The following is a 288358-nucleotide window of genomic DNA, read 5'->3' on the forward strand; positions in this document are numbered from 1 at the left end:
AAAAAAAACATTAAAAAGAGGGAGGGGGGGGGGGGGGGAATTATCCAGTTTCGCTTTTTCAAATGACATTTTTACAAATATGATGTATTTACAGCAAACAGCGTATGCGCGTTCCTCTATCTGTGCCAGCGACGTATAGTGACAGGCAGAACTCTTCGACGCTCTTCCACTCGATGGCAGACGGTACAACGAAGCGTTTTCGCGGCCGCTCACGCCAACAGATGAATCGCGTCGTGTTCAACTACAGTGGCCCACATCGCACACAGTTCGGCCCTGCTTTCTCTGACATTTTCTGTTTTGCGACGTGCCGTGAGGCGAGTGTTTTTGGTTTTGGGTTTCCCTTAAATCTCACGTGACCGACGCTTGCTTTCGTTCGTCGGCGCGCTCACAAAGTGTGCAAGCGAAGCCCACAGCTCTGCGCATGCGCAGCTCCCAGCTCCGCGAGGCCGCCCGGGCGGACGCGAAGCGAGGCGAGAGGTGAATCGGAATGCGGCGTCACGACGACGGCGTAGCGCCCGACGCCATCGGAGACCCGCGCGAAGGGCTTGCTGAGGATGCTGTCTATCGTGAAGGAGCTCGTGAACTTCGCGGCGGCGGCGGCGGCGGCCGGCGGCGCGTCTCCCGGGCTCCTTCTCGCCTCGCCGTCGTCCAACCCCCCCCGCCGAACGCCGATGCGCTTCCGCCTTCGCCGGAACACGCCGTCGGCGAACGTGTACTCGCTGTGCGGGTTGAGCATCCAGAAGTTGTCCTTCCCCCACGGCCGCGACGGGTCCCGCAGCACCTTGCGGAAGCAGTCGTTGAGCGACAGGTTGTGGCGCACCGAGTTCCTCCAGCCGGTGTAGCTGCCGCGGAAGAAGGGGAACTTGTTCACGAGGTACTCGGTGATCTCGGCCAAGGTCAGGCGTCCGCACGGCGAGTCCCGGATGGCCATGGCGATGAGGGCGATGTAGGAGAACGGCGGCTTGGGTCTGCGCGTGTACGGTTTGGATTTGCCGGCGAGGGGGCTGTGCGCCGCGCAGTCGCCGTCCGAGCCCAGCTCCTCGCACTCGCCGGGTTCTGCCGGCCCGGTGCGGGTGGTCTCATCGAGGTTCACGATGTGGTGGTTCCCGCACACAACCTCGAGCTTCATGGTCCCTTTTGTTGTCCTCTCCGTGCGTAAAAGTGCCGGCACAGCCTGTGCGATGCCCCTTCTCACCTACAACCTGTTTGAGCAACACTTTATAGCTCACCTCGGGGGCGGGGCTTGTGATTCCCAACCTTATTTGAGCCAAGGTACATTTTACATTTGGGGGGGGGGGGAAACAAAAAAATATTTCCCGACATACCAGCAAACAAAACCTCACAATAAGTGGATGCACAAGTTCATTATGTACCTTCAATCATTAGTAACTTATTGTTACGTCGCTGGTGAACAAAGATACATTATTTGGAGTAAATACGTCATTTTTAGACCAGCTGATGATTTCTTACAGCACACGAATGTGATGATTCTGATTCTGCTTCCTGTCCAATATACGTGTGATCTCCAGACGCACCGCAGTAGAACACATCTGCTAATACATGTGGCAGGGCCGTTTCTAGACTCCCTTGGCGCACCAGGCAATAGGAATCATGGGCGGGCACCCCCCCCCCCCCCCCCCAAAAAAAAACCAAAAACAAGAACAATGGATAGGCAAGGATATTTCTTAACTAAATTGAGATGAAAGGAACAACAAACAACTTATTAACAAACGTGAAAATATTCCGAATGAGAAAAAACAACCAGGTGAATAAAAAAAAAATAATAATAATAATAATGGGAAGTGAAAACTTGAGAATTGTTGACAGCTCAGTGACAAGTTGACTTCATTTTGTTGTCAGTGTGTTTAACAACAACCTTGCTATTGGAGGGCCCCACAAGGGACATTCCCGACACCTGCAAACGGTCCTCCTGTATGCGGGAGATTCCCAGACGTGTTGTCTTTGCAGTTTTAAACGCAGCGCCATTATTTTGTCATTGATACGGGGGCCCAATGCCTAACGTCACTTGAGTCCCCGTTCGTCGGTTTCCCGCCCTGTCGTCGCATCTCTGAATATTTGACAGTGAGGAACTTCTCATTTTACTGCCTCACCTGCGGAAATATGATGTGCCGTTACACCTGATGCAAGCAGGTGGCGTGTGCTCCCAAGCTGAGGAATCCTTTTGCCCACAGCACTTGGAGTTGGTGTTGAATCTTCAATTGTTCAGCACACGTGGAAACCACTGTTGTGTTTTTCTCGTAGGTCTCGCGCCTCCCCGCAGCGCTCGGGTGCCGGGATATCATCGCCGCGACGGCAAGAAACAATAGCGATCTATTTTCCTTCGTAATGAACCGCTTCGACTGTTAGGGATTATTTTGGAAAAAGGGAGCGTCGGCCTGTGAAATGGTTGTCAAAGAAACACAACGAAAGATGATGACATCACACAAGTGATCATGCTCATTTGAAACGGTATTGTTGCTCGACCCAAGTAATATTGCCTTTCAGCATCTCAAGTGTGGTAGCCACACACATTTTTCACATCTTAACCAATTTTTGAAATGTGAGAGACCCAAGACGTGGCGAGGACAAGATAGTGAGTTGTGTACTCCAAATGACCAACAAAGCACAGCACACCCGATGTCAGTTGCAGTACCGAGACTTACCTGTTCGAGGCAGCGTAGTTCCACAGGGCATTCACACCGCCAGAAAATATGAAGACGAAAGAGCAGCTTAGTCATTTCCTGCTCATCGCAAGATTATAGTGAAACATCACAACTTATTGAAGCCCCTCTTAAAAAGGTTTAGAATTGTCTCTCAGTCGAGATGTTTCTCTGAAACTTACCAAGACAGGGATTTTGGCGTCATCTTGTGGCATCTCAGTCATCCAAAAACAGCGAATAGGTGAGTTTTACGGCAAATAGCGGTGGATGGGTTGCAGTTGCTCCTCTATTTGTGTCCGGCAACAGCGCGACCTTTAGGAAGCTCCCTAATTGGCTATCGTTACGTTCCACGCCACAATCACACAAAAACGTATTATTGACCGCGTACTCCGCACAAGGATTTGCCTTCAACGTTTACGATTGTTGACCGGCCACATTATAAATGTACGATTATGCTAAGATCCAATGCAAGCGATGTGTCAGAGATTTTCCCTTGACCAAAGATAATAATGCTCGATATTGATTGAAACTCAGAGCAGCGATTCAACAATCTTCATTCTTGCGCTCGTCGTTTGCAGCTTTGCAAAAATTGCATCGCGTCATAGTGAGAGCTCCTTTGAATATTTTGGCTTCTCGATGAGCTACACGACAGTCAACATATTAAACCTACTACAACTACAATAATAAAACTACAATCGGATCATCTTTGTCAATTTTTGATAAGAGTTCTTGGATTCCGCAGGTGCAGCTGTCTGGTGTATGTTACGAATGATCCAAATGAATAGTTAACATGCGTTATACCAGAGGTTCTCAAACTGGGGTCCTCTGAACCCCAGGGGTCCACAAGCCGTAACTTGGGGGTCAGCGAAATGATTTGCAATAAGTTATTATGCTGCATCATTTTTAAAAAGGTGCATATAAATAGGGACCGGCATTCCAATTCGCAAACTGAATAAACTTCCCTAATTTAGCTTTCGCTGACTTTCCTGCATGAATAAAGTATTTTTTGAAACAACAACAAAAAAATAGTATTATTACAAGAATAGTCCTATATTTTTCAATAACAAGAGGTGCATTGTTTTTGTTTTTTGAGAGAATAAAGGTGTCTTTTCCAGAAGTAACGTCATAATATTATGAGATTGAAGTTTTTGATTTGTTTGCTTGTTCAGGTCACAGTTCCCTGTCTGGATTTTGGGCAAGGTCCAAACGTCAGGCAAATTAATAATTCATCTTTCCAGCCAGCTAAAGGGCTGCAGACACTTGAACGCAAACCACGTAATTACCATCATCCATTAAACTAATCACTTAGATGTCTGCACATTTGAAACTGGTATTCTTGTGTAATTTAATTGTGGATTACATCAACTACTTGGGCGTACATAAATTATGGAAACGCCTGTACCTTGACTCTACAAACATTTTGAGCATCGATGAACATACATACAGCGCTACAAAATCAACTGCAGTTTTTGCAGCTCAGAATGTGCACACTGAAGCCCAACGTTTTTGCACAGCACTCTAGACTTCAGTTAAACACTGTCATCCAGCTCGGAAGGTGACTGGTCTCACCCATGACTCATCAAAGGCCTCACAAACACCATTTTTTTAAAATAAGCTCTCCCTGCGTGTACTACGGCTGTTTAAGGAGGGTGATACTGTAGTCCTGAATGCGGCTTGAAGGGCAGTTTTAAGTTGACATTTGCTCAATGATAAAAACGTAATAAGCTTCTGATTGCGTTTTATAACCAATGGCATGGGTAACTTGGTCCTTACAGGTTTTGGAGCAACATATGCTGCCATCCAAGCAACGTCTTTTTCAGGGACAACCCTGCTTATTTCAGCAAGACAATACCAAGCAACATTCTGCACGTGTTACAACAACGTGGGTTGGTAGTAAAAGAGTGCGGGTACTAGACTGGCCTGCCTGCAGTCCAGACCTGTCTCCCATTGAAAATGTGTGCAGGCGCATTATGAAGTGCAAACTGCCACAACGGAGACCCTGGACTGTTGAGCAACAGAAGTTGTACATCAAGCAAGAATGGGAAAGAAACTCCTACAAAGCTTCAACAATTAGTGTCCTCGGTTCCCCAAACGTTTATTGAGTGCTGTTAAAAGAAAAAGTGATGTAACACAGTGGTAAACATGCCACTGTGCCATCTTTTTTCCGACGTGTTGCAGGCTTCAAATTCAAAATGAGTCAAATGAGTCATTTGCAAAAAAACAAAAAAACAACAAGGTTATCAGTTTGAAAATTAACTATCTTGTCTTTGTAGTGTATTCAATTAAATATAGGTTAAAGGATATTGTTTTTTGATGCATTGCAATTCAGAGACAGTAATACAGGTAATGCAATATAACTTATTACTATCAAAAGATGGTCACTCGTGATATATAACGCATTACATTTTGGAAGTAACTTGCCCAGGCCAGCACTGCTAATGTGGCAAAGCCCTGCCTATCCATTTAAATGCACTTATAGATTAAGGCATGCCCTTTGTAATGATACAGAAAAGCATTTCAACATCGCAAAGCATTTCAGTCATGCAAACCGTAGCTGCAGATTCCGGTCTAAAAATAACCCTGTAACGACGTCTATCTACGTCCGCGTGCACCTTAGTTTGCATAATTGGCGCTCGAGGGTTCTCGTTGTCTATGCAAACAAACAAAAGCTCTGTGCGTGTGAGGCGGCCGTTAGTCGGAGGGGTCAAGATGATTTCCAGATGATTACGCCTCCGAAAGCATAAACAGTAGCCTAGACGTCCGGGATGCGTTCAAAGGATCAAAATAAAAACACAACTTGATGGTAATTTGAAGTGCTGCTTGTTGCTATTTTTAATCAGCCACTAATGGCTATTTTGCACAAACATGTCATCTATAAGTCATCATGAGACAGTTTTAAAGTAGCCTGAAGTGTATTGAGACACACGTTCTTGCTTGTTCAGTGTTTTTAGTTGCACTGCATTACACAGAACGCTCACAATTCTGTTTGAGCAAACTTTGCAGGTTCAGCCGTCACCCTTTTAACTACGGGTGATCTATTTAAAGACGACTGTTCCTTCATGTTGTGTGAGAAGCAGGAAGAAAGACGGCGGTAAGAAACAGGCCCGTGCCTGCTTCGGGTTTGGGGAGTTTTTATTTCGGTCTTTGACACAATTGAACTGCCGAACACATGAGAAGACAAAAATATTCAGAGTATAAATAAAGAACCTTCCTTGGTGGGAGATCAGGCCGGTTTGTTATTTTAGATACAACATTCAAGGGAATAGACAAAGCATACGACATACGGTTGACTATTCCTGCTGCTTTTGCGCATCGACAGCATAGCATCTAGAGTGTTGTGTTTATATATGATTATTCATGTATAGTTGTCAACCAACTGCTGAAATAATTGTAACAATTAAAAAAAAAAAAAAAAAAAAAGTAGTACTAAAGCTGAGCAGTTTTGCTATTGCACTCTCGGCTTCGAAATATTCACTTTTGCCAGATTTGAATTGCTGTTTGTGTGGTTTTCGTAGACAAGGAATAGTCTGTTTTAAAATCAGCTTCAGTGATAAAGCAGCAGCCCCAAAGCTGAATGTGTATCATCTCTTCCGATCTAAGTTTAGAGACCAAAAGAGAAACATAAACTCAAGCATGCACAATAATACAATCCCCGCGAAGGTTAAATCATTACATATTTGCAGAGTTTTACAGCTTCATCACACATGCTGCAACCTTTGCACTGTGGCTCCGACGGTTCTTTTTCTATGAGCACCTTTTAGATTGCCACAATGGTTGATTTGAAGGATTCATTTAGAGTGTCATACTTGGAGAATCATCACTCAAATTAATATTTTGTTACAGGTGAGTCAACGTGCCAGTTGTGCCAGATACTGCGCAGTAACGTGCGGGCCATATCTGCAAGGACAATGGTTGCGTGAGGCCATGCTCGGCTGCCCCTTGCACGCACAGTGCAGGCGTCGTTTGAAAGGCGACATGAGGGTTCTCGAAGCCACCGTCACTGAGGAACTATCGTCGTTTCAAATCGCACCGCAAGCATTGAGATGCTTATAACCATGTTTTTCTTTTTCTCCGAGTATTTTCAACTGAAAATAGATTTTTTTTTTTTTTTTAATTAAAAATGTTTTGGCCTTTCATTTCCACGACAATTACATTTTGAAACAAGAAAATCCAAATATTTGAAAATTGATCTCAAAGAGGAAGTCTCTGAAAATGAAACTTTTTCAGGTCTAAATGCTAATATAATTGTTATTAAATAAACAAACTGGGCATGCAAGTTAGTGTCAACTTCAGAGTACATAAATAACCAAAAACACAGTGGCGTAACACAACACTGTTGTTGTTGCTGTTCCTGATACGACTTCTAAAAAATAAAAAATAAATTACTTGCGTCAAATTTGAAATACACACACACACACACACACATGCGCGCAGAGGGGAGAGGACAACAGTCGGTCTGATATCCGCATGCAACTAGTGTTTCTTTCCAAATTCACTGACCTGCTGGCCAGGCATTGATCATTTGAAGTCATTTTTGCAAGGGGATTGTTTGGACAGTGTCTGGGCATGAAACTTTTTCAAAACATAACACTCCTGTCGTCACGTAACCCATCCACGACGCCTTTTGTTTGTCACTGATCCCGTACGATTGTGGGCGTTCTATCGTCTGCTGCAAGTTTCTCAGCCGGGTGGACTTCTTCGAGCAAATTCAAACAATTGAAATCCTCTTCTTATTTGCATAGTCATGCACCAATAATTAGTTTAGCTCGGAATATAAACTAATGTTAAAGCCAGCGCTTAACCATTCGCGCCAAAACTTGTTTTACATGCTGTAATGCGTCCCATGTGCACTAAGGGAAAATATAACAAGTATTGGTTACGGTGTCCCCGCTTCAGGTGCGATTTGCAGAGATAATGTTATGGTACTCCGTTGCCAAGGTTTGTCAGGGTTATACTCAGCAGGGAGGAAATTATGACGCAAGGAAAATGCGTATTGTAGAAAACTGATGACAAAGGAGAAACACCCTTGGGGGGAGTATTTGTGAAATGTTTGCTTAGCACTTAGGCCCCACACAGGTTTTACAGCACACGCCATCTCCAGCTACTTGGATCACCGTTAATCACAGGGCAAACACAGTCTTGTCGTAAAGATTTCATGTACTGCGGCTCTTCTGGATTTTAAGTGTCTGTTTGGTTGCCGTTCTCTGTTGCTGTAGTTACCAGGGATTTCTTTCCTGATGGAGTCGCCGTGTTTCAGTAAACACTCCGGGGCGCGATCAACGTGAAAAAATGTGGACTGTAAAGAGCTGAGCTACAGAGCAGCGACTCCTTTTGTGTGCTTTGGTTCTTGTTTAAAATATCTTTGTCTGCGATCACAGCATAGCGTGGGAATCTGTGCTCTATGTCCGATGACAAAAAATACAAAAATAATAATACTAATAATCATCATAATTTTGGCTTCAAACCTACAGTATGTGTCTACTCCAACCCTCTGTGCTTAAATAAAGGCAATGTCTGTTTCTTATTTCTTGGTCTCTGGCACATTCCATAAACACGTCTCCCAGGTGGTCTGCGAGTAAGCGAGTGTGTGCATGGGGGTGCGTTTGGAGGGTTGGGGGGAGAAAAGGGAGAAAGCCAAGCTATTGATGGCGGAATGCTCGGTACAGCCCGACTCAATCCGACAGCTCGGCTAAATTCTATTTATTTCCGAGCCACATGCTCCCGGAGCTGTCCCCCGTCCATTCTCGCAGGTGGACCGCGAGGCCGAAAAACCAGCGGTATAACTATCGCTCGTGCGTGTGAACGGACCGTGTTTACGAAATGCGCTCACGACTGTATGCGCAATTAAAGTGAGATGCGTGCCACTTCCTTGTACGTACAGCACACGGTAAGAAGGTGTTTTTGGGTAATCAGCTGCTGTCTTCCATACGGTACCGCTGTTCAATCAATCACGCTGCAGTCCTCCTACCAAGTCTTCACTCTTTGTTGTTGGTTCTTTGTAGTCAGACGACGTCTAAATTACAACATGTTCATTTTATGAAATACTGCAATGCTAATGCGTCAGAAGGATAAAGTTGGCTCTGTCACTCGAACCTGGACTTTTTCAAAAGAGGTGAGACTTTATTAATTGTGAGTGATTTCCACCAGAATGACTTGCCCTCCATGTATAGTCATGAATGTTACCCACCGTGAAAGCAGAATAAACCATTTTCACCAATTGTATTTGGGGGCATTGAAAGCGTTCTACCGATAAGTCGTGATTCACTACCCTCCAATGTTCGCTGGAAAACTCACATTATATATTTTGTGCTCACACCAAAGCCCTGTCTCTGGCTTTGGCGCCATCTTGTGGCATCTTTCCGCCAAGGACCTATGCTGAACTGAGGGGAGGAGCTTCCTATAGTCAGGCCATATCCCTGTCAAATACAAAAGTACAAGTGCTTTGCAGCCATCTTGTAGCATCTTACCATCGCTCACCCGCTATTTGCGGCAGGGCTCCCTCCATCCCTATCAACACAACTGCGGACTGCGGGATGCGTCTATTCGAGGGGAATCCTTTTTTGGAATAATCCATCCAGTTTCTGCACCGCTTATCCCGTTCATGGGGGACTGGAACCGAGCTCAGCTGACTGATTACGCCGGACACAGACAACAATCCACAACCACATTTACACCTCATCTGAGAGACTGTTCACATGCTTCAGAAGGTGCTGCTGATTTGGTTAGCGGTTCATTTTTGACTGTTTGTGCATTAAAAAAAAAAAAAAAAAAAAAAAAAAAAAAAAAAAAAAAGAGTGTCTTACTACTGAGGTCATTCCATTGACTATCCGTTTTCTTATTCCTGGTGGGATAAGGGAAATGTTTATTTGTCTTCAGCAAATGACACGCATAGAAAATGTGCATAAGAGGAACGGTCATTATCTGAGGATCTTTTTTTTTTTTTTTTTTCCAATAAATTTTAATGCCCATATATAAGTTGCAAAAACAGTAATTTATTGACATGTTGGAAACCTTTGATCCGAGGTATGTGCCTCCAAGGCGCAAATATTTTCCAAAGGTCGCGTTGCCTCTCATGTACAAATCTGCGTGAGAAAAGACCGTGAGAGAACGGTTGTTGCCGTGGCGTTACATCACGACAATCGGACCAGTCAAGCCACGCAGTTTGACAGCTTATTACGTGATTTCAAAACTGCTAAAATGATCATTTATTGAGGATTTTTTAACATAACATTTTGACAAAGGGGAGAGAAAAAAACACTTATTTTCACATTATTTTAAGGGGGGGGAATCATTTCTATTATTTCTACAGAAATAATGCTGGGGAAAAATGTTTCACAGCTCATTTCGTACTGTATCTGGAAAAATAAATCAAAACCTAATTGGAAAAATGCTATTTTCATATGCATTTTCCATACATTTTCCAATCTGACTTTTGTAATAAAAAAAAAAACCCCACACATTTATTTTACTCGTTCGAGTGCAAGTGCACCAACAGCTTTTGAGAGCACCTTGCCATCCCATTGAACAGACTGTAGCCCCTTCGTGAAAAAGAAATATTCGCATAAACAGAATGAATGACCCAACAGGAAGTTGGAGGAAAACAAGAGCAAAGGAGCTGTATTAGTTTGTGATAACTGCCAAATAGCAGGAGATGTAAATTACATCCTCTGTCTGTTTGATAATCACTGAAAATGTTTATCTGTCACGTCACACAGACTTACACGTCCATGTCGGCGCCATTTAATGGAATGCCACTGGTCCACATGTCTCACTGGAGCATTCATTTGTGTAATAGATCCTGACAGAAAAACAGACACGAGTCAGACGCAAATGTCATAACTCATCTTTGGAGCATGTGTCAGAATACCTGACACCGCTTTCCCAGCACAGAAGTATACGTGTTAAGCCATCAACAAAGTCTACATGTCACACAGCATGTTAATGAGCGTCTTGATAGCTGGCGTTGACGGAAAGAAGATACGAAGGTGCAGGATGGACTCCATGTTACGACGGCATCAATAACCCGAAGAAAATACTCGTGAGAGTTATTTGTTCGAACAACGCGCTAAGCATGCAGCCATTCTTTTCACGCTGCTGCTGCAAAGCGTCGCCCACATCGCGGTGTGTGGCATGTCTACAACAGGCGGAATGTCAACTGCACTTGAAATTTGATCTGCACCTCTTGTAAGTCGTCAGTTTTGGAGATCTGAGGGAGATTAATGCAGCCTGCGTTGGGTTCAAGGGCCGAGTTCAGCTGTAAAACCCATTCTCATATTCATATTTCTTTGGAGGCCTCTATACCCGGGGGCGTAGCAACTCCTCGGCTTGTTTTTGCGTCTCGTTGCCGTCGAGCCTTTGCATAATCGAGGGCTCACTCGGGCCGCGCTTCGCAGCCACCGCAGTGTTAGAGGGTTCAGAGGCTTGCGAGAACACATTCGCAGCCAGGCGGTCTGTGCCAGTTAAGGTGCGTGCGAGACTCTGCCCCACCCCATTTCATTACTCATTCCTCATCTATCCACTGACATCTGATAAAGGAGCATAAAACAGTCATCTATATAAACATTCCTGATGATGAGAGTCGAACACGAGAGATTGTATACGAGCCTAGTCTGTGTGTGATTCATACGGGTAAGGCTCCAACGCGACGACAGCATCGAATGGCCTGATATCGGAGCGGTCTACGAACAAGTCCAGTGGAAGCCAAAAACAATCCCTTCCGGAGCACTGGGCAATCTCTGAATTGTTCAGATTTACGAAACATTTTTTTTTTGTCATGATAAAATCTTTATGAAGTGGATAGCACAGGCAGAAATGTAAGTAACTTTCTTAACTGTCACGCGAGTGTAAAAACGTGTGAAAAAGAAAGAAAAAGACTCCAATTTAGATGAATACGATCAATTGTAGCTGCAAGCAGCAAATCAGCTTTTCATGTCGAATCCCCAAAATGTTGACACAAGGCTCCGCCCACATTCCATGGCGAAGGCGTTAAATGATTTCCAGTTAAGCACCTGTCAAGGATGCCCGCTGTTTGACTTGCCTCAAATTGGCTGCTTCGCATTAAAATGGCTGCCTGGCACGGCTCAGATTTGAGCATGTCTCCGTGACACATTTTCGTGAGTCCTGTTATGATTGACATGTACACCGTATTCTTGTGTCAATTGGTGAAACGTTGGGGGAGGGGGGGGGGGGGGGCAAATATTTCTCACTCCCTTTTTTGATGGCAAACAAAAGAAATGATCACCCAGCGTTTGTATCGCATCGCCCGTCCGGCAAGGATACCTGCATACGATTTGCTGTTCGCTTTCCCTCGTCGGTGTTCAGCAAAATATGAAACCTGGAATTCACCCCAAAATGGCTGCTTCGAACCCAAATCTGCCAGCTTCCAGTTCTATTTCATACACGATTTCCCGAGACTTTTATGTGCGTCCCGTTATGATAGAGAGCAAAACTACTGAGCTTGCAGATCAGAAGTCTTGTTAGGTACATTAAGGTTTTGGTTTTGTTTGTCTGAGACTTCTCGGAAAAAAGACGAGCGTAAAATTTGGAATTGGGCTTTAGAGGTTCCATTACATTGGGATGCATGGATCAGGCTGTTGATTGTGCAGAGCAGCTGAACCGATAGCTACAACTGCATCAAATCATTCCATGTGTACTTGTAACGACGTGTGGGATTTTCAATCGACCAAAAAGGGAGGTCACGGAGAGATCGTGCGATCTAGCATCCAAATATTTGGTGAATTTGGAAACATTTCTGTGAGTAAATGTCAATGAGACAAGCACAAACCAACCATATGGTGACATTTTACTTATGCATTATTTGTTGTTTTAAATGTGTTAATTTAGCCTTTTTATGCTTTATTGTAATTTAGTTGAGGACTTTAAATTTCCTTGTACGCTACACCGACAATGAAGCTATTCCAGTGTAAAACGTCTCGGCCGAGGCAATCGTCGAGGCAGAATAAACAAATTCCTAAATTGGGCAGCTCTTAAAAGTGGAGAATCACTGTTACCCATGTAGACCAAAGTTGTTCCTGTTATATAATCTTGTGTGAGAATCTGAGGTCAATGCGATGACTCACCAGCAAGCCTGTTGTTGCCGAACAGGGAAGTTCAGGTTAGACACTTTGCATGTGGCAGATACCTCTCTCAGGAAATTGGGCGCGGGACAACTTGTGAAAGGATGTTTTCTTTTCTACACCCAATGTTTGGCTAATTGTGAGGAGGGTTGGTAGGTTAGGATGAGGTTGAAAGGGAGCTCACGGGGAGTTGAGATTTCGATTTTAGCCTCCCGAGAGCGGGACTGGGATCTCCATCCGTTGAGGGTCTGCGGCTTGTCTCTTACCTTTCGCGCAGAATGTCAGAAAGTCAGGTCACGTTATTATACTGTATCTTTCGTTTGTTGCTGCATTTCTGACGGGCAAAAGAGTCCAAAAGACATTCGCGACTTGTGTTCATCTACAATTCTTCGTTTTAGATCTTCATTGAGCTCCGTGGACTTCCCCATTGTTCTGACTATCGGTCGAGCGAATGGGTGCTGTCAAACTTGGCATTTTTATTCCAGGGGAAAAGAAACTATCAGATGCCGTCAATCGCAATTGTCATTGGGCTCGGTCCTTTCAGACATTTTAGAACCATCAGCACAAAGATTTTGCCACATGGACATACAGTATATATTCCAAACTGTAAAGACACTAAAGATAATTTGACCCTTGTGTACATTCGAGAAAATCCCGAATGAATTCAATTTAGTGCAACCAAAAAAGGGACTGTATGTGTAGTAGCACCAAATCTATGGATACCGTACACGCAGTTGAGAATAAAACTTACAATGTTAACTCCATAAATGCAGTATCAATAAACAAAGCTGTACGAGCAGTTAATTACTATTAATAAAAAGACGCCTCGCATACAAACAGTGTACATACCATTCTACTAGTAGAATTGTTGACTTAATGTTGAATGAGCCGCATTGTACTGAGAAGCCGAGAAAGAGACACATGGCTAGTTTTCATAAGAAACCAAGCAGAAGATCGAAAATAAAAAATGAGCAGATGTCTTGAAGATTAAATTCAGCTCACGTTGCAGTTTGTATTCAGTTTTGGCTTTTCACGTTCGCTTTTAGCAATATTGTACTGAGCAACCAGGACAAAGGTGTGTGACCACTTTCCCACGTTGCGCATCCACATTTGCACATTCAGTGCAATCGCAACACTGATGTGAATGCTGGCACCCAATTGAGATGTGGGAACGTCAAGAACTTAAGTCGATAAACACAATGGACGGTCAAAGTCAAAGAGTCAGACAGCATGAAAGCATTTCCCGTCCATTGACCTATTGTCAGTCCGAGCCTGCCACGGTGCGGAATGAGATCAAAACAAGCCCTTTGTAATGGGATCCTCATCCAGCATCAAACAACCTCGACCAACACAAAAACAACAAGGTAAAAGGGCGCAAAAATAGTCAGTCACAGAGCAAACACAAAGCCCTTGTAACCGCAGGGAGACACAAGTCTGAATGTCGCCACACCTACTGTTTGCAATTAATGTTACAATTACCTGGCACAGAAACCAAACCTATGCAAGCTTGCTCGTTCAAAAAAAGTCATCCAACTGTCTTCCACTGGACATATTTTTGGGGGGATTTCTTAAACAGTACATGAAAGAAAGACCAATTAACACAGTCTCTCATGTTACAAGCGAGTCTGCGGGAATGACGTTTTCGTAAAGCTGAGATTCCTCATAGGACAGGTGCAAACTGCCTCACATTAGCCAAGTTACAGAGTTACCATGCAACGCTTGGAGCCGACACGAGTTAAAGCTTTGTTGTTGTCGTTTAAAACAAACCGTAGTGTACAAAGGAGATGACTGGAGCACACGGCAGTAACAAAAATACAAAATCATCACCCTGGCAAGGGAGGTAAACATAAATAAAACATTATGCTAAGACCTTGATAACATAATGGGAAGGGAGGTGCATTGAGAGAACACACACAAAAAAAAAAAAAGTAGAACAAGACGAGCAGAACATTAAGTGCGCCGTACAGGCACAAAGTTGAATCGAAGTTTGGAAGCTACCACGCGTGACACTGTATACTGCAACCTGTTAGTGAAGTGACATCGTCCGCAGGCGATGCCACTGAGCAAACGTTGAGGGCATCGGACTATCTTTTACACCAATACGGGGGGGGGGGGGGGGGGGGACATTTTCTTAAAGATGTGGAATCAGCATTACCCTGACCCAGGACTTTACTGCTGCATTGGCATAGGTTGGCAATAGACTTTCCAACTAGAAATTGGAGTTACATTGCTCTCGTAGGAACAGAACTATGTTGCAAACTGAAGACCCCCTTACTACTGTTTTTCTTTTCAACAACATGAAGTTTGAATTGTATATTGTCTTAGTTTCTCTGGAAACATGAATGACTACTACACCTGCGCTGAAAATTATGTTGTATTACTGTGTTTCAATAGATATCCACCAAACACACGCAGCCAATTGCAATTTGGTGCTTTACAAGCAGTATGAGGTGGAATTCATAATAAGTAATGGTCTGTGTGTGTGTGTGTGTGTGTGTGTGTGTGTGTGTGTGCATGCATGTTTGTCTTGTCAAAATGTGACATACCAGACAAAGTGCTCTTTCAGCTGTGTCGCTCTTAAACACGGGTAGCCAGCCGTAAGTGAACGAAAGCTGTCAGTCGGGTTGAGTCCTCGTGTCGCAAACATCGGAGGCAAAGCGCCGAGGTGCAAAAACACAGGATTCCACGGTTATTGTTTTCGGATTTCTGAAAGCTTAATTAATAAGTGAAGTGTTGAGTAAGATACAAAGTAGAGAGACAAATAGTTCTTGTAGTAAACAGTAATGAGTAATGTCTCAACGTAGGACAATTCTCAAGCTTGGTGTTTGTGTTGACACGGATGACTCCCATCTGGCACAAGATGTGGCCGAAGCAACATAAACAGGCGTGCGTCTGGCTCCACCCGACGTAACCTTTCTGATGCAAGAATGTCCCGCAGTTTGGAGATAAAGTCGATTTGGTGTAGGCGTGACCCGACGCTGCGAGACCGTTGGCCTAGTCACATTCAACAAACCTTCGCACAGTGATGAAGTATTGTAAATAGAAAAGGAAATGTGGAATTTGTCAAAAGTAGCATTCCAGTAAACTCGGGCTGTATTTACACCGTGCGGTTCAAGTGGTAGAATTAGAATATGCGTTGTGGCAGCATAAACAGGAAAAAAAAAAAGAAATAATGCATGAAATTGGATATTTTAAGCTCCAAATCCAAACGTGGATAATTGCCTGATTGCGACCGGAGCATAAAGGCACACATTGGATACAAGCTGTCGATGTGACACAATGGAAATACTGCACACTCGATTGGTGACATACTGTAAACAGCAATTATACTAATTAAAAATCTCAATGAAAGATAAAGCACAGACAGTCAAATAAGGTCAAAATATGCTACATGAGCAGTATGTCCATCATTAAATACCTGCCATGGCATCCAGTCGAATAGTGTGTTACCTTTATTTATTCCACTGGGGGGGGGAGTCAACCCAGGCCAACTAAACAGTAAATAAAATGTGATATTTGCACTATATATGCATTATTGTTTATTTTTGTGTTGAGCCTTTGGTAGTTACTTGGGCAGTTCGTGACTCGCCGGTGACTCGAATTGGTATTTGAGTCTGAAAAAAACCTTTTGAATTTGGGTTTTCGTTTTGGAAACATTTTTGGGATTTGAATCACAAATAACCATAGAATAACATACTGCTTACTTTATTCTGACATGAGCTGCAACTGCCGCCTCACCGCATTTACTTCAAAATATGCAAAATATTTCACACTTTTTAGCCTTTGAAAATGGCCGACACTATCTGGACTTACTGCGCATAGTTTCGGCACGTGTACAAAGTTGTAGCTATAGCCCTCCACCGAGAGAAGGAGGCGTCCAATTGGCCTTACCCCGAGGAGCCGCACAAATATTCACGGCGGCGCCCAATCAAAGCCGAAAAGGAGACATCGCCGAGGTGGACGGCGACCGTGGCGGAATGAATGGGAGAAAGTTGAGCCAAGACAGCGTAGCAGATAGCCAGCCGGCTGGCTAGCCTACTGGGTAGCTAGAAAGGAGGCAGCTGGTACACGCTAACAAGGATTGATGGCACTGATAGGCGACAAACCAACCCGTGCTCTACGTTTGGCCACCGTACGACGAGGGATCTTGGTTAAAGCAAGCCATTTTAAAATGAAAAAGGAAAACCTTTCTGGAAGGACAAGCGGCAGCCAAAACGCGGTGGCGTACTCTCTTTCTGGTTCAACAGATCAAAATCAAAACATCAAATTTGACGTATCATTATTATTATTTCAGAATAGTACAAGGAGTAACGATTCGATTCTGATTCTGATTTCAATTGGTGCATCTGCGCATGCGGGTTGTTTCATGTGCTTCTGTCAGTGTAAACACAGCCTTACTACGTGGAAATCAACGGTAAAAAACACATGACATTCAGTCGGAACTGAGAAGTTGGATCTGCAGTGTAAATCCAGCCTTATACTGTCTTTTGGGAAGGGGTGTTCTCAACTACGTCTCAACGTTGGGTTTGTTGACATGCTGATGTTTTTACATTTGAATGTAAAGAGGTTTAGCTCGGCGCCTCCAATATATTTTCTTTTGTTTGAATCATTTTTAGGATTATAATGTGTTCTGGCAACAACGATGTAATGTGGGGGGGGGGGGGTTCTTTTGTGTTTTTGGTGGTCCGGCTCAACAGCCTCCAGACTTTGGCTGAAGGTCTCCGACTTCAAGGCTAAACTATAAACCCGTTTCAGTAAATGGGAGAAAAATACGAGAACGTAGAAAGAATCAAAGAAATAAAAGAGAAAGTTGAGTCGGAGCTGCTGCAACAGGCTGCTCGCTGACTCGAAGTGCTCGGAAGTCCCCATGATTACCAGTATCAGCAGTGTCATTCGAGTAACTCAATGGCAAATGTCACCCATTTCAACTAACTTACTGGTAATTTTTTTTTTTGCAGCTGGACAGTGGGAGATTACTCTTAAACACAATCGAAACAACGTTTGCAATAGTGGTGACCATGCGACGGTTGCGTAAGTTCAATTGGTCATCAGTTGGGTCAAGAACAGGAAGCGCTCGTCAGCTCTACAAGATCGTAATTGTTTGACATGTTCTCAGGGCAACGACGGATGATTTATGGGCCACGTTGCGCTTAAAGCAAGTAAAGAGCTTTAAAATCATTTATCAGCTTTGTACAAGCATATCTTGAAGTGTTTCTTTGGGCCACATCATTTAGATAACATTATTACGTCTTATCAAACAGTGTCACCAGTTCAAACAGCACTATGGCCATTAAATGACTTTTTTTTTTTTTTTTTTTTTCAAGTTCAGACTGGCTTCCGTGGACTTGCTGATATGCAATTTTATACGAATGATTAACTCAATATTTACAGTCACGCATGCCTTGGAAACATTCAGACGAACACTACAAACCTATAAGAGGATTGGAGACACAAAAGGGCACATTTGACAATCGTTCTTTCTTTGTCTGGACTTGGTGTCGTTCTGGCGAACGTGGGTGTGCGAATGTGTGCGACTTGTCAGCTGTTTTCACAGCTGAGCGCGGCAGAGGCCTTTCTACACCTCTTGACAGCTGGTTTGGAACAAGTCACGCTATCGTAGTCCTCACCTACAGGGCCCTCTCCAGTTAAAGCCAGTACTTGCCGTTACTACAGCGACCGGTCTACTTTCGACACAACGCGTTTCATCACGAGGTTAGAGGGAGCAGTGTTCCCCGATCGATCCCCCGTTTCTTTTTCATAATCGGGGATGAACAGGCGGCATTCATCAATCTAGTGTGCATGTTGTTTATTCTATCACGACGGCGATGCCGAGCAAGAAAGAGAGGGAGATGGAAGCAATAAGGGTCTCTGAAAGTGTTTACACCAGGAAAATGTATAACTTGAAATGAAAAACATTTGGCTATGCACTTTAAAGGGAAAAGACCAGAATCATACCAACCACATTTTGTTCCATTACTGTTTGTTTTAAAACACGAGCGTGTGTGATTTACGAGACGTTTTACATACAGCGCTAAAATTTGAAGCCGCTTCTGTAGCTTTGTTGTTTCATGTCATTTTGAAAGCTACAAAATTTTAAAAAACAGCGTGCAAGAATAAGCGATTAAATAAATAAAAACAAACAAACAAACAAAAACATCACAGATTGCCACACAACTTCGTATGGTGAGGAGGGAGTTATTTTTTTTTGGTAAGTATATACGAAAGTGAAATACCTGTATTTTTTTTTTTTTTTGTAAATGCACTAATTAAAAAGATGGATATTAAATATTTACTTTTGACTACTTCACTCAGGTGTCAGTCGACCAGAGAATGTTTGCAACCTACTTTTTCAGTTGAGAAACACTTAAAAAAAAAAAAAAAAAAACAACCCTGTTAATAACGGTTGGAATATCACATCAAACATGATTTCCAAAATGACATTAATTCATAAACTACAACTCAAGCGGATATAATAAGAAAGAAAGTTTAACAAACAAACCAAAAAAAGTCCAATTGTCTCTGATCCTGCTTATTTTTTATTCAAGCGATTCCTTAAAGAGTTTAGTATTGGTGATAGTTAAAGCAAAGAAATACGAATTCACCTCTCTTACCATTTGCTGAGTTATGTTTAAACAAAGTGGCGAAAAGTGATGATACACATCCATATAATCACACTGCAGTGCCCGTCACACCAATTGTTTTCACGCAAACAAACAATGTAGAATTGTTGTAACTCTGTATAAATGTGTAAAGTTTATTTACATTCTAGTCAATGGCCTCTAAAAAGTGCTGCTGTAAACTTTAGCCAGTTCGAATCGAACGTGTACTTTTCCAAATTAACACCTAACTGCACTACGCCCCCTGCTGGACCAATGTCCTCAGGTTTGCAATGTTGAAAGGCATTTCTTTTTTCGTCCTGCCAGAGATGGAATAGTCATATTTAGTCAGAATAGTTTTACACAGAGTGCAGTTAAATGAATGCAACCTATGTTTAATCATTCTGATTAAAAAACGTTGTACTTGTCGCACTTGCTGCATTGAGGAGTTATGAGGTGGAAATGCATCATGCGACAACACTACACCATCAGTGACAGCTTTCGTAACATTTACTATGTATTTTATCTTGTATAAAAGAATCTTCAAAACATTTTGACTACACTGCACTTGTACAAATATGATTTACTTATTATGTACTGTACAGTTTATTTATTCATATTTGGTTTCAATATAAGTACTTGTACGTGCTACGCCAATTAAGTGTGATTTCAAATACAAACAAATGTGTTCCAAATATTTTCAAAGACGCCATTGTAAATGTCAATTGCACATGACACCACATGTGGTCTTATGTGAGGAGTGTCTTTTGTAAAACATCCTGCAAATGTCGTTTCAATCTTTACCACCGTAATCCAGACGATGAACGAAAATACTAATAAAACGAAAGACAAATACCTACACTATCACGAACAGCGGCACGCAAGTATGCACAGTCATTTATACGGTAAGAACAATAGGCAGTTTATGACTAATCTCTTTATCGCACAGCTCATGAACATCTACTGGCCAGATAGGCTGAGATGGTGATCGTGCTGATGTTGTGCATGTGTTGTTCTAACCCAGGTTGTTCAAACCTGTACGCCGCAGTTTAAATACATCCCACCCGCAGCAGACTTCGTGTAAAAGCAGCGCAGAACGCTCTAAAGCTCATTTAATGGAAGGTCAACATCGGTGTGCAAGTTTCCATTTTCACACTTCACCCTTGGATAACTGGAGTGGCGGTCTTAAGACTTAACTCTGCCTTACGGTCTGTGGTCGCTAATACCGACGGGTTCTTGAATTCGGTTTCGATTATGAAAGGCTATAGATGAGAACATGGCTTCTCAGATCTCCAACTTCGTTTTGGGATTTTTACCTACAACTCTGAACAGCAATCCTAGGTCTTGAGGATATTTCAGATAACGCTCGGTATTCGAGCCACACTGAAAAGAAAAATCATTCTTTGGTAAGAATAAAGGAGTAATCCTACAAGAATAAAGTCACTTTTTTCCCCAGAGTGAAATCATTCGAGGATTAAAGTTGTTTCCCCCCCCCCAATACTACGCTTAAAAAATAGTCATATACAGTATTTCTTTAAAAAAGAACATCACTTTATGAGAATAGATATGCATTTTCAAGAATAAAGTCATTTTTTGGAAGAAAATGCTGAATCTTTAAATCTCTTAGGCGTAATGTGTTGGGGAAAAAAAGCAACAACTTTGTAGAATAAAGTCTTTTCTTTTTTTTTTAAAGAAAATAATGCAATACTATTTGAGAATGAAGTGCAATTGTTTTTTTGTTTTTTAAGAGAAAAGGTGTCTCCTTCCGGGTATGAAGTCCTAATTTTTTCGAGTAAAAAAAAAAAATAAATTTCCAGGGAGTCGGGAAGGAAGGACATCAGAGGAGCAGTTGGTTCCCCGCGTAATGATGAAGAACGGGGCTTGCAAATGAACTTGTTGAGGAAAAAAAAAAAAAAATCTTCAATCTTTTAATATTACCACTTTTGAAGAAAACACACAATTTGGTGCTTTGTTCTCTTAATAAGACCCTTTCTCGTTCTTTTCTCAAGTAGTTTTTTGTTTTGTTTCGTTTTCTCCCAGTGTGCGCCGAACACTCCTTTGTTCAACACGACTACGTTTCCAGAAATACTGCACTGATATTAGTTGTGGAAATGATACTGCCTACTTTTCCAGATGCTGCAACGCTCCACCTTTCTACTGGCGCCACCAACCGCCGGCCTCGCATCGTCAACTACCGAGCTATTTAACTCTGCAAATGTCCGCCTGCTTGTAACTCAATTAGAACACAAGTTCGTCTTCTAAGCACGCTGATCCAACTTGATGAGATCAAATCTGTCTGAGCAAGTCATGAACCGTCATGCGTCTTATTGTCACGAGTCGGAAGATTAAATAAATTCTATTTGAGTGACAGTCCACACAGCTCAACAAAGTGTATCAAAATTAGTATCCGGTGTGTGTGTGTGTGTGTGTGTGTGTGTGCGCGTGTGTGTTTACAGCTCAGAGTGGAGCGCTGAGAGAATCTCCCGAGTCCTTGTGTTTATTCTGCCGGGTTCCTGCACGGCTGCGTGGGACACTGCGAGTCAATTCAACGTAAACAACAGGGGGGGGAAAAAGGGATTCGATCCAAACGGATATCGGTACTGCTTCCATTCGGGATGACTCGGCACAGATCCTCGATGAACTCCGCTCTCTCCGAAAGCATTAAAATCATTAAGAAATGCGCCAAATGTCCTCGGAGCCATATTTGGAGTAAAAGTGACTCTTAACTCGGCGTCTCTCCAGAGCAATTACACTAAGCTGTGTGTTTATGTTCGCTAATAGGTCCCTTGATGTGCTGAAGCAGTGACCAACGGGCACATTGGCTTCCCACAGAGTGCAGATCCAGTAGTAGAGTATCAGGTGGACCTCGGTGTACTATCAAAGCACAATCTCCTTGGAGACAACCTCTTATCACAACAAGGACCTGGACTCTGGCTGGCAGCTGCTCCTGGGTGGTCCGGAGGCTAAGCGATGCAATAACGCTGCCTGGCTGTTCTCAGCAAAACGAGGGAATACAGTGCGAAGGCCTCATTTCAGACAGTTAGATGAGAACGATAAAGCCAGATTTGGTTTCTCAAAATGAGCTAGATTCTGTGTCTTTGAGCAAGAGATGTGAAACCTAAATTAAGTGGCATTCAAGTGATTTTTCTAGGGTTATAAATAGCATTTGGGAACACCATGGTGGGGATTTAGCGGTTAGCCTCACAGTTTGGAGGCTACGGTTTCGAATCTCGGCCCATCAACTTTCTTTTTTTTTAACGGGTATTCTGGCTTACAAGACTTACCAACCGCAATACTAGAGCTGTCACTATCAAATCTTTTTACAATCAATTATCCTATAGAGTGGTCCCCAACCATCGGTCCGTGGACCGGTACCGGGCCGTGAGGCATTTGTTACCGGGCTATGTAACTGCAGTCTGTTTTGGCTGCCTCCTAACTGTTCTGCGTTGCAAAGAAGGTTGAGGAACACTGCTATAGAGATTTTGTCAAGTACGCAAGCAATCGCTTTTATTCTCATTTATGGGGGCTGGACTTGTATCCTTAAACTGCATATGCTGGTACTGAGTGTATGGTATAAACTAAAATCAGTCTTTGCTAGCATTCGCGATTAGCATCAAAGCGCTAGCGATTACCATTTTAAGTAAGAAAAAAACGCTAACTACCATTCAGCTCACTCATACAGCATGTTATATGTATATTCTACATGTAATAGCGTCTTACAAAATCACTGACAGAAGCTCCTCTGTCGTTTTTGGCAATGTTTTTCACGGGCCCAACCGTGTGTCCGTCTGCAACAAATGTCCGTGCGGTAAACATGGAAAGTGGCCAAATTGTTCCAGGAGGCACAAATATGCTTTTATTAATAATTTTTATTGCCTCGAGGCAGAAATGCTTGCGTTGACCAACTTCTGCTGTCGACTTGGCCGAGTTAGCCGATTTTTCTTCACAGCCCAACACAATATAACCACGCCCCCCCCCCCCTCCCTCCCGACCCACCTTTACCAAAAAACAGAAACCAGAAGTTACAGACAACTCTGGAGTTACAATATGCATCTCCAAAATGGAAGTGTTTTGCTGTTTAGCATTAGTAGCGTTACAATTAAAAATGAGCTCTGCTCACCGACAACCGATGGAGAACACCTTCATCATTTGTCAATATAATTGTTTTAACATTTTAGTAGTAACAGTGATTAACATCTTTTTGCACTTGTGAGCTAGAGTTAGGCCCTGAAACAGATGGTTCATACTTCCTATCGGAAAAACTGATTCCAAATCGGAGAATAATTTTTTTTTTTTTTAAATAAAAATAAAAATCACGGTTATCACAGAGTGCGTTCCACTCCACTGTTCGTTAACAAGTTAAAATCGTAGCACTGAATGCTGTGAACGCTGAATGTGTTGTCCATTGTTTCCCCTCGTGCCACATGCCCCTGACCCGGACCCTTTTAGAGAAAATGGACAGAAATGGGCGCGGGGGTGTGGTCTCTCCTCGTCTAGCACATTTCCTGCCTTCCACACTAGCTCTAATTGGAAATACGGGTGGCCCTGTTTATTTGCATGGTTGAAATGCGGCGAGGTTGTATTTATATTTTCATGGCGCGTTCTCAGCAGTGCTGCATTACATAGCCTTCCCTTGAGATCACTGTGGGAGAGGGAGAGGAGCCCGTTGGTTGAATGTGTGCGAGGGAAGCGGTTGGATGAGGTCTTATTTCCTTCGCTTCGCCTTAATGTTAAATTTTTGTCTTGAAAACAATAAACAAAGTTATAGGCCTCATTTTGAGATTCTCAAATATGCCATTAACAGTAGTGGAAATACAGCAGTAGAAATTTGAATATGAAGAAATGGGTCAAACTAGTAGTACTAATAGAGTGGGGTTGACAGGCACATCGGCAATTGGGACCGCCATTGCGAACACAGTTAGTAAAGGCCCGCTTGTCGGATTATCCTGTGTTGAGTGGGTTGTGTTAAGAAAGGGAAACAGTCAGTAAATGGTATCGTAAATGGTAAACCCGCTCAATAATGACGATTGCAAATATTTGTGTGTGTGCGCACCAAGTTCGTCCGAGACTCCGTATGGAAAGGTAGCCAATCAGTAAAGGGCAGGAAGCTTGCGCTGTTGTCGGACACAAATCGAGGCGGAACCGGTTGTGTTGAGTGAAGTTATTCCCCACAATAAAAATGACGGTGAGAAGAGTTGTCAACGGCAATAAAGTTTCAAGATAAAATGACAGTTTGCCTAGCTTCTTCTATTCCTTTTTCTTCTACTGCTCTTTCTTCTTTGCATTTTCTGGCAGACCGGATGCCCTGTGGCACCATGCTGCCATCAACAGGTCAGACTTGGTACAACGACTGGCATTCTCGTGTGCGGTGCGCTGCGTTCGTCACATCCTATAAGAACAATAAGAACACGCATGCAGATTGTTTTTTCCTCGTCCTGTTATGACTATGACAAAAGTGCACGGGGCCAATTTATTTAACTAAGCTTGGCAGATAATTGTATATTTTGCCGGATTATGGACCAAATTTGAAAAGGGGAAAAATATGACGCAGCAAAAAAATAAAATAAATAAAAACCAAAAACAAAGAAACCGATCGTGTTCTGTTTTTGTGCAGAGCTTTCATAGAACAGAATCTATGAAAGAATGAATTCTTGGGAGCATGTAATGCTGTACCGCTTAGTAAAATCAATACAACTATTGCTTTAAGTGAGGCTTGCCTTTCAGAGAGTACAGACCAACCCCTAAGACCCTCTCGCATGAAGGTCTCATTGGTCCCGTAAGTATACACGGATAAAACTGATCTTAAGATGAGCCGTGTCAGAGAGATGGCAGGGAGTGTTTATCCATTTCCACTGAAACTCAGTGAGTGCCGGAAGGCCGGGCTTTCTAGTCAAGCTGTGGCCACAGAGATCCCGGGCCTGACTCTGGATAAAGTAAACACACACACACACACTCACACACGAATGCACTCATGGAAGGGCTCTCCCCGTCCTCCCCTCTGCCCGTCAGCTGGAGACCACACACCCAGACCACACAGCGTCTGAGAACAGGCCCAGTCAGTCTCACGCAACATGGCGGCGGAGCTGTCACTCGGCGTCTCTTTCGTCACCGCGGGTGCTGATCACATGACGCACCAAACAAAGTATGTCTGTGTCCACAAATTCTGGTTTTGGAGGGAAACTGGATGAAATCTTTTGTTAATCCAAGTAAATCTTGGAGGAAATTAATTGCTAAAACTACCGTGTCTCCCTTTGGTGATGGTACGCAGACCGTTAGGAGAGATCCATTGTCTGATAATTGATTTCTGAGTTCTGAACTTTTAGGGTCCTTTTCACCCACGACCTCTGAACCCACCCGAAGCATGGCAGTCCCTGCTGGTCATTGACTGTACTGCAGCAACCTGAGCAAGTTTGACAAAAGATTCTACTGTTCACATCATATATTTAAGAGAATTTCCTAGAGTTTGTCGTGGCAGTTTAGTATAGGATTTTATACGGAACTTACTGAAAAGAGGTACTAGAAACCATGCTAAAATATACTGCGCCGGTACATTTATGTATTCAAGTATGAGTAAAAGCAAATACCTTAAAAATATACTTGAGTAAAATATAAAAATGTACCTTGCTGCCATGAGGAAAAAAAAAATACATTTAATACAAAGAATTGCGGCCACATTGAAAAGTAAAAAAAAATGTACACTAGGAGAATTCATGATTTGACAAGAATAAATTGGTGTTTTTCTTTAGACTAAAGTAATTTCTCTTTTTTTGGTGGGGTGTGTGTGTGTGTGTGTGTGTGTGGGAGGGGGTGGGGGGGGTCTACCACTTGATTCTCATCAGATTCTGACTTTACTCTCCGTTTTTTCCCCCCCTCTTCCTTTTCAGTGTGGGACTATTACAATTTCATACTTTACAAGTGCATGTGCAACAATAAAATAAAAATATAATAATAATAATAATAATAATAGTAAACTGCAAACACAAATGGCACAGTTGAGTGGATGCAGACTGTAATAACAGTTTCTGGGCACTTTTTAAAAATATATTTTTTCTCGTCAGTAATGGATTGCAGTTCAAATATAGCAAAGTAGAAAACATTCAGTATTTCTAACAAAACCAACTTAAGTCAATTACAAATTTAAAAAATGTCTTCAAACACAAAAACGCCACACAAAGAACTACTCGATTGCAGTAATATACATACAAGTAGAGTAATTTGTCACTTTGCACCTCTGGTTTCAAAATGTATTCATAAAAGATTGGTTCGTGAAAATTCTGAAAATTACTACATGTATAAAAGCAGTCTACACAAATAGTCATTCTTCCCATCAAGTGGCCCATTTTAATCTTCGCCTTCTGCGTATACAAACTCGTCTGGATATTTATCAGCTTTCAGCTGTTCATCTCCAAGCACCTCGACTGCAGCGACTCGGCGAAGGACGCCTGAGTGACGAGCGGTGTCGGCGAGTGACAGAAAGTACATAAAGCGCCAAATGAGGTCAACGGCCCCCTAACCACAGGGTCAACAAGCAGGATCAAAGTCGGCGAGGGTTAAGTAAAACTGTCGTCAAATTGCGGGCAGGGGGCTCGGTAATACCCGACCCGAAAAACATGCTTAGGTCACGGGCCTTGAGTCTGGTGTTGGGTTACCGCAGCAGGTATGTTAATGTAAGCACAAGCATTCCAGTTGAACACTTTTTTTACACCTTAAATGGTGAATGCACAAAGTAAAAGACACTTACAAGGTTAGCACAATGTTTAGTCCCCCCCCCCCCCCCCCCCCCCCCCCCCCCCCCCCCAGGCCCCCCTTCTAACATGGACTTTGCAGTGGATATCAAACACTAAAGGTATTCATCCATCACCATCCCGTCATTACCTGTGATCGAATTTAAAACAACCATGTCTTACAAAATATAAAGGATGCTTCAGTAAGATTCTGTACTACATTGGCAGGAAATCAAAGGCTAGATACACACTAGGAGCGAGAAAGGGAAAGGCAACAGTAAGGTCCGCACCTTGAACTTTGGAGCACCGTTTGGTACATTTTCGGTATGCGTTTTCAAAATGATCTCTTTATTTTTCTGGTCAGCAAACGCTGATTTTGAATTGTATTGAGTCAAATAACATACCAGTTAACCGTTAATTAAACAATTTCCAAGAGGAAATAAATCTTATTTGAGTATTTCTTACTCAATAAACTTCACAGCATTTAAATCAATATCAAATCGAAAACCGACCTAAAGAATGAAAATCAAATTGAATCGTAACCTAAAGAATTGATGTGGCGAATAAAATCATAGTTGGACTAAATTCATTTAAGCTCATATAACAACACATTCTTCTTGCTGTACACACGTTTGTTCTAGTGGTCCTCGCTGTATACGAGGTGATAAAATTCTGCGATTGTCACTTCAGCCAATAGAGGCTGCTGCTGCTGCTGTATGGACATAAAAAAAAGAAAAAAAAAAGGGCCTTTTGCTTTTAAAGCGTCACTTCAACCATCAAGTTCGGAGGTGTTTTAATGATAAGTATAATTGCATATGCCTTTATCATTGTTGGTTCTTAAGGAGCCACAATAAAAATCCCATGCAACTGTTGTACTGGAGCAATGTCTTAATGCAAGTTTTATTTAGAGAAATATAATTGTAGATGCACATCAAATATGAACTAAATGATCTATTTATAGGGGAAGGACAACAAAAAGCTTGTCGCAAAAGTTCAGTGTGGGGTGGAAGAGCAATTTTTCACTGACCAAACGTTTTTGCTGCACTCACAGATTGGGAGCATTTTCATTTCTGAGCAAAAGCCAAAATGTGGTGATGTTTGAGGTACTGTAAATGGAAGGTGATGCCACGCAAAGTAACGGCTGATACACACTACAAACAATGTGGCTTCCTGCAGAGCGGAAAAGGGAAACGCGAGGCAAATGTGTGAGTGGAAAAAAAAGAAGAAGAAAAAAGGTATTTTGTTGTTAAAGAACATTTCTCTGTTTATCCCTATGAAACAAATTGTGTAGTCAGTTTATATTTATTCTAAAATGAATGAATTATTTATGCTTTGTAATAAAGGTCAGCATTTGTTGTACTGTGACTTTCTGAGTCATTTGACTACATTGGTCAAATTCAGTGGAATGGTTTTATGTCAACGACTCATTGATGGCGCAGGTGGGGGAGCACGTGTTTTTTTGACGACCATAAATGTCACGTACTTTCAATAGTCATGAAACAATGAGAAATATACCAACAACTTTACTCTTTCTGATTTCTATTTCCATTCAAAATCAAATCAATTATACAATAGGAACAGCAGGATTTTTAGAGAGGAAGGACGCACGCGCGCACACAAAATGAAGGCCACTACTGCATGTGATTTTTTTTTGGTTTACACATTTGAAGACATTGTGAGAGTGATGTGGTTTCGAGTGAAAGGGAAGTCAACGCTGACTGTTGAAACTCTACAACAATGAAAAAAAATATGTCATAAAACCTATGAATTGAACGGGACTTCAACCATATGTATGATGACATATTACTGTTTAAAGAGAACTTGTTGGAATCTGGAACAAACAATCTGTTCGCTTCGAATGCAGTTGTGTAAGCACGACAATGCAGAGGAAACAAAAAAGCTCCTCCCTGACTGAACCTGCACATAAAACCACAAAGGTAGTTTTTCTTCTCATTTGTAAGGTCGCTAGTTTCGGGCTAAAGGGAAACAGCCGCAGCTTCCGTACGGGTTACAGGACAATATTTCCAAGCAACGCTCTTTTTAAGTCGCAGAAAAATTAGCTGACCATAGAGTGACTTTAGTCTAGATTCAGTCAAGTGATATTTTTCAGTCAAATGTCAGACAGACGACATTAAATATTAGGTCATTTATTGTGAAATTTTCTTTTGCTTTTTGACATTTGTTGCGCCCACCTTGTTCGATGTTAACCAGTGAGGGAATACAGTTTTGCTCATTTCCAAGGTTTGCCACGGACACTTGTGTCTGTAAAAGTCAAGTCCAACTAAACAAGGGTAGTACACAAGCACAATGATGACACTGTGAGTGTGTTTGTACTAGATCAGCTACGGGAAATATCAGCGATAAACTATTTGATATTAATCCCGTTTTGTTTTTGTTTGTTTTTTTAATGACGTGGGAAAATCTTTTTGGGGAATGTTTTGAACTCCTGTTTTAATGTCAGCGTTGAGTAATGGTGCCCGGACGAGTTGCGCCATAGCGCGGATGTAGCGTGACTTCTCACAGCTGACATCACTTTGTTGTTCTGAACAAACTGGCCGAATCAGCAGCGCCTCCAAGTACTCCATTGTGGCTCAACTGCTTCAAGACACGACTCATCGATAATCAATTAAAACACAATCGCCCAACAGTCAGTTATTTGATGAATTGTTTATCATGCCCATCTATAAAAATCCCACACATCATATGATCACATCAAGTGGAACAGTATTTTAAATGATAGTGAATTTATGAGGGCAAAAGTGTCACGATGCTAAAAAGCATAATTAGTTGATGTGTACGTGTATCAAGCTCTGTTGACAAATACTTTCTCAACTATGGACTACTGTGTCACCTTCTATCGGTACATTTTTATGACATACATATTTATTCACAGAATGCGTTATCCCTGTGTTTTTGTGAGGGGCCGTACTTCCTGTGCACCTGTGCTAGTATTTCCTGTCAGAATGCCCCCAGCCCATACCCTCGCTGTAAAACCGCATCCTTCGCACACACAGTCACAAATATTCGTAAAGCGCACGTAAAGAGACTCAGCAATGTATAGGCGTGCTGGGGGATCTGGTGTGGGGGGGATCTGGTGTCGGGGGGGATTTAATAGGGGCCTCTCCACATTGTGTCATTGATAGATGTGATAAAGGTTGTGCTTGTGTGCGTCACTCCTAGATGTGTGAGGGTCTCTGGGACAGAAGGGCGTTTGGACTCGATGTGTTCTGTTCCTGGGTGTGTTGGTAAGTCTGCGAGTAGTGGCCATTGCTCTGCTGGTAATAGTTGAACAATTTTCTGGCAAACACTGGCTCCACCTAAAAGGAAATTACGTGTGAAACATGTTGGTTACTGCTGACTTATTTCTACATGCAGATAAGCAGGGGTCTTGAAAGGGCTGGTGTACCGTTTTCCCGTCAGCGGCCATTACAGTTTTTATAAAGTCCTTCAAGCGCCAAACTAGATTTATGAAAAAATATGATGGAAAAACTGACCAAATGTTTATTGTCCTATACAATGAGCATTTGTGGAATAAATGTTTTTATTACAACAATTCCCCTCAGGTTTTATTTGTTTGGTGAATTGCAAGGTCGGGACCAAATCAAATGTACATTAATCTAAATAGAAATGGTAAAGGTTTGAATTCAGACAACCAATACCTTGGCTCATGTAAATTCATATTTTGAGTTCAAAATAACAGTAGGATTGATATTGATGAGGAAACTCGGTACACGAGAAGATACTACGAATGGTCTTTTGTTGTTTTTGTTACCTGGATTGTTTTGTACGTTAGTTTTACAGCTATGGACAAGACGTTTTTGCTGAACGGTAAATTTGCCATTCAGCAAAAACTTCAGAATCATTAATAATTCTATTCTTTCAAACCAGACCGTTGTCAGGAGCATAATGCAAATATTGCTAGAATATTTTCACAAACTGCTCATGTGATTTTGAATACTTGTAAGCGTAGTCGTGCATGAGTACCTGAGCTGTGATCATCTTTCTTGGACGCTGTGGGTTGGGGTACTCGTCTCCAAAACAAAGAACCACCTGGTGTTTCGGCACATGTCGTCCATTTTGGGCAAAATCTTGAAGCTCTGAGGGGACGGACATAATAGGTTATCACATAACTCATTCTTAGGCAGTGTTGGGAAGCAAAATACGAGTACATCGTTTTTTTGCACTTAAGTAGATTTTTCAGGTCCTTGTACTTTACTTGAGCGTTAATGTTTCTGACGACTTTTTACTTTTACTTATTACATTTGAACACAGGTAGCTGTACTGTATACTCCTTACTTTTTCAAAATAGGGTCGTTGCTTTTTTCAACTCACGCGGATGACGACACGACTTAAGAAAACGTAAATAGAAAGTGCTTAGGTCAACTGCGGTTGAGGTCTTAATTAGGTAAGCTATTCACATCTATGACCTGATTCAAGAATTATTGTGCCAGCCTGAAACCTTCTGGGCATTGAAAAATTATGCGTAATCTGAAAATGGTGAAGTGTATTTTTATTTATCATTAGCTAATTTGGCATTTCTTGTTAGTCAGTTCACAACGTTAGCAAAACGATGGGACGACACTTTGATAGCATAAAAGCCTGACATAGCCTAGCCTAAAAGCCCGAGATAGCCTAGCCTAAAAACCTGAGATAGCCTAGCTTGACCACTTGCTAGCTCTTGGTTTTAAAAATGAATGTTGAATCTTTACTTCAACATTTGTTTTTCTTTTTTTTTTCTTTTTTTTTTTTTTACAAAAGTATGTGTACTTCTTAAGTAAAGAGTGTGCATATTTTTTACACCTCTGCTAATAGGAACATTAGAAAACCAATTACACACAGTTCAAAATGTCACAGGGGGAAAAAAAACTACATTTCCCCCTCGTGACATGTTCTTTGTCAGACAATTTATCTGAAAGCCTCTCGTGAGTTTAGTGAAAATATGTTGGCATGAAACTGCACAGAAAAAAAAAAAACACATTAGCCGTGTTAGCGGTTAACAACGAGGCGCGGGTGGCCCCATGATAAAGATGCGAGTTCCATCATCACTAACAGGGGCTTACCCACCTAAAGAGCACCTGAAGTAGGCCTTCTGCATCTTCAGCATCAGCAGGAATCTTTGCACTGCCAGCAAATAGCTGAAGGGACCATTCAACTAGCAGTTACTCTAGCCATAGGATAAGAAAAATAAAAACTAAGCAGCCTTTACAAAAAGCTTCTGTTTTACTTTATTTTTAGTACCTGTGTCTTAAGCCTTCGACACAAAGCGACTGCTAAAAATGACATCTGTTATTTAGCGCATGGCCGCCGTTTAGCACGTGGCGAGTAAACTAGTATTAGCTTTTTTGTCCACAAAGAGAGATTCATTTCTCAACTCTGTAGCACTGTGCTGCCACCTGGATAGTATTGGATACCACTTGCCAGGGATTTGGGGGACATTTAATTGAATTCATTATACGCTCTAATATCACTCAAGGGAAAAGTCAAACTCACAACATTATAAAATAATATTTTGGAAACGTTTTACGATGTCATCAATGTTTGTCTTCTCACCAAAATGTGTCATCTTTGAAAAAATAAGATAGGATAACCTTTATTAGTCCCACAAAGGGGAAATTTACCTGCCACTCAAAAACTTCAGAGAGAAAGTTGCATACAACAAATTAAAGCAACCTTGCAACCTTATAAAGAATTCACAATTTCCTAACTACAGATGTTATATTAAGAATAAGTGACCCTAAACCAGCATTTGTTGTACCTGTGTCTAAGACACATTGTGAACAAATTGATAATATTAAGACCTTGCATATTGCATTGCATCATACTCAGTTTATACATTTTCAAAAGCATCTTTGCACTTACCAATCAGAAATTGCTGAGTATCAAAGAGTTTACACGACATCTCTTTCTCCAGTTTATTGGGTTTATCCACATAGGGAGCAAGGGGTCCCTCCCAGAACACACGGCCTCGGCAAAGGCGCCGGGCGTAAAGGCCGTCGGGCGTCATCCACAGCATCACTCCGCGCTCCAGGATATCAGGAAGCCTCTCGGCACCCTGCCTTTGAGACTCGGGGAACGGCAACGGAAAGAGAACGATATCCGCCCCGCTGTGAATCTCTGGGGGGCACGGGGAAGAGGATGTCGGCGAGGGGGAGGAGGAGGAGGAAGGAGGGGTGATGCGACAACCTTCAGGGCTGCTGGTGGTCACCTCCTTCACCAAAGACTCTCTGTAGAATAGGGACACATGCAGGCTGAAATCTGGAGGGAAGAGACATAATGACATGTAGCTTGTATGAGTCCATGTTATTTGATGCCCCAATGTCGAATTTGTCAACCTGTTATGATACTGCTGTCGTCCGTCGTATACAAAGGTTGTTGGGCCTCCGACATGTAGGGGTGGAAGGAGAACGGAAAGCCTGTGAAGATTGAGACACAAGGGCTATCAAATTGATACATTACAGGCACGCCTGTGTACAAATGGAATGCATTCGTACCGTTTTCTGACTGTGGCTCAGGCCAAGCTCGGCTGATTGGCGAAGAGAATTGAGAATATGGGAGCTCTGCGTGCGATCCACAGTGATGTACAGGAGTAACGGGGTGTTGTTCGGGACGTTTGCAATCTCTCCAGTCTCTTATCTCCTGTGAACCCATGTGCGTTTGTACCCTCAGACCAAGAATAAAATCCGTTTGTAAAAATGCACGCACAGGTTGATCTGAGCTGAAAGGCACTTACCTGGCTGAGCAGTGTTGAATATGGAGGAATCATATCAAAGGAATGGGATGCATCTTCTGTAGTGGCGCTCATCTTCGTTCCTGTTACTGTACCTGGGTTAGATTTGCTGATTTGTGAGCCAATAATGCAACAAAATCTTTGACAATTAGGCACTTCAATAAGGTACACTACTTTTCAAAATACTGAAAGAAAAGCAAATGTTTTTGTTTATTACCACAATAACAATGTGCGATTGCCTGGCTCCAGTTGATAGGTTGATCTGGTAGTGGGTTTGGTAAAATATGGCACCTTTAAGCAAATGTACTGCAGCTCCTTACTACGCACCTTTGATTTTCAAAAAGATTTTGAATACGGGAAGGCCCTGAAAATAGTGATTGGTTTGCCCTCAGAATAATCACAACAAAAAGAAACAAAGGAATTTACAGAGGAACTTTGCAGGCCCTAAATATATTTCCATCCATCCATTTTCCGTACCGCTTGTCCTCTCACTTGGGTCGCGGGTGTGCTGGAGCCTATCTCAGCTGACAATGGGCGAGAGGCAGGGTACACCCTGAACCGGTCGCCAGCCAATCGCAGGACACATAGAAACAAACAACCATTCGCACTGACGTTCACACCTACGGACAATTTAGAGTCTTCAATCAACCTACCCTGCATGTTTTTGGGATGTGGGAGGAAACCGGAGAACCCGGAGAAAGCCCACGCAGGCACGGGGGAGAACATGCAAACTCCACACAGCCCAGGCCGGATTTGAACCCGCAACCTCAAAACTGTGATGTGGATGTGCTAAGCAGTGCCACTGTGCCACCCAAAATATATTGAATTTTTGAATGAGTACTTATGTCTAGTAAACGCAAAATTCATATTGCAGTTCTTGTTTTGTGCCTAAATGCAGAGTTGCGCTCGACTGGAGGCGGCACTCTGCACTCTGGTAACTGAAGCCCTCTAAAAAAAGCACAATGTCCTTTTTGGTACAGGCTCTGACTTCCTTTGTGCTTCCTGTCGCAGAGTCGATTGTCAGCCTACACGTTACCTCTTTTGGCCGCTTCTGGAATGATGCTGTAGACTTTGTAAGGCTCCAAGATGTCCAGCTGGGTTCTGTGTGTCAGCTCATCAAAGTCGTTACTTTTGTTGAGGGCGCAGCGAAGCCTGGTTTTCCACGTGGTGTGGTCTGGCTTGTCCACGCCTTCTTTATATTTCCCCTTGAACAAAGCCCACGCCTGGAACAATCACAGAATGAGACAAATTTCATGTTCTTTCATACAAAACATACCAAAACTTTGGGCAGGGAACAGTGACGTTTGCTTCCAACAAGATGGAAGTCAGAGGCGTGACCTTGAAGAGCGCAGCATCCTCCTCTCGGTTATAGTCCTGCTTGCCCGCGTGCTTCCACGGAATCCTGAAGATGGTTTTCTCGTGGTTTTCCCAAACCAGGCCGGGGTATTTCTTGCTGTTAATCTGATCGATCAGCCACTGCCTCAGTTTGCCGTTGCAGCAGCCCGCTGCCGGGCCATTGTGCTCCTCCAAATTCATCTCTGTGGGAGGGAATTGAAACAGAAAATCAGGTTGCGGTATTACTTCCATCTAAGAAGCTAGCTCATATTTTAAACATTTAGTGTAGATTTAGAGTTTTTTTGTACAGTTTGGTGTCAGAATGTCCTTATACTGTACATGAATATCGATGGGTACAGAATAAGAGTATCTGTTCAGGTGATCCAAATTCGGATTGTATGTCCTTGGTGGAGGTTTTTAACTGTTAAGAGCAAAACTCATATTAGAAATGTTGTTTTTCCCTAAAAAATGTTTTTTCACATGTATGTATGTTGTTCCATTATTACTGTATTGTAGCTTGGTCACTTTGTACACTTCCCTTGCTGATTGGTTTTACTGCACAAATGCCACAACTTATATCGCTTATTGACCCGGTGCACATATATGAACTTAATATACATATTTTTATGTTTTCATATTTCACTTAAGTCACACCAACTACGAGCCACAAATTATTATTTTTTTATACTTTGATAATAAAGATTTTTCTGGTTCTAAATTTATGTACAAGATTCTAATGAGCCAGACTAAAAGTGTGTACTTAGTCACTTTTGAAGACGCCATAATGGTAGCTATACACAATGCAGATGTATATTTAATCTAAAATAACTACAAGTTATTTAGCACCAATCAGGCAATTTGAGCCCTATGTATGATGATAAATAATATGATTAAATAGCAATATTTCAAGTAAAAAATGGCTGTTGAAGTTAATTTTTCCTCATGACATAATATGACATACATGGGATACAAAGGGAGTATAGAAAAGCATGAGCAGTGGCTTACCTTTGAGCAGACAAGTTGCCTCACTCTGCAAGGACTCTCTCCTCTTGTGGCGGAATCTTAAATCTTATCATATGTTGATTGGCTGCAGGAAGCAGGGAGGAGCCTGACGTGCAAAGAACTTTGCAAAAGAGATGCTCGGCAGTCAGGTGCATTTCTTGGTCCGACGACGCAACGCCCCCGCTCAAAAGCTGCTGTGCAGCTGTGGAGAGTCCCTCCGCTGGAACACTGACTGCAAGGACACCAATCATGTCGGGGCAAATACAACTACCACGGTGTATATTTCATTTTGAGGATCTGTGTTGTCTCTTGAGAGACATTTTAAAGACAGCTTTTCTCATAGTGTGCACATAGAGTGTGACAAAGGAAAGACTGTCTTGACGTTTTTGTTGTGGCCACACATGACCTCTCAGGCGCATCAGTAAACAGGAAGCGCATCTACAACTTCAGCACACGTCGCAGTCTTATTGCCCCTAACACTTGAAGTCACTCTTTTTATTATTTCCAAATTTGAAGTCAGATTGACATGACACTGGAAAACAAAACGAAAAACAGCGCACACTATGTATAAGTTAGGTCAACAATCAATCAATGATAAAAACAAGTCCTTGGTTTTTGTGTGAGCAATCCAGCTTTTCAGACTTGTGCAGTGCACAGTAGCAAGATGGTGGCCGGAGTCGTAAGAGCGCTCAGATGGCTTCGCGTGGGGTCAATTCCGGGTTTTCCACTTGCTTGTCTTTGACTTTAGAAGATCTGGCAAGCAGCTCTTGAATGTCTGCTTCATCGTTGAACGTTTTGTCCTTATATTCCCTCTGGAGCCACTTCCTGAACTGTAAGAAGTGGGAAATTTTTTTTTTTTTTTTTAGTAAAGCAAAAAAAATAAAAAAGAACCTTACAGCTCAAACACAATTAAAATCACTTTATTTTTCCAATAGGTAATAATTGAAATTGAAATAATCCATTGCAGTGTCAAACTATCACTATCATAACCATTTACAGTATTTTTTAAAAATCATTATTATTATTTTTAAATTAAATTATCTCATATTCATGAACATTCAAGTGTAGAAAAAAAAAAGTTAAATACTGCAATATGACTGCCAAAACATGAAAAACTCTACAAAAACAAAATAAAAGTGAAATTCTTCACACCTGGAAATAGACAAAACAACTGGAAATAGGCATTACATCATAACTGGGCACATGGACCTGCAGTATAAATCAAATGGCAAAGTAACTGACTTCATCGACATGAGTCGTCTGGAACTCCTGGAGTTGGCGCTGGAAGCCCAAGTTCGGGCCAGCGCTGGGCCGGACCACCCTCACAGCAGCCAGAGCCTCCTTCCAGCCAAGTCCTGTCACTGTCATAATGTAGGCGACCACCAGGGTGACGCTGCGGGACACGCCTGCCAGACTGTACCGGAAAGGGGATTGAGCATGCGTGATCAACTTCTCTTCAGTTTTTCCACATACACGACTAAAAAACACCCAATGGGAATAAACATCTTTTATGTAAATATAATGAGTAGTCCTGTTGGTTCTATTTATTTACTATACTCCTTTACGGAAGATTAGCTGGAGACACTTCATCTTATTTTCCAGGGAGCCAAAGGACAAAACAGGACATTTCATTAGGTACGCCTGCACAGACTAATGGGATCAGTACTATTTAGTACGTACGTACTTACTAGTACTAATGAAGAGTGTATTTATATCTGGAGAAAATACTTGGCTCTAGTTGTAGCGGCATGTACAAGCAAATTGTCAGTCTACGGTTGCGACACAATTACTGTAATTTCTCGTGTATAATGCGTACCCATGTTTAATACGCACCGCCAAAGTTGACCTCAAAATTCTGGAAAGCCCTTCTACCCATGTATAATGCATTTTTACAATGCACGATTGTGCTTCTACCTATATGATCAAAACAAAGTATTATCTGTATTTTGTTAGTTTTTTTTCAAAGAATTATTCTGAAGCATGTTATTTGAACATAATCCATTTTTTTTATTTACTTGCTCTTATATTGAAATTCACAGCCCTACTTTTATTATTACTTTTATAGTAAATGAGAAAACACAGTTGTGCTCATATGTTTGATTCCCCAGGCAGAATTTGTCAGATGGGTACAATTCTTGAAAGAAAACATGAAGGACCAGGCAAAACACATTTAATTTTATTTTAATGAAATTCAAATTAAACAGTCAAGCATTTCAGAAAAGCATTATCATTCAACAAAACATAACCATAAAGAAATTAATGATGGTTGTTGTTCAGTCATATAAAAAAAACAAAAACAATATTTCACAAATTCTGCCAGGGTATGTAAACTTATGAGCACAACTGTACATACAGTCATACGTATGTACCCCGGTCATATTGGAATGAAAGTGTAGGCTGCATCTTTTTTATAACCACTAGGTGGCAGTGGCATTTTGCAATGAAAATGTACAGCTTTTTCATAACCACTAGATGGCAGCATATATTTATAAAATGTGAAAAGGGGGGGGGGGGGGGAATGCGCATTATACACGAGAAATGACGCATTATACACGAGAAATGACGCATTATACACGAGAAATGACGGTACTCATGTATGACATCACTGTTTCTGTCTCACCAGTGAACCAAGCAGCCTTCTCCTTTCAGTCGCGACTCGTGCATGAACATGATGCTCTGTTTAAAGTGTTGAGTCCTGTGGAGGGCAAAGAAAAAGTACAGAAAAACAAACGGTCACTCCATGCTTCTCTATTGCCTTTTTTGGACAACCTTCGACGTGGACGTGTTGTTTTGCACTTGATACAACCCGGAAGGATCGGGACGAGGCTGTGTTAAAATTAGCGTCCGATTTCGCATTTCAAACACGGCTCGGAGGTAAATAGCGCAGTAAAAGGTTACAAGAGTATTAGCGTCAGTTCTCAGTGTGTGTGTGTGTGTGTGTGTGTGTGTACTGTAAATGCGTGACATCATGCATGTGTATGTGAAGTTAGTGCATATAAAAAGCTCCACAACAGAGAGCCCTCCTTCCGGCTTTTATTTTTTAATGTCTGATATACAAATCGTTGGGTCTCTGAGTCTGCAGTGCCTGCCCACCCAACAAGTGTGAAACAACCAAGAAAATCTTTTGTTTTCTGCCTAATCCTGAAAAGGCGTGTGAGGAAGCCCACAGTTATGGAAGAAGGGGGATAATTTACATAATAACTGCCCCACAACACCCTAAAAAATAAATATGCTTCAGAGGTTCTATATTGCAACCCTGGTTTTATATAACATAGGAATTGGAAGCATAGTGTTGGTGCTTTATGATCCCCACTATATCTTGAGGCATCTACACGCAATTCCACAGCCTTTTGGGGAATCTCAACTCCTCGGACATTTAACGCCAAAGAAACACCTTTGTTAATGCCTCCGCACGCATTTAAAGGCTGAATGTGAGGACAGTACCTAGTGAGCTTGCGGAGGCATATCATTTCCACGTTTAGCTTGAAGAAACACAACCTGCCGCCCACACCGCACAAACACAAAGCTGTCTTTCTTTCTCTCGTTGTCTTTTAGTGTTGTGCACCGTTTGTGTGTGGAACTTACAGGTTTTGCGTAGGCAGGTCGGCCGCTGAAATGCAAAGATAGGTCATCTCCTGGAGGACAGAGCGTACTAGCTGTTTTAATTAGCACAGCAACAATTAGCATCCGGTGAAAAATGCTAACGATCCGCAATGTTTGCAGCGACAGGAGCCGGCTAGATGCACACAGCAAAGGAAGCAAAAATTTGTCGGCATTCTGTATGCCACTCTGCAGCGGTCCAGCAATGCACCAATAGAAGTACTAATGGCCAATGCGACTTTCTGAACAACCTGACAGACTAGTATGTGCACTCCTGTCTAAAAGGTCGGATAACTCTAGTTCGTAGAACTAGAATGTTCAGTTTAATGGTGTTACCAGGTCCTTGGAACATTTATGTAGCAGCAGCAGCACACGTAACTGCATACGTCGTAATTAACAAAGCACAAAATGTCACATTTAAACACTAATATCCCAGAACTAAGAACTGTTGGTTATGTGTTTGAACTGGGCTAACTAATGTCAAAATGTAGTTTCAGGACCGAAAGAAGACAATGATCATCGGGTAGTACTCTGGAAAAGGAATTAAGATGTGATACACCTTGTCTTTAAGATGTTTAGCAGGGCTTATTATCGGAGTGTATACATATATATATATATATATATATATATATATATACACACACACACACACACAAGCATGCATATATATATATATATATATATATATATATATATATATATATATACACACACACACACAGGCATGCAGAATTTATTTTCATACTGTATCTGTTTGAAACAATTCGCATACCTGGCGCAGCCAACTCAAGAGGAAATTCAAAACAGAACGGGCAAGAGACGTTTCAGCAAGCAAGAACATTGAAAACCCCAGAAGAATCCACATTAGCATATCCAAAACGGAGAGGAAAAATGTAGCTGTAGCTGTATATAGTCAAATTGATTACAAAATATTTAAATCGCCAAAAAGCTCTTGAGAACCCCCTAAAATGTATTTTTTCTCGTCTCTCCCGCTTGATGATCAACTTCCATATCAAATACAGTGTAACAGATAAAATATGTTTTAGAGAAGCTTTTTTTCGGTATGATTTCTTTGATGTCTGTCTGCCTTGTGTCTTTTGCGATTTGTTTTGAAATGCTTTTGAAATCATGTGAAGCACGTTGCGTCATGAAATGCGCAATATAAATACATTTGTCTTCCCTTGCAAATGTTAAAACATTTTGTTTTATCACAGACATGTTTAAAAATAGTATTAATTACGCTCTGAAGTTGCAACATACATGCAAACCTGCTACCTATACCGTTTAGCCGTGGAGGGGAAGAGAAAAAAAAGTGAGCTACATGACTCAGCAGAAACGACATTCTCGACCGAATTGCCTGAGTATGAGGTAAGATAAGCCCCTTTCATGTTTTCATATGATGGTTTATCTATTTTTATAGAAACATTACAAAAAGGTCTGTTTTTTTTTTTAATGTTGGTGCCTAAATTGTTCTCCAATTGTGGAATTATCCTTGTACCGTTTGGGGTAGACATTGGTAACTCTGTTTTTGAGAGTGCCGGGTCTTCTTATGACCCCAATAAATTGATCCTGGGTAAAGTTCCAAAATACACCCTACGGTTGGTGAAAGAGAGCAAAGTGACATTACCTGAAGGATGGGCGCCGCGTTGTCATGGATGGAGAGGATGTGGGTGATGTTGTTCCTGGCTAACTGCTCTCGGTCTCGTGCGTCTAGTATGAACAAAATCATCACAAAATGTACACAATATAACATACGCACGAGATCATAGAATTCATAGCAAGTCATACCTCTGAAATTTCCCAAATATAAGTCAGGCAGGACCTACAGGGGGGGAAGAGGCATGACAGGAAACCATGGTGAAAGGCAACATCACAACAGCTGCCTAATAGCTGATGACCTAACAATAGACAATGACGCCATCAGCAAATAATGACATCGGGTGACTATTTATAAAAACACGTCGAATGTTTCGTTTTTCCACCGAGCATTGGAGGTGTCTCTGTGCCCCCCAAAAAGTGTTCATTAGGAGGCGTTGCTCTTACGTCATGAACGTCCTGTCAACTCGTCGCCTCAAGTGCGAGGAGCACTCACCTTATTGACGCCATTTCCCATGTTCAAAGAAGGCGGACTAAGACAAAAGGGGGTCCGACAGCGTTTCCCACTTACGGGAAACTATTATTGACGCTTGACGGCTTCCCCAGAAAGCACCAACTTTGGTCACATATTCGCCAGTGAGACAGAGAGAGAGAGAGAGAGAGAGAGAGAGAGAGAGAGAGAGAGAGAGATAGTGAGAGACTGAACCAGGCGGGCGAAGGCAGCTTCACTGCTCCTCGCGGTGCATCATGGGACTTGTAGTTCGGACGCCCAACAAGGAAAGTGCCACTTTGCCACGGATGCATGGATGGACGGTACACTATACCACGGAACCGCTGTACGTACAGCTAATAACGAGCCCTGCAAAATGTGGATGGGCTATTATTTGTTTATTGCGCTTATATATTTATATGGACCATGAGGGGTCGGGTGCAGTGCGAGCTGGGCGGTGGCCTTGGCGATCCGGCTACAGAAGCTGGCTCTAGGGACGTGGAATGTCACCTGTCTGGCAGGGAAGGAGCCCGAGCTGGTGTGTGAGGATCGAGACGTTCCGACTAGATATAGTCGGAGTCGCCTCCACGCGCGCCTTGGGCTCTGGTACCAGTCACCTCGAGAGGGGTTGGACTCTCTTCCACTCTGGAGTTGCCCACGGTGAGCGGCGCAGAGCAGCTGTGGGTATACTTATTGCCCCCCGGCTCGGCGCCTGTACATTGGGGTTCAACTCGGTCATCTGGGAGGATCTCAGAGTAGAGTCGCTGCTCCTCCGCATCGAGAGGAGCCAGATGAGGTGGCTGGGGCATCTGATTCGGATGCCTCCCTGGTGAGGTGTTCCGGGCAGGTCCCACAGGAAGGAGACCCCCGGGACGACCCAGGACGCGCTGGAGAGACTACGTCTTTCGGCTGGCCTGGGAACGCCTCGGGATCCCACCGGAAGAGCTGGATGAAGTGGCTGGGGAGAGGGCAGTCTGGGCGTCAGTTCATCTACAAAGAGATCGATCCTGCCGCGCTTGCTTTGCGCAGTGCGCGAGAAGAGGTGAGACATGGAGGACAGTACGTTGGCCGCTTTACCATGACAACTGCTCAAGCCTGCTCACAATGGCCTGAGCATCTGACAGTTCCCCGCCGAGAAGAACATCGCCAAAACGAAAACGTGTAATTTGTAGTTTGGATTTCCAAAAACATTTTTTGACACAGCTGGTAATTGACAGTAATAATTCATCTTTCCTTTCTTTGCTTAAGTACATTTCAGAGTCTGTACCTTTTTCTTTGTTTTTTTTACTTTAACTTAGTTGCAGGTGTTCAAGCAATACTACTACTTCATACAAGTATATGTATTTGCATTACAGTGTGTGCGTAGCTCGTATATTTCAATCCTGATAGCCCACTTTTTAAACCAAATTGAGGATTGTAAAGTCACACAAACAAAACGTAGAAATCTGATCACGCAGGTCAAAAAAAAAAACAGGAAGGAAAGAACTTGGCTGGCGCAATTAGTTGCTCTGACATCGACTTATAGGACTGGCTGTAGTTTGTAGACGCTCGAGTGTGTGCGCGTGTTTTAACCTTATTTTTTATACCTTTCTACGTCACTTCGGCGATTGGTGGAACTGGAGGTGTATCAAATAGCGCGTTTATCCGGCGATTCCGTGCCCTTTTCTCACCACTTCTTCATTCTTTTAGCAGCTTTTCGGACAGCCGCCGAACGTCACGGGGCGCTCGCTAGCTTGCATTTTGGCGTTACCGTCGAAGCTTTCCGTCGCGTTCCGCCTCTCTTCACACATGCCAAGCTATGTTCCCCAGATAGCTTGGCTTTTGTTGTTATATTCTCACACTTTTAGAGGGTGTTGTTACTAGTCGAAGGTGGAATTATGGCCGCCGCGCCGCCACCGTCGTCGCTCCAGCTGCGAGCGACGGATGTGATCCGGAAAGAGCACCTGGACGACGGGGGTTTCGGAGAGGTGTACCTGTGCTATCACGTCCACCTCGGGCCTGTGGTGATGAAGACCATGTATACGGGCCTTCTTCGCAATGAGTAAGTTTGCATGTCTCCACTGGAGATTCACAGTTTGCACTCTGGAATTTGGGTCACGTGCAATCCCGGAAGCCGCAGGGAGATCAAATTGTTTTGCTGTTGTTGGAAATAAAAAAAATAAAAAATTTTTTAAAAAAACCCGCCACCGAGGTGTTTATGGTTTTGCTAATCGTTGTGAATTCATGCAAGGCAGAATGTGATACGACTTCCGCGTTGTTGTCTCGACTTCCCCATTGCAGTCCCAAACGAAACTAAAACAACTTTTTGTGACCTTCTTTCACCTCACTTCAAAATGGAACTTGTGTGCTTGGTTGTCTTGGCAACCAAACGAGCACGTACCATTGTGCCATCATGAAACTCTTCTCGCTTCTCTTCACATTTATCCAGGGAGAGCAAGCGGTCTCTGCTGGAGGAAGGTAGCATTATGGCGAGCCTGAACCACAAGCGGGTGGTCAGGTTGCTGGGCGTCATCATGGAGGATCGAGGCTGCTCTTTGGTCATGGAGTTGATGCCCAGGGGCAACCTGCTGGCAATGCTGGAGAAGGTTAGCAGTGCACCCCCTCCTAGTTTACAGTGTATGCATGATGAATTCTAATATACGCTTTCCTGCTATTTAGGTCACTGTGCCTGTATCAATCAAGGGGAGAATTATCTTGGAGATCTTGGAAGGGATGGTCTACCTCACCGAGAGGAAAGTCATACACAAGGACATCAAACCAGAGAACATTCTAATTGACAAAGATTTTCACATCAAGGTACAATGTTCCCCCGCTCTGTTGTGGTTACAACACATGTCTTCGTGGAACGCATCTACTTTGTGTCAGTATTGCGGAAATCTGTGGTTCATAGTGATTTTTTTTTTTGACAGTATAACTTTTTACTGTAATGCCCTCCTCGCATGTGGGAAAGGAGAGCCACGGTCAGGAATTCACTTTTCGGCTGTTTATTCAATACCGGGAGAAGAATAAAATGCAAACATTATGAGCACACTCACGCAGGACCTGCTGCCGGCCACAGCTCTCGCTCAGACACTCGCACGCGGAATCGTCGACGCCACCGGGCCCCGCCTCTAAAACACGCGCGCATATACACAGACGCTACAATATGTGCAGTATTTTCTATACGTTTTATGTTTGCCTTGACTTGGTGTGTTCAAATACATTTACAAGGTTATATTGTCTCTATATCGCCGATTTTCACCTTTAGCAGGTGGGGATGCACTGCATCCCCCGCGATAACCACTTTCCCCGCGTTGTCCAGATCGCCGACCTCGGCCTTGCCACCTGCAAGACGTGGAGTAAACTCACCAAGGAGGAGTCGCAGAAGAAGAGTCGCATGGGCCTGTCAGCCAGGATGAGGGCGGCGGGCACTCTGAGCTACATGGCGCCCGAGCACCTGCAGAGCGTCAATGCCGTCTCCACAGAGAAGTCCGACGTCTACAGCTTCGCAATCGTGGTCTGGGTCATCGTCACTGGCGAAGAGCCCTATGCAAGTAAGTCGGCGTCAGTTGACAGTACCCCTAAGGTCCTACGAGCTGACGTAGCAGTCAAGTGGACGACGTGCTCGGAAATGCAGCGGTCCGTGCGTCGATCAAACGGCTGTTGTGAATTTTGCCGTCGAGCTCCTTGTTAGAAATTAGCAAGTTGTACAAAAAGCACTGGAACACTGAACAGTTGGATATGCATTCAAAGGTTTAGAGCTGGTCAAATTAAGTTCACCTGCAAAAGGTTAAAGTGCATTTTAGGTTCACCCTGAAATTTCACCCGAATGTTGAATCTTAAACATTAGCAACAGAAATCTTAATAAAGTTGATAAGAGAGAGTGTTTTGTTTTTAGGCTTCAATATTAATAGTGATTACTTGTATTATAGTTAGGATGATTAAAATGTCAAAATAATAAAAGGATTTATGATGGCGACAGTTTGACACTGGTACAGATTACTGTTCTATTTCCATTATTTCTCAAGGAATAAGTTGTTTCACAATCCAAACTAATCAGCGGTAAACCACTATCCCGTGATGGATTGTGTTCTACTGTGCCAAGTTAGACAAGTACAAGTACGCATGTGTCCAGATGCCAGGAATGAAGATCAAATCAGCCAGTGCGTCTGCAATGGCAACCGGCCAGCGATGGACCTCATCCCCGACAACACGCCAGAACAGATCACTCAGCTCATGGTGATGTGCTGGGCTCACAACCCACTGCAAAGACCAACATTTCGAGGTAGGGTTGACACCGCAAAACTAGTATAAAATGTACCCGTTTACAGATGCGCTAACGCACGACACCGCTGTCTTTCTCACTCGACTCCTTTCCTTGCAGAGGGCTACAACATATTTTGTCCCTTCTACGAGACAACGCTCACGCCACACGTGGAACATGATTTAGTTCATCTACAAGTGAATAAAATGCATCCGTTTTTTTTTTTTATGCACACAGCTTCACGACATTGAGTGTCTGATTTCATTATCTCAATGCAGAATCTGTACGAAGGCCCGGATCAGCTTGTTGACAAGATGAAGTCTTTATCAATGACTGATGAATGCATCTCAACAGGTAAGCGCCTGTGGTTTTCGGGAGGTAAATTAGGGACTGGCAGGAGAAAACCCAGTAGTTCAATTCAAAAAGTAAAACTCATAATATAGTAGAATCAATATGTATACACACAGTGAAATATTTCATGATTTTATTTTCTATAAGGGTTAGTGTTAGGCCCAAATTCACATTTCAAAGAAAAGAAAATCATACATAAGTAACAAATCCAAGTCCAAATGCCCAGAAAGCTAAGATGCTGTGTTACTGTTCTTATCTTGTAGATTGTCCAGCTAATCTGGAGAGCACAGACGAAAGTGTCAATGGGCCGGTTGAAGCCAGTATTGAAGACTTCCATGGCATGCCATGTGGGACCAATGTAGACTCAGTGGCGGCAATCGGTGAGCCAGACCCAGAAGTCCCGTTGGAGGAGAAGCTGCAACCGGAGTTGGACTACCACAAACACGGCAGCTACAACTGTGACGGTCAGTCTGACCCCGTCAATAGCCAGCATCAGAAAAAGTCCCAAAATATCCTGCCTCGTCTTCCAAATAATACCCCGACCCAGCCGGAGCGCGACACACCTTTCTTGTCCTCCGTCCATTCCTGGACAAAAGCGGAACCTGTGCAGCCCAGCAGCCAGGTAGACGATTGGTATCATCCTGCCGCTCGCCTCCACGAGTCGCTGACCGCTTCCACGCCGAAGCCATCCTTCTTGCAAACATCTACCAGCATCAGTTCCCCGCCAAATTTCAATCAGCAACATCCAGATTCCCACTATTCCCGCCAGCAGTCCTGGCCTACTTCCTCAGTGTCTGAAAGTTCAGGGCATCTGTGCAATTTAAAGAAGGGTGGGGCGGCTCAGGATTCCGGTAAGTAGACAAGTAGTCCCCAGGTCGATCAGCGGTGATATACAGCAAATGATCATTTCTGATGAAACTAATGTAAAGTGTCCTGATCTTGAAGGCTCTCTCTACATCAGCAATGCCCGGGGGATCCAGATTGGTAACAACAACAGCCTCAGTATTCACAACTACGACTCCACTCAACCTTTTTCCCCTCTTCCGGGTAACATGTGGACCAGCTCTCGGCTCAGAGAAGGAATTCAGAAATATGGTAAATTTCTCATTTGATTTAGTTTTAACTCCGGGTTTCGAAGTTTATTTCGGTTTAATGGAAGTCTGACTCATTCTAGACACTTAAGAGTAAGGCAAATGTTAAAGGCTTATGTTGTTTTTATTGCATATCAAGTGGTGGCTTAACCTGAATAATAGCCTTGATAGCTTCTATAAAGTCAAGACTATCGGTCAATTGATATACATAAAACATGGGATCAATGATGGATCCTTGTGGAACACCGCATTTGGAAGGGCCGTGAATGTGGTCATCAATCACTGTCAACTGCACATTTGAGTTGAGCAGTAGTAATACTAGCTTTCACTGTTCTCGTGTAGAGGACCGTGCTGTGACCGAAGAGCACCTTGATGTACTGAGGGAAAACATCGGCGCCAAATGGAAGTTTTATGCACGGCGTCTGGGTCTGAGCGACGTGGAAATAGACACCATTGAGCATGACTTCTTCCTAGACGGCCTGCCAGAGAAGGTGCACCAGATGCTGCAACACTGGAAAATGAAGGAAGGGAGTCTTGGCTGTACAATTGGGAAGCTTTGCTGCGCTCTCGAAGGCACCATAGACGTTGACGTGATTCAGAAAATATTGAACATCTGCGCTTCTACTTCCTGTATCTGATGAACTTCTCTCTCGTGTATCTTCCCCTTGATTTGCCAAAGTCTCTCATTATTACTATATTTCCAATCAGTTTCAATCATAACCTTGTATTCCACTTGTTTTAGGTTTCTCATACTTTAAACGTCAATGCGGTTGGTGTGGAGCCATGCAGAAAGTTGGTCGGGATTGTGTTTGGGTGCCAAATCATTCAAAATTTACATCTTGTATGGGAATATTTTAGCATTTTGAGAATTCATATCAGTGCTTGTGAGGAGAAAGTGCATGTCCGAACTGAAGTTTCTTATGCAAAGTGGGGTAGGTGCCCCTATTTTGTACGCTCCTCGGGCCTGCTTCAACCTCTTTTGGCCACAGTCGCTTCCCCCGGGGGGCGGGGGTGGGGTGGTAGGGGCTTCCCTTATGGCCTTTGGGTCTGCTACGGGCTCTCGCGCCTCCTGGTCTGTGGGCACGTCCGCCTGCCGCGCTCTGGGACGGGTACCGGGCGTTGGGTGGTGGGGAATCTTGATCAGCACTGTGCTGTGAGGCTGGGTGCGTTTGCCCCCTCTCTTTGTGATCGTCCCGAGCCTCTTGAATCGCTCACTTAGCACACACTCACACCATTCATTGTAACTCATTTTTCACTCGTCACTTCTGGGCACAGGTACTCAGGGGGGAGGTGGGTTTTTGCTAATCTCATGGTGAGGTTCCTGGGGCCGGACCCCTCTGGCTGCATGGCTTTGGGTGGTGGAGGCCCCCCTCTCATACCCGTGGTGCCCCTCCTGGCTGCCCCCGCCCCTTATTGGATGCCCCTACCCGTCCACATGGCGCGGGTCGCCGGTTCGCCCTCTGTCTGGGAGGCTGACTACTGAGGTCGGTTCTGATTAGCATTCACATAGCCACTCACACCACACTAGTTGCACTGCCAGGTCCAATGTGACATCGTAGTATTCATATAACCCTTTTTTTTTCCCATTTGTTTTTTTCAAACATTTTTGTCTGGTTTATTTTTCCCTCCATCCTCTCCTTTTTGTCTTTTCTGTCACTCCCCTTCAAAACCTCATTTTGTCCGAGTGAAAACTTTCAATAAATAGCCATCAGAATACAAAGAACCAAAGTGGCAGTATAAAAAAAACCTCCAGTGTTTCACAGAAAAACTGTTCCGGCATAAAAACAATACAGATTCTGCATGACCTGGCAGCGGAACAGGACAGGTTAAACAAATTAATAATGAAAAGGGAAACCGGTTGGTTTCGTGGGATCGGATTTTGTTCTCGTCATTCCAGTTTCTCAATAAACGAATCAATTTCCCTGCACACTGACTAATGACCCAGTCAATCTGCAAAACCAACGTTGCTACGATTGCACAGTGAACACTTCAAGAAAGAAGCCCTGCGTGACTTTCATCGATACTCCCACGGTTGATTTATAATACTCATTGATTAACCCACAGCAACAAATTACAGATTACATTTATCTACATTTGTGTTGTATTATACAAGTGGACAACGTCAACAGTGTTATAATGTGCTTCTGCCTTTTGAATGGCATGCATTTACATGCTGATATCGATGAAACTCATACCGGGAAATGACTTAATAACCAAGTTCTTAAGGCAGTTCTTAACTAGCAAATGCTCAACTGGGTTGTTTCCATAAGAATGGCAACTTAAGCATGCGCTTGAAAATTGCTGTAGGGCACACAAATGGATGTTTGTGCATTTGCACCATACGTAGGAAAAACAATAGGAAGTCAACACGGGGTTGAAAAAGAGGCCTTCGACAGCATTTGGAGTGAAATTATACACTGAGTGTAATCAGTAATCACGGTGGTGTTTTAAAGACCTTAAAGACTCTTATAAAAACAAAAACTCTTTTTTGAGAAGAACAATCCGTTGGCAGTTTAATCCTGCTTATTCAAGCATTTTTGGGGTTAAAAAAACAATCCCAATGCAATTCTACTGGGGGTCAGTTGTACACAGATTTTTGCTTTTCGCGGGGTGGCCCGATCCCTAACCGCTGCAAATAGCGGCTGTCCACCGTATTGCCTAACTGGCAAAGAGACCTTTCTTCGACAGATCATATTTTTCATCTCTAAGGTTAATATTTTACCAGCATTTAGTAAACTCCACTAAACCACTTTTTCATCCGTGTGTATTTGACCTTTACCTTGATAATTATGATCTGGATGCCGCTCACGTGCGCCTGGCCGGATGCGTGCCGCTCCGTCGTTTTGTGCGACGCGCGCACCGTGGCGAGGATGTCCGCGTAAGACGCCAGGATTGATGCAGCACGGGAGGACGTAGCAGAAGAAGAAGAGCGCCACGGTGTAGGAGCGGGCCGTCCGGAGACGATTGGACAGGCGCCGGTCAATGCAGCAGGCGGTGCCGTAGGGCTCCGGCCAGTACGCTCCACGGTGGCCCAGCGGGCAGCATGCGAACGACAGCGCGTACAGCCAAGCGCAGGCGACGAGCAGACGGCCGTGAATGCCGTCGAACCAGTTTCCTGCGAACATGAATTCTGGTGCGATTAGTGTCTGGACTGTTTACAGCCTTAACGGTATTCAGTTTCTAACGGTGGGCTGGTTTCAAAGAAAGAACAATTGAAATACAGTTGTTATTGCATCAGCATTAGCGGTAACCTTTCATTGCTCAGTGACTCGCCGTAGTGTGTTTTTATGTCTCAAAACTATTTTTGGGTCACAATGGCTGTCTGTTGTCATACTAAAGCGGCTCCAGCTACCGGAGACAAATTCCCTGTGTGTTTGTGACGTACTTGGCAAATAACTGATTCCCGTTCTGACGAGCGAACGACTGGAACCCCACAGAACTCCTGGAAGTGGGACTGCTGCACTATTGCTTCTAACTCTGAGCCACTTCATTTGTTCGGCAACCGCAACATAAACGGCTCAGCTGAATTCACACACTGATGATGTAGCGTCAGCAACGTACGGTGGGCGTCCACGCAATATCACGCTTGACAATCCTGACGGGATGAACTGGGAGTCAAAGGAATCATCTGCTAAATCGCGCGATGCCGAGCGCAGTTGAACACTTCACTTCGACTAAATGGGAGCCTTCTGTGCCTCCGGCTGGGAAAAGACAATTTCTTGGGGGTCACACAGAGGTCTTCGTTGCAGCGCATTAACCAACATCACAAGCAGTATTCATCGAGCGCCCCCGGCGGACTCGGGGGGGGGGGGGGTCCTCAGAGAGAGGTTTCAAGTGCGGCTCCCGGTGGGGGGGGATTAGGGAGACGTCGACGATGGGCCGTTTAGGGACGCCGCTGTGAAACTTCTGGCGGGCGTGTCCGCTTTGAAGACTTACCGTAGAGTGGATAACGCACTTTGACAAAGCACACCACGCTGAGCAGGGTGAGAGTGCTCAGACTGCAGATGCCGAACAGCACGGCGCAGAAGGCGTAGCTGGAGCACACCGTCTTGCCGTACAGCCACCTGCGTGGGAGGTGCGAGGGGGTGGGAAGAGCTTCGTGTAAGAATATAAACAAACAGAAGGCTCAATGACGGAGGACGTGAGAGAGTGTGAAGAGCATCAGCATGGCGCTCAGTGTATCGCAGTGAAAACATTCATTCGAAAAGTCAAAACTGCCCTGAAGCCGGAGAGCAATCGATTGTTGAATTTGACTTACTATCTTCTAAAGTTATTGTGCCGGGATGGAAACGGCGCCTTCCTACGCTGCAATAAGTTCACTTTGTGGTTTATCATCCAACTTTGTCCTCTTCGCCATCATTGGTACCCTTCTGTGATGGCAACCCAAAAATCATACAAAAGCCTTCGAAAAAAAACTTCACACGTCGCACACACGGTGGTTCGACATCGGCGGTTTTGTTCAGAGGTGGTATTTGGACAGAAAATGTTGGTCTAAGTGTATGACTTCAGGTGCATTCGACTCAACGATCAGGCCAAATTTGAGCATTTTCTTCCCTTTTGATCAAGCCCGTTTGTCGGCTGTCTCCAAAAGATTATCACGAGCGATTATCCGGTTTGTCAAAAGGTGGCAGTCGTGGACCGATCGTTCAGTATTTACGATCACAAAGTCCTGCGTGTGCGGTCGTCACCGAGCTGGACCGATTGTGACACCAAACGGAACGATAGCCAATCAGGAAGCTCGTGCTGTTGACAGCCAAATCAGGGAGCAACTGCTTGCGTTGAGTCATTCAACATATTCAAAATTACAATTTGAAGAGTGCACAGCCGCAGCGTAAGACTGCATTTCCTTCTTTTTGTATTTTAACATCTCGGATCGCTCATTTTGAGTGACACGCATATTTAGAGTACAGAGTACCCAGAGAGGAACTGTGGTACTGCATGCGGAAGTCTGGAGTGGCAGAGAAGTATGTTAGAATAATACAGGACATGTACGAGGGCAGCAGAACAGCGGTGAGGTGTGCTGTAGGTGTGACAGACGAATTGAAGGTGGAGGTGGGAGCCCTTTCCTGTTTGCAGTGGTGATGGATAGGCTGACAGATGAGGTTAGACTGGAATCCCCGTGGACCGTGATGTTTGCAGATGACATTGTGATCTGCAGTGATAGCAGGGAGCAGGTGGAGGAACAGTTAGAAAGATGGAGGCACGCACTGGAAAGCAGAGGAATGAAGATTAGCCGAAGTAAGACAGAATATATGTGAATGAATGAGAGGGGTGGTGGGGGAAGAGTGAGGCTACGGGGAGAAGAGATAGCAAGGGTGGAAGACTTGAAATACTTGGGATCAACCGTCCAGAGCAATGGTGAGTGTGGTCAGGAAGTGAAGAAACGGGTGCAAGCAGGTTGGAACGGGTGGAGGAAGGTGTCAGGTGTGTTATGTGACAGAAGAGTCTCTGCTCGGATGAAGGGCAAAGTTTAGAAGACAGTGGTGAGGCCAGCCATGATGTACGGATTCGAGACAGTGGCACTGAAGAGACAACAGGAAGCAGAGCTGGAGGTGGCGGAAATGAAGATGTTGAGGTTCGCTCTCGGAGTGACCAGGTTGGATGAAATTAGAAATGCGCTCATCAGAGGGACGGCCAAGCTTCGATATTTTGGAGACAAAGTTAGAGAGAGCAGACTTCGATGGTTTGGACACGTCCGGAGGAGAAATAGTGAGTATGTTGGTAGAAGCATGATGAGGATGGAGCTGCCAGGCAAGAGAGCGAGAGGAAGACCAATGGATGTCAATTGATGGATGTCGTGAGGGAAGACATGAGGGCAGTTGGTGTTCGAGAGGAGGATGCAGGAGATGGAAGAGGATGACGCGCTGTGGCGACCCCTCAAGGGACAAGTTGAAAGGAGAACCATGCACGTGCGCACACACATGCGCACATTTTGCAATAAGTAAAGGAACCTCATCAGTTCAGCTTCATTTGATACATCTCTGTGCCGAGTTCATATTTAAGTGATAGAAAGCATAGTTCTCCAAAATATCAATAACTAATCAGCCACATCTGGAACAAGCTTTGAGTTTGCATCAATCTGCTGAACAACATTGTTGCCACCTGCTTTGGCCCACTTACAAAATGCATCCTTTCAAGAAAAGCTGATGAAAGTTTCAAATGTTGACAAAATACATAAAGCTTTTCCTCCTCACTTTGAGCGAGGCCTTCCATTCATTCGGAGCCCCGACAGCCAAAAAGGCAACAAGCAGACCGAAAAGAACATTCTTTAGCCAATTCAATTGATCAATAAAACATTTAACAGAAAATTTGCTCAGTAAAAATGTCTTTTAACCTATGAGAATAATTTGATAGAGCAGAGTGTAGTAATCATAATTTATGATTTTCTTTTAATTCAATTCAATTGATCAATAAAACATTTAACAGAAAATTTGCTCAGTAAAAATGTCTTTTAACCTATGAGAATAATTTGATAGAGCAGAGAGTAGTAATCATAATTTATGATTTTCTTTTAATTCAAACATTTTATTACACCGATTAACCATTATAATAAATACAGTGAAATTGGGATTCCCTCAGTCATAATAACAAAGTATACCGGTCATCAACATGATGGGAAGAAATATATGAATGAAAGAACATTTTATTTGACTGGTCTAACATTCTTAAAAACGGTGATTAAAAATTTGACTAAGGTAAAAAAATTAAAAAATCAATCAATCATTGACACGCCTTGTAAAGATTTGTCAGCAGATCGCAGAGCCCAAGACGCGATTTGAAGCGATTGTTATCACGTCCCACCCTTGAGCACGCCGTCAATCATTCACATGCACCTCATTTCAATCCCAGCATGCACCTGAGAGTAAACGAGCGCTCACTTACAACATCCCGACGAATGCTTGCTGGACATGGCGGGAGGAACACCTGCGCGCGTATCATTGGCTCTTCATGCCGCGTGGCTCCTGTGTGGCGCCGCACTGTGCATGGTGATGAAATACAAAGAAAAAGCTGCTTTCATTCAGCTTCTACTTATTACATCATTTCGATACATTTCTTGTTTTTATTATTTATTATTTCTGAATATTTGTTCTAAATACAGTACATCTTATTTTCCAATATTTCTTTTTCTTTCACATATTGTTTTTTCAAACATATTTTTCTAAATAGGTTTCATTGTTTATATGTTATTTTCTGTATGTCTTCAGCCTAGAGAAATATTACAAGGTAAGCGACAGCAGAGGACCGCTGCAGTCGAGCGCACAGTGAGTTTTATTACTCACTAATGTGACATTTAATTTGATTGCAGACTTTGACGTCGATGGCGGACGAGATCTCGACATTTTCGAAATCAATGAAGGTATGTGCAGGGAGGAAAAAATTTCATAAATTCCCCACAATCCTCAATTTTTGAAGCAATGTTTAAGCGTTTCATTGTTTTACTTTGGCCCCACAGAAGCAGGGTTAAATCTGGTAGAAGGCGACATTGTGCTCGGCGAGGTTTGTTTTCCTCACTGAATATTCTTATTCTTAATATCGTGTAATATTACGTTTTGCTGTCACGTGCGTCTTATTTTCAATCAACAGAAACAAAGTAGGAACTCCATCATCGGCGAAGAGTACAGATGGCCCACAACCATCCCATACTACATGGAGGACGACCTCGGTGAATGTTTATTATTATTGTGTTTGTACGAGGTCGTTCGCACTGTACCACACTGACAGCCGTTGCTAATATTTTGACGCTCTCGTGGAGACGGTAAGGTGAACAAAATACGTACTGTGGAACGGCCTAAAAAGTTGTACAATTCAACACAGATCTTTTTGGAAAAATACACATCAGAAGTCAAAGAAAATGTCATCCTGAGTGAAGTAAATAAGGAAATGCACTTTAGGAATTAAGTCCACTAGGCTGTTTTGCTTTTTCTTTGGCTTTTGTTTGTGTGTGTGCGTGTACTTGAAACCACCACATAATGACACTTGGAAATAATCCAGTATGTTGGGAAACCATTGCAATCGGCGTCTATCATTACAAACAGTCATTAAATCATTATAATTACAAACAATTTCTTGTGCAGACATCAATGCAAAAGGTGTGATCCTGAAGGCCTTTGAGCAGTACCGTCTTAAGACCTGCATCGACTTCAAGCCGTGGAGTGGAGAAGCAAACTACATCGCCATCTTTAAAGGCAGCGGGTGAGGCGCTGCCTTTCATTGTGGGGCACATGGCGTTTGTTTGCAGATTCGGCGTGGAGGCGCTTACACTCGCTGCCCCCTGACCTAATATGTTCCGTGTAGAAAACCCAATAGTCTCCCCGTTACGTTCAACCCTTTCTTCTGTCCAGTTTGATTAATTTCATTTTTATGGTAACTAGTTTTGAATAGAGAAGTCAAGGAAAAATTCTGGCAAGCTTTGGCCGTCTGCATAAAATGACGTAGTGGTACACTACTCTCTTGCCCTTTGTAATCCTAATAATCAATGGGTTCCTGGGCTCACTTGAAGCTGCTTCTCCTCGGTGGGCAACCAGCGTGTCGGCAGGCAGCGTCTGTCCATCGGCAAAAACTGCGACCGCATCGCCACCATCGAACACGAGTTCTTGCACGCTTTGGGCTTCTGGCACGAGCAGTCCAGAGCAGACCGGGACGACTACGTGCAAATCATGTGGGACCGCATCTCAGCCGGTAACCACCAGCCTCATAATACTGTAGATCACATGAAATATGGGAATTCATGATTATTCAAATAATAATATGTGTATTGCATCCTATTGAGAGATATTTCTAATATTTTCGCTGCTTTTATTTAGTGGCTGATGATTCAGTACATTTCTATACCACCTCCAACTGCTGTTCATGTAGGATCATTTTAAGGACTCTAAAACTTAATGAAAACATTTCTACTTAAAATATTATTTATAAAAAAAAAAAAAAAGTAGAAGAAAAAAAACCCACATTATTATGCTCTGTGTACTCCAAGGTGTGTCCATCTTCTCGCCCACATTTAATTAGGATAGGCTCTAACTCACCCAGTTCCTGGGTGAAAACAAGACAAAAATATATTTTAAAATGCATAGTTATTTGTACATTATATGAATTAAATAAAATGTTTATCTTTGACTGAAATCCAAATTTGTTCAATGATATAAATATATTTTTTATAAATTAAACCTAACATTACATATTTTCAAATATATTAAAAAAATTAAATAAAAATATAATTATAATACTATAATACTTAGAAATATCTCTTACAATGATGCACTACAATTCTATACTACTGAGTCAAGTTTCATATTTTCAATGAGATTTATTTTTAATATTTAAGAGTTATTTTTTTTTACTCTATGCATTTAATTAAAAAATTCATAAATTACATACTAGTACCACATACTAGATTTAAGTACATATTTTCATTTATAGTCAAATGTAATAAAAAAAAAAACAGTACTGCTAACTATTGTTTATGTCCTCAGTATTATTGTCTCAAATATACATTTATTCAAATTGTTACTATTTAAAATGAAAAAGACATTTTTCAAATACATAGAATTTGAATACTTTTAATTTGACGCGAAAATAAATAAATACTAAACTTAGTAAATACAATAATCAACCTGAGCAGTTTTATGTCGGACATTGTTAGATTGTACTACAGGGAAACACCTATTGAGTGCTGTCGTTTCATTACTTTTAGTGCTTACGTGACACATGCTGTTGTGGTGGCGCGATAAGAAGCCATCAACGTGGCACAAGTGAACCTTCATTTGCCCATGAAATCATTAATACCCGCCAATAAAGTGCAGAGAACTTTGATTAATTGTCCTGTCGAGCTATAAAAATATAAATGACACGTGTGTACACAGTGAATATAAAAAGCCCTGTTCAAGTTTTCACGTATCATGTGACCTACAAACTGTACAAATCAATTGAAAATCAAACTAAAATCTTTTAAAGGGGGAAAACAAACTTACAAAAATCTGGTTGCATAAATAAGCACACCCTCAAACTTGGCTTTGAAATTATGGCCTAAAAGTTCCCCCTTGGTTTCATCAGACTACAACACATTTTCCCCACATGCATTTGGGAGAGTGCTTTTGTAAAATGTAGCCAGGATTGATTTTAAGTTTCTTTAATGGTCTTGGGCCGTCCTATCTCTCAAAATAGATTTTACCATATGAAACCTCACGAGCACTAAGGTCCTCTGGCCGTGGCCTTTTAGTCATCATCCCTCGTGTTAGGACACGCACTCACGGCGAAGTAGAGCTTCACGGTTTACGGCCTCCATCTGTGAAACGGCCTGCCGGAGAACCTCCGAACGTTTTTGTTTTTAAGAACAGGCTCAAGACCAAACTTTTTAATTTAGCTTTGGACGTTATCCTACCACATTATCTTAGTTGGTTGGTCTCAAATTCTATATCACAAAAACCTGGCATTCAAACAGCGGTGTATAGACTTTGTATCCACTGTTTGTAAGGTAACAGCCTTATTTTGTGCGGCACCAAGGCCGAGAGCACAACTTCAAGGTCCACAATGACACCACCTCCAGCTCGCTGGGCGTCCCCTACGACTACGGCTCCATGATGCACTACAGCAAGACTGCCTTCAGCAAGGGCTCCGAGCCCACCATCGTCACAAAGATCAACTCCTTCGCCGACGTCATCGGCCAGAGGATGGAGTTCAGCGACAGCGACCTGCTCAAGCTGTCCCGCCTCTACAACTGCAGTCAGAGCAATTGCTTTTATTGTCTTGTTGCCGTCATTAACGAGCGGATCAACACCGGCGTTACGAGATGATTTTACAGCTGTTCAAAGGTGACTTTGTCTTCCAGCTCGGGGCTCCACTTTTCTGGACTCGTGCGACTTTGAACGGGAGAACATCTGCGGGATGATTCAGGGCCCGGGGGACCAGGAGGACTGGCACAGGCTATCCGAGGCAGCAGGGGGACCCGACACAGATTACTCCAATATGGGAAAATGCACTGGTGAGGGCGACCCCTGGAAAAATCTATCTAGTAGGGCCGGAATTGTCTGATCACAAGCTTAAAATTTCACTAAATAAAAACTCACTAGAAACTTCATCAGGCACAATTAAATCCTACATTCATCTTTAGGTTCTGGCTATTTCATGCACTTCAAAACGAGCACGGCCAACATTGGCGACGCGGCCCGTCTGGAGAGTCGAATCCTGTACCCCAAGCGAGGCTACCAATGTCTGCAGTTCTTCTTCTATAACAGCGGCGGCCCAGAGGATTCGCTCAAGATCTTCGCGCGGGAGTACGACAATGCTAACCCTGCTGGGACGCTGCGCTTGATCACCACCATCGACGGTCAGTATCGCTCACCGTCTTACTTCTGTGCAAGCTTGGTCAGGGGTGCGGAACCTACGGCCTGTGGGCCAAGTATTGCTTGTAAAAGCATTCAATCAGGGCTGCAATGCAAGACTAAAACTAATTTGGGAGGTAAGACAGACAAAGAACTGCGACAATAAAGGGATTGAAAGAAACGTGAAAGTTAGCACTCCGCCCACGCTATGACAAAACCCCAAAGTGTTGCCCAAGACTAAGGGCTAAGGCAAGGCACTCGTATACTTTTAAAAACATTTTTTTTTATCTTGACCAATTTTTAAAATGTGACATACCCCACACACGATAGAAAAATTGCCATCTGTGTTTTTACAATTCTTATGAAATAGTGTGGTGTACACTCCAGATGACAAACACAGCACACCGCACACATGCCCAAATCCCTAGTTTCCCAATGAGTTAGGGCTCCATTAAGACAAAAGTAGTACTTTGCGGCCATCTTGTGGCATCTATAGGCAATAACAAACCCTTGTAGTGGGGGGCATCAATTACTTGCGGATTTTCACAATTCGCATCAGGACTCGGACCACATTGTACTCCGCTTTAGTGAACCTGGATTCGGGCCCGGCTTTTCTGAAAAACTGACTAATTGGCACCATGATGAACCAGCTCGCAACAATCGTGTTTTTGGTACGGGTGTCAAAATGGTGATTTATTTGGCCAAAGGCTAAAACAACAAGAACATCAGAGGAACCGCTTTAAAAAATGTAATCCGCAAATCCTCACAAACCCCCCCCACTCCCGATAGGAACAAGGTTCCCCACACCTGGGCAGTCTACATACTCTTCAGTAACTCAACTCGTGTGATGCAATAGGACCCCCTCAGGACCTGTGGCAGCTGCACCACGTCAGCCTGAACGTCACAAAGAAGTTCCGTGTGGTCTTCCAGGGCACCAAGGAAGGTGCGGGTCCATCTTCAGGTGGACTGTCTCTGGATGACATCAACATCTCGGAGACCGCGTGTCCCGAGTTCACGTGGCGCGTCAAGAACTTCAGCCACGTCATGGAGAACACCCGCTTGGACGCGGCCATCTACAGCCCGCCCTTCACCTCCAAGGAGGGCTACACCTTCCAGATGAAGCTCTATCCCAGCGGGAAGACCGACTCTCCCGGGCGAATGGCGGCCTACGTGAACCTGGTGGCCCGCGAGGGGGACGTCGGGCAGACATGGCCTTGCCGTTGGAAACAAATGACCATGATGCTCATGGACCAGCACCCACACATCCAGAAGCGCATGTCCAACCAGCGCAGCATCACCACCGATCCCAACAAGACGTCTTCAGGTTTGCATGTGAAGAAAAAAAAAACCGCTCTTCTCGCGAGTGACTCGTGTTTTAACGTTCACGACGCCCATCAGGCAGCAGCAAGCTCTTCTGGGACGACCCTCGAAAGGTGGGCGTCGAGGTGACGGACACGGACGGCTCCAAGTACTTCCGGGGGCCCGGCACCGGCACCTCAGCGTACCTCACCCACCTGAGAGCCAAGAGCAGGGACTTCATCAAGGGAGGGGACGCTATCTTTATGCTCAGCATGGAGGGTAAAAGCACTGCATGAATAAAATGTATTGTGTTGGGGGACCATTTTGGAGTGTGTCTGTAGGGAATTGTGTCCATTTGTTGACAAGAACATTTGGGAGAAACGGTGTCTAATGGGGGCAACAGGTATATATGTCTGCCTCACAGTTCCTAATGTTCGGAGTTTGAATCTGGGATCTAATGTGGAGTTTGCATGTCCTTCCCTTGTTAGAACAGGCCCGCAAGGTATTGACACTTTTGTCCATCTAGTGTGAGAGCATTGTTAACTCACATACAGTATTAGAAATACACGTGCTGTCAAACACGGTATCAGTCCTTATTCGTATTCCTGGAGCCAGTCACTAATGTTGTCATCACATCTATGATTCAACAATTTCAGCCTTTGGATTCACTTGAATCCGATTGAAGATCCCCTCTCGCTTGCTCTGCCTCTTTAGACGCGTCTCATCTGACTGCAAGCCAACCTTGGCCTACAATCGCAAGCCCTTCTCCTTCATCCTTGAACACTGCGCCCGCCACCGGCACCTCCAGCACCAGGTCGGCGCCGGATGAATGCGCGTACGTGCAGTGTCAGAATGACGGCGTGTGCGTGCAGGCGCAAGGGAAGCCTGTTTGCAGGTGAGGGCAAACTACATACACACACACACACACACATACTTTTTTTTTTTTTTTATGCTTTGGTCATTGTGCTCAGATGAAGCCAAAGGCCTTTAACTGGGTTATAATTTTAAGTAAATTTAATCAATTAGTCTTGAATGCACGCAAATTCACTTTGGCCGTTGCTGTTTACAATTTCTTATCGTGATTTGAAAATCAAATGTTGCAATTCTTTCAGTATGTGTACCTGTGATTTAGTTATGTTGTGATAATTCTAATACTAGTGATATGAATCGTACATATCGCAGAATCCCAAAGAAACATATTGCTTTTTATCTCGGTTGTATTAGATGTGCAGGTGCCCCCTAATGTTGTGGTTAGTCAATGTATACATCAGCTGCAACACAGCACATGCTCCATGTTTCACGATTCATGACAGGCTTGCTAGCAGATATAAATGTCAGCAAATTTAAACACAGTCATCCGCCTGTGGGTTGGGAATTGGGAAATACAATCTTGACGGCAGCAGATAATAAGATGGTGGTGCAGTTGAACTGTTATCATGTGATGTGATTGGGCACTAACCTTCTGGGTCATATCAGGTGTGCCGTGGGGGGCGACTGGTGGTTCTACGGCGACAACTGCCAGCACAGAGGCTCGACGTCGGAGAGCAGCACCGTCGCGCTGGCCTCCTCGTTGTCCGTGCTGGGAGTCATGCTGGTGGTGAGCGTGACCACCGCCGTTTGCCTGAAGAAGAAGTACAAGAAGCGTAGTTTTGAGAGTGGCCTGGTCATGGGGAACAGGGGCCAACTAGCATGAAATGTCACAGAATGATCAAAAGGACAAAGTGAAATAATTCACTTTTCAACATCACAGTGATATGATCATACCGTTTGTATCAGATTGCCCCTTGCTGGCCATACAATGTAAATTTTATTGGTAATGCATGTGAGCCTATTCAATTTCGTACATCAAATTGCAATCATGAAACACACACATTGGAGTTTATATTCACAAATTTAAAATTTATTATACCAAAGACGGGAACATCTGTGTTGTCTCTTTTCCACGTGGATATATATTTGTTTGTATTACTGAGCTCGACATGATCATGCCGCTGGTAACAATTACTGCTGGAGGCGGGCTGTGTTATGAAAATAGAATGTCAATCTCCATGTATGTGTAAAAAAATCAATCAGTCTATTAGTGTTTATTAGATACAGTGTTGACTACAGGACATCAAAAATAAAAACAGGGGGGGGGGGATGAACATGTGGTGGTGTTGCCTGACATGTTATGAACTGCAATTACGTGTTGTTCTTTTGATGAGTATAAAGGGAATATAAAAGAGGGATGAGGAAGTGGTGGTGGTTGGGTCGGATGGGGGACATGGTCAACCTCCAGAACAGCAAACGCCCACACATCCTCCACTAAAACCTTCACCGACATTGATCCTTTAAAAGCATCTGTATACAACAATTCTCTTATTTACAATCATTGGAAAAAAAAAAAAAAAAAAAAAAACACAAATCACCATTTCTCTCAGAGAAGATTAGTAAAAGTGACTGAGTCACCATATAGAGTATGCAACTCCTAGGAGTTAGTATTCAGTTTCTACAAATAAAAAAATTAAAATAAAAAGGTCTATGCCGTTTTACAGGCCAAGAGCCAGGATTTACTGAAGAAATACAGTATCTTAAGTGCCCTATCTACAACGGTTAACGTGTGGTATTACCGGTGTACCATTCCTCAAAGTTGAGAGTAAAAAGATGTGTTGCGCTTAAAAAGGTTCCTGCTGCTTTCAAGTGAAACAATACGGTGAGTTCAAACAAAGCGTGGGATGCATATTAACACAGGTGATGAAAAAGAGACTAGTATTGGTTATTAGGGTGTCTAAGGTTAAAAAAAAGAAAAAACCACAATGTTCCATTGCCTGTGCGAACACAAGAGGATGTTGACGAGGGTCCAGTTTTATTAAAGGGCTCATCTGCATGTTTCTCCAGTGGGGAGGTTCCGAGGAACACAGGAACAAAAAGGCAGGTTGGAAAATAAGCCTGGAGGGGGGTGGGGGGGTGGGGTTGTCATGGTGATGGTGTCAAAGGGTGGGGCGTGCATGCTGATACGAGGCTGTAGCCAGTGGGTGTTCTAGAGCGGGGTGTCAAAGTAGTCCGCGGGCTGGTCCGTCCCGGGCGGCTTCTGCTGCTTCTGCTGATGCTGCTTCATGATCTCCTTAACCTCCTCCTCCAGCTCGGGGGGGATGATGAACTGGTCGTCTGGGTCGGGCTGCGCCGGGGCGGTGAAATACCCCCCGGACTTTTTGGAGGGGGCATCGGCGGCCACCTCGATGAGGTTGTGACTCTTCTCCTGGCGAGCCACCGAGCCGTTGACCCTCCTCTTTCCGGACGCCGCTTTCGCTCCGTCGCCGCCGCCTTGCCAGCCCTCGTCCCTCTCGAGGCCGTTTTCGCTCCCCGCTATGCTCATGTCCACTCCTTCATCCGGGGGTTCGGGGGTGCAGGGCGGCGGCGGAGGAGGCGGCGGGGGGAGAAAAAGCAGGACACGCTCGTGGCCGGAGGAGGAAGACGCTTGCGGTGAGGAAGAGGAATCTGTTTTGAGGCAGTGAACATCCGCTTCTACTTCCACCCGGCTGCCGTTGGAAAAAACGCCGGCGATGGGCTCCTCGTCCTCGCTGTCCAGCCCGTTGTCGGAGAGGGCGCTGGAGAAGGTGGCGCTGGACAGCTGGCGTTGGAAGGAGCTCGCCAAGCAGGCGGGGTGGAGGGTGCAGCAGCTGCGGGAGGAAGGCAACTCGGGGCCGGCGAACAGGTACTGGCAGGGCTGGGCGGCGGCGTGGGCCTGCTGGTGCTGCAGCGTCACAGGGTGGGCCTGGTGGTGAAGGTTCAGGTGAGGGTGGTGGCCCTGCTCGTGCAGCAGCACCAGGGAACTCTGCGGGGGCTCGTCGGACGAGGCGGTGGAGCCCACCTCGCTGCTCATCTCGCTGGTGCTGATCTCGCTGCTCATCTCGCTGCAGGACGACGGCGGCACGGGCAGCGAGCCGTCCGAGGGGCGTTCCTTGATGCCGGAGGACGACGACGGCGGGTAGGGGCCCAGGCCGGGGCTGGGAGGTGGCCGGGGGGGCTCTGAGCAACAGCAAGAGCAGCAGTCTTCGCTCACGCTGAGCTGGACCACCACGGCGCTGAGGCTGTCGGTGCAGCCGTAGCCCTGCGCCAGCGTGCACAACTTCTTGGCAGCGGCCAGGCCGTCGGGCACGTTCCGCACCGCCTCCACCGCCTCGCCGGGAGACACGGCGTCCCACAAGCCCCGGCTGCCCAGGATGAAGAACTCGTCCTGTGAGGTGAGCGTGACTGTCTGCACGTAGGGAGACGGGATGACGGACGGGTAGAGGAAGGAGTAGCCCATGATGCGCGTTGAATCGGTCACGCCGTTGACCTTGTTGTCCTGCAGGAAAAAGACAAAATACATTCGGAACATGAGTAAAAGCAGTTGTGGGCCAGAAAGACATTCTCTGCCTGACCTACATTGAAGACCAAAATTCTAATATTTGTTCTATGAAGTTGTATTTATCTATTCTCCTGATTTCATAGCATTTCTCTGTGCTGCACAATTTACAGTACATGTATGCGGATGGATGATTTCTTTTCAGATTTCGGACTCCATGTGCTGCCATGTCAATCTAATCCACCCAGGGTCTTTAGAATCAGTAGTGCTGGCCGATGCACCGTAAACTATATCAGCAATGGGAATGTTTCTAATACAGATGTTAAATTCTCCTCACATGGTCAGCATTTTTCCATCCTCTGATGGGTTGGTCAGAGCATAGCCGTGACAGCCAAATTTGACTAACAAGACAACTGTTGCGATCAGCACAGATGTATACATTTGATATTTTATGCCCACAATGGCAGATGGAAGAGGTGAAATTGACTTGGTCTCATACGTACAGTAATCTCCTGTTATCTTCTGAGGACTGAGCCCTGCCACGAATAGTGAAAAACCGCAAGTAAATTGATAACCTTCAATGTTTATAATTGTCTCTCAGTCCATAGACGCTACGACAAAACAGTTCCTTGGCATCAAGACAGGGCTTTTAGTGCCATCTTGTGGTATGTTAGGGTGCTCCATAAAGCACAAAAAGTCAGAAATGTGTCCTCTGGTTGGTCAGAGCTACACTTGACAAGCAAACCATATGTCTGCACACATGAATACATTTGAGTCCCCCCACTGAAGGCCCAGGTACTAAATGCACAACCTTCAACTGTCTCAAAAATGTGATGTCACACATTCTCCACGTTACACTTTACCTCTGTGACGATGGCACGGTGCTGCCTGATGCGGCGATATTCCTCCTCCAGGCCGACATTGTGGAGCAGCGACAGGGACAGGGGCTTTCCGTTGCGGCACAGGATGGCCTGACACTTGCCCACATTTGCGGCCGTCAGCACGAAGCAGCCGCCGGGGTCGGTGGGATCGTGGCGGATGTGACACAGAGCTGCCGAACCGCCCAGCTTCTGCCCGGCGGTTCCCAGCTTCCTGCGGTGGCGACAAGGAAGCAGCATCGGTTACGGATTGATCATTTTCAGAACATTAATTTGACCAAACAAAGGTAACAAGTTTGTGAGGTCAGCTTTGTCTTGAAGTAAGATCCATCTTCTATAGCGCTTGTTCTCACAAGGGTCTCGGTGAGCTGGAGTCCATCACAGCTGATTTCTGGCAAGCAGTGGGGTACATTCTGGACGGGTCGGCAGCTAATCACAGCGCACATTCAGGACATACACTCATTCACGCCTATGGACAATTAAGAGTCTTCAATTCACCTAACATGCATGTTTTTGTAATGTGGGAGGAAGTTTGTGTACTAGGGGAACATGCAAACTCCACACAGGAGGACCAGAGCAGATATTCCAATCGCCAACCTCAGAACTGTGAGGCAGATGTGTTAACCACTGTGCTGCTCGAAATGTAAAACTATTCAATAAACAAAATAAAATAAAAAATGCATCATAACACATTCGTAGCTACTTCTAAACATAAAAAATGACCTTTGCATGACAAGGAACGTGTTGGTCATGTAGTCCTCTTCGCTCTTGGTCTTGTGCAGCTCCTCGGCCAGCACGTCGTTCATGGTGCACTGCAAAAGGTAGGGCACCTCCACGTTTCTGTCGCCGTCGAACACGCCGTACAGAGCCTCGCGACTCCCACAGAACCTGTTCACCGACAGCGCCGCCACACACAGTCTGAAATTAAAGAAAATAGCAGTGAGGGGTTGTGATGTTATTGAAGAAAGTCTCCTGCTCGCGTATCGATTACGCAGCATGCTGATAACCATAGTAACAACATCACTCCAACCAGTCTGTTGAGGAACCGTAGCGTACATGGCCCGCCTCTCTCCTTGTCCATGCGGAGACATTTTAGCACGTTTTCAATCGCCACCCTCAATAAATTAGTGAAGCTTCACTGGTTGTTTTACCCCTCCATTATTGACTGATTAAACTCACTTGTTCTTGACGCCTGAGGCCTCTGTGTAACCATGACTCCACACGGCGGGGCCGCCAGGAGCCTCGTTCGATGAGAAGGTCGGCGGCGGATCAATACGAAAGCAGCGAATATTACTGAAAGAGCAACAAGACGTGGATTAAATTCACTCGTTTTGTAGATAAGGGAAAGAAAAAAAAAACCTAAGGCAGGAATGAAAGCAAGCACACTCGAAACCAGGAGTGGGCAAAGAGTACAATCGACCCTCCTCCATTCTTTAATCCGTCTCACCGAGTATTTACATTATCAAGAATCCGAGCTCTGTTTTTCCCTAAAATTGGTTGATTAAAATCTATACTGTCATTTGCTATTAAAATTTATTTCATTAAGTAATTGGTTAATTGATTTACTGTAACCAATACAATTGCTGTAACAAAAAATATGCAACTATACACACACATATACATACATACATATATACATATATATACATACATATATATATACACATATATATATACATACATACATATATATATATATATATGTATATATATATATACACATACATACATACATACACATACATTTAACATAAAAAATATTTTATTGAATTAATTGGTTGATTATGATGAAATAACTAAAAATAAATGACATTTATTTTCCTGATACTAAAATAAACTAATTAATATATCATACATACACATTTGAGCTATCTCATCTACAAACGATGTGATCCATCTGTTTGTTTAAAAAAAAAAAAAAAAAAAAAAAATCAAACATGGCCCTGGGCACATAAACTTGCCCACCCCTTCTCTTAAGTGTGAAAAGTAAAAATCAACTGACTTGAGTTGCTCGAGGGTCTTGTGGTCCAGGTTGAGACGCGGGTTTCCAGTCAGGTCCAGTTCCTGAAGCTTGGGAGGCAGATTCTCCGGCAGCGTGATCTCGCTCAGCTCGTTGCAGCTCAGATCCACGCACTGACGTCAGAGGAAGACGTGTAAATACTCGCACACAACACCAAGGTGTCAACAACGCACGACTTAATCTATCTGCACAAAGCTAGGTTTTCGATACAGTCGCCATGCTTTCTTCTGTGCGGGTGATTTAATGTTGCCACGATGGCCTTACTTTCATCTCCATCAGCTGCATGACCTCGGGGAAGACCTCGATGGAGTTGGAGTGGGCGATGAGCGTGTGCATACGTCGGCAGTTCATGATGGTGGTGGGCACTGTCTTCAGCATGTTGCCGCTCAGGTCCACCTCCTCCAGGTCCTCCAGCTTGGCCATTTTGCTGGTGGCGAGACGACAAAGTATTTATAGTTAATTGTGGAAGGGACTTTCATTATGGCCAGAAAATGTGTTTTTGCACAAAGGGTCTAAAGCGGGGTACACACATAAGGATAACTGGGCCAATTTTGAGACTGATTCTCTCCTTCTGATCAAAGTTGGCAGAGGTCAGATTGTTCCCAATAGGATAATGGTTCAGGATTATCTTTTAGAGACATCTGATAAACAGGTCCATTTTGAGCCTGATTCCCCTCTTCCAATCGTATTCAACAAAGGCCGATTCTCAGATGTCTCTGAAAGATTATCCTGTGGTGTGAGGCGTGCATACCTCACTTGAGATGCTACGTCGGCATACATAAACTATGAGTGAGCGTTACCTGGCCGGGAAGGTCTGAAGGTGGTTGTAGGCCATGTGCAGAACCCGAAGATGCGAATGGCCCGTCAGCATGGGCACGCACTTGTCCGTTAGGCGGTTGTTGGTCAGGTAGAGCTCCTGCAGAATGCTGTGGCTCTCCTCCGACAGCGTGGAAGGAGGCAGGTGCTCCAGCTTATTGGCCGAAGCATTCACGCATCGTAAACTGCGAACACAATAAAAGGATTGTTAAACATGAGGGGACACCACCACACAAATGACAAAGCTGTATTGGGGCCTAACTGAAAAGAATAAAAAGAAATAGGATGAGAAATACTTTATTCATCTTAATATTTGCCTTGATACAGACAGTGGGGAGTTTTTTTTTGCCTTTCGTTGTATGCTCACAATCTTAATTACGAGTGAGCTTCAGATACGGCGTAGCTCGAGTACAGTGAAAAAATAAAGGTGAGCAACTGTTGCAGGCGCACTTTCAGCTGTTTGTTGAATGGTACAAACAGTCAGACACACGACTACCAAATAAAAACACTCTGACGCACACACTGGACTAACCGCGTGATACATAGCGAACCGTAGCTGGAGTCAGAGCTCCTGACACGTTATGCGACACAAGTGAAATCGTGACTATTTATTTATTTATTTATTTAAGTTTTAATATGTTTTTATATTAATACTTTACAGTGTTTCTTTTCTTTATTAAAATTGTGTACCAAAAAAAAAAAAGAAAATGGAATTTAAAATTGACTTCAATGGGGAATACTGATTTGCTATACAGTGTATTGTGTTCTCGAAATATTGCAATAAAAACGCAATAGTCTACGTTCTTTGGCAGCTACCTGAGACATTTGAGGAACAGGTTGCAGGGCAGCTCCACCAGTTGATTGTGGTGCACGTCGACAACTTCCAGCAGGGGGCGCTCCACTCTTTCAGGCAGCTTCTGCAATTGGTTGTGTCCCACGCTCAGCTTCCTCAGGCTGCTGCTGCATAACAACCTGCGGCAGAGAGGAGCACACAGATGGCTTTGTCAGAACGCAATCAGCATACACAGAAAGATCAGGGATGCGCTGCATACAAAGTGACTTCGAAAAGGAGGTGACGGAAGTGTCAGGTGTGATTTATGACCCTCTGTGGAGGACAGATGAGCGGCTAGCATAGGGCAGGCCGGATAAGTCAGCACCGCACTCCATTTAAAGACTGGGAACGCGCCGCCGAGGGACACTCACCGCGCTGGGAGCTCGCTGACAAGGTTGTGGCTGGCGTCCAGCACTTCAAGTTTCTTCGCTTCGCACAGCCAGTCTGGCAAAGACTCCATACGGTTCCTTCGGAGGGCCAGAGAAAAAAATGGGGCAATGATAATGACAAATGGTGTACGATCTGTTAAAGCGTGGTGCCTAATATTTCTTCCGTGTGTGTTTAATTCACAGCAGTGCCAAGAGGAAGCCTTTTCAAGGCTGAAATACTGATTAAGTGCTTTGAAACATAAATCGAACCCAAAGATTACTGTCTTTCCACTGACCTCAGCTTCCACATTTCACATTAAAGGTCGTTTTATGTTCTTGAATGTGTGCTCATTTGGGATTTTTCTCACCGTGAGATGTCCATGTAACTAAGATTGGAGGGAACAGGACTGACATCCAGACTCTGCAGCTCTGTGGGGAGAAATCCAGACTCATTAACCTACCGCAAGGACGTATGCGGTCGTCTAGAAAAACAGGTAGCTGGGAAAATGGGAGGGGAGGCGAGTGAAGGGAGGGAGGAGCTTCAGACCCACCGTTATTGGAGGCGTAGATGACCTTGAGCAGGCAGCCCTTGACGTTGAGGCTGGCGATTCGGTTTCTCTCGCAGTGAAGCACCTCCAGGCGGGGAAACACCGAGGCGTCCAACAGCGTCAGCCTGTTGTCCCTCACGTCCAGCTGGGTGACGTGCCTTAGCAGGTCAGGTTCATCCGGCACCATGTTGCGGATCTTATTCAGCCTGGTGGAATATTATGGAAATTTGACCTTTTCATTGGTTCTATACAAATAGTTGGGTATCTTAAATGCCTGCCCACACATCAAGCGTAAAATTAAACAACCGAGTACATCTTTTTACATCTATTTCCAAAAACGTTGGCGTCACATACACACACAGTGTCTCCAGGTTCGCTCCACCTACCAGCCTGTCAGAAAGCAGATTTTACTTTATCATTGTCAAAAAGCGCTTGCTTAAGTGGTTGTCTGTTGCATCTTTTAAATTTACTGACTAAGGAGCAGTAAGTGTTGTAGTAGTCCTAATTTTTGATTGATCAGATATTGAATAGGAAGTCACACTCAAAAGTAAAACTGTGTATTAACAGTATTGATTACAACTAGGATGATGTTAGAGAATTATGACGTCAAAAGACTTTAATATTACGAGAATATTGTACTTTTCGGAGGCTCATTTACATTCATTCCAAAACACATCAAGTGAAACAAATGAGCAGCACTACCATTGACTTTACAAGGAAAATAGGAGCACTGTAACAGTTCACTGTTGTCAATTTACAAGAAAAAACATGGCCATTTACAAGAACAACATGTATTACTCTGACTGTGATGTTAAGTCACAATTCTATGAGGGGAAAATTGTTTTTGCATTGAGTAATGGAAAGTAAAATAATGGAGCCTATGCCAGCTGACTTTGGGCAAGAGGCAGGACAGATCCTGGACTGTTTGCCGCTCAGGGCACATATAAGGGCAAACAAGCATTCCCAGTAGTTTACACCTACGGACAATTTAGAGTCTGTCGACTGTGATGGTGACATGCTAACCACTAGTCTTCTATGCTACCCTGTTTAAAAACGCAATTCATAAAGTATTCTGATGCTGATAAGAATTTAAAAAACTATATGCGCCCGATAAATTCTATTACTCAGTCCCTGACACGTGAACATGTTGCAAACCTTTTTTTTTACTGATTAAGCAAAGTTACAAGGAGTGAGGCATTAACTAGCAAATAGTGCAAGTCATTGGAGGTGAACCTATTGCGAGACACCTGTCGGAGTCGCAATGAGCAAATCATTTCCTGATTCTCTGCAGTCTGACTGTCTCCCTGCTTCAGTTTCAATCATTAAGGGCACAATCAAAGTTCAACATTCTGCAAACCACCTGATGCGGATTCGTTCCCGTCCTCTGCCACTACCTGAGATCGACGTGTTTGACGCGGAGCAGCCGGAAGTTCTGCAGGGTGAGCGTCTCCAGGTTGTTGCCGGCCATGCACAGCTTCTCCATGGAGGCCAGCCGCTCCAGCACCTGCGGCAAGTGGCTGAACTGGTTGAAGGAGAGGCCCAAGTACGACAGCCTCTGGAGGGAGCCCAGCTCGTCGGGCAGTTCGCTCAGGTTGTTGCCATCCAGCAGGAACGTTTGTAAACTGCGAAGGTGAAGAGAAACAAGAAATGAATGGAAAGGAAACCCCCAGATTCGTGCACGTAAAGCAATGGAGTTGCATACACCGGTCAGCAGGTGGCGGCAAATGCTCAAGCGGCTTTCCGGCCACTTCTGGAATGTGCGGGCTTACCAGATCATTCCAGCAGATTAACTTCCCATCTCACTCTCTCTTGCATAATCAAAGCTGCCCAACTGCAGCTACTAAATCTCGCCTTGGTAATGGTAGTGTTTCTCAAAATTGTCCAATAACAAAAGATCGGCTGCACACTCAGGGGTCAATCCTCTGGCTCCACCCCCAGTCGTCATGGTAATGAAATCGGTAGGCGCCATTGGCCCAGCATGAAATGGGGCTCACTTGCATGATACGAGATCGCCCTCTCAAACAGGCAAACTTCAGCAAAGCAAAAAAATAGGGTCTGTAAAGTAACTGAAAATTCTTGACACATTACTTGGGGTATTTTAACAAAAGCATGTCAGAGGTGTGATTAGGACACCTGGGCACGGCTTTGAATTGTGGAGGAAAAAAGCACAGTATATCTCCTTTACAGCAATTGACTGGTAAACAGTCCAGGGTGCACCACGCGTCTCGTCCAAAATCAGATGGGATCGGCTCCAGCTCATCGGCCATCCTGATAAAGACAAGCCACAGAAAATGGATGGATGTCTCCTAAGTGCATGTTTCTGTGTTCACATTTGTGATCCTAGTGTTTATTGAATTGCATAAATATGTTAAATCTGCAGACAATCTTTCGTGACTCAAAAGTGAGATTCCCCATGAAAGAAAAGAAAAAAAAGATTTCACAAAACACCATGACATACAATCTGGTTATCAATTAGAATTAGGTCACATTGTAACCAGACAAAACTTCAAATAATCTCATCTGGCATAACAAAGCAACACAATTCGTTGTGAGAGGGCTGTAAAGCAAGGCAAAGCTGAGTGCTAAAACAGACAGAGTAAACATTTAATTCTCCACCTTAAAGGTCAGATGACAAAGATGTTATGGGGTCAGTTAAAATTCATATTTGCATTGTTTATATGTTATGTAATACATGCATGTAACTTCCAGCAAGTTTTCAACCATAGTTTAGTTAAAAATTAGGTTTTTATGACGCATATTGAGTCCTCGCTGAACATACCCGAAGCTCAAGACACCGGGGTGTGGTTACTCTCTCGACCGCAAGGGCTACCAGAAGTGACGTTGCACTTGACAAACACAGCGCGCTACACACTATACGCAATAGCGAGCAACGTGTTGGAATATGTGGAGGAGCAGGATTTCGACGTACAGGAGCCCCCGACTGAACTTGGCATCGTCAAAGCGTACGTTTGAGCCGATCCGACAGTGACGACGACGTGCAGCCAAGTAGCAGCTGTACAACACCAAAAGAGAGTGGCCACTGGCTCCATCTGACGGTATGTCAAAAGCATGTCTTTTTATACACTCATGGCTTGAAATAATTTCACCCCAGGGGTGCCAATATTTTTGAGCACGACTATACGCATTATATATTCAGATATGTTTCAGTGACAAAGCACAAGCTTTTACACAGGATGCAGTATTCCATATATAGTGTGCCCCTCGCTCGAGTTGCGGACACAATGTCTTTGCCGTGTGTCTGTTGGCTTGTCATATAGGCAAACGTACAGACGACAGTAACTAAAAAGTACTATGCGGGTCTTTTTTTTTCTACTCCCCAGTGCATAGTAACCATAATAAGAGTCATAGGTATATACAAGGAAATGTACACCTCTTGTCTGCACCGCTTCGCTGCTGCATCGTGGCGGCTATGAGATTTAGTTCTCTTGGTGGCAGTTGAGGTCCTGATGGCCGTAGGAAAAATAGCAGGCACCGCAGCTGGTTTAAGCCTCTGCCGCTGTATCCATTGCTTTCTGCTAAGTCTTACTCAAAACACGCCGGTTCAAAGTAATTTGGAATGCTTGCTAGGCACCCATAGCTCAGCACGTTTCTTCCCCTGTCGATTGACTTTGCCTATTCACTGATCATGTATTCCTTTTTCACTTGGAAAGCCAAAACAAAAAACTCTTGCCGCTGCCTGAACCATTTGTACAACCAAATGCCACACAATAAACCATCGTGACATCGTTAAATCATACGACAACACAATACAAGGACGGGAACAACAGCACACAACTATAGCACACAACGGCAAATTAACAGGATGTTTGGCACAAAAGGAGTCAAGCGTGCTGAAACTAGTAAAGTGCCAGGTGCTTGTTACTAGGTAACAGCTACATTTGACAATGTAAACATTTGACGCCCGGGTCAGGTGAAAGGTTCGGCCAATTTGAAGTGAGCGATGGCCCGACCTAAATTCTAATATCGACAACAAAAAGAAGAGGAAAAAATCGTGTAAGAACAAAACTACTGGAACATAACTCATAAAATGGGGGAAATTTAATATTATATCAGATTAGTATAGAAAAAATAGAAAATGGCCTTCCACAGACTGCTGAAAGCATAGAATTTTCCAAACTGTTTTGGTAAAATAAGGGCAGAGACATCGAGTAAGGGGAGGCCTTAATTTGTAATTACCAGTATACTACAATATATGTCCAGTCAAACTGGAGTTTAAAAAAAAAAACCTGCAAGAATATGAAATCATCTTTAAGCTCCAGGGCTCATAGATATTATTTATGCAATTCTACCTAACACTCACTTGCATGAGATAGGCCATGCCCCAAAAACATGTGCTGTAATTCTTAATCCTTTGGGCATTCTGACGAAAGCATGTCACATACATGTTCTTAAGACACCCGGGACCTGTTTTAAATTGTGTGTGTGTGTGGGGGGGGGGGGATATGTCTCCTTCCAAGTAGATGGGGCACCTGATTAGGAATTAGTGAATGGGGATCTATTAGAGGGACTGTAAATGTGTACTTGTTTAAAAACATGCATGAGCTTTTTACACTACTTTTTTTTTTTTTTTTTTTTTAAATACATGGGCTCGGTTTGACTTCGTTGTTGGTCCCAGGGTGACACCTTGAAGACATCCTATTGTTACCTACTTGGTCATGGCGCCCACAGAGCTGGGAACCGAAGGCAAGTAATTGCAGCTGAGGTTGACCTCGGTCAGCGTAGGGATGTCGCAGATGGCCAGCGGGAATTGGCCGAGGTGGTTGTTGGACAGGTTGAGGCTCCGCAGACGAGAGAACCTACACATAAGAGACAGAACACACAGTTACGATTCAACATGTCCTTAATGGAGACTTGCAGTTTAGCAAACAGTCGCAACCCTGACGTCTGTGTTGTCTATTCAAACAAAAAGGAATGGTGACATTTGGAACGGTGTCCCGTAGCAGAGGGGTGACCTTCATGTTGACCAACCCCCCTGGTCTGTTTTTACTTACATACCTGCATAGAGGGAATGTCGGAGTAGCTGTTTAAACTGGCCACACTGGATTTTTTTCATCCTACTATTGACACACAATGCACATTAAGGTGACAAAAATTCTGTCTTGATCAGGCCTGGCGAGTCAAACCTGCTGAGGGTGACTAGCGGAGACACTGTGTGTGTGTGTGTCTGTTTGTGTACGTGTGTCATTCACCCATTCAATCAACCTCTGCAATCTGCTGGATAATGCTCGTATCACTTTCCTGCTTCGCTGCTCGTCTGTCCTATCGTGCCATCATTTTGAAGCACGCTTCTGCGTCCTTTCCATATCAGTCTGAAGCTGCTCTAGTGATTTTATCTCCAGCAGTGAGTTTAGGATCTAACAAGTCTGTGTCTGTGAGCAGGATTGCAGGCCTGTAGCCTGGCCTGTGGTGGAAGAAACCATTAAAAATGCAACGGACAGAGAGAGACTGTTTATTTCATTTTTAATTATATCGCAAAAGCAAATAAATGCATGGGCTGGGTATCAATGAAGGTGCACAATTTGGCACTGATTGAAACTAGGATTGTCAGACTTATTTTGAATGAGCATGGTAACAACTTGCGCAATTTCCGCTGTCACTGTTCCACTGCGCAGCGCGCTTCGGCTCAGCTCGACTTGGTTTAGTTTGGCACAGCAGTTTTTCCACTTTTGAGAGCATTTGCAATAAATAAATAAATAAATAAACAGCGGCAAGAAAACAGGCATGTGTTTATTTTTATTCTATTTCATCATTTCAAGCTGCGTATACTCCAATGCTACAATGACACAGCGATGACAAATCCGGCTGATGAATGAGCAGACATCATCCGTATGGTATCGATTTGGCATGCTTGTCTAGAAATCTGGTAGTACCTGCTTTTGCCAAAGGTAAGGGCGCCAATAGTGAATAGAACCGTAGCTACTTTTGCTGTAGTTTAGATTTACGGGTGGTGTTTTTTTTTGAAGAAAACTTACACCATTTACGCTGCCATGAAGCATGTCACAACTTCTCTAGTTCAGAACAAATCATAATTGTGTTACTTGCCTCATGCGGTGTAAGCGGTGTAAATCCAACCTAATAGCACGAGAAACTGCCTCGAACTTAGGGGATAAGTAGTTGGGTTTCCACACTCAGGGTAGAGCTGTGCTATCTAGTCTATGTTCCCGGACTGATTAAGCCTGCTCGGGTGAGAGGGGAAAATCTTCGAAGACAATCAGAACAGAACCGAAACTATTATACTTTACGAAAACTAACTAATAGGAGGTAAAAAAAAAAATACTGTATTGTACTTCACTGATTCCTATGGGAACTTCTCCCAAAATTGTGGCATGGCAGGTATGAAAACAAAATTTACACCAATGACTGAAGGTTCTGCCAAGATGCGTACCTCATATGGTCCCCCGCCACAAATGATTGCAGGTTCGTTCATTCGTCCATTCTCTGTTTTGATGAAATGCTACAGTAATAATCTGTCTGTGGATTCTTTTAGACCTGGATTTAAGGATTAAAGTCATTTTTGCGGATAATTAAAGAAGGGCTTCGTTTTGGATATTTTAGGCATCTGCGGACATCTTTTGTTAACTCAAATGTTTTTACTTTAAATACCCCTGATTCGTGCCAAAAGCTGTCCTTCACGACCAGCGAAAGCATCCTCACAGATGCAACTAAAGAGGCCAAACGCTTAGTCATGTGCATGGCCAGTGAGGAATGACCTCAGGCTCAGACAGAGAGATGCATGCTGGGAAGGCCTGTTTTATGCCAAAAGAAACGGCGAGTCTGATTATTGCCTATCTGAGCCGCCACTAAGTATTTGGCCACAGAGCAAAGATAGCAGAGAGAGGAAGCAGCCAGCAGGTCCACACGTCTCTCCTCTTGGGAGATCTAACAAAAGGTCTGTGACTCCATGTTTGATTGATGTCACACACACACACACACAAACAAACGCTAGTGCTTATATCCCCCCAAATAAATAAAAACAATAAAAAATAGCCTCTCACAAAACTGTCCAAACCAAAACACAAACACACTCACATGAAGGCTTTGGTCTCTCTCGTAATTCTGCAAAAATAATTCTTCTCTCTTCTAAACATGTCTTTCTCATTACTGGCCTCCTTTTGTGCCATCACGCTGAGTCAAATGAGGACAAGCCTGCTCAGGTTTGGCAGCACTAAAGGGATGTTTCCTCATTTGGCCAGCACAGAAGCTCACAATTTAAGGGGAAATATTATGGAACATGTACTTTTTAATTGCTTGTGTACAAATTGTTGGGTCCATGGAGTGACTGCATGCACAGACTGGCATTACATTACAGCGTTACCTTCTGATAAGCGGCACAAACATGATTGCTTGGGGACACTGTTGACGCGGTGTCGGCGATGGGCAACCTTTTAGAAACTGAGAGCTACTCCTAGGGTACTGATTAATGCGCTGATGTGAACAAAAGCGCTCAAGTTCTCATTCAGCAGAGGACGGGGCGACTTAGGTATGTTTTAGCCACACACAAAAACAAAACAAAAAAAAACAAAAATCAGGAAAACTGAATTGGTGAAAAACAGTTCAAACGCTATATTTCCACAATTGAGTACTACATAGTTCTCAGACTTTGCAGGTTTTCAGCAAATGTCTTCTAAAATGTATAACGTATATAGGGGGGAACAAAACCCCCCACAAAAAAACTCTGAATTCTCTTTACAGGGTCTTTAATGATATTCACCGATGTGAGGACAATGATTTCGCACATTAATAACCAACCGTTAAAAGTCAATATGCAACACATTATATCGCTAAATTTGAAAGTGAAAAATGTTCAAATGATCACTTGTACAACTTTCCTAGCTAGCCTGCGGGCCTGTTCTAAATATAGTTCAGCATTGATGTCGCAGGCTATTCACATGGTCCTTTTGGGGCTACCTGGTGCCTGCGGGTATGTTTGTGACCCAAGTGCTGCTTCCACAAGTGAAAATTATTTTAAAATAAAAAATAAGGTGTGCAAAGTGGGCATGATTATTAACCCTTCGGGTATTCTGATGAACAAACGTCAATAGAAATGCTATTAAAACACATGGGACTGTTTTAAATTGTAGGGGAAAAAAGCATGTCTCCTTCAAATAAATAACCACGGAAGAACGCCATAGAAGCCCAACTCATTCATAAATTTAGCTCAAGATGGAAAGGTTCCTCCCGCAAAGGAGGGAGGAACGTGAGATTACACAAGCCCAACCACACATGCACATGTAGCCTCTTTTCCTGCAAGACGCACCGTATTTTAACAAACATAGGGCGCACCGTATTAAAAGGCGCAGGCTCAGTTACGGGGTCTATTTCTGTATTTAACACATACATAAGGCGCACCGTATTATTGGGCGCAGCCATGGTAAAACATACGCTAGCTTAAAACATACGGTAGCATGTGTGCACGCTGAAACAATGTATTTTAAAAAGGCAGCGGGATCAAAACTGAGTTTGGTTGTACTTGATTGAAGTATTGAACAATCTACTCAGGTTATTTTGTTTAAACCATCCTCATCCACAAATCCATCAAATTCCTCATCTTCTGTATCCGAAATGAACAGCTGGGCAAGTTCTCAATCAAACACGCCAGGTTCGAGTCGGTCTCTTTGCCGCCCGAAAGCTCGAACAACAGCGCAAGCAGACACGTTAGCCCCAACATCCACAATCCATTCACAAATTGTGGTGTAACTCGCCCGGCGCTGCCTCCTAGTCTTAGTAAAGCTGTGTTCGCCATCTGTCATCCATGGATCCCACGCCGCTCACTTCACATTGAACGCCCTGTTTACACCAATATCCAGTGGTTCGTCAAGCCTCCCGGAATGACGGCAAGCCCCGAGTTATTGCACTCAGTCGAATGGTGACTTGAGACGCTGCTCCCGGCTGTTCTTTGCTCATTAATCCATTGCCCGAGTTGGTCTTCCAACTCAGGCCACCTCGCCTTGTTTCCGCGTTTTGTTTTTCTTTTTTTTCCCCCCGGAAACTCAGCTTTGTCTTCTTGACTTGGCGAAGCTCGTTTTCCTGCTTCCTCCACTTGCAAACCATGGATTCGTTGATCTTGAATTCTCTCGCGGCTGCTCGATTCCCATGTTCCTCCACGTAACTGATAGCTTGCATTTTAAACTGTGCTTCGTAAGCGTGTCTCTTCGTAGGGGACATTTTTGGGGGTCCTGAGGCAAACCGATGTTGTTTTGCACAATGCACACCCCGGAAATGCTCCCAGTCAGTCAAGTGGGGAAAGAAAAAAAAGAAAATTTAAAAACACACCCCGGCGCTATATACCTACTGGGGGGCGTGGCTTTAGCGTCCTACTTCACGCACCCTTCCCGTCCTCAGCCACGTCCGCTTTTCCTCTGTGTAAGCAGCGTGTTGGCAGGAAATATTTATATAAAAAAAAAAAAAAAAAAAAAAAAAAAAAAAAAAAAGTCAAGCGGAACGCTCATCACACAACAATATTTATAGATGTTGGAACTTGGTGCACACATAAGGCGCGCCGCATTATAAGGCACCCCGTCCATCTTGGAGAAAATTTAAGACTTTTAAGTGCGCCTTATGGTTGTGAAAATACGGTACACTGTAGGAGTGTTCTTTGAATGCACGCGCTTATTATGAACATAAGATCCAGACCCTTTGCATACATGTGACTGCACACACAATCACACATACTGTACTGTATATACATCTTGGCTGTGTTTTTTGTTTTTTTTGGGTTTTTTTTAAATCGGGTCCCACAATAAGCCTGCAGCAGATGGTACCCATGGAGAGTGAGAGTGAGAGCGAGAAAGGCCAGTCACATTAAAAGCGTCCCTGCTGATGAATATGGCCTTCTGGGCTTGTTGGTAAAATGCAGCTCCGGCTCCCCTCTTTCGTCCCAGTGTGTGTCCCCCTTCTTCCTGTTGTGAAAACTGCTGGGGGACACCTAAGTGGTCAAAACTGGTCAGTCACATCCTGGTAAATGGGGTACACGAACACAGGAATCTGGAATTTTAGCATTCTCCCCCCTTCCGATCCAAGTCAGCAAAGGCCCGATTCTTGGCTATATCTAAAAGATTATCCTATGCAATTATCATGTGGTGTGGTGTGTATTAACAGTGACTTTTGGTCCCAGATCTGCTAGGAAAATAGCTGGGACTGACAATGGTAAATGTTGAACCTGTTCAATTTTTACTAGAACAGACTGTTATTGTGACATGAAACAGAACAATAGCTAATTAGGAAGGGACCAGAATCTCCTGATGTTGCGGGGGGGGGGAGCAAATGCTTGTGTTGGCTGTTTGTCTGAATTGCCTCACAAGTCATTCAATATAATTAAAATGACGAGAAGAGTATTCCAATGCAATGAAGTTACCAGACAAGTCAACAGTTAGGCTACCTTATCCTGTTCATCTACTGTTCATCTTCTTTGTATTTTTGGGCAGTCTGCATTCACTGTGGCACAACTAAGTCTTGGTACTACGACAGACATCTGGTTTCGGGAAGGACGGACACACACGCGATTGTCGGTAAAGATATGTTTATGTGTATGGTGTGCTGTGTTGATTATCTGGAATACACCACACACTTTTAGAGCAGTAAGAACACAACTTGCGGATATTTACGTCGACGTGTGCGGCCGTTAACATTTTAAAATTGGTCAAGATGTTAAAAATTAGTACACGCATGTATCCAGCAATGCCTTGCTTCTTCACGCTCTCATCTCTATTGTTACAATGGCCCATCTCATCTCATTACATAAAGATTAGTCTCACTTTTAAGCAACCTGATTCCACATTAACTAAGTAATAGTAATGTACCTCTGCAGCTGCTGCAACCACTGGTCTGCGGGCAGGAAGTTGTGTTTGAGGTTGAGATGGGTGAGGTCGTGACTGTAGAAGAGGTTGGGGGGAAGCTGCTCCAAGCTGCAGCAGGACAGATCCACCGAGTTGATCCTCTGCGAGACCATCTAGAAAGGACGAACACACAGCACAGAGAAGCGAGTCACTAAACGAGCCTATCTCGATGACGGTGCATGCGTGAAGATTATAGCTACGGGGTCAAATGGCATTCAGTGGTCAATCTTCTTAGAGCTAGCAAAAAAGTCCAAAGTTAGCTCAGTGACCTAACGCAGCGCAATACATCATCATGTTATTCAGCTAACTGCATGTGCTGGGATCACTCGCTTGTTGGCTCCGACATAAAATGTAGACAATATCGGACAAAAGTGTGGAAACACTTTCGTGTTCAATAGAATGAAATCGTGAAACTTTTGACTGGTACTAGCAGTTGGTTTAAAATAAAATTAAACAACATAAAATAAATGCACAGATCGCCAAGGGAAATATTAACACAAAATAGTTGCAGGCAAATAAAATAAAATTAGACATATTTTACTGACGACCAAGGCCAAATTCTCCCTGAGTGGTGGACGTCAGATTGAGGAGACTATGTCCTTTATCAGCTTGCATCGCTCGAGTCTTGCTCCAGGCAGTGCCTGAACGCAAACTGGCCTGCTTCCAGCAAAGCCTATTTCACATTCCCCCCAAACCCCTGCAGTGGAAACCTGCGAGCCCCCCATCCCTGGGCTAACAGCCTGAGAGACTGTGCTACTGACACCCACTTAGACGAGCTGCTGTCCGAAGTGACGTGACAGCGTCCACCTCTTCCTGAGGTGAGGGAGACAAAAGCGTTTGTGCGGTCGCGGCTGGGGCATGTGTTGCCTCGAAGCAGGCTTCTATTCTGAGTGGCCCTCTGGGCGCTGGTGACATGCACGCCCTGTTAATATTTAGAAAAGAGGTTTTCTGGCTATGACCTACTTGAGTTCAAATGAGAGAAAGGAGAGTGTGAGCGAGCGGGACAACAATGTGAGGGATGGTAATGTGACCCTTGAGCTCCACACTGAAGTGTGGACCGCGGTGCAGTATGTTCACTTTGCTGTGCTTGCAAATGCTGTGTGATCACAGTGGATGTTAGATTTTTCTATGGGCGCTCACGTTTGCGTGTGATTTATAAGGCAGCTGACCTGTAAATAATGTACATGCATAAGCACACATTCTGCCACTCTCTTTCTCTGATTCTCTTTTGACTTTTACCTTGGAAGCATGTCTGTGCCAGCGGAGGTGCTCCGTGAAGTTGTCGAAGCTGACATAGTACGTTTGACTCTGCGGCCCGGCCGAGCTGAAGGCCAAACAGTGATTGTGCTTCTTCACTTCCTCCACCTGCAGACATAACAGAAACATACACACATTTTCAGGGGCGTGAACAACTACTCAAATCTCTGATTACCATGCCCACAAATAAGAACTGAACATGTTGTTGTCTTAATGTATGTGTTTATGGTCATTTCATTGGATTTGCCTGCAATACATGAGTTGAAAAATAAGTTAATGAGTTATGTTAATAGCTCTTACAAAGTATTATAATACCGCGGAACCTCTAAAGTCCAAACATTTATGCCTCAGAAGTAATTATTGACAGCATATCATCTGGAATAAGTGTGAGTTCTTTGGATTTTTTTATTTTTATTTTTGTGATGCAAAGAGAAACAGTGTAATGGATAACACAATAACAACAGAACAGCAAATAAAACTTGCAATATTGGAAAGGTTTCAATTTATTAAATATCAAATATCATAAATCAATTATATATAAATACATCAAACACTTGAGTAGTTTGACTTTAGTTTTACTTTGCAGTCGTTAACTTCTCTTCATTCTTGTAGGACAGCGCAACAGTTTACATTTTACAACATTCTACATGAATGTTAAAAAAAGGTTCCTTGTCCTATTCAGTTATAAAGGTTTTAGGAGAGCGGCGGTTTGATCCTGCAACGAAAAAATTGAAAATAAATTCAATTGAATTGTAAATCTACTTGAGGAACTTGCTAAAAATATGACTAAACCTGATATTTCTTGTAATGTGTCATTCTGTAAATAAAACTGTCACTACATTATGGTATATTATTATTGTATTAATTAATTGTATACTGAATAAATGTGAAATAAAAAATAAAGTTGTCAATGTTTTGTCACACGAAACTATTCAAAGAAGGGCTTTTCGAAAATTAATGATTAATGAAATTAATCTGTGTATGTATGTGTAATCATTGAAACTTATTGCATAATATCATGACTATACGGGGCCAGTACCGGTTCTGACAGGGCCACCAAACTTGGCTCATGGTGGCCCTACTCAAAAAGGCAACACACAGTATAACACACACTTTCCAATTTTTTCTCATCATGGTTGGTGTTGCTTACATTCCAAAAATTTATTAAGATGCTAAAGATTGCTTTGTGTGTATAGTACGCCGCATAAGGGGCTAGTTCAAGTCCTCCAAGGGCCATACTAAATTTAGGGGGAGAAATTGAACAAATGTTATTTTAGAGTATTATATAGAATAAGCATAAACGTTGGTTTGGATTGAGAAAAAGAAAAAGAAAAAAAAAAATATATATATATATATATATATATATATATACATATATATACACACTTGAAAGCAAAGTCATCAAGGACAACTGTTTGTGCTCTGGAGCATATCTGAACAGGATAACGAGCCGCTTTGGCCAAGCGATGTGAGGACACGACAAGCCGACTACTTGACTTACTTTGCCTCCGATGAGCGGCAGGATGTGCATCTTCCCCGTCTGGCTCTCCTTGACAGAGGAGACGATGAGGCAGGTTCCGCAGAGGATGACCTGCCGCCTGGTCCAACGGTTGACGGGCAGCTGGAGCTTCCCTTTGCGGACGTTGTACGTCCCCGACAATTGGACCCGCTCAGAGCTCTCGATGTTTTGGGGCTTCCCTGGGGCACAAGAGCAAGGGAGGGGAAATATATTGCGTGGTTAGCACAGGCATGTGATGGAGGGGGTTGTGTAAATGTTCATCCTCTGGGGAGAATGACTGAGATTTTACTTTGCAAGACACATTTGTTTATGTAGTGCAATTTATACACTAATGCAATAACAGTGCCACATGCACCAAGACAGAAGTACAAAAATAGAATTAAAGTATAGCGCACATAAATTATTTTCATGTTTTTGGTTCTCTCATCGCCATCTCTAAAGATTTTATGTAAAACAGCAGTTCATTTTCTAAATGCTACTTTTTTTTTTTTTTTTTTTTTTTTTTTACATGAATCAGTAGATCATAAAAACTTGCAGACGACTAAAACGACGAAATTGCAATTCACTCAAAAATTGCATTGCCACATGAATGTCCGGCCAACCAGAGGGAGCTTATAAACAAACAACCATTCACACTCCCATTCGGACCTGTGGACAATCTAGGGCCTAACATGCAAGTTTTTGGATTGTGGGACGAAGCTGGAGTACCCAAAGAATATCAAAAACATGCCGACTCCACACAGAAAGCCCCCCATTGTGCCCTACTGCTAACAGATACATCTAAATATTAATAATAAAATAAAACAAAGGTCACAAAAATTACTCTGATAAGGGTCTTGTGTTGAAATGATTGGATGAGTATTTAAAAGAGTGCCCCAAAGGTTAATGACTCGCAGCATATTCTAGCAATCCTTGGGTACAATGGCACAGTACATTAAAAAAAGGGTCAATTTGGAAATTGACCATCATTTAATCAATCCATCTAGTATGTCGTGATCATTGTAGACCAAGGACCCCCGGTATTTTCTAATGCAAAAAATTGTCTTAAAAATCCAAAGAAATTTGAGATTAAGGTTCCACTGAGGTGTAACCTTAGTGGTTCAATGTGGAGTTCTTGGTACAAAACCTCCACAAAGCAGGGTTAGCATTCAAGCTAAATTCATTCAGTGCAACTTTAAGCCTCACATGTCCTACTTTGCGCATTGGAATTGAACAGTCAGGATTTGCCTTCAGTGAGAATATAATCTCCAATTCAATGCCAGGTACACTTCTGCCGAATTATGCTCTTACAGTCAGTGAGCTGGCGTCACTCGCATTGCCGAGCAGCCTGCCAAACCTGACAGTCAGGCTTGCTTATCAGGTGTCCTGTCGGCCCGCGCCGTCTTATCGCTGTGTCGAAATATCCACCTGCTTTCAGTCTCCCTCCACCTCCGCGAAAAGCTCCCGCGGGCTGCCATGTGCCATCCACCTCCAGCTTGTCTATTCACTCTTTTTTGGTGTCTCTATTTGCGTTAGTTGAACACTTTGCGATGTATAAAAAAAAAAAATCATAATAATCATCATTTTTTTTAATAATCTTCCTGAGAAACAGTTGGTGTTGGAAAATGTTGCACATGCCCTGACCTCTCGTTCAGACATTTCACCTCAGTGCGAACACAAATGGGGGATGGGAGAGTCTCTTGAAGAGGCATGTGCGAACTTGTCCCGACTCTTTCGCTTTTCTATTATTGACAAACTGACTGTAAGGCTGCACTGTAACCTCTACTCTCTGTTTTTCTTCACTGGAATCACTATCTTATTATTGTTATTCCCAATCGCCTTTTTGGGGACCTCAACATGTCGAAAAACTAACACATTTTTGCCTACCCGTGTATCCTGTGTAAACGTATCTATTTCAGGGGCCCCAAAAGTTACTCAATTGCCCTCTTGACATTTCAAAAAAGATCAGCCTCCCCCCAACACCAGTTTCACTGATTGATACGCAATTTAGCGGAAACATTCACCAGAACAAGAGGCACGAAAAAGTTTCAAGGACACATGTCGGAAAGTGAACTGGATGTCAGCAATTTTTGTTTGAAGCAATGAATTCCGGGCCCTGTAGGGTTCCTTGATGGACTCCACCTCAGGAATTGTCTAAATCTTAAGTAGGTAACCAAGAGAGATGGGCAACAAAAAATGCCAAAGGTTTTTTTTTTTGCCAATGCCATCTAATGTGGAAGGAGCATGGCTTCCAAGTTTGATGATCATTTTGAGACCACGCCATGAAAAAAAAATGCAATCATTCCTGCCTCCAGAAAGTGGGGGGAGGAAAAAAATCTGCTCGTCACACTAGTTTCAAAGATGCAATTTGAGAGGTAATGGATCATAAAAGTACGCAAGAAAATGTCTCGTCTCAAAGACCCATGCCTGAAATTGAAAAGTAACTAAGTAATTTTGGTCTGATGCCAATATTTTAGGCTCGTACTTTGACAAATTCCTACTTGGGATCAGAAGCAGGTACCAAAGAAACTGTAACGCCGTTGCCCACATCATCTAATGTGGGCTGAGCATGGCGTTTGCTGTAAGTGTGAGTGTTACGGCCTATCATCACTGCTTGCAGCTCTACTTATGCTAATTATTACTGAATGAAGTGAATTGCTGATTTTGTTTTGTACTTTCATACAAGTGTAATTTCTGATCATCAGCGCTGCGACTGAGCGCTGACCTTTTGTCTGCTAATCTTTGTGTTTGCAACATAATCAATAGCTTAGTTTGCAGGAATTGTTTGCTTTGACCTTAAATGTCAATTATACATGTTATTGTGGTTGAACAGCAAAGGTAGAGAAATTGTTCTTGTGATTCCATCATACGGTCTTGTGTCTTTTAGAGTAATGTTGCATTGTCGATTGTCAACTGTTGTATGGCGTCATACGAAAACTGCATCCCGATGGCTGCCGCTGGTGGTTCGCACCACTATTTAGTTGGCCTTCTGAAAGAGGTGGAGTGTGCAGGAAACAAATTAACTTCAGCTTTTCTATTTGCTTTTAAGGGCCATGACAAGTACCCATTTCCAAGCATGCGCTACACAATAGTGCTTTTAGACTATTGTGAGAGCTTTTGGACGATTAGCCATGCACTTTTACATTTTTGATGCGATAAACAGTAGCAGCAGCTACCGAGTTTTTGATTCTAAATACAGTCGACCGTTGAAGCCCTTTTCACAGTGCGCTTGGTTTTTGTGGCGTTAACCATTGGGGCAGGGCGCAGGACCGCGCAAGTACGATGGTGGCCAAGCGTTAGCGTGTCCATATATAGCACTGGTTGCCAAGCTACGGCCTGGCGCATTTTCCTGTTGGTTAGGACATAAAAGTAGTTACAACGGAAAACCCTGGCTTTATGTATAATAAGGAAGCGGAGAAGTCATAAAAGTGAAGCATGTGTGGCTAAGTCATATTTTACATTAAGCTAACATTTCTATTGTTTAGAAAAATGCTAAAATCACACATTTCAACCACTTACAATCAACCTGGTATACTAAAAGTAGTGGAGCTCTCCATCCATTGTTGTGCCACCTTTACCACGTCACGGTACGTCATTTGTCTTGTGTTGAAAAGCTCATGACACTGGGACAGCACATTTATTATTATTTCCTCCTGTTTCGTTTACAGTACAACTCATCCAAGCCACTCTCTTGCTGTTGTCACTGTGAAATCACTCCACCTCTCCCACCTCACCTCACCTCTCAAACCACCTCTCCTATTGGCCGCGCCATCTTTCGTCACGGCACGCTGCCGTCCAAATTGAACTTGCTTCAGTGCAGTGTGAAAAGGCGCTTACGCTTACCGGCGTCAACGTTTCGTACAGCAGCAAAATCTAACAATAAACAGGAGGGGTCATCAATTTACGTCGGTCCCATCATGAAATGTTTCGAGGTTGAGTATAAGGAAAACTCACTCACGGTGTTCAGTTTTTTTTTTTTTTTTTTTAATTTTGATTATTTTATAACAATGGCCTATAAGTGTTTTCATCTAATTATTTACTGTAATAATCACATTTTGAGCTTACAAGTGGCACACAATCACCTAGTTTGTGCAGCAGCATAGGAATACGCAGTCACGTGGCAAAAGAAGGCACGGTCAGTTACCGCCGTACTCAGCGGTTTTTTTATTTGCCTTGTGTGTTTTCATTTAAATGTATGACATCATGAGATAGTGCAGGTGTTTTGCGGCCAGTAAATGCAGCTTTACATATTTCACCCATTTGCTTTCAGTCCATCAATCACTATGCAAAGCTATGCAACATCTTAGTAAGCAGCCTGCTTAGTGCCTTCTAACTTCGCCGTAAGGCAGAAGTAACCATCATTGGGGGTGGGGGGTGGGGGTTGGGGGGGGGGGGGGGTGTCATGTGAGGCATTAGACAAATTATTCAAAAGCTTTTAGCCTCAATATGTCACATGGACACATTTGTACTATTTTTAGGCCCTTTTGTTGGAACGTGCACTCTCCTTCACCAGGGTAATATACTGCTCATTTTCTTGTTCGCCGCTAATATGCACAAACACACACTGACAATAATTTTTGTGTCCATCTAATCAGCCCTCCTAAATGTTGAGCATGAAAGTCAAAGTGTGCTGCTCACGGGAGGGTGAACTTTTCAAAGTTGTCCCTGTGTTGACGCATCATCTCGCACGGATGAAGGCGGCTTCAAGGTTGGACCATGGGAATATGCTGGAGGAAGCGGGGAGATGGGAGGGACTCCCACGTGAGCATCCTGTTTACAGTGGTGGGACTGAGAACAACGGGGTCTCCTCAATAACCACGTCTTGTCTTGTCTTGTCTTAGCTGAGACGTCAAAAGAATTTCTGCAGTCCACATGCGACACCTACACCGAAAGTATTTTAAGGCGGGATGATGTTAGTCATGCTGGGCATCCCATTATCTTCGGAGGATGCAGCAGTAGGTTTAAGAGAAAGGCCTTGCTGGGTGGGTGTGTACTGGACAAATCTATTCCTAGACCTACTATGACAGAAGTGTGTTTGTGTGCGTGAGTGTGTTCTTGGGGATGGCATCCTTCCTTTTCCACAAGTTCAGGATGTTTTGCCTCCACACACACACACACTCACTAGAGACCACGTGACTCCCACTATTGGTCAGTGGCGCCTGCGAATGGAGAAGCAGTGTAAATATCGGAAGTGTAGTTGTCACGTCTGCCTGACAGTTACGGGTTCTGGGTTTGAATTTCTCACTCAGGCCCTCCTGTATGGAGTTTGCATCTTCTCCCCGTGCTTATGTGGGTTGTTTCTCTGGGAACTCTAGCTACCGGAGACAATTTCCTTATGTGTTTTTTGGACATACTTTGCAAATAAAGATGATTCTGACTCTCTGATTCTGATATTCTATAGCATGCATGTTAGGTTAAACGAAGACCATTTGTGTGAATGGTTGTTGGCCGATATGTGCCCTGCAATCAATGTTGCATTTCTAATGCTCACCGGAGTGTCACTGTCCAAGGGGGACAGCGAAACCTCCAAAGTCGACTGACTCAAAAGTCCTAACATTTGGAGTTGAACCAAAATATGATATTCTGGTATCAAAAGTATTAAGTCTACCAGTCTGCTTTCTCTTTGGCTTTTTTTGTGATGCCTCCACAGAAAGGTACCGGTGATGGCTAAGAGAAAAGTGCAACAATACCCGTAGAGCCAAAAACGACTTTGGTGTACGTTCCACTGTACCAGAAAGTACAGTGTCTTAGTACTATGTCTTCAACATGGCCTTCCAGATGCCCTACTGGCCCCGATACCAGTCAGCGTTAGCAATCAGCACCCAAGGCTGACCTCCCTCCATCCATTCCTGCATTCACCAGATTCACCTTTTTATTTTATTTATTTATTTATTTTTAACTCACTGGAAGCAATAACAAGGACACATCCTTGGTTAATCATCCTGGCCCCACTAAATGTAAGCTGACATCTGCACACCTCGGCTATACGGCGGGGCATGCTGTACCGTAGGGGATCGGTGACCCACATAAGTCATGTGCAGATGCGCATATTTCCTGCTTCTATATGGGCTGCTAGGTGTGATGGATCTGAATAATCCTTCAGCCGCTGTTCCATTTTTCTTAGTATTAGCACCTTAATCAGTCGATTATATCCATGGGTAGTGGATACAGCTCCATGCCGCTCATCAACAGGAGCTTATGCTAATCAACAGACATGTCGACCCCCTGCTAACGCCGATCAGCACCACACTATACACACTGTACACTATAACAGACCTCTTGCATATAACTGAATTTTGTTATTAAGAGTCATAATTATATTTACTGACACACAAAACATCTGGCATCATTAACAAAATGTAAACACATTTCTGGCTTCTTCCTTGGCCCACCTCACAAAAACATCATCTTTGGCATTGGTATAACATCCACCCATTTTCTACCGCTTATCGGAAAACAATCGCGACCTGCACCAGAAGTTTTTCTACGGCCTATAAAAATGTACTGAACATTATTTTGTGTAATGCTGTTTATTAACAACCAAATCAACATGAAAGCAATGTCTTTAGTTGATGTACCAAAAGTAAAAAGAAAAAAAAATCCTGCATTTGCAAAAAAAAAAAAAAACGCTCTCCCCAAATTTGTGGAAATCAGTTAAAACGGGTAAACATTCTGATCATCTGACCAAATTTGAGCATTTTTTTCACCTGTACCATCAAAGTCAGCAAAAGCCTAATTCTCTCAGCTTATCCTAAGTGATTGTCCTGGTGTGTCGAGGATTTTTTTCCCTCCTAAATGTTAAACCTAGTCAATATTCGCGATTGAAAATCCATGTGTTAGTCAAAACCGAGTTCAGAATTCGAGTTGAAACAGAACAACAGCCAATTAAGAAGCGACCTGAAACTTTTCCTATTGCCGGGCACAACTGGTTTTGTTAACTGGTTTGTCTTATAGGTCTCATAAGTCATTTTTATTGAATGACAAAAATCACCACCAGACAAGCTAAATGTGAGCCTAGCTTCTTCTATTTCTTCCCCTACAACTACCCTTTCTTCTTTGCATTTTTAGGCAGTTTGGATGTCCTGTGGCAACTAGCTGCCTCTCACAGTTCAGAACTATGACAGATGTCTGGTTTGGAGGAGGAGACTTTTGTTTATTAATGTAAATAGCACTGAGTTAGTCATCTCAAGTACACTGCACGCAAAAGAGCTGTAAGTGCGCACATGCAGAGATTTTCTCCTGTCGTGTCGCTCACATTTTAAAAATCGGTTAAGATGCTTTAGGTATCAAATCTGTTGGTGGAGGTAAGAATCTAATAAAATTGCTGATGCGGCCTGATGAAAGGCACGTCTCTCACTTTTCAATGGACACAATGCAATTTACAAAAGGGGACTACGACATAAAAAAAAATAGTGGTGAAGTGACACAGATGAGACAGGGCGAGACCAGCTGTTAGCCTGTGACACAAATAGCTGCACAGCACTTGTGTTACAAAACACATATGCATATTGTTCAACTACCTCTACTTAGGCGTGTGTGTTTGCAGGCAAAGGGACCAGTTATGGCCCCTTTGCCTCCATCATTTCACACCTTCATACGTGTTTGCACCTCCCCCTCCTCGTGCATCGATGTGATGACTGCTATGCGAAGCGACAGGCCATGTTCGGCTGACTGTCCGCTCGGGCGTTGTCTGGCGATGCTTGCTGCAATGTTGCGAAGGCCATCGCAGGTAACTCGCCGCCGCTCACTGCGCTGCTCTCCTCGATCTTCACCCTTCCGCCGAGTCATGGGAAAATGTGACATTTTCCCGAATCGATCCCAAGGCACTTAAATGCCACAGCTTCATAAGAAATTATCTTTAATTAGCATCCTCTTTAAAAGGAGCAGATGTCCTCACACAAATGGGTGCATAGGGGCAGGCAAGGGGGGCATTGATGTGAGAAATGCGCCATGTTGACCTTTAGTGTAATAGCGATAAGATGTGCTACGTGCATCGGCAACGAAAACAACACACTCATAGTTCAAAAGCAGACTAAATGGTGTCTTTACTTGTTAGGCTGAGTATTTTTAGCTGATAAGAAAAGCATAGAGTAGAAAACAAAGCTCATATTAATAAAGCTCAATTTTGAGAATAGAAATCACACTGAATGGTGCGTCTGGTATTTTGCTTTCCCTCACGCAGCTTGAAGACGGTATCCAAGTCAAGATTTATGGATGCATGGTTCAAATGACACAATTCCAATTTGTTTTGCTCTCAAGCAGCACAATTGGGATATGTGCCATGGCGGCATGAATAGAAAAAGCACATGGAATTGGATGTCTTCGGATCAGAATCAGGTTTTAACAAATGTGGATAGAAATCTGATACATATGAATTATGATCAAATACAGCGTACACACAGAAAAGATATACGCAATAAACTTTCCCCTGGAATTAGGAACTGGACCTATGGAGGACCATTTGTGTTTAGACCGTGGGATCTATTGTCTAAATTTAGATCCAGGCTATTTATTTTTCGGCGAGGTCCGTAAAACTTTTTGTGTGGGAACTGCAGTGCTGCCAAAGAACAGAAAAGTCAGTACAACCAACCAACCGTTCAACCCTTTCTATAAATTTGTTACTGCGTCACAGGTTTTGTTATAAATGCAAATATTGCATTTCTTTTCATATAAGACTGGAAACCAAAAACTAGAAGAACAAAATGTTGACTGATACATCTCTGAGGGCATAAAAAAAAAAAAAAAAAAAAAACCATTATCATTGTTGCAAAAATTTCACATACTTCTCTCGTAGTGGCTCTCATGATAAACACATATACAGGAGTCTGCACAAGGTTACTGACCGGATGCCGCTTGCATCTGCCTGGCTCCATCTGCTCCGTGTAGCTTCACGCGACTTGCATCAAAAAATAGGTTATGTGCATATTTTTAGCAGAGTGGCGCACTTGTGAAACATTCTGCAACACGTCTCGTGGAATCACGAGTGCTGTAGGAGTGACTACCACAAGCGGCCTCTGTGCAAGCAATAGTTATAGTATTGTTGACGTGGTATTTGGTGAAAATAACAATAAAAAATACTTAACTAATGTGCATAGAACCTGTGTGAAACTCATTATTTCTAACAGTTCCTATGGGAAAAAATGTTTTGAAATCCCAACAGATTATATACTGAACCTTAGCGTTTCCATTGTATAACCTTGAACCGACTGCAGTGAGTTGATAAGAGCTGTGGTGACGCAAAGTCAACTCAAAGTGCATCACACACACACACACAGTTGCGCGGTGAAATCATAAATGTAAATCCCACGTTATTTAAATGGCACCACGAGCAGTTGATTAGCTCGCTGAGCTTCTTGTTACAGCTTGCTTTCATTATGAACGCCATTAATCGAGCAAACAGGATTAAATTGCTTTGCATTTTCTGGACGCATTAAGCCACATTTCTGACTGCGTGTTAGAGTGTGGGGAGGTGACTACGCTAGCAAATTTAAATGATCTTGACAATAAAAAGATTTGCGATAAGATGACGGGAAGTGTACGCCAGCGGAAAAAGGTTTGTGGCATGAGAGTTGGCGCTGCTGTTTATTGTCATGGACCATCTTCAGCTTGAACGGCTCGACTGTTGTGTTGCGTCAAAATGGGCCACAATTCCAAGGGGTTCTACAAGTTGAAGCATCAAAATTACATTGACGTTTCAAACGCCATCACTTACCCCCCAAAAAAGCGCAAATGCAACATTATTTGTGTGGGGAGTAGATACTTCAGTAATCGTTTCTCCCCCCCCCCCACGAATTTATTTGTAATGGAGGATTTTAAAGGAGTCTAAAGTGCTCATTCAAATTATTTATTTATTTATTTTTAGAAAATTCCACAAAGATGGCGGCGACTTGTCACATTGCTAATGACTGTTGTAAACCAAGGACCGCCTGGACTGGCTTTACTATTGCATGCATTTAGTAGGTGCCCATAGGCTAACAAAGGCAGACACGATACTCTTCTTGGGTCTCCTGGTGCAAAATCAACAAAAAGTGTGTGCCATCATGCTGTATTATCTTATTTTTATTGAGCCACTCTTGAAACCTCTGCAATTACCCTCATCACTAAATCTCCCACGTCAAGATAACCTGAGGCTAATTCCTGTTAGAAAGCAGAAACAGATGCAATAATAGCTCACATGGGGAAGTGCAAGTATAAAAAGGCCTTACAAGATGGTTTACAAATCAATATTCCACTGCAATAAAAGAAAGGACTTTTTGCAACGAAATCGATAGCAGCATTTATGTCGGCAGCCCCATCCTTCACACCCCTCACTGCGCCACGAATATGCTATGCTTTATCATGTAATTCGATCAATAGCTGCTAAAAATAGCCCCAGATGCGGCGGACGGAGGAGGTTGTGTGTTAGGGGCGTTCTGAATCGCAGGTGTTGGCAACAATAAGATGTTTTTTTTTTCCCCCCCTCACTGATTCCCACAGTCTGTGGCGGTGGGGGCGGATGGTGACGTATGTGGATGTCTGCACCCCCTGCCACAACCCCAGACATAGACCCTTCCCCCAAACTCCACTCCTGCTCCTGTTATGTAACGTGCGTGCACGTTACGAAACCTTACACTAGAAAACATGAGCCCCCTGATCATCCACTAAGGGAGAAACACTTGGGAAACACTCGCACTCATATAAGACCTGTGGGGGATTGTTTTCAACCTACCCACCCTCTTTGTTCAAGACAAGCTAATGTTGTCATCCTGGTGGAAAACTGTGCGCGATTGTGTGCAGGTGTGTGTGTGCTGCGTCATCCAAACACACACACACACACACACACAATATGCATGCGTCTGATGCACGGTTGTAAATCCCAGTATAACTGTTAGGGAGTGAAAATGTGCAAAGCTCATCAATGAATAATTTAATGTGTTTGTAGGAAAAAGTTGCGGTATAACGTTAACTATTGGTGGAAAAATAATGAGGGTTCATAGTGCCTCTTCTGTTTAGAAGCATTCAACGATAAAGGAAGAAAGGGACAAAATGAGGATTGATTGGGATGCACGTAAACAAGGTGAAGTCAGGCAGAGATGGTTAGTTCTCGAAAAGTGCCGCACAGACCTCCGTAAACACTCTAATAAGTGACATTAAGTGACATTTGCACACGCATAATTGTAGTACTGCTTCAGTTTTACTCTTACCATTGTTGCTCAATGGAACGCATGGATCTACAAATGTAGTTGTTTTGTCATGGTTTATTTTTTATTTATTTATTTTTTTTAAACATTTTTGGTCAAGCTCCAGCTCACCCACGACCCTGCAGTAGAAAGGAGAAGTGCAACAGCAAGGCTCGAAATCACTGATTTCTTCGAAAGAGCAGTTATGCCAATCAATGACTTCATTTGAGGAGCGACTTTCTCATTTTGCAAGCAATCAATTACAAATTATTTCGTTTGTGTTAATTCCGTAAAAAAAAAAAAGACAGAAGATGATGCCGTAATCTGTACTTGTTATCTGCAATTAAAATATGACCCAAAAAAATCTAATAAAATTTCTTTCATTTCATTTAAACAAAAATACAACAATATAACAGGGGAGTTTAAAGTACTAATAGCCGCTTTTACTACAGCATTGTCAATTGCTGTAGGCTAATTTCGAGGCCGGAACTTCCGAGTGAAACAAGTCAAAGTCAAAACATCATGCAGTCCTTCAACCAACCGTACAATATTCAAAAGTTAATTTACCGATAGTCAGAAAAAGTATAAAAATATCAGAAAAAGTTCATCTGTGATTCGCAGTTTTGCTTTCCAATGTGTTTTTATGAGGCCCAAAATGCAAATATTGACTCGCAAAATGCTAATTTTGACTCGCAAATTGCGATGCGAATCCGCTTATTTCGAGCCAAAATGGTCAACAGGATTATGCATAATCTACAAAGCAACATTTACAAAAGGAAAAACAGAATTTTTGGTGCTGATCTGGATAAAAGTGCATATGGAAAATGTATCTTTCACTATTTGCAGTGGCAGCCCAATTGTAATAGAGCCAAGTGGGCCAGCCAGTCCACATCCACCAGATGGAGCAGCTGAAAACAAGCTCGCTTATGTTTGACAGTAGGCAGGCACCCACAATGACCATTAACGCCACCTTCAGGACTGGAGTGGGAAAAGTATTGCTCAACACTATATTTCAGGTAGACGTTCGGCCTTGGCGGGGGGTCTCCGCTCTAACGAGTGCCCTTTCAGTTAATTTTGCAATGGCGGAATTGATATAGTTTAAATGTGTTTTGTCAAATGTTGCATGGTGGACAGCTTTTTGTAATTTAATCACAGGCAAAACATATTTTAAAAGAGTGGTAGTTGTCAAACCAGTATGTTCTCATCTTAAGGTCACTTGGGAGACGAGAGAACCCTTTCTGTGTCACGCACAAGGGAAGTGCCGCTTTGGGATTCTGTAGTCAAAGTTTCACACATCAATAATTCAGCCCGGTAAACGTAGTTTTCAATTTTGGAATAAGTTGTTTGTGGGAACTCTTGGGCCAAAGGGAGAGGCCTACAATATTTTGCAATTTGAGGCCATATGTGCCACATACACATTAAATTTAATTTTGCGATACATCCATGATGGCAGCTTTATTCCGCTAAAAACAAAAAATGGCATAGAAACAGGAGTGCAGTACAATCATTGTAACCATTGTCGACCAAGAAAAGAAGCTACATTCATTATGTGGATGCAACACCCTTTTAAACTGAGACAGCACAGATGCATATTTCTTCTATTCGCTACTGGATTAAAATAACTTAGTTTTATGGGAGTTTAGTGTGCAAAGTGAAGTGGTGCAATTAGTAGAGGACATATTTCATATTTCCAAAAGTATTTTTTTTAAAATATGGAATTTATTGCAAATATTTGTGGAGTATCATATCGGCATAGTGGTACTCGGGTTACTTTTAACCACTGAAATGTAATACGGTACTCAACTTTTTGTATGATTTACCACTTGAAATGTACATGGAAAGAGACAAAAAATAAATAAATAAAAATCTATAGGCATTACATTGGAATTTGGCACTTGGACATGCAGTGTAAATATAGTCAAATGGCAAAAGTGTCTAATATATCATACATCTAGCTGGCAAAAGGGGTGTGTGTACACTGACAAACCTCACGAGCGTTATGTAATGCTGTGCAATCTAAAATCAGCGCAAACGTTAAAAGTTGTAAGTGTGCACACTAGACTACTTGTGAAAGATGAATTAGATGCACTTGCAGTAACATACACGTGACGTAACTTACTGTTGTGTGATTGTAAAGCAGGCTGGAGGAGAGCCAGGGTGGCCTGTTATGTAACGTGAGCCTCTATTTTCTCCCTCTCACGCACGCATGCACGCACACATGAACGACAAGCACGCGCACACACACACGGAACAAGACTCCACTGTGTCAAAGATTCATTGCTTATGCCTTCAAATTGAAAATATGAGCATGTAGAGTTGCTGCTACCCATTTTCCTCCCCCTCTTTTCCCTCCGTTCATATTTAAAGCCTGACTGGTTTCATGTGTCAGCCACTATTTCTAAAGCAGGATACTCACAGCCTGACCTCATTCTTTTTACTCTAACAAAGGCGAAGAAGCCCTGCTTGGAAACGCGTCACTATACATCCGCCGGAGTTAGGTGCACAATCTGTGTCCGGCAACTCTGTCTGACGCCCACGAATAGGGAGGTAAAAGAGAGAGGTGATGCACAACGCTATTGTTGGCGTGTCCTCTCAGTCGTCCGGAAATGGCGCACCTATCCCCGAGCTCCACCCAATGCAAGCCTGCACCATGGCGCTCAAGGGGTACACCGTCGACTGTTACGGGTCAATGTCATCCAGGCAGAGGGTGGCGCACGCGCACACACACACACGCACACACACACACACACACGAATGCTGCAGCGGTCGCCCTCGGTCTTCCCGCTTTCTCACTAACACGTGAAGACACATAATCAGCCGGCAGCACAGACAAGCCCACGCTGCGACGGCTTCTGTGACCTCAGTGGCTATCGAAGCAGGCCCGAATTAAACGCCACAACAGGTGACCAATTTAGGCCCAGAAATGTAATTAATAAAAATTTCACGCTTGATTAATTGACATTCACTGCTTAAGAAAACAGTGGTGCTTTCATGTCTTAAGCTCGATGGCCAACAGACAAACTGCACAAAAGAGCGCAGGCCTCTGCCAAGGTGTTAACATTTTTCATTGCTAAATCAATGACAGAACACTTCTGAAGTTTTTTTTTTTTTGGCTATAAATTTCCATACAGAAGCACAACTAATTACCTGACCTGGTGAGAGCTGACAGACATATTACCATGCTAAATGGACAGCATGTTAAATAAGATGTACCGATTTTTTCCGGCTTACAGGGAGTCCTTGCTTTACGATGGAGTTCCGTTCCCGTGGCGACAACGTAACTTGACCCGACCCGTTGAGATCTGACAGACATATTACCATGCTAAACGGACAGCATGTTAAATAAGATGTACCGATTTTCTCCGGCTTACAGGGAGTCCTTGCTTTACGATGGAGTTCCGTTCCCGTGGCGACAACGTAATTTGACCTGACCTGTTGAGATCTGACAGACATATTACCATGCTAAACGGACAGCAGGTTAAATAAGATGCATCGATTTTCTCCGGCTTACAGGGGAGTCCTTGCTTTACCACGGAGTTCCGTTCCCATGGCGACAACGTAATTTGCACGTTCAGTGAACCCTCTCGTATTCCCGTGTCGGCATTTGCAAATTTGGGGAATAACCCTAACCCTTTAATTCGTTCCGTGACACCGTTTGTAACCCAAACTGTTCGTACGTCGAGGTAATGCTTCCCATTGAAATTGATCGGAATGCAATGAATCCATTGCAGCCTCAAAACTAAACTATACTTAACTTTTTATTAGGTGTGGTTAAAAATAAATACAGTGCAATGTAGAAATGAGTGAAAACACACTTTTATAAAGAAATGCTAACTAAATAAACTTTTTTTTTGCACATTAACATTAACAAAAGTTAATGTTACAGCTTTCAGGTGAAAAGGGGGAGGACAACAGCTCCCCCACTGAAGGAGGGTTCTTCATAATAACATGTTCTGATTTGGGTGTTTTTAATTGTATCTGTCTTTTCTAATTCATTGGTTGATTTTGGCACAACATACCGATCCAGGGAAACTATTTTCAAAACAAAAAATTCTGAAAGTGGGACATCATACTGTCATTTAAAAGATGAATTGCTCTGTTGGCTACACTTTTTTTAAGGTCACGCTTTTCAGTCAATCCCTGCACATTACTCAATTTGCTAAACATTTCTTCTGATCATTTTTATAATTATTTCCAAAACAATCCCGTTTCGTCTCGTTCCACAAAGATTGCAAACTCAGCAACACATTCCTGTGCAGCCTGTCTGTGAATGTGCAGTCTTCCCGTGCCACTGAAACTTCTCAAACCAGCTTTGACTGACTTTAAAATCATGTTTCCCGCCACTTGGACCCGGCATTTTTGCGAGCAGGTCCGCATGCAGCATCTTCACTTTACCACAGAGGATTGCCTTGCTCACATCACCACTTGCTCTTTTGTCATTAGATCATATATCACACCTCTATGGATGGACTTCCAGGTCAATGATGGAGTGTGACGTCATCGCAACTACTTCTCTACTTCTTTCCTATACCGTATATCTGCTGAAGTACCGCTTACTTTCCACTGCAACATGGTGTCCAGTTGGCTACCTTTAAAACATTTCACTCTGAACTCATTCCTTTTTTAAATGCTAGTGTGCGTTGCTACATAAGCTAGCTAGCACATACTGCTAGCTCTCGCTTCTAGCTCCTGTAGATTTTAGCACCTTGCTAGCAACTCTAGACTTGCAGAAAAACAACAGCCGGTGGACTATACGCCAACTGTTAACCAATGACTTAATTAATCCGAACATTGTGGACTGCGAGGGGAGCATGCAACTACTTTGTACCTGCCTAGTCGACATGGCACCTACTCGCCATGAACCCTTTAAGACCAATATATTAATAATAATAATAATAATAAAAAAATAAATTTAAAAAATCTGAATTACATCAGCGCATGCACGCAAGGCACAATATTTTTTGGGGAAAAAAACGTAATAAAATACAGATATACTTCATCTTTTGTGCAAATGGAGTCGATTTTGTGGGTGTGTATGAGACCAAAAATTACAGTACTGTTTTGGTAATTGGTAAAAAACAAGGGTAGTAGGTTAAAAACTACTATTGGTAAAAAACAAGGTGTAGTGTATATAGAACAATCAAACAAAAACCAGTAAGTATGGTGGCAAGTTGTAGCTGAGCGTGCCTTCCTGAAGACGTATTCTTACGCCACCCACAATACGGATCATTGAAATCTTTTAAGTTGGGACAGTCGTAAACCTGGGACCCCCTGCAACTGTTGATCGAGTCGAGACCAATAACAGAAAGCACTTGCATGATTTGCAACTTCTCAAAAACACATTATCTCATCATCCAGGCCACCAGTTGCTCATCACTCATCGCTTTGTCACCTCAGCCTCCGCGTTCTCAAGTGGCAGAGTTGCATGGAACTGAAAGGCCCGCGTCTGTCTCTGCAATGCTTTTAATCCCCCTTTGACAGGGTAGCACATTCTACTGTTTAATGCTTTGAGAGAGCGTGAGACGGCACGAAAAAGAAAAGGTACTGTCATCTTAAGATCTAGTCCCACGTAACCCTCGTCTCCAAGGTTAGGGCTTAGTGATGCAGCATTACCCCCCCCCCACACACACACACACACACTCTTCAGGAAATGCAGCAGGGGATGAAGGGAACATAGCGATATGGGAGCGGGGTTGACAACACCTCCGTCTGACGCGGGCTAAAGAGGTGAGATGAAAACGCTAATTGGGAAGCTGGTGAACGTTTGATGTTGTGCGCGCGTGAATCAAGGTTGGAGCCGACCAAATACACACATGGGTTTGTGTTTGAGTGCGACTGCGTTTATGTGCATTACAATCACCAACTATCTTTCAGGAACTCCGGACTTTTGTGGCCCTGGGTTTCCCTGTCCATTTGTACGACTGCATGAATAATGCCAGCTGGAAATGAAGGAGGAGATTTTACATTCAAAGTCATTACTGCGCCTGTCCTCATGAGAATGTACTGTGGTAGGGATTTTGTAAGGACCGTGGTTATTAAATACAGTGAGTACTTGCTATTCACCAGAGGTTAGGGACCAAGCCCCGTCTATATTCATACTTTCACCACTGCCAATAGCGGTCCAGACCTTTCTTTACATTCTAAGATGTTTACCTCCTGACTTTCTCCTCAATCAACCTCACAAGGAGCCTCGGCTCCCTGTCGAACCTCTACCAAAATGGTCCATTACGCTGCCGTTCGCTGTCAAACTGGCCAGTGAATTAGCAGATCACTGTATATATGGTAGATATTTTCTACTTACTAAGTCACGTGAAAATGCTAAATAATGGAGCACAGTGTCATGTTGGACAGTTGATCCAATTCTAATTGATAATGGTTATTTCATAATCGATTAATTAATCAATTCAGGGGCTCCTTGGTTACAAACGGAGTTAACAAATAATGCATTAGCTTAGATTAGTGATAGACTACAGCACACTCCGACTTGCGTACAAAGTGGGGTTAACGTTGTCGCCGTAGGAATGGACCTCTTTTGTAAACCCAGGCCCCATGTACTCCCCAATCGTCGAAATTTGACGTTTGCTTTTGTTCATGATTTTTCTCTCTTATCCTACATCAGTGTCGCAACCATTTTTATGCCGCTTCCCTGCGCTGCTGTTTATATCGAAGAAAAGCACAACAAAAGTGGACGAAGGCCAGAATGGGGGAAGTTTTTCACATTCTGAAGTCACATCAGAGCTGACGTTTTTCTACCTTTTTCTCCCTCGTCACAGAATGGTAGACCCCGCAATTATCTGCCTTCTGAGGTAGTATCACTACCTTCGCAGTGGCAGGACGACATGACGTGTCAGTGAATTCCGCAATGCTGCGACAGGACAGACTTCATCAGGTATCTAATTATCTTCTTGAAAATGCATTCAGTTGTGGCAATATCCTGCTTCCCTGGGTTCAATTTAAAAGGCATTTTGTCCGAGCTCTAATGAGTCAATTTTGCAGGATTGATGTGTCGAAGAATTGCTCTCATTTGACCTCAAAAGAAAAATGATACTCTATGTAGTTTGCTGAGAGAACAATTGCATCTCAGCTGAAATGGAGTCCATTATTGGCGACCAGTGGTCACAAAAGTACAAATAATAATCAAGTGGATAGTGTGTTTGTCACTGTATTGAGGGAGATGTGATTCTATAATTGCATATTTAATCCATGATATTAATGCCTCATCGCGGTCAACCTATTGCAAAGGGGCTGTGAGACAGCAGAAAAAAATAGTGAGATTGTCAGTAATGTTCTAATTATAGACGCATCAGGAGATGCACATAAAATAATACAAATAATTGAGCTGCTGCAAAAAGCCTCGGCCTCGTCATACTCTAAATGATGTGACAGAAAGATTGACGTATACCTTTTGTAAAAACGTACAGCAACAGCTCTCGTTTATGCACAATGCAACTGATCAATTTCGAAACATGCGATTGATTTGAATTGAGAAATGAGTGGAGCAAAAACTACGGTCATGACAATACTGCAGCCTGTCTCAACCTGTCTTTAGCAAACTGGAGCAAACACATCGTGATAATCGGGCCGAATTTGCATTTTCCCCGCTTCTGATCAAAGCCCAGATTGTTAGAGGTCTCTGAGCAATTACCCTGTGCTGGGGATGTTTTAAGAGAAGGGCTGCACGATTATGGCCAAAATTATAATTGTGATTATTTTGATCAACATTGTAATCCATGGAATTATTAACTTTGGAACCGGTTCTCATTCACTCACACCTGAGCCGTAAGAAAAGATCTGCCATTTATCTGCCTGTGCAGAACCTAGAAATTGGAAACAATATGAAATATTGTGTGCCATCTGGTGTCTGCAACATGCACACCCGGCGGGCAGCACTTCTTGAGAAAAACAATTTATTTCATCCAGACTGAAAGGCAATCTTTCCTCTGATAAACTCTTGGATGCCCTGCTGATTTGTGGTGCCTTGTTGCTAAACATGTGAGAGAGAAGCCTCGAAATCGCCTCGAGGCTCACCTCAAATTGCACGTCTCCCAAGAGAGACACCGATAAGCACATCCTGGTCATCACTTGCGCTTAACCTCTAATGCCATTCAATATCAGACGCTGTGACTGGTATAATCATATAGCTTAGCTAAACCTTTCAAACTCCAAATTACCCTGTGAAACTTTAGATTAAAGACTGCCACACAGCAGCAAGCGATCGATAGCAAAGTTAAACAGTATTTCTTATTATTTCCGGAAGAGCTACAGTATACTCCGGTGTCGTAATGCATCGACGCGCATCTGCAATCTGGTAACTGCTGCTACCAATTCAGTTGTTCTTTAATCCTGCAGAAGGGCACGGTGCTGAGTAATCAGACTCCACATCTGCGGTTAAAGCTACAATCAGTTCAGCTAAGAGTGGAGAGAAAGGGCTTCCACACAAGGAGAGTGAAGGAGGGGAGCGACAGAGAGATTAAAAGGAGTACGCTTCCAGGGAAGTGAATGAACAGGGACTGCGATGTTGTCGCACATTCCCGTGGCCCTGCCTGCCCTCCCTCCTTCCTTTCCCTTTGTTTTGTTTAAAATTTAACAAGGCCTGGAACAGTGGAGAGCTCAGGCGGGCATCCGGGGTGTTTTGGCTCGCCTTTGTGTCACATGCAGAGGCCATGTGAACGCCGTGCCACAGAGACAGGAGGCACAGGCGACAAGTGTCCTTTTTTTAATGAGTGATATTTGAGGGAATTGCCCAAATCTGGGTGCTCGTAAAAATAATGATAGATGCGCAAAGATAATGCAAACAAGTGGAGCTCTGAAATAGTAACTGGATTTTACTATAATTCATCCAAATGCAATTGACTGGACAACTGTACGGGCGAGGTCATAAATCTACGACGTAGTTCAGTTCCTACGTCAGTGACGTAACCCGAATTTATACATAAGTCGGAACTCCCCATAGTCTCTCACTACCCCATGCCAACCCTTACAGAAAAATTCATCTAACCCATAAATACTGGATAACACAATCAAATGAAAAACAGTAAGTACGACAGTAACTTGAACGTGACAGTATTTTCTTAAGCTTCACGCCATTCGGGACCGTCGTAAATAGAGAACCGAGTAGTGGCTAATCAAAAACAAGAGTGGTCATTCAAATGTTGTGGGTTTGAGTGTCACCTGTTTGTTGTTTAAGTGCTTTAAGTGTTGTTTAAGTGATTTCCGCTTTTGGTCTTGCTGCTGATTCCTACGCTGTTCATTGTGGAAATACCCTTGAGCAAGAAGCTGATTGTCACTGTCAATAGCGTGTGAAGGGGCCCATTTCCTTTCAAAGCAAACTGCATCGTCATTGCAATGAATGAAAGAAAAAGCTGTACAAAGGCCATTTAAAGAACTGCTTTGCTTGAAAGGGTACCAAAGTAGTCTACAGGGAGTCGTCTGTTAATGATGGAAGCGACATCAGGCGCAATGAGGTAGTTTGTGCGCGGAGTAAAAATGCATTGTCATGTGGCACAAGAAGAAAGCAATACATTACTACCACACTTAATGAGTTTCATTTGATTGTTCTATACGTATGATGTATGGCAGTATTTTTCATACAGACATTTACTATAAATATGACTTTAAAACTGTGTTACCGCAGGTTAGTGATACACTATGGTGTCTTTCGACATCAGGTTACATCATCGCCATAGAATCTTTAGGAAAAGAAGACTGTCATAAACCGAGGAGCCCCTGTAGTGTCTTGGGGAAGCTAAACACAATAATACCTAGAGTTCCACTATAAATGTAACCAATTGGATTTAATATCCTGTAAATGGATGCCGTACCCCAAAAGAGGCATTTTTTGTCCCAAGAAAAAAATAGGTTGTACGCGAGGTCGTTATTACCTTTACAATGAAGTCAATACTACAACAGCAGGTGTGGTGTCTGTAAAGCTGAAACTTACGGTGAACTTAGTGCAGTTGTATGTTTATTGTCTTTAGAAAAGCAACAAAAAATAGTTTTTGGGGATAAAAATACAAAGTATGGAGATACATGCTTTTTGGACAGTGGCAGCATATTATTACACGAGAAGTGCATTTGCACAAGAAAATACGTGTGGATGACACACAAATGTAGTAGTATGTTGGATGACAAGCACTTTAATTTATAAAAATACAGGTATAGCATTTTAATACAGCGTGTCAGCATTTTTTGGGAGTGCGTCACTGCAGTCGTGATGTTGAATTTTAGGAGCTAAAGCAGTATGGTGATTACATTTTTATGACCGGCATCCAAATGCATTCTTGTGAAAATGTACTTCATATTAACCGCCTATTTAATGTTGCTAAATATGATGAAATAATCAATATAAGATCTCTCAATGAGGCGTCATAAGTCGGCATAAAAGTATGACAAGTTATATGACACACTATTTGTAGAGCAAATTGTGTACTTTTGTCCACACAAAGTCCCTCCTTCCTTCAGTCAAGTTTCCGTTCACACACTGGCCAATGAGGAAGTATGATTCCCATATTTCAGCATTATTTAAAGGAGACGACCTTTGAACCAAGTGATTTGAGACGAGCGAACCCCCCGCACACACACACACACACACCCTCTTGCCCGTCCCACCTTGTGTCAGAGCATTACAGGAGCAGAAGTATTGATGCACTTGTCTTGCCTAATCTGAATTTTTGGTCCCCCCTTTCATGGCGAGCGCTGCAGATGTTGCGTTGTATTAGGCTGTGTTGCGGCTGATCAAAGCGGCGGAGAGCGAGCCCCCCGCTGACCCGCCCCTAATCCCCCCCCTTTCCTTGCGTCTAGCTGAGGCGGGAGGCCGGTGTTCAGCTCAGGGACAATGTGTGATACTCCGTGACCCCGCAGAAAGGGTAAACTTTTTACGCATTTTGTTCATAAGTGGCGCCATCTACTCTTATATGAGAGACAGCTGGTAGAGGATAGAAAAATATACCCGCACATCTTTTTCCCTAGCTAGCCCCATTTGAACTGCGTGGAAAAGCCGGCATTTTTACATCTCTGGCAATTTTCTGGTGTGAAAACGTCACACATGGGTTTCAGCATTGCGAGATACCCTTAAGTGGGGCACACGCATACCGATTTTGAACATCTTATTTCACCTGTTTTTTAAATGTGAGAGACCCGACACATGAAAAATAATTTGCAAATGTGATGTTACTGTTCTTAAAGTTTGTGGTGTACTCCAGATGACCAACAGAGCACACTATACAGATAACAATATCTCCACCCACAACTGCGTCTCACACCCCCAAATCAGTTCTCAAATACAGCATTGGGGATCTCACTTTCCATTCTCCTGCAATGCCTTTTATAGAAATTTCAATGGCACAAAAAACTAAGTTTGACCGTGGGAGGGAGGACCAGCAGTTCATATCTTTGATCAGCATTTTATTTGCATTTTTTTTGGTGGCCACTGATCGCTAGGATGAAGAGCAAGGCGGGATAGAGAGATACGACAAGATAAATGCAAACTGTCAGATGGTGTGCAGGAGGAGGAGATCTAAGGAGTGAAAGCGAGCACCGAGGGAGGGGGATCGATCATGGGAGAAATTGAGAATGGGAGCGCGAGGGGAGAAGTGGCGGGAGGGAGGCTGTCAGCCAAGGAGGCAATCTATATGAGACAGAAAAGACTTCCCCTGGCTGACGCCACTACGAGCTGACACCGCCGTCCTCTGGGCGTTTGCATCGGTAGACACCAAAGCGTGTCCTCCATTTAAAAGCATCTCACGACTTGTGGCCGATACGTGAAGGGACGTCAAAATGCATAAATCTATTCTTCAATTTCCCATTCGCGCACTTGTCTTGGACGCACAAAACCACACACTTGCATCCATTCACTTTCTGTAGCCTTGGTCCTCAAGTCCTGCTTATTTTGTCACCAATTGTTCAACAAAGCGGTTGAAAGTACACCGCCGGCTTGACCACTTGTGGGGCCGTTACAACACGTTTTAACTCATGGTGGAAGGCTACATTAAATCAGCTAACATCGATACCTTGCTTCGGCGATCGAAGACATGCTGTTGTGGTACATTATTTAGTTCTGCTTTGCAGTAGACAGTAGACACGTTGCCCTTTATCTTCTTTTTAAGTGTAAAATGAGCACAAACTTTGGAGATTCTCTGTCACTTACGCACTCTTTCCTTCTGGCTCACACAAACTTATTTCAACATGGAGTGGTGCGTAAGCTTGCATAAACAGTCCGTGGGGAAAAAATGAACACTGTAAAGATTTTGCCACGAATTTTTGGCAAATCTAATTATTAATGTTGTTTTATTTATCGTTTAAAAACAAAAAGAGAAAATGTATTATTTTTGTAAGACACCGTAACATTACACAGTTTCAGCATTAACACTGCACTTAAATATAGGAAAATAAATCTAAATGTATTGCACGTAAAAGTAAAAACATTTTAATGTTTCAAAACAGTTCTTAACGATTAAATGCAAATCTATTGTAAAGTACTTGAACAAAGTATGTGTATCACACTTTGAGAATCCCTGATTTAGAGTCTTCAATTAACCTAACATGCATGTTTTGGGAATGTGGGAGGAAGCCGGAGTACTCTGAGACAACCCACGCAAGCAGGGTGGGAACACATAATCCATCCAAAAAGAAAGAAAGAGTTGAACCTTGCAGCTCAGAAAATGTGATGTACACGTGCTATCCACTATTTCACTGTGCTACCCACACAGACAAATATGGAAAAAGAAAATAAGCGCGTAGGGACACACGCATATTGAGTTTGAGCTCTGGAACGTGTGAAATCTGATTACATACTTACATAACGACTCAGCAATGGGCCATTTAGAAAGACCATTAGAAGGATGTCAGGTGAGGACATCGACATCAGCATGACATGACGCTGACTGTTTTGCACTGAACCCAGTCAGTAAAATTATATTTAAAAACTAATGAACAAATTCGTATAATTTAGAAACCAACAAAAATTTTGAGGAAACAAATACACCTTTCAAAAAATCTCAAAAACGTAGAAGTAAAATGGTCACGAGCAGTGAGCATGTCAAGAATGAACTCCACAAGAGTGACTTCTTAGACTTTTTTGGGTTTGTATGTTGACGCCACTACAAAAGGGTACTGATGCCAACAACAGATCCAGAAATTGAACTATTGAGACGTAGCGCTAGCGTAGCCACACAAGTGGTACGCGTGCCTCAGTCCTGGCTGCTCAGTACTTATTACGCGTTTGGTTTCTTACCGTTTGTTCAATAAAGCGCCCCGGCAGCTGTGTCTATGCTTGACCACTTGCGGGGGCATTATAATACATTCTAACTAGCTATATTACGCTATATTAAATTAACTAACATCGATACTTTACCTTGTGTTGCAATCGCAGTTGTGGTGCACAATACACAGCACTTGATCTTCCTTGTTCAGTGTAAAATGATACCAAAATTTGGACACTCTGTCTTTTAGTCTTTCCTCCTGGCTTGCCGCCATCGCGCCAACTTATTTGTCCACCGAGTGGTGCGTATGAGTGCAGTAACATTAGTCCGTGTGGAAAAATTATGCCTGCAAAGCTACAGCGGTGTGAGAAGCCATGATCAGTTACTGCCATACTTACTGTTTTTCATTTGTTTTATATTTATGGCCTAACAGGTTTTTCATACAATTATTCTAATTATGTCTGCTACCGCGTAAGTGCAGGTTAGCGTTCCGACTTCAAATTTGGGTTAATGTCAACTAGACTTTACACCGATTTTATCGGCCTTATCGGTATCGGCCGATAATTAGCATTTTATGCTGATCGGCTTTAATGTCATAATTTGCCGATCCAATCAATGACGTCATTGAATGGCTCGGCAAAAGACATTTACTCCGCGTCGCCATCGTGCACAATATATTTGAATCCAAAAGCTAGTTTATTTTTGGCCTTGTCGCGTGTCTTTTGGCGTAGTCCTGTAAATATCTGACGGCCAATAAAGTTATTTAAAAAAACAAAAAATGTTGGCGGTGTGGAACAGACAACACGTCTGAGACAGACGGCACGTAATGCCCGGATCAGACTACAAGACAAATTTGCTCTTTCACGATTGCACTATGTCAGACTACTGCAATAAAATCTTGCATTCCGATACCACCGCATCCTGTTTTTTGCAATCACTGGGCTTCATTGTGTCAACACAAAAGCGACCGGATAACTTGTTACCATGGCGACGACAACAATAATGGATCGTGCCGTGTGTTTGTAAGAACAAAATGGGGGGAAACGTGTGTTGGTGGTCACCGGCGCTGAGGAGAGGACGTTTGTTTAAGGCTTGCTTCAGGTATGTTCACCTACTTTTAATACGATACGGCTCACAAGCACGCAACAAAAACGTTATGTCGCCTAGCAAGCTACTGCTAGCATGAACGGTTGTACGTAAACATGCCGCCGTTCTGTCGAATCATGCTCTAAAGTTTCGGTGTGGGTGAAGTAATTTAATTAAAAATAATGTAATTTAATTACAGTAAGTTAGCACCCATAATTTCTGTCATGTTGTAATGTCGGTTTGACCTGACTGATTAGAATACATGACCTGACAAGAGCAGTGATTTACAACCTTTATGGAGCCAAGGAACATAATGTACAATTGAAAAATCTCAAACAACAAAAATGTCACAAAAAGTGGATACATTAATTATTGTATTTACCTCGTCCCATCTAATGGAAGACCATTCATTTGTTCTGTCTGTCACTATGCCTCACTGGCATAAAGAGGAACAAAGATACATTTAGTGTAAATATATATTTTTTTAGCAATTAAGTATATACAGTAAATGAACAGGTCATTTAAATTGACACATTCCTCCATCATGTGATCGGATCGGTGATCAGTTATCGTTTTTTTAAACTCGCTGATCGGCCCCAAATATCCTGATCGTGTAAAGCCTAATGTCAACACTGTCCGAACTGAACTCCATCATAAACGGAGGACCCCCTGTTCAGTTGTTCAGTCCATTTCATTTGGGCGGATTGTAGTTACAATGTAGATTGTAATATTTACTTTAATATTTACTCTGCAGCCCATTATTTCTATAGCCATGATTTCTAATGGGAAATAAATTTTGAATCATGAGGAGACCCTTCCATTTGACAATTAATAAAAACAACAAACACAATGCTGTCTTCGCCTTCAGCCTGGTAATGGAGATGCAATTGCAAACGCAATCTGCTCTTGCGGGCTGCACAAGTAATAGAGACACGAGAAGGCTCGGAGATGACGGACTGAGTGGTGCTCTCCGTTTTAGCAGCGACCAACGAGGCAGGCTGGAGAAAGCTGGGATCTTCATTAAGCCTTTAAACCCTGCAGAGTCCTTTAAGTCATCACGTCAGCAGCCCGCCTCCTCAGAGAAGGCCCGAGGTAAGAGCGGAAGGACGCAGTCGAGCTTTTAGAGTAATTGAACCAATGTTGTCTTTTGAACATGCCTCGCATCTACGAGGAATACAGACATTAATAACCGACTCTCAACTTAACTAATACGAGTGAGAAAGCAGCAGGCAAAAAGCATCGCGAGCTATCCAATTACGACGGCGCGCTATTGTATTTCCATGTTGCCATTTGGCCATATTGATATTGTGTTCATTTGAATCTTAATTACATTGAACGTCTTAAGGAGACCTATTACGTGCATTCATTACATGTGGCCAAATGCGAACACAGGCTGCGAGAGGCAATAAGGCAGAGTCTTATTATTTGCAAATGTGCATCACAACACTGCAATTTTGCTGCTGATGAAAGATGTTTGGAGAGTAGAAAATCACGATGCAATAAAAAAAAAAAAAGGGTATCAATTCGAATGGCTGTAACAAGCAGGTAAAAGCAATGTAGCCATTATAAGCTACATCTGATCAGATAGCTCTGCATTTTATTAGTTTCACATAACTATTTGCTCGTACAAAGTACGGGAAACAAAATGGGAATTACCTCAAAACTATTTTTTCGACTTCACACAATCAGAGAGGTAAAAAACCTGCGCAGCGTTGGACAGAATTATTTGTAACTGGTGGGTTTTGAGGCTACTTTTTTGCCATTGGTCATTCATTTTGCTTGAATTAATTTTTTTGAATTTTATTTATTATTTTTAAAGCCAAAGCATTACTTTTAAAGGAAAGTGTAATTTAAGCGCCAACGATTCCAGTTTAATAGGGAGAGCAGGGTGCAAAATGCAGCGAAGTGCTGGCATGCCCCGGATGAGAGTGTTTGCAAAGCGGAATAGGCTAATGAATCTAAATTATTTAGTGTGCTGTATTGGCTTGGTAAAGAACTCGAGGTCCTTGGCCTCTTGGGAAACTTAGTGCCAATGTGCGTTAGGGCCATTTCCTTTTCAAGCACACGCACACACGCGCGCGCGCGCGCGCACACACACACACACACACACACACACACACACACTGTTTTGGAAGAGAGCCATCCAGGCAGCAGACGACTTCATTACTTGCAGAGTAAAAGAGCTGCGGTCTTCAAACTCATTACAATGTGACACTGACCTGCATGCTATTCAAATGAAATAATAATTTGTTGAATCTTTTGAAGCATTCAAGCTTATAAGTCACTTTGTCTGGTCTGGAATAATGATGACTTTGTAAACTCGGTCTTAAGCGGGACATGTTTGTCTGGAGCTGTACCGAGACCACAAACCAGTTGACTAAATGGTGCTAGATTGAGGAGGCCCAAGTTCCTAAGTGGAAGCACACTTTAATTTAGTGCCAGAGTTTGATTAAATCGAAGTAGGACCGTTTTCTCACTGTAAGTGGTTACAAATATGTTTGCAACTGGATCAAGACCACATACCAGTTGGTTTGGTCAATCAGTTTGAATTCTGTGTTTACGTCTGACCAAACCACACCACATCATGGGTGGTAATTAAGTCCATTAAAACGGACTAAAGAGTGCTAGTTTCAAAGTAAAGCGTACTTCTATACAGTGCCAAAGTGGATTGAACAGGAATCACATTCTCACCTTAACAGAAGTGGGACAACTTTGGAATGGCACAAACTAGTTGGTTTGGTCCAAACCCGATCTGAGTTTGATTTCTGTGTTCACACATGACCAAATGAACAACACCAAGGTTGCGAACTAAAAGTTAAATTGAAATTGACCAAAGAGCGCTAGCGTGAACGTGGCCTCGGTTCTTGAGAGGAAGCGTACTTCTTTTCAGTGCCAGAGCAGATCGAGCTTGGATTGGTTTGTCACACAATAACTGAACTGGGACAAATTTGTTTGAAACGGTACTAACGACATAACAGTTGGTTTGGGCTACACCCAATCAGAGTTCGATTTCTGTGTTCAAACCAAGGTGGTAAATGAACTCTGAAGTCCATTAAAATACCCCCCAGAACGTTAGTGTGAATGCAGCCTAAGTTCTCTAAACAAAGTATTTCTCACCATAACCAAACTGGGTCAAGTTTGTTTAAAATTGTACAGCGACCACATAACAGTTGGTTTGGTCTTCACCTAACCGGAGTTTGATTTCTGTGTTCACACTCAATCAACCAAACCGAACCAAAACTAACAAAAGTGGCCATTTTTGTTCTTGCGTGGAAGTGAACACAAAGTATGGACGTATGAATATTAATCTGAGCGGACGCTCCTGTCCCCTGCGCTCCAGTTCTATTAACGCGGTAGACGAGGCGCTACAACAGGCTCCTGTGTGGGCCGCTGTTAGAAGATCACTCGTCAGCCTGCCAAAGAGGACAGCAGCTCTTTGATCCGGGGCGGCACTCTGTACATGCGCATGTTTGCGTTTGTGTGTCTCGGCAGAGCAAAAGCGAACTCTCTCATCTGGTCACACAGCAAAGCATGATGACCTGACGCCCGCTCTTTGAAGGTCAACCTGCCCTTTGGAGTGACCAATGTGGCGAATTTTGCTGCGTAAACACGTCAAGCAAAGTCGAATCCAGCATGAAAAAAAAATTATAATTGCACAGTGCTTTTATTGAGCTCCGTAGCAACAGTACAATAGATACTGGACTTCCTGTATCAAACAAAGGTCTCCAGACAAGGAGGTCTTCAGTGTGGCTGAGGCCTACAGTTGCGGCAGCTGTGCCTGAGAGTCAGCCAGAAAATCAGATGAGGCTGACTGTCTCCACTATCTGGCCTGGACGGACAGTCAAAACCAGGTCAACGTGTAAGCATGGCATGACGCTCCCCCTGAACACCTCCTTGCAGCACTTCCTCCACAGCAAACGTGCTTGACATTCTCAAAAAGCCGATGGACATTCCGTACATGCTTTCAACAGGCCAACCTGCCAAAGAGCACGGCAGATGTCACGGGGGCATCGCGTGGCCTTCAGAAAAGGCGCCCATCTGCGCACACTTTAAAGTGCAATTCTGTGTCCCTCTGTGCTAGGCTGAATTGAGCATTAAGGCCTCGTGTGCGTAGTGCCGTCGCCTTGGTGTCGAGCGGAGAGGAGGGAGGGGTTGCTTTAGTGAGTACTCAGGTGACCGGGGTTAAGCCTTCTCACATGGACATGGAGGCGTCGCCCTCAGAAGTGCATCGGGTTTTTCTTTTCATTTGAAGGCTGCTGTTGCAACTGCACCGCACGAACGTGTCCCACTGTACATGAACACAACCTGCCCTTCAACACTATCAAAGACAGATTCCCGCGCTTCCCCCAAGTGGGACATGCCACAATAAATCTCAATCTTGTGTGTGTAGGCCTGCTGAGGATAGATAATTGCATCAGCTATGGACTTTTAATGACATTGTCCCAGCCTGACACACAGTGCTGCGTTAACGCCATATGAGGAACATGAGATTATCTGTAAACATCAAAAGGCAAACAGCAATCACAATGCACTGTATTTATTTAAAGTAGTGTATTGTAGGTTCTTCCCATTCTCTTCCCACTGGACAGCAATGTGTCTCGTATTATCTGACCGCTTACATTGCACACTGATCTCATGCGGTTGGTCTCGCAGTATAGTATGGAAGTTATTAACAGTTAATAACTGGTGACCCTCTGATAGGATAAAACTTTGTAAATTGGGTCATAATCCACACACCGTGGCCATGACATTTGGATGCGGCGCAAGCTCTGAGTAGTTCACCCTCGAGCGTAGCTAGAAGGGATTCCCTGAAGGCGCATCGTGAAATGCTGCACTCACAAGACGCGTGCACCCAAACCCACGACGGCTGAGGCACAATTAAGGAATTTTGACAGCCCTAACGGAAAGCCTGTTATTAAAAAGCATGACATGTCATGTGTGTGCGACTGTGCGTGTGTATACCATGTTTGATGATCTCCAGTTCAGTACAGGAAGCTAGAAAGCGTTAGATTGTCTCAGCAGCGCCCCCCCCCCCCTTCTCCCTTCCTTTCACATCCCAAAGTGCCATCAGCAACTGGACACAGTGGCATCGGGAAGGCTTCCCGAGCTGTGCGACAGCACGCTAACCCGGCTTGGCAGGAAGTTAGTTACTGTGACGGTCCTGCAGGCCAGTGGGCGCGTAGCATCTCAATGACCACAGAGTCCACCGAGGGAGTTTTAGACCCTCGCGGCCATGTTGCTCCCACCCCTACTCTCCATCCAACCACAAAGGCATTCAGCCTTTTCATGGAGGGATGATAATGGGGCGAAAGCTGGAACAGGGCCCCTGTGTCGGAGCACCATAAGTTGTGGTGGCGGCGGCTTTGTGGTGATGTCATGCGTGTCCATGGGAGCGCAGTGTGTGGCTGCGGTCTGACAAAGGCGCCCGAGGCCCGGAAGAAACAACACAAACAACAATAAAGACACAGATATTTCAAGGAGGCCTGATTTTCTCCGATTTCAACTGCAAACCCAGATCAAAACATTCGGTCTGGAACTAAATGGAAACCTGCAACAACCTGTTACAAGCACTATGACCGCTAGGAACCTTCCATCCGTGGCCATGCAAGGCCTGTGAGAGCGTTTGCGCCCGGCCAAAACAATCCAGGCTGAATTTGTGCAAGAGGTGCAGTACACGCTGGACTGTCGCAGGGCACATATAAACAAACAACTCTCCACACTCACATTCACAGCCATGGACAATTTAAAGTCTTCACTGCACTTCAAATGCATGATTATGGAATGTGGGAGGAAGCCAGAGTACCTGCAGAGTAACCACAAGTTTACCGTGTTGCGCCCACAAAACCTCATACGTTTGATCATTAAAGCATTTTTTTTAACCTCTACCTCTGGTCTGTCTGTGTGCACGAGGGAAAGATGCCGGCATCCGGGAGGCTTACGCAAAGCTGCACCGCTGCAACAACATTCAACAAATGAAAAATAATGTACCTGCATAGAAACGTAGCAGGGAGCCCATTTCTGTGTTAAGCCCTTCCTCTTGAACTCTCCAAGGGTCCTTAAATCCAAGCTTAAAGAGAAAGTCGTTCTGGATCTGCAGGGGCCTCTCATCTGGGCTAAGCCTCCTGACTGCTTCGCCGTGCAGCTGAACATACAGCGTGGGGCTGGACTCCTTTGAGGAGCCTCCACTGTGGCCACAGGTCAGCGCTGATTTGCCATCACTGCGATCTGGGTCCTGGATGTCAGGTGTGTTACCTGTGGAGCTGTCTCTGGACAAGGAGCCAGCACTGCTGCTCGTGGGAAGGCCGTTGGCCATGTCGTTTAGACAGACGCCGTTGGAGATGGGATCCGGGCTAGCGCTGGATACGGGGCAGTCCAGCTCCAGCTCATCTGAAGAGCTGCCGTACATGTCGTGGCCCTCCGTGGCGCTATCGAACGATGGGCTGAGTACAGACGCGTCCGTGCCCAGAATCATGTCGTCGCTGAGCGAGTCCCTGTGCTCGCTGAGCCGGGCCCCGGAGCTCAGGTCGTCAAAAGCGCTGCTCTCCACATCTGAGCCAGAATTGAGACCGTAGCTGTCAGTCCCATTCCTGTGCTCTGAGTCATCCTCGTTTGGGGTGTCCATGTTGGAGTTCAAGTTCAAGTCTGACAGCGAGCATGTTCTGTTGTCTTGGGACTCTGACTCAGGCCTGAAAAGTTTTCCATCCTGTTGCCTCTCATCTGCATTGGTGATGAGCAGCAGTCTCATCTTGTCACCGGGGTGACCCCCTAAATCTGTGGCTTCCAGGCCAGACAAGGAGTTATATTTGATAGCGGGCTCATCGTTGACCTTGCACAGATTGTAGTCGTACTCGTACTTGACGCTGCAGTTGCCATTTTGGTCCATCTTGGGGTTGTCTTTGCTAAAAATGCGCATGACAGAACTAGACTTGCCGCAGAGTTTGCTGAGGCGGACCGCGACCTCCCCAGCTGTGGTGTCCGCGGTGCAGAGGACCGGCCTGGGAGACGAGGACGTCAGTCTGTCGTAGACGTGGACTGCGCCTCGGTGGAGGTCGGCTCGCACCCACTCGCGGTCGGCGGGCTGCAGCTGCATGCTCTGCCGGTGCTTGAGCAGGGTCTTGCGGTCCAGGCTCTGGGTGTGCAGAGACGCAGAGGACAGGGCCGAGCTCATCTTGGCACCACCGCAGGCGGCCGCGACAGCGGAGGAGGAGGCGGCGGCGGCGGCGGCGGCGGACGCGGCGGTGGCCGTGGCGGCGCTGAGGTTCCGCTTCAAGCGCCTGCGTCGAAGCAGCAGGGAGCCAGAGTTGCCGGATAAGCCTCGGCCATTCAACGACGCAATTCGGCTCGAGTGGGGAACGCCGTTGCCGTTCTTTACGTCTGCGGGGGAGGGAGCTAGGTGTCCGCCGCCGTCCGCTGCTGGAGTCCGCCGACCGCTGGACACTCCGCTGGGCTTCTTCGTTAACTTGCCTCCATCGTCAGCTGCAGCCTGCACACTCTCCATCTCTGCCAGTCAGACGTCCCCCGCTCGGAAGAAATAACGGTGCGCACTTGGTTCCGCCGACCGCGTCTACATTTAAAAGCCAGAGTACGTTCCCACCGTAGTCACTTCTTCCACTAGTCGTCATTCACTCCTCGCCTTTCCTTTCTCCTCCGTCGCTAAGAGGGAACATTTTACCGATTCAAGTCGCTGGGAAGGAGGCGGCAGGGCGCGAAGGGACATATCAGGGCGGCGACGTGACCGTGCGTCGCGCTTGGACCAAAATACACTGCTCGAATATGCAATGAACGTCGGCCGACCTCCTACGCAAAGACCTCCTGATGGATATTCATGAGGAGGAGTCAAGATGGCGTCGCCTCACACCAATAACGCTGTGCATTGTGGGACACGTATTGCACCGTCTCGTGCTCTCCCCGGAACCATGTTGGGAGGAAAGGCTTGAAAACTACATCTCCCATTTTATCGTCTCGGGTCACGTGAGGCGGCGGCAAGCTGAAGGCAATGTTGAAATCGCTTGGATGGATGATAACCGTTGGCTTGGTTTAGCTTGAGCTCCGTGTGGCAACGTACATACTCTCCGACTTTCACCTGTTGAACATCCGTCACGTTGACGAGCCAACGGCCCTACGGTGGTATCCCCAAATAATGTATTGAAAATCCACAGCGGTTGACAAAGGAAAGCTTGGCGGCGTTTCTTAAAAGCATCGAAACGAGTAACTTGTCACCGGGACGCCATTTCACACGGCGTCAGGCCACCGACTGGTATCGATTTCGCGGCCTTCCTCGCCCTCTAGTGGACTAAAAGCGAATTTGTATTTGTATCCTCTGGCCACAGTGACTCCTGCAGGCGAGGAGGAGGTACTGTAGTGTTGAAGTCACACTTAAGGGGAAATCCCTGTTACACTGCTGAGGACAGGGGTGTCAAACCCATTTTTGTCGCGGGCCACATTGTAGTAACGGTTTCCCTCAGAGGGCCGTTATGACTGTGAACCCATAAAAATCTTTAATCACCCCATCATTTGATTTTATTTTATTTTGTCCTGTTCGGCTGAGGTTTGTATAATTATAGTCTGACCGATTAGTTTGGAAAGGTTGTCTGCTGTTTTGCAGACAACTTTATTAGTACTACAGTGCTTGTAGGATAATAAGGAATAAAATTCTAACGGTTTATTTGTGGTATGCACGTTCACGTCAGAGAATTTGACACCTCTGCTCTAAATTGTCCATAGGTGTGAGTGAACACTACAGGATAATCACTGAGGTTAAATCTTTCAGACGCCTGATAATCTGGCTTTTGCCGACTTTGATCGCAAGGACTGGAAAAAATGCTCTAATTCAGCCCATTGTTGGTGTGTTTGTACCCCACTGGAAAAAAAAAAAAAAAGTTAATGGCAGAATTTGCCATCTGCGTAATGAAAATGCACACAATGAAAATGCATTCAGAAATGGGATTTTAATTGGCATTATGTATCCTTTAGATGGCATTCTGTATTCCAAAAGTGTGGGTGGGTGGGGGGCGGGACCACACTGAAATCTATTGAGCTGCTCCAACTTCCATGTGAAAAGGAAAAAGGTTATTGCAAAGTTAATTTTCCTCTTTTTTTTTTTTTTTAAATCCGGCAAAATGGAAATCCACAGATCATTCCTTTTGTGTTGAATTAATAATAAAATATACGAGGGGGGGGGAATGCCCGCATTGTCAACATCAGTGAAGCTAGTTGACCTGTTGAAACTCTGTTACAATGTGAACTGATCTGCGCTCCAAATGAATACAACACGCATGCAAACCACACAGCTTGAACTCATTCTCCAAGGGAGAAGACATACTATATTTCCCCACACCTGACTTACACTTCACATCTTAATTCAATGTAATACAGTAAAAAAAAATTTTTTAATAAAGACCAAAACATTAAGTGTCCATAAAGCTTATGAGCGACAGTGCAAATGACTTGGGTTATGAAGGTACTGAAAAAGTTTAAAATCAGTCCATTAAAATCCACTTATTGTCCGGAATTGTCACCATGTTCCATTTGTATCGAGGCAGATATCTAATTGGCTCAGTGGAGATGATAGCAGGTAAGTAATCCTGACGTAGCATATGTGAAAACATAAAAAATAACGCACATTTCTGTATAAGCACTGGAAGAGAAAAAAAAAAATGACAGGGTGGCGGGTTGTTCAACCCCTTGATGAGCAAAGGCTATTGCTTGTAAAAAGAAAGCAATGTGTATCATAAAATGCAGGGACAAATACTCTTTCAAAAATAAAGGTAACACTGCAATGAGTCATGCTCTTGGTATTCATTCCAAAATACTTCCATCCAAAGAGCACAGACAAAAAAACTAAAATAATATAAAACATACTCACATCTGTCAGATGCGATTTTTTTTGTTGCTTGTTTTGTTTTTACATAAAATGTACACAATTCTGACAAGTGACGGAAATTAGATTTTTGACTTGTTCAATATAAACAAAATGTACATTTGGAGAGAGCAATCCCTCGGCTTTCACAGTAAGCAACTTGGATGACAACATTGTCGGTACGGTACAGTACATGGGAAGAACAGAACCGTAGATCAAACTCTAGAGGGCCCTAGAAGCATTGGCAACAAATCAAATATTGCACAGTCACATGACACCCCTCCCCGCCAATGCGGTAAGCGGATGGATGGATGGATGGCTGAATCCCTCCCCCTCCAGCGACTGCATCCTCCTGCAGAGTTGCTCCCTTTGGGAGCTCCGTGGGAACAGTCATCATCAAGAAGAATCATTGTGACCAGTCAAGTCCACCGGTGACTAAATGTTCTGTCACACTCAGAAGACGGAAGCCAGCAAATAGACAACTAAGCGCCTGAGAGCTCAGCTTGGAGACCGTCAAATAAGCCAATTGCACAAAATGGTTAGGGGGCGGGGGGGGCAGAGAACTGAACTGATGTGCTACTACAGCGGGGTGAGGGAGGGGACTAATTGGTGGGTGTAGTACCGACTCAGTTGTCTGGGGTCTCGGGGGGAGAAAAAAAAAGGCATTTCAGAAGACATGGCCTTATTGGCAAAAACGGGCACCGTTTTGACTTTCCAGCACTTAAGGTTCTTTCTACCTGTGCAGCACTGCTTGACACAGCGATGGTCTACTATGGTCGGTGAAACCTGAAAAGAAATATATATATTTAGACATTATATAGAAAAAAAAAAAAAAAAAAAAAAAACATTTCAATACATTTCATCCCCTTGGGGCCTTGCTAAAACTTCTACAACCAGCGTATGCAAATAGTACCACATGTGCTTATGTAGTCACATCGCAGAGAATAACACTCGTTTATTTTTTTTTTGAGGAGGCATTTAGTTACGTGACTGCAGAGAGGCGTCAATCCAAAGAAAGGATTTTCCAAAGTGCACAGTACCTGGTTAAATGGCGACTCGATTCGTGCACTTCCATCTCGTTGCTCTTGAAGTCATTGAGCTCCTTTCGTATAGCTGCCTGCAAATTGCAAACACACACACACAAACAATTGAGATGCACAGCAAATGTTTTCTTGCTTAGAAACTAAATGTTGATTTACCGTATTGAAAGACAAAAGCACAGCAGACAGTCAGGCATGCATTAATTGACAATTACCGAGTCACATAAAAATCTTGAAATCACACACACACACACACACATCGCAAATAGGTGAAATTGTGCACTAGGACCTGTAGTGTAAATTAAAAAAAATTTAAAAAAAAGAAACTATACCTTTCCCCTCTTTGAAAAGTGTTACGCAATTTGTAGCTGTGCCCCGAAACTGTGATGAAACGCTGAAAATGGGCACATTATACGTCATAATATACATGCATGCATCAACATTTTGGTGTCATTGACTCTCGGCAGGGTGCATAAAATGCAAAAAATGTTTCTCTCCAAAACGGCAGTGCAAAAACTCTTTCAACAGGGGGCACTGTAATACAAACATACGCTTCTGCAGTATTTGACTGGCTCTGATCAATTCAGCGTCATTTAGCAAATATGTGACAGTGATATTAATATGTAGCTTTCCAGTATGGTTTTAATCGTTAATCAGTGTTTCAGAGCAAAGGGGAAATTTCTTTTAATTTGCTACATTGCAGGTACTTATTCTTGCAGGTCCAAATCCCGCCTCTGACCACTCTGACTTGTTTTTCTTATATTCGGTATGTATGCTCTTCCTTATGCATTTTGCGCTTTCACTGTTTCAAGATTCCCATGAGCCTTCAAAGTTCAAAGTTCAACAGGTGCATGTTTCTGCAGGAACCTGAACAAATGCGGCGGAACCTCAGACAGTTCTTTAGACCGTTTCAAACTCTCCCATAAAGACAAATACACACCTACTATGTATGGCATGTACAGTATAAAAAAAAAAAACGATGACCATCATTTCCCTTGATTTTACGCACACTGCTAAATATATTTTAAATACATTTTAGTAGATGGATCAAATTTGACATGTAACAGCCCATGTACACACAAACCTTGTAGCTAGCGCCTGTACAAATGAATGATGTTCAAATATTTTTGAGTGTATTTGCGTCGCTGTAGTAAAAGTCGTCAAATTTCAGGGTGAAAGAATGACATGAGTGACATGATAATGTCATGTTATTAAAACGCCACGTGTTGTCAGCGAGTTCCTCCAAGAGGAAGGCAAAAGAATACGAGAACGCAGCTTTGATGTCAGCAGCTCGCCGTCCCGCGGCACCGCTTGTCCGATTACTCCCTTACGTAAGAGGAGCTATTGCGTAATCAAAACACTCAAAGCGCCCTTGAGTGGTCCTTAGGTGTGATCTTGCGTGCTCAAAAGGCACAAAAGCCAAGGGAAAGGGAGGGAGAGGGACGCAGCAGCAGGAGCACCTTTGGGCGCTTTGCTCCCAAGAGTGTCAAATCGGAAATAACACAATCAAGTCACTCTTTTGTTATATTTGCTTATTTCCAAAAATATGTCTGTAAACAAGCCGCTCTGCACTTCCACCCTGCCACATAACTTCAGCCCCACCTTTGGTATTTGGACAAAAGCATATAACGGACATTTTATTAAAATACCTGGAAACTGTTTTAATTTTGAAAAACAACAGAAGCCTAATACATCTCCTTTAAGTGTAAGAACTACTGGCCTTGTCAGCTGCAGTGAGCCGGGTCCAGGGCTTGTCTGCCCGCCGGTCGTAGTCCTGGGCGTCGGAGACTTCCACGTAGTCACTGAATCGGATGAGGATTTTGGCCTGCCTCAGCTCCTCCACGGTGGGTCTCTGGCTCAGCTAAAACAACAAGATGTATTCATTTTGACAAGCGCTGCCCCGACTATTTGCGATTCCCTACTCGCAAATTTGCAGATTTGTTTTTTTTTAACCTAGCCCTCCGTTACTGAAAAACTCATTTCCGAATCACACCAAGATGCTACAAGATTCAAAACTTTAATTGTCATAGCAATACACATTTAGAAATCACACCGCACGAAATTGAATGATGAATGGTGCCAAAGAACCGTCCAATAGCAAAGTAGTCCTTTGGCGCCATCTTGTGGCATCTAGACTCGAGGCCGTTATAAACAGCAATGGGACCGCAATTGCTCATGGTTTTTCACTATGATGTTATCTATAGAGAATAGTGGGGATAACTAATTCATCCTCTTGAATACTTTCATGTTATTCATTATAATTAATTTAAAAACATTTAAAATCTATGTGAGAAATATTATTTACAATAAATTGATTGACCAATGAGTTGGAGATAAAGGTTCAAGTTAATAATCATTAAAAAAAAACACAAAAAAACCCCTGCAAAATCAGTGGAACACATATTGCTGGACTGTTGATGTCAATGCTCAGAGGGCCAGATTAAAGAAGAGAGCGGGCCGTATGTACAGTACTTAGCCCAGAACTGCTTTTGATGCTCACTGAACTGAAGTCTTTCTTTTAACTTTTGAGGAACATTCTCCCGGAACAATTTGCATTGAAGACCAAATTGTACCACTTTCCCGGCACTTGACTTAGGAAGTCCTGCTGTATTAACAAGCTATAAATATACTGCGGCAGATGTAAGATTTGTTTTTTTGTTGTTGGTGGTGAGAGCGGGACACCTGCAGGGGTGCAGGAAGTGTTGCTTAATTGAAAGGGACAGGAACACGCTCGACACCTTCTCCACGGGGTCCAAGGGTTTGGCGGCCGACATGCTGCCGCGGCCAAGGGCAACAAGGACGCGAGCGTCACCCGGGGAACGCGCGACAACGGCCCGCCTACGATTTGTTGAGTTGCGTTCACTCACCTTTCGAGTCAGCCGTCGCTTTAGCTCCCGCTTCTCTTCGATTTCCTCTTGCTCGTTGCGAGCTGCGGAGGAGGAGGAGCGTCACTGCAGTTGTGCAATTACTAACGAGGGAAGCAAACATGCACTCTGCATAATGTGGCCAATTAGAGAGCAATGCTAAACGAAAGTGAACATGCTCGTGTAGCCTCAAACATCATTGGCAGTTTAATATTAATAGCAATGCGCATCGGGGGAGCGCGATTGCTTTGTTCTCCAAAGTTTTCCCTTTGTTGCCCATTCATGATTGCATGATGAGCCAATTGGATTCAAATAGACAACCCTCCTCATTAAAATGGCTGCATTTGTTATAAAGGGGCCGAGATTGGCATCTTGCGACGTTAGCATGTTCGCGTTTTTTCCTAAAATAGTATCAGACGAGAAGGCAATCCTATTTGCTAAATCCCCTGCAATAAAAACCATCTAATATTCATATGGCACACAGGCGCTCCTCCGTGTTTAATTTAACCTTGCACGCGTGCGATTGATGGAGGAGGCCGGTAACGCGTTGCCGGTAAATTCCTTGACTTTTTTCCGACGTCGTCTCGTCTGCGGAGCCGCCGGGCGGAGCAGGACGTGTTGGCAAATCACACTTTGATGTGAAAGTCCCCGGCAACAGGACTGCGTCTGCCTGATACGGCGTGCGTGTATGCCGGCACTCAGAAAGCAATCACGCCGGGCTCCGATTCCTCAGGGAAGTCCGCTAGCCAGCCTCAACGTGAAACCTCAGGCCGAGACGGAATAAGGCAAAGGACAGCGGCTTGTTTGCGCCACACAAACGGGTCATGTATTTTATCACCAACATCAATAAATGTTGAATTAAGCCACGCGGTAATGCATCAAAACATGGGCAGGGAACCATTTCCTCCTCCCCCCGCAGGCCGTACTAATGCTAATCATTTCTGTTCTCAGGTTCTTGTTGTGTACAGTGGGTACGGAAAGTATTCACACCTCCTCTTTGTAATATTGCAGCCATTTGCTAATATCATTTAACTTCATCGTTTTCCTCGATCTTCACACAGCACCCCATATTGACAGAAAAAAACAGAATTGTTGAAATTTTTGCAGATTTATTAAAAAAGAAAACATATCACACAGCCATAAGTATTCAGACCCTCTGCTGTGACACTCATATTTAACTCTGGTGCTGTCCATTTCTTCTCATCATCCTTAAAATAGTTCTACACCTTCATTGGAGTCCAGCTGTAATTGATGATTCTGATTGGACTTGATTAGGAAAGCCCCCCCCCCCCCTCTATATATATATATAAGACCTTACAGCTCACAGTGCATGTCAGAGCAAATGAGAACCATGAGGTCAAAGGAACTGCCTGAAGAGCTCAAACAGAATTGTGGTAAGACACAGATCTGGCCAAGGCTACAAAAACTTAAGGACTTAAGGTTCCTAAGAGCACAATGACCTCCATAATCCTTAAATGGAAGACGTTTGGGACGACCGGAAGCCTTCCTAGAGCTGGCCGTTGCGGCCAAACTGAGCAATCGGGGGGGAAGAGCCTTGATGGGAGAGGTAAAGAAGAACCCAAAGATCACTGTGGCTGAGCTCCAGAGATGCAGTCGGGAGATGGGAGAAAGTTCTAGAAAGTCAACCATCACTGCAGCCCTCCACCGGTCGGTGCTTTATGGCAGAGTGGCCCGACGGAAGCCTCTCCTCAGTGCAAGACGCATGAAAGTTTGCTTAAAATTTTTTTTTTTTTTTTTTTTTAAAACACCTGAAGGACTCCAAGATGGTGAGAAATAAGATTCTCTGGTCTGATGAGACCAAGATAGAAATTGTTGGCCTTAATTCTAAATGACATGTGTGGAGAAAACCAGGCACTGCTCATCACCTGTCCAACACAGTCCCAACAGTGAACCATGGTGGTGGCAGCATCATGCTGTGGGGGTGTTTTTCAGCTGCAGGGACAGGACGACCGCTTGCAATCGAAGAAAAGATGAATGCGGCCAAGTACTGGGATATCCTGGACGAAAATCCTTCTCCAGAGTGCTCAGAACCTTAGACTGGGTCGAATGTTCACCTTCAGAAAAGACAAAGACCCTAAGCACACAGCTAAAATACCGAAGGAGTGGCTTCAGAACAACTCCGTGACTGCTTTTGAATGGTCCAGCCAGAGTCCCGACTTAAACCCAATTGAGCATCTCTGGAAAGTCCTGAAAATGGCTGCCCACCAGCGTTCACCATCCAACCTGACAGATCTGGAGGATCTGCGAGGAGGAATGGCAGATGATCCCCAAATCCAAGTGTGACAAAACCTGTTGCTTCATTCCCAAAAAGACTCATGGCTGTATTAGCTCAAAAGGGGGCTTCTACTAAATACCGAGCAAAGGGTCTGAATACTTATGGCTGTGTGATATTTTCCGTTTTTCGTTTTTAATAAATCTGCAAAAATTTCAACAATTCCATCCTGTCAATATGGGGTGCTGTGTGTACATTAATGAGAAAAAAATGAACTTAAATGATTTTAGCAAAGAGCTGCAATATAACAAAGAGTGAAAAATGTAAGAGGATCTGATTATTTTCCGTACCCACTGTATAGGTTAGCATACCCAAAGTTAGCATATTAGCATTTAATCTATTCTCCTTTTTAATAATATCTGAATACGAGCCATGATATACAATCTTTAGTGGTTTTCCTAAGCACTTTCTTTCTTGCAGTGTTAGTATTTGATCAATTCTCATGAAAAATAGTCCCAAACTACATGGAAAAATGTAAAACACAATCTAACTTAGCGCGCTGGCATCGAGATACATTTTAAGCATTGCAAATGATTGCATTTTAGCATTCGATCTCTTCTTATTTCTAATAGTATTTCTAATAGTATCGGAAGTAAAATCTTTACCATCTTCTTGCGTTGTTAAGCATATTAGGATTTTATCAATTCTCATTAGAAACGGTGCCCAACTAAACGACAAGAAGAGGGGGGGAAAATAGCGTGTTCTGTATTAAAGTTGCTCTCAAGATGAACACGGGCATAGCAATTGATAGCATTTTATCCATTCTCATTAGCATTTTAAAATATTACCCAGCAGCAAGGCAAAATGTACTGGAAAAATGTAAAATACTTCTCTACCCTAGCAACTCCGGTTGTCATTCTTGCCGTATATTTGCATATCAACTGTTCACATTTCATCACTTGTCATTTGAAATTGTACCAGACTCCTGGTCATGATGTAAAATCCTTATTGGTCTGCACTTGGAATCTCTACTTTAGTTAGTTGGCATCTTGGGTACACTGTATGTTGCCATACTAACTGTTATCGTGTCAGCATTCCAACTTTCTCAGCAGGACTGTCGCACGACAGCACCTGCCCAACTGCCAACACATCTGTCACAACTACTCGGTTACGGGTTAGCGACAGTCCCCCCCTCAGGTACAATTGTCATTTCGATGGCAGATGGGCACGTGCGTGTGTGAGTGTTTGTCGACGTCAAGTGTAAAAATGTTAAATGCTCACGTTTGAGGATATTCCTCTGCTCCAGCTCCTCTGCTGTTGGCCTCTGACTCAAGCGCCTGGTGAGAAATAGACCAAATATTCATAGTCTGCACATTATTTGACGTTTGTTGAATTGGACGTGGTGGGTATAGTATATTTGGAGTGTAAATATTCCATCAGACATATGATGATGCAGGTTTGTTCAAGAGGACGGTCCCTAAAACACTCACTCAGTCTTTCTCAAAGAAACCATTTTTAATCCTTTTTTTGGAAGAAGAAAAAAAAAAGTAAATATTCTGAGGGCTCTTAAAATGTATAAGCTGTTTTAGTGACCAAGACACCCGAAACAATCGCTGGGGGTTCTTATTATGTAGCAAGTGTGCCAGGGCCCCGCTGCTTTAGAGCAGTCGGCAGGCACTGGAACCATTGTCGCCACCTCATATAAAAATAAACAGCCATCTGGTTTGCGCGCCCCGCTACCAAAGTGTATTCTAGGCATGGCCGCATTTGGGGGGGGGGGGGGGGGGGGGGGGGACTGCTGCATTTATCCCAAAACCTTCAGATGTCTGTGAGGAAAGATGCAGAGGAAGAGTGACTCCAAGCATACGTCCAAATCAACAAAAGACGGCTTTAGCGGAAGAAACCTTGAATGGAATCCAGTAAAAATCCCGAAGCAGGGCTGTGCAAATCTGACAGATTTGGAGCGCAAATATTACGTCAAGATGTGCCATGCTGATAAGACACCTACGCACAAAGAACTGAATTGCCAGTGTCTTTTTTTTCTCTCTTTCGTTTCTCGTCGCTTCGGCTGAGATTTCAGTGATCCGATCCACCAATCAACAACAGTCAATAGCACAATAAGATGTGAAGATTAGGCACATTTTACATATTCAGTTATGCTGCTCATTCTACAAATGTAATCTTTTAAAGCGGGAATAAAAAAGGCTTTCTAAGGGTATATAATTATAAAGACGTTGTGAATGGCTTGTTTTAGGGTTAGTTTTGAAATAATTTGCAGGAGCTTCTGATTGTCCTAACACGTTACGTGTCAAGGTTCAGAACGGCGTGCGATAACCTAGATTGTGCAGCCGTGTAACAATGTGTGGTCATGCAGCATTTTTCATTTTTTCATTTGATTGTTTTAAATTTATGGCTTTGAGTGTTTTTCGCCCAAATATTTACGATTTATGACTTCACGCGCGAGTGTAGTTTCGCGATAAGACGACGGCGCATTCCAACATACAAATTTGGGTTACGTCGCCATTCTAAGAATGGAACTCCATTGGAAACCGAGCTGCTCGTTGAATTTTATTGCTGCAAAGTTGGTTTTTCTTTTGGGGGATAAACCAGAAAGCTTCCCAGTCCGTTTCTGCTATCGTGAAGCAGCTCTTTAAAAGTAGGAGACATCGTGCCCGAACAATGAACAATTTTGCTTAGCCAGGCACGAAAGTGATGATCTTATAGGACAATGCTGTGAAAGTGGCACAAAGACAGAGGATTTTTTTTTTTTTTTTTTTTTTTTTTGGGGAAACATGACAAGAAAGCAGGAAGGCCTCCTGGGAACATGCGCCGTGTTCCAATCACAGAGGGGAACGCTGACCCGTGCGCCAGCATCTCCGGATGGTAACATTCCCTTCCTCGCTCGCAACCATATTCCCGACGTCGCCAATCTTTGCCAATTGCTGGTATCGAGGTGGCTTTACGTGGTGCAGCCAGTGCTGTGGAGGAGTCCGGCAGAGATTCCGCGTGATGATTCGGCGAAATGAGCGAGCACCGCAGAGAAGACAAGTGAAGGAGGGGGGGGGAAACAAAGAAATAAAATAAAAAAACAGAGGGATGACGTGTTGCCAAAATTAGGTCAGCACCATGTTATGAGCCTCATTTCGGCGAGATAAAGAATTTATCCTCGACGGATGTGAAAATGGAAACATGAAAGGGTATAAAGAAGTGCTTGAATAGGAGGGTAGGGAAAAAAAAAAAAAAAGAAAAGCTCATATTTCCATCAGCTTTGTTGCGGCTCGATGGAAAGGAAATTGAAGCCTTGTCAACCCAAATTAAGACCGAATGCACACTTTGGCAGACAGGACGAGTGAGTTTCCAAAATGTGCATTCACGAACTGTACAAAGCTACGATAACGCCTGACACGATAAAATATGATTCACTATAGTTATAATGATACATTTGTCATATTTTAACAAACAGATCCCTCCTTGTTCACAGCGTATGTACTTAAATGAGGGAAACAACAATAATCGGGACCAATTTAAGCATATAAACCCCAGTTCGATCACAGTTAGCAAATGTCAGATTTTCGGATGTCTGTAAAAGATTATCCTAAACAATTATCCTGCAGTGTGCCCCGATCACATTGTTTCACCAAAATTATGGTTTAAATAAGCAGTGACATTTGTATTTATTTTAAAAAAAAATGTTTTTTTATCAAAATGCATCATTTAATTTGATTTAGTGTAACCAGGAATGTGTTACACCTCCATTCTATGTCGCGCTGTGATTGGCCAGTCTACGTGTCAAGGGTGTAACCTGAGCGAGTTACACGCATAGCAATACTTGTGCCAAATTTTTTAAAAAACTTTTCTACCTAGCAATCAAATTCAGCCAAGGCCCGATTATCAGATATTTCTAAAATATTATCCTGAGCTATTATCCTGTGGTATGGCGTGTTTTAAAATTGATCCCCCCCCCCCCACCCACCCCCCCACCTGATCTGCGCATAAAACGGGCAAGGTCAACAACCTTGAATGTAAAATTTTTGACAGATTGTTTTTGCTGTATTGTACTAATACAATTAATGGTTTAGTAAGCAGTAATATCTTTTCCCGATCCCGCGTGTTACAATGCATTTTAACCTTCGATTTCCTCTTGACTTATACACTGGCTTTTCAAAATCATCATGTATTGAACTCAGTCACCATGTACTGTTCCTTTGTGCTTCGTGACTTGGAGTTCCTGTTGAACTATTAAAAATACATTACTTGCCCAACACTAACAGCATCCACATGCGTGTCTCACCTTGTGAGTTTGGTGCCAATCTGCTGCCTGGACTCCAGCCTCTCCTCATCGGTCTGCACTGGCAGGATATTTTTCTCCTCCAGCTCCCTCTTGGACGGACGGTTGCTCAGCTTGATGGCCAACGAGTCTTTGCGGAGCACCTTCTGAGCCAGCGTGCCTGAAATTCAACATGGCCAGGCCTCGGGTGTGAATGCAAATCCAGGAGGTGCCGCCAAAAGTAGCGTTGGAGAGAAAAAGCTTACTACGACAGCACTGAATAATGGATGTGGAAATAACATGAAGGGCACCAGAACGTTTTTAATATTTTATCAAGTTCCAAAAGTGCTTAAAGGTTGCAGAACCTTCATAAGACACAGAAGGTCTTGTTGTAAAACTGTCTTTTTCATTGCCATATTATCGCTAAAGGTGACTTCCACTATCTTAGACGCCACGTCTCAATTAATCTCTGCCTGCGAAAACCAAGAAGTGCCTCCCGCCAAATCGATGCCCCCGCCCCCTTTTTTCTTTTTACCCGTCAGGAGAAAAACAAGCAGCAACTGTAATTACCTCTCTCCCTCTCACGCACTGTTTTTTCTCTTTATATCTTTATCACACACACACACACAAAATGTCTGTAACACGCACGCACGCACACGGTTTCTCGATTCTTTCATTATTGCCTTGATGTTCTAAATTGATTTGATTTGTATACTTTTTTTTTCTTTAAATCAAAAATAGTCAAATTCGCAACCTAAGACATTAAAATGTGATGTTGGATTTTTGTCATCATAACCTTTACAAATAAATAAAATAAATAAATAAAAAGAGGTTACACTCAGGTGAAAAACAGCACGTACGTGAAATACACATTTGGCTCTGCACACTTGAGCAGTTATTGGCAAGAAGGGCAGAAAAATTTGTGTCTGCAGGCACAGTTGTGGACACACTTGTGTGCGAACAAATTTTGGTGTTCTGCATTGAAGGTCAAACAAAAAAAAATATTTTGGGAGACTTCAGGTGACGCGAGAAGTCCTGACAGCCCGGATTAGTCGAGCAAATGTGCCAAAACTACATTGCGTATCATTGAGAAGTGTTCAGGTGACAATACTAAGGCAAACGAGCTCGCTATTCTTCTACGACAATCGTTCAAAAACGATCAAAGTCAGCAAACGCCCAATTGTCGAATGTCTACAAAAGATTATCCTGTGTTACGGGGTGTGTTGAAAATGGCTTCGCCGACCTGCACGGAAAAGAGTCGGCACCCACCATCGTAAATATTAAACCGATTCAAATATTTAGGATGCCGATGTCTTGTGGTCTCCCGGATTGTTTTTTCCTCATCATGTGGACGATCGCTCACATTTCTAAAAATGCTGTTCGCTTTAACAAAAGGCCAATTCTCCATCTCCACTCACTTGTAAATATGGAGTGGTCATCTTCCTCATCGTCGTCGTCGTCTACGTCATCCTCGTCCTTGTACATGCTAGGCAGATCCTCGTAGTCGGACTCGCTGGGCATGTTCTCCTTATCATCCTCATAGTCGATGATCACCGACGGTACTTCTCTTCTGTCCAGAGGAGCGCACTGACTGCTGACGTGCAACAAAGAGCTAGGAGGGAAGACCAAGCGAGATGCAAATGCGTGAATTGCATTATTTGACATCATTTAAAAGAGTTAGACAAAGAATTATGGCCCGTATCAAATACTGTCACAGGCTGTATTTTTTATTATTTTTTTAAAACTTCCCTTGCATTACATGCACATTTGAACCGCCCCATTGATTTGACTTGTTTCCCATGAGAGCTTCTTATGATGACCCCACCGTGACATAACCAATATCCAGCTTTCAGTCTAATTGTACGCAGGTTCATGACCATTTACATCCTTAGATCGCTGCCCAAACGGCTTTTGGCGACAACAAGATGGCAGCGCAGGAGCTTACGTAAGATCAACTCAGATATTCTGTCCCCTTTTCTGCAAACAGGAAGATCGTAAGGAGCGCTTGTAAAGGAGCAGCTGATCGCGTTATGTCAGGCTGACTTGCCGGCGGGGACGCCTACGCCGTACACTGCTGTGCCCACACAAACACACTGTGTTCAAATAAATTAGCCCATTTTGTGCTGTGTTTTGTTGTAGTGTTCATTCTGGACAGCCGCGACCTCCTTATCTCCAGGGTGTGTTTGATATTTGCGGGTCACTTGACATAACACCCAAGTAAACACTTAATAAACAGCATGTGCTTCGCTGCTTTGCTTGAAGTCTACTTATGCTCTGATTCGAGACAAATCAAGTGGTAAAGAAACAGCATTAAGGCATGGTGTGATAATTGGGATATGCGGCACGGCAGCGTTAAGAGAGAAAACTCTCTTAGCCTCAGATCGGAATCAGATCTTCTCCAAATGTGAATACAAATCTGATATGTATCAGGTATCTGCCAACGCGAGTGGCGCGTAAAAGCACAAATTGGATATTTCCTGTCAACGTTAGCTTGATGTCATCGAAATACTCCGAATTATACACACCCGCTTCTGCTCAAATAGCCCACTTATTGAATCTTATTATGATAGGACAAGACGCATCAGAATAAATGCCAGAAGATGATCCATAATCCCTCCCCGTTTCACTGTGGCCTTCAATGAGCCCGACGTCTGGTGGCGACTAACCTCTCGAACCTCTGCATGGACAGCGCCAGGGTTTTGTTAAGCTCCTCGATGATGCGACTCGGCGCGTGCAAGCTGCCGTACTGCAGTTGCAGAGGATGACCGTGGTTCTGGTGGAAAGCGGAAAGAGCGGCGAGCTGCGAGGGCAGGAGGGTGCCGTGGTGACCCGGCATCACTTGGGTCGGGCCGCACTTTTGGGACGCGGTGCTGAGGGGATTCGGGGGCGGAGACGGGGACACGGAGCAGTCCAATCCCCCCGGAGGCACGCAAATCATGACTTTCTTGGGCGGCAGGGGCGGCGAGTGTTTTGCCCCGGGCATGCAGGGCAACTTCAATGGCTGGCAAGAATCTAAAGAGGAAGACAAAAGTGCAAAGTAGGACTTTCACATACATGTGTTATACTTGATTGACTCAGACAGACAAACAAAGCTGATGGAGCTCAGACGCCCAATGATGGAATTAGGTCAGCCTAATTCCACTTTACGCTGACCGACAGATTGACCGTGACGGCCGAGGCTGACCACAGGACAATTGAATGAAAGTACTGCAACGCTGCACACGTGGCTCTCAACTCCACTCGAACAAAGCAAAAACCTAATGAACTAGCTTGATGCACCTTTGGCAGCAATTATAACTTACTGTAAGTGTGTTTGAATCTGATACCACAAACTGGGCACATCAATCTTTGGGAATTTTGGCCCTTTCCTCTTTGCAGCACTTCTTTAGCTCCTTCAAGTTGGATGGGAAGTGTCGGTGCACAGCCATTTTCAGATCGAAAGAGATGTTTTGTCAAATTAAAGTCTGGGCTCTGATAAGTTACCGCCATACTTAAGTCCCCCCCTCCCCCCTCCCATTTCAATCTTTTACATTTATGGCCTAGAAGTGTTTTTCCCCATACCAGTATTTACTTAATTATGACTATCACTGCATTAGCGACGACGGTTAGTGGTACACTACGGCAGATTCCTACTTCAGTACAAACTCTGTATTTTGATTTTGATTTAAAGTTTAGTTTTACTTGACATTAAATTTAACCAACAAATCCCGAAAGCAGTACAAATAAAGGTTTTGTCCTAAGTTATTCCATCTATTCAAAAAGGTGACGAAGCCTAAGGAGACTCTTAATATCCACATAATCAACTGGCCACTGTTGGAAATTCTTTTGCCAGTTTCATGATGGATAACGCTCTAATCTAGCATATTTTGACCATATTTAATTGTCCGTGCTCTGGCTGTAGATTTTCAGCAGGTGATTTTTTTTTTTTTTTTAATGTGTTTGTGTTGGCAGAACCGGGTGTGTAAAACCTCACCAGTAAAAACTGCAACCTACAGTAATTGTTCCTCTCAGGTGAGTGGAGGCCACTATTTAAGAATGCACGATACCAAGACGGTGGGTGGTTTTTGATTTTGTTTTCCAATGAGCTGCATGCCACACCATTATGAAATTTAGTGGAAGTCAGTATTTAGGTTTTGTGTAATTCTCCTAAATCGACCAACAAACCAATATGTTGATCACATCATTTAAAAAATATCACCATTTTAAAGAAAAAATGGTTTCCCAAGGTACACGAGCTGACCTGTGCTATGGTTTGGGATGCGGGAAAAAGGCTTCGGAGGGAGAGCAGGAGGCTGCTTGTGGTACAGCGGCGGCTTGGTGGGGTTGTCCTGAAGGTCGCCTGCATATGTGACAGACTTCTTTGGGGCGAGGAGCATGGACGACTTGACGGGGGGCTCCCGAGTGCAGACGCCGCCGTCCATCGAGGATCGAAACTCACCAGTTGCTGAGCGGAGCGGGGGCAAGAAAAAAATAAATAAATAAATCCGGGTTAAAAATAGTAAGAAGCCAGAATTTCTTAAGCACAGTTTTTTTTGGTTTTTTTTTACCCCTCAAGAATATAGTTTTCAACACTTAGCAGTTGTGCAACTTTCTTGTAAATTCCCCAAATATTTTCATAAAAATCATAACCTTTTTTTCCCCAAACATTACAATTTTTTTCTTGTAAAATTGCAACTTTATTCTCGTAACAATAGAAATGTATTCTCTTAAAATTCCGACTTTTTTGTCCTTGTAACGTCAGTATTTTTCGGAGAATTGCAATTACAATTTTGAGTTGAAATGTTTGGGTTACTAGTATTGCATTGTATTTGTATAGTACATTTCATAAAACAAAATTACAACTATTGCAATATTATAACAATTCTCACTTTTCCCCCATATTACGTTTTTCCTCTTTTTCCCCCCCACAGTAACACTGAAACTTTATTCTTCGAATATGCAACATTTCCACAGAATTATTATTCAGTCTACATTCTCATTGACATTTTATTTCTTCTTGTGATTAACTATTAATTCTCGTAACATTAGGACCTTTTATTGCATTACTCCACCTTTATCCTGGAAAAATTATGACTTTTTTTCCGTAACATTAATACGATATGCTGCTTCTTTTTCAAAATCATCACATTATTCTGGTATAATCATATTTCAACTTGTTAAAAATTCAGCAGCCACTAAAATTTTCACTCAATATCGTTTTTGCACCTCATCTTTATTGCCCATTCTTTTCCACATTGACATTCCATTCTTTTTCGCATTGACATTAATACATGAGTCTATTTTTGAAACATACCTTCTTTTGGGGATCAACTGGGAGTTATTCCATGCAATAAAATAAATATTCTGTATTCTCTTCTTCTCGTTTCACATCTTAGCAGCAGTCTGTGGACGAATTTCACTTTGCTTTTCATGCCCCGATGCACGAATCACCCTGCTGCAAAGTGCCTTTAATTACACGCTACTTTGAATACGGCTGTCCGAGGCACATCCAATCGAGAACAAAGCGTTTGTAAAATCCCCCCCCCCCCAAATTTGTATAATGAAAGATTGTATCAGTCGATACCCTGCGTGAGTCTTGAAGAGTGCACTTGAGAGAAGACTGATTAATAAAGAGATGAAGAATTCAAGAAAAAGAGCAGCCAGTTGCCGTGGCGCTTTCATCTTGCGGGCATAATTTGAGAGTAAAAAGGCCGTGTCATTCCGATTATGATATGGTTATGATGCAACTCACCTTTTTCAAAGATCTCCTTTAGCACTCCCCTCTTGATCAGTTCATCTCGACTCTGTCGCACTGACATCTTCCTCTCCAGCGCTGTGTGAGCGGGGAAGGGAAGTCAAATTATCCCACCATCCATTTTCTGTAACGCCTCTCCTGACTCGGGTCACGGGTGAGCTGCAGCCTAAATTTGAGGATGAGCCTGAAATGCACTGTAACCTTTACAGGCGAACGTAATTTGACTTTCCCGAAACATTAGAACACACACGTCCAACTTTTCAATGTTTCAGTGCTTTTTGCACAACTTGCTCTCCTCTAAAAAGGAGTTGAACTGTAAATTTCACAACAGGTGTTTGATCCATGACTCGACCAATACATTTGCTGGTTCAATTCGAATCGGTATATAAACAGTCCTCTTCATCATGCTGTTCACATTTTGACATCATGAGCCCATGAATTGATCGACAGTACTTCGCCAATGTGAGGCTTCCAACATGTTCTCAATGGGAAGTAGCCATTGAGTTTAGAATGCCGCAATGTGTCCAGCAGTTTGCAACAGATATACCAAGAGACTGGAAGAGTGACAGAAAGGCATACAAGTGGACGTGCTCGGAAAGGCATCGGGCCGATTCGTGGATCAAGCACCTCTTGTGAATTTTGAAAAGTCGGAAGCTGAATTTTGTGGCGGCATCGTGCAAGCGCCGTTCATTTGCGATCTGGACACGAAGGGGGTGAACAGCTCTCGCTCCATCATCACGATCTCGTCTTACAGTGGATTTAAGCACAATCAAGAGGGACTCGAGTTGAACCGCATTAAAATGCTGAATTATCTTGTCAAGATATGAACACAGGGCCTTGATTAAGAGAGGCGATAAAAGCACAAAACCCAAAGAACGATTCCAACAGCACTTTACTGCGCTGCATAATGCACAAACTGGCCTGTAGCTACCGTGCACGTTTATTTATAAGCTTCAAAACGTGGAGGCACTTAACATCATCTGTCAGGAAGGTGAGACAAAAGCTGTTAAGAAATCACATTCCTTGTTTCAAAAATCTACCCCTGCATAAAAACCAATTAAGGAAGTGTAATGAGGATGAGCCGCAACACTGTGCACCGTGTGTGCTTTACATATCAGGAGCACGGTCTAATATGACTCTTCGCTGTCTATTCATAGAATTAATGGCCTATAATAACTCGCCCCGTTTCAGTGTGGATTTTAATAGCATACAAGGTGTGACAATGTCGAAGCGAGACTCCTGCAGCCAAGCGAGTGTCACAATACCAAAACTTGATTTTCGTCGAGTGAAGCCATCCTTTCACATGGAGTAGGATGGGTACAATACAAATGGGGGCAATCATTATTCGAGCCTCTGCTAGATTTGTAAGTTTGCTCACTTACAATGAAATTAGCCGTTTCTCTTTTTATGGTTGATCGTTGATTATTGCAATAGATACGATATCATTCAACACCACCAAATGTTGTGCATTGTATTGAGTCAAAAGGGTATTTGATTCCCTAAGACTAAGCCAGAAGAGGTGTGCTTTGCACACAGTTCTAGGAATCCATTTCTTAACGTCCATCTCTAGACCACCGTGTGCAAGAGCTGTCAAAAGGATGTCACGGAGAAGAAGTTTGTAGACTGGGTTTCAAAAACCATCAGCAAAAGGCTCGGTGAGTAGGTGGTATGGAACGTTTGACTAATTGCTCTTGGTGTGGTCGTCTGTGAGGATGATCATGTGAAAGTTAAGGAAGAAGCCTCAAAATACACGACAGGAACTTGTTAATGAACTTAAGGCAATTGCGACCTCAGTCACCGAGAAAACCTTTGGTAACACACTGCGGCATGATAGACTGAACCCTTGCATCGCCTGCCAGGTGCCGCCGCCCAAGAAGGCAAAGGTACAGGTCTTCCCTGAGTTTTCCAGCGATGATCTAAATGACTCAGAGACGATTATTCCAACGTGGATGACGCACAAAATTCCGATCAATTCAAGCTCATGGAGTGGGAATGATCATGAGAAAGGTAAGGGAACAGCCTCAAAGGATGCGTCAGGAACGTGTGAAGTATCTGTGAATTTGATCGGCTGTGTGGAATTGACTATCGAGCAATCGGGTCTTGAAGCAATGAAGGCAAACTGGAGAGTGCACTAATTGTGTGCAACCAGCAGAGGCGCCGTTGATTCACTCTCAACTGGGTTGCTGTCGAAAAAAGTACAGTCAGCTACAGTATTGGAAATTGAGCTCTAGCCATGCTATGGCACAATTCTTCAAGGGGGCATTTATATTTGACCCTGTGGATTGGTTCTAGTTCTTTTGTTAAGGGGGCATTTATTATGCTCACTGACATGGAACAGTTCAGTGAAATCTAGTAATTGAACATTAATTCCCCAAATCATCAAACCAGGAAATTCAGTCAAATGCCAATCCTGAAGCCTTTTAAAGCATGCCGAGCACCTCTGGGACACCCTCAGTTTACCGTTTATCCAAGTATAAACCATCAGGGGCAGAGTAGAGGAAAGACTGACTAAAAGGATCGACACCAGACGGGCAGCGCTGCCATAAACTCAGGGATTATACTTCAGTTTCATCCAATATGAAAAGTAATTACGCAAAGCTTTACGTGACATAACGGCGAGGCGACGGGATATGTGCGGTTACGCAACGCCATTAAGTCAAAAGCCTTAATGAGAATGTGTCTTTGAGATTTGACAGTCATTGTGTTTTTTGGCAAACATATCCATCTTGCGTTATTCGAGCCAGAGCTTCTCTGCCGAAAATAGACTCATCGGTCGAGGCTTAGACTCGGAATTGCAGGCGATTTCATCAGAAAAGTCTAAGGAGCACAAAAAGAGCAAATAATGCTATACTCTTAAAACACAGCAATAGATTGCCTCGAGTCATACATCATTAAGAAATTACTCACACTACACGAATTGAACTGTGTGCCATTTCCCTCTCCTTCTCCTCTTCCCTGCTGTGGATTCTTTGTAGGCGTTCAGTTTATTTCTACTGTGTAAGGTGATTGTTATCATGAATAACTGGCGAGAGGACCGAGCGCAGTAATCATGACGCCTACATTGCCCGTGTGTGACACGGCCTGCCATGGCCTTTTCTATTTTGACCCCGTGGATTGGTTCTAGTTCTTTTGTTTATTTCCATTACGCAAGTTGTCAGTTTGTCATCAATAACCGGCAAAGATTGATCGCATTACAGCGATTTTATGACATATCTACATTGCACACACATGAGCCTGTGTGTGACCAAGCCTGCCATGGAGATTTTATGACCTTGTGGATTATTTCCGTTGGACAACACATCAGTTATCATCTGTAATTGTCAAGGAATGACCACATAACAGTAAGTACATGACATTATACTGCGCATGTGCCCATGCGCCATGGAGCGAGCAGTTGACTCTTGAGTCTATGGATTTTTCTAGTCGCATGAAAGGAAACGCTTAACGCTGTAATTGCATTACAATAACGGTTTGACAAATTAACAGTGCGCAAGCGGGGAGAACGACAAGGCAGGAAGGTCAGGGGCAGACGGGGTCAGCAACGGTAATTTACGGAAAAGTGCTAAGAGTCTTGCATGGGCTTTTGTAGTCAACTAATCTACGTTATTTGATTTTCTTTCCCAGCTCTATCTGTTATCACGAAAAACTGAAAACAGCAATTGCATTAACGATATGACACGTACAGTATTGTACATTGCCCATGCGTGCTCTCGACTGTCGACTGTGGATTATTTATAGTTGCCCTGTTTATTTCTATTGTGAATGGTACATCTGCTGTGCGCACCGTGGACTGTAGCACTCTAGAGACCAGCGAAATGTACCAGACTTTCTATGTCAAGTGGGCCCAAGCACAGTACAGATTGCCTAGTGAAAGTACACCCTTATTGTTTTCTCTTTAACGAAAAGTTGACGAAAACTGGGGTGCTAAACATCTGTCAGCGGTAAAGTAGAATGGTGCTAATCAGGAAAAAGGCTTGAAAAATAAAGTTCTATTTTAGGACGCCACTGTGTTCAGTTGGAAGGGGCCCGAGTAGCCACTCAATCTGCAGTGCGAGATGAGAAGATCAGGCGCTCATCAGAGACTCGGCTCAGGGCATACTAAATCAGAGTGGCATATCTGAGCGCTGCCTGTATTGATCTGAGAATGCTTCACTTCCACTGCGAAGTGACCCAGATACACGGTCAGAGCACGTCCTACCAAAGCCCAGAGGCTCAATGCTGATTTTGTTGTTGTTGGTCCTGAGGAAATCCTCTAAGATTGAAAAAAGAGAGTATTAAAACTTTCATGGGGACTTATCAATGAAAAGCTCGGGCATTGACGTAAAAACATCAGAGGCTTGCCTAAAACTCAATGACACTCGTACAGTGGGCTTTAAATCTCTATTTGGGGCTTATATATACATACACACACACACACAAGCTACACTAAAAATGTCCTTAAAGATGAGAATTGCCAGATTTGATTGACACCATTAGTGAAGTAATCACTTAACCATATTTACCATATTATTATTGCCATGATACAGAACTGCACTGAAGTTCCTAAAATTTTGATTCTCTATTGTAGCCAAATAAGGTAACACATATTCTGTATTGGCGGCACGGTGGCCGACTGGTTAGAGCGTCAGCCTCACAGTTCTGAGGAGCGGGGTTCAATCGTCGGCCCCGCCTGTGTGGAGTTTGCATGTTCTCCCCGTGCCTGCGTGGGTTTTCTCCGGGCACTCCGGTTTCCTCCCACATCCCAAAAACATGCACGTTAATTGAAGACTCTAATTTGCCCGTAGGTGTGAATGCGAGTGTGAATGGTTGTTTGTTTCTATGTGCCCTGCGATTGGCTGGCAACCAGTTCAGGGTATACCCCGCCTCCTGTCCGACGATAGCTTGGATAGGCTCCATCGCGCCCGCGACCCTAGTGAGGAGAAGCGGCTCAGAAAATGGATGGATGGATGGATAGAAAAGCGATCATTGAAGGAGAATTTTCTGACTCGAATCACAACGAATGTTGGTAGTAATTTATTCGGACAAGAGATCTAACTGCTGCCACGCCGCGTTGAAAAAATATCACGTTTAGCCTTTGTTTATGCCTGACACCATTTTGACTCACTGCGCGTGCACGCAGTTGTACAGTAGCTACTATATTCCTGCAGCTGATTATGGATCAGGGATGCACATAGCCCTCCACCGTGATCGCCGCAGAAGGAGGGCCCGAGGAGCTGCACGGGTGTTCTTGGCAGACTGAATGGTAGAAATTTGTCCTGGATTCAACACAGCATGACAGATGATTGATGAGCGCTAGCTAGCATCCAGCTAGCTAGCTAGAAAGGAGGCAGACATCCCCAGCCAGCCTGGGTTTATGCATTTTACGGCATTGAGACAGGTACAAAACAGACCTGAATTCTACTTTTGGCCACGGTATGCAAGGGATCCTAGTTAATGTTGGTCATTTTAAACTAAAAAGAACTTTTCCGCCAGCATAGTCGCTTTCCGCTTCAAAAGCTAGTTTTCAAATAATCAAATCGGACAATGACGTCTTTATTTCGGAATAGTAGGAGTCAGTAGTTACTGTGAATGCAAATAGTGACTGGGGCTTTAAAGGGCGACTCTAAGCCCTAACAGCTACACTGTCAGATGTTACGGTCCACTTGCATTGGGCTCAATTGAGGAAGTGACACATCAGATCCAGCAAATGGAGCTGTAATAAAAAATAAATAAATAAATATATATAAATATATATACACACACACACATATATATATATATATATATATATATATATATATATATATATATATATATATCGTCTGCTCTGATGTTTATGATGATTCGTGCCGGCTAGGGTTGGACATTCCACTCAATTGCCTTGACAGATCCATTGGGAAAACTATCAATGTACTGTATTAATTAGAATTATGTTGCCCAGAGGAGTGGTTTTAGCTTAACTTTTATTGTGTCCATTCAACGGTTCCAAAAAACTATTGGACACTTTTCTGTAAGATGAATAAATGGTGAGCTCATGGACAGAAAAGGCAATGATGTCATGGCATCATAAAACGTTTGTAGCACTTATCGGCATCCACTCAAACTAGTCTGACGTCGTCCAGGTCCCCGGTGGCATATTTGCTTGGTATCGGGGGACTGCAAGGTGTGGTTACGCTGATACTTGAGTCATCCCCAAGGAACTTTGTGACTTTTAATGGGTTGCTCCGATTTTCCGTCATGAACTACCATAATCAGTTGGCAGTTGCTCTTTAAGCCTCCATTCAAGTTAGCATTTTGGCTTAGAGAAGGTGATTTCGCAGCATCTACACATTTACACAACAACAGCAATTTCATTTTAAACTAATAAAGTCAAGATACTTCCCACTACATTTGTGGTTTTTCAACATTGCTTCATGTATCTCGCTCAATTTGATGCGACAGTGCGGACCTGAGCCTCCAAGCTGCATGTGAACCAAATTCACTTAAAAAACAAAACATTTCACTCAAAAGGTCACTTGCGTTAAGCGAGCATGCAATCCACTGCTCGCGCGGATCAGAACAATATCGGGGAAAAAAACAATAGCCGCAAGTGAATTATTTGAAGAGCAACCTCTGTGAACGAAACAAGTGCTCGACAAAAAGAGATGAAATTATCTTTTTGGTTCCATGGTGCATCGTTTGCACCTGTATGATGTCCAGTTATGCTTACTAGAATGGGATGGTGGAATATAAAGGTAAACAATACAACAACATACAGACAAATACATAAAAAAACGTATGTGCGGTCATTTTGTTATGCATATACTGCATGTTTTATTCTAATTGTATTTTAACAAAAAGACACCTGTGTGCTGCAAGCGACAAGAGAAAGACTGTATTTACTAGAAATGTTATATATGCCGGGAATAGCGTCATCAGCGCTAATAGATGGTACATCCAGCTGAATAAATGCCTCTCTGCAAATAGACACTATTAAATACCTATTGTGCAAAAAGCCACAAGAAATATGCTGCTTACCATATTTCCTCAACTCGCGGGTTATGCGTTGATCAACACCTTGCCTGATTTAGTCAGCAAGTGCAGCCATTTGAATAAAACCCTCTCCCCAAATAGCCGCCTCAGTTGATCCTCTCAGGAAAAAAAGTAAATAAATCAAAATAATCCCTCTCTAACAAGTAAGGAACAAGTCTGCATCAACCAATCAGTGGGCAGTATTTGGTCTCGCTCCATTCCAATAAATAAAACCCTCATCTCAAATAAATGATTCGTTTTTTCCTCACAGAAGTAACAATTCTCGAACAATGAACAGCAAGCGTGTCACACAATTTATACAACTAATAGCCTCTACTCAAATAGATAAATTTGAATAAATTGAAGAAATGCACAAGAAACTGTGCCTTGGATCCAAACGCTGTACTTTTGAGTGTTCTTAGAGTTGCAGAATGGCAACCGAAGACTAAAATAAATATTGTCATGTTTTTTTTATTCATTACTCCTTTTGATCAGATCTTCAGGGATCTAAGTAAACCAGAACATCCTGTCTTGTTGAGACAAGATATCTTTCCTTAACTAAGGTGACGCAGTCTGAATAAATACATGAATTCATTCATTTAAAAAAATTAAATAAAATACTCCCTGCCGTCCAGCGGACTGACAGCAGAAATCGGAGATGCGGCAGCCCGGACAAATTGACGTCCGGCCACATTCGACAAGACAATGTCCTTCACTCGTCCCTCATATTACTGGAGTGTTAGATAGGAAAGAAGTATAAAAGGATGCTTCAAAACGCCAATCAATATGCACCGTCTTCCCACAGCCTCCAGACTGCAACTCAATGAATTTTTTTTTTTTTTTTTTTTAAATGATTCCCCCCCCCCACACACACACACACACACACACACACACACACAACTAAGCACACTCGTATTTAGACTTCAGAAAGCAATGTAGGCTAGTTGTGTTGTTCTGCTCACTGTGTGTTGGCATGATGCAGTTCATCAGGTGACAGAGGAGCGCCATGTGAAAAAAGGCACACTGCGGTGATTCAGCATCGCTCATGGCATGTTTCTTAGTTGTATAGGTGTCAATAATTACTTTGCCATTAAAAAAAAACCTTTTTCAGTCTGTTTTTTTGGTGACACGTTTCAGTTTTCTCCGTATTTTCAGTCAGAAACCAACCTATGTTCTTCTTCACAAAAGAGCAGAAAAAGCTAGAAAAAATGTTTGTACTATTTTGGTAGCTTCAGGGCTTAAATGGTGAAAGAACACAATATTCTGTGGGTCTTGAAAGATCAGTAAAAATGCAGCACAACGGCTGGCAGTGAGTGAGTTAATGAACGACAAAGTAGCCTACGGTGGAATATGAATGAATGAAACTATAGCGCTACACACATTTTAGGGGAATTTATGTTCTCATTTTACTGTTTGATTCACAATGAAAGCATCAAATTATTTTCTCTAAATGGTATGGTCCAATCATCTTACTTTATGTTACACCTTACACTATGATTTGCGTCATTAAGTTATGCTTGTTGAGGACAGATCCTTGACTTTAGCGCTGGGCTTCAAGATAAAGGCCGTTCATTAGCATCTACAGCCTCGTTGTCATTCGAGCACACTACTTACCGACTTCAACATGCCAACACAAACACAGCACTCCAAGAATGTGTCCCCACTTTTTAACAACTTTGGATGCCTTCCAATAGGAAACTACTTTGGCTTCTTGTTCTGTTAGAGGGTTAGCATTAGCAAACACAATCGCGTCAAGGTGGTGAATTCATGAGCATACCGGCTGAAGTCTGCTTGAACTTGTCGCTCTTCTTCTTCCTCCATTTCCAGGGCTTGAGGAGGCGTCCTAGCGTGGCAAGCCTGCTGTGACATCGGATGGGGGGAGTGTGGGCGCCGGAGACCAAGGACTCGGCTCGCATCGCGGCCAGCCTCTCGACCTCCTCGGCTGCGAGGGAGCAGAAGATAGGCAACGGAAGTTTAGATGAGGCTGGAAAGGTGACGACACTATGCTACGGATGCCAAAAGCGCGAGCAGTGGCTGCAGCTTAAGCTCACTAGAGTCTAAGCAACGTGAATCTGGGCCAAGTCGCCTCCAGAATTCTCAAGTAACTGAATGAGAATGAAAATCACTCCTGCATAACAGACTGCATAAACATTTTAAAAAACACCAAAACACCTTCTCTATGGTACCAACAAAAAAAAATTATTTGTAAATGTTGATTTCAACACACACACACACACACGTGTGCGTGAGCACACACACACACACACACACACACACACACACACACACACACACACACACACACACACACACACACAGCCAGAAAACAATTTGGGGATATATCACTCTGAAGTGCCAAAAGGAATACACTGCAAGTGTTCTACATAAATCTGCCAACAAACTCTTAGCAAGCTAAACAGCACATCATCAAGAGGAACTCTTGCTGAGCTCCGTTTAATATTAAAAAGACGACACCCTTTAGCTTGCCGTGTTTGGTTACATATCAAAAACGATTTAGTTACAACACCAACTTACAGCAAAGTTATAGCATCTTAAGGCTTTAAACACCTCCCTATAGTAAACAGACAAACCACAGTACACGCAACGTGCTTATTATAAAATGTGCAAGCTATTAAATTTTTTATTTTGGCAGCTCTATGGGAATGATCCACAACAGGCACTCCAACTACTGTCATTTGTATATTCCAGCCTCATTAATTACTGAATTAGCACAAAATTGTGTTTCTGAACTATATTAGCTAATCATGCTTACCCTCCTTGACACATAGCGCTACCTATAAACCTATATAAACACTCAACAGGTGATTTTCACAACTACAATATACGTAGTTCACCTCTTCTTTTTTTAAATGACCCCCCAAAAAATCCAAATGCCTCTTCCCTGTCTTTAAAAGTTAGGAATTTTGGCTTCTTCTGTTTGCAGCTAGTGCAAATGGCAGTGCCAAAACACCACTCTCGCTAGCAGAGGTAGGCTATGGGTACGTTCAGAAATTTAAGCTGACCCGCTCACTGCGCTCTGAGAGTGCGTTGTTCAGAGAGGCATAGCGTGCTCCATTTTCTAGGAATTTAAGAACAAGCATGTTGGCCATTGGCAGGTATACATCAGTGCATCCGCCATATTGAATGTGTCACTTCTACCTGTAAACATCTCATCTTGCCTGACGCTCCGGCCACTCTGTCTCCTCATTCAGAGCGGCAGGGGAGCGCTCTTGCCCTCCCAGAGTGTGGCGCTCTGAATATTCGAACAGCACCCTCCAACAACGCTCTGAGCTTCCGAACCTTCCGGAGTGTAGAGATTGCGATATGTCCCCTTTAACACAGCCGTGCTCCATCGTAACATGAAATGTCCTTACAAACAAAATCGAAAATGTTGACATGACCTGCTGTGTCAACTGTGGATGTGCGAAATGCTCGCCAAGGTCAGCATATCACTAGACATCATCACGCTCAACACCAGGCCAGTGGCTCAATTCAATTGCGTCACCGTCGCTACCCTGATGTTTGCCAACACAAACATATCACTACAGAGGCCAGTCAGCCACCACCCCGGGGGTGTTGTGGGACAAGACAAAGCGAGTGACAGTAATGGAGCTCACAGCCCATTACTTGACCGGTCTGCTGCCTCACAGCCAACGTCGGGAGACCAAACACCACCATCATGTCGCCTGATAAATAACACTGCAGTCAACGCTGATTGAATCCTGGCAGAATTCAAACAACTTCATTAAAAAGCTTCGACAGAGACACAAAGGAAGTCATTTACACCGAGGAGAATCCACCATCTAACCAATGCCAAGTCAATAAATACCAAGCGTTACCAAAAAAAAAAAAAAAAAAAAAACATCAGCAGCAGGACTCCATTGTGTGACGACAAATTGTCAAAGATGTTGTTGCAAAAAAAACTATAAAAAGACTACAGTGATGGTCGATGAATCATAGCAATCCTTAGACATCTTGCAGTTCTGAGCACAATCGGAACAGGAACTTAAGTGCTACGAATCTTTCGGTAATGTCATGAACATCATTGCTGCTTTTCTTTGTATGTTCTCACCACGGATCTTTTGTCTAAAATCTATTACAGCTATTATCAAAAACTTGTCAAAAGTCCAATTTTCCTGAATTTTTAATGGGTCAAATATTATAATTTTCTTTTTAAAAGATCAAATGACAAATGCTGACACTAATACACACCCCGACAACATATATAACAAGAAAAAAAATCTGTGATAAACTAATGTAAAAAAAATGTAAGGCAATAAAATGAAACATTGATGATAAAACTATTATTATAAACCAGAAATGTGCCTAATTAAATGAAACTACGAATGATTTGAGAAAATATATCTGAAAATATACAATCTTTTTGTTTTTATTTAATGGTTAAAAAGTGTTCAAATAAAAAAAGAAATTATTTTAGAGATAACGATGTAATGATACAAGATATACAATCTTAAAAATGATTTAACTGTAGTGTTACTAAAGTAAGAAATATAGACAAAATTAAACTTAAAACCTATATTAAATTAAAAACAATCCTAACAAAATGCTTAATCAACAAGAGTACATACAAAAAAAATACATATCTAAAAACAATAAATAAGGTGAAAAAATAAACTCGTGTAAAACAGTCATCCAAACTGTCAGTCATCCTTCCTTTTTGGACTCCTCAGCAGGTCAGCAACACCCTTGAAGTTATGACAATAAAGGCAATTATTGAAAAACAATGTTGGCATCCCAAAATGGCTGATTGATGATGTCATGACACTCAACTGGAAATGGCAAGAGGGAGCATTGGAATCAATATGATCTTCTCTATACTGCATGGATGAAGTTAAGCGTACGCCTGCATTGGCTGATCGCACGGTGCGCAGTGATGAAGAGGTCGACGACGAGGAGGAGGAGGTGGAGGTGGAGGAGTGTGTGTATCCTGTACGGAGGCGCCGCAGGGGCCCCCGTGGGTGCACGCACGCCGCCGGCCCACTCGCCCACTCACTCACCGTCCTGCGTGTCGTTTCCGCGGCTGCAGTTGCTGCAAATGTGCTTGATTTCCTTGCCGATGTGGCAGTGGATGGCGAAGGGCGTGTTGTTGTTGTTGTTGTAGTGCGCGTCGACGGCGCGCTGGCCCTTCTTGCCACCGCCCAGGGACATGATTTTAGCCAGGCTGAACGCGTTCTTCTTGGGCTTCTCCGGGGCCGGCGGGGCGGGCGCCGCGCTGTGCCGGGCGAGCCACCAGGCGCCGCCGTGCATGGCGGCGGGCGCGGGCTCCGCGCTCGGGTAGTGCCCCGTCTTGAACATTTCTCCCCAGTCGTGCTGAGTGAGTGATCGCGGAGCGAAAAGAGCGATTTGAGATCCGCCGCAGTCTGCGCTCGTCTCCAGTGTGGCTAATCCACCATCGGGGAGCGGAGCAGCGCGCCTCGCTGATTGGCTGCGCCGTGCGCGCCTCTGATAGGCAAGCAGCGGGAGGAGAGTTGGTTATGATTGGTCACGTGACGAGCGTCACGCGCGCACGCACACACACATATCGCCTAATTAAAAAAGAAAAAAAAAAAAGATACCTTGTGACTTATAATCATGCGATAATTTAAAAAGCGCTTAAAACTCATTCACTGCCAGCCTTCCCAGTTAACATGGATATTTGACTTCTAAAGCCGTCAATGGCAGTGAATGTGTACAAGTACTGAAAGAATTAAGAACGTTTTCTTTTTTCAACAAGATGGCGGCACAGCACTTATAGCGGAGGGAGGGAATCATAAAACACCAACACCATGCATGCAGATTGTACACAATCAGGAATACATGTTACATCAACGGCGGTAATCATTTATCCATTTTCAATGCCGCGTATTCCGTTCAGGGTGGCGGGGTGCTGGAGCCTGTCCCGGTCGTGTTCGGGCAAAAGGTGGATACACCCAGAATTTATGACTTTGTTTTTTGTTTTTGTTTTTTGTATTATTTATTTAGTACTGCGATTATACTCATTCATCCAGGTGATTTCAGCGACGGAATGTAAGCGACACAGTTCACACAGGTTTCACCTATCAAGGCTACTACTAACGGAGTCTTAACAATCCAGAAGTTTTTGGGGAAAAAAATATTCACTATTAATTTAAAAAAAAAACGAAAAAAAAAATACATTGGCCCAGATTAGCACCAAACTGATCTTTGTCAGATATAAACCCTGATAAAGATGTCAAATGTCCTTTGCACTGAATCCAGCCCAGTTTTCAATCGCTGTGTTCTATGAGGAACTGGCCCACATGTGAGATACTGACCCAGTTCTACCACAGCTACACACATCTGACCCACATCACCACAAATACATTTTATTTTCATATTCGTTAAAATAATAATAATAATAATAGAACAAAAGTGATCTTGTCCCACATATTTTTGTAACACAAATCATATTCACATTCAATACTATTATGTTCCAACAACCAAAACGGCTACCTTTGGCGAGGAGTCCATGCGCCACATACACACAGTATAATGCAGCAATTCCCAACTAAGGCTTAGTACACACCAAAGATTTTTTCAAATCTCAAAAGATTTGTTATCTGTGATGTGGGGTGTGATGTCGGCGCGCTGAAGGAAGGTTGGCCTCTTGGCTCAAGCAATGACGGGTCTGTGTGTGAGTGTCTGGGCGTGAGCTGTGGCTGACAGCAGCTGCTGCATCAGTGTACTCATTGAGTTATGAGTTGTGCTATACCGTTCTCCTGGTGCTCAATAAATGGCTGAAAAGTGCATCGGAAACTGTGGCTCTCATTTCCTACATACGAGGGCATTACAGATTTCCACAATACATAAATAGAAACGGTCCAGAAATAAATCTGTGATGGAGTGGGACCAACAGTAGGTTGCCGTGGTACTGTATTTTAGTGTACTAAAATAAAGTAAATCTGATAAAGTGATACTATCGCCAAGTGGTGTTTTATAGGTATTGCTATTTTTTGACTAGCAGAATCTGAGCAATAGGGATCATCCACAATTAACCACCAACTATAAAGCTACAGAGCCACTGACACTGCAATGCCTCGTTTATTTATGAATAGCGAAAGAACCAACAGACAGGAAGGTAATGCGGGCAGAGGGACAGACAAGCGCCAGAGAAACGGCGTGGGGAGCTTGATCAGCACTTCAAATAGCTCAAGCTCAAATGAGAGGCACATTAAATTTTCCCTATAAGCGTTGGTGTTACTTTATCAGCAGTTTGCGCAATTGTGGGTCATTGATAACGCCGGTATCAAACGTTGGGAAAGATCACACGCTGATCACGTTTCCAGCAAACAGTACAAAATCATCACGATAAACCCAAACTGAGGACAAGTTGCCCAAAATCAGCTGGTCTGGCCTCCAGCTCACCCGTAACCCAGATGAGGACAAGCGCTATAGAAAATGGGTGACTCTTGAGCTGAAAGACTTCAAGTGACACAGGCAGCACAAGTGCATTTAAGTCTGACATTTTTTTTCACCCCAACTGGTTTGAACTGGCTTCCATTGTTGTGGCGGAGGTTTTAGTCAGGGAGAAAAAAAAAATAAAGTTGACTGAGCAGCCTGTCAGTGCAAATCTGCTCTTCCTTCTGTCTGCATCGCTGTGTCCCAACCCATCTGTCATTCTCACCCTGCCTCCATCCACACTACTCGCTCATGTGCAACAATGTTGACACGATGTAGCGACAATGTACAGGTACATCTCGATACATTGGAATGGTGTCAAAAGTTTAATTTAGTTAGGTAGTTCAAGTCAAACAGTAAAACTCATAGAAATATACATGTATAGCGGCCACAACTCACGCCCAGGCACTAACTTGAGTTAGTGTTAAAAGCCAAAAGGGCCCTTTTCTCTTTCATCTCTGCTGACGTCATAACCACCAATCACCAGGCCCACACTTTACAGATATTAACAGTTTTGTTTGTTCTTTCACCATTCTATGCAGTACCCCAAAAAAATCTCTCTCTTGAATAAAAGAGCAAAAATCAGGCAGTGGTACTTTATCATTAGAGTTGCCACTCACGCCATAAAGTAGCCTCTACAATGCTGCCACCTAGCAGGCAAAAGTGGTAACTTCATCAAACACGTCCAAATACATTCTTGAGGCCCACTGAAAACGTTTCCATTCCATTCCTACTATTTAAGAAATGTAAATGAAATTGTTTGTATTTTTTTTATGTCAATTTCTGTTTTCCGGTAAGTTCACAGACAATGACAGTTGCCCTTGAATATAGAGTTTCCTTGCATAATCACGGTGACGTCACACCTATCATAGATAGAAAAAAAAGTATGACAAGTCCTACAAATCGAACCGCTCGACTGGATAAAGTGTTGCAAATATTTGTAAATCAGTGTTGCTTTGTCAAAAAGATATCTACAATTTGCCTGACAGGTCATGTAATTCCAGTTACAGTTACAAATATCCATGCCATTCCGCCTTGTTAAAGATGGATTTAAGATATCTGAAAAGGGGACATACTGTACGTAGATATCTTCAATTGAGGTTAATTAAAGAGCTCTTGAACTGGAATTATGACGAGTCGGGAAACTCAAATTGCAAAACACATTGAGCGATATCTGCAACAACATAACCAGTCGAGCTGTTAAATGTTAAGAAAGAAGGCTTGCCATAGCGTTTTTCAATACAGACATCAGACAATACAGACATCTATATCAAATCATCTGTCGTTTCGATTAGTCACAATTACTTTACAGATAATGTGAATAAAAACGAAACCAAATCATCAAAATTGCCATTACTACTAGTCAGAAAGACCTTGTTGATATCCACAATATTAATTCCGGATAGTTAACATAGTTTTTAAATGTTGAATCAGAATTGTCATAGTCAAGCAAGTTTACCTTTTAAATGTGGAATCCGTTTGCTATATCTACGTCCAAATACATTCACGATGTCCATTGTGTGATTGTTTCCTTTCCGGTGTCAGTGCATGTATAATAATAATTTTTAAAAAAAGGTAAAAAATGTGTGCGGCAATCAAACGTAAACAGTTCTCTTTAAAGCGTCCATGCGTGATTACGTCACTGCAACGTTCAAACGTCAGACGTTTTCCCACGGTTGCCATTTGCCACTGTCAGATAGCTGAACACATTCGCCCGTGACGGCTATTATATGGGACGTTTACAGCTCCATGTGAAGTTATTTCGACAGATAAGTGTTTATCTATGTTATAACATAGATTAAAAAGTCGTCTGTTCTTCGAACTGTGGCATTGCGTTAGCTTGTAATGTAGCATTGATTTAAAACACTATTGAAATGGGCGCGCTGTACGTTAATTTAAAATATATTTTTTAAAAGGGGATTCTGTCTTTTAAACCCACCGACTATCCTGTAAATTGACAGATATTTAATTCGGTGTTAAGTGTTTATATTCATTTCTAGCAGCATAAAAACAAGGTGGGTGACTTGCCTGCTGCTCCTGCAGAAATATCTCCACAACACCAGAGAGCAGTGGTGCTCCGTGGACCCTTTTTACTCTATGCACATTGCATTGAAATTGATATAGCAATGGCAACGCATGCATTCATCTGTGAATAAAAACAGATGGGATACAATGATGACTGATTAGTAGGATGTAGTAGGCAATATGAACTTTAAAAAAAGCTCATATTGCCTACTATACGTTTATTGAAAAACATCATTTGAAAGGTACAGGGCACTCACCAGCCACATGAAGTGGGGGGATACTCATGCCAATAACCAGATCGAAATTGAGTATTTTGCTCCCTTCCGATCAAAATAAGCAAAGGCCCGGTTATTGTGATTGATTATCCTTTGGTGTGGGGTGCAATAATTCAACGACATAACTTTATTTATAGAACTCTTTAAAAACAACTGCAGCTGTACAGTACACGCTGTAACGTAGCCTAAGATGGAACATAAAACACGATAAATATAATGACAAGAATAATATAAATAATTATTTTCTCATTAAAGTATGCACGAAGAGCTCCCTCCACATTGGAATTTGGAATCCAGGAGGTCCAGAGTTGTATTCCCCATTGTTGCACAGCGCAGTCTACATGTTGCGTTAAGCTGATTGTAAATGAGAAAGAGGAACATGATTGAAATCTCCACTGATCAATGACCACTACGACGGCGTGCATGACGTCACTTGCGGCGCCGCGATGACTGCAAGTTGAAGTTTGAACATAAACAACTGCGGCTGCCGAACAGCCATGCATGTGTTCGTAGGGCGAGTGGCACAAATACAGAAGGAATGGTTATAAATAAATAGTGTAAATAGTGCAAAACGGTTTAGCACAACTCCAAACGAACATTAAAATCATATCAATCGAATCATATTAAAGCAATAATAAGAGTGATTTTTTTTCCCCTCCCCAAACTGCTTGAAAATGGTCGGGCCGACAATTGTCAACGTTAAACCTGTTCAACATTTACGATTGCAAATCCTTATTTGTGTGGTTAACACAGAGTTCGGCCCAAGAAGACTCCCAATTGTTTGTGTTGTGAAACGGAACAATAGCCAAACACAGTAGAGTACAAACGCACACTGATTTTAAACATCTTAACTTATTTTAAAAATTAGGCCGATTATCGGTATGTGGCGTACAATCAAATGATCCCATACTAGAGCCGCAGCAACCATTTTGCTTTGCAATTTCTTGTTCTACACTGTAAACATTGTTCCACTATGTACTGTATATTCACATTTGACATTTTGGAGGGAAACTTATTATTATGCAATTTCAATGATTGTGTTTTTTTTTTAGTCAGTTGTTTTACTGTAGCGATAACACCGAAGGACTGCCGAGTGGTGCAATGCAGCTTCGACTGAACTGACTTGGAGTGGCTGTTGAAGGGACTCTTACTCAGCAGAAACGCAACAACGTGGTGCAAAGTGAGAGCGGCACTGGGGCCGGCAACAATAAATAAATGCCACTCAATATTTAGCACACTCAATTAAGGGATGCCCTTCTTCTATCAGATGATTTCTGTTGTGAATATAAAGACCGCCAGACTGATTACAATGACACTGCTTACTTTGATTTATGTGCAGAAAATGGCGGGGGTGTCGAAACTTTAATTATCTGGCAGCTATGGTTAATCAAGAGGTGTGCTGTCCTATTAAGACTTTAAAAATACACACCTCCGTCACGTAGATGCCTCCCTTTTCCCATCAGGGAAAAAAACTGGTAGCGAATGTAATTACCGCTACGGTTCATACCATTAACTGCTGATCCCATTGCCTGGTCTTGCTAACCAAACCAGCGGCACATAAACTGTCGCTCAGATGAATTGAAGTAACACGCGTAAACAAGTTCCCTGCTCAGTAAACTCACATTACGTTAATGTCGTGACAGTGTCTCAACCTCATTTCAGGACTGTTCACACAATACATATACACTAAATACATTAAAGAGCGAACTGCCGATTCCATTGGCGCGTCTTTGCTAACCAAAACAACAGTATCCACAGAGGCATGTCAACATTCTCTGAGATGATTTAATGTGTGGAAGTTTTACCACATGTTGTGAACAAGTTCCTTGTTCCATAAGATCACAATCATTCATTCATCTTCCGTTCCGCTTATCCTCACTTGGGCCGCGGGCGTGCTGGAGCCTATCCCAGCTATCTTCGGGTGAAAGGCGGGGTACACCCTGAACTGGTCGCCAGCCAATCGCAGGGCACATTCAAAGAACCAACCATTTTCACTCACATTCACACCTACGGGCAAGTTAGAGTCTTCAATCAACCGACCACGCATGTTTTTGGGTTGTGGGAGGAAACCGGAGTGCCCGGAGGAAACCCACCCAGGCGCGGGGAGAACATGCAAACTCCACACAGGCGGGGGCCGGGATTTGAACCCCGGTCCTCAGAACTGTGAGGCCTCCATAAGATCACATGATCTTAAAAATATTTTAAAAGGTGTAAGTGTAAAGTGAATTCAGAGCATTGTTTCTACAACCCCAATTCCAATGAAGTTGGGACGTTGTGTTAAACATAAATAAAAACAGAATACAATGATTTGCAAGTCATGTTCAACACACCACAAAGACAAGATATTTAACGTTCAAACTGACCAACTTGATTGTGTTTAGCAAATAATCACGAACTTCGAATTTTATGGCTGCAACACGTTCCAAAAAAGCTGGGACAGGATCATGTTTAGCACTGTGTTACATCACCTTTTCTTTTAACAACATTCAATAAACGTTTGGGAACTGAGGACACTAATTGTTGAAGCTTCAGCTGTTCAAAAGGCCGGGGTCTCCGTTGTCATATTTTACGCTTAATAATTCGCCACACATTTTCAATGGGAGACAGGTCTTCTTGTACGTTGAGGAACATTGTCCTTAAACTGTTGGACTATTTTCTCCCGCACTTGTTCACAACGAGGTGAACCTCGCCCCATCTTTGCTTGTGAATGACTGAGCAATTTCTACCCAATCGTGGCACCCACCTGTTCCCAATGAGCCTGTTCACCTGTGGGATGTTCCAAGCAGGTGTTTGATGAGCATTCCTCAACTTTCTCACTCTTTTTCGCCACCTGTCCCAGCTTTTGTGGAACATGTTTGCAGCCATCAAATTCCAAGTTAATGATTATTTACTAAAAACAATAACGTTTATGAGTTTGAACATTAAATATCTTGCCTTTGTAGTGTATTCATTTAAATATAGGTTGAACATGATTTGCAAATCATTGTATTCTGCTTTTATTGATGTTTAACACAATGTCCCAACTCCATTGGAATTGGGGTTGTAAATATGCTTCACATGTTTGAAGATAATTGCTGAAAATGTGCAGAAACCGAGAACTACATACTACTCAATTGTGGGGGTATAGCGTTGAATTGTTATCCACCATTTTGGTTTTCCATATTTTGATTGTTTGTGTGTGGTAATTGTGCAACAAATGGCCCGTGGGCCAGACTTTGGCCACCCAATGAATGAATCATTGTCAAATGGAATCAGTATTCTCCCGGTCCTCGGCTGCTTCAGTAGTGCATTGGCTGTCTTGCCTCGCCGTGCCCAAAGAGCCGACACACCGACTATAAATATGAGCCATAAGCACGTTGTCATGCGGCTTTCTTTCACAACACACACACACACACACACACAAAGAAAAAAAGTTATTTCTCAGCTGGCTTGTGGGAAGCACGTCACAGCCAGGACCTTTCCATTTCCTGTCAAGTGTGCCACACAAGAGCCATCCAATGAGACTGTAAGGAGCACACAGTTCCATTATTATTGAAACCTTCTTTCTTTTCTCCGGGCAGTCTCGGATATTGCATTACTATTTTGACTCATAATTTTGTCCAGACTTATGTTTTATTCAGCCTAAGACGGCCCGTGTGCAGCCAAGCGGGGAAGATAACGTCTATTTTTGAAGATGGAAGACTTAACACTGTCTGGACTGTCAGATGGTGCGAGTGTTTGGGTGTTAACCACTCTTGGCACCCTTTACCACCACTCTTCTGCTCTATACACGTCAAACTGCTTGGCTAACTGACGTTAGCTTCCCTCTCTCACAATCACCTTTAAAGATTATGCATATTTATATATATATATTTTGACACAAACAGTTCCATAACATGTCTGTGACATGGAGCAAGCAAGCAAGCGAGTCTTGTTTATCAGACGCGAATGCCGTTAGCTAAAGCTAATCTGCGAGTCCAACAAAACTCAATGCAGCTATGCTTACCTTGTGCGAAGCCATCAATGGCTAAGTTAACAGCCCCCAAACACACACACACACACACACATTTTTCATCACCGCATTAAAGTCCTAACCTTTTCCAAACACAAATACCCCCTTCCACCACGCCTGCAAGTTAGCGCAACATTTGAGTATGTGCCGATTATCAGGAGCAAACGCGAGTACTTAGCTAACCCTGCAGCCCTGCTTATCTTTTGGCTTTGAGATGCTATGATTGATAGCATTCCGGCTGTCACATGATGCTAATTAGCCCCACTAGGAAGTAACAGTGGGGCAAAAGTGCAGAATGGCTCACTCACAGACATATTTTCAGATATAGACATACAGCATGATTGACTTTGTCGTTTTCATTTTACGCTCCTGAGACGCAATTATTTACTACAATCACACAATAAAAAGGCAGTTTTCCATTATATATCCCGATGAACTGCATTTTTTCCGCTCATGTTTTGTTTTTGTTCCCCCCACCAGATTGTACATGCAAACCTGTACAAATCATCTGTCTTGATAGAAAGGCTTAGCGTGTGTGCCCAGCTGGCTCTGCTGCAGAAATGTGTCCCATCCCACCATGCATCTGGAGAATATTGATTGGACTCTTTGGGACAGCTTGCCGCACACACAGCACAAATCGCAGCACAAAAGGTGCACTTTTCGCTCCTTGTGGCTGCAGCACACAGTCTGCTTTCATTTGTAAATGCAGGTACTGACTATGCAGTATAGGGACATATTCATTTATACGCCTGGCCATCATACATTAGTGGAGAGTATGTTAAAGGATTTGAGATATTAACATATGCAATCCAGTGCGTGTGCAGTAATTGGTATTCCTGGTGTTTTTGTGCATATAAAATAATCCACTTTTCAACATTTTCACATGATTTCTCGCATCTCCAGGCAGAGAACTGCTATATTAAATGGTGTGAAAAATGAAAAGCGAAGGAATGAACAAAGCTTTACTCCAAAAGGTAACTGCTCGTTTTATGAGCCTGTTTCAAACTTTAAATAATTATATAGATAGTAGAATAGAGCTTTATTTTACCTGTCAAAGGAACACTGAAAACTCGTTGGGCATCTCCCATTTTGCAGCATTGAGGTAAGCAAAGAAGTAGACATTTAAACACACAGTTACCAGAAGACACTTATTTACGAGCACATTATGGCTTGAGTTGTCTGTACAGTAGTTGTAAAATGTGGAATAGGCAAATTAAAGCACCATATCACGGGACATTTCAGTTTTTATATAGACTGCTCTTCAAAAGTGTTGTCACAGTTTGTCCAATTCCCTTCTTGTTGATGCAGACTGAAACATTCGGGTTTGACATCAAGAGGATCTTTTTGTCCATTGGAACATATGACTGACCTATTAAAAGGACTCTTCTAACAATAAATAGTGGGAATGTTTACGCTCAACGTCATGTTTTGTTTTGTTTTTCTCCTGTGGAGACGACAATTATGCTAGTTGGAGGCGTATCCAACATACAAACCATAGAGCTGTCTATGAATGGAAAAAGATGCAAAGCTAAGGGGAGACAGTTCTCAGTTTTAGATTTAGGTTTTGCCCGTCAAGACTACATTCGTACTAGTTAGAGGTGTAAAAAGTGAAAACCAGAGATCTGTCTGTCGATGTAAAACAAGCCACTGTAAAGCTAATGGAAGACTGATGCTCAGGTGTTTTTTGTTTTTTTTTAGGTTTTGCCTGTGAAGACTACATTTACACTAGTTAGATCTGCAACCATGAACAGGAAGTCAGGAGAAATCCGACACACTAAGGAAATCTCCTCCAAAACCGGCAGTCATTTTCCTTTCCATTAGAAACTTGGGGCTATGGGTTTACGACACTGAAACTGTTATCCAAAAGTGAAACATCCCTCAAATAAATTCAGAAAAAATGAAAGTCTTTAGATGCCTCATTAACCTTCGCAGAATTGCATAGTGCCTTAAAAAGGAATAGCTCCAGGCTCAGACGGATTCTCAGCTGAGTTTATGAAACATTTCTGGTGTATGCTAACACTGTTATTTTGACAGAGATAAAATGTAAATCAGAATCAGAATCAGAATCATCTTTATTTGCCAAGTATGTCCAAAACACACAAGGAATTTGTCTCCGGTAGTTGGAGCCGCTCTAGTACAACAAACAGTCAATTTACAGAACACTTTGGGGACATAAAGACATTGACAAAAAACAATTGTGCAAAAAGATGCAGAGTCCTCTAGCACTTAGAGCAGTTCGAACGACTAATATTGCAATAGTCCGGTGCAATGACCATTGTGCAAAGGGCGCTGACACTTCAAGGAGTGTATGCGGTTTAAAGTGACGAGTATCTGGGACAATGTTGGTTGTGCAAATGTTACAGATACTCCTCAATCAGTGTGCAAATGGAGAAGATGCTACTCTGGCATGAGTGGCCAGTATATGCAAATAGTGCAACATGGCGAGACAACTACAGTGAGTGCACGAGTAATACGTAATTGGCCCCACAGAAATGTGGCAACGAACTCAAGTCAAAAAATTTCCAGCTTGTTGTAATGGAATTATAGGTTAGGTGTTTAAGAAGTTGATCGCAAGAGGGAAGAAGCTGTTGGAATGTCTACTAGTTCTAGTTTGCGTTGATCGGTAGCGCCTACCTGAGGGAAGGAGCTGGAAGAGCTGGTGACCGGGGTGCAGACGGTCCGAGAGGATTTTGCACGCCCTTGTCTTAGTTCTGGCAGCGTGCAAGTCCTCAATGGTGGGTAGGGGGGTACCGACAATCCTTTCAGCAGTTTCGATTGTCCGTTGCAGTCGGAGTTTGTCCTTTTTTGTAGCAGCACCAAACCAGACTGTGATGGAAGAACACAGGACCGATTCAATGACCGCTGTGTAGAACTGTCTCAGCAGCTCCGGTGGCAGGCCGTGCTTTCTCATAAGCCGCAGGAAGTACATCCTCTGCTGGGCCTGGAGTTGATGTTGATCGCCCACTTCAGGTCCTGAGAGATTGTAATTCCCAGGAACTTGAAGGTCTCGACGGTTGACACAAGGCAGCTGGACAACGTGAGGGGCAGCTGTGGCGAAGGATGCCTCCTGAAGTCCACGATCATCTCTACCGTCTTGAGCGTGTTCAGCTCCAGGTTGTGTCGGCCGCACCACAGCTCCAGCCGCTCCGCTTCCTGTCGATATGCAGACTCGTCACCGTCCTTGATGAGGCCGATGACAGTGGTGTCATCTGCAAACTTCAGGAGCTTGACAGTCGGGTTCGCTGAGGTGCAGTCGTTCGTGTAGAGAGAGAAGAGCAGCGGAGAGAGGACACAACCTTGGGGCGCCCCAGTGCTGATGCTGCGTGTGGATGAGGTGGCCTCCCCCAGCCTGACCTGCTGTGTCCTGCCCGTCAGAAAGCTGTAAATCCACTGGCAGATGGCAGGTGAGACGCTGAGCTGGAGAAGCTTGGTTGAAAGGAGTTCAGGGATGATGGTGTTGAACGCTGATCTGAAGTCCACGAACAGGATCCTCGCGTAGGTCCCTGCACTGTCGAGGTGTTCTAGGATGAAGTGCAGTCCCATGTTGACTGCATCATCCGCAGACCTGTTCGCTTGGTAGGCAAACTGCAGGGGGTCCAGCAGGGGACCTGTGACACTCTTGAGGTGCTCCAGCACGAGACGTTCAAAGGACTTCATGACCACAGATGTCAAAGCGACAGGCCTGTAGTCATTCAGACCAGAGATTGCAGGTTTCTTGGGGACTGGAATGATGGTGGAGCGTTTGAAACAGGATGGAACTTCGCATATTTCCAAAGATCTGTTAAAGATCTGAGGGCAGACTGGAGCGAGCTGGTCCGCGCAGACTTTGAGGCAGGATGGGGACACATGGTCCGGTCCTGCCGCTTTGTTAATCTTCTGTTGTTTGAAGATGCGTCTCACATCCTGTTCATGGATGGTTAACGCAGAAGTCAGAGGTGCGGTTGTGGTCGCGGGTGCTGCCGGGTGGGTGTGTGGAGTGAAACTGTCCTTTTCAAATCTGCAATAGAAGGTATTCAAGTTGTTGGCTAGTGTGCTATTGTTCTCAGCTTGGGGGGATCGTCACTTGTAATTAGTCAGCGATTGGAATGCACGCCAGACTGTTTTTGAGTCGTTCGCGCTAAACTGTTTTTCCAACTTTGCTGCATAGATCCTCTTTGCAATGTTAATTTCTTTAGTAAGCTGGTTTCTAGCTCGATTATACAGGGCCCTGTCCCCGCTCTGATATGCATCTTCCTTAGCTTGGCGAAGCTGCTTAAGTTTAGCAGCGAACCACGGCTTGTTGTTGTTGAATGTCCGAAATGATTTTGTTGGTACACAAACCTCTTCACAGAAACTGATATAGGATGTGACAGTGTCCGTATATTCATCCAGGCTGCCAGCTGAATTTTCAAAGACACTCCAGTCTGTGCAGTCTAAACAGCTTTGAAGTTCCATCTTGGCTTCATTGGTCCACTTTTTGACTGTTTTCACTGTTGGCTTCGCACATTTAAGTTCTTGCTTGTACGTCGGTATTAAGTGAATTAAGCAGTGATCAGACGAGCCCGGGGCTGCACGAGGTATAGCACGGTATGCGTTTTTTACCGTCGTGTAGCAGTGGTCTAAAGTATTATTTTCCCTGGTAGGACAGTCGATGTGCTGCTTGTATTTAGGGAGTTCGTGGTTTAGTTTAGCTTTGTTAAAGTCCCCGGGAATAATGAGGGGTGAGTCCGGGTGTTTTTTTTCAATTTCGTTGACTTGTTCGGCGAGCGTTAGCAATGCGGCGTTCGTGTTAGCTTGCGGTGTAATATAGACTCCAGCCAGTATAAACGATGCAAACTCACGTGGCGAGTAAAATGGTTTACAGTTCAAAAACAGCGACTCCAGATGCGGGCTACAGTGTGTGCTGAGCACCGTGACGTCCGTACACCATTTTTCGTTTATATGGAGGCATATCCCGCCGCCCTTCGTTTTCCCCGATGATTCCATGTCGCGGTCCGCTCGATGAATGTTGAAGCCGGGAAGCGTGACGGCGCCATCGGGTACAGCGTCGCAAAGCCAGGTCTCCGTGAAGCACATGGCCGCGGAACGTCCGAAGTCTTTACTGGTCTTTAACAGAAGATGAAGCTCGTCCATTTTGTCGGGTAGGGAGCGTACATTCGCGAGGTGGATCGACGGGAACGCCAATCTGTGTCCTCTCTTCCGGAGTTTCACCGGAATGCCGGCTCGTTTTCCTCTGTGGCGCCGCTTCCGCATCCATGCGCCGAAAACCGCGGACGCCGCTCCGGTGAGTAACTCGGGGAAAAAACTGAGCGGATTTTCGAAAGTTGGTGACAGAAAGTCCGGAGTAGCCTCCTTGATGGTTAGCAGGTCTCCTCTTGTGTAAGTGAGTCGTGTAAGGTCTCCAAAGACGGACGAAAAACACAAAAACAAAGACAATACTAAAGAGCGCGTTACCGAGGCGACCACACTGGTAGGCGCCATCTTGGATATATGAGAGCTAAGACCTAATTTGAAGCCGTATGAACGCAGCCGGGATAAAATTACTACAGAAACCAGTCAAAGACCGCATTCACCCACCCGTTACTTGTAGTTATATATTTAGATTGTTCAACTGTTGTTCTGCTGTGGTGTGTACTGATTTTCTCGATTCACATATTTGTTGGAGTTGAATCACAACTTTGTATTAAATATAAAACAAACTGTTTGTGTTTAGCTGTAGCATTTTAGCTAAGAGATAAAGGATAAAGATGAATCGAGATTCCATGTGAATGTATGTTTTGATGCTATGGATGAAAACATGGATACTAACTAAAATCCGAAGACCTCCCCCAAGGCTGATCTATTTCAATTCAGATCAGCGGCAAAATGTGATCCACATATGCCTGAATTTTGTCTAATTCTGACAAGCTCTTTTGCGTCTTGTTTTGCTGATGAAAAAAATCGTCACACATAGCTCATCCAAAAGCCACAACCTTGCCCACAAGCTTTTTGGTTTCCTTGGCGATAAGCAAGCTAAATTCTGCTCTACTTCTTCAGGTGGAAGTGAGTCAACAGTGCTGTTGTACACGTCGCCCCCGTAGCGTCCGCACGTTCTACCGGTTTGTTGTAGAGTAGAGAGAGATAACAAATGCACAATGTTACCGACAACAAGCTGCTCACAATAGGAGACGTGAGCCCGCTGGCAGGCCATTAATGCTTATCGAAAAAACAACACGTGTGCACCAAACACAGATGAGCACTTTACAAAAAATATATATATTTTTTTTTTTACATACACAGACTGGCTCATATTGCACACATACATAATAATAGCAACCATGTTTTGGACCTCAAGTGTCCTCCTTTATGCCTCCCCCTTGTAAATCAAAATTATTCATTCATCTGTTTGTATTCCTCCTGAAATTGACCATTATTACTCATTACAAAGTTTATTTACACAACCGCAGATGGGGGTGGCGTCCATGGAATTTGTATTTGATGGTTATAATCTCATCTATCTAATCTAATCTAATCTAATCATGAATGGGTGTGACTCGAACGTCCTGCTTTGTATTTTGCATTGATGCACCAGAGGCAGCAATGTGGCATATGACATCATCCTGGTCTTAACACATGACAGCCCAATATGGATGTGGCATGTACAACAACACAGCTCAAACTGTGCACCCCCGCCCCCAAATAAATAAATAAAGAAATAAATAAAATAAAAGTCACGTCACTATAGCAACGGGATGCGAGTTGCCTTGTAAAAGGTGATGGAGACCTATAAATAATAAAAGTGGATTGCGGGTTGCTTGGTCAAAAACAAGAAGCAGAATTATTGTTTTGTTTTTTTGTGCGTTTGACCACCACCAGCAGCAGCAGCAGCAGCAGCAGCAGCAGCAGCAGCAGCACCACAGCATGGGGCAACTCCAGGACACGTTGACGCCTCTTCCCCTTACGTAATGCACTGGTAGTAATTAGCAAGCATTCAAAACGCAGCTATTCACTTTAACATTTGCAGTATGAGTCCACAAAGTTGCGTAACATCTCAGGTCCCATCCGCCGCTGGGTGGACGGACGCGGCCCAAATGTAGGAGTAATAAATCAGATACTGTATGTGGTATTATTTACGGTTCGACATAATCATGTAAAAAAAACAAATAAATAAAAAAAAAAAAAAAAGAGACGATCCTACCTGTACGCAGGTTGAAGGAGAAGCGGGCTTCGACCAGATAGGGGGTGTCGCTCCTGGAGCGCAATCTGCGGAGCAGTCGGCTGTCAGTGCCGTCCGGAGTGGTCGCCATCAACCCGGGCCAGGGTCCGCCGGTGACTGCTGGCCGACTGGGGCGCGCTCGACCACCACCGCAGCGGCCACGCCGGGAGGAAGATATCGATGAAGAGGAGCAAGAGGAGGAAGAGGCGGAAGAGAAAACAGAGAGAGAGAGCCAGCGAGAGAGAGAGAGAGAATTCATTCACATTGTGCAGCAGCAGGAGCATCATACAGACCATAATAGTCATACTACTGTCCTGCATTTATATAATATAGTCATTCAAGGAGAAATATCACCATTGTTTAGTCATTAATAAAATATTTAACACAGTGGACACAATCCAAAATTGCTTGCATGTTTGTTTGTTTGTTTTTTTGTATGCAGTCCAAATGCATCTCAATCTGTGATTAAAAAAAAAAAATCCTTATAGTCTGATTTCTCGATAGCGTTAAATTTGTGGTTTTAATTAGCTGCCAGCTATATCATCAAAATGACAAAAAAATACAATACGATCATAAAATATTTCACACCGTTTTATATGATTTCTCTCAAGAGTATTTTCGAAAATAAAACATTTCAAAAAGGTTGATTGGAACCGTTCATGAATAAAAAAAATTCCAAATAAAAAAAAATATTCACAACTATCTGAGATAGTTTCCCTCTTGTTATACTGCAAAAACTATTCTAAATAAACAAATAATACAATAATAATAATATTATAAACAATGTGTTTGACGTCAGCAGGCTTGTAAATGAAGCAACGTGAATGAAGTGCAATTGTAATGCTCCCCAAGAGAGGGCGCTCGCTCCTCCCTTGCAACATTTTAAAGCGGACTCCACGACACTTAGATGAGATTACGACTGTGTCGAGCAAAATTAAAAGCGATCCAGCCCCGTCGCCTGCCAAATTTGAAGGTGCCAAATAACTACAAAAATAGAGGTAAGTGCGTCGCGAACACATTAGCAATGAAAGCTCTTTTTGTGTTGACTGCACGTTTTTAACGCGGGCTTTACGACACTCTGGTAAAATTTACGACTTTGTGTGGCTGTGGCGAGAAAGGTAAACAATTAAAGCCCTTCCCGTCGTCGCGTGCACGTTTGAAGGCACCAAAGAGCTACAAAATACAAATAAGTGTGTCGTGATACATTAGCAAATAAAGCTATTTTAGTTTCACATTCTGGCTAAACAATTGTGTAAAACAACGCCTTTTAAAAAGTTTCTTTTGAACGCGACACGACGAGCCTTACGTTAACATCTCGCGAGGTTTCAACAGTAAGCAAACAAACGACCAAAATCTCTTTTTGTCCATGTTTGTTTTCGCTTTTGACAGTCGACGCAACACCACCACTCAAACGAGTAATTCCAAAGACAGTAAGTGTAAACTGCACGTTATTGAGTGTAGTCAGTTTTATGACTCCAGAGTTGATGTGACAAGCCTATTTGTTTAATCTCGTAAAACCTGTTCGAACACAATTTTGGGGAAGTTTGCTTTTAATGCTCTCAGGACCCACCCATAAAGTAACTCAGTGGTTATAGGAAAGACTAAACCGGTGTTCTATTTATAAAAAAAAAAAAAAAAAAACAACAACAACAAAGAAGCATCTTATTTTAATAAATTACACACAAAAAGACTGCAGGTTAGTGCGCCCTTCAGATTGCATTAATGCAGCTATTTTTAAACAATATGTAATGGAGGAAATGTTTCTAATGCGTGCCTTGTTGAGTCTATTTCAATAACAAGAGTATACCACATTTCTGTTGACGTGAACTTGCAACAACCATACATCATTGCACAATTAGTTTATTTTTTTCTCTCTTAACCTCTGTTTCAGTGACAATGCTGCTTCAACATCGAGCTATTGTGTCACTCGGCCTCCGGATGTTTTCCACTCATGCGACCGGAGGACCTTTGGCGGACGCGACAAGTTCCAGCTCAGGTAGCATTGATATGAATCAACTTCTATATGCAGTATCGAAGTAATTATTTAATCATTCACTGCCAGTTTCCCAGTTAACATGGATATTTGACTTCTAAAGCCGTCAATGGCAGTGAATGTGTTTTAAGGTGATATTGGATTAATCGAATTGCATAAAAGAAAATAAAAAAACACGTACTTGATCCCCTACAACTCTGCCAGAATTGTAGCGCCCACAGATTGCCTGGTGCCTTTGTGGCACACAGCTTTGCACAATCACCACATTATCAATATAGCCTGATCTCAACCGGTCACGTGTGTAAAGCCAGCCGGACACTGAACGACACGTAAGCCAAGGGTCAGTTGCCATTACTGTAATTTGTTTACGACTGTCCACATTCATCTAGTTCAGCCGCGTCACTCGGTATGCAGTTGGCTTTAGGCGCATCTGTTCTTGGAATCAACTTTATCTTTTTTTTTTTTCTTTTTTTTTTTTTAACCTTCCAATCGCTACATCGCCACTGGCAAGATCGAGGAGTCAAAAGATGTCAAGGACAAGCTGGTAAACCTACAGGTTAGAACTGATATCAAAACCATCAGGAAAAGGCTTGGTGAGAAAGTGACAACTGTTCGTGCCTTTATTCCAAAGTACAGTACCAACTACTAACTTATGATTTGCTTGGGGATCAAATACTTACTCCACTCAAAAAAATGGCACAATTTTCGATAGCTTTTATGTTTTTGGGCACTTTGTTACTGATATTGTCAGTTACCATAATCAATAAACTAAAAAAAAAGTGACTGCTGTCTTTGTAACTATGCGGACTTACAAATTCAGATGAAATAATTATTTCCTCCACTGTATGTAGGCTTAATGATTGCATCTTTTAGATAAAAGTATTGTCATTCCGGAGGCTAATTTAGTGGTACTAAAATATCATCCTACAACTGCAATTCTTCATAAAATACTGCATCATATATTCAATTTTGGAATCATTTTCTGGTTTCCAGACATGTCAGAATTCCGAAAGGCCTTTTCCAAAGCCAAGCACATAGCAATCATCACCGGGGCCGGTGTGAGCGCTGAGAGCGGCGTGCCGACATTCCGGGGCGAACATGAAAAATGGAGGAAATGGCAATCACAAGTGCGTGTTTTTGTTTTTCTGACAAATGTATCTTTGCAACTTTTTTAGATTTGACGACAGCCACGAAAGTGAGAATGGTTGTTTGTTCCATATTTAATGGTATTTATGTTGCGCCTCCTCTTAATTTCCTTTGAGGAAAAGTTGATGTAAAACACTGTAATCTATCCTTTGGATTTGATAGGACCTAGCTTCACCAGAGGCTTTTTCCCGCTACCCGTCACGTGTCTGGGAGTTCTACCATCACAGGCGAGAGGTGGCGCTGAGCAAGAAGCCCAACGCAGCGCACGTGGCCATTGCGGAGTGCGAGGCCCGACTGAAAAAGCAGCGCCGCGAAGTGGTGGTCATCACGCAGTGCATCGACGACCTTCACCAACAGGCCGGCTCCAAACACGTGCTCAGGATTCACGGTGGGCGAGCGGCCACGTTGGACTGAAAAGTCAAATTCAAGTTGTTGTCATTGACAAAATGCAGGTCAAAGCTTCACATTTCAACCACAGTCGCCGTGTTCTCAGCAAAGCAGATCAATTGAGTGATCAGTAAGCAAGCGCTTCTTCCAAATGAGTGACCCGCTGTGTCTACCTGCAGGCAGCCTGACGGAGACACGTTGCCTGAGTTGTGGCGACGTGAACGTTAACAAGCGCAGCCCCATATGTGCGGCCCTCAAGAACAAGGGGTACAATACACCGCTTCACCTTATACCGCCGAACCTGATGTGCGTTTCGATTTCACATTTTCACCCCTTTCTTATTCTCGTGTAGGTCACCTGACCCTAATATGGCCGATGCTAACATTCCAGTGGATAGACTGCCAAGGTGAGACTACTGTCTTATTTGCCATTTACAAATCGAACATTTTATACTACATTTATTATAAAATATGTAGCTTTTTGTGTCCATTTGCAGGTACAAAAAGTACGTGGTTCTTCTTAATTTTAACATATTAACATTTTAACACATACAGTAGCCGAAACCCTTTTTTAAAACGCTGTTCTTGTATTGGCACAAATATTGTATTTTCCTAGCCTTCAATGAGAGTTGAAGCATTTTGGGTTCTCAACTCCCTACTTACTCAAGTTAAGCACTAGAGGGCAGCGATGCTCTAAGGCGGGTTTTACACGTTTACACAGGTCCAAAATCCCGATTCTGAGCTAATACATCTAACCTTTTTTTGGGCATTCAACATGTACAGTATATGTCAAGTGACACATATCTGATATGGCTGTTTTTACATTGACAAAACATATAATAACAAATAAATACTGGGCAGTGACAACACCGACGTGAACAATAATACACAAATAATAGAAATATTTGCATAGCATTTAGTTGGCCTGAGCAGAGACTTCCCGGCATTGATATAAATGAGGGCCACCTCCAGATTACGCCACCTGCCGCCATCTGCACGTATTTAGTTTATTTAATAATGGACACACCCCTAATGTTGCATAGTTACATAATTGCACCTATTGGTGTATGGAAGAGGCTCTATTCCGATATGAAGATATCCGAGTCCATGCATTTTTGTTCTCTTTACGCTGCCACGACGTATATCCCAATTGTGCCACTTGAGATCAAGAAAAATCAGAATCGTCACTTGGAGTCCTACAAAGTGTAAATGCAGCCTTAAAGACGCATGAGCAACGACTGAACAAATTGTCAGCAAACGTGCACTTCAGGGTTCCACTACAGAGTACACACCCCAAAAAAAGTTTATGTCGTATAACCGTAATATATTACACACTATATTAACAAAACTAATATTACATATTACACCACAGTCCAGCACAGAAGTGCTCTTTGCCAAGAAAAAAAAAAGATTTCTCAAGCTACATTATGCTCGAACGTTCCTGCCCTAATAAACTACAGTGTGTGCCACCCAATTTATAATTGGGCATTCGGGAGCTTCTATTTAACAAATGTAATCACCCAAAACTTTGCTGCGCTTTTCACTAGGTGTTCCGAAAGCGATTGCAACGGTCTGCTGAGGCCTAACGTGGTGTTTTTCGGGGAGACGCTGGACTCTCACCTCCTGACCAAGGTGGAAAAAGAGCTGGAAATCTGTGATCTTTGTCTGGTGGTAAGTAGTGTGCGTGTTATCTTCTCTAAAGCTTTTCGTCCCGAATCCTCTGATAGCGGCGTCTGATCTAGTAGACGCCAAGCACCAGGTGCGTCGTGCATCGAATAAAGGCTGCAGCTCACAGAGTCGCCTCCCTTTTCTCCCCGTAGGAAAAAAGACAGCCATTGTCACTAAGGTTGCTACTAAGTTTGAATTACTTTTACTATGACTGATAACACCAATGTGTCACGGTAGAAATTATTATCACGACACACATGTGCCATCCATAACGCTGAAGACAAATAAAAACAAAAAGAAAGTCTGGAGGTGCCGGCCTTTTTCAAATTTTTTATTATTATTGCACAGAAAATCAAGTTTTTATTACAGCCCTACTGGGTCAACCCGGTACTTTTGCAAATGATTGACAGACCATTCGCTCATGCTTCCTGAAATCACTAAACGATATCATTGGCTCTTCTTTTCCTGCGGTGCAAAGTTTTGAAATAATAATTCAAATTAAATCAGAGGCATTAGATTGGGCCAGAGAGGGATGATTTTTCAAAAGATCTCATTTGAATAATAAATACTACTTTCAGGTTATAGACAGTTTTAACATATATGCCAAAGTGTTTTTTTTTTTTTTTAACTGCAAACTTCTGCTTTAATAAAATCTATTTATTGTTTTTACATCTATATGTTTTTATATTTTACAGTACAGTGCTATTTTATGACGTTAAAAACGGAACCAAAATCTTTTGGTGTTTTTTAGGGGGCTGGAATAATTTTTCTTTTTTATTTGCAGGAAATATTTTTTGAAATGTATTGAATATTATTATAAAAATGCATTTGTACAAATAAAAACCTTTGCAGTTGAGTGCCCTAGCCCTCCATATGTGCAATAAGTACATGAATGTAAAACAGTGTTGTTATGTGGTTCAACGCTGTCTAATTGCTGGCTGTTGTTGTCCTCTAGGTGGGTACGTCATCAATTGTCTACCCGGCAGCCATGTTCGGCCCCCAGGTGGCATCCAGAGGCGTCCCGGTGGCGGAATTTAACCTTCGAGCAACACCTAAGTCCGAGTACTTCACGTAAGTCCAAAAAGTAGGAATCAAGCAAAATAACGTAAATGGCTGTAATTATGTGAGAGATGTTGGCCTGACGACATCCTTGTCATGGTTTTTTGTTTTGTTTGTTTGGCGCAGGTACCACTTCCAGGGTCCGTGTGGAACGACGCTACCTGCAGCCTTGGCACGGCACGAGTCCGAGGTTGTCTAAAAGCGGAGGACCACCGATGGCTTCGTCTACGGGGCAAAAGAAGGTTGTTGTCGCTGATGTTGTTTTCTATACCAAATGTTTGCCTTAAAAGCAGTTAAGATGGCCTGGGTGCATAGAATGTAGCTCTGCAGATCTGTTATTACTTGAATATACTGCTCGAAATGTGGAAATGGGATATGATGTAGCTATGCAGATTTATTGTTGATCAAGGAGAGCGAATGTTACACAAACTTGTTCCCATAGACGACATGTTCTGACTTCTTCTCCAATGTACTGTACAGTGGAACCTCCAATTTGCCCCCATCGGAAATAATGTAAAGTGATGTCATTCGTTCCAGACTCAAGATTGTCACCATTATCAAGCATTCTGTTGAGGCGATGTTTTACGTTGCCTTCCTAACTCTTAAGTTAAACCCTGAATAATAAAATTTAAACAAAGTGAAACTACTCACCTGACGGACACAAAGTGGAGAGGGATGTTTTTGGAGCGATGTGTTTTGTAGGTACTGATTGCTGCATTACTTTTGGGGGCACTGGGCTTTGGAGGTTCCACTGTACTAGTTGGGAATTTTGTAATCTGGTATGAGGCGGTGGGTAGAACGTTAACAAGGAGTTTTTGGTGTGAGAGGAGAACATTTCTTCCCTCACGGTGTTGATGCCGATGCCTTGACCAAATGTTTGCTTTAAACTTTACAGAGCAATATTAGCTCACGTTACAGACATTTATTCTCAGGCTCACTGACATTAGTGTGGCCAAATATCATTCGTGTTTCATTCAATGCATTCTTACTATTTGTAATAACAGGGTCGATGATTGCAAAATTGCTTGTTTACGTCTAAAACTAATGCACACTTTCTTATCATGTACAGTACTCAAATTATATTGATAGTCAATCAAAAATAAGCCAATTCAGGAAGTTATTAAATCATTTTAATATGCATTTGCTGGTCTTGCATTGTTCTTGTATTTGGTGTCTGACAAGTGGGGTACACAGCGATTATTTCTTTTTAAACAACTGATTTTTACAGACATCACACACACGGGAAGAAAGAACTTGTCGTGAGTGCGCTTCTCTCCAGGGTTTCCTAAACCTACTATAGTAATTTCTATTGGACCTTGAACTCAACACACAATAATTCAAGGACATTTTAATTTGGCACAGAACAGCTTTTTACTCAGACAATCGGCGACCCAATAACTTGCGACCCGTTTACTATTATTACGGTATTATTTTTTGATGTATAGTGCAGATTTATTTCAGGTCAGACAGCACCACTGCAAATGAACACTGACACGCGCTCCCCTCCCGCCCAAAAAAAACAAAAAAACAATGCCCTGTGGCAGCACTACTACTTATTGGTGCGACATGGATGGATCCACACCTACAGTACAATGTTTTGTGTGTGTGTGTGTGTGTGTGTGCGCACACGTATGTGCGAATATTGATTTTCCTGTTTCTGCGTGCGACTGATAATCACGTTACTGGCGAAATGTGTCAGGCCTGGTGGCAAGCTGCGAACCGAAACTGTTGACTTTTGTTCAGAGCTGCACACACAATTTGATCAGAGTTGTCATTTTTAGTCAAAATTAATGTTAGCTAAAAATGTTTTAGTTCTTTATTTGGTGAATGTCATTTGTATTTGATATATATATATATATATATATATATACACTGTTGTTTCAAAGTATGGGGTCACACAGACCATTTTGTGTTTTCTGTATGAATCATGCATTGTATATGCACGATGGAGTTTGAGAATTTTTTTTTTTAGCACAAATTCTAGACTCCATTTCTGATATATTTGTTAGTGTTATGCAATTTATATTTCCTTCAAAAATAAGGACATTATTTAGTGACCCCCTCACTTGAATGTTAGTATATATCCTGTATGTAGCAAACAATATCATTGAATAGAACATATAAATAATATACATTTATTTTGGCATTTTCAAACATTTGTCAAAATTAATACTGAAAATAAAGATTAGGAGTTAAAAAAAAGAATAAATATTAATGAGAAGACCACAGTGTATGCCGCTTTTTATGCATTCTAATAAATTAAATGAAAGCACATTTAAACTGATATGCGCACCACTTAGTGTGGAAGTTTGTGAATTGAATTACAAGTTCATCAACCAGGTGATAGAATATTTGTGGTCCTCGTTGAGTTCTGTAGTACTTTAAAACAACAAAACTTGTGCACACTCAAAAACAAAATGGTATAAAGAATCCTGTATAAAGACGCGTGCTTGTGGCACTTCTAAAAAAAGCGCCATTAAAAATAACCATACAATGTGCAAATTGTAAACCCAATGAAGGTATTTTCTTTTTATAGCACATCACAGCAACAACACTGAGAGGAAAACTGTGCGGAATCTTGCTTATCATGCACGCACGCTCACACACGCGTACCCTCATACAAAGTGCAATCTTCACACAGTGTCATCTTGCTAACCTTTCCCTCAACTGCGCGTGTGCACGTGCTTAAACGACTCGGCTGCCATGACAAATCCTTACAGTTAATCCCAGTTGCCCCCCCCCCCCCCCCTTCCTCTTTATTATTTTGGGATTTCTGTGAAGAAATATTTTTATTTTCGCCCTCTTTGTGTTTTGCGACGCATAACAAAAAGAGACAAAGAAACAATCAGCGGAATTTTTGTGTGTTTTTGTACATCGTTGTTGTTGTTGTTTTAATGTACAAACAGGTGTGCATCCCTGTAGCCCACCGCCTCCCACGCAATGCTGATAGGGAGAGAGGGAGTTGTTGTTTCAGCACGGCTAAAATGGGGGCCCAGGTGCAGGCTAATCTGTTCTAGCTCACCACTAATTAGGATCAAGGCTAGCGGCCACTTTCTCCCGATTATTGATCGCTGGCCAGAGAAGTATTTGTCTCCCATATGAGAGCAGCACATGGCACACAATCACCGGCCCTCAAAGGCCTGTTTGCTGGAGCTTGTTTGTGTCAGCTGCAATTAAATTCTCCTATATGGTGTAACCTCCGCAGTGGAATACAATCTGTTTCCGCTGATGGTTGGCTTCCAAGTTGTTTAAAATGTCTTGTACAGGCAATCTTTTTTAAAATTATTATTCTTATTTTTTTAAAAGAGTAAAAAAAAAATTCCACACGGGGTGGACTTAGTCGAATAACTCTCTTAAGTCGACTTCTAAAATAGGTCGACGCAGAATTTCTGCGTCGAAGCTCCAACGGGACCAAAAAAGAAGAAGAAAAAAAGTTCCACCCATGACCATGTTTGCGCTGCAGGAACCAATGTTTCACACGGACATTTATTGCAGCCGGACGCAGTTTAGGGCCCACTGATAAACTTTGCCAAAAACGACACGGGAATGTCTGTAAAAGATTTTTAAAACACTGTTAGATGTTTAATGTACATATAACATGATTCATGAGTGAGACGAAGAGTAGTTAGCGGTTTTCGACCTAAAATGGTAATCACTCGCGTGCTAATGCTAATCGTAATTGCTAACTGTTTGGCATGTAGCATTTTGCTGTCTCAAATTCTGTACACCAAATTAATACCACACACTCAGGACCAACATATGCTTAAGGATCGAAGTCCATCCCTTATAAATGAGAGTAAAATGAATGTTGGTTAAAAAAAAAAAAATTATAGTCTTGGGGGTGCGATTATTATTTGATTTGAAATATATATATGTATGTAAAGACTGGTTGCAATCGAAGAAAAGATGAATGCGGCCGAGTACAGGGATATCCTGGACGAAATCCTTCTCCAGAGTGCTCAGAACCTCAGACTGGGCCGAAGGTTCACCTTCAAAAAAAGACAATGACTCTAAGCACACAGCTAAAATACCGAAGGAGTGGCTTCAGAACAACTTTGTGACTGTTTTTGAATGGCCCAACCAGAGCCCTGACTTAAACCCAATTGAGCATCTCTGGAAAGACCTGAAAATGGCTGCCCACCAACGTTCACCATCCAACCTGACAGAACTGGAGAGGATCTGCAAGGAGGAATGGCAGACGATCCCCAAATCCAGGTGTGAAAACTTGTTGCAGCATTCCCAAAAATACTCATGGCTGTATTAGCTCAAAAGGGGGGTTCTACTAAATACTGAGCAAAGGGTCTGAATACTTATGGCTGTGTGATATTTCAGTTTTTCTTTTTTAATAAATCTGCAAACATTTGAACTATTGTTTTTTTTCTGTCAATATGGGGTGCTGTGTGTCCATTAATGTGAAAAAAATAACTTAAATGATTTTAGCAAATGGCTGCAATATAAAAAAAAAGTGAAAAATTTAAGGGGGTCTGAATACTTTCCATACCCACTGTGTATGTATGTATGTATGTGTGTGTGTGTATATATATATATATATACATATATATATATATATAAAATATGGGATTTGTTATGTGTTGTGTGATGCTAATTTCCAGCAGCGCGTATATGAGCGTCAAAGACAGCGTTCCATCTTCTTTGGCCAACCTCTTAAACCGCAATGCAAGCGCCTGCCGTGACCTTGCCTCGCCGCCCGTGAGCTGTCAAGTAGTCTTTTAAAAGATGAGTTACGTCTGAATCGCGGACTTTGCAGGTAGTGCAGGTTGAGGCCGCATGAGCTGATGCCGGGAGCGTAAAGGTAAGATGGATTTCCTACCCTGCGTTTTATTCTCGAATTGTGTGTGTTTCTGTTTTCAGATGTGGTTTCAAGCCTAAAGGAGACATGCTTTTTTTTTCACAATTTAATATTTTTCCAGCTCTCTTGTCTGTCATCTGCTTTTGTCAAAATACTCCAAGGATCAAGAGGTAAAATACACTTTACACACCCTGGCTCTTGCTTGCTGAAATTAGACTGTTTGAGGACATCCCACCCTGTACCCCACCCTGTACACTGCTGGGCTAATGGTGAGAATGGATTTTGTCACCATGGTGCTCAGGGGTGGAGAAAAGGGATAGAACAGCACCTATAAAAACAAAATAAGCATTTTCACTAATGGAGGCAGCACGTCATACGCTACACTGTGTAGATGTGGACTGAACACAGATAGCTCTGCCATCACGGAGTCAACAACTTCACAGAGCGATGAAGTATGTGCCACTAACGCTGTTAGTTAATGCTAATTTGTGCTTCCAACAAAACTCAATGCAGCCCCCCCTGAACTTTTTGGGCTTTGACATTATAGTGCCTCTGCATTATAGTGTGTCAGACAGTGTGGTCCATCAGCTGGAATATCACAAAAATCAATCAGAAAAAGCAAAACAGAGGGTCATGAAAAACAAATGTTGATTATTATGTCATGATCATTCATGGGTTATATTGTCAGGGATTTAATAAAAAATTGTGAACTACATTTCCAACTGAGACTTAATTAGTTTTTAGAATTCCATGGTGGACCGAGTTAAATGGTCTCACAGGCCATATATGGCGCATGGGCCGTAGGTTGCCCAACATTATTTTAATTGCTCACTAAGCTGATAGTTCTGGAAAAGTTTTCCTGATTTCCTAATTTTTTTTTTTTTTTTTTTTTTTGTAAAACTTAAAATGCATTTAAATGCAGCGGTTCACCTCGACTGTACATCTTTCACCATATTACGGGCAGTTACATGTGTACAAACACATGCACAGATGATCTTCGTTTTAGCGGCGGCGGTGGCGGTGCTACATAAGTGGCGACTTCCTTCCTAGCACATTTTAATTAAGAATGACACGAGCTCATTCGCGGTGCGCCGGCGTTTCCTCTCGGGGCTCTTTTCTGGCGGCTGGTGTTGATCCAAAGTGTCTGCAATTATCGGGGCGCGGGATGCCTGGGTGCACGCGCGCGCACACACGCGCACACACGCGACCTCGCCTCTCCTGGCCCACACATCGATGATGCGCAACTGCTTTCAGAGTCCATGTTGGTCAGAATTATGGGGTGCACGCGTACTGATTCATAAAAAAAACAAAAATCGTTGTGTGTTCTTAACATTTACGATTGTCGTCCCTGACCATTTTCCAAGCAGATCAGGGAGTTAAAAAATAAAAATAAAATACTCGATTGTCAGTATGCGTGTACTCCGCTTGACATTTACGATTGTCAGCGCAGACTGTTTTTCGAGCAGATCTTGGAAGAATAATCTCTTAACACACACCACACCACGTGATGATCGCTCAGGATCTTCTTTTCCTTTGGGCTTGTCCCGTTAGGGGTCGCCACAGTGCGTCATCCTTTTCCATGTAAACCTATCTCCTGCATCCTCCTCTCGAACACCAACTGCCATCATGTCTTCCCTCACGACATCCATCAACCTTCTCTTTGAAACCATTGAAGTCTGCTCTCTCTAACTTTGTCTCCAAAACATCGAACCTTGGCCGTCCCTCTTATGAGCTCATTTCTAATTTTAACCAACCTGGTCACTCCAAGAGCGAACCTCAACATCTTCATTTCCGCCACCTCCAGCTCTGCTTCCTGTTGTCTTTTCAGTGCCACTGTCTCGAATCCGTACATCATGGCTGGCCTCACCACTGTCTTCTAAACTTTGCACTTCATCCGAGCAGAGACTCTTCTGTCACATAACACACCTGACACCTTCCTCCACCCATTCCAACCTGCTTGGACCCGTTTCTTCACTGCTTTTACTGCAGATCAAAATGTCATCTGCAAACATCATGGTCCACAGGGATTCCAGTCTAACCTCATCTGTCAGCCTATCCATCACCACTGCAAAAAGGAAGGGGCTCAGGGCTGATCCCTGATGCAGTCCCACGTCCACCTTAAATTCGTCTGTCACACCTACAGCACACCTCACCGCTGTTCTGCTGCCCTCGTACATGTCCTGTATTATTCTAACATACTTCTCTGCCACTCCAGACTTCCGCATGCAGTACCACAGTTCCTCTCTGGGTACTCTGTCATAGGCTTTCTCTAGATCTACAAAGACACAATGTAGCTCCTTCTGACATTCTCTGTACTTTTTTATCAACATCCTCAAGGCGAATAATGCATCTGTGGTACTCTTTCTAGGCATGAAACCATACTGTTGCTCGCAAATACTCACTTCTGTCCTGAGTCTAGCCTCCACTATTCTTTCCCATAACTTCATTGTGTGGCTCATCAACTTTATTCCTCTATAGTTCCCACAGCTCTGCACATCGCCCTTGTTCTTAAAAATGGGCACCAGTACACTTTTCCTCCATTCCTCAGGCATCTTCTCACGCGCTAGAATTCTATTGAACAAGCTGGTCAAAAACTCCACAGCCACCTCTCCTAGATGCTTCCATACCTCCACAGGAATGTCATCAGGACCAACTGCCTTTCCATTTTTCATTCTCTTTAATGCCTTTCTAACTTCCCCCTTACTAATCATTGCCACTTCCTGGTCCACCACACTTGCCTCTTCTACTCTCCCTTCTCTAACATTTTCCTCATTCATCAACTCCTCGAAGTATTCTTTCCATCTAGCAAGCACACTGCTGGCACCAGTCAACATATTTCCATCTCTATCCTTAATCACCCTAACCTGCTGCACATCCTTCCCATCTCTATCCCTCTGTCTGGCCAGCCTGTATAGATCCTTTTCTCCTTCTTTAGTGTCCAACCTGCCATACATGTCATCATATGCCTCTTGTTTGGCCTTTGCCACCTCTACCTTTGCCCTGTGTCGCATCTCAATGTATTCCTTTCGCCTCTCCTCGGTCCTCTCAGTGTCCCACTTCTTCTTAGCTAACCTTTTTCCTTGTATGATTTCCTGTACTGTGAGGTTCCACCACCAAGTCTCCTTCTCTCCTTTCCTGCCAGAAGATACACCAAGTACTCTCCTGCCTGCTTCTCTGATCACCTTGGCTGGTCCAGTCTTCTGGAAGCTCCTCCCGTCCACCGAGAGCCTGTCTCACCTCTTCCCGAAAAGCTGCACAACACTCGTCCTGTCTCAGCTTCCACCACATGGTTCTCTTCTTTGCCTTTGTCTTCCTAATTTTCCACACCACCATCCTATGCTGTCTAGCCACACTCTCCCCTACCACTATCTTACAGTTGGTAACCTCCTTCAGATGACATCGTCTGCACAAGATGTAATCCACCTGTGTGCTTCTACCTCCGCTCTTGTAGGTCACCCTATGTTCGTGCCTCTTCTGGAAAAAAGAAGACAGCCATTTGCATCCTTGTTTCAAAGTCTACCACCATCTGTCCCTCCAAGTTCCTTTCCTGGATGCCGTACTTACCCATCACTTCTTCATCACCCCTATTACCTTCACCAACATGTCCATTACAATCTGCACCAATTACGACTCTCTCTCTGTCTGGGATGCTCAGAACTACATCATCTAGCTCCTTCCAGAATTTCTCTTTCACCTCTAGGTCACATCCTACCTGTGGGGCGTAGCCACTAATCACATTACACATAACACCCTCAATTTCAAATTTCAACCTCATCACTCGATCTGATACTCTTTTCACCTCCAAGACATTCTTAGCCAACTCTTCTTTTAAAATAACCCCGACTCCATTTCTCTTCCCATCTACACCATGGTCCAATAATTTGAACCCTGCCCCTAAACTTCGAGCCTTACTGCCTTTCCACCTGCTCTCCTGGACACACAATTTATCAACCTTTCTCCTCATCATCATGTCAACCAACTCCCGAGATTTTCCTGTCATAGTCCCAACATTCAAAGTCCCCACATTCAGTTCTAGGCTCTGTGTTTTCCTCTTCTCTTTCTGCCGAAGAACCCGCTTTCCACCTCCTCTTCTTCTTTGACTTCGACCCACAGTAGCTGAATTTCCAACGGCGCCCCGCAGGTTGACGGCGCCGGTGGCGGACGTTGTTAACCCGGGCCACGACCGATCCGGTATGGAATTCTTTGGATGAACGCTCATATTTGTTTGGCAAGGTTTTAAGCCGGATGCCCTTCCTGACGCAACCCTCTGCATTTATCCGGGCTTGGGACCGGCCTACAGTTTGCACTGACTTGTGCCCCACGTAGGGCTGCATTATGATCGCTCAGGATAATCTTGAAAAAAATCATTCCACACCACAGGATATATGCGCTGGATAATTTAGTTAAACCATCTAATACTTGGGCCTTTGAATTGAATCGCAAGGGAGGAGAAATGCTAACATTCGGCTCGATTGTCAGTGTGCATGTACCCCGCTTTAGACCTCTTTTTTTTTTTTTTTTTTTTTTTTAAATGCTGCGAGATAAAGCGACACGTGTCGGAGGATATTTTAATTGCCGGCGACGAGCTGTTGAGTCATCAGGCTGTTAATTCAAATGGTGACTTTGCAATGTGAATATGTCAAGAGATACATCATCATTTCCGATGCCGGGCTTCTTCAGATGCCTTTGAGTTTTCTGTGATCATGAGAGTGTGAGAGATGGGAACAGAGAGAAAGAGGGAGTGAAAATGAGAGAGTGAGAAGGCTTCCATCTCTTTGCCCGATGCCCTTGGTGTGGCGCTTGAAGGCGTCAGACTCCCACAGGCCTCCCTGTCTTTTTTCCTCACGGGGGACACGAGGAGTGTGAGCGTGCACTTGCGCCTGAAGCCAGCCAAAGTGCACCGAATCACACTTTTTGGTGTCATACGTGGGCTGCCCCCCGCACCAGTCACCCTCCAGCCCACCTTCACACCGGCACATCAATCAAGCGCAAGCATGTGAATGTCACATGTTCAGCGCGCTGAGCAACATTTGCATCAAAGCAACGCGGGATGTCATACGAAACGGAGGGTGGCGGGAAACAAAAAAACAAAAACAAAAAAACAATTGCTCATTACTGATATATTGGGGGGGGCTACTGCTGCACAAGGAATATTGAAACAGAGATGAGGCGATGATGGCATAAAATCAATGCGAGATTAATCACGCGGCGGTCAAGCGGCTAAAAATAACAACACGGTTTTGTCACGTTTGCATATCACCTTTTGTGGCAGACGACAACAGTCCTCCTGTCCAAACCCGACCATTTGCATAACAGTCAAAGCCTTGTAAATGGCAGCGTCAAGCATGTTTTCACCGTGTTTTCCATCAAATGGAAGCAACATAGCTAACACAAAATGATGAGTAAAAGGCATAGAAAGTAATAGAACAACATATAAGTATTGCTTTGCCACCATCTTGTGTTATCCAGACAATTATAAACCTTTTCAGGCGGGGGAGCAATTCCTCACAGATTTTGACTGTCCGTGGGGGATGGGTTCAATTATAGCGGCTAAAGAGGAAATATTTAATATATTACTAAATATTATTCCAAGGGTGTGTTACATTCGCAGAGGCTGCTCGCTGCTCAAGCCATACCTTGAAAAGAGACACATTACACATTTTTCATCGCACCTTAAAACAGTTCCCAGATGTCTTGAAAACATGTCTGTGACTTGGATTTGTCAAAATAACGTCTACTTTGCACACACTATTTATTGTGGAGCTCATATTAACCGAGTGGCTGTGACCCCACCTCATATACTGCTGGGCCAATGGAGAGCTTGCGAGAGCAGAGGCCAGAGTTGGGATAAAGCGAGCGGCCGTACAGACAATGCAAGCATTTTCACTCGTGGCGGCAGCACTTCATACAGTTCACTGTGTGTAGGTGGCGCATGTTCACCAAACACAAATACCCCCGCTAGCACTGCTGCCGTGCCAACAACTTCCCCAAACTATCAAGTATGTGCCACTTATCAGTAGCTAATGTTGATTTCATTTGATTTATATATTCCTTCCAAGGGACACATGGAAAAGTGTCAAGTAAAAATTAATAACCAAGCGTTGAGCAAAATCCAACTTGTTCAGGTGTCTCTTCTGGTTATGTTGGTGACAGTTTTGACTCCAAAATATTTAACGTCAATTGGAAAATGATCTGTTCTAAAAATAGACCAGTGTGTGACATTTGCTGTGTCGTCACAATAATCTGTTTGTCCCCTTTTCTTTGATATTTTTACAGTATGTTTTGGCGATATTAGGATAAGTAGGTCGCATTTGCTTTTGTCTTCTCTGTCCCATTTGGTTTTGGCCCTTATGAATAGTTTACCACGAGAGTCACACAAGGGTCACATTCGTAAAATAGCAGTGGGCGCCACAACTATCTCTGAAATGGAATACGTGATGGAGCTTTTTTTAGGCTCACATTCATTTCAGGTGTGCAACCACATCACATCGGCAGCATCTCGTTTTAGTTAGAATATATAATTAAAAAAACAAAATATGATACAGAAAGGTCAACATTCTATTACTGACTGTACATTTGAGCTCAACTATTTGGTCAATAACAAACGCGTATTAGGGCCACATTGAAAATAATAAAAATACACTAAGATTAACAGTCTAATCCAACGAAAATAAAGTTTTATGCTAATGAAAAAAACCTTTTTTTAAATTATATTTTTGGGTATGAAGTTGCGATATGATGTATATTTTTGACAATAAAAGTATTTGATAAAAAAAAACGTTTTTTTGTTTTGAGATAAAATCAATTATCAAGAATAAGTAGAGGAAAAAAAGGCTTATTTTTCAGATAAAAGTCATAGTTATATTTAAATAAGGGCATTTTAAAATCATGAAAATATGCAAATTTTCATCTCTAATATATTTATATATATATATTTATCAACAGTATATAGCTTTATTCTTGTAAAATAATGACATAAATCATGCCGCGTATTTTCTTTTCAGTGCGAGCCTAATACTAATTCTTATTACCAATCCGTGTCAGTGCCTGCACCAACTGAAAGTGCAAGCCATCAACCCGCGCGGCCGACCGACTGTGCTACATTGTCACCTCAAAACTGCTGTCCATTTTGTTGTCATTTGTACTGGATGTCAGTTTTATGCTTTTTTTTGGTTGGGGCGTTTCTTTTTGTACAAAACGACTCCAAATTCCCACGAGAAAAGGCTCTTGCCTCCCAAACCAAAATTTCAGGAACAGTTGGTTCTTACTGGTACGTCAGTTACTTTGAATAAAATATATTCAGCTCACCCAATATTTTTTTGGACCTCTCAAAAGTACCGTCCCCTGCTTTTCACCTGATAAAAACTCCCCGTTTTTAAACTAATTTGGTCTCAACAGTTCCTGCTCTCCAAACACACAATGGTTCACCAAATGTTCCTTGTTCCAGTTTAATGTTCTGGTAGGAGAAAACCACTAGTGTCTGAAGGAAGCAGTTATTTTCACTTTGACATTGCACACTATTTTTAAAGATTATTTTTCCAAACTTGTCTGCTATTTCTTGTCCGTTTCTCTTCTCTTCGGTCCCATCGGACAGCAGAGTTGGACCCGTGCAAATGGCAAAGTGGGGAAGAGAAGGAAGGAGGGGGCAACAGAAGGCACGAGAGCGTCGTCGTTGCATGGCTGGACTTGTGCGTGGACCATCCATCTGTCAACTTTGTTCCTCCCTCAGCCTGTGAATGCATACTGACTAATCTTCCTGTGGTAATGAATTAAACAAGAGCCGATGGTGGTGGCGCTTCTGCCAACATAGAAATCATCTACTTCGAAAGATACATGTGTGCATGCTGTCTGTCCCTTGTTTGTGGTACACTTGGGCTTGTGACTGGTATCTTCGCAAATGAGCTGCTCTTATAAACCTGACACTTGGGAACATAACCGTATCTTTTGGATATCAAGACCATTTCTTCATTTTTTCGGGACCTTTTTCAACAGCACATGTTTTTAATACGATTTTAATAACATGTATTATACTGCCCCTTGTGGCCAAGGCGCACAAACAAGGAACTGCGTGATAAATGTATGAAATGAGGGTGCATTTTAATTCTTGAAATTCTATTTAATTGTGTTGTTATAGTTTTGTAGATCAGCTGTGGCCTGCATCCGTGCTTGCACCACAGACTGCGGGCGACTCACAAAAAAGTCAGCTGGGGCCAATATTTTCCCCCAATCAATATGATTAATATGTCAACGTTTGGTTGTCAGCGTAATGTGGTAGAGACCATTAGTGTTAACTTTGGTCTGGAAGGTGGGGGTGACAAATATTTGACAAATATATTGACAATTCCCCCCCCAAATTTTAGATGCATCAATCTGGTGTAAGATATAAAAAGTCTACACACCCGCGTTCCAATGACAGTTTTTTAAAAATCAGTTTTTCCTAGATAAATCATTGAAATGTTTTTTCTCCCCTTTCCCCCCCCCCAGCATTAGTTAACCGACAACATGTGCATCGCAAACGGGGGGGGGGGGAAATGACCATATTTTAGCGACAAGAAGTAGAAATAAACAACTGAGGTAACGTGGTTGCACAAGTGCACATGCCCTGAATGGGGATGTGGCTGTGTTCAGAATGAAGCTATTGCATTCAAATGTCATCTTAAAATGGGAGTCAACACACAGCTTCCACCGTTTAAAGTGACTCTAATTAACCCCAAATAAATCTCAGCTGTCCTAGTAGGCTTTTCCTTGTAGTCACATCCGCAGAGAGCTTCTGCAGCATCAGAGGGATCTCGCTGTTCAAAGAAGGGTACAAAAAAAACAAACAATTCCAAACCATCAACATCGTATATCATATGTAATTCTTCCAAAGACTCAAATGAATATATACATATAAATATTGATAAAGAAAAAAAAGGGGCTGCAGCAAAAAGGGCACTTCGTTTCATCCAGGGCAAAGGGGCAGGTGCTTGAGCACCGCTTGGTGTGCGCACATGCCTGAGTAAATGCCTAGAGTACTGGTTTATTTTTGTGACTTTTTGTAGGTCGATAGTGATTTTTAAACACTTGATGCTTTATCACTTGGAATAGTGTGTAAATTGACCCCTCTTCATGTGGATTCTATTTCCATGTTTAATTTATTATACTGGCCAGATTCCACAACGAATGGCCAATAATCAACATTATTGGCAGAAATCGAGGTCCCCCAAAATCCAATTTTGCTCGGGCTCCATATGGTGACTGTTTCTGGATATGACTTTTTTTTTTTCTTCTTCCCCCCCCCCCCACCCCCCACACACACATATTATTGGTGCGTGAGGGATGCGAGCAGGAAGCGAGCGATGTGCGGCAAATGCGATTGTTTTAATGACGGGAAAAGCGTGTAGGTGGCGGAAAAGGGAGGGAGACAAAGAGGACGCTGTGCGAACAGTCCCATTAGGATCGTCTTGAGACTTAACGTCGGCCTCGCACTGCGCACGCGTGATCGCAGCTGAGCCCCGCAAAGAGCCGCTAAGTTGCAAGTGGACGTCGCGCCGTCTTCATATTTTTGGGGGATGTTTTATTTGTGCGTGTGTGTTGGTCTTGGTATGAAGAGATGAAGCTCCCGGTGCCTTGTTGCGGATAAAGTGTGCTCTCGTCACCCCCTTTAAAGGGGGGTGGGGGGGGATAAGGAAAGGAAAGGAAAGGAAAGGGAAAAAAAAAAAAAAAGAAAAGCGGACTACATCTTCAGTTTATGAATGGCCCCGACATGGAGGAAGCGCCGTTTGAGAAAGTCCGAAGCCGGCGGAAGAGGAGTCCGTGTCCGCCGGGCTTCCCCGTGAGCAGCATCGCCTGCGAGGACGAGTTCGACTGCAAGGAGCTGGAGTCGCTGTTCCAAAACTACAACCTGAAGCTGGAGCAGACGTCCACGCTGAAGGCGCTCGCCGTGCTCATCGTCATGTCGTCGGCGCTGGCCGGCGCGGAGCTCCTGGGCGGCCCCGGTCACCTCACCATCTCCAAGGGCTCGCACCCGGTGCACTGCGTCGTCTTCGCGTCGCTCTTCATCGTCACCAACGTCAAGTACCTGCAGGTGACCCAGTTGCAGCAGATCGTCAACCTGAGCCTGCTCTTCGGCTTCACCTTCGCCTTCCTCTGCTGCCCCTTCTCGCTGGGCGCCGCGGGCCCGGAGCCGCAGACGCCGCCCGACCAGGGCGTGTGGCAGCTGGTGCTGGTCACCTTCGTCGCCTACGCGCTGCTGCCCGTCCGGACCCTGCTGGCCGTGCTCTTCGGGCTCACGGTGTCCGTCTCGCACCTCATTGTCACCGCCACCTCCGTCAGGACGCAGAAACTGTGGCGGACGGTGAGTACACGCACACGCACACGCACACGCGGGCGTGACGCGTACACTCACGCGCAAACAGGAAAAAAAACAAACATGCACCAAACTAGGGGTGGCCGATCGTACCGAATCAGTGGCGGTTCTGGGTGGGCCAGGGGGGCCTGTGCCCCCCCTAACTGTGCTTGCCCCCCCCCCCCCCCATGAATGGATGAAGTTATCATGTAACTGGAGTAGTCGCTCCAAAATTTCTGTCAGCACCCGCCACCTGTTGACGAAACAAATTGGATGGTTATAGTGTACCAAGAAACCGGACTTGTTTGGCAAAAATATGTGCGCGCTCCTCTTAAACTGACATTTTTCCAGTTTTTCGAGCGAAAAGAAGGCATTAAAAGAAGATATTAGGCGGAGACAAATTACTACAATACAGCGTTCCCTTGCTATGTCATGGACTCAGTGTATTGCAAAAAAATAAATAAATCATATTTATTTTGCGCATAGTTCACAGTATTTTGAGTGTGTGCTGTAATTATAATTGTTTTTGCGTGGGGAAATAAACGCTTCCTCGGCTAAACCACTAAAGCTGTAAGAAAAGAAAAAGAACAATTCATTGAAACATATTACAAGGAATCAAAGTACAGTAGGCGGCACGGTGGGGAACTGGTTCAAGCGTCTGCCTCACAGTTCTGAGGACCGGGATTCAATCCCAGGCCTCGTTTGTGTGGAGTTTGCATGTTCTCCCCGCGCCTGCGTGGGTTTTCTCCGGGCACTCCGGTTGCCTCCCACATCCCCAAAACATGCATGATAGGTTAATTGGCGGCTCTAGATTGCCCGTTGGTGTGAATGTGAGTGCGAATGGTTGGTTGTGTCTATGCGCCCTGCGATTGGCTGGCGACCAGTTCAGGGTGTACCCCGCCTCCTGCCCGAAGATAGCTGGGCTAGGCTCCAACACTCCCGGGACCCTTGCGAGGATAAGGGTCTGGATGGATGGAAAAGTACAGTACTGCAGTATAAAGTAATGCAAAGTACTATTGTGCATTAGACTTTCGAAGGTGTTTATTAGAGCATGGCCGAGGTTAATACGAATGTGGGAAAGATTAAGAGTCTGAGAAGCTTCGTACAGCGTGAAAATATGTATAAATAGTTTTTAAAAAAACCTACTGTATGTGTTTGCTACTTCGCAGATTTCACCTAGTGCAGGGGTGGTCTGGAACCTAAGCCTTGCGATGAACGAGCGATTACCGTGCATCAAAAAAAAAAAAAAAACAGACCTAAAGTCGCTATGGCAATTTGAGGCCCATCGGGGGTTGGTGCAGGTGTGGTCCGCGAGTGCGGGGGCTCACGCCACGGGGCTCATCGCCGAGCTTAATGGATTAGCGCTCTGTCTCGATCTGCGGCCTTCACGCGCCTGCCGAGGGGCCTCGTCGGCCGCGCTGACGGGAGGGGAGGAAACCGTCTCCTCGGCAAACACGCCGCCGTCAGCCAAGAGCGAGATGAACTGATCAAACCTCACTTTGCTTTTTTTTAAATTGACTTTGAATTTTTTTAAGGCGACGCGCACATGAGCACACAAAAACAAAATGAGAACACCCAGCAAGGACTCCACTTGATTTCCAGATCCAGATGTCACTCACGAGGCCACGCCCCCTTAAAGGCACACAAACGCACCACACCGCACGCAACACACCAATACAGTACAGTGGAACCTCAGGTTACGAACTTAATTCGTTCTGTGATCCAACTTGTAACCTAAAGCCTTTGTAAACCGAGGTAATGTTTCCCATTGAAATGAATGGAAGTGCAATGAATCCGTTCAAGCCCCAAAGCTAAGTTATACTTAACTTTTGTTTATCGGTGTCTTTTAAGAAACAAAGACATTTTGCGCATCTTTTTCTCTTTACTGTGTCGGTAAGTAAAGGAGTTTAAGCAACACTTTTACCAGTCTTTTTTGTTAACCCATGTACTCCTACTTGAGTCAAAGCTCTTTTGCCACCACTGCACAAGCGGTGAGCGTTGTGGTTCCCGAAAAGTTTTTTTCATTACAGCTTTGAATGTGCCTGGAGTTTAACAGTAAAAGAAAATGTGGCGCCCTACTTCCGCCGCTGCTGGCAGGATGTCGCTCCGCTCCTTCATTTCCAGCCATCTCCTCTGGGGCCGATTCATATCCCGCCGAGTAAAACGGTCACGCTGTTTCTCTCTCGCCATCGCTCTTATTTGTATGCCTCACCATTAGCTAGGGTCTGCTGAAGTTCATTGTTTTTTGCTCAAATCCCTCCCTGGCTTGTCTTTTCACTGTATTTTGCAAGGAAGAGACGGCACAAACGGTTTGCGTTCAATCTGAGCGAACCACAAGGAGCTGTCCTTAGTGCTGAACTTGCCTGCAAGTCCTCTGCTGTGTGTCCTTCGCTGTCAGGAAGAAAGAAAAAAAAAAAAAAAAAAAGAGGTTGCAGCAGGCGTTCCTCAAAAGGCAGGCTCTCTGTTAATGTAGGGTTGTTTATTAGACTCCAGTGTTTCTCTTTTAGACGCAGGTTACAGTATGACGCGTCTCACAAGTGATTCACCGCAATAGAAATGACAGGGAGAAGAGTTTGCAGCTACAATGCAGTTACTAGATAAGCTAACAGTAAGCCTAGTTTCCTCATTTGCTTCATTTACTACTACTCTATACTCGACCTAAATGACATCATTCTTAAGGTCCAATTATCACGTAATGGAGCGTGTATATCTGGATGTTCTGAACTCCTCTGTCCATGTCAGCGTCATATTCAGAAGATGTTACGCATTGTGGTCAGCCGTAGCGTGGCGGATGTAGCTCAGCTTACCATAGATGACATCCTGTTGGGTGTCATTTGAAAGCAAACTAGTTGAGGAATGAATCAACAGCGCCTGTGCTGGTTGCACTCAGCTAGTGATCTCCAGTTTGCGTCCGTCGTTCCAAGACATGATGAATAAACGATCAATTTCACACAATCGTCAGAATGCTTACTGATCCATTAGCAATAGGATGGGGGTATCTACGTCAAAATGTTCTGAACTCCTGTTTCCGCACTTGTGTGGTATTCACCAGAATAGCGTAGACCCAGCGAAGTTGTCATTAGCGTGGAAGAATCTCAAAAACGTTTCAAACCAACAACACCCAATTCCAAAAGCGAATGCCCCATAAATATATGCAGTTACTTTGTAACGACGTCCATGAAAACAGACGCGTCGTCGGTGCGCTTCACAAATAAAACACAAGCGTTATTGTCTGCCTCGTAATTTCTCTGCGGGATGGGTTTATAAAAATGTCACGGCTAGCGTCCTTGTGGACGGCGGTGATATACAGTAGATGCCCCAACTCCACTTACCGCAGTTTGAAGGCTCGCCACAGAAGCGTGTCCGCATACTTTGTAGAGAAACGCATCCATTCTTATTCACTGCACGCGTCTGTGGTGCTGGAGGTGTATTTATCGTCAGACAAATCATGGCAGAGTCGCACTAATAGGACATTATGACAAAGTAATGCCTTATGGATTTGTTTGTCGTTACAGGGAAAAATATTGACCAATGACTTGAAGATATGCAAACTTCCTTTTACTCCACCAATACTAGTACGTCAGGGGACACAACGGTGCGCACTGTTAAAGTGAATGTGAGGACCTTGTTTGGTCAATGTACAAAGTCAACCAACGTTGGAAAAATGAGGAGGAAAGGGATCAAGGTTGAAAGCAGCCATGCCGGCGTGCGGTCCGCCACTGTGATGGATGAAGCAGCTCACGCGTCCTCCCATGCTTTCATGCCGTATTCGCCAAAATAAAGATGGACCATTGCAAAACCTCACATTACCATCACCCCATCAGCTTTTACTGTCGATATCTCAAATTGAGGGAAGTGGGAAAAAAAAGAAAAGACAGAGCGCAAAGAGAAGAACTAGGCAAACAATGTATGAGGTACACTTACACAATCTAACGTTTCAGAACAAGAGCTCAATTAAAAAAACGAAAACAAATCTGCCTTCGCAAAGATAATAATGAATTGAATTGAATGGTGTTTTAACGTAAATAATTATATTAAAGGGACAGGCAAAAACGAGGGATTGTTAATTAATGTGGCGACCAACTAATTGATGAGGTGCACCTTCAGAACGAGAACTGTAAGCTGTACGATATTTGACACATATTTTTTATTTCACTAATATGATTGACTTTTTACATATAAGCATTCATGTATACATAGTTAAATGCATAATTTCAAACTCAAATATATTAGTCAAATTAATTATACGAATCAAATCCAAAGTATGTAAATCATTATTAAAAACAATTGTTGTCAAATTTATGGTAGAAATATACTGCCATAGACATCCACAGCGTATCCCACCGGGCATCTACCGATTGTTTATACGTGGCATGAAAGCTTGTGCATACGGTCGGCTCAAGTGAAACTGCCTTTTGGTTGAAATTGATTGGAAAAATCCAATCAAAATATAATAAATAAAACTATTCGCACAAAACTTTTAGAAAAAAAAGTTGAATCATTTTTTTTTTTCAATTTTATGTTCTGATTGGCAGAGTGGTACAATTTAACAATGTTTGTTGTTGTTGTTGGTTGTAGTGGGCCGTGGTGTACAACAGCACCGCATCATATCGAGAGCCGTTTCTAATATTTTGGTTAGCTACAGGAACTATGGGAAATACCTCCAACTGCAAGAGTAAACAATCAAAATATATCAAATCGCTTCATTTGACAGCATCCGTTCACCTCCTTCTGAGCGTCTCCAAAATCAAATGACAATTCGTTGTTGTTGTTCTTGTGTTGGTAGCTGGTGGCCAACACGGTGCTGTTCACCAGCGTCAACCTGTCGGGCCTGTTTGTGCGCATCCTGACGGAGCGAGCGCAGAGGAAGGCCTTCCTGCAGGCACGCCACTGCATCGAAGAGCGACTTCGCATGGAGGACGAGAACGAGAAACAGGTGCGTGTCGCTCCAAAAAGAGATGCTGTCGAATAGACTAGAAAAGAATATACCCAAATATCGACGCACATACAGTAATATACCGTACGTGGCAACTGTTATGAATAATGAATAATATATGTGCAGATGTGAATGGCAAACTGTACATGAATGAATATATAGTATATATACAAAAGTGAATTTGAACCGCAGCAGAAAAAGCAGTATTGTATGTAGCAACAAAGCTATACATGATTCATTAAACACCATTCATGCTAACATTTACCGATGTTTTGGTTTTTCTTGTATACAAACTCAAATCCAGGAGCGCCTGCTCATGAGTTTGTTGCCCAGGAACGTCGCCATGGAGATGAAGGAGGACTTCCTGAAGCCACCAGAAAGGATTTTTCACAAAATCTACATCCAGCGCCACGACAACGTCAGGTAAAGTTCCCGCTCGGCTCGACGCGGCTCCGTTCGCTTTTGCCGTCGGTCAGCCGGGGTTTGAAGCAAGGGCGGGCGACGGAAACCGACACCGGTGGCTTGTGGGTCATCATCGGTACATGGAACGTGCCAGGCATACGCACAATAAGGTGAAAATACGCGATATAGAGAGACCATGTAAAAAAACTCTTTTGTATAGTTTTAACCCTCCAACAGGCTTTACACTCATTTAAACTCATTAAAACACACTTAAACCTGTTAAACACACTTTTAAAAATCTTTCTTCTTGCTCGTTCTGACCCGCACTGTTCTCCAAATAATTTCTTTTTGAAATTGATACATAAAACTGAAGCGCATTAAACATTGTATATTGAAGCGTCACATTGTTTAACCAACTCTGTTAGCTCCATGCCAACATATAATGTGGAAAACCAAAGATGGGCTAACAGAAATTAGCGCAGATGTTACGGTAAACCTTCAAACAACTGCTACTTTAACACACACGAACCAGCAACACATTCTAACAAAGCATACAATAATACTCACAAGCATATATTTTCTGCTCGGTGGGCGACTATTACTAGAGTTTAGTTTGGGACCTTCTCTGCCTCTTCTTCTTGCTCTTAATAATGCGGCAAATATATATATATATATATTGAGTTTTTATTGCACTGGCTTTATTTTGTAAAGTTTACACCCTGCTGGAGTGTTTTTCTGTTGTTATTAATAAACCGCGTCAACGCTGAAGTGAGGCAGGATCTGCGACGGTCTTTTGTGTTTGACTGCGTGGAATGAACCCGCTCGGCCAGCGGCCTCTGAAAATCTGAAAGTGTCAAGCCTGTACTGTGGAGTGGAAAAAGAGGCACCAGATACCGTGATACGTGCATGCGGTATATCTGACATCAGAACCGTCCAGGCCCTCGAAGGAAATTCACCATCGACGCATTGAACGCTGACGTTGGGAGATGTCTGCCTGCCTGCCAGCATAAACACTGTCTCAGTGCATTTAAAGATTTGACGTTTCGGATCATTAAACAGAACCGAGCCCACGTCCGCGGACATAAAAGATCCAATTAGGGTCTTGCTAGGAATAGGATAATAGGCCACTAGTGTGCAACTTAAGGGTCATCAAGACTCAGCTGCACCCTGGAGGAAAAAAAAGTGCTTGTGAAATTTTGGAGAAAGAGAAACTTAAATGACGCTAAAGCCGATTTCTCTGGGAGCCATTTGAGCAAATGATGTTTCGGTGGAAGGAAGGCACCTAATGATTATTAAGTTTGTCAGGAAGTGAAGCTCCAGAGAGACAGTTTGCTGCTGTTAATCAACATAGTCTAGTTCCTCTTACCAGCAAAACTCCAGAGGAACTGGAATAAAAAGTCCAGAAACATGCCACAAATGTTTATGACATACCGTGATAAACATTAACATGGGCGAGTCGGGCCGATACTGGCCTTATTTCAAATATGGATCCCATTTCATCGGCGTGCCGCTGATTGCTTTGTGCCTTGAACCCCCTCCCTCGCTCCAGATAATGAATCCCCCCCACTGTTTTGATCTGATTAGAGTCCGGCCAAGCAGATATTGTTGTGATCAGCTGCTAAAAATAATTTTTAAAATTTGATTAAACTCCTGCAAAGGTAACGTCTGCCTCACAACAAGATTTTGCATATAAAAGGACACATAATGTGTTATATTTATATAACACATTAATATTTCTATTTATAATACTGGGGTATTTTTTTTTTTACATTGAATATCATTCAATAATAATAATACAAATAAGTATTCTTCACACAAATGCTTATTTCCACAGCCAATATATTTGCCAGCCACGCAGATCACAAGTTCACATGAGTGCTAAATGCAGCTTTTACACCTCCTTGTACCACACAGATTTTAAATAAATAATACAAAAAAAAAAACTAGGCAGAGGGGCAACGTGCAAGCATTAAAAAAAAAAAAAGCATGAAGAAAATTTCAAACAAACTTTTTTTCTCATGTCTAAAACTGTAAATGTTGCTTCTGTAGAATTTATTGGGACAAGTGGGATACACACAGACCGACTTTTTTTGTTTTTTTGATCATGAAAAAGACCCCACACGATGACCAAAAAACCCTCAAAATCACTGGGTGCGCTTAATGCGGTTATCGTGTGTGGTGTACTCCAGATGACCAATGCAGCATAACACACACTTTACAATATTTTCGTTCTGCTGTTGTAATACCAGGACCGAGCAGCTGGAGGCAGTATGGTGCCACAGGGATCCACAGTTCCGGAAAATACCAAAAAAAAAGAATAAAATTCGAGAAGAAGAAATATAAGTTGAGTAAATTCGGCCTTTGGGCTGTTACTGACTTTAATCGTAAGGGTGAATGAATCTCAAATTTGGCCCAATTCTCAGTATGTGTCGTCGCCCCCCCCCCCCCCCCCCCCCCCCTTGGCTTAAAATATTTTTTTGGAAACAATCACTTCACAAAGAATTAAGTGGAAAATAATAACTCGATTCACGACTGTCCACCCCGACTGTTTTCTGAGCAAATCACTCTTAACTCACAATTTCTGCTCCAATTTGGCCGTATTGCCAGCATGTGTGTGCCCAACTTCAGTGATTCCTCGCTGCTGGATATGCGTGGATGAAAACATTCAATTCACAAAGAATTAAGTGGGGAAAAAAAGAACTTGGCTTGGCGTCTCAAGTGGGCCCGCGACAGGATCTATTGTGTTATCTTGAGGGATTAGATAACTGGACATGTGTTGTGTAGGCTGCCTATTCAAAATCAATTTGGGTTTTCTCCAGTTCTTTGCGCTATTATTGGCCGCTGTATGTACCCACAATGCAGTTAAGTGTCGCATTAGGCCCACTGTTTGCAGATTAGCGCTAATGCAAGATTCAGCGTTCTAAATATTTGTCCGTCACAGATGGTGGCCAATTCAAGTGTCGGCCTGAATTAATCTGACTGTTCTCTTCTTCGGTGGCATCTTTCGGGCGGCACGGCGACGACGGCATCGTGAAAACTTAAGACCCCACCAAGACTGACGAAATGCAGTCTGAAGCCTCTTTCACACAATGCCAGTAAAAGACGGCAGCCTTGCTTTGGCCCGAGTCGCGGCTCTGTAAAAACGTCTCTGACGTGGAATGGAAGGTCAAAGTAGAAGTGGCAATTTGCGTGCCGCTGTCTGCGTGGAATTGTATTCCGCATCTCATTAACGTCTTTACGGGACGCCGTGTGGCTATGCGAAAGTACCCAAAGTTGTGTAAAAGATCAAGGAGACATAGCATACATTTTCTCAAATGCACAGTATATCGTAGAACAGTTTACCGCGTGTTTTAATAAACACGTCTATGACAGGCTTTTGTCTGGTTCAAGAATTATGTGATGACCGGGGTCGACGCGAGAGAGCTGGCTTGAACGGGCAAGCAAGCGTTTGACCAATGTAAACCAAATTAGATTGAATTTGACGAGAGACAAAACGAGTACAAACATGAACTGAATGAAAATGTTAACATCTTGTTGTGCCTACCAAAGCATGCCCCTTTTTTTTTCAGGTAACATGATGAAAACAGATTGAATTTTCATGATTTGTTTGGATGGAATTTGGGTATTCTGATAACATTCAGTGATTTATTTTCCAATCAACAGACTGCAGTGTGTCTCCACCCTTTGGAAATTCTGTCACTGCAGTTGCCCAAAATCGGCATGACAATTTGGTGCCCCGACCGGAAAATTGCGTCGCACTGTAAACTGGCCTGCTTTGTGGAAATGCGCTGCAGCTAACACAATCGTGACGTCTGCATTTAGAACCCCGAATGACTCCTCTCCAGCGCCTCGCAGCAAACGTCTTCACCTTGATCCCCGTGAGAATACGCTCGCTTCTATTTTCAGTCACTGTGCTTTGACTGTGCCGCCAGTCAAAATGGGGCAGACGCTCTCTATCTTTTCCTTTCTGTCGTTTTAACCTTTCGTCGCCCGCTGCTGGCCATTAATTGCCATCTTTGATTCGTTTAGCGTCAAAAATCCAAAGTTGCTGTTCAGACTGACCTCCTAAATGTCATTTAAAGAGCTCCCTCGCCACCGTGTCATGAGAATAACAAGCCATTCCTTTTTTTTTTTTTTTTTTTTTTTTTGCCTATGACAGCATCCTGTTTGCAGACATTGTTGGCTTCACCAGCTTGGCCTCCCAGTGCACCGCCCAGGAATTGGTTAAACTCTTGAATGAGCTTTTTGGAAAGTTTGACGAGCTCGCTACGGTGAGTGTGTTTGCATTACCTCTCAATTACAGTGTCAGTGTTGGCAAGGATGCACGTCTGCGTACATTACAGGCGTGGCGAACCTACGGCCCGTGGTCCATATATGTCTCCTTGCTTCAAGCTGTTTATTTGTCATTGGTGAAATACGCAATATGGTATGGCTGCGAACAATGCAAAAGTATAGCACTATAACACTGCACTTAAAATAAAAACAACAACAACAAAAAGTGAACTTTTTCACCCAGGAAATCACCTGACAAACCCATAATAGAAAGACATCGCGATACTGTCACCTAGTGGTATTTTATAGGTATTGCTGAAATGGATAATTGTCACTGTAATTAGGTTAGCATCTGCTTGGTCCATTTATTTGTGTATATAATTGATATCTATTTAATTATAATACATATACATATATATAATATTGCTCAAGTGACATTTCCTGTTGGTTATCATGACACTTTTTCTCTTTGCGTCTGTAGCTCCATTCTGTTGTGTTGTTACAAAAATGCACCAAAAAGCCAAAGAAAAAGCACTTGTAGAGGTAATCCTTCATAAGTCTCGCGTGACATCACATGATGTTTTAAACGCCAAGTTTGGTTGGATTTTTCAAGCGATTTCCCAGGTGGAACCGTAAACGAGGCCACTTTGGGGGGCCTTCAACTTTGGAGCTACCACTCCATAATGATAAATGGGTGTTCGATCGTTGGCAACATATTTTTTCAAATACATTTAGCATGGCCCTGCGAGGACGCTTTCAAAAGTGAAATGAGCCCCCGGCATGAATTCGCTTCCGCACCCTTGGTGCACCATGCGTGCAATGCTCTTGGCTGTCAGCTCAGTGTGGTGTCACAGCGAATACTGGAAGCTCTTATGATCTGTAATGTGATTACTGAGTGCTTCGTTTGAGCTAGACTCTAATCTAGTCCAGATTCGCCCCAGGCTGAACTTTTCTCCCTACGCTGGCTGTGCGTAAAGCCTGAATGAAGTTGCAATTGTCTTCAAAAGTGTCCGGCTACTCCCATTTGTAAATACAGTAGTTCATTCTTCGCGTCAATGGAAATCTGCAATTATTTTACACAAAATGGCTACTTGATTTCCCCCTTTTTGAAGTTACAGTAGATGTGCGTCGGCAGTCGTATTTCAATAAAATCGCATGAGAACTGTCTGAACAAACAGTCCCAATCTGTCCTTTAACGCATGTTAAACTCACTGTGATATTTGACTTTTGCTTGGCTGAGTTCTATTTTTAACTTGCTTGTTTACATGCATCAATACAAAGGACTAGGGCTGAATTCAAGTGACACAATTCAGATTTTTTTTTATTTCCTTTCCAGCATCCCGATTACGAATTGCGTCATGGCAGCGCATGAAAGAAAGAAAAAAGGATCGGATATCTTCAGATTGGCATAAGGCCTCTCTAAATTTAGGCAAACATCTCATGCGTATCGAATATCTGCCAATGCAAATGCAGCGTAAAAGCACAGATTAGATATTTCCTGTTAATGCCAGCTTGATTTAACCAACACGCATTGATTGGGTGACGTATAGACCAGAGGCGGGCTCTTAAGTCTTAACCTTCCCATTTCGGCAAAAATGGAAGTCAAGTCGGGTCACAAATACATTTCAAGTCGAGACAGCCATTCAAGTTTTAATTCAAGTCATATAATCTTCCTCAGTCACATCTATTGGAGTCATAATGAAATGTTTTTTTTTCACTTATCAGAAAATGAAAAGGCCATTTATAGCGTAATCCTGAAAGACAGCCCAGAATGTAACCCAAAAAATCTTTTTGTTTTGTTTTTGAAGGTAGTTTTATTTTCTTTGGCTGTTTTGCATGTCGGACATTCACACACTGAATTTAGCGCATTTTATTTATGCACCACAACACGGACTTTACACACTTTACACTTTAACCCTTCGCGGGGACACTTATCTTTTACAAGGCACACATACAGTAACCCCCTGCATATTTTATATACATTTTATGTGCAATACATTTGAATTAAATCATGACTCAACTACAGTTTTCTTCCTCATTTTTGATGACTACCTAGGATACAGGTCACACGTATCAATTCAAAAGCTGAGGTTTGTCAACTTTTACTACTGATACTACTGAATTTTAATTTTGGTCAAGAGGGTGGTACTTGGAGGGCAATTCATAATTTTAGGTAGCACTTTGTGTAAAAAAAAAAAACGATGACCTAAATCTAACCTTAAACAAAGAAAATGTTTTTATTGCATTAATAGTAGTAGTGCATGCGTTACATCAATTTTGTAGCGACCAGCTATTTCCAGGGTTGTGCTTGTGGGATCGTTTACATTTTTTTTAGTGACAGTTGAATAGACGGGTCGGAACTGGACGGACATCCGACGTTGTGACCCAAAGCCCTCGCTCACTCTGATCGTCCGCTCGGGTAGGAAGTGGCGGTTAGCAGTGACTCATCCTAGCCGCGGTCACCGCGGGCTTCCATCATTTTTTAATTCATTTTTTTTTTCCTTGAGAAGAGCGGGTGGTTGCACACGGCCACTGGGCGTCATCTCGTAATAGCATTCCAGCACCATCCCCACACCGCCTGTCCGCTCTCGGGACCAGTCAAGATGCACGGGAAGCGCGCCAGGAACACAGAGGCCTCCTAAGGAGCTCTTCAGAATGCACATGAGTCTCTCGGGTGTTCCTCAAGCATCTCCGATTTTTAACGATAGTATTTCTTTGTTTTTGGGGTCAGAAAGAAAACATCACTTGTCAAGTGAAAAAAATGTCATGCATTGCAAAATATGAAAGCTTTTTTCTCAAAACAAAAAAAAAATGAATCTGACTTTACTCTCAAAAGATTATAACTTTTCACGATAAAAAAGGTGAATATTTTTCCTTGTGCCGTTGACTACTGTTTCTCTGAAAAGTACAACGTTATTCTTTGGAAATTGACTTTTTATTCAACATAATACCCTAAAATGTGTATCTTTTTTTCTTGTAATATTACTGAAAAACGTTGTTTTATTCTACTCATTTCATTTGAAAAATGCCCTTTTTAAATATTTAAATTCAATTTCAATTTTTTTGGTCTGAAAACCCCCAAAACATTGTATACTAAGATTTGATTAGATGAAAAACATGAATTTTCCTGGTAATATTTTTTGTTTTTTCTTGAAAAAGATGGCAAATCTTTCCTCATGATGTAACAATTTTTACCTTGAAGAAATGTTACTCTTTTTTTTTTTTTTTTTTAAATTCAACGTTTTCGGACATCAATGGAATTCCTTGTCGGATTAAGGCCAACGTGTTTGATAACAAATGTTATTGTTTAAGAGTTGTAGGTCTTCTTGGCCCGTGGGGTGGGGGCGGGGGCGGGGGAGGGCCAGGATAAAATTTGGTTTTCCAGGAAACCCACTCACACTGATCAGTGTCGACAGTTTGATTCCCACCACCCACTTGAACGCAAGCTGAGAGTAATTATAACTCTTTAGCACCGTCGCCAGAATCTGCCGACTGCCGCTGAGACTGAAGATTAGTGGCGTTAACACCTCGAGAAAGCTTCGGGACCTCGACTCTCCCCCAAAACACTTCTCTTCTTGAACAAAAAAAAAAAAACACCCAAAAAGTTCTGCTGTCGGATATCAGATTGATAGCTCGTGTTCACAGCACAGCTAAGAGATGGTGGTTCATTTCCAAGTGTGCAAATTGACACGCCAACTGGTCCCCTCGCTCCATAAACACTTCCTCTCCTTGGCAGGCTGTCCAGCACCCAAAACAACAGCTTCTGTGGTCAGAGGCACACTCATCGCAGCGCTTTGTGACATGAATAGCACTGGCTGGAGCGTGCTTGCTTGTGTCTTTGCATATACGCTACACACGTCTATACTGTAGGTGCGCATCTTTGTCGTTTGCCTCTTTGTCGTCGTTCTTGTGCGTCTTCTTCTCTGCTGTCACAACACCTCCGTGCATCACAGCTTCCAGACTCCTCCGCTTCTTGTTTCGCAGCTTCTTGATTGACACGCAGCAGCCTACTTCCCTCAACGGCGACTGTTCAGCCCCGCGGTTTTCACCGACCGCACTGTCTCTCTCTCTCTTCCATTTTTAGACGTCTCAACTACTGTCTTGCTGCTCTTTCACTGGGACAAAGTCCTCTGATTTTTCCACACTAATGCACCTTCAAAAATATCCCATGGTATTTTTCTACCATGCGTGTAGTTTCACGATGACAGAGCATTTGGGCCACTCTCAAAATAATAATAATATTAAAAAAAAGCTTTTAATTATACTGTGAGGATAAAGGCATACCTATTTTTTGAAGAACAAAAAAAATGAATGAGGAAGAAAGATTTAAAAAAAAGAATTCAGAAGAAAATGTATTAGTTGGATTCTCATCATTTGGACTTTTCAAGAGTGAAAAAAACATGACAGAAAAGTCACTATTTTATTTTATTTTTCAAGAAAAACTCTGAATCTTACTTTCATAAAGTGATAATCTCATGAGAAGGAGAATGTTGTTTTTCAAGCGAAAAGTCAGAATCGTTCGAGAACGCATTTCTTGCTTTGTTTTAGAAACAAGTCGGAATCTTGCAAAAAAAAAAAAGTCTAATTTAAGAGAAGTAAGTTATACTCATTCAAGGGCAATATCTAATTCTTATTAGAGGTAAAGTATTCTTATGAGAGTGGAATTACAATCTTTGTGATTTTTTCTGTGGTTTTTGTGAAAAAGTTGTAATCGTAGTAGATTATATCGTATGACAAAAGGTTGTTATAATGTTACGGGGGGGGGGGGGGGTTAAGATAATAAAGTTGAATCGTATGTAAAGTGTTGAGAAGAAATTCCGTCACAAGTCCAAATCATATGACAAAGTTGTGAAGTTATAAGGACCAAATTGTAAAAAAAAAAAAAAAGAAGGAATCAAATCAAAATATAGAATTAAGTTGTATTGTATGAGGAAAAAAACGAATAGTATAATCTTAAATTAATAGAAGTTGCCGTGTTATGAGAAAAAATATTTGGATCCTATGCCAAAAAGTTGTAATGATGTTCAAAAATGTTGTTTTTCCAGGGGGGAAAAATGTATTACTGTCGCCAGAATAGTTGTAAGAGATAAAAGTTAAATGAATAAACTTGTAGCGTTACAAGGAAAAATAAAATCGAACAAAACTAGTGGCAAGAAAAGTCAAAATTCCCACACGATACGGACATTATGATCCTTGACAGTCCTCAATCTTAATCGTCTTTCTTTGTAAGATGACAACTTTTGGTTCGTCATAGCATCACAGCATCAACGCTTGTGTTTGTGTGCTAAAATCTGACGTGTAAACAAGCCCAATGCCCCGAAGGAGTTTGTCAGACGAGCAGATGCGAGGATCACCGTTAAGTCCGACTGTTCGCGTAAGACGAGCGCGTGCTCGGAGCTGCCGGCTGGAGATCCGCTCAAACCAAACAAGACAATTTTAGACTTTGACAGAGTGTGCCAATTGATAAATAACCACATGACAGGGAAAGCTTGTTTTACTTTCTAAATCCGAAATTCCAACGTTAACATGATTTCACATCATACTGCACTGAATGAATTTGTCATCAGGTTCTAAATCTGAAACAGGTCGTCACCGTGCCTCCGAACGAACTCCGTTCGCCGTTCACTTGACTTTTGCCCTGTGGAGGACATCAGCCGATGTCCCTGAAAGGAGACGTATTACGCTTCCCAATTTAAAACGTTCCCAATTTCTCAATAAAAGCTCTGTGACAAGCTTCAGTCAAAATATACGCGGCTTGATCGGGGTGCAGTTCTGTGTCTGCAAATGAGCCACTGCTCACCCCGCCCCCAGAACGGCTTTAGTTACCATGACGACTAGACTTGATTTCCGGTTTTGTCGCCGGTCTTCTCTTGAAAATGTCATTTATTCAAAGCACAAATGTATTTTTCTTCCTTCAAATAATAATAATAAAAAAAAGATACAAATAAAATGATTTAAAATTGGTCAATATGTTTTTCTTCTTCCCAAAATGAGTTACAATACAGTTTATGCTTTTCATTGGACAACGATGACATCAGAAAAACACTGCTTCAGAATGATATCAATTATAAATTGTTCATCAGGTCCCATTTATATTGCCACTTGCAAATATATGTCAACCTAAGTGGCTCAGAGCCAGGGAAGGGGAGTTTTATTCATGTGTGATATGATTCTAATTCATGTGCAATACCATAAAAACGATTGCACAAATTCAAACGACACGCATGTCGTCGTGCAGCTCGAGTATCCAGCGCCGTTGACGCGCGGCCAACAAATTTGGCCAGTGGAAGGCCCAATTTGCTTTAATCACATTCAGGAAATTGACATCCGAGTCAAACGACAGCGACGGTCAAAGAAACATTTCCCTCCCCCGGGGCGCTCGAGGGCCTCAACTTGGAGGATGTGCGGATTTCGAACAAATAACAACATATCCTCGCTGACTCATAGCACTGCTGCTGCTGTCATCTCCTCGTATTTCTGTGTGTGTGTGTGTGTGTGTGCGGTTTATTTTAAAGCTTGTTTGTCTCTTGCTTTGTGGCATCCTCTTTATTGGGGCACGAGTATGCTCATTTGCAACCGTATGCATATGGATAGATTGCGTGTCTATGCGTGTGTGTGTGTGTGTGTGTGTGTGTGTGGCCGCCGGTAGTCCACATCACACCTGTGGAAGTGCTCTATTGTAATTGTAATTAGTCATTTCTATTGAGCAAAACAAACCAACAAAACAAAACAAACAAACAAACAAAAAAGAGCAAATGTGTAAATGTCTTCTTTGCTTCTTCTTGTCTCGATGAAACCGCACGGTCCACAATGCTCGGGTCACGTGACGTGCGGTAATCTCGCTCGGGTTCTCAATCAGCTCCTAAAGCCACAGTGCAGATTAGCACAGGAAAAGTACAGAGTGGCAGACTTTAAGCACCGGGGCTTTCCACCCCGCTCGTTGCAACCCTGCAGGCGTTGTTGCCATAGCGCCATCTGTTACTGATCCACCACCTGACCCGAGATAGCCCAAAGAGGCCCGATTGGCTGGCCGGCAAAACCATAGAATCTATTTTCAGTTCTTGGGAGCCGTTCGGAAGGTGAATTTAGAGCCCAAAAACAAATGCGTCGCGAGTAGACGCAGAACTGAGGCTTCCACGTCGACGGCAAGACTGTTTGTCCGTGGACTGAAGTGTGGTGCGTGAACCCAGGCGGTATTTCTGCGAAAATGTTCTTTGTGACCTGGGTCTGCGAACATCGGCCAAATCACCAACACTAGCAACATGCAGACACGCCGACCTCGGACAAGAATCGTAGTTGCCGCGACTCGCGGCGGCTCGCAAGTTAAAACGGGTCCGCCTCGTCGTGCGACCCCGCCGCCGCCAACGTGCATAATTATGAGTCTCTCTTTGTTGCTCTTCGCATGCGCGGCCGGTGATCCCATTACCTCCGTGGAGACAATGAAGGGCTTGTGAGCGACGGCGTCAATGTTAACCCTGTTTCCCTGGCGCATGTGCTCCGATAATGGCGCTTTGTGTTCGCCAGCCTTCTGTTTTCATGCTGACTGCCAGTGAGCGATGGAGGGGCAGAGTCTTCATATTGCCTTGACGGTGCTGAAAACTATCATACATCCGTCTATCCAAACCAAATATGCAGACAGCATTTGCATAATTTGACACGCTTTAAGCATTGCAGGGTTGTGGTGATGTATGATCAAATCGTCCTTATAGCTCATTTGACCTTGCTGGCATCGATCATGCATGATTATACACGATACATATTCTCCTATTGTCCCAATGACAGTGTGTATTCGTCATGCCCGTGTTGCTAGGAGAACCACTGTCGCCGGATAAAGATCCTGGGAGATTGTTACTACTGCGTGTCTGGACTGACCCAGCCCAAGACGGACCACGCCCACTGCTGTGTGGAGATGGGACTGGACATGATTGACACCATAACGTGAGTGACCTGACGGTCCAGCCGTCCATTTTTTACAGCGCTCGTTTCCGTGAGGGTCACGGCTGAGCCGGAGCCGATCCCAGCTGACTTTGAGTGAGAGGCGGCACCGATTGTCCGCCAATCACGGGGGCGCACAATAAAAGGCCACTCTCACACTTGCAGTTTTACGCTATTGTTCAAATCATAGTTGTTCACTTGCATTCCTAATGAGGGAAAAAAAAAGTGTTGTTTAATGAGTTAGAAATTCCTTATTCCTGTTCATAATCGTAAAATATTGAAATCTGCTGTTGAAACCGTTCGCATTAAAGCATTCCACGGTGCTGAAGGCTCTCTTCTGTTTTTTTTTTTTTTTTTTAAATGACGTGTGGGCTGATCATTGAGTGAAGTATTGTATATCAGTAAAATATTAAAAAATATATAATCCCTTGATTTTGAACGTACATTTTATCATTGGATATTCTCCATATCCAGTGTGAAGGAAAAAAAAGGTCATTTCTAATTTGATACATTTATGACTTGATCTAAGGTTTGATTGGAGATTTGGACACTGATTAATGTTGCAGTCTTTTTTTGGGGGGGGGGGGGGGGGGGGGGGTTCTATTTTGGGATTCCAGAGCAAATTATATATCACGGTTGAAGAAATTTGATCCTTGTGCAGGCCTTGACATATTATCTTAAATTATTATAAAGAAGAGAAAAACTGCTTTATTCGTGTTAAAGTGTCAAAGGTTATTGTTAAAAAGTATTTATCGTAGTGTACGCGTTTTCTTGTATACTTTGCACTGCGAGGCTTTAACACCATGCTCCCCATGCTTTAGTTTAATGTGTCATTTATTTATCTCTATAAAATAATCATTATAATATATCCATAAACTGGTTTCAAATGAACAATCCTTACTGGAATATAAACAAATCAAACGATATACTTTTTTTTTTTCTGGGTTTTTTTTAGAAACAAAAATAAAAAAATTCCCAGACAGGACCTTCATCACCAACAGGACATTCCAAGCACTTTTCAAAACTTATTTCTGTTATCATCTGATATTCATCCCTACTAACTGTGAGGTCAAATGAATTTTGGATTAGCCTGTGGTCGTGACTACTGCCATAAATTCTCCATGAGGATTCTGGAATTTCTTTTAGACGCCTCTATTAAGCTTTTATTCACCCACAAAGTGTTTAGGTCTGGTTTGATGAGGTATCTTTTGTCCAGTAAATCATCTCATTCACTGCCAGCATTCCCAGTTAACATGGATATTTCACTTCGAAAGCCGTCAATGGCAGTGAACGTGTTAAGTGAAATTGAGACAAAATCATTTTGTTGTCTTACTATTGTCTTGCTTATACACTATAATTATTTTCTTTGTTTACATGATACCTGATTTTAGCTAGGGTGCCAAATCTGTAGGTCCCGTATCATGCAGTGCAGTGGTTCATGTGTCGCCATGGTGACCCAATGCGTTGCTGGCCCTCTCAGGTCAGTGGCGGAGGCCACGGAGGTCAACCTGAACATGCGCGTGGGCCTGCACACGGGCCGGGTGCTGTGCGGGGTGCTGGGCCTTCGCAAGTGGCAGTACGACGTGTGGTCCAACGACGTCACTCTCGCCAACGTGATGGAGGCCGGGGGACTACCCGGGTCAGTTAACTTGAATCATATGAATGCTCAGAGACAAGTATTTACACATTATGCTACTGAATGCCAAACATTGATATCAAAAGTGCATCAAAAAACATGTTTCTGAGATTTTTTGTTTTTGTTGTTTACTGTTGAATGCTGAGAGAAAATGAATCACACTAAAGCAAGTGGCCTAAAAAAATATTATGTGTTGAATGCTGAGACACGAGCGTTCACAGTGAGACTTTTCTGCATGAAAAGATATTTATTGAGGGAATCCTGAGAGAAAAGTATTCATACTAAAACGACTTTGCGTCAAACATGTTGCTTGAATGCTGAGAGACAAGCATTCACCCAAAAACGGAGTGTTTTTGTCAATATGAAAAATGTGTTGAATGTTGAAAGAAAAAAATAATATATACAGTTTGTGCTTGTACTGTAGGTGATAAACACGCAAATGCTGTGACATTCATTCACACAACATGCATTTGGCCTCCATTTTTTTTTTTTTTTTACTGCTGAATGCTGGGAGAAAACGCTCACACTCAAACACAATTTATTGACTGCAGTAATAAATAATATTAATACAAATTGCAATACCTCATTGGGGCGTATGTGTGTGCTATGTGAGGGTTGCTATTATGATTTTGATTTAACCACACATTCATTTCTTTTTTGCTGTATTCCACAGGAAAGTCCACATCACCAGATCCACACTCGAGTGCCTGAATGGCGATTACGAGGTCGAGCCAGGAAACGGTCACGAGCGCAACGCCTTCCTCCAAAAACACCAGATCGAAACTTTCTTTATCGTGCCATCTCACCGACGCAAGGTACGCTGTTTTATATTTCCAAGCCGTCGTGTGCTGTTTATGTCTAAGCCCTGGGAGGAAATGACTACGACCAGACTTTCAGTTGTGTCCTTTATGAGGCCGTGGCCCCGAGTGAACCCGTAATACCTCGAAGGGTGTACTGCGCAGAGATAATCCATGTGGAAAGTCAGACGAGGGTCGATTGAAGAAGGAGGCTTATCTTCTCCTGGTTGCTTCTCATCCACTAAAACCTCACAGGAGGAGAATGCAAAAAAAAAAAAACACAAAAAAAAAAAAACACCCTGAGTGTAGTCTCAAGCACCCAGCGTGATATAATGGAGCTCTCACACATTTGATGTGCAGATGATGTCACTTCCAGCCTGTAATGGATTCAACGAGAAGGGGGATGGGGGGGGGGCGGAGCCTGTGGCATCTTTCATCACAGATTTGCAGAGTTCAGCATGCATACAGATGCGCGCGTGTGGCAAACACGTCAACAAGCGGCTTCTGCTCGCTTCTCTCATGTTTCTACTCCAGTGGTGGAAATATGAAGAGCTATCACTGCGAGTCTCACATGAAGTATTCGAATCAAGTACTCAAGTGCTCAACTCATAGCAGTAAAAATTATTGTTATAAGCGGTATTGTTAGATAATTAGGACTTACTGTAAGTGCAATGAGGGCAGATACAGTTACGTAGAGTCCTTGTTGGGCATCACCAAAATGACTACTTTTCTTTTTATATTGCTATTGAAGTGTATCATATTGTAACCTTACAATGAGCTCCGTGATTTAAGTCAAATGTCCTGAAACTTTACCTGTGGGATTGACCCACATTGTCTCTTTGCTTGAAGTCTTAATCCTGGTAATAAAGACTACATGATGATGATGTGAAGTCTATCACGACTGACTTTAAAAAAAAAAAAAAAAAAAAAAAAAAAAAAAAACACACACACTCTTCGTTCCTGCCTTTCACAGATTTTCCCAGGATTGATTCTCTCGGATATCAAGCCGGCCAAAAAGATGAAGTTCAAGACGGTGTGCTACTTGCTGGTGCAGCTCATGCACTGCAGGAAGATGTTCAAGGCAGAGATCCCCTTCTCCAATGCCATGAACTGTGAGGACGGCGATAAGGTAATGACTCTCGCCGTTTCTTTTCTTTTTTTTTTTTTTTGACTATGATTTTGTGTGAATAGAAAAGCAGGGGTACTCAACTGGCCACACCCTGGCACCCCCATGTTCTCACAGTTTTTAAGTCAAAACACATTTTAATTTCTTCAATTGTATTTTACATTGCTTTTTATATTACATTGCTTAAATAATTTACTATTTAATACAATGTTAATTTGTATTCAATAAAAAAGTGAAAACGTAGGTCATCTTTTTAAACCTACTGTGTACATAAATGTGCAACTTGTTAACTTTATTAACATTTACTTTGCAGCACAAGGGACGGCTGTGATAATTGAAAGTATAAAAAGGAATTTTAAAAAAAGGAATAAAATAAATATCACAATGAAAAACCAAAACAACAAATTATTATATATTACTTATTGATAGACGCTCACATACCAACTCAGAGTGAGTTGGTATGTCCACTTTTGCAGTCTTCCGAAACACCAGGTGGTGCTCTAACCACTGACCATAACGCTATTTGCAGAACAAGAAAAAACTAAAATAAAATGCAGTAATTCCTGAGCCAGTTGGAGGGCAAAGTATGGCCCCGGGGCCACACACGGCTTACGCTGTTCTGTAATCCGGCCCACCCAGCGTTTACATGTATTAATTTCTCATTTAGTAACATGTTAACTGATTTATTGTGAGTGATAAAATACAAAAATATTTGTAAATATATATTTTTAAATGACAAAAGTGGTTAATCAATCAAATGACTTAAAAACATATTAATAATAAAATATTTGATACTACTTTTTACAACTATTTTACATATAAAATAAAAGTATTACTAAATTATTATAATAAAAATAATTTTTTAAAATAATTACATTTAAGAAGTGAAATAAAGAAATAAAATAAACGAGATTACATATACAGTTACCTCCTCGAGGAATCACCTTGTCCAATTTTTAAAAATAATTACATTTAAGAAGTGAAAAAAAGAAATAAAATAAACAAGATTACATATACAGTTACCTCCTCGAGGAATCACGTTGTCCATCTGTGCATTTTCAACCCCCCCCCCCCCCCCCCGTTTCAGATGAACAAGTAAAACAAAAATGTATACAAAATAGCCATATCTGTGTGGACTGTGTGCTACTTTCTGTGTGGGTGGCGACAAAAGAAAGTACAAATGGAGGCAATGTGGTTATGCTCCAGTGCCCGCTATTTTGCAGCTCTCGTCACTGTGGCTGCCAAAGACACTTCGTCTCAGCAGGGTGCATCCACTAATGAAGTTAAATGTGACGGCAGCAGTGTCATTTGAAAGTATAATCAGCGGCGCGCTTGTATTTTTGACGCTCCTTCAGGCGTGTTTCCAACATGATAAAACTCCCCAAGTGCAGCCGGTACGATTTCTTCTTTTTCCTCTTTAAAACAGCGGCGGGCCATGAGGACGGCACCGCAGAAGTTGCGGAACCGGCCCAAAGCCAACCAGGCCAACGTGGTCCAGAGCAGCCCCAGAACGCGGGTCAACCGCTACATCGGGCGGCTGATCGAAGCCCGGCAGACCGAGTCGGACACGGCCGACCTCAACTTCCTCACGCTCATGTACAAGTGCTCGGAGCGCGAGCAGAGGGTGAGCCACGCTCTAGAAAAAAGACAACAGTTCGGTTCGGAGTGTCACTTCCCATTCCGTGCCTGGAAGTGACATCAAAGTAAATCTGGCATCTTTCTGCCTTTTTCTGTGTTGCTTTTACAACGGCAGCATTACGGAAAGTGAGTACGAGGTCCATCCAGGCATTTATCCGCCTTTGACTCTCACAAGCCTTCTGTTACGATGCTGATGTGTCAATTTTGTGGAATCTCTGTGTCAAGGAGCCCTCTTGTTTTGTGGCCAATCACTGCAGTTAGAGCACCAAAGCGAGGCTACCAAAAGTGACACGCCAACAATCTTTTTGGATACCGGTTACAACTTTTGACAGTTGTAAAGCCGACATTCAAACCAAATCAAACTCTACTTGTGTGGAAAAGATGCTTACATCTTTGGGACGACGGCAATGGTCGGTACTGAACCCTCTCTGCTCTGTTTGGTACCAAAAAGTACCATCAGGTTCCAGATGAGTACTTCACCAGCGCTGTGGTTCTGTCTCTGATCCTCGCTGCCTTGTGCGGTCTCGTATATCTTGTCATCATACCGCAGTATGTACTGTAAATATACAGACCGCTACTCTGTCTTATTTGTCTTTTTATTTTGCTGGCTTACCTGTTCTTTGTGTGGTCCAGGGGCACAGTGGTGCTGGTGCTGCTCGTCTTCTGCATCTGTTTCCTGGTGGCGTGCATCATGTACCTGCATATCACCAGAGTACAGGTATGTGCACATTGTCTACTTAAGTGGCCGGGCGGGAGGGAATACTGTGCTTCCTCGCTAAATCTGCCGCCCCCACGACCTGGAAGAAAAATGGATTGATGGACGCATAGATCTGTTGTAAATGTGAAATTGGAAATTGTCTCATGCTTTTGTCAATCAGTGCTTTCCTGGGTGCCTGACGATTCAGATTCGCACCGCTCTCTGCATTCTCATCGTGCTCTTAATCTATGCTGTGGCCCAGGCCTGTGTGGTAAGTTTTGCGATGGATATAGTTACAGTGGTGCCTTGAGATACGAGTGCTCTGACTTGAGAATGTTTCGCAATACGAGCCATCGTTGGGCCGAAATTTTGCTTTGACATGCGAGCGGAAACTCGAGATGCGAGCGCTTTATGGTGGCAGCAAACTCAATTCAACTCACTTCACAATAACCAGCAAGTTTAATCAAATTTCAGCAAAAAAGAGAGGTTTCAAGCTGTTTAATGCCACTCCCAGTAGAAATTTACAGCCAAACTAAGCATCACATAAAGAGAATACATGTTGTGTATGTGAAACAACCACATAAATCTGCTTTAACGCTAGCTTAATGCTAACAAACGACCAAACGAATGGAAAATGTCATTGAAATGCTAACAGTTAGCATTGACAGTGGTTTTAGAACCCTTCAACACATTCACTGCCATTGACGGCTGTTGAATTCAAATATCCATGTTGACACGGAGGACTGGCAGTGATGAAGAAACAGATATTTGAACGCATATGGTGGAACAACACATATCGACAGATAATATAACATTACCCACAGGCGTACAGTATATTCTTCAATAAACTTTTCAATGCTTAACATTATATTTAATGGTTTTATTGCTCTGTGTTTTTATAAAGTATAATATTATAGAGGGCTATTTTCCTGATTAAAAAAAAAGGCGACAGGGAGGCTGGAACAGATCAATGGTATTTCCATTCATTTCAATGGGGAAATATTATTTGCGATAAGAGCGCTCTGAGTTAAAGGCATACACGGAACAAATGAAACTCATATCTCAAGGCACCACTGTAACCTTTTTCTTATTTAATTTTATTTTTTTTAATAAAGTGCACACATTTAGTTGTTTGCTCTCAATACAGGTGGGCTGCATGCCCTGGATGTGGGGTCCCGCCAAGACCAACAGCTCCATCGTCATCATCGACACGGACAGCGACGTCAACCGCACCACGGCCGAGCTGCCCTGCGAGGGCGCCCGCTACGCCTTCCTGTCGTGCGCGGTGGGCACGCTGACCCTGGCACTCTTCCTGCGCGTCTCCTGGCTGCCCAAGATGGCGCTGATGCTCCTGCTGGTGGTGCTCTACATCACCGTGCTGGAGCTCAGCGGTTTTCGCAAGACCGCCGGGTGGGTGAGCCCCCGGGCCCGGCGGGGGCCGCCGACATCAGACGGGCGGCTCGGCAATCATGCAAATGGGATGCTAGATAGCTCCTTTGATTTTCCATCATTTCTTCAAAAGGAGGTTACGCAGAGCCGACATTTTATTTGGGACGTGTCGTGTTTCTCTGATCCAGTTAGGAAAACAGATTAGCAGGAGTTAGGGAAGCCTTTACAGTACATATAAATTGATGTAGACTGTGTATGTGTGTGTGTCCTTAAACAACATTGTTATGTTGTGTAATATTATTAATCATTCACAGCCAGTCCTCCATGTTGAATTCAGCAGCCGTGAATGGCAGTGAAGAGTTAAATGATCTTGACTCTGACAGCATTCCCATAGTCACAAAAATTTAAATGTTGAGTTTAAATCACATTGTCTTCATTTTTTACGCTAAACTTTACACATTAAATAGATTAAGGACTATAATGCTAGCTAATCATAACAACACCAGAACTCAAAATAGCAGTCCCGAGATACAGTACCATGTAAATATGCCCCCTAGAGGTTGTGGGCTGATGTGATTGGACCCTTGATAATTGCTCAAATTGGCTTTCCATGCCATGCCATGCCATGCCACGCCACGCCACGCCACGCCACGCCACGCCATGCCATCATTGTTATGTGCCCTTTCTTTGTTATCCATGTTTTTGTGGTTAAAAGTATTTGGAAGTATTTGAACTGAGAAAAATAATATCTCATCTGTCTCGAACTGGATGCACATTTTGTGGTGATCCCATATTGAGAAATTGAAACGGTATGACCTGCTGTTTTTAGTCCAACATTCAAGCAATTAGACAAGGAAATGTTAAAAATAAATCCACATTGTTGTATAACTTAACACGTGTTTGCTGCCGACTGTGTGCGTGTGCGTGCGGGGGATCACCTCAAGCCTCCTGTGTAGTTTTTCCTGGGTGGTCCGGCCCCAGTGCTGACTTTGTGCCTTGGTCTCTTCCACAGTGGGGGGTCCTTCCACATCCGGGGCTTTGAGCCCATACTGTCTCTGTTGCTCTTCGTCAGTGCCCTGGCCCTCCACTCCAGGCAGCTTGACCTCAAACTGCGCTTGGACTTCCTCTGGGCTGTGCAGGTCAGCCAGCGTTTCTTCCTCACAATGCAATGTTGCGCTGGACGCAAAGTGTTGGTTCATACATGTACATGTACAAAGTTTGTACCTGCCAGGTGCCTGTTCTTTGGCAACAATGAGGGTAAGATGTTTGTTCTGGCTCCGATTGATCAGGAAAAAAGTTGACAATAATAAAGCTACACGAGCAGTTAAAATGGAAACTCATCCATGTACAGAGGGTCTTTACTGACCCCAACTGGTGACAATGTAAAAGAATGTCGTTCCAGTTGTCTCCAAAAGTGTCAATGATGTCCGAATGTTTTGATGATTTTAGCCTGTATACACCACCGCAATGGATTTGAACTAAAGCAGTCAGCATTTGATGGAAGTCAAGAAAACGTTTATGGCATTTAGCAGTCGGCAATTTCCTTAGAGTACATCTATTGTCACAGGCTCAAACGGATTGGGACGTTTGTTATAATATGTAAATATAACAAACATTTTTGATACTTATGACAAAAGTGAAGGCAGCAATAGTTGAAAACTAGCCTCATTTGAAGGTAGAAAAGGATTTCCCTCCTAGTATTAGGAATTACAGTGAAATGGTGTTGAAATGTCAGAATATTTATGAGCCCCTGAAATTGAGCCTTTGTTCAACATTTTCATTTCCATGCGCCCCTTGTACAACATCCTGCTCGCGAACGCACCACCTTTCCCTCGTGGTGGGCAGGTCCCTCCAAGTATCGAGAATATCAATGTCAACGTTCGTTTTGCTATTGAGTGACACCATTGATAGTTTAGTTTCAGTTTTTATGTCCTCTTGGTTTCATCAAATATAGGCCAATATATCTGTGAACTCAAGGCTTTTAGTTATTTACATTTTTTTTAGATTGTATTTTCAAAAATAGATTACAACATTTTAATTAATGAAGTTCAATGAAATAATGTTTTGGGTTATAATTTATGAAATGCTACCTGAAAAAAAATCTTGGGTTAGTCTTGTGCACTTGTTATTATTATTATTATTCATATAGGGCAATGTATAGAGAAAATTTGTTTAGTTACTGTTTGATTTTTCTCAACATTACCTTTTATTAGTATCAGTACTCCAAGTATTTTCTCTTTACCTGTTAACTTTGCCTAAATTATGTCGTGGGTTTGGAGTGATTAAAAATCCAAGTGAGAGAGAAAACAAAAATCACCAAAAACACTCAAAATCTAATTTTCCATAATATATCCCCTTGAATTTCAAGCTGGTCGTGAGTGTTGCATGTTTGGTGACAGGCGGAGGAGGAAAGGGACGGGATGGAAAAAGTCAAACTGGACAACAGGCGGATCCTGTTCAATCTGCTGCCGGCACACGTGGCCCAACACTTCCTGCTGTCCAACCCCAGGAACATGGTGAGCCCAGCTCATAGGCAGGCAGACACACACAAACAGGTAGAACGTCACAAGAAGTGGCATTAAAGAGCATTACAATTACATGTAATGACTTTTCTTTTTCTTCTTCTAGGATCTGTACTACCAGTCTTACGCGCAAGTAGGCGTCCTGTTTGCGTCCATCCCGAACTTCAACGACTTCTACATCGAGCTGGACGGCAACAACATGGGAGTGGAATGCTTGAGACTCCTCAACGAGATCATTGCAGACTTTGATGAGGTTGAGTTGTTTTTATTATTGACTTGCGGCATGAAGAGATTTTAAACTGCAATGTGCGTCTTCCAGCTCATGGATAAAGAGTGCTACAGAGATATTGAGAAGATCAAGACCATAGGCAGCACGTACATGGCGGCCGTCGGCCTCGTCCCCACCGTCGGAACCGAGGTGATACGCACTATTGCGCTAAAGTGTGTGTGTGTGTGTGATATTTACGCCTCATGTCTTAGGGCCATATTGTCCCGTGCGCCGAACTAAGCAAAGGCGCGCCGACGTTATTTTCTGCTTTGACACAAGTGGCGACCACCAAACATATCCTATTTTCTCTGTTTTGTGATACTAAAATATCAGAGAGCGAGAGACAGGAGTAAAGTTACCTTTTTTTATCCTCACACTAGAGCAGAGTTCATATGATGTTGTAATTAACAGAATACAAAACTTAGACAAGTGCAAAGAAATATTTTTCAAACAAAATTTCTTTCAGCCTAATGATAACAAACAAAAGCTTAACGTGTTGCATCGATGTTAACCTTTCAGGCAACGGATATTTGAACACAAGCGATGACACAACAGACGTAGACAGATAATGTATCAATATTTACAGGCATATATTCTTTATCCTCTGCGAAGAATCACTACTGTTACTGTAGCTTACTGAGGAGTGACCGACTCGTGTTCATTCGTATGTCGGTATTATACTGCCCCCGGGTGGCCAAAGCGCACATACTAGAATGATCAGCACAATGTCTATTGAATTGAAGCAAAAAAAGCTGGCAAAAACGGTTTCACTCTTTATACTATATTTAGTTATGTCATAACTATGCTTTTATGAAGTACAATATTCTAAACTGCTATTTTCCCTTTTAAAAAACACACAAAGACAAATCGAGCGTGATATCTTTTTAGCTTTGTGTTGTTAGCCAAAATGTAATTTACGAGCAAGCTTGAGCGAAGTGGAAAAAAACTGACTCATAGTCGCCGGCGCACTTTTAGCCATCAGTTGAATGGTACAAACAATCAAGCACAAAAATAGCATCCTTTTGTGTTGCTTTAGGCCAAGAAGTCAATTTATGACCACCTGAGCACAATAGCGGACTACGCCATCGAGATGTTTGACGTGTTGGATGAAATCAACTATCAGTCTTATAACGAGTTTGTCTTAAGAGTGGGTACGTCTGCACACCGCCACGAACACCATAACAGGCAAAGTATGAAAAGTTTTTCATGTCTGATTTGATTTGTCCCACACCGGCGCAGGGATCAATGTTGGTCCAGTGGTGGCAGGGGTCATCGGGGCACGGCGACCCCAGTATGACATCTGGGGGAATACGGTCAACGTAGCCAGTCGCATGGACAGCACGGGCGTACCGGGGAAGATACAGGTGACAAAATCCGCACAATTTTAGCCTTGTGCATTCAAATGAACGTCGAGTTCTTCACTGAAGTAAAACGTTTGTGAACAACACTGTGTCAAGCGTACAGTACATAACGTATTTGCTCAGAGAGTGCCCATCCCTCTAATTTGCCACAGAGGCTGTCATCCACCTAAGACAAATAAACCCCTCCCTCAAATAGACAGTGCCCTTTATTCCATTAGGAGAGAAGAAAAATGTGATTATCCCAGTCAAAAGATACTAGTGTACACTCATTTCAGCCCATTTGAACACTGTTGCTAACCAAAACAGCAAAACAGGTGGGGATTTTTATTTTAAAATATAATAATATTATAAATATATATGTGTATATATTTGTTTTTCATGTATAAATAATTAATATCAAAAGTAATTTGAATTTTTTTAAATCATTGTATTTTTCCTTAACAGATGAATGGTTTTGCTTATATTTGTTCTAATTTACTGTATGCATCAATGTTGTGCTCTTTTTTTTTACTTGTTTGGGTGTTAACTGGACACACTGACGTTTAAGGTATTAAACAAAGAAAGGGGAAAGGGGAAAAAAAAAATCACATTTATTATTTTATTATAAGATACAATCTATCTATCTATCTATTTCAGATTTAAAATAAATCATTAGAAATTGAAATAAATTTTTTTAGCCATACTAAACTATAAGGATTTTTTTATATTATACATGATATTATAATTCATTATAAAATGTAATTGTAGTTCTTTTCCATCCATCCATCCATTTTCTGAGCCGCTGCTCCTCAGTCGGGTCGCGGGCTGCTGGAGCCTATCCGGGCTGTCATCGGGCAAGAGGCGGGGTACACCCTGAACCGGTCGCCAGCCAATCGCAGGGCACTTGGAAACCAACAACCATTCGCACCCACATTCACACCTACGGGCAATTTAGAGTACCGATCAACCTAGCACGCATGTTTTTGGGATGTGGGAGGAAACCAGAGTGCCTGGAGAAAACCCACCCAGGCACGGGGAGAACATGCAAACTCCACGCAGGCGGGGCCGGGATTTCAAGCCCGGTCCTCAGAACTGTGAGGCAGATGTTCTAACCAGTCATCCACCGTGCCGGCAGTTGTTTTCCAAAGCACTTTAATTCCATATTGACTATTCTGAGAACAATTATGTACCAGAACTGCATATTTTACAATTTTATCTTGTAAAAATAATTGTATTACAAATATTATAATTTTATTTGTATTTATTTACAAATATGATTTTTGGAAAATAAGTCTTAATTGCTCAACTTGTATTCCAACCCAGGTGACGGAGGAGGTCTACCGCCTGCTGAACTCTGACTACGACTTGGTGTGCCGCGGCAAAGTGAGCGTGAAGGGCAAAGGGGAGATGCTGACTTACTTCCTGGAGGGCAAGGTGCAGGGCGTGGGCACGGCCACCACCTCTTCCGTGGTGCGCTCGGCCAGCCTGGCGCGCCGCATCCACTCCTGCGGCAAGACCAGCGTGCCCGCCAACCTGGGCAGCGTCTCCTCGGTCGCCGCCGCCCCCAACAGCCAGCCGACGTGCTTGCCCTCTTCCCGCGTGCCTGCGGTGGGTGAGGAGGAGGAGGAGGAGGAAGAAGAGGAAGAGGAGGATTTAGCTGTGACAGAGATTGAGATTGAGGCTGTGGCGACTGTGGCTGACGCTGCGGTGTAGACACAAACGCAAGTGAGCGACCTCAGCGAAGGTAAGAAGAGCCAAGATGGAGGCCTTGAGGAGAGCCGCCTGCATGTTTCCTGCAGGTGCGACGCTCATGCAGGAAATGAGTCCAGACAATCCTAATTTGCTGGGTTTTCTTTGTTTGTTTTTTTTCTAAAGGAAATGTCAGCTGCTTTCCACTCTTTGGACACACTCGGACAAACTGTCCTTTTCTTTGCAGGTAAAATCTCCGCAGAGGGGCTATTTTCCTCCAAAAAAAAGATCTTTCTAATGATGCCAAGGATGCATTCAATGATTTAAAGTTGTCACAGCGTTTATTTTTATGGTGCGTCTAAGCATGTGCGTATGTATTTGTGAGTGTCTGTGCTTGTATGACAGCGCAATGACATTTTGAACACTTTTGCTGACACATTTATAATTACCAGTGCATGACTTTTTACAAGTTGATAGCCATAGCTACGCTTTCCCCTTAAAGTAAACCAAAGTCATTAGATTTTCCAATATGGCATCCACCAGATTAGCACTCTCTTTCTAACACCACCAGATAAGCTAAAATGGGTCTTTTCTACACCCTGCTCGAACAAACTACAGTGGAACCTTTAAAGTCAAATTCAATTCATCGAGGGACGCTTTAGATTTGATTTTACAGAGGACACCGCATGCTCACGGTTCGGCGCCTGCGAAATCACCTATTTTATTTTTTTCATTTTTTTCTGCAATTCTTTTTCTTTTTTCTTTTTTGGGAAGAAACTAACCCCAGAATTGCTGAATGGCATTTCATCCCTACTTATGTAAGACTTTTTTGGGTTTGAAAAAAAAATATATATATATATATATAATAATAATCATATATAATATATAATAAAAATAAATGATTTCTTTTAAATGCAGTTATAATGGGCGTCAATTATCCACGGTATCAAAAATGTTTTCCTCATTGGAGGTACTATGGCTAAAACAAAAATGTTAAAACAACAAACTTTCCAAACTGTCATAAAAGTATAATAATAAGGTAACCCCAGTCAATAAGATGTAATAACAACTGTATGTTTACTGTCGTGAAAGTGAAACTAAGTTTACCCCTGTTAATAAGAATAATAAGACGTACAAACACGGACACGCTCAAGAGAAGGTGATTTACTGTACGTCGTGGTTGCGTCTCATTGTTTTACAGTCTTAACTCGTAAAAGTGTACAAAATAAATGACTCCACTGTTATATATAATAAGTCATAAAACAACAACAATAATGCGCCTTCTTTTGGTATAAGTGTTGCGCGGGGGAAAAAGCCAAAGAAAAAGAAAACAAATTCATCCTTTGTGGCCCTTTGCGATGTGCGTCACGTGATGTCATGCGAAACGGGGGTGCAGCTATTGTCGCGGAGAAAGCCAAAGAACAAGCGGAACACGTGCAGAATCAAGCACAGAGGGAAGGAAAAAAAAGACCATTTTGCCATTTTGGACTTTTAGAGGTTCCACCGTACCTGTTTCACACTTATTTTACACACGACGATTATTTAATGCAGTAAACACACAAGTTGTGCCCTTGAGGAACAAAACCTCCAAGTATGGTGTAAACGCACACAACATGGGTAGGCAACCCGCGGCCCGTGGGCCAGATGTGAGCGAATCTGAAAACAGAAGACATTTAACCCACGAATGCTCGGAATATTTCAGAACAATAAAGATTTGCAGGTCTTTATATCAGGAAAAAAAGGCATTCCCCAAATCTGACGTACGGTATTGTATAAAGACAGTATTAAAGCACACAACTGCACAATAGCAAGTCTACTTTATAATGTATTTATAACACAAATGGTTATGGAAACATCGGTGCTGTTGGCCCACATTTTTCCTATATAGCTATACAGTGGACCACCCCCGTATTCGTGGTTGGATATTCGCAAATTCACCGACTCACCAAGTATTTCTGGGGGGTGGGTGGGTGGGGACCTTCTCCTCCATTATTTGCTCAAAAACTAAAGTATTAGCCTACTGAAGTTCTGTAATGTAGCCCCCCCCAAAAAAAAATCTGATTTTTTTTTTTTTTTTTTCTTCTTCATGGCAAAATACTGTCTACAGTATGTATGTACTTTGGGAGAACAGTTCTGAGGTTCCAGTGGTAAACAAAAAATACTGTCATAAATATGAATAATGATGAATTAATAATCTACCGCAGTTGTACATGTAGATCAGTGCTTTTGATAGTGTTTAGGCCAGCAGAGAAGGACTTGAAGGCCCTCAATTTTAATCCGTTTTAGGGGAGTGTCAATCAATGGCGGAATTTTGCTGTTCACGGTTGGGCTCGGTCCCCCCGTCCCCCCGCGAATCGCGGTGGTCCACTGTACGCCATGCGGCTGTATCTTGGGTGTATAGCCTCGATCTGCATCTGTGTACATCCGTCATGTTTCTGCCTTACTCCACGGCAAGCTTATCAGTGTTTGCAACCTGCCTTTTTACATATATTCACTTTGATATGCAGGTCATACGGTTTTACGTTGTTGTTTGTAAATAGCCAAACAAAGCTATGATACATCTTGTACAGTGTAAAGATGGTTTATTGAATATTTTGTAATAAAGACAATATTGGTGTATAAAATAATGATTAGGCCTACGGGTTCATGAAGGCGATATTCTTTATCTTCCGCGAAGAACAGCTGATATTACAGAGGAGCTGTGACCGTCTCCATGTACCGTATAGCCTGTGTCCGTATTATACTGAACGTTAAACCATCAAAGCTTGAAGAGCAAAAATTAAAAGCATTGCACCTGGCAGAGAGAGAGAGAAGCAACTTTGAACTTGTTGCGTTTGGCCTACAGCAGCGAATAAACCGTGTCAAGTTTGTCCGAGGCTCACTGTGCGTGCGCGTGTCAGTGAAGGCAAAGCAAACCGTCACTTGCACAATCATCACCGTGACTCACCTTAAAAAGAAGCGATGACCTCACAGAAAACAAAACAAAAAAAAGGTTGTTTCAGGATGCCGCTGAAGTACACGCACACGGTGAAGCAATGAGGGGGAATCCGAGGTCAACGACAGTTCACAAACAACCCCCCGCCTCCCCGCCCCTCCCCTCCCCCACTACCCAATGTAACCATCTTACTGGCATGTACGCAAGCCTTCAGCACACTTTTTTAATCCTCTTTCATCAATAGAACGTTCATTCATCTGACACGCTTGCTGATTCTGTGATGCAATGACAGAAAGAGGCAGCGTCGAAGGATCACGGATCACGGGCCGCGCACGGGTCATGCACCTTATGTTGCACACCCCTACCTTCAATTATTGTCAGCATGAATTACAAATTATTATTATCTTTTAAATTAAGGAAGACTTTAATTGGTTCTTTGGATTGTCAAATCAAGTGTCCAGTACAGTAAATATATTTTCATTTTAGTTTGGATTTCAGTCAGATTATTGTTTAGGCTGTATTATTTTTTATTTTATTTTTTTTTCACTCTTAAATGGAGCATCGTCTTTTATCCCCCCAGAAACGCACACACACACACACACACACACTTTTGCTACATCACACTCAAGATTCCTTGTGTCCCCACCTGCTTGTCATTAAGCTCCACACTTGACATGAATCAGTCATCAAGCGCCACATCGCTGACTCCAGCCAAAACGCTTCAGTTTGAATCACCAAACGCCCACAATGGACTTGCAAATACAACATGTGAGGTTTTACTTTTTTTTTTTTTAAAAAAACAATCTCTATATCAGTGTTTCCCAACCTCTGTTGAGCCGTGTTACATATTTTAGATTAGAACAAGTGTCACAGAAAAAGTGGATTCACAGATTGTGTACCTTCTACCAATTAGTGGATTGAATTGTTCTGCATGTAACTAACTATATGTTGCAGTAAAGATAGACGAACAAAGATGTATTATTCAATACATTTTATGGCATTGTTTTTTAACCGGTCACAGCTTGCACCCAAGCACTCCGCACTTGAGCCAACGCTCAAGCTGAAATGTCCCTTGGCGCTTTCATCTGAAATGTTCCTTTGATCCTTTGTTCTTTCGTATGAAATGTTCCTCTGAGCTTTACTATTTCATCTGAAATGTTCCTTTGCACGTTCATCTTTGCTGACGTCCCAGCTGCCAATCACCGGGCCCGCCCTAAACAGCCCTCACTGAGAGTTCAGATATTACGCGATGTACGTAGCCCACTTGAACACTGCCCACCACACACACGTACAGATATTTAAATGTTGCTTTGTTCTTGTAGCTGAAATGTTCTTTTGCTATTTCATCTTCGTTGACATCACAACCGCCAATCACCAGGCTTGGCCTTAACAGCCCACACTCAGTTCCAAATATTGCAGTACTTGCAGAACAATTGGACATTTCTGTTTAGAGAAGGCCAAATTAAGTTAATTTCTCAAGGTTATAGTGCACTTTTGGTTCGCCCAAAGGACGGATTATCCCTAACTTTCTGTCTTTGCTGGCTGATATTGACTACAGTGGCTTGAAATTAAATAAGTGCAAAATCTGCCAATTATTCCTGACTGTAGCTTTAATTTCCAAACAATTTACAATCACCCCAAACAGCGTCGATCGCTGGAGGACATCCCGGAGGTGTCCGGGTTGGAGGACGGAGCTGACGAGAGCCACGCGCCAGAACGCAGAGAGAGCGAAGGAGACGGGATGTTTGGAAGTGACGAGGAGGACGACGTCCCCCTGAAGGTTCTCCGGCCCATGCGGATGTCTCGCTCCTTCGGCGAGATCCCTTCGCGGCTGCTGGCGTCCACCCGGTGTCGCGCGGAATCAGCGCGACTGGAATCGTCGCAGTTGGGCGAGAGGAGCGCAGCGAGCGAGCAAAGGCTAAGCAGTAGAATGACGGCCAGTTTTTGCTCCTGGGAACAATTCCGACCGCCACTGACCAAAAAGAAGCGCATAAAGAAGAAGAGGAGGAGGAGGAGGAGGAAGAGGTTATCCTCACTGCAAAAAATGGTAAAAACAAATAAATCAAGCATTATAATCTGAATACAGTGGAAGGTCATTTAGATTATAGATTAAGTAGAAATAATCACTTCCTGGGTCAAATTGTTCACATGAGAAAACCTTTTCAAATGTAAAAGGGATTTTTTTAATTTTTTTTTTTCAGGTAACATTTTTATGTTCTTAACTGTGGAAAACCAAGTACCGCTATAGAAATAAACTAAAACTCATCATGAGTTAATTTGTTCCAGGCTCAAGCTGTTACTTGTCCGGGAAATAGTTTGTCATATTTTAACATTTGTAACTGTAAGAATATGGAGAATTCATCAATGGTGTACCATTGTAAGTTTTTGTAACATTTGGTTCTCACTAACTTTTGCAGTTTCTGCAGTTCCCCCAGTGGCTGGTGAATGTGATGGTCAACATTGAGGAGGCGAAATCACACCAGCTGCTGATTGAGTGAACGGCAACCATGTGCAAGTGTGACCCCCCCCCCCCCCCCACCTCCCCATTAAACATCTAAAAGAATAGATTCATCATCTCTTTTTGATTTGAGTTTTATCTCTCCGTAATGCTATAAAATTCCACAAGATGGTGCCAAATCCGTGGCAAATAGAAAATAGTGGGTGTCAAGGAAGTAAGTGATAGATTGTCCTTTGTATGGTGGGGAGGAGCTAAGTTTAGCCGGGGTATTTAGCAGAATTTGCAGAGTCTTCACCGCATGCGTATATTTTTGCTCTTTTGCACGACTATTAGGAAGCTCGTGTAAACGGCCGCAAAGAGCGTTACTTCAAATTCCCGTTACACAAAACTGTTCGGACATGAAGCGAGCATCTGCAAGCCAGCTACTTTTAAGGGTAATGTTGAAGAGGAGTTTGAAATGTGATACATCGGTTTGTCCGCCATGCTGGATGTGGCAGATGAAGGAACGCAAGTAAATTAGATTGCTCTTGATTGTCACAAATAACATGTGAAGTTGCACACATTTGATCAACTTTGCAATGGTCTATTACGGTGATTGTTTGTTGTTGTTGTTGTTGTTGTTGTACCAGGGAAACGGTATGAAGAGAAAGACAGCAGATGTAGTCATTTTCTTTTAGTCGTGGTGGTAGCCACAAGAAGCTTGCTGAGCCACACGAGAGTGACGGTAATATGACATTTTCGAACAGTGAGCACCGTGGTCGGAGTGGACTTCCAGGTAACTGACGCACTCGCCTTGTTCATGTAAACCTTCTTCGTCGTCCTTATTGTGTTCTTTATGAAAATTATAATATAGATGCTGGATGTTGTCATGGTTGATGACGGAATGACAGACTGCGCTGAGTTTTATCTGTAAAGTCAAGATTACCCTTTCACTTCTCCTCGACCCAATGACGTATTCCAACTGAGGGAAGGTGGCGGAAAGGTTTGGAGATTTGGCTTTCCCAAGCGGGCCAATATTTTGTTCAATAATGAATTAAGGCTAAGTAAGATGAACATCCTAACCTGACATTGCAGTGCCATCAATTTTCAGCCTTTCTTCTGCAGTTTTGTTTCGCTCTGATTGAGCGAGGTCAGTTTCTGCTGTGTAGTTAGGGCATTCCGTAACGCCGCTCTCGGTTTCCTGAATCCTGACTCCTTGGCTGTTTCTGAAAGCCGTGCTTCTGAGGCGGTTCGCCCCGAAAAGAGTGAGGCTGCTCTTGCGGTAGTGTGAGGGGTCTTCGGGTTCTGCCTCCTCCAAATTGTTTGTGAAGATCTCCAACAAAGATCTCCGGACTCATGAAACATTTCTGATCTAGTCTCCGTTTCATACAGTCCACCACCACCACTTGAGGGACTGACTGCATCCTGAGATCTTCTGCCACCAAAGATGTCCAAAACAATGTCACCGCCACAAAAACTTTTTGTGGCGTTTTTTTTTTTTTTTTTTTTTTTTTTTTTTTTAATTTAGGGATGTTCACTGCCACTTTTTTTTCAGCCCGATACGAGTACGAGTCTTCTCTCTTGAGTACTCAGCGATACCGTGTTCTTGATGATTTGCCAATGTGTCAAACCGCCACAGTGCAGCATCGACTACTGGTGTGGACTTCAGATGTCAGATTTTATTGCCTTAAGTATCGATTGCTATCGACAGCGTTTTCCTTGAAATAAGGCCGGTATTGGCCCGATACCTGGTACCGGTACTCGCCTATCCCTTGCTGTGTGCCTTGAGATTTTTTCTAATGTACAGTACAATATGTGCCTTGGCCCAGTAAACATTGGTCTAACGTTAGGTGCTGCATATTTAACGTTAGACAAAGCAGTTGAGAGGAGGTTTTCCTTACGTATTTTGGAAATCGGGTCAGCCATGATTCATTGGGTCAGTGGGTCCTGTGTCGCTCGTTTCAGTGCCCAAAACCTGGCTCACCCAATTGGGTGGAAGCTCATTGATTTGACTTGGGGCAGGTCAAAGTAAATGCTGTATTATCATCTGGAAGAGCTTTGCTTTTTTTGTTTTGTTTGTAATGTAATGCAGATTGTAAAACGTATCAAAAGTGAAGCCAAGGCTGTTGTGTGTATTGTCACGTTCCACCAATACTACACTGAAGGAAACGACCAATTACCGTCGGCTGTCTTCACACAAACATGTTATGATTCTCGAGGGGTTATGCAATAAAAAGAGGTGCATGCGCGCGTGTATGTATCTCATGGCCTTGTTTATCTCCCTTTCCTGATAAGATGAACCTTCACCAAAGAGGCCGCTGCAACGAAACGGCTCGTGTGTCAAAACAGTGAACAGAAAACCAAACATGTTATTCGCTCCTGCATTGAAACATCTTCAAGCCAAGTGTGTTTTCCTAACCCTCTTCAGTCATTGATGAGTGAAAGCGGCCCAGCAACCAACCCGAGCGGCCAAGCTTGTTTTGATGTCCAATCACTCTGCGTTCCAAAGTCAATATTGATCCCAGACCCTGTGAACCTTCAACCACGCACGTCCGGCAGGGTCAACCTACTGTTTACTGCAGCTATGTCACAAATATTTTATGTCTGTAGGCGGCGTGTCAATCATTGACCCTCCCCAGAGGCCAGACACATGCATAAATACGGCTGGAGAGGGAGGCGGCGATAGGAAAAGTGCGAAGAGTTAACATGTGTGGATTACACGAGAAGATGATGCTGGTGACCCTTGCGGTTTTGGCGGCGGCGGCGGCGGCGGGGTCGTCCCCGGTGGCGGGACCCGAGCCCATCCGCTGCGCCCCCTGCACCCAGGAGAAGCAGAGCGAGTGTCCCGCCGTCCCGGCCGGCTGCGGCCAGGTTCTGAGGGAGCCGGGCTGCGGCTGCTGCATGGCCTGCGCCCTGGAGAGAGGGAGCGCCTGCGGGGTCCACACGGCGCACTGCGCCCGCGGCCTGCGCTGCTTGCCCAGGCCCGGCGAGGCCAGGCCTCTCCATGCCCTCACCCGGGGACAGGGGGTCTGCACCGAAGACCAAGGTAGTGTCAGCGCCGCATCTATATGTCACGTTTCGCTCCCGTCGAAAACGTAAACGCTCAATGAAGCGTTGGTGTTCAGATGATGCTGAAGACGACCACAGGTCACTGCAGTACATGCTGGGCTTGCCCAACCAGGACGCTGACGACGCCCGGGACAGCATCAAGGCCAAAGTCAACGCCATCCGCAATCAACTGGTGCAGGAGGTGAGCCCACAATCTAAAACGATGAAATTAGTATCATTTTATTTTTTATTATTATTTTTTTTTTAATTACACTAATGTTATTCCTTCAAGGGGAAATCCAATTTAACAGTTAAAATGTATTTTAAAAAATTATGCTCATATCCCTTAATGGAAAAATCAGTTCAGCCTTAAAACTAGTTTGACATTTTATTTCCTTGATGGAAAATTAAATTTAGTGATTGAAACTAGCATAATTATTCTTGAATTGCTCAATGGAATATTTAATGATTTGCATGTAAAAATATATTTGTTTCATTTCTTCAATGGGAAATGATATTTATAATGGGTTTACATTTTTTATTTGAATCCTTTAACGGCATTCCGTTTCGTGATTAAAATGATTATACCTTTTTTTAAAATGAATATTTTTAATCCCACAATGGAAAATGTATTTGATTCAAATTTATATGAAATTCAACAATTGTGTATTTTAATCCTTCAATTTAGTGATCAAAATTACTATAAAATACATTTATTATACTCATTTAAAGGAAAATTAAATCTTGTGATTAAAATGAGTAAAACTAACTGAAATCATTTTAATAATAATAGTTAGTGAATGCGAACAGCAGCAAGAATAGTCAGCAGCGTATATGGAGCAAAAAGAGCAAGCGAGTTGACGGTCAATTGTTCTGCCGCACAGGGTCCTTGCCACATTGCGCTTCACGCCGCCCTGGACGCCATCGCCAGCTCCCAGCAGAACCTCGGCGAGAAGTTCACCACTTTCTACCTCCCCAACTGCGACATGCACGGCTTCTACAAGGCCAAGCAGGTGAGGGGCCACAAAGGCGTCGCCCGCCCGCCGTTGCCCGGCGCCTCCCTTCAAGTTCTCCTCTTTGTCCTTCGTCAAGTGCGAGTCATCCCTGGCGGGCCCTCCCGCTCGCTGTTGGTGCGTCTCGGCCTGGAACGGCAAGATCATCCCCGGAGCCGGCGACATCCCCGGTGACTCCGAGTGCCACCAGGAAGTCACTCACTGAAGCAACAAATGATCCACAAGCACACACAGGAGGACACCTTCCTCCCTTCATGGAGCCAAATTGTAAATTATTTTATTTATTCATGACAAGTCTTTTTTTTTTTTCTAAATGTTTTCCCTTTTTTCCCCCGCTCTTCAATTGTAAATAGGGCAACACTGTATACATTTGTATTTCTGACTAAATAACTCCATTCCTCAAAAACCACAGCTCTGCAACCTCTGCCAAGCCCCATTTCAGGGCCTTCTTTTTTTTCTTCTTCAATTCATTCACATCGACACAGCCGCTCATTCATGCAAAATGTTGACATTGTCTGCATGCATCTTCATTTCCTCAATGGGGGATACTTAAAGTACCGCAAGTATGTGTATGCTGGTCAAGCACAAACATATCAGGGCTCATCCGAGCTTCTACATTTGTCTACCTCTGCAGTTACCCACCCCTTTTTCCACTTCTGTCCACAGGGTCACTGCGTTTTTTTTTTTTTTTTTTTTTTTTTTTTTTTTTTTTTTTTTTTTACATACATTCCATCATTTATTCTAATATTTATTATCATGTATCATTCCTGTGTTGATTCTTTTGTAATCGAGGCTTGCTGTGCAGCAGTTCTATTTATGTGCCTATGTAAAATATACAGCTTTGTGAAAAGCCGTGTATGTGATTGTGTTCACTTCACGTACAAACCCCGAGAAGGGATTATAACAGTTTCAATAATTGTTAAAATACACAACATACATGGTTTCATAGTGCCTTTATTAAGTAAAAATAGACCTTTGAGGGTTGCCTTATATTGTACATGCAAACTACATAGTTACCTCAGGCAGGGTTTCCAAATGGTTTTCAGCACATAAAAAAAAAAAAAAGGCCCGTTTTCCCCATAACATTGACATACACTGTACATAACCCACTGGTAATTAATTTAATATAAACAGGGGTCAGAAGTTATTTTGGGCAAGAAATTGTGTGCCTGTTTGACGACCCAGCAGAAATGTAACCAGATCCCAAACAATGGTGACCAGAAATAAGCGGGTTCCAGCCTTTATTCTCATTTGATCTTGATTAGATATTAGCAGTATTGATTAATAAGAGACAGTTGCGCTAATTTCTGGGCTAACTCACGCGATGCATTGGACAGGTTGACTCCCTGAGTAACGCCCGCTTCTTCTGGAGAATGAATGCAAATGCATGTTTGTAATGAAGATTTATTGGGATCGAAGCCCCAAGCAGTGCCAAGACCCTCTTGGATTTGATGTGTTTACTGGTATTAAATCGACTTTTTTGGCGAGCTCAACACGCCCGAAAACACCAATTTTTGCAAGCCCGTGTATGCTTGTGAAAATGTATTTTCGAGTTCCCGAACATGACCCCCAGAGAACTCCCTCAGTAATGCTCCTTGGAAAGTTGAGAAAACTTTTTCATGCACTCCGGTATTCATGTTGGTTACACCGTGCTCGCAAATGCGCCACATTTTGCAAGCGTATGCTTCCAGGTGAAAATGTTGGGGTCATAAATACGACCCTTGCCATACTCACTCATTAGCGCAGCTGGGAAATTCTGAAAGAAATTAGCTCCGATACCACTTTCAATGATCAATACAAAATCTGATGGCAGGCATAGAAAAGTCTCAGGTATGCGTGCAAATTGGATTGAATCGGGTGTCTGCCATTTTGGTTTGAAAAAAAAACATTTTGGTCGAATTCCAGAGTTCATACTTGGTCAAACTGTGACTCAGAAATTTGCCCAAATGAGCCCTAACCGGAAGAAGTTATTTATTTATTTATGTATTTATTTATTATTTTTGCTTACGGCATGTAATGTGCATGGCGTCAAAGTTTGACAATTTCGACAATTCATCGTAAAGAAAAGGCACCATTCATTGTGCTTGCAGCAAAACTGTGCGTCTGATCAGCTTTAGAGAGCAATTGCTCGAGTCTTCTTCTTTGTCAGAAATGTTCCAGAAGAATCCATCTTGTTCCTTGTGTAAAAAGGTCCCACGGATAGAAAGAGCAAACATCCACGTATCGGCTCTCTCCCAATATCCTCAGTGTCTCTGCTTGTTTACAGATCTTTAGCCCTCCCCTTCCCTCAACGTCCCGTTTGGGCTCCTATTGGCTCTGCGAGTGTAAGTGCCGGACGACTCCTCGCTCCTTCCCATCGAAACCTGGCAAGGGCTGCCCGTATTTGTCCACACACCAACAGAAGCCTCGCTTTCTGCCCTTGGATGGACGGCACTGCGAGTGAAGAGGAGGGATAAGGTGAAACTAAATGTAAGAACAAAAGCAAAATCTAGTTGAATGCGCAGCATTATGGCTAACAGGCCACTTTAGTCAATGAAGGAGAACGGCAATAGTTAAGGGGCATCGGTGGGCAGATTGTGCTGAGTGGACGCAGCCTTGGCCACGTGGCGCGCGGTGGTATTTTCAGCTACTTTTATGGTCCACCTCCTGTTACGCACACATATAGAGAGGCCTTAAAGGTAAACAGAAACCTGCTCAAATATTTGCTTAGGGACCTTCGTGAACAACTGAGAACCAAGATCTATTTTCAGGAGCCGGTGGCAGCACGAATCATCTGTTGCTGATTATACCCCACAGCTCCAAATTATGGGTACTACAAATGACTTACAGAGTCTGCATGGAGCTACCCGAGGGCTGTTATTTTATTGCCAATTCTACTAAAGGTCAACCTCCACTCTAATAAAACACGCAGACGTTCGTTACCGATCGGCGTGGAAGTTGTGCTTCTGCGTCGTAACGCACTCCAGCTAAGAATAGCAAAGCGTCACAAAATGTCTCCTAGGAGACGTTTATTGCTATGAAAGGACGCCTTTGGCTCCAGATTATCCACATGTCCGGATTAGAGCGGGCCACATGAAAGGAAGCACCGGAGGCCTGCGTGCACACGGCACAGCGCACTGCATCCGCTCTACATAAACAAAGACAATGCTTATGAGATGATTGCAGGTCAGAGGAGAAAACGTCCATTAAGCAGGAGGCCGTGCTGTGTAATAAGAAAGGCGATGCAGCGGCGCCCTAAGTGCCTCCATATGAACGCGTCACAACCGCTCATTTATTACAACCCCGTCGTGAGCTGAGCTGCTACGCGAGGGATGGTGTTGGGGGGGTGGGCGTGGTTTCACGGCAGCCACTCTATTTCTGGGACCGCTTCTCAAAAGTCCAGCAATTATGGGGCGAGGACGTCGGGTGCCGGCGGCCACCTTGACGTCTGTCTTGCTGGGAAGGATCCCGAGCGTCGTCCCGGCCAGGCTACGCCGCCGGGGTTTGGGCCCTGCGGTCGCAGTCTCCAGTGCCAGTGGCTCGGGGTCTACCTCACTGGTGTGGTGGTGCAATGATGGGGCTCTAATAACTACCGATGAAAACAGGAGGACAGATTCACATCTATAATTGGGTTGCTGGAGGCCCGCAGTTTGAGTCACTACACTTGGGCTTTGAATCTCTATTAATGCAGCCTGCAAAAAGCAAAACATTTGGGCTTGCTCGAAAAATTAAAGCTCTTAGAGGCTGTTTATGTTTTGAACTGATCTATTTGGGTAAGTCAGAACATTTCATAACGGGTCTTAAAGTGTTGCTGTTGTTGAGATGAATGTTTGGCACCGTTTTTACGTCGGATGCCCGTCCTCACGCAACCCGCTAACAGTGCAATGGGTCTTATAGTGTACATTGTTAAAAATGACATTAACCCTTTTCACGCTGTCCGTCTAAGCCGACTTTTGCTTGACTCGCCGTCTTGCGTGTAAGGTACTGACGGGGGCTTTTGGCTCGCCGGGGTTGACCCACGATTTAACCGGCGGAACATCGCCAGTGTGGAAAGCAAGAAGAGTGTGAAAATTAAAACCCACGTTTGTTCGTGTTGAAATTGTCACCGTCCAAGTTGTGTCTTAAAAGGAACAGGAAAGTAAATGATGGTTGCAAATATGCAATCACCACAGTTTGGGAATTGCTGCTTTACAAAGTGGCATCCCCAACTACTGGCCCGACACGCACGTTACAGTAAGCTCTTTATAAGACCGAGCAATTCCGTAAAACTGCTGCATCAGAGCCTCATTAACAGCAGGGCCAACATTCGAAACAGAATCCAATAACGCCTTTGCTTCAGCAACGCTTGTCTTTGCCCTGATTGTGCTTGTGTTTCCTACCTGTTTTTTCTTGTAAAAGCCCTTCTTGTCACAGTTTGGTATGCGGAAACCTCGGGGGTTGAGGATGTCTGTAATCTTGAGGCTGCTGAGGATGCTCTCGATCTCTCGCCGACAAGGACCCTGCGGGCGAGGGAACACGTAGCCACTTATCACGGTAAGCTCATCACGAAATAGTTCCGTGCCAACGGTCGTCGGTCCGTGTTCAGTTATGGCTCGACTACAGGGGTCGGAAGCCCACGGCTCGCGAGCCACGATTGGTTCTTTTGATGTGTGGCATGTGGCTCGCAGATAAATCTTACGCCCGGTACACACATGACGGGAATCGGCCTGTTTTTATGCCGATTTTGCCCCTTCCCGACAATCTTATGTCTAATAAGATTATCCTATCAGATTGTCCTTAGGTCTGATGTGTGTTAAGAGTGGATTCGTCCCGATTTTAGGGTCCGAAACAGTTCGGGGCCGACAATCTTAAATAATGAACGTGTGCAATATTTACGGCCAAAACTCTTCATGTGTGGGGAATCCCGACTTCTCCCGCGTCCTGACGCCAAGAATGGTGACGTGGCACAAAATGTAGCCGATCAAAGACGCACTCAAGACTGACGAACACGGAAATGAACGTAAATGAAAACAAAAACACGTCTCACGCGATGTGGGTTCCAAGAAGAGAAGAAGAAGAAGAAGTAGTTTCCAAAGCAAGTCGTTTTTGGAGAACGTCGCCATTTTACAAGGCTCTCAGATCTGGCAACCTTCTGGAAAGTTCGGGAAATATTGATGCATATCCAGAAGTGTTTCTTCGTCTTCGTTTTTTTAAGATCACGTGTGATCGCACAAGATTTCTAGATCGGTGTTGGAACAGAATCTTTATGTGTGCGGTCTGCTGTGTTGAGATTCTTGGAGCACACCAAACATGACGACCCAAACTGTGAAATGGATTATTTTTTTTAAACTTTATGTGTGCGGGTCTGTGGCAGATAAAAAAATCTTTTAAGAGTGGAAAAAGTGTGTACCAGGTCTTAGCTGACAATTTTTAACATGATAAATAATGAATAATTCCCCTTACATTTTAGAGTAAACCATTACAGAAATTCACAGTGTTAAAAAAAAAACATTCAAAATATAAAATATTCTCACGCATTTAAATCCATTCAGTGCCAATGCCAGCCGTCCTTCCGGGTACGGTAGCGTCAGACTGATTTTTATTGCATAATGCGGGAGACAACCCGGGTCATTGTGAGTCTTTTGAATTGAATTTGGTAAAGAAAACAAATCCACCGATAAACTTATTTTCGTGTGTACTGATGGTGCTCCATGTATGGTGGGGAAATCGTGGTTCACGTAGCTGACTTCCGAGCTGCTAGCGATGGACTGATTTCGACTCAGTGTCCCAGGTGTCCCTTCCCTGTGATCGACATTTGGTCATTCCGGGGTCAAGTCCGCCTTTCGGGGGTAGTGTCTGTGGATGTGGCCAAGTTCTTCATGACTTTGCAGCTTCTTGGAGTTGACTTCCAAATCATAACTTGTTTGCGAGGAACTGGGGAGCAACTCCAGATCATCTGAGGCCCGGCCAATTCGCTTCACTGTCTGATTGATGCAGTCAACTTAAAGCTGCGTTATCCAGTTGTGTTAGCTTGACTATGAGAAATTGGATTTGTAATGTTTCTACTCTGATACTCTGATCTGGACTAAACAAAAAAAGACACTAGTGCAGATATTTGGTCCCGTTTACTTTGTGTTCACGTTGCCGACCAGTAAACACATTTGCATAAAGCCACAATCTGATTGCCCAGTCCGTATTGGGAATTATTGTCTCTCAAAATGCAAACGTTCCTAAAAAAACTGCTGGCTGCCAACACATTTACTGACCTTTGCTGGTAAATGTTTGTTTCTTTTCCTATGCTTTTTGCAGTCATTTCCCTTGCTTGTGTCATGGGCTGTGCATAGTTCAAACTTCAGTTGACGTGAATCAGGATATCTTCAAGCGGTTTCAGTCCTCCTGTTTGGTGTCCACCAGAGTTCTAGTGAGAGCATTCAGACTTGCCCAAACAACCACCAGGGTTTGTTTTAACCCAACCGAACACGACAAATGTGAACAAAGTCGAAAAAGTCAAGGTTTCATTCAGACAACCACCATAATTCAATTTCCTGTAATGTTGACTTGCGACCAGACCAAGGTGTACCCCGCATCTCGCCCTAAGTCCGCTGGGATAGGCCCCCTGACACAGCATAGGCGGTAGAGGAAATTGATGGAGGGATGTGGGATGGGGGAACCTTAAAGGCAGAGCCAAAAAGTCTTGTCCTAAGCTCCAAGTACTCTGGTCGCTAATTAAAGCGACCATGCAGCCAAAGCCCAGTTCTCGTGTGCGTTCACGTATCTGGCCAAAAGAGGAGCTGGAAATAGTAGCAGGGCTTCCCAACAGGCACTCACGCCAGCCAATCCATCATCCTTTGGCGCTCGGCGCGGCCGGCACGCGGACGCCTTGTGGCCAAACAACCGCCTGACCCAGGTCAGCCGCAGGGCCACGGTCCCCGCTCGCTGCCGTGCCTTTCTGTTGGTTGCGCCGCCTGCCAACCTTCAGCACGCTTCCCCCGGAAAATTTCATCACCCGCAGGAAGAGAAAAACACCAAAAGACCGAGAAAGAGCAAGACAGAGAGACAGAGAGAAAGAGAGAGAGAGAGAGAGAGAGAGGAGAAAAACATTCCAACTGCGCGCTAAAGAGGAAGGAAAATATTGGTTGTGGTACTTACATACTCAGGCTCCGGTTTGATCTCCAGGGAGAAGTTCTGTTGGTCTGTCAGGAGTGGTCCAGGCACTTCCTCCATTTTATAGCTCTTGGTTCTCTTCTGCTGCTCCCGTCGTAGGATTTCGGCCTTGGCGGAGGGCAGGAAGGGGTTAAGCAGCGGTCTCACGGGTCCCGCGGGTCTGCTGTGAGCGCCGTTCATCTTCTGGAGGACAGCGCCAGTGGAGTTGCGTTCCTCATCCTCAGTCTCGAGGGTCTCTGCCGGTGTTTTGAAAGAACACGTGCTCGTTCACTGTGCTGTGTTTTGGTTGCTGACCCAAGCGCAGGCATTCTAATACTGTCGGGTATGATTGTTTTTAGTAGTTTTGCTAGGTGTCAACCCCGAATGGTACATACAGCAGGCTGTACAATCAAAATACTCATGCCTGCTCATTATGGCCAACCAGGCTGAGGTAATTTTGTTAGGTATAAATCAAGTGTCAAGGGTGTAAAGATAATGTATTTTAAGGTTACGCTCCATCGAGAAGTTGATATCTGATCCCTAAGGGACTACTTCAAGGGCAGAAAAGGTACAGGTATCTTCTCAAGCTACTGTATATGTCAAGGCTATACTGATAGGACTTCCCCAGAGGCAAGCAAGACCGTGATTCAATTTCTAACCCCCAAGGTACCACGATACACCTACCTATGTGCCTCATTATGCTTACTTCTAGACACGCCAGTACATTTTCCATTACCAAGGTGCAAGTTGTGATAACAGTCCATTCTAACCCCCAAAGGACCACAATACAATCATGGAAAACTTTTGAGGTTACCACTCCAGTGACAAGCCATATTGTGATTCAATTTCCAACCCCCAAGTTACAAAAAAAAAAAAAAAAAAAAAAAAAAAAAACAATTACCTCGTTGGGCTTCTTTTTTTTTTCAGGACCAAAATGGTACAGGCGTAACCACAAGCTGTAAGTCGAGAGTCAAAGGTATAAAGGTAGTGCATTTGAGAATACCTCGCCAGTAACAAGCCATATTATGATTCAATTTATAACATCCAAGGTACAACAATACACTAATGTGATCAATTGGCCTTATATTTAGCAACTTTGGTACATTTTCCAGGATCAAAAAGGTGCAGGTATGGTCCCAAACTGTAAGGGCCGTATTTTCGCGAATGGCAAAAATCTGCCACGGCGGGCGACGCAGCTCTGCCCCAGGGCTGGGTTAGACATGTGTTGCTCATTTTGAGGACAATCACACCCCGCGGGTCCGAGAGTGGGCGGGCTGAGTCTTTGCAGCTGCCGTAATTCGCCACCAATCAAAGCGGCTCCTCCCATCCCCTTTAAATGCGGCGCAGTCTCGACGGGGACATCTCCGTATGGAAGAGGACGATGCGTCATCGCAGCGATATGTACACGAGGGGAGCATTGTCACTGCTCTTGGCGGATTCACCAAAATCGCATTGGAAAGTAATTGAAATAGTTGCATTACTATTGCAACATCAACAGGGTAACTTGTAATTGCAACCGATTACATTTCCAACACTGACCAATACACACAGTATATACAATACAGACAGTATATTTATCCAGGTCATTAAATGGTTCCTAAAATGTACACGCCACATGCCAAGGATGCAACAGTTTTAGCTTTGTGGGCACAACTTGCAGTAACAAGACATTGTATCTTAAAAAGTATATGATAACGGCATTACAAAATAGAATTACTCTCATGCTCAACTGTCCATCAGCCACCAATTTTCTATAGGGTCACGGGCGAGCTGGAGCTGAATTTGGGGCGAGAGGCGAGGCACGCCCTGGACTGGTCGCCGGTCAATCCCAGGGCACAATGACAGAAACAAGCATTCACGCTCACGTTCCCACCTATGGACAGTTTAAATTCTTCTTCAATGACCCTTGACATGCTTGTCTTTGGAACATGGGAGGAAGCCGGAGGACCTGGAGAAAACTCAACACGACGACAGCAGAACAGGCAAGCAGGATTCAAACCCAGTAACTCAGAGTTGCGAGGCGGAGGCGCTAAACACAACGTCACCTCATAATATATGATCATCTGTTTTTTTTAATAGCACTTGTGCTCATTGGGGTCACGGGTGAGTTGGAGCCTATCCAAGCTGAGTCGGGGCGAGAGCCCGTGTACACCCTGGACTGGTCACCAACCAATTGCGGATACTCATAAACAAAACGTATTTTTTTAAATATATATATATATAATTGTAGTAGGGCCCTTAATAAATATATATATTTTTAAATGATTCCCACCCCTGGTCTAAATGATAGACAGTGATACCAAAAAGGTTTATAATTGTCAATAGATGCCACAAAATGGTGACAAAATACTACTTTTGTCTAAATCAAGCTCCTCATCTCACTTCAACATAGTTCCTTGACACCAAGATGCCACCAGATGGTGCCCAAAAATATTTTGTTTTGAGTACAAAAAAAAAACAGCCAATAGGTGAGTTTCCCCACTGAATAACAAAAAGATAGGTTCATCCAATAAATATGAGCAAATAGGGGAATTCGTGAGTATAGTTAGTCAGACATGGCTAAAAATCTTGGCAACCCTGCAGTCGAGTGTTTTTTGTTTTGTTTGTTTGTTTGTTTGTTTGTTTTTTGTTTGTTTTTAGGCATGACTGTTGAAAAAGACACTTTTCCTTCTGAGCGTCTGCCATGAACTCAGACAAAATGACTAAATGAGTATTTTCTAAATGGCCGAATATATATATATATATGTTTCAAGCCGCCTAGTCAACGTCAGTCCATGGAGAGAGTTGAAGTACATTCTTACTTTTGCAGCTCACATTGAAGACCCTCTCGTCCCTCGCCCCCGACACTTAATTAGAAGCCCATAAAGGTCCAGTATGAGCCATAAAGACAACCCTGTGCTCATTTTACGCACCGTTCCAAAGCCCTCAATGCACGCCAGTGTGAGTAATCAAGGTGCACGCATACCTGGCAGTTCATTGACCGGAGGCGTCGGTCCCTCCGCGAGCCGTCGAGTGCTCGTGTCGTTGGCGCACACCCCTCGCCCCTCCAGAAGCGCCTGCAGAGGTCTGGTCTCGCCCGGCTGGTGCTGGCAGGAGAGCCCGGCGCCGCATCTGCCCGTGTACACGCCGCACGGCTGGCCGAAGCTGAGCGCGCACGTCAGGCAGCAGCCGCAGCCCGGCTCTCGGACTCTCTGGGCGCAGTCCTTGGGCAGGGGCTTGCAGGACAGACGCGCGCCGTCGTCGCACGGCTCGCACCTGATCACCGGGCCGAGCGCACCTGACCCACGGCCGAAAGACGCCAGCACCAAAGTCACGCAAAGTGCGCGGAAGCACGGATCCATGGTGGCGTGAGTGGCCGGGGGAGGGGGGGGGAGTAATCCTGCTGTGGCGACTCCTTCTGCGCTCTCATTCACGTAAATCCACCGCACAAAACATCCCAATATATAGACCCCGGGACTCTGGTCACTCCCCCCCGTGGAACTCCGATGATGAATTGCCTCCACTCCACTCTGGCATTTCTAATCACAGCAATATGCTTGGCTTTATTGTTCCAAATGATTAAATATCCACATCAACTGCGTATTTCCACCCCTCCAAACCTTTAAATCCACAAACCGCTCAATCTGCAACTGAGATTGAGCGTGCCTACACTGAAATCCCTCGCAAAATCAATCAGCAAGCGCTAAATTGTGATTCCAAAAAAAAAAAAAGCCAGCAAATTGCATGCGATATTTGTGCAGTGTGCAGAATTGTTTGTGCGTCAAGTGGGTCTTGTGTTTGAGTGGAGCCCATTCACAAAGTCACCGATAGGGGGCGCCAAATTAGTCTGTGTGCGTGTGAGTGACGCGTTCGATGACCCCTTGTTGCCTGGTCTAGTCATGGCCCCAAAACGTTTGGCCCATTGCTGCTTGAGTGTACAAAAGTGTGTCAGCAAAATTCCAGGATTAGTGTCACCAAAGATATTATTTCAAAACCCAAACCACAAAGTTGTCTCCTTAAATGTGGGCCTGACGCTCAAGACACCCTGCAGCATTTGCGTCGTTCGCTTTGCAAAAAGAGGCGACGGTTGTGGCAGGACAACTCGTGGCGAAAAGCCCGCTCGCAATGCCCGAGCATCGGACAGTTCCTTGCCGAGAAGAACTTCGAAGTGGAAAACTTGTCGTAAGGATTTTCAATTTTTTTTTTTTTTTTTTTTTTGGACACACCTCACATAAATATAGACACATATAGTAGCCTATATTATACTGTACAGTATATTTCAGTGCTAATTAGGGCCACACAGAAAATAAACAACAAAATTATTGTTTATTTTCAAAGAGGCTCAGCTGGTTGTGTTTAGGATCTTGAGGGAATTTGGATTTGCTGGTTTAAAAAAAATATTCACATCGCAACTTTTAAATGAAAAAAAAAAAAAACATTTACCTTGTAATATTATGACTTAAAACAATACGGCACTGTAAAAAGCACTGAAACACTTGCATTGGAAAATAAACATTTATTTCGACATTACTTTAAATAAAATTCTTATATATATTATATAACTATGTGTCACTTACCGCCATATGAATTAAAAATATGAAAACTGGAGCAACTAAACTTGACAAATAAAGTATAATAATTCCATAATTCATTGTAAATATCTTATACAAATTTCAATGGAGACACATAGAATATAAACAACAAAATGAATATATGAATTAAAAAAAGAGTAAACTACATACTGGTAAAAATACTGCAACAAAATATGGTGTATCTTTTTTTCCGTATGTAAATTTGCATGAGGAATCATTGCGCGCTAGTGGTTAGCACATCTGCCTCACAGTGCGAAAGTTCTCGGTTTGAATCTGAACTGCGACCTTCCTCTGTGGCGAACGTTCGCAGGTTCTCCTCACGATTGCGTGGCTTTTTGTGCGGGTAATCCATCCTCTTCCCACATCGCCAAAACATGGACGAAATCGTCCATTGATGTAAATGTGTAACCGTGAATGGTCGGAATAACTCTCGTCCAATCAAATTGCTTGGTTAGACTCCCTGCCGTACAATAAACAATTCATTGACTTCGTTTCGTACGGCCCTCGCAGGACTAGAAAAACCAATGGCTGGGAATAGGAAAGAGTTTCCGTACCTCTGCCAAAATAAGTGAGACATTCCAGTTTAATTACATCTGTGGTGATTACAGATCATAGCGGGACTATGTTAAAAATCAATACAGCGCCTCCTGGCTTCTTAAAGGCCTGTGTCAAAGTAGGCCTGGCACACCGCCCGCCGCCGCTAACTCTTAACTAGGCAGCTCTACAGCGGAGAGTCCTTCTCACCGGAATGCCAAACATTTGTTTCGTATTCAGGAAAATGAACGGCGGGGAGTTGCTGATTTTCCTCGCTCTCGTCCACGGAAGCAAGGGGGCATTTTTGGAGCCACCTGCACATTTTCCGCATAGCAGCAGCCAGCGTGGGCCGCTGCAGGAATGTCGTCCCACCGAGCGGCCGCTCAATAAAGAGGGAGTGTGAAGAATGTTGCCAGTTCTCACACACACACACACACACACGCACACAGGATATTACTGTACTGTACATGTGTTCGACATGGGCTCTAATCTGCTGCATTTGAACACTGTTTCGGGACCATTTGGGCAGCGCTAGCCAAGCAGGTGTAGCTAAAAATAAACCTTGCTACGGGTTGTGTGCCAGTCTTAATAAACCACATATGTCAATGCCGTGTATAATACTCTCAACTCAATAACGCCTTTATGTGGATATTTTTTTTTTTCCACCATGCATTAAAGTGTTATTTCACCCCAATGACATGCTAATGATGTACCCAGCAAGAGTACCGCTCTGTAGTCTGACCGAATTAAAATATGTCCCGTCAAATAGTGACCGCACCAATCAGTAAGTGCTGCCAACCGCTGCCAATGACAAGAAGAGCAAAGGACAACAATCAAGGTCTTTTTTGATAGACAAGAACTTCCATCCTTCCATCCCGGAGCCTGACTTTGGGTGAGAGGCCGGCTACAACCTGGAATCGATGCCAGCCTATCACTGAGAAAGCAACTTTTCACATGATATTATAGTAATATTTGGCCAATGATGATATCAGTTTAAGATTAAAAGATCATTTATGTTAGTGCGCAACAAGGTGTGGGCGTTTCAAATGTTTTTTAAGATCAATGTCCTTATACTGCTACGCATCCGTTTCGTTGGATTGACGCTATTTTCATTATTATCATTTCCTATTATTATTGCTATTTAAATAGATTAATCTTCAACTAAACTGCTGCTCTGTATTACATATAAAATGCATATTCAAAAGAAAGACAAATGCCCGCCCTCGTCCAACCGTTTGCCAACTTCGATGACCCTTTTTGTTTTGTTGTTTCAGAAAATAGCTGCCCTTCCCCCAACAGTTTCGATCAGCGTCTCGTGTCAAGGGTGCAGCCCCCGTTATCTACTTTTCGGGTCTTGAAACTATTCCACAGCCCTAATTATATTTACTGTACGATTCGTTATTTGCAGATAATGACCTCGATTTGAACCCCATTCCCCCAAGCAGTGTTTCTGTCTCGGAACACGTACGTAGTGTATATGCTCTGTAGGTGCATTTAGGCAAGACAGGAACGGGTGGAGCTGTTGAGGAATGAGTCGGTCGTACATATCACATGACAAGTCTGGCGAGTTCAATGTTTTTCTTTTTCCTTCTCCCCTCACTGATCTTATCACAGATTGACGGCATGTTAACGACTCTATCGCCACCACTAATACATGCGCGCCATACCTGTTTAAACAGGCTCTGACTGGCTTGAATGCAAAGCAGCCATATCGGATGAATTATGAATGTATGTATGTATTGCAGACGGACGCAGTGTTGGGCAACAGATAAACCTTGCCAAACACGACAGAGGAGCGTCGATCAGTCATTTTTTTTTTAGACACTATTAGAGGTGAAATTCCTATGTAACATGATACATAAGTGAGCTGAATGGTAGTTAGCATTTTTTATTTTTTGTATACCTAAAATGGTAATCGCAAACGGTTACCGTCGCGCAAAGGCTGAGTTTATTGTCTCAAATTCTGTACGGAGTTTATACCATACACTCAGTACAAGAATATGCAGTTTAAGGATAGAACTCCAGCCCTCAGAAATGAGAATAAAATGCATGCTAGTCGTAAAATGACATTTCCGACGCCATTTCCTCCCTCCGAGCAATCCGAGACTGTAATTAGGAAAGCAGAGGACGACGGAAGATGAGCTTATAGTAGCGTAGGCCGGGATGGTTTCCAGAGTGTTCGGAAGCGCTCTGAAATTCTCCACAGTCGGCCCCCAGCCCCTTCCAGACAATATGGCTTGCTATGTCTACAGCGGTCTGTCCGATCCAGACTTTTTAACGTTTTCACCCATGCGCGTACATTTCCTCACATGTGTGAAGGAGGTCCGACCGCGCTCTGTCAGTCGCGCCCGAGTGGACGACGGAGAAACGCACAAAGTACCTTTTCAGTCACGCTTCATTTATATTAGTCTGTTCGCACTTCACAGCAGTGAGGCCGGCTTGAACGTTACAACGAGTGGGAAAAGCACCTGAACCAAGTGGCTCCAGCCACGTACCGTACCATTACAGGCACACTGTAAACAAAGACTCAATTAGGCTGGCGATATCCCCTTACAGAGCCTATTTAGAATGCGCTATTTGTTTCTGCAAGCGCCGGTGGTCTGCGGTTATATAAATGCGGTTTGGTGTGAATATTGTCGTGAGCAAGTTATCGCTGCTGAATGTCAATAGAAGTCGGTCGAAAAGGTTGAAAGCAGGAGTGGGCAGCCTGCGGCCTGTGGCCCGATATGTGGCCCTTGAGAGCATTTGATACAGCCCGCCATGCAATTGGAAAAACGAATAAAACCTTTGAAGAAAGCACACAGAAAAAAATGTATAAAAATAAATAACCCACAAATGCTCCTGATAGGCTGAGGGGTTTCTGGGGAAATCTATAGCTCCAACGGACTGTGTTTCCCATCGTGTATTGCGCAAAGGCACATCATTATAATTACATCCATAGGATTGATGTTAAAACTGGGTAAACTTCAGGTAACTATTTATTAAAATGTTCAGTCAACTCTGTAAAAGAGTTGCTGCTCAACCTGGGAACTCCTTTCACATTTGTTTTTCATTTATTTGAACTTAAAATAAAGATGAACATTTCAGTTCTATTGACATTTTGGAAAACTTTATTTACCGTAGAAACGTTTAGGGAGCTATATAAAATACAAAAAGTGCTGCTGAGCACTTTATGTTCGTGTGATTAAAACAAAGATGTCTATTATCAAAGGGGGGAAAAGAACATATGCTAAGGCGTTCAAATGAAGTGTTGGAGTTTGTATTATTGAAAATGTTGATGCCAAATATTTTCCATTCTACACAAATGAATATCAGCTCCAGATAATCGGCTATCAGCCTTCTTGACTACTAATAATCGGTATTGGCCCTGAAAAAAAAAAATAATAATAACATATGGCTCTATCTGTAGCGCTACTGATTCTGAAGTCCCTGTTCAGATTACATTGACGTGTGCACATAGAGGCTGAAATCTAATTGGACAAACATCTTTAAAACACGTTCTACAAGCAGCACGGCCAAGAGACATAATGAAGAATTATGCAGAAGCGCTAAAGCATTATTTTTCTTTTGGCGTCTTGGCTCAAACCCTGAACCTCACTTTCTGGATTGAAGCCTGGTTTCTCGCGCACGGCCATCTTGGAAGTGGAAGTTGGCCCAGCTGTTGCACCGATGAATCAGAAAAAGTGCCGAGTGCAATAACGGACTGCCCTCTTTGTGCAAAAAAAAAAATGGAAGTAAACCTTGATTTAGACTCGTATTCATCTCAAAGGTAAGTCTTAGAAATAACAAAAATTGAGCTAACCCACTCTAGTTTTTGGTGGCTCAATTCATCTCACGAAAAAAAAATCAACAACTAACAAACGAAGGCCACGTGTTGTTTCGCCATCCCAGAATGCATTTCTCTGTCACCCTTAAGATAGATGAAATAGATGCCCCTCTAATTAAAAGGGCGTAAAGGGGTCTGTACGCAAGAACGGGCTCTCATGTTATCTCAAATGAACTTGGCATGCTGCTGTTTATTGCCACAGGGCTCCCCTACAGTACGGGGGGCAGACTTCATGCTTTTTAGCGACAAGTCCGGTCCGCTCTCGTGTATTTTTCTTGCAATTACCTCTCCGATGTCATTAATCTGCTGCTAAATGCAGGAATCAAATCAAATTGCAGCACGGGCACATAAGTGGCACATAAGTCATACCGACCTGTGTGAAATATTGTCGACGCCGACGTGTTCTTGTGTTGTCTGACAATGTTGCTTTTTTTTTTTTTTTTTTTTCCTGGCCTTTCCCTGCAGCTTTTTTAAAATTTCAAATAACAGCAAGACGACAAACTCTTGGTGCTGCTGCAGTCGCCTCACCTGCAGGTCTGCCTTTCCTTCCTGCTGTCCCTTCTTCACTTTCACCACCTCCAGATGGACGAAAAGGAGGAGGAGGAAGCTGAGGAAGACACTTTCCTCCCCTCTTATATTCTCTCCCACAACCTGCCTCGGCTTGTGTTGCAGGTAAGTCTTTTTCACCCCTTTTTCTCCGTAATGAATCACATTTAATCCACACACAACTGACCACATTTAAAGTTTTGTTTAGCCACAAAAAAAAAAGGCTCATTTAGAGCCACGGGGAAAAAACACTGTAGTGTTTGCGTCAGCAGACACTCAGTGACACCGAGGGAATGAGGACAAGCCCTATATAGAAAATTCATGAATGGATGGTGATAGCCAGAAGTTAATGAAGCGAGTTTGTTGGCAACTGGAAAATAATGCAGATTACATTCATGTTTCCTTGTGTTTATTTACAGAGCACATCAAACAAAATGTACATTTGCATACACAAATAAACTGATGAACAGAGGTCCAGTATGCGTGAGATACACATAGCATTTGTGTGGCCATTTATGCTATTGTGTTTAATTGTATGAAGAGATGGAGCCACACTGTTGGTGAGATTGGCGGAAACAGAAGTGGAAATTACATGTCAAGTCGTCCAAAGCATCCACGCAGAAGAGACGGCGCAAGTTGAATGAAAATGTTACCTTCTTTCTGCAATTCCAACACTTGTCAGATACTGTGATACACAAAATATAGCCAATTTGCCTCCTGCCAATATCTCTGTGAGAACAGTAGTTTTCAAAGTGTGAGGGAACACCTCCCCCTAGGGGGCATCAGAGGAATTGAGAGGAGGTCCAGCAGCTTGAAAAACATAAAGAAAACAGTTTTCGGGGATAAATGGATCATTTGTGTGTGTGTGTGTGTGCGTGTAGTGTGTGAGGGCCTCCAAAAAAAGAAGTTTGTTAACCAGGGCTGCTACTGTTACCCTCCAGCCAGTAGGGGCGCCAGAGAGCTTGAGGGTGGCAGCACATTGAGAACAATTAATTCAAATTAAGGAAGCTGCAAACGTGCGAAGCCAACTTCAGTTGTTAAAGGACCAATTTAAAGGGGAATTGAGAATGAAAATTCCAGGAAATGAATCCAGAGATGACTGCAGGGGGAGACGCTACAACTTCAGAGAATAAAAATAAATACAAAATAAAAAACGGACAAAATGCCCAAATGTGGAAAAAAATCCAGAAAATAGCTCCAGAATATCAATTTTTTACCACTGGATTTTTCAGTTTTCCTCCCGCCCGATATTGGTAAATTTTGCCGTTAAAAATATTTGTCTTTCTTTTCAAAGTGTGAGGAATGCCACCCCTCGTGGGCCCCAGAGAACATGTTTAAGAACCAATTTTGGGTTTGCAGAAAAGTCATGGCTAAAGGTTACAGTTAATGATGACTTGTTTCCCCTAGGGGGCGCCGGACGATTTAAGGGGAGCGGTGCTGCTGGTTGAGAAAGACAATTTATTCAAAAAATATATATATCCACAACAAAATGGAACATTTTTTTCTTTTTTTCAGGGGGCGGGGTGAGAGAGAGAGAGAGAGAGGTTTTACAGTTTGACATAAATAGTTTTTTTTCCCTTGACAAACATGCTAAGCTAACTTCAGTTATGGCAATATGGAGATTTAACAAGTGGTGACAACAATTTACAGTAGCTGCATCTTGTTTTTCAAAGTAGGGCTCAGCTTGAAAGAAATGGACTTCAATGAGTTTTTTAAAAAAAAATGGTTACAGACAGATTATTTTCTAGAACTATTTTGAAGTGTTTCATTAAAATGTTCAATGTGGTTATAAGCTGTGGGAGGCTCGCTGTCCCACACTTCTGAAAAAAACCATGAAGTGGGTTACAGTTGTAATGTGCCCTCGCCAAAAGGACAAACGAAAGCACAATTTGTGATATAAGTGGACACTGTAACCAGCTTGTGTCATGGGGGGGGATATATATTTTTAATACAGTATATATTAGGGTTTACTTAAAATAATTTTCATCTCTCACACACACACAAACACACTCATTTTCATGAAAATGTTGACAGCTTTCATACACACAGAACTTAGAGGAAGGCTTATAATGCTGAACATGGTGAAGTCTGGTTTAAAAAAATAAACATTTTTATGTTGCATAGATCATATATGCACGCCATCCATCCCATGAAACCAATTTATGTACATGCACACTGCTTTAACGCATTTTCCATGATTTCATAAGAGAAAAGCATTCATTTAATCAACAATGTTAATGCCCTTACTGTTAAATGTTGAAATTGGAAAACTCACACATCATAGATGTATGTGTGTTTGATAATCAAGTCACGAGAGTCCACATCCAGCGGAATACGCTGGTCGTAATCGTGTCACATCTGCAGTTCCTCATTTGTGCAGAACGCGCTCCTCCTACTTACTCTTCAGCGAGCCGATCATCACCTTGGACACGAAGTTGACGATGGCGCTGGCCGGCTGCTCGGGGTCGTGCTCAGCGAACAGGTGGCACACGTTGTCCATGGAGGTGCCGCTTTTTCTCGCCACGAAGCCAAAGATCCTGCGCGCAAATGGGGCAAAGTGTAAGAAAAAAACAAAATTGCCTTAAAAGGCTCTTCTGCTTGTTGTCGTGTCGAAATAATGTGCTTACTTTGCTGAGGTGCAGCCGTCCCTTTTCCACCTGTTATCAGAGGAAAGGGAAAATTAGCGCTTGGAAAACTGGGCTCACGCGCCACAAAATAAGGTACAGCTGCACCTATGGGAGGCAGTAAGTCAGCCTCAAGTTATTGAGTTCAACTGACATTTTCTGGAAAAACGTAAGCCTCAAAAGTCAAATAAAATCGTCACTGGAGTAAACATCGAAAAGACTAACTAAGTCTGTTTTGCTTTTTTAATGCTGTTTGTTTGTTGGAGTCGAGTCAAAGATTTTCAGGCATAGAAATGCCTTGAAAGTCAAAACAAAACTTGAGTTCAGATGATCGTCATGCCAAACGGCAGCAAGTCTTGTGAGACTTCAGTTCAGTGAGCATCTTGGTAAATTGAGGTGTAGAATAAGTATAATTACTTTAGCATCTGTTTAGTAACGTTTTATCCAACAGTCTGTCTGCAATTTGGTGGTGCAACAATGAATGGATTAATTGGCAACTAATGGATTGTCAAATTAATTGGAAACTATTTTGAGAATCGATTAATCGTTGATAAATCGTGTTGAACTTAAAATTGCCCAAATCCTCGGAATTTCAGCTTTCTCATCAGTAAATACGCTCAGACTTCAATAGCCCTTAATAATGAAAGCGGACTGATTGTCTTTTGTGTTTAATCAAAATAAGACATTTGCAAACATTACTTTACATTACAACGATCAACATTTTTGCTCATTTTATGACATATTAGGGGTCAAACCAGTAACTGAATCATAATGGAATTGTTTGTGCATTTTCTGCACTGAAATAATTATTTGAAATAATTTCCTATTTTTGAATAAAGGGCTGGAAATTAAAAAACATTTTGTCCGATCAATCGAAAAATCGACAGATTGATCGATTATTAAAATAATCGTTAGTTGCGGCCCGACTGCAATTAATATTTAAATCATTCAGTACTGAGTGGCCAGGCTCTTTCCTGTGCTATATTCTCTGTGCCTTCCAAGTTCCATTTATGATTCTATGGCTAGCATCACTTTTTCCTCTCGTGTCACTGGCTCTGTGGTGCCGTCACACATACACACACACACACACACACACAAAAAAGGTTTAAAAAATATAGCAAAAATCAAAACACACTTGGAGCGTTCATCCTTTAGAAGCTGGTGTCTCGCAGTTTTGAACGCCACATTTTGTTTGACTTTTGAGGCACATTTCCCAACTGGTCCAACTTTTTGGGCTATTTGACTTTTGTGCTATTGGTTCCACTGTCATTCTTTCCCAATAATCTCACTCACTTTCTATCTTGAGGGTCCAGAGCACAGAATATGACCGTGTTGACGTTGTAGTGCCTCCTAAAGAAAAGCCTACAAAGCAGACAAGGTTGTTATTACAACTATGGGATTTTGTGTGTGTGTGTGTGTGTGTGTGTGTGTGGGTGGGTGGGTGTTCCACTCACTTCCTCTGGTTGTCGGTGAGGGTGATTCCCTGCGAAGACACCTTGAAGTGGACCACTGTGGAAGTCGGAGGGGGGTTGGAGCTCAGAGTCATGCCTGTGGCTTTTTGCACCGCCTGGACTCCTGTGAGGGATTCCATGTCCACCGAGCCCAGGTACCAAACATTACAGGCTATATACAAACACACACACACACACACACACACAAATCGAAATTGTGTCACTTGTACCATGTAGTGTAAGCCAAACCCAAGTGTTCTTAGAAATTACCTGCTCCCTGTTTGAGTAGTTCTGCAGCAGAGTTGGTGACTGACTGTGACGTGTTTTCCACCACATCTTCGAGAGGGTCTAAAAATACGCAGACAAGTTAGAGAGAAAAATAAACAGTCTAACCTGAAAATATGATTCACATAATATTCCAACAGAATCCAATCCAAGCAAATGTGTGTGTGCATGTTTTTACCTCTGTCTGGTATGATGAGTTTACAGGGCAGGGCCAAGGGAGTTATTGAATGTTGGCAAACCAGCGCAGTTAAACTTCCTATAAAACAAAACTGTTTGATTAAAAAATAGGCACAGATTAATGACGACACCAGTTTTTGTTTTTTAAAAAAAATCTGCTGGTTCTAACAATGTCAAAAAGGCCATTATTTATTATGACTTGATTGAAAAAGCAATGACTGGAGATCCGTCCTGAGTATAACCATATCTTGGCCAACATTAAAAAGCGTACACTTTTTGCTGTAACGTTACAAATAACATAATTTACCTCTCACTATTGAAGTAATAGATTCATACACAATTTTGTAATGATTATAATACAAACTTTGCGGGCTATGGAGAGTAAACCTCTCAATATGATTTGTTGCTTTGGTGAAAGCAACACAAATATATCAATACGTCATTGAATTTTGGTCTTGAGATAAAAAAAGGTTTGCAAAAACTCTGGATTGTACGATGCAACAGTGAACAACAGAGGGCAGCAGTGTGCACGGAATGATTGTTGGCGCGCAGTTGAAAAACAGACAAATGATGTCACTGTTCTTTATCACTCACCAAAATAGGGCTCATTGGGGCAACCCTTCAAGCGAACACCCTTCTGCGTGCACTCAATCAGGAAGTGGCGCACTAATTCATTGGCAAGCTCTCCGCCTGCCAAACACACAAAACAAGCTCATTACTTCATCACAATTGCCCGTGGCCTGTTTTAGTAGTCCACTAACCGACTCATCGGGAGCAAAAACCGCAGCTCCCTCCGACCGGCCCGGGTTATTCCCCAAAACACACGAAGTTGCTCTCACTCGTGAAACGAATGGGATTATGATTCCACAGAAGAGCCTCTGAGGGGGTAGGAGCAGCTGAGGAATGTCTCCACACAAAGGCTCGGAGAAAGACCCGCTCCTTGAGATGGGTTGGGTTTCACACTAATAAGGAACCACAATGGGCTAAGCTGAGAGTTGGGAGGGGGGGACCGTGTCATGATGTCACCACAGGTGCCTTTGCAGTGCAATGGGATGATGGCAAACAAAAGGGACAGGTGTGTGTGTGTGTTTTGGGATGGTTCAAATAAGCAGTTGCCAGAAAGGTATGTAAGTACACTTTGTGCTGTTAGGAGTGAAACTTAGTGTGTGGGGGGGGGGGGGGGGATCCTTGTATTTTAATGCACATTGTGGTCGTTTTAACGGCCCACAGAGGTACGCTGATATGCAACTCTCAATGTTCCTTTCTTTCACGTTGAAACACATCCAGAGAACATTTGGTTTCCCGCAAACGATGTTTTTGTTCCAAAAATAACCCTTCTTGCGCAACTATCTCACTTCTGTGACCCCATCTATGTGGGACAGGAGGCTTCCCAGGAGAAGGCCCCGGCAGGGACGGGAGCAGGCCTCTTGGTGGAGCACATCCTTTGTTTAGCGGTGAAACATTAGCTGTTCATCTGAGACTTATCAGGCAATACTGCTCCGTTTTGCTTCATTGCAATGATGCCCAAGAGGAGCCATACAGTGTGAAAAAAGGGAGACTCTCAAGTTGCAGTCTGCAGGCGAGTACAGTGGCTGGTAACACGAGACGGCTTTGGGTGTGATTGCCAGGATGGCCCTGCGACTCAGAGACCAACCCAGATAATTGAGATTGACATTTACAAGGAATAGTTCAAGAAAAAATCAGTTTGATTGTTTGTTTCTGAAAATTCTATTAGAGTTGCTGAAGGGCACTGTGTCAAGTATGGATGAGGAGCTTACCCCAGTTTCCATTCAACACGAGGGAATGGGGGAAACCCGTTTCATCACTAACTCCGAAGCTGATTCACTACTTGAGACTGTTTGTAAGATCAGGGAAGGTAGCAACTATCAGGTGGATTTCCATGAAAATTGACTGATGGAAATGTCTAGCACGGAAGCTACATTAAACTGGAGTACAAAAACAACAAAAATATCAAATTTACTCCAAAATGTTTTTTCCCCCAAGTCTCTAGCCATTACACTTAAACTATATAGGCAATTAACAACAATCTGGCTGAATTTGAGCATTTTTTAGCCCCTTCTCATCCAAGTCAGAAAAGGCCCAATTATCAGATGTCTCTAAAAGATTATTTTAACAGATTAACCTTTGGAGTGCGGTTTGTGATTTCTTTATTTTTTTCTTCTTTTCCCTGCCCGATCTGCTTAGAAAATGGCTAGGGCTGACACTTGTAAATGTTAAACTTGTTCAGTATTTATTATGAGACGTCCTTGTGTGATGTGACCTCTGAGTTTGGCCGAGTTCTGTGAAACCTAACGATACCCAATTAGGAAGCTGTTGCGGGACACAAATAGAGGAGCAACAGTGTTTGCTTGTATAACGTGTCACACAAGTCATTCACCACAATAAGACTGACCATGAGAAAACTTTGCAAATGCAATGTAGTTACCAGCTAAAGTAAGCTTTGTTTTTTTTCTCTTTCGTTTTCTTTGACAATTTGTTCATTTTTAGCATTTTTCAGCTAATAACGCTAATGATTTTCCGTACCGGACGGTTTTTTTCCCCCATAAATAAGTTAGGATGTTAAAAATACATATGTGTGTTCCCTGCTTAAGAGAAGTGAGCCACTGCCACACACAAGAAATCTGAGTCTATATTCTGGACATTCCAAAGCGGTAAAGATAACAAGTGAACAATTTGGGGTCTTTGATACGTTTTCGTACCTTTCTTGCTCTGCTGGAGGACAGAGGGTGGAGGTGTGGCCACCTTCATTGCGAGCCCGTAGGCGCCTCGAAAGGAATGGCTGTCACGCACAATGAAGCATCCTGGCTCCTTGTCCTTTAAGACTGAAATGGCTGCGTGACAGAAACATCAAGATCGTGAGTTTGCTTTAAACACAAGTCAAAGAATAATTACACCTAAAGCGAGAATGAAGAGTTTAAAGGGAGTTGGTAACGTGAGAAGAGTTATGGCATCTATACATTTCTGCCAGTAGCTGGCGCCTCTCTTCAGAGGAGGACCTCCATCGCACACAAGACCTTTGGTCCAGCTCGACCTTGTGGGGCTGAGTTTTTAAGAGTTGCCTTTTGTATGGCATGTCAACAAACTTTCCCACCATGCTCCACTCACATGCAATGTCTAAAATTCAACTTCTTTGCAGTTTTGTATTGGCTAGCTACCCAGTATGTGTGGTTCAAATTTGATAGCAATCAGAAAAAAATGGACGTGCTTATTTTTAACACCTGGAAATTACCCTAAATGGGACAATTTAAACCAAGACCGTAGACTTCCTGTGACTTTTCAGACATAGGTTTTTGAGACATTTTTGTGGGTCTGCTCATGAGATAGACATGCCTACCACATTTCATGTTACTTGGTTGACTGGATTTGAGGGGTTTCCCCAGGCTGAACATCGGTACAAAATTTGGTGAGTTCTTGAGAATGGGAAAGCCCACAGCATAGTGATTTATTTGTCCTAAAGTAAAAAATGACTACGAAATGAAGCAAATTATAGAGGTCCTACTATATGAACCTACCTTGGTCTCTTGAGATGTCAGGCTTGTACCAGAATTTAGATGTGTCTTGTACAAATTTGACAGTAACCTGCTTGCTGGCAAGCACATCTGCAAAACAAACAACAGCAGAATAAATTTTGATTGCTCATCCAGTGCCATTAAGGCCACGAGGTGCTTTACTGGCGTCTGGCTGACCTGGCAGAGGTGAATCTGTTCTCGGCATCTGAGCCGACAGGTCAGGCAAGACGTTGGGGAAGGGGATACTGAGCGAGCTCCCACTGTGTGGACTTGAGAATCCACTCAAGACTGGGGAGGCCGTTCCTCCATGTTCTCCATCTGATACCCTCTTCTTCTCAGGTAGATGTGGGGGTTGCATCTGGAGGGGCTGCGACTGATTCCCATCCAAGGAGGCAAGGATATCCCTTTCCAAACTCCCGTTTCCAAGCATCAAGGCAGGGGTCGGACAGTGCGAACTATAGCCTAGACCTAAGTCATCCTGCTCGTCGAAGCTTTGGGCAGGACTGTGGCTTAGGGCGTAGCTAGCCATACGGCTTCGCTGGCTGCTACGAGGCGAGCTGTGGGCATTTGGCGCCGGGTGGACGTGTTGGTGGCCATAGTCCAATGATGTGGAGTGCAGGGGGGCTTGCCTCTTGGAGGGGAAGCTGGTCAAAGAGGCTTGACGGTTCAGGACGGGATGCTCCGGCCAAGACTGGTTCACTGATGGACTTGAGTTATGAAAAAGACAGGAGATGGTCAACAGTGATAACGCCTATCTTTACAAACAGAACTGGACGGAATCTTACCTGCCTGTCCGCTGATGGGACCCAACAATTGAGGCAGAATGTGTCGTATTTTGTGTCCTGTGGATGTTGATGGTGGAATTTGACACGTCAACTCCAGCATGATTGATCATCTCTGAATATCCTTGCGATTCTGTGTGAGGGCCAAGAACATTTTGTTTTGTTTTGTTCTGTTTTCTTTCCATTTTGTATTCATCTGAAGTCAAGTGAAACATAACCGAGTTAGGAAGCACATAAATAGCCATATAATTGGGGAAATATCGCCTTAGAGAATGTGGATGCACTGTGGATTGAGTCCAATCAATAACGTGGTTTACAGGAAATGAAAACACGGGTCATCAATCTTCATAAAACCCGCGACCAATTATTTCCGCCACAAATCAGATTCAATTGAGCGGTCTGACATAATTAGGTAAAAGCTTGGTGTTGTTGAGCTTTAGGAGTTTGTTTTCTCAGCCGATGTGCACAGATGAAGAGACGCTAGTTTCCTCATTTCTATTTCCCACTGTGTACAGAGGAACACTTTTCAAAAGCGAGGGAAGAAAGGTTTGTCTTTGTGTCATGCTTCCTGGCCCACAGTAACCATGGTGATGAGACAGAACTGAATTTAGCAGGGATTCTGGCCTTGGTGTCTGGTTTTAAGAGGCACAGCGGGGGCAGCGTTTAGTTTCCAGGCCTTCTGTGTTAAAGACGAACAACCATAGGCTGCAATGGCAACGAGTCAACGATACAGGGAAGTTGAGTCTATATGAAATACAGGACGGCAATATCATCTGTCTATTTGTGGGCACTTCCAGATTTACAATGTTGCTGTGAAACCCACATGATGAAGGGATTAAGTCAATTTCATTGAAGTCCTCCCATGCTGGTACGACTTCCTATCTCTGAGAACAATCTGGAAGACAGACTGTCTTCCACCACAGATAAACCCCTCAAAACCAGAAGGGTGTATTTAAATAATCAGACTTGTATGGTCTAAAGAGATTGTCCCATTGAGTCGACATGCACCAAAACCCAAACACAGGAACCAAAAATCGGTCAGGACAATCTTTGTTTTGTTTTCAGTTTCTCTCTCAAACCATAATTGTAAATATGTAGTCACAGAGCAGGCGCAATCATGCAATGACCTAACTACTTGTTTTCAAGGGATATAGGCTTACCGTGGTCTGTCCTGAACCCTCCATAGGAATGAATGCTGGGAGGTGGAGTTTGCCGGAGTGATTGAGTAAACTCTGACATATTTTTCACTGAAAAGACAAAACCAAGACTACATTTTTAATGTACTTATTACTATATACTCATCATAACACCTCAAGGGCACCTCAACATTAGCCAGGAAGCAGACTAGCATCTCTCCAACAAGGAGTTGTTATTTTTACATTTGTCAGCAGCGGGACTTCAACGGTAAACCTTTAGCTCCAAAATGCAAGTCCTTGCAGATGACGTACTGCTGCCCAATTCGAAACCTGACCAAAGACGACCTGGCACAGATGTACCAAACCACCCATTTCCACTGCATTGTTTAGGTCAGCATTTACAGAATCCTCCTGGTAAGGTGTTCTTGGTGCTCCGGGCATATCCACCTGGAAGAAGAGCTTTGGGTAGCTCTAGGACCTACACCAGAGGGACGTTGACAAACAGGTGGTCAAGAAAACTGAGGGCATGCATAGGCACCCTTGGATTGGCAACCTTGAGTAGCTGGATGGACAATGCGGCTCCCTTCTCTAGCTCTTAACCCCTTTGACCACCGCTAATCTTTTTCCGAACTATTTACCAGAGACGCATACTTACGTCATATGAGGACTGAGACAAAACAAACCATTGTAGTGACATGAAGCAAGAGCATTTGAGGGCCAAAAAGCTGCACTTTAGATGTGTTGGAAAAGCAACAAGTCAGTCATTGCCTCGACTCACCGTAGGGTGTAGGTGGAGATATTGGGAAGGCGGGCGTGGGTGGAGTCATGTCACACCCAGCTTCAACACCACTGTCTGCGTCTGGACCTTGCGCCCTGTAGTCACCACTGTCGCTCCTGCACAACAAGGTATGCTGGAGACAAAAAAAAGTACATCCATATTGTATAAAAGCGCTTGTAACAGATAAAGACCGAGGGAAAACCTGTGCCATTGAATGCACCTGTGACTGTGATACACAGGGTGAGTACGTCCTCTGACTTCTGTATTCCTCCGGCCCCGTCCACCCTGAACTGCAGAACCTTGCGTGATCTGTGACATCACTTGCTTGACGACTTAGACTCCGTGTGACATCCCCTTCATTGGACTGGGCAGCTGGACGGACACACAACCACAGAGGCAATGGTAGGTCAGTAAATGTAAAATAAATCCTTTATATTCCTCTAGATGTGGTTGCGCCACCACGTCGGGCAAGGTGTTTGCACATCTGGGTCAAGCTTTTGCGAGTTTGGGGTTCAAATCTCGGCCCTGACCTTCCCTGTGTGGATTTTTCCTGTTCTCTGTGTGCTTCTTCCTCCCTCATTGCAATTCGTCCACACGCGCGACTGTTGGTATGAATGCTTTTTTTGTCGATAGCTATGTTCTCTGTGATTGACTTGTGATCAGTCCAAATGGTAGCCTACGCCAGCTGCAATAGCCTAAAGACCATAAGAGCCATAGAAAATGGTTATGCTAATGGATACTATTGGAATATCCCTCATCCTCATTGTTTTTTGCACAAATTGAAAAGGGACTAGTGCTAATGCTGTGGCTCATTAGTCACATTGTCTGGTGATCGACCATAGCTGTCATGTCATTGTGGTCACTTAGTCACTTTATAAACTGTGTTTAACTGTGTTTTTTTGTTTTTTTTTGTTTACTAATCCAAATACAGTATTAGAGAATGAAGGTTTTGGTACGTAAAAATCATAATAACTGAATAGGGTAATGGTAGCATGCAATCTCTGTGTTATTAGACAATCTGACAGTACCAGACATCTAGTGAAATAATAAAAATTGGCACTCCGTCCATTTTTCAGCAGCCCATGTAGAAAAAGCAGCCCATGTAGAAAAATAAAATTTGACATAGCCTGCAACGCTATTGGGTGTGGGTGTTAAAAAAGTGGGCAGGTTGCAACACCCACATCCCCCATGAATATGCACCTGACAACTACTATGACCACTGCTACTACTAATACTAATACTAAAATGGTTTTACTGTACGTAGAGCTTTCTAGATATGCAAAGAAAGTATTTACAACTAAAATAGTAAAATGTATATTTATAATTCCTCATTGAATAAAGATAATTCTGTTTCAGAATCAAGAATGTTTTCCTCCATTTTTTGTCTGATTTGTGAACACATCACAATAATGATTAGTGGGATACAGCATACAGGACTGCGCACCGTGCCAAAATGATGAAAAATTCAAAGCTATTTACCTTGGCTCCTTTAACAGAAAGCTGTGATGCAGCAGTTTCTTAAAGAAAAAACGTATATAATCGCCTGATGGCTTGTCTTTAATGTATTTCATAAAGTCGAAGAATGTCATCGTGGCACTTTGCATCCTTTGATTGTCCTGTACATGCCCATCGGAAGAAAAAGTTGGGATACTCCTGTCGTAGAGCTTCTTTTCATATTTCAGCTTGAGTTTTTTTTCCCCCCTTAAGGAGGCCGTCTTGTAGCTGATACACACAGACAGGTAGGCTCCTTTGGCATCAAATGGAAAAATATTTGCCTGCAGGCTCGCAGTTGCCTCTTGAAAATTCCTCAGGCTAATAATCACCTCCACCAGCTCTCCCCTTGCCAACCGCAAATACATGCTGGAATTGTGATTCACACACCGCCAGATGGATGACTGCCTTTTCTCTCTGCCTCATTAGTTTCCTGCTAAAAACACCAACTTAAGTGCAACCCAGCTGTCATTGACCATTCAACGAGTTAAGAGAGTGAAACCGAATAACCTTGTTGTTTTTCTAGGTCTGAATCATTGTAATTTGAAGAAGATGGTCCTGTGTGACTTTTCTGGACACGAAAAACTATTACAGCACTTGCGCCACTGCACTTGGTTTTCGCGGCGCCCATGGGGGAGGGCACAGAAAGGCGCAGGGATGATGCCGGCACTACGCAAGCTTGCCCATATTTGATGCTGGTTGCTAAGCAACTGAACAAGAAGTAGCCTGGTGCCTTCTCCCGCTGGTTTGGATGGATGTCTGTCCATCCATCAATCCATCCAACCATCCATCATTATGCTTTATCCCAGCTGACTTCTCCTGGACTGTTCGCCAGTCGATTCACAGTGCACATATTGAAAAAGTAATCCGCTCACATTGACATTTATACTGCCACTGAGTGAAAACTGAACCCATTCCACCTGCGCCAAAATAAGGTGAGGTTATCACTACACCATGGGTGACTGAGCTTGTAATCAATTTCTGAAAAAGGGACAATAGCAAAAAATGACAAATTCAGGCAAACCAATGAGCTAATAACGATAATGATGCATACTGAGATGTCTTAAAACAGAGACGGTGGATCTTCACCTTGCTAGGATTTCCCAAAAACTGACAACATGTATAGTTTTTTTAAAATCTACTCAAATTCACGTGGACATGGTCTGATTTCTTTATCCTCTAATGTGCAGAATATGTATGTAGGAACTCTTTGAGGGACAATGTTCAAAAAGGTCCTCTCGCTGTAATGTGCTGATCCCCCCTCAGATAGCTATACAGACAGGTCTGAACAGCGCGCCGACCTGCGAAACATACTGAAAACATCTGAAAAAGCTGGCAGCAACCCTGTTATTTCTGCCACTCAAACATGCCGGGGTGGGAGAGGGAAGGGCTGTTCACTGCACTGTGCAGTGGAGAAGAAATTATGTTTTGTAAAGCTGCTTCTACCTAAACAACTTCTCAAACATTTTGCTTCATCAAAACCACATGAACACTGATTGACTCTTACCGATCTGCTGCATGTTGTTCTCGCAGAATCGCAGATCGATGCCATTGGAGCACTTGGAAGCCGAGCCGTTTACGTGCGCGCCCCCGTTTCTCTTGATGGAGCTGCTTTGGCTGGAGAGCGGCATGAAAGTGGGGTCCAGGTCCATGATGAGCTGGTTGAGCTGATCAATGGAGTTGTCAATGTCCATGGTGAGAGATTTGAACTCGTCATCTCGTTTGTTGTTGTTGTTATTGTTGAGCGTTGCCTGTTCCTTGTGAGGAGCTGTGCATCTCAGAGAAGTCGTTGCTGTGTCCTGTTGCTCCAAGGTTAGGCCTTCTTTGGGTGAACCATTCCTTTGTTTGTTCTCTGGGTACCTTTCTGTATTATTTCCATCCTCAGGCATGTAAATTAACTGTTGTGCGGCAACCATCTGCTGCTGGCGGACCCAGGACTGTGTGGAATAGCTTCCCTGTCTGTAGACATGCTGCTTTGGCATGGAAGTGCTGCTGGGGTTAGAAGTAGCGACAGAGTTGCTCCTGGAGCCAATATGGCCCCTCCTAGCTTCACTATAATGTCTCTCGTAGTCATCCATGGGAGAAGGTGCCGGGTGGTGGAGGCGAGTCTGGCTTTGGCTTTGCTGCTCCTCTCCTCCAGGACTCCCAAAGCCATCTGAGAGGAGAGAGTTCTGGCTGCTCTTGTGGCAGGAGGACGACAAGGTCCCAAAGCTGTCCACACTATGCAGATCCTGGCCCGTTATGACCTCATCATCCAGGATGTCTGTTTCCCTTTCTTGAGGACCTCTCGATGGAACGCCATTAATGTGCACTTGAGCTGGGACTGTCTGATGGATACCCACCCTTCGGGGTGGCTCGTCCATCTCCTCCAGTGAGGGGTCCTCCACTCCAAATCCACTCAACAGCCGTTGGAGCTGGACTTTCTCCTGCTGGCTTGGACCCTGGTTGGAGCGGACGGTGACTGAGGTAACGGAGGTGGACGAAGGTGTGGGTCTGTCTGCCCAGATCGAGGTGCTAGACAGGCCCGAGTCGCTGCTGACAGAAAGGGCGTGATCGCTGTGGTCGGGGCTGGAGGTGGCGGAGGTCGTGCAGGCTGCCAGACCCAGGGTGGTATCTCCTCCGTTGGGGGTCTTCTTGGGAGCTGCTTTGTCCTGGCTTAGGCCTTGAGAGCGCGGTGCTGTAACAGAAGAAACAAAAGTTTTAGGGTATAAATGCCAAATGTTTGAATGCACTTCATAACACAACAGTACACTACAGCAACTTTCCTGACTTTGTACTTTAAGTAATTTTACATTATTTCTATTATGCAAGGTGGTGGCTATATTAATAACTGGTCAGAGGAACACTTTTTATTTTTAGCAATTCCATAATTATTGCAGGTTCACCGACGGTGTGTTTCACTCAGCCTGACTTTAGTTTTAAACTCAGTGATGGTGCGAACCCAAGAGTGTGAATGGTTCTCTGAAAAGTTGCTAACACACGATGGAAGAATCCATCCATATGTCAGAGAATTTTTATTAAGACACCTTGGAACTGTCTTATTGTGTATTAATTGCATAATCGTCAACCGGTTTATGACTTTTTGCAACACCAATGAATCTTTTTGGGAAATGTTGCCACAACAACTCCTTGCCTCCGGTCTGGCATCCAAGTGTTCATTGGAGGGAAAAACACACAAGAATCCTAATGCTCAGATTGTATAACAGACCCCGAGTGTGTTCTGTGTGTTAGACGGCTGCACATCTTGAGAGTTTTGACCCCTGCATTCCTCTCCCTGCTATGATCAAGCTACCCTTCTCCCCACCGACTGCCCCCCTTAACCTTTGGCATATGTCTAAACAACCTCTTTAATCCTCGAGAAGCACAGGAGGTCAGTCATTTGTGACAGGGCCGAGTCACCATCCATCACAGCGGAGACGTCAGGCGCGATATTAGAAGAATTCTGTCTCACTGTCGGTTTAACTTTATGATTCCACAGAGGAAACTGAAACCGTGCTTCTCACTGGATCTACCGCCTTAAGTTCAAGCCTTTTACTTCACACCCTGACGAGAAAATCTAAATACCAGACACACATTATAATGCTCTCCCTCCTTCTCTTGCTGCTGCTGCTCCCGTATGTATGACTTACCCCCCACATGCACAAACTGGTGGGAACGTGCATCCGGCCTTTCCGAGCAGCTACACCCGCATCTTTCCAGTAAATCCCTCTCGTAACATTCCGAGCATGGTGCAAACTACTTTAAAGGCAGATGATTCCCCCTTCCGTGCTGACCATCACTCCCCTGTCATTTCCCCACACCAAATACTCCTACCTTTTCCGCAACGTGCAGGTGAGCACAGAATGGAAGCCACATCTTCTGGGAAGTTGATGAGGAGCAGAGGGCATGCAGGGACACGGCAGCAGACATGGCTTTTTCCCCGCCGGAAAACGTTCAGGGTCAAATCACTGGAGTGAGTTGTTTCTCCGCTGAGAAGGTGAGAGTGTTTGGACTCCACACAGGGAGTGTAAAAGGTGGGGGGGCTTGACATCTCCAAATAAGGGCAGAGGAATGTAAACGCATGGGGCGGAGCTTAGGGGAAGGGGGTGGGTCAGGGTAGAGGCAGTAACCAGACCTCTCGCCCTGCATCAGAGGGACTACGCCACTTTTTTTTTGGGGGGGGGGGGGGGTAGAGGCTGGCCCAGAATGAATCGTAGAATGAAAACAACATTCCTCCCTGCAGAATTTTCACTCTGCAGAAAGATACTCTTTAATTAAAGCACTTGCCTTCCACTCTTCACAAGAAATGGCAGCCTGGTTGTTCCTCCTCCCACTTGTGTGTCATTAAATCACATTCCTACCATCTTCTATGTACAATATCCTCCAGAAACAGATGTGGCCAAGACTCAATTACGGGGTTCTGTAATCACGTTTACATAGACAGTCAATTCTAGAGCACTGATTCTCTGGTGTCGCTCTTCTTTGTTGGGTTGTGGACAGTAAGTCAAAAACATCCAGTGGTCACATGGGAAATTGCGTTGTTTTTTTTATTTTTGTGTTTGTCCTTTTGTTCTGATAGCATGACGTGTAAATATGACTGGGTGTTGTTAAAAAGTTGGGCTGTCTAATTAAGCATAAAAGGTCAAAAAATGTGTGGTATGTATTTTAGTGGAAGCGGTAAATACATAGTTGAGTTGAATAGATAATAAAAACATTTTAAAAATACCCAGCCTCACGCTCAAAATCAGATGCAATAGGCGCCAGTTCAACCCTAATGAGGACATGCGCTGTCGAAAATAGATGGATAGAATTCGACTTTAGTCCTCAATTACTCAATCATGTGCTGATATGCACATGCCATAATATATAATTATGATCAAGAGATGATTTGTGTGTTCTTGAAGGGGATTTGGAAAGATAATGTGCTTGGTTTGACTTGTGTGGAAGTGGGTCGATCTAATGACTATTTAAAACTGTGGATCCCAGGGTCCTCGTATGTAGCCTTTGTAGCCTGTGGTTGGTCCCTAAATGAGCCACCACAAGTGTAATATAACAAGCTTTTTGGAAGACATCTGATGTGTATGACTGCGCAATTAACAAATGCCTTTCCTCTGTTCCTAAATTCCACCAATTCCAGCTTCCAGAGTGTCAAAACATGGAGGCAAGACTCTGAACTAGAATGATGATTCTTCTCATTTTCTTCTACACAGCAACTACTCAAAATAGCAAAGTAGCAACTAAATGATGAAAGCCTTGCACAGTTGTAAAGCAAAATTAATGATCTTTAACTGTTTTGGACAGGGAACGCTTATTATTTTATCGTATTCAAATTCAAGCTCATTTTCAGAACTTTACAAAAGAAAGTGTGAATGTGTTTTTGGTCTGTTTACATACAAAATTCATTCCCAATCTTGAAAAAAAAAAAAATTAATCGATATCCCTTGTTTCCTAACAATGGTGAACAAATCATAATCTCAACTTTAACCATCACCAAAATTATATGTATTTAATTGGCACTGCCAGTGACATGACAGGGAGATGGACATCTTTAAATATGAACTTTCTGCAAGATTATAGTATGTGATAAGAGAGGGGGGGGGGGGGGGATGTACATATTCACTATTTCTCCTTTAATAACCAACTTCCAAACGTTTCCAGCTGTTGGCGCTCCGCGTTTTGTCAGTAAACACCCTCTCCGGGACGCTTTTAAATCCCACTCTTAATTCACACGTAGGGATAAACACACACCGTTACTGACTGAGGAAAAAACAAAAGCCATTGAAGTAAATGAGTTAGCCCCCCCCCCCCCCCCCCCCCCCCAACCTCACCCGCCTTAACACACAATCTTAGCACTTTTGTGGCAAAGAATTTGGAGTCTTCCTTGGACTGTATCACTTTGGAGGCTGTCAAGGAAGGGGACGCCATTTCTACCAGGCTGCTGGGAAGAAGATGTAGAATTCCCACAAAGTCCCGCTCGGATGTAGTGTTTACATGAGAAAGCAGGGCTGTAAATATCCCACATGAATGCTTCAGAATCAAGCGGTTGGGGGGGTGGGGGACGGGCAAATTGCGGCTCTGTTCATGTCTGCTCTTTTTTATTGAGGCATAAATGTCTATGTGAACACAGCTCATTTTCATCAAACTTTCATAAAAGCATCCAGTGAATCATGGGAATGGGTGGATCTGCATCTATTCTGGGAAGCCGTTGTGAATGGCGCGGTTGCGTGGAGAGCAGTGACCACAGAAACGACAGCACGCCGCCAGCCTGCCAATGGCGTCTCTGACTGCTGGGGCGCTACTGAGGGTGTGCGATGGTTAAAGCGCGCCTATTCATTTAATGGAACAGTCCTGAGAACTAAAGTTGCTCCCTTTGAAGCCGGCGCTCACGTACAACAACACTCCTCACTCTTCCCTCTATCTTATCGAAGCCATTGCACGACAAGTTAATTTTTCTTTTCTCACCATCTTTATAAGTCTTGTTTCGGCACTACAGTAAGCAGTGATGCAGGTGCGTCCTCAGCGCCAGCATGACTGTGTTGCACAGCAGCTGCTCGACTGCAGAGAGGAAGGCACTACAAAGGACTGTAAAGGCTGCTAGAGGATTGTGGGGGCCAGCCTCCCCACCACTACACACATCCTGACCAGTAGGTGAAGAACACACAACCCATCCTGCACACTCTCGCTTCCATCCGCTCCCCTTGGGCAGGAGGCTACGGAGCATCCGATGCAGGACCACCAGGCTAAGGAACAGCTTCTTTCCCGAAGCTGTTAGACTATTAAACTCAAACAGTGCCCTGTAGCCCCGACAATATACTACTGGCAAGTCCGCCTTTCTCTTAGTGACGATGTGCACACTCATGGATGACAACGAGGCACTCTTAAGCAGCCACGCTAGCGGACTATCAAAAAGGAAGAGAGATGTAGGCACACCTGGCGAGCTAACTACAAATCGCAATTGTGCCGGATAACCTCTGATACGAACAATGGCGAGTTCCTATTTACTCGGGGAGGGGAACCTAAAGCCTCTATTGCCTCTATTGTGTGTCACTCGGCCCCATTTATGCCATGCTTGTTTTTCTTTTTGTTAGATTTTTTTGGTGCATAGTAACTTTCTAATGTGTGTGTATTAGCATTCACAAAACCAGAAACCAGATATTTGATTAAGAAGGTACGTGTACAGAGAACAACTCCCTTACTACAGTACCTTCAGCATCACACATGTTCTGGTAGGAGTCCCAGCGGATCAGGGGGTCTGCGGTGTTGTAGTCCACAGTAACATCCACGCCGTTATGCCACCTGTCAGCACCTGAGGCCAAAAGAAACATCAAATCTAGTAATTACCTCCCTTTAGTACAACTTGGGGAATATTGTGCCATCATAACTTATGGAGAGCGATGCAAAAGACATCAAATCCAACTGCGTTCATATCTATCATCCATGTGTGTAACTCTCATGTTCAACAGATTTATTTTATCTTAATCTCATTTTAATAAAAAAATATGCATATCACATTTGCTTGGAGCCAGACGACCCTTACACGCAGTGTTTTGCTGCAATTGATGTTTGAGTAGGCAAATATCATTGCAGAAAAACACTGCGTATAATATAAATCTCCTCATCTAAAGGGATTAAGCACATCATGTATTTATTATTATTTTTTGACTACAGTATTGGTTTAAATGCTAGAATTGGGCAATATGGGCGGAATGTACTACTGCTTGTGACATTTGCACAATCTAATGATGTAAAACCATTCCAATTTGTGTTGTTTGTAGTGACACAAACACACTTTCTCTCCATCAGGGTTCTGAGGAAGCACATGCTGGGGCTTTCTACCGCTCTGTCAGCACACATTTAACACTACATTTGCCATTTCCCCTCTGCAACATCCCACATCCTTTCTCCCCCTAGGGGGGCTGAAAAAGGTGGCACGAGGGGGGGAGTGTCTGTTTTTCGTACAGCATTTCCCTGTGTTAATTAGTGACGAAAAGGGGTTTTGAAAATTTGTGGGGAAAAAGTCGCCAAAGAAGTGAGAGGATCTCGAAAGTTATTTCTGTTAAGTTCAACAGCATGTGTAACGTCACAAATCTGGTGAGACTCCAGCTTAGCAAGCTAAAATATGAACTGCACAAGTGTGTTTAGTTTTTTTCTTTGTCTTTCGTGTTCTTCACCACAGAAGGAGTCCACCTATGGTAAAAATAAAAAGTGTGGTGATAACCATAGAAAAGGAAAAAAGTACTGATACTGTCACCAGCAACCGTATCGCTCTAGTAACACTTTCCCCTTCCCTCTCCGTAACGTTCATGCATTTTTATTTCGTTTTATTTTACAGAGGTTAACTTCTCTTTGCACGGTGACAGTTACGCCGGGTACATGTGAAGATCTGTAAGACCTTAACCGATTTTTAAAACATGAGACCAGACATGACAGTTAAAAAATAAAAATTGACATTTGTGTACTACAAGTTCTTATAGCATGTTGTGTATTCGTCTCCCGATTCAGACGCTCGGTGTAGGACCAGAACTGGACTTTGAGAAAAGAAAGTGCCACAGGGCAACTGGACTGTCTGAAAATATGAAGAAGAAAAAGAAGCTAGACTTGACTGTTCCCTCTACATGTTGTGACCATCGGGCATCGTCAAAATGGTGAGTTGTTTCACTTCTTTTTATTCTTCTTCTATTTTATTTTTCTTATTATTGAGATCTATGACAGTTAGGAATGTTAAGATTGCCTGTATGTGATAGCAATATACCTATTGGGCTAGCAAGGAAATTATACTTAAAAAAAAAGATATATATATATATATATATATATTCCTGTTCCCTGTCTTTCAAACGGGTAAATAGTTTTACTATATGTTTGTTTTATTGACTGGTAAATTTATTTTAAAACTTTTTTTTATACAGCTGGGAATGTTGAACAGCAAAAACTTTGCGTCTCCAGTTAAAAAGGGTTTTATTATAGTGATAGTTTGAGCCTGGAAAAAAATTACGTCGAGTGAGTAGTAAGTACTACAATGGTGCCTTTAGAGAAGAGTTTAATTTGTTCAGTGACCATGCTTGCATCTCAAATCCTCGTTCCCCTTTGCAATGAATGGAAATGCATTTAATGCATCCCAGCCTGGTTTCACAACTTCATAAAGTTACTCAGAAAGATGCTGTTATATTAGCGATTTTTCGTAGAGGATAAAGAATATTTGTATATGGATATATATATATGAATATATCTGTCTACATGTGTTGCTCCACCGTTTACGTCAAATATCCGTTGCGTAAAAGGTTCTAAAACCGCAGTATAAATGCTAAATGTTAGCATGTCAATGGCGTTTTTCCTTGTATCTTAGCGAGCAGGAAGTTTCTTTCTGCAGATGATTGGTTGTTTTGAATATGTAATGTGAATTTCTCTGTGTTTTATGTTGAGTTTTACAGTAAACTTCAACTGGGAGTGGCATTAAACAAACAACACAATGAGTGAGCAGTTCTACTTTATTTTTATACTATTTAAATTATTTTTAAACCTGTATAACACTTAAGAGTGTTAAAATGTTACTTAACTCATTTCCTTTAGTGTTACTAAAGTTTGTAATGATGGTGACAGACTAGTTTGACCAACACAGTAATTCACTTTATAGTGGTTCCTATGGGAGTGATTGTTTTATAATTAGAACAAATTTCAACTCAAACAGCATCATTCATTTTTTTTCAGTTCTATTTACCAGGAATCTTTTCTGGTCCCTCAGAAAAAACCACCTCCACTTTGCCGTACTCTGGAAATCTAGGATCTGAAATACAAGACAAAGATGGCATCGGCAATGATGAGAGAATGTTCTGCTATTGGAATTGTTGTTGTTTTTCAAGATTATTGGTCTTAAATTGCCAAAATGTGTAACTTAAACACGGCGTGCCCTTTGAAAAAGGAGACGAGTCAAGACCTGCTGTTTTTTTTGTTTTTTTTTAACCTTTGTTGGCGGCCTCCATGTCCTCTTTATCGAACATCAGCTTGTAGCCCTGCACTGCTCCCGTGTGGAACTGCAGCTGGAAAATCACGTCACGTTCTGAAGAAACTTCACTCTTGTGGTAACATTTAATCTAAAATGGGAAAAAAGAAAATACAGTGACGCTGAAAAAAAACAAAAAAACACTGATGTCATTCGGGTATATGGTGCACTGTTTATTTTTCTTACCATAATGTCCCCTTTGAGAAGCTGGGCAGGCTCCAGAGTGACGCAGATCCGCCCCCTGTGGCCTGGACCAATGTGACTGTCAAGGAAAAAGGAGGACTAACACTAATGAAGTCCAAATTCGGAATAAAAGTAGTGTGATGGCGCTACTTACTAGATTCCTGATGAATACACCGCTTGCATTCCCTGGTAGACCTTGACATACGGTCGACATACTGGAAAACAAATACATGGATTTGTGGGAATTATGACTTGCATTCGTTCATGATATTTTAAATGCAAAAATGGGCTGGTTTATTGGGTGTATGTGTTCATTTTCAAAGGGTAACTAGTCACACACTTGCATGACATTTAAACATACTCCATACTTGACAGTGTGTAACCGAAAGGATAATGGCTAACAACTAGCATGAAAAGAACCATCGACGCTCCCAACAAACTGAATTTTGTTCACTCTGTTATGTTGAATAGTTTTATTTTAAGTTTTGTTTTACAGTGGTTAACTTATTTTTACACTTGTACGACAACTTACAAGTGTTGAAATCTTACTTTTCTTTTTTGCATTGCATTGCAGGCCGGATGAAGTGCTCTTGCAGTCTGTATTAGACCCAAAGGCCATAAATTTCCCCTGCTTTAAAGACTGCATGTGTCTGAGCATGTGCATGCGTGTGCAAAAGACTCTGATGTGGTCACGTCTGAATTCTTTCTAACGCTCTTCGAGGTGCTGCAGCTGTGTGTGGCGGTAAACAAAAAGGCTTTTAACCTCCAGAGGACTCAAAGTTGGGGATTCCGTGGAGGATGACGCAGTGCAAGAATAAAGGGGAGGCATTGATCTTCATGGATCCGCTTAGGAGGCTGTTGAGGATCCAAACGTACCTAAAAACACGCAGAGATTGATCAAAGTTGGACTGTCAATTTGGGAAAGTTTTAAGAATTACTTAATGTGCAATATTGTTTGCATATTTATATCTTCCTCTTGTTGGAACAGTTACTCAAACTTACAAGTCATCAACATTTTCTTCTTCTACAAATTATTGATTATCCAAATTGGCTACTTTAGTACAAATCTTGCAAAACTGGTAGCAAAATACTGGTATTGGCAACTTGGTCAAACACAACCCCAATTCCAATGAAGTTGGGACGTTGTGTTAAACATCAATAAAAACAGAATCCAATGATTTGCAAATCATGTGCAACCTATATTTAATTGAATACACTACAAGAACAAGATATTTAATGTTCAAACTGATAAACTTTATTGTTTTTAGCAAATAATCATGAACTTAGAATTTTATGGCTGCAACACGTTGCAAAAAAGCTGGGACAGGTGGCAAAAAAGACTGAGAAAGTTGAGGAATGCTCATCAAACACCTGTTTGGAACATCCCACAGGTGAACAAGCTAATTGGGAGCAGCTGGGTGCCGTGATTGGGTAGAAAAGGAGCTTCCCTGAATTGCTCCGTCATTCACAAGCAAAGATGGGGCGAGGTTCACCTCTTTGGGAACAAGTGCGTGAGAAAATAGTCGAACAGTTTAAGGACAATGTTCCTCAATGTACAATTGCAAGGAATTGAGGGATTTCATCATCTACGGTCCATAATATCATCAAAAGGTTCAGAGAATCTGGAGAAATCACTGCATATAAGGGGCAAGGCCGAAAACCAACATTGAATGGCCGTGACCTTCGATCCCTCAGGCAGCACCGCATCAAAAACCGATATCAATGTGTAAAGGATATCACCGCATGGGCTCAGGAACACTTCAGAAAACCAATGTCAGTAAATAAAGTTTGGCGCTACATCCATAAGTGCAACTTGAAACTCTACTATGCAAAGCAAAAGCCATTTATCAACAACACCCAGAAACGCTGCCGGCTTCTCTGGGCCCGAGGTCATCTAAGATGGACTGACGCAAAGTGGAAAAGTGTTCTGTGGCCAGACGAGTCCACATTTCAAATTGTTTTTAGTAATTGTGGACGTCGTGTCCTCCGGGCCAAAGAGGAAAAGAACCATACGGACTGTTGTGGATGAAAAGTTCAAAAGCCAGCATCTGTGATGGTATGGGGCTGTGTTAGTGCCAATGGCATGGGTAACCTACACATCTGTGAAGGCACCATTAATGCTGAAAGGTACATACAGGTTTTGGAGAAACATGTGCTGCCATCCAAGCAACGTCTTTTTCGCGGACGCCCCTGCTTATTTCAGCAAGACAATGCCAAACCACCCTCTGCACGTATTACAACAGCGTGGCTTCGTAGTAAAAGAGTGCTAGACTGGCCTGCCTGCAGTCCAGACCTGTCTCCCATTGAAAATGTGTGGCACATTATGAAGCATAAAATACGACAACTAATGCCCCGGACTGTTGAACAGCTGAAGCTGTACATCAAGCAAGAATGGGAAAGAATTCCACCTACAAAGCTTCAACAATTAGTGTCCTCAGTTCCCAAACGTTTATTGAATGTTGTTAAATGAAAAGGTGATGCAACACAGTGGTAAACATGACCCTGTGCCAGCTTTTTTGGACCGTGTTGCAGCCATAAAATTCTAAGTTAATGATTATTTGCTAAAAACAATAAAGTTGATCAGTTTGAACATTAAATATCTCTTTGTAGTATATTCAATTAAATATAGGTTGAACCTGATTTGCAAATCACTGTATTCTGTTTTTATTTATGTTTAGCACAAAGTCCCATCTTCATTGGAATTGGGGTTGTGTTAACTTTACTATTAGCAACCCTCATGTCATTGTTGTGACAGCTTTTACATCAGCTTACTTTGATGGTAATATTACATTCCGTCTTAAACTACCATTATGTGGGTATGTTTATTTATTTATTTAAGTTCCATTATTAGCTTTCATGAAAGTTATGTTAGCTTGAAGTACCTTAATTTCTCACATGTTGATTGCAGTAGCTACTGTGTTAGCTTCTGTATTTGACACTTAGTGTGATAGCTGCGTTAGTAGTTTCATTGTTAGGTTATTTTGATGACTGCGATTTTCCTTCGATAGCTATTTTAGCCTCAAGTACCCCAACTGAGCATTTTTTGGCACACAGATTGTGTTAGCTTCATTTGATACTTCTTCTAGCTTGATCATAAGCGACGTTTGATAGTAGTATTAATCGCTAAATGGTTATGTTAATTTCATGGTTGTTGTGTTGGTAGCTTTTATACATATGTTAGCTTCAAGTACCATGACAGAATTATTATTTTTTTTGGCAGGTAGGTTGTGTTAGCATCATTGTTAAAATTCATTTGATTCTTCTAGCTTCATTTTGGCAGAATTGTATAGTTATGCTGTATTAATGTGATAGTCATGTTCATAATTTGATTATTACTTCAATTTAATCGTTGCTAGGTTAGTTATTCATAGAAGCTAATAATAATTTTTAAAAATTATGTTTGGTTCAAGTACACTGACTGAGAAATTTATGGCAGGTTGTGTTTGCTTCGTTATATATTTGTATTACTTTCAATGTAAGAAAATTTGGTTTTATTAACATCAATTATTAGCTAAATGAAATAGTTTTCGGTGATTCTTTATGAGCTTAATTTGGTATTACAGGTTTCTGCGGTTGGCTCCTATTACAAGTATTGTAGTTTTTATATATCGTACGTACGTAGATTGGTGTAGTAGGGAAAGTTTAATCATGATATAGAAAAAAATCTCAAACATGACTCCGTCAAAAGTCAGAGGAGACATGTCCCAAATAGTTGAGTTACTACACCAAAAGTAGTTTTGGTTCTTACCGTTTCTGTGAAGGCGTCATGAGAGCAGACACCTTATCATCGTAGTATTTCCTCATGGCGAAGCGGTCCAATGCCTGATCAGCACTTTGAAGCAAGACAGGGTGGGGAGGGGGGGCGTCAATTTATTAAACACTTCCAGCAACGATGACTCAGAGAGATACAACTTGTGCTGCCCCTGTAATTAACGTGCGTTAACCCTGACTTGCACAAGGTCAACACAGACACACATGCATACACACGCATAATGGAAAAGAGTGAAAGTAAGCCGAGGGACAAGGGATTCCCGCAGAGAGGAAGAGAATGGCAGCTTTAAGTAAACAGGGAGGCGGAGAGGAGGGAGTGTGTGCACAACTCTGCCATTCAGGCATCCCTAAAACCAACAAGCGTTGGGGGCCTTTTCAGCCTGACCCTCGTGCCTCCCCCCAAACCCCTCTACGCAAATCTATTCTATTGTAAATCTGATGCATTGTTTTCCGACGCATCTCTTCCTCTGACTCTCTTTTTTTAGGCCTCGTCTTTCACGTTCACCTTCCTGGCTGCGTCCTCCTTATGGGACTTTCACACTGAGATTTTGCAAAATAGCCGCTTTTATGCACCTCTTATACAGAACCCATTTAAGGTTTTCATATACCGGCGACTTAACACATGTGGAAATGGTCCGTTTCAAACAGGGTAAAAATGACAACTTTTACAGGAAGTGTAAAAGGGGCGGAAGTCGGAAACAGAAAGAGTGGCGTGTGCTGAAAGGGACTACAGTACATGGTGGTATAACACATAAAGCCCCTTTCACACTGGTAGTTAAAGCTGATATTTTTCTTTCTTTTTTTCCGTGCAGCACCGAGATGGAATGGAGGGAAGAAGTTGGCAATTTTCCCTTTTAGGAAATAGTATCAAGGCTGTGTGTCCCGCAATGCCAAGACATGGGTGAGAACTTTCTGTTTCCTTGTTCTGTATAAACAACAACAAGGATTGGGGAGGGTGGGTGTCAACTGGCAATCTTCCGCCTTTGGGGGTAGTATAAGAGTCATAACAGAGGTGTGTTCTGCAGTGCCAGGACACTTTCATGCTGCCTTTAAAAGCTGACATTTTTTTCAGTTTGGCTGTTTTGTATAACTGGCAGCGACTCAGAATGGGGGCACAAAGTTGACCCAGCCACCTGGGGAGGTAGTACTACGTATATCCATAACAAAAGTGTGACACTGTCTCTGTGTAAGGGTATTCCACAGTGGGACAGGAATGTGAAATTTAACGCCGAGCCTCTTTCACACTGCCTCGTTGTCACCTTTTGAATGTTCTGGAACAACACAGACTGAGGCTGACAAGGTGGTAGTATCAGAATCGTAACAGAGGCAGGATGATGCCTGCGTGGAATGGTCTTCCGTAGTGCCTGGATAACCCTTTCACTCACTTTTCCCCCCAGTTGTCTATGTCCATCCACTATTTTAGACCTCACACAGATGCTGGCACTGAGGTCATCACGTAGCAAATTTTTTGGTTCCGGGATGCCATGCCCCTGTATGAGAGTGGCAATATCCTGTTTTTCTGAGTTCTGTGTAAAAGGCAAGGGTGGATAAATGTTTTCAGGTTGGACTCTGATACGGCAATTTTTTATCTTTACAAGTAATAAAAAGTCACAGGGTCTGTGGAAGATACATGGATGTCATGAAAGTGACACTGTGGCCGGCAGCTATTAGAGTCACGACTTTTTTCACTCTTAAGCTGATTCATGTCATTCTGTATGGGGTGATTCATCACTTAAATTGTGTGGTTTTCTTTTTTTCCTCTTTGTCAGCCTCTGAATCACATTGACCTCGAATTACAAGGGGTAAACATGAGTTGACTTATTTTGCGGTCGGTCGAATGAGTCACGATGCATTGTTGTGGTTTGTTCGCTGCCGACAGGGAGTGGGCAAACGATGACAAACGGTGTGTAGAACACAAACATGGACATTATAGACACATGAGCCTTTACCTGGCTGATACATCTGTGAAATTCACAAAGGATGAAATGACAACACCAATTCGCCCTTTGCCGCCCTAGGAAACAGAAGGACAGGAGACGATGAATAATGTTAAACACAACATCGAAATATTCTTCACTAAGTGAATCCTTCAAAGTCGAACAAAATCCTTTCTGCGATGCTTAGTTCGGATTTCAAAACACTTTCAAAACCATGGAAATTAATGAAAATAGAACAGTCGCCATCACACAGGCAATATTTACATTCTTTAAGATCATACTTGGGTATAAATATATTAAATCGTAATATTAAATAATAGCATGATATGAAATAATAAATTAACAGTAATAGTGAAATAATAAAACACTTTAAACTGTCAATTTTATCAGAAGAAGTCAGAAGAAGTGTTTTTATATTGGGCAACTTTTGGTCCGATGATGAAAAATACCAGTGTGAACGGTATAAGCCCAAATGTGCGCACAATGTAAAATTTTCTACTTTGGTCCCAACTGCAAGGCTGAATACAGCATCCCTGCTTTAAATGTGAGGCCGCTTTCGTGTTCTCCTCACTGAGGCTGGTCATAAAAAGCCAAAGAAAAAAAGAACAGTTTTTCTTTGACATTTTACGAGACAAAAACAACAACTTGTGAACGCTTACCCTGCAGTGGATAACCACGACGTGGAGCGGGTCCGCGTTGAGCCAGCTCTCCATGGCTTTACAGATGGTGCAGATCTTATCAAGAGGCGGCGCGTGCATGTCGGGCCAGCCCGTATCCAGAGTCTAAAAACACACAACATAGTGTGAATACAATGCAATATGAATCAATCAAATACAATTCTCAAAGTATGAATGACCAAGTACAACAATGGACATTTGGCCTTTGTAGATGATATATTGTTAAAATTGTGCATCGATGTGTATCATGTTGTGTTCAGGGTGCCTCTTGTTCCAATTTTAGTGAAAAAGTAACATTTCACCCTATAATAACAACAGTAACAAGCACGTGTATCCAACATGTATCACCCATACACTCTACAACTACCTACTCTGTGTTGCATTACTGCTAGCGTTGATACTAATTTTACTGCTCACTGCTGCGTGCACTACTTGTAAAAACTTTGTCAAACTGTAAAATTAACATTGTTAAAAAAAACAAAACAAAAACTACCCTGTTTATCTTATTGGCAATTTAAAAACATTACATATGAACATTAACATCTTGAACATATGAATTTGACTTCAGACACTTATTTTTTTATTTCTTATCTATTTTATTTAAAGTTAATGTGATAAAACATTACTGTTGTGCCTGCTTTATTTTATTTTCGGATAGAGAGGGTCTTTGGCGTTCCATTCCTTCGGCGGTGACGTATTTGACAAATTTGTACGTGAGTAGGAACACACTGTAGTCTATCACTGCGCTATACTAATGCAGTAGTAAAGTCATAGAGTAAATATCTGAAATATAATAATATAAAACGAGTTAATTAAGCACTACATAATGTAATGTCCGTTGTAAACTAAGGACTCCTTGTATGTCCTTATATATACACATCTGCCCAAAATGTACCTTTGGATTCATTCTTGACAGGTCGTGTCTTTTCTCCGACAGGTTGATAATCTGAGAAAAACACGGGCAGTGAGTCAAACGGCATGTTATTTTTGTGCATTGATTGTCTAAATAGCTAAATTACAGATGAGCTCAGCATGAAAAAAATCGATAGTTCGTCAACATCCATGCGACAGTGACATCAATGCCGCATGCACTTTGACACGTGGCTACAACAGCAACGACAGACTGGAGGCGGCATGTCGCTGACCAGGTAATTGTCTGCATGCTTGGACTTGAGCATTCGAGTGACATCCTTCAGGTTGTGAGCGTAGATCTCTTCCGGGCATCCCCGGGGGAAGGACACGGCAATGATGCGCTCCGTGACGTACGTCAGGTCTAGCTCATATCCCTCCTCCATGTTGAAGGTGGGGCCCTCCTGTGGAAAGATACGGGTGAGTCAGGGCCTTCAAGGCACTTCACATCATCGCCGCTTGCGACAGGTGATTTTACTCGAGTCAATATTTAACGGGCAAAGTCCTCAGCGCTTGTCACTGTGTCCCAAGTTTCCCGCCGATATACTCGGAGAATGACCTCAGTACCAGATTGTGTAGAGAGTGTGTGTGTTTGCACAGTAACGGTCGTCAGTTTAGCGCCATGAATAAGCAACGTATAGGCTTGTTTATTTTGAAAGATTAAAACCGCTTATCTCCGCTGCAGAGAGACCAGTACCAGTGACATGACAACAACAACATGGGGAAACACAGCTCTAGTTGAAACACGATGGCCTGAGTGGATGACGTGTCGTTCTGAGCTCATTACAATGGACTTCCTGGTCGGTCTACTTCATTAATAGATAAATAGGACCTTTGTCAGAAAAAGCCCTGGCAAAAAATACCTTCCACAAGTTGTACAAACACTTTTCCAGTCACACTGTGAAAGAAACACCTGTCATGCCCAATACACGTTGAATTTATTACAACTTCTCATCACCCTTATCTCTTGTCATCATTTCCTGAAAGTGTAATGGGAAATGTAGAATAATGTCACCCATATGAATTGATGTCCTGAAAAGTCATGATCTTGGAGATGCAAGGTTTCTGCTCGATTCCAGAAAAATGTCATCTGGCTCAAGTCTAATATAGCTAACATTTTAATGACAGAGATTACATCATAAATCACTTGGTGCCAGTGGCATTTCTTGATAAATGACAATTGGGACTTTGATCCAAAAATAAGCATGCAAACAGTTTAGCATGACCAAACGAGGCTAAAAGATATCATCATCCTTCTCGCATGACCCTCTGATTGTTAGCAGTGATTAAACTATTGACAGTCAAGAATGTGTCTGACAGTCAATTGTGAAATGACTGCAGGCTACATCCCGGCACTTTGAAGGGGGCCCGAGAGGGAGCCATGGAGCAGGCACGTTTCAGCCGAGCGGAATGAAAGAGACCATGAGTCTGAAGAGGTCATCACACGGGGAAACAGAGCAGGGTATTCGGTGAGAGTGCGTGTGGAAGCCTGGCCGAGACGTCCTTGGGGATTGGTAAAACAAATGGGAGGGTTAGCCTATTTTGCTTGAGGCTCGAGGCAAAAAAATGTTGACTAGTGGGAAATTAATGAACAGGCAGGCCAGTAGTTAGGGTCCGTCTATCTCCAGGGCAGGGATGACGGGGGGGAATATGTCTTTGGACTGTTTTAGATGTGTCAAAGTGCTTTGCTATCTGAAGATTAGATTGGAATCTAACCAACACTTAACCTCTGTGTGACCCAGCCTTTGTTTATTTGGTGTGTCAATCATATCCAGAAAAATGATTTGAAAAGACAGGTTGGATCAAGTTCTACGCTTACAATGCATATATAAATGCCCACCTACTGCATATGTCTGAATCTGTAAGAAATTCATCCATTCATTCATCTTCCGTTCCGCTTATCCTCACTAGGGTCGCGGGCGTGCTATCCCAGCTATCTTCGGGCGAGAGGCGGGGTACACCCTGAACTGGTCGCCAGCCAATCGCAGGGCATCTATCAGAAATTATGCCCCCCCAACCCCCCAGCATAAAAGAGATCTACCACGCCTTTCTTTTCTTTCTTGGTCAACGCAACATTCTAGAATGTGTCTAACGTTAAAGTACAAGTTTTTCATATTCTGTGAACTAGGGATAGGCATTTGACGACGTTTCCTAGTTTGCCACAACTCGCACAAGATTAAACTATGAAGATTTCATTGTGGTGGCATTGCTTATTCTGTCCATTCCCAATATACAATTAAATAATCAGCCAAAAATCAACATGAAACATGGAATTGACAACTCTGTATTGGAGGAGATGCATGGCCTAAAGATTTGGGGGGAACGGCTGTTTTATGACAAAATCACTGTCGCAAGTATACTCTACGAAGTATACATGCATATAAGGTAACAAAATGCCTCTACAACCATCTCTAAAGTTTCCAAATCCATCCAATATCCCGTTGTTTATCATCCACAAGTTAAAAAGGGATCATCAAACTGCTGTATAACTAAGCAATGAGAAAGTAAATCATAAAATTGAATATACACTCCACTGTCAGTCACCTGGGTGACTGATTCCGTAGCAAACCGTTATGTGCAGCGCTGCCTCAAGCTCTAGCCTTATCCAAGACCACGTCTCCCATTCATCATTAGAGCCGACATGAGCGACTTGCCCCAGCACGCACTAAAGATAATTGCTCTTTAATTTGCGCCGACTGCTTTTGTTCTGGTATGAGGCACAACATTAGCTCACAAAGGTAGAATAAGCAGTGCCAAGGAGCGCAAATCCCAAGGCCACCCATGGTACTGTGAGAGGTGGGCTGGCGGAGGATCCGGGCTAGGTAGAGGTCCTTGCAACTCTGACAAACAAAATAAAAATGTAAAAAAGGTGATTAGATACACTGTGAACAAGCTGCGACAGGTTTATTAAGGTCAGGATGTTTGGGGGATTAGGGTGTGTCTCGCTCACACAACTCTTACCCCTGCAGGTAAGAGTTTGGACAAGGTGGGTGCATGATCCTCATTACATGCACCAAAAAGTGTTTATAGGTCAAACCTTCAGGAAGAGAAGCAAGTGACGCCTTTTAAAAGTGTAGAGTAGACATACAGCACCTTTATTTGAGCAGTCACACCCGTCACCTGGCCAGCATTTTATTATGGAATATTCCACATAGGCAGCTGCAATGTGAGGGGAAAGTTCAGATTCCAAAACTTGGGCAATACGGGTTGAATCACGGCCTATGGTTGTTTTCATTTTTTGGACTTCATTGTGATGACTACAGTTGGCAAAAACGTTGCATACTTGGCTGTTCCAGTCAACGTGACTGGATTGAATCACGCGGATGTTTGTTTGGGTCTGACTTTGCCGGTTGCTACATGCGTCGACGGGCTACCGGGCTGTGTTTTCCATCCGTGATGGCAATGTGGTCATCCTTGCAGCAGACTGCTTCTACATACTTGAATATTTTTGTTTTTTTTAACGAGCCGTGGAGGATGACGGAGAAAACAAGCTTGAGGCAAGAAGAAACGTCTTACATAATGTGCTAGTGATGAGTTCGATTCAAATGTAATCCAGTGAGGCTTTAATTTTGAATATTAAAGTGGACGTTTTGGGGCTGTGAGGTGGAAGCAGGGCTTGGTTCCTACACAAAGTTCCGAAAATAAAGGGGTTCCTCGTTTTACAATGAGACATGATTTTCATGCGAATATTTTCTGTAATGATTTCATTTTTGAAGTTTTTAACAGCACATTTGAACTCATTTGTTCAGTGGCATAAGAATACTTCATGCGACACAAGAAGTAATGCTCACTTGCTGCCTTACTTACTGTTTTTCATTTGATTGTTTGATATTTATGGCCTTGAGTGTTTTTCATAAAAATATATATTGTAATTCTGAAGTTATTTCTGCGTCCGTTCCGGCACATTCAGACTTACGTACAAATTCAGGTTTCGTGGTAGGAACTGAAGAACTCTGTCGTAAACGGAAGACGAATATTGCACATTTACTGTATGCTGTCAATCCGCAAATGGTAATGAGCACAGCCGACATTTATTTATTACAACAAACATGAAGCGAAAAGACATTTCGCCAAGAAAATTTGCTTGCGCTTGCCTCCATCTATGCAACCCCCACAAAGATTTAGCTGCAAACTTTTTTACCCAACCAACTCGGAAGAACTTGATCTAAATATGCCAAAGCAAAGGAGGCCAAGTCCATTATCCCAAACCCCCCCAAAAGGCATATATTTTGACCATATAAGCATTCCAATGAAGACTACATTTTGCCCATTTGTGAGTCATGCACCGATTTTAGCCCAATTAAAGAAAACTACAATTCTACCGCAAACGTCATGCCTGCAGACATATGAAAGCAATCTACGGGTTCCCCACCCCCACTTCGTCAACCATTCAAACTCCAAGCAAGATGACATAATTTGACATCACGGTCAGTTTTAAACCCCCAAAAATGATTGTTAGGCTTTAACGTTAGCTGTATCTGTCGTGGTCTGTGCTGGTCTTGTGACCACAACCGTGGCTTAAATCCAAAATTATAATAAAAAACAAACAAACACAGGATGTCTTATTGCCTGCACTTATGTTTCACTTGGTTTTTATCATCTTAAATGCGTGATAAGCACCTACAAGCTTTTTTGATCCTCTTGCTTAAAGTGGGGTACACGCACATATTGAAAATCAGGCCACATTTCAGCATTGACCCTCCGATCCGGTCAAAGCATGCCTCTAAAATATTATCGTGACCGATTTCGCTGGGGCGTGTTAAAAGTGATTCCAGCTCCTCTATCTGCTCAGAAAACATTCGGGGGCCAAAAATAGCAAATGTTAAACCTGTTCAATATTTATGATGGTGAAACACACTTGCTTTCTTTGCCATGTGTGGCGCAGTCCCTCACTTCAGTAACAAATCAGTAACAATGTTAGAAGTTGTTATGTGTGTACAGTGTACACTCCAGTAGTACAAGTGTCTAAATAGCTGTGTTATAAAAAAATAAATCATCATTTTATTGATTGTCATTTTTTTTCCTCTCTGAATCGCTCTTGTATTGAGCCAAAATTGCTAACCAGTGCAGTTGCCATAGCAAGGATGCAGCCAACACTCCCTTTTGCCTCCAATATACAACAATCCAAAATCCATTCCACACAATCGACTCTGTCAGCTCTCTTCAGACGAACATATTGCGACAACACGTCATCTTACACCCCAAAAACATTTGTTCCCCTCCAACTTGACAACCACAACGATGGTTTGAATTGGAGAAAAAATATATACGAAAAAGCACAATCACATGTTCATAGTTCCACATGATCAAACTTACAAGCGTCTCCTGACTCGGATAACCGCCTAAATAGCTGTGATACCATCACTCATCCAAATGTCTTCACACTTGGCAGGAGTCTTTGCTTCACACTACAGGAAAACATGTCCAAAGTGACATAACAGGATCATTTCAGAATTTGGTCCTGCCTTTTCCTGCCGTGTCCTCAGGCGGGCTCGCACTGTGGCTATGACACCCATTTGAAATAAACAAAACCGTAAAAAGCCACAGATTGGGTGAAGTTTGTATTTTTAGCAAGTTTATAGGGTAACGCTGGAAAGCTAACATGTATTTGTCGCACTTTTTTTATGAACAGAGAGGAAGAAAAACAACAGGGGCCTCACTCTGGGCAAAAGAAAGAAGAAATGCAGCCTGAAGGCTACTAAAGTACTCCTTCATTATCCGTTCCTATCCCAAGGTCATGGTGGAATGTGTACCAAAATGGATTACATTCCCACTCTCGCTCCATGTTCATCTCAAGCATTTCTTGGTCCGTCCTCTCTGACTTTAATGGCTTGCACATGGCACCCAAGTGGCGGCGACTCCGTTTGCCGAACATACGTCGCATTATCACAAAACCAGCAGTTGGACGAGCCCCTTTTTGGACACAATTGTTTGCCTTAGGGTACATGTACCGCGCACATTGCTCCCACTTCAAAATAGAACCAGCAACAAAAGCCATCATTGCCAGTTTAAAAAGTGAGGAGAATCCCTTTCACGGTCTTGCTCGGCCTGTAATTAATGTTGAACGAGATCAGCCTTTCTTCGGGAACGACCTGCCGCCTGAGAGGAATATTGCACGGGGAACGTGCAGAAGGAGGCGCGTGGCTCAATTGAACTTCATGCAGGGAAAGGCCGACAAGTGATACACTCGAAGTGCAGAGGACTTCTGGCGCCGCTGCTCTCGTGACGGAAGTGGTCTGGTACATGCCGTCAAAACGATGGCCGCCTCGAGGCTGCACGTACGACACAGCAGATGTGTGCTCCAAAGACAATCTACCAGGAGATCAGAGCAAAAAAAAAAAAAAAAAGGAGAGCGAGAGAGAGAGAGAGAAAGAGAGAGAGAGAGAGAGAGAGAGAGAGAGCCTTGTTCCTTCTTTGGTGCTGCAAAAACACTCACGGCTAAGTCATCCACAATAACGGCTGCATGTGTTTCACATTATGATCTGCACCAAATCAAACCGAAGCAAAGAACCAGTGCAAAAGTCATGAATGAAGCTTTTTTTTTTGAATCCAGCGCATGCTAAAATCATGAAAATAATACACTTGAACAACTTCAATTGACCAACGAAACAATCCGAAACATCCATCCATTTTCAACACCGCTTATCCTGGTTAGGGTCGTGGGGGCACCGGAGCCTGTCCCAGCTGACTTTGGGCGAAAGGCAGACTACACCCTGAACTGGTCGCAGGGCACATATAGACACGGACAACCATTCGCACTCACATTCACACCGTCACTGAGTGGGAAGTGAACCCACGCTGCCTGCACCAAAGTCAGGCGAGTGTACCACTACACCATCAGTGACTCAATCCGAAACATTTGCCTCCATTTCATCTTCAAGTGGTGAGTAGTTTTACTTTATTTCACTTTCATTTTAGAGTGGTTAACTCAAGATTTTTGCACTAGTGTTTAAGCCAAGAGTTATGCAGGGCCACACTAAATTCATAGAAAATATGGTATGATCAATTGAGAATGGAAAATGAGCAAAGACAACGTAGCCAACAAATCGACGTCTGCTCCTGCACCATTACGTCTGCGAATGGTGAGTAGTTTTATTTTATTTTTGATTTATTTTAGAGTGGTGAACTTATTTTTACACTTGTATGACAGCCAGATGAGTTCAAATGTTACTTAAAACGCTGCCTTTATAGTCAATAAAATTTATGATGGTGACACATTAGGTTTGGCACACATTTTTTCATTTTGTATAATGTACAAAATTTACATGAAACAATCTAATGCAACAATCTAACAAATTACGTTTTCAGCATTTGTCGGTTTGATATTTTCACAAAATGGCCTAGGTTTTATGTGCTTCTAGTATTGGGACGCACTGATGGGCCGGATCAAAAGCTCCCACGGGCTCGTGCGTGCCCCGCGAGCCCCAGGTTTCCCACCCCTGCTTTTAGCGGTCGGGCTGTCTGGCATCATTTCCATAATTTCATCACAAGGATACAAAAAATGTTCTCATAGTGTGCTCAGTTTGAATGACTCCCTTCTCCGTCCCGGGTCCTGTAGAAAGTAGCGAGCACACACAGACATGAGTGCGTGTGAGACACGGGGCCAATGTAAATACTGGGGGAATCTTTCTGTTTTGCTTTTGCAAGCCAAATGAAATGAGTTTGGTGGGGGCGAGCTCCACAGTGCTCCACTATTACCTTGTGAGCAGGCAGAGGATAAAATCCTCCCTGCTGCTGGTAATGATTGACTGTGTGAGGAAGAGGGGAAGAAAAAAAAAACATGAGGAAAGTTCAGCCTTACCTTGGCAGGGTGCGTGGAAGCACTTTTGAGAGTCTTGCTTTGCCCTCCTTTGTCAGTCAGAGGTGCAGAAAAGGCTGAGAAAGTGTCCGTCATGGAGCTCGCTCATTCCAGCCTCGCTTTTGGCTCAAGATGGAGTCCAAGCACTTGGATTGAAGTTGCCTTCTTTTTGTGTGTGTGTGTGTGTGTGTGTGTGTCGGCCGGGTGGTCCTCGCAGAGTTGCACTGAACCGCCACTCGCTACCTCGGCACGCTTTCCTTCAGTCGAAGCTGCGCGCTGCAGAAGAGCAGCAAGTCCAGGCATGGGGATGGTCCTCCCACTGCTCCACTGCGCCGTCTCTCTCCGGTTCAACCCCCCCCACCCCCACCCTCCAGCCTCCTCCCTCCGCCTCTGTCCATTTGTTCACACGCACACTTCCTCCAGACGCCCCCCAAAGGACGCCCCCCGCCCCCCGCCCCCGTCCGAACTACCGTCCCGTGTGGAGACCATCGGTATGAACTATAGTGCGCCCTCTAGCACAGTAAAACAATTAATATTAGAACTCAAATTTAATTGTACAGTATTGTTTTTATTAAGATTTTTAGGATAATTATTATAAATTTATGCTGTATATCACGTTAATTTTGTAAGTCGTCTAAGTGTTGCAGATTACCATTATAACGTGCACGTCACTTTGTGATAATGCTCGTTTATATCATATTAATAACACTAACACCATAGGAGTGTAAAATGTTTCTTAATATTCTGTCATGTTAGTTAAATTCTTTATTGCATATTCAACTTTTTTCTTTTTTTAATTACAACTAGCATTCAGTGCATTGGAACAATTTTCCTTCTGGTTTTAATGTCCTACTCATAATTACTTTCTGAATTTGATTTCACATTTTTTTTAAAGATATCTTGTTTTTTCTTGTGTTCAAAATCATTACATCGACATCACCTTAAGGGGTGCAGCTCAAAAAATATGCATATGTTAGAAACGTTCATTTATTTCAGTAGTTCAATTCAAAAAGCGAAACATGTTACACAAATTCATTAAACACATGGGACAATACTTACAATAAAGCCAATTAATTTTAAAAAAAAATATGTTTTCTTATGTAATATAATTTCAGATGGTGAATTTTAAGTTTGTTAGGACAAATCATTATTTTGTTTTTCCTTTGAAAATAATCTTTTTTTTCCCTGTGTATAGTAAATTTCATTTTTTTTAAACTAATTACAGAAATATATTATGTTCGCCATATTCCAATTTATTGAGATGAAAAGCCCCTGTATTATGAGTTTTTTTTTTAAGTTTTAAAATTTGCATTCCGTTTCAATTATTCTAAAACAGGGATATGGGTTTAGTTTTCTAAAACCAACTGTTAAGCTGTCGTTCTATTTCTTTTGCGCTCACCAAAAATGTTGAAATGGAAAACAAAATTTAAATGACAATTAGCGCCACCCTTAGGTAAGAATTGATACTACTCTCCTGTACGTTTTTTTTTTTTTTTGTATCCGCAAAATAAATAAATACACAGGAATCGAAAAATGGAAATAAAACCTTTATTTTTTTCATTCACTTTTAAGTAATATTTAGTAGCAGTAGTATATTTTTTTAATTAACCAAATCAATGTTTGAATGGAAGACAACTTTTAAATGTAGTTTTTTTTCTGCTTAAGAACAAAACACATGAAGAGTGAAGCTACAACCAACTGTTATCAAAAAATCGCAAGTGACAAAACAAGCAAACAATCAATTTCAAATAAAAGACTGCACTCTAAAAAAAAAAGCCATATATTAAAATGAGTTATGAATATATGCATTTATGCAAGGCTGTGAATTATAGTAAGCATAAGTTTAAAAAACAAAACAAAACACCAGATCAAACCACTCATGCAAATACAGAATCATATTCAATTCTAAAGATCCCAAAATCTCAAAAATACCACAAAAAACTTTTGAAAATGTTTAAACTGTAAGATAGTTAATAAAAATCTGTAGTTCTGATTGTAGTTTTTATTATTTATTTGTTTTATCTGTTCTGGGCACTAAAATGGAGAATTAATAGTTGGCACTTGTGTTGCTGGACGAGACGTTGTAGGTGTATGTAGATGAATAATCCACACTGCCTCTCCGAGATCCACTTCTAGAGCCAGACCTAGAGCCAGACCGAGATCCTGGGTTGGAGACGTTGTAAGGGCTGCTGAGTCCCTTTGATGACACCGAGGAGGCCTGCAGCATCTTCATACCGTTGCTCTCTTCCACCATGCAGCTATCCATGGCTTCCTTGTAGGAGATCTTCAGTTTGGTTTTGGGACAGGTCAGGTTTTTCGGATAGTTGCGGGTATCCTGAAGCTTCTGTGCCGCTAGGCCGTCCAGCCAACGTTTGCGGATGGCCTCCTCAATGGTAACACGTTGTCCAGTGCCGGGCTCTATCAGGCCTCCGGTCAGGTATTGAAACTCCAGGAACCGCTGCCCAGCCTCGTAAGGTAGCCACGTCTCCTTCACCGCCTCTGCTGCGGACATCCTCCTCTTAGTCTTCACATCCTCAAAACCAAGATAGGCTTTCTGTGCAGCCTTCAGTTTATTGGCCATGGCTTCGTCAAGGACACAATGATGGACAGCGTCCTGTAGCTTTAGTCTCTGGCCAGTTGCAGGGTTGATAATTCCTCCAGTGCACGCCTGGGCCTCCAAGAGCCTCTGTGCAGTGATGGTATCCACTATCCCTCTTCTATTTGCTTCGGGAATGGTTATCTTTTCCAAAGTCTCTGTGTCAAATATGGCTGCCACTGGGCTCTGGTCATCAAACAGCTCGGGGGGAGAGACTGTAATGGAAATACTGTTGAAGCGTTTCCGAACGGTCGGAGAGGACGGTGTGACCAGGGTGGGACTGCTGCAGGTAATCACATCCTCTGCACTGCTGGCTGTAATTGTCATCTCGTTGCCACTGCTTCTGCTGGAAATGTGGTCGGCAAACTGCGTCAAGGTTAAGGTTCCGGCCCGATACTGATCTAGGGAATTCTGGTCAATAATACCACGCTCCATGCAATCCTTAATGTCGTACTGGGTCCCCGTCTTTCTGTCCACTATCACCAAGCGTGTAGAGCCATCTGATTGTTTGATAGTAATTTCTTCCCACTCACACTCCTGTTCTGACAAGTCTAGAAAGGTGTCATAGTCGATTAACTCGCGGTGATAGGCCTCCCTCACTGACATCTCTAGACCAGTGTCTGGGTCAACAATCACCACCCGCCTCTTGCGGAGGACATTACTTCGGCTCTCTTGTGATGTCTGGACCTTCTTCTTGTCTTTAAGAGGCAGGAGTACGAGGCTGGTTTTGGGATCGGTGATGCACCTCTCCTTCAGCTGAAGATATGTTAGGTTCTCCTTTGTGTTTGGGTCAAAGAATCCTTTTGTGTCATCCCCTTCATAGGTTAGGATCTCATTCATCTCCTCATCAAAATATCCTCGTTTATAAGCAACAGAAACATCAATACGATGGCTCTCTTTTGGGTCAATAATTCCACCGCTGGCAATCTGAGCCTCAAGTAGACGGATTCCATGGCCTTTCTCAATAAGATCTTTCTCAATGGCCTGGAAAAGGGAGATGGTCTTTCCTGTGGCAGGGTCAGTGTAGCCAGTTACAGCCCTTTCTGCAGATAGCAATTTATTCTTAAATTCTTTTCCTACCAGGCCTCTCTTTGTGGCCTCATCTACTGTCAAAAAGACATTGTTGACTGGGTCAACAATGAAGCCAGCTGCAGCTTGGGCTTCAAGAAGCTCCAAGGTGGTTCCCCTCATAAGCAGACCTTCCTTCATTGCCTGATAAAAGGGCCATATTCTGTCGTTGACCTCGTCATAGATCCCTGCAATACAGGTAGATCCGTAGAGGTAAGACTTCAGCTTTTCCTCAATTTCTCTGCTGGTGAGTGCCCCTTCTCTAAGCTTTTGCAAATCAGTTTCATCAAGCAATTCAGAACGGATAAGCTCTGTCACAGTGACTTCCCCACGGAGACCCTTTACTGTCATGGGTTTTTCTGGGCCATGAAGCAAAAGTAAACCATGAACAGGTTCCACGGTACACTTCCTCCTAAGGTCACCATAGCTCGTCTTTTCTCCTGTTGTTGGATCCAGGTAGCAGGCAGGTCTTCTGTTTAAAGCCCTGTAGAGCTCCTCATCAATAAGATTGCGATCTAGTGCTAAATCTTTCGGAAGGAAGACACTGAGAACAGGGTCCAATATTCCCCCAACAGACTCCTGAGCCTGCAATAAGCGGAGTGCAGTCTCCTTGTCAATTCGGCCTTGTTTGCAAGCCTGGCCCACAGATAACACTTTACCTGTGTAAGGATCTTTGAAACCAACGCTTGCAGCTTCAGCTTTCACCAAGACGTCTCTGTCCTCTGTGTCCACGATCCCTCTGGAACAAGCAGTGTCCACAGGCATCTTGTCGTTAAGAGCAGGGTCTGCTATGTAGCCTGTTGCTGCTTGAGCCTCCAATAACATGAGTGCACTCTCTGGGCTGAGGAAATTTCTTTTTTTGGCTTCGGTGAAGGGCATTTTCCCTTGGGAACCTATCATCATGCCAGCAATAATGCCTGTACCTTTTAGATTTACTTGGATGTCGACGGCTACCTCGTCCACTGTCTTTTTCCCCTGCAGAAGCAGCTCTAGAGTCGCCTTGCTGATGATACCACAGTCGCAAAGCTGGTGGGCTGTGACTTTGCGGCGCACCCCATCAAATACAAGCTTAGAGGGGTCAATTGTTGCAACCTTCATATCCGTCTGGGTCTGTCTACTCAACGTGCTTGGCCTCCTCTGCAACCTCTCTATCTCCCTCTGCAGTGCATCTCTCTTGTGAGCAAGCTCTGTCGCCTCCTTCTCGGAGCTCAACAGCCTGCTCTTGTAACGTTCCTCGACACTTTGAAGCTCTCTCATCAACCTGTCAATCTCCTTCTTTAGACTCAACCTATCTTGATCTGTCTTGGACCTGTCTGACTCCCACTGCCTGAGCTGGCTCTCCTTCAGCTCATACTGGCTCTTCAAAAGAGTGAAATCTTTGAGAACAGTGTTTTTCTCATCGACCAAGCGCTGCTTGTTGCGAAGCTCAGTCTCCAGTGAATGTTTGATACGGGCCAGTTCCTCTTCAAGGCGCTTCTGACGGTGTTTGTCCTGGTCCAACAATTTAAGCTTTGAAAGCAAATCATCCCTCTCCAGCAGCACGTCACTGTACTTGCTTTGAGACTCGTGCACCATGATGGATGTCTGTGGAGATAGGAGCAAACACACAAGACTTAAACATGCGAAGGGAAGTCTACATAAAAATAAGAAGCTACTCTTAGTACTGAGCTACATGTACAGTGGTCTCTCAGAACTCAATGATTTATTTATTTAGATATCACGAGGGATGAGAAGCGGTGCTAAAATTGAGTAAAGTGAAGCTAGAGATGACGAGAACTGATCCTTCTGTGAGTGTGCTACTCGCCAAGAGATGAACTAACGGCTCTTAGAAAACTGCATTCGTTTGTTTACATTCAAAAAGCTCTGGCACCGAGCGACGTCATACACGATGTGATCGCGGAATGACAATTTTGCAGAATTACACTCAATGCTGGTCACAGGAGACTTCAATCATGTCCCTCTCTCATCGAGCAACAGTTTTATACAACTGTTCAACAAGCGGGAATAAAACTGCACCTCTTGTATGCCAAATTGCCACTGTGATTGGAGTTGTTCTTGAATATCTTAATAAGAAAGAATATTGAAAGGTATTATTTTACTTTTATGGTTATTTGTTTTTTTTTGTGGTTTGTTATGTTCTATTTTTGATCTTAAGTCTAGCACTTTGTTACAGCTGCTGTTGTTGTTAAAGTGCTCTCTAAATAAAGTTAAGTATTGTTAAACTTGAATTTTAAGAACAATTAAATAACTCATTTTGACACTTACAGTCAATGACAATTAGCTATGTTGAAGTAGTTCATTGAACCTCGCCTTACAATTACCACTTATTCTATTTCTATATTTCCCTTAGGGAAATTTTATTTGACATCTAAACAAAATGAACAATGTCCTTGAATGGACTATGCCTGGGTTCTGAGGGTCCACTGTAATAATATATCTATGCATGTGCAATTAGTATACAGTGATAATGAGTTGTGGCTGGTTATAGTTGAAAGCACATGCAGATCTGAGGAGAAACGAGAATTTCTTGCAAAACTCGCTGAATACACCATCTTGTGTCTGGTAATGTTACATAAACGCTTTGTGTTCAGTCTTACGACTCGGTAATTGTTCATGCAAAAGCAGAAGAAAAAATATTGTGGAATTATGGAGAGGCGATCCTTCAGTACAATCAAAAATACCTCAAAAGACTGCTTTTGGAATTTGTCTATTTCGACCATAAGCTTTTCTCGCTCCTTGGTCAGGTCGTTGATGAGAGCTTGGAGCTCCGCTGTCCTCTTGTTGCTACTCTGAAGTTGGACATGCAAGGCTGCGATCTGAGATGCATTTTCCCCATCGACAGCATCCCTGCTAAGCCTCAGCTCATCCCTCTCCTGTCTAAGGGCTCTCAGCTCCTCCTCCAACCTCAGTCTCTCCTTTGTCAGGTTCTGTGTCAGAGTTTTCAGACGCTCTATTTCAGTGGTGCATTCATTAAGGTGGCGGCTTTTGTCCTCGATGGTTTTGTACAGACTTTCATTGCGTTGCTGGAACTCCACAATCTGGAGTTGATCATTGTGAAGCTTCTGTTTCACGGTCTTCAGCTCGGCGATCACAGCTGCCAGTTCATCTTTGGTGAGTTTGTGCTCCCTGAGGCTCTTGTCCCGAGCCTCCTGAAGAGCTCTGAGATCCTGCTCGTACTTCCTTTCAAAGTTTGTAGCCTCGAGCTGAATTGACTTGAGGCTTGTGATTGTGGTGGTGTACTCTTTGCATGTGTGTGTCACCCTCTCTAGCTCCGACTCAAGTCTCTTCCTGCGTGTGAACTCCTCTTGGGTTGCCTTCTTTTGCTTCTCCACCTCAGCTCCCATGGCATCCAGAGAGCATTGTAGTTCCCGGATACGGCTTTGGAGCCTCACAGCGCTCTGCTCTGCCTTGTTCCGGTCACTGGTCTCCTTCTCCAGCTCAACTCGGGTGATGTGGATCTCCTTCTGAGATAATTTAAGCTTGTTAATTGTCTCCAGACAGGAGACGTTCTTGGCCTTTAGCTCTTCCTCCGATTGTTTTAGGAGATTGATTTCCAATTCCAAGGCCCTTCTCTTCTTCCCTTCCTCTTCGACATCACGTGTAAGCATGCTGATCTGCCGGCCTTTATCCTGAATATTTCTGGCAGCCTCTTTTAGTTTGAGCTCATCCTCATCTCTCTGCTGCGTGAACTTCCTGATTTGCACCTCCAGCTCACTCCGTATCCTAGTCTCTTGAGTCAACGACGTCCTCTGCTGGTTGGTCTCCATCTCCGCTCTGTTTTTCTGCTCTTCGGCGTGGGCGATGGAGAGTTTGAGTCTGCGCAGCTCATCTTCGAGATCTCTCGTCTGTCCAGCGAGTATCTCGTACTGCCGCCGGACCTCGGCCGAGTCCTCTTCCTTCTGCTGCGAGGCTTTCAGGACGGTGGTCTTGGTGACGTGGATCTGGGTCTCGTATGTTTGCTTAAGTTGATTCATCTCCTGGGTGCACTGTGTTCTTACCTTTGAAATATCTGACTCGGCATTGCGGCGACGTGCCGCCTCCTCCTCCAGCAGTATCTTCAGCCTCTCAAGCTCACGTTCCTTGTCCTTGACAGTCTTTTCCAAGTCAATCTTGATCCAGTTAATCTCCTCAAGCTCTTTCTGTCTGCGGCGAACAGCCGCCTCATATTCTTCTTGTTGGCTGGTGTAGCGCTCTTCGGCCAGCCTTTTTTTCCTCTTTTCTTCCTCCAGTTGGTACTTTATGCGGTTGAGCTGGTCAGTCAGCTCTTGGATCTGGCTGTGGGTACTGTCCAGGCTCTCCTTGGCGGCAGATACTTGAAAGGATGTGGTTCTCTTCACTTCTTCCAGAGAAATGAGCCGGTCTTTTGACTGGCTGAGATCCAGCTTGAGGCGGGCCAAGGCGTCTTCCAAAGCCTTATTTTTCCCGCCACTATCCCCGAGCTCCTCCTTCAGACGCCTAAGTTCCTCCTCCAGCAACTCAATCTTGGTGTTCCTAATCTGTGGATGAAAACTATTTTAGATCGGTTTGGTAATTTATCTTCCATCGAATGTACTAAGTGGTACTGAAAGTTACCTTCAGCTCTTCCATGTTCTTCAGCAACTCCCCAAGAAACTTGTAATAGTCACCTGAGCGAGTCAGGAGCTCAATGTAGTGGGACTGGAGGTCAGATGCCTGACGGTAGGAAGAATTACAGAATTAACTTTCTAGTAGTAATAAAACAGACCTTAAGGTTGTTGACATTTAATGAAAACAGAAATACAGGGGGTCCTCAGTTTATGATAGAAATCTGCTCCTCTGGTGGTGACTAACCTTAATTTGTAAGTAAGTCAGAACACACCATCGTGTGTCGATAACCTTCTCTAAAATAGTATTAAAGTTGCATTTAGAGTAAATAATTGTATGAAAAATACTTCTAGGCAATGAGTATAAAGCCATCAAATGAAAGTATAGTAAGTGCAGCAATAACGGAAAAAAATATATAATTTTTATCATGTTATGTTAAAAAGTAAGACATGAATAAAAAATGTAAAACATAGAAACAACACATCATGGCAGGGTTCAGTTGTATACCACAGCAAACCACAACATGTATTATCTTTCTAAAGCCAGATGATACAACTATTGTATGGGATCTCATTATCTTATGCAAGTATAATTAATGAAGCGACCAGTGAGTGTAGTGACCTAATGACTAAAAAACATTATTCATACCTCCTGTCTGACAACAGTAGCAGGGGACTTCAGCATGGTTCTTTTGATGGGAATATTAAGGAGTGTTTCCAGGCCGGAACTGTAGGAAGACAGCTGCAGCTCATAGTCCTGAAAACACACAACATCACACAGTCAGGAGAGGAGAGGTTGGTTTTTTTTGTAGCATCGGAGCATGTGGTGGTCGGCCAATGTGTTTTTTTTTCTTTGAAGCTCGACCAACCTGGATGGAGGCAGCGCAGATATCCGCATCTTTCTGGACACTCTCCACTTTGTCCTTCTTTCCTTTAATTTCACCGTGAAGTATCTATGTACGTAGGGATTCTCAGTTGAATGAAACTTTCCCATTGTAGGTATATGCAAACAAGACAGCACATGAGGAAACATGCCTTCTGCTGGTTGAGGTAGTCCATGACCATCTGGATGTTAGTTAGTTTAACATTCTGAAGGCCGTCCTGGCGCTTCCTGGCATTGTTTATCCACTGGTCAATGGAAGTGCTGCTCTGCTGGTAGTTTTTCAGCTGCTTCTCGTGATTCTCCAAATCCCACAATCTGAAAGAGGAAAGCGTGGGAGGAGGAACAATGAAGGGATATTTTTAAGTCTCATCACCAAAAGCTAAACAGGAATAAAATGTGTAGGTGTACTGACCGGGTGTCAATTTGGGTTAGAATGCGGCCCCAGCGGTCAGACAGCTGACCCACCAGCTCCGCATATTTGGACAAGTCCACGTCACATCTGTGGAAGGACTCTGAGACTTGACTGTTCCACTGAACTGCTTTGGCCAGCTCCGACTCCATCGTGGTCAGCAGGTCTTTTTTGTGGTCAAGCTCAATCTTCATTTGCTTTAAGAGAGAATTTAAAAAAAAGTACACATCTGAACATGAACACATCTGAGTAACTACAAGCCCAATTCCAATGAAGTTGGGACGTTGTGTTAAACATAAATAAAAACAGAATACAATGATTTGTAAATCATGTTCAACCTATATTTAATTGATTACACTACAAAGACAAGATATTTGATATTCAAACTGATAAACTTGATTGTTTTTAGCAAATAATCATTAACTTAGAATTTTATGACTCCAACACGCTCCAGAAAAGCTGGGACAG

At 43.1% G+C, this 288358-nt stretch overlaps 14 protein-coding genes across 31 annotated transcripts in view; 5 read left to right on the plus strand and 9 right to left on the minus strand.

Moving 5' to 3' along the window:
* The window catches only part of foxq1a (forkhead box Q1a), a 1310-nt gene extending 102 nt beyond the window's left edge, over nucleotides 1-1208 (minus strand). Inside the window, exon 1 of the mRNA XM_061693219.1 lies at nucleotides 1-1208. This exon is cut by the window's left edge and continues 102 nt beyond it. Within this exon, the coding sequence (XP_061549203.1) occupies nucleotides 386-1129 (744 nt within the window). The 5' untranslated portion in view covers nucleotides 1130-1208 and the 3' untranslated portion in view covers nucleotides 1-385.
* A 26583-nt stretch (nucleotides 1209-27791) lies between these two features.
* Nucleotides 27792-36518, minus strand: irf4a (interferon regulatory factor 4a). Its single transcript, XM_061693204.1, is given in 10 exon segments — nucleotides 27792-30373; nucleotides 31041-31153; nucleotides 32916-33311; nucleotides 33389-33469; nucleotides 33548-33692; nucleotides 33787-33878; nucleotides 34820-35006; nucleotides 35122-35321; nucleotides 36124-36175; nucleotides 36177-36518. Coding segments are annotated over 10 exon segments (1602 nt in total). The 5' UTR covers nucleotides 36372-36518; the 3' UTR covers nucleotides 27792-30232.
* An 82-nt stretch (nucleotides 36519-36600) lies between these two features.
* dusp22b (dual specificity phosphatase 22b) lies at nucleotides 36601-42680 on the minus strand. The gene is made up of 7 exons (XM_061693223.1): nucleotides 41813-42680; nucleotides 41509-41542; nucleotides 41348-41430; nucleotides 39706-39755; nucleotides 38741-38815; nucleotides 37363-37534; nucleotides 36601-36950 (listed from the first exon to the last, which is right to left on the minus strand). The coding sequence occupies exons 1-7, from the start codon at nucleotides 41831-41833 to the stop codon at nucleotides 36810-36812; spliced, it is 576 nt and encodes a 191-aa protein (XP_061549207.1). The 5' UTR covers nucleotides 41834-42680; the 3' UTR covers nucleotides 36601-36809.
* A 631-nt stretch (nucleotides 42681-43311) lies between these two features.
* On the plus strand, nucleotides 43312-49418 carry ripk1l (receptor (TNFRSF)-interacting serine-threonine kinase 1, like). The gene is made up of 10 exons (XM_061693187.1): nucleotides 43312-43847; nucleotides 44235-44391; nucleotides 44465-44602; nucleotides 45108-45339; nucleotides 45921-46070; nucleotides 46170-46246; nucleotides 46328-46403; nucleotides 46664-47251; nucleotides 47346-47495; nucleotides 47834-49418. Exons 1-10 carry the CDS (start codon nucleotides 43684-43686, stop codon nucleotides 48127-48129), a joined length of 2028 nt encoding a protein of 675 aa, XP_061549171.1. The 5' UTR covers nucleotides 43312-43683; the 3' UTR covers nucleotides 48130-49418.
* An 801-nt stretch (nucleotides 49419-50219) lies between these two features.
* LOC133411761 (opsin-5-like) lies at nucleotides 50220-51848 on the minus strand. The gene is given in 4 exon segments (XM_061694439.1): nucleotides 50220-50384; nucleotides 50386-50606; nucleotides 51428-51555; nucleotides 51796-51848. Coding segments are annotated over 4 exon segments (567 nt in total).
* Nucleotides 51849-54399: 2551 nt separating this feature from the next.
* On the plus strand, nucleotides 54400-61803 carry mep1bb (meprin A subunit beta b). Its single transcript, XM_061693188.1, has 14 exons — nucleotides 54400-54477; nucleotides 54697-54715; nucleotides 54798-54848; nucleotides 54945-54988; nucleotides 55076-55154; nucleotides 55567-55684; nucleotides 55992-56170; nucleotides 57992-58210; nucleotides 58317-58469; nucleotides 58599-58814; nucleotides 59666-60133; nucleotides 60208-60387; nucleotides 60823-61003; nucleotides 61585-61803. The coding sequence occupies exons 1-14, from the start codon at nucleotides 54400-54402 to the stop codon at nucleotides 61799-61801; spliced, it is 2202 nt and encodes a 733-aa protein (XP_061549172.1). The 3' UTR covers nucleotides 61802-61803.
* A 137-nt stretch (nucleotides 61804-61940) lies between these two features.
* phlpp1 (PH domain and leucine rich repeat protein phosphatase 1) lies at nucleotides 61941-117194 on the minus strand. The gene is made up of 17 exons (XM_061693165.1): nucleotides 114941-117194; nucleotides 83512-83708; nucleotides 81993-82118; nucleotides 80718-80866; nucleotides 74568-74714; nucleotides 71292-71519; nucleotides 69901-70103; nucleotides 69718-69778; nucleotides 69353-69448; nucleotides 68966-69121; nucleotides 68134-68334; nucleotides 67598-67760; nucleotides 67316-67446; nucleotides 66493-66606; nucleotides 66037-66231; nucleotides 65299-65527; nucleotides 61941-64435 (listed from the first exon to the last, which is right to left on the minus strand). The coding sequence occupies exons 1-17, from the start codon at nucleotides 116448-116450 to the stop codon at nucleotides 63128-63130; spliced, it is 5214 nt and encodes a 1737-aa protein (XP_061549149.1). The 5' UTR covers nucleotides 116451-117194; the 3' UTR covers nucleotides 61941-63127.
* A 694-nt stretch (nucleotides 117195-117888) lies between these two features.
* Nucleotides 117889-162974, minus strand: LOC133411181 (phosphatase and actin regulator 1-like). 6 transcript variants are annotated; one of them, XM_061693194.1, is made up of 13 exons: nucleotides 146958-147336; nucleotides 143717-143881; nucleotides 134947-135027; nucleotides 133456-133659; nucleotides 131882-132227; nucleotides 130634-130827; nucleotides 129240-129396; nucleotides 126230-126285; nucleotides 122719-122780; nucleotides 121572-121712; nucleotides 119852-119928; nucleotides 119549-119597; nucleotides 117889-119452 (listed from the first exon to the last, which is right to left on the minus strand). In XM_061693194.1, exons 1-12 carry the CDS (start codon nucleotides 147253-147255, stop codon nucleotides 119582-119584), a joined length of 1797 nt encoding a protein of 598 aa, XP_061549178.1. In that variant the 5' UTR covers nucleotides 147256-147336; the 3' UTR covers nucleotides 117889-119452; nucleotides 119549-119581. The 6 variants fall into 6 exon arrangements, with proteins under 6 accessions (XP_061549178.1, XP_061549179.1, XP_061549180.1 ...); XM_061693195.1 differs by lacking the exon at nucleotides 146958-147336 and adding an exon at nucleotides 162803-162974 and having other exon boundaries at nucleotides 117889-119597; XM_061693196.1 differs by lacking the exon at nucleotides 146958-147336 and adding an exon at nucleotides 150815-150885 and having other exon boundaries at nucleotides 117889-119597.
* Nucleotides 162975-163688: 714 nt separating this feature from the next.
* Nucleotides 163689-170212, plus strand: LOC133411189 (NAD-dependent protein deacylase sirtuin-5, mitochondrial-like). 3 transcript variants are annotated; one of them, XM_061693211.1, is made up of 9 exons: nucleotides 163689-163818; nucleotides 164712-164816; nucleotides 165807-165940; nucleotides 166122-166347; nucleotides 166526-166613; nucleotides 166699-166752; nucleotides 167893-168016; nucleotides 168969-169084; nucleotides 169199-170212. In XM_061693211.1, the coding sequence occupies exons 1-9, from the start codon at nucleotides 163728-163730 to the stop codon at nucleotides 169269-169271; spliced, it is 1011 nt and encodes a 336-aa protein (XP_061549195.1). In that variant the 5' UTR covers nucleotides 163689-163727; the 3' UTR covers nucleotides 169272-170212. The 3 variants fall into 3 exon arrangements, with proteins under 3 accessions (XP_061549195.1, XP_061549198.1, XP_061549196.1); XM_061693214.1 differs by lacking the exon at nucleotides 163689-163818 and adding an exon at nucleotides 163927-163938; XM_061693212.1 differs by lacking the exon at nucleotides 163689-163818 and adding an exon at nucleotides 163977-164250.
* A 13034-nt stretch (nucleotides 170213-183246) lies between these two features.
* LOC133411174 (adenylate cyclase type 1-like) lies at nucleotides 183247-221688 on the plus strand. 10 transcript variants are annotated; one of them, XM_061693180.1, is made up of 23 exons: nucleotides 183247-184218; nucleotides 188996-189145; nucleotides 189450-189568; nucleotides 193707-193818; nucleotides 201630-201757; nucleotides 203235-203393; nucleotides 204064-204205; nucleotides 205161-205316; nucleotides 206740-206937; nucleotides 207403-207500; nucleotides 207585-207669; nucleotides 207830-207919; nucleotides 208796-209058; nucleotides 210050-210176; nucleotides 211437-211592; nucleotides 211666-211812; nucleotides 211879-211977; nucleotides 212864-212978; nucleotides 213067-213191; nucleotides 214491-214911; nucleotides 215043-215103; nucleotides 218984-219042; nucleotides 219437-221688. In XM_061693180.1, exons 1-20 carry the CDS (start codon nucleotides 183613-183615, stop codon nucleotides 214878-214880), a joined length of 3465 nt encoding a protein of 1154 aa, XP_061549164.1. In that variant the 5' UTR covers nucleotides 183247-183612; the 3' UTR covers nucleotides 214881-214911; nucleotides 215043-215103; nucleotides 218984-219042; nucleotides 219437-221688. The 10 variants fall into 10 exon arrangements, with proteins under 10 accessions (XP_061549164.1, XP_061549158.1, XP_061549161.1 ...); XM_061693174.1 differs by having other exon boundaries at nucleotides 214491-215103; XM_061693177.1 differs by lacking the exon at nucleotides 218984-219042 and having other exon boundaries at nucleotides 214491-215103; nucleotides 219437-221024; nucleotides 221103-221688.
* Nucleotides 221689-221776: 88 nt separating this feature from the next.
* On the plus strand, nucleotides 221777-224961 carry LOC133411195 (insulin-like growth factor-binding protein 1). The gene is made up of 4 exons (XM_061693220.1): nucleotides 221777-223274; nucleotides 223354-223478; nucleotides 224161-224289; nucleotides 224369-224961. The coding sequence occupies exons 1-4, from the start codon at nucleotides 222935-222937 to the stop codon at nucleotides 224492-224494; spliced, it is 720 nt and encodes a 239-aa protein (XP_061549204.1). The 5' UTR covers nucleotides 221777-222934; the 3' UTR covers nucleotides 224495-224961.
* A 266-nt stretch (nucleotides 224962-225227) lies between these two features.
* Nucleotides 225228-234798, minus strand: LOC133411193 (insulin-like growth factor-binding protein 3). The gene is made up of 4 exons (XM_061693218.1): nucleotides 234356-234798; nucleotides 231397-231647; nucleotides 228648-228767; nucleotides 225228-226722 (listed from the first exon to the last, which is right to left on the minus strand). Exons 1-4 carry the CDS (start codon nucleotides 234729-234731, stop codon nucleotides 226597-226599), a joined length of 873 nt encoding a protein of 290 aa, XP_061549202.1. The 5' UTR covers nucleotides 234732-234798; the 3' UTR covers nucleotides 225228-226596.
* A 6461-nt stretch (nucleotides 234799-241259) lies between these two features.
* Nucleotides 241260-278723, minus strand: LOC133411322 (tensin-3-like). The gene is made up of 27 exons (XM_061693554.1): nucleotides 278376-278723; nucleotides 270811-270978; nucleotides 270561-270611; nucleotides 269648-269770; nucleotides 269001-269065; nucleotides 267029-267112; nucleotides 264044-264156; nucleotides 263435-263495; nucleotides 263284-263359; nucleotides 263059-263188; nucleotides 262816-262881; nucleotides 260305-260406; nucleotides 254629-255798; nucleotides 251851-252002; nucleotides 251631-251763; nucleotides 250877-250963; nucleotides 249720-249849; nucleotides 249112-249641; nucleotides 248938-249024; nucleotides 248125-248256; nucleotides 245999-246094; nucleotides 245406-245483; nucleotides 245213-245290; nucleotides 244946-245114; nucleotides 244785-244853; nucleotides 243495-243524; nucleotides 241260-243404 (listed from the first exon to the last, which is right to left on the minus strand). Exons 1-27 carry the CDS (start codon nucleotides 278466-278468, stop codon nucleotides 243260-243262), a joined length of 4218 nt encoding a protein of 1405 aa, XP_061549538.1. The 5' UTR covers nucleotides 278469-278723; the 3' UTR covers nucleotides 241260-243259.
* Nucleotides 278724-279906: 1183 nt separating this feature from the next.
* The window catches only part of LOC133411158 (desmoplakin-A-like), a 21851-nt gene continuing 13399 nt past the window's right edge, over nucleotides 279907-288358 (minus strand). Inside the window, exons 18-24 of one of the 2 annotated variants that reach the window (XM_061693127.1) lie at nucleotides 287894-288087; nucleotides 287634-287796; nucleotides 287468-287551; nucleotides 287248-287355; nucleotides 286609-286707; nucleotides 284718-286532; nucleotides 279907-283620 (exon numbers count right to left, since the gene is read on the minus strand). In XM_061693127.1, coding sequence (XP_061549111.1) covers nucleotides 280420-283620; nucleotides 284718-286532; nucleotides 286609-286707; nucleotides 287248-287355; nucleotides 287468-287551; nucleotides 287634-287796; nucleotides 287894-288087 — 5664 coding nt within the window. In that variant the 3' untranslated portion in view covers nucleotides 279907-280419. The remainder of the gene's footprint in view (nucleotides 283621-284717; nucleotides 286533-286608; nucleotides 286708-287247; nucleotides 287356-287467; nucleotides 287552-287633; nucleotides 287797-287893; nucleotides 288088-288358) is intronic. The other variant, XM_061693128.1, reaches the window with a different exon arrangement.

Source organism: Phycodurus eques, chromosome 13, assembly GCF_024500275.1.
Source record: "Phycodurus eques isolate BA_2022a chromosome 13, UOR_Pequ_1.1, whole genome shotgun sequence".
Taxonomy (NCBI): Eukaryota; Metazoa; Chordata; class Actinopteri; order Syngnathiformes; family Syngnathidae; genus Phycodurus; species Phycodurus eques.

Bases quoted from the DNA above. Each gene is read 5' to 3' on its own strand.
- mep1bb (XM_061693188.1), top strand. From the start codon at position 54,400: ATGGCGGGAGGAACACCTGCGCGCGTATCATTGGCTCTTCATGCCGCG. The intron at 56,171-57,991 runs GTAACCACCAGC...TGCGGCACCAAG, and splicing joins GTGGGACCGCATCTCAGCCG to GCCGAGAGCACAACTTCAAG. The intron at 60,134-60,207 runs GTTTGCATGTGA...GACGCCCATCAG, and splicing joins TCCCAACAAGACGTCTTCAG to GCAGCAGCAAGCTCTTCTGG.
- LOC133411174 (XM_061693174.1), top strand. From the start codon at position 183,613: ATGAATGGCCCCGACATGGAGGAAGCGCCGTTTGAGAAAGTCCGAAGC. The intron at 207,920-208,795 runs GTAAGTTTTGCG...CTCTCAATACAG, and splicing joins CTGTGGCCCAGGCCTGTGTG to GTGGGCTGCATGCCCTGGAT. The intron at 211,813-211,878 runs GTTGAGTTGTTT...TGCGTCTTCCAG, and splicing joins TCATTGCAGACTTTGATGAG to CTCATGGATAAAGAGTGCTA.
- LOC133411193 (XM_061693218.1), bottom strand. From the start codon at position 234,731: ATGGATCCGTGCTTCCGCGCACTTTGCGTGACTTTGGTGCTGGCGTCT. The intron at 228,768-231,396 runs GTAAGTACCACA...CCTCGCCCGCAG, and splicing joins TCAAACCGGAGCCTGAGTAT to GGTCCTTGTCGGCGAGAGAT. The intron at 226,723-228,647 runs GTAGGAAACACA...CTTCACTCGCAG, and splicing joins GCTTTTACAAGAAAAAACAG to TGCCGTCCATCCAAGGGCAG.
- ripk1l (XM_061693187.1), top strand. From the start codon at position 43,684: ATGGCCGCCGCGCCGCCACCGTCGTCGCTCCAGCTGCGAGCGACGGAT. The intron at 43,848-44,234 runs GTAAGTTTGCAT...ACATTTATCCAG, and splicing joins ACGGGCCTTCTTCGCAATGA to GGAGAGCAAGCGGTCTCTGC. The intron at 44,603-45,107 runs GTACAATGTTCC...CGCGTTGTCCAG, and splicing joins ACAAAGATTTTCACATCAAG to ATCGCCGACCTCGGCCTTGC.
- phlpp1 (XM_061693165.1), bottom strand. From the start codon at position 116,450: ATGGAGAGTGTGCAGGCTGCAGCTGACGATGGAGGCAAGTTAACGAAG. The intron at 83,709-114,940 runs GTACATTATTTT...CTTGTGCCCCAG, and splicing joins CCTGCTACGTTTCTATGCAG to GGAAGCCCCAAAACATCGAG. The intron at 68,335-68,965 runs GTAGCTGCCAAA...TTGTGTTCGCAG, and splicing joins CTGTTCCTCAAATGTCTCAG to TTTACGATGCGTGAATGCTT.
- LOC133411195 (XM_061693220.1), top strand. From the start codon at position 222,935: ATGTGTGGATTACACGAGAAGATGATGCTGGTGACCCTTGCGGTTTTG. The intron at 223,275-223,353 runs GTAGTGTCAGCG...GTTGGTGTTCAG, and splicing joins GGTCTGCACCGAAGACCAAG to ATGATGCTGAAGACGACCAC. The intron at 223,479-224,160 runs GTGAGCCCACAA...TCTGCCGCACAG, and splicing joins GCAATCAACTGGTGCAGGAG to GGTCCTTGCCACATTGCGCT.
- LOC133411181 (XM_061693194.1), bottom strand. From the start codon at position 147,255: ATGTTCAAGACGGGGCACTACCCGAGCGCGGAGCCCGCGCCCGCCGCC. The intron at 143,882-146,957 runs GTGAGTGAGTGG...GCTCCCTCGCAG, and splicing joins CGGAAACGACACGCAGGACG to CCGAGGAGGTCGAGAGGCTG. The intron at 135,028-143,716 runs GTATGCTCATGA...CCGCTCACACAG, and splicing joins GTTCAAGCAGACTTCAGCCG to CGCTGGAGAGGAAGATGTCA.
- LOC133411189 (XM_061693211.1), top strand. From the start codon at position 163,728: ATGAGATTACGACTGTGTCGAGCAAAATTAAAAGCGATCCAGCCCCGT. The intron at 164,817-165,806 runs GTAGCATTGATA...TCTGGTTTCCAG, and splicing joins CGCGACAAGTTCCAGCTCAG to ACATGTCAGAATTCCGAAAG. The intron at 166,753-167,892 runs GTGAGACTACTG...GCTTTTCACTAG, and splicing joins CCAGTGGATAGACTGCCAAG to GTGTTCCGAAAGCGATTGCA.
- LOC133411322 (XM_061693554.1), bottom strand. From the start codon at position 278,468: ATGACGGACACTTTCTCAGCCTTTTCTGCACCTCTGACTGACAAAGGA. The intron at 270,979-278,375 runs GTAAGGCTGAAC...ATCTTTCCACAG, and splicing joins CTTCCACGCACCCTGCCAAG to GAGGGCCCCACCTTCAACAT. The intron at 245,484-245,998 runs GTGAGTGATAAA...TTTGTTTTATAG, and splicing joins CCCCAATGAGCCCTATTTTG to GAAGTTTAACTGCGCTGGTT.
- dusp22b (XM_061693223.1), bottom strand. From the start codon at position 41,833: ATGGGAAATGGCGTCAATAAG. The intron at 41,543-41,812 runs GTGAGTGCTCCT...CCCCCCCTGTAG, and splicing joins TGGGAAATGGCGTCAATAAG to GTCCTGCCTGACTTATATTT. The intron at 41,431-41,508 runs GTATGACTTGCT...TGTTCATACTAG, and splicing joins ATATTTGGGAAATTTCAGAG to ACGCACGAGACCGAGAGCAG.